This window comes from Peromyscus eremicus, chromosome 1, assembly GCF_949786415.1.
Source record: "Peromyscus eremicus chromosome 1, PerEre_H2_v1, whole genome shotgun sequence".
Classification (NCBI taxonomy): domain Eukaryota; kingdom Metazoa; phylum Chordata; class Mammalia; order Rodentia; family Cricetidae; genus Peromyscus; species Peromyscus eremicus.
In genome coordinates, this window is record NC_081416.1 from 185,217,593 (window position 1) to 185,481,256 (window position 263,664).

General features: G+C 37.2%; 3 protein-coding genes and 2 pseudogenes across 10 annotated transcripts; all 5 read right to left on the bottom strand.

Moving 5' to 3' along the window:
• Nucleotides 1–11,480: 11,480 nt before the first annotated feature.
• On the bottom strand, nt 11,481–40,395 carry LOC131902652 (vomeronasal type-2 receptor 116-like). 4 transcript variants are annotated; one of them, XM_059253662.1, is made up of 6 exons: nt 40,199–40,395; nt 23,933–24,224; nt 22,866–23,663; nt 21,306–21,533; nt 15,751–15,874; nt 11,481–12,385 (listed from the first exon to the last, which is right to left on the bottom strand). In XM_059253662.1, the coding sequence occupies exons 1-6, from the start codon at nt 40,393–40,395 to the stop codon at nt 11,481–11,483; spliced, it is 2,544 nt and encodes an 847-aa protein (XP_059109645.1). The 4 variants fall into 4 exon arrangements, with proteins under 4 accessions (XP_059109645.1, XP_059109646.1, XP_059109644.1 ...); XM_059253663.1 differs by lacking the exon at nt 40,199–40,395 and adding an exon at nt 26,619–26,818 and having other exon boundaries at nt 23,975–24,224; XM_059253661.1 differs by lacking the exon at nt 40,199–40,395 and adding an exon at nt 26,619–26,818.
• A 7,395-nt stretch (nt 40,396–47,790) lies between these two features.
• On the bottom strand, nt 47,791–93,893 carry LOC131902653 (vomeronasal type-2 receptor 116-like). 3 transcript variants are annotated; one of them, XM_059253665.1, is made up of 6 exons: nt 93,688–93,893; nt 80,851–81,142; nt 79,774–80,571; nt 77,965–78,192; nt 53,449–53,572; nt 47,791–48,695 (listed from the first exon to the last, which is right to left on the bottom strand). In XM_059253665.1, exons 1-6 carry the CDS (start codon nt 93,891–93,893, stop codon nt 47,791–47,793), a joined length of 2,553 nt encoding a protein of 850 aa, XP_059109648.1. The 3 variants fall into 3 exon arrangements, with proteins under 3 accessions (XP_059109648.1, XP_059109649.1, XP_059109650.1); XM_059253666.1 differs by having other exon boundaries at nt 80,899–81,142; nt 93,688–93,884; XM_059253667.1 differs by having other exon boundaries at nt 47,791–48,545; nt 93,688–93,884.
• An 8,374-nt stretch (nt 93,894–102,267) lies between these two features.
• Nucleotides 102,268–132,202, bottom strand: LOC131902654 (vomeronasal type-2 receptor 116-like; annotated as a pseudogene).
• Nucleotides 132,203–137,969: 5,767 nt separating this feature from the next.
• LOC131902655 (vomeronasal type-2 receptor 116-like) lies at nt 137,970–170,355 on the bottom strand. 3 transcript variants are annotated; one of them, XM_059253669.1, is made up of 6 exons: nt 170,159–170,355; nt 157,402–157,645; nt 156,276–157,073; nt 154,698–154,925; nt 143,896–144,019; nt 137,970–139,136 (listed from the first exon to the last, which is right to left on the bottom strand). In XM_059253669.1, the coding sequence occupies exons 1-6, from the start codon at nt 170,353–170,355 to the stop codon at nt 138,232–138,234; spliced, it is 2,496 nt and encodes an 831-aa protein (XP_059109652.1). In that variant the 3' UTR covers nt 137,970–138,231. The 3 variants fall into 3 exon arrangements, with proteins under 3 accessions (XP_059109652.1, XP_059109653.1, XP_059109651.1); XM_059253670.1 differs by having other exon boundaries at nt 137,970–138,986; nt 157,354–157,645; XM_059253668.1 differs by having other exon boundaries at nt 157,354–157,645.
• Nucleotides 170,356–229,891: 59,536 nt separating this feature from the next.
• LOC131902656 (vomeronasal type-2 receptor 116-like) lies at nt 229,892–260,037 on the bottom strand (annotated as a pseudogene).
• Between the last annotated feature and the right edge of the window lie 3,627 nt (nt 260,038–263,664).

Sequence of the window (263,664 nt, forward strand, 5' to 3'; positions counted from 1 at the left end):
GCCCATATATTTTATACAGATGCATACAAACAAGAAAGGCAGGTTACAAATTAGGAAATTTAAGTAAAGTGGTTCAAAGTTTTTATAATTTGGTTGAAAAATCAGAATTGTATGTTATTCTGATGGCATTAATAGATATTTTGGAAACTCTCAAAATAGTTACTGACTCTCAGTATGCTGAAAGAGTGGTCTTACATATTGAGACTGCAGATTTTATCCCTGATGAGTCAGAATTAACATTGTTATTTATTCAATTACAAGTTAATCATAAATAGGAAGCATCCCTTATATATAACTCACATCTATTCCCATATGTCTCTGCCAGGCCCTCTGTTATAAGGTAAGATTGATAAACTATTGATAAAAACTGTGCTGGAGGCTTCAGAATTTCATAAAAACATCATATCAATAGTAAGGGTTTAAAAAAAGATTTTCATAACCTGGCAACAAGCCAAGGAAATTATAAGGTAATGTCCTACTTGTTCTTTTTATAATCAGACTCTACTACTAGCAGGATGTAACCCAAAGGGTACTCAGAGGAATGAAATCGGGCAGATGGATGGGTTTCACTTTGCAGAATTTGGAAAATTGAAATATGTATGCCAAACTATTGATACTTATTCAGGATTTCAATGGGCAACTGCTCTGAGTTCAGAAAAAGCTGATTTTATAATTACACATTTGCTAGAATTTATGGATGTCATGGGTAAACCTGCACAAATTAAAACTGACAATGCTCCAGCATATGTCTCTGGTAAAATAAAGCTGTTTTTTGCTCCTTACAATATAAGGAATATTACAGGTATACACCATAATCCTACAGGTCAAGCAGTCATTGAAAGGTCAAATTGAACTCTAAAGGATATGCTAAATAAACAGAAAGGGATAACAAAAACCCCCAGAGATGGGTTACATAATGTTCTATTAACTTTGAATTTTCCAAATGCTAATGGAAAAGGAAAAACAGTTGTGGAGAGACATTGGATAATAGAAAAACCTATAGAATTAAATCAGCCTATATACTTTAAAGATGTGCTGACCTCAGAACAGAAACCAGGATATGACTTAGGTTGGATATAAGGTTTTCCTTTTGTTTCTACAGGAGAAGAAAAACTATGGACACCATCAATATTGATAAAGGTTTGATTTGAACAAGAGAGACCTCTTGATTAGAAGAGGTGATAGTTCATCAACCAGCATGACAATCAATTTTAAATTAACTTATACAACTAACAAATGATTTTCATTTAATCAGATATAACTTGCCAAAAGGGAACTTCCCCAAAGTTAGGGTTGGGGAAGCATTTTTTGCTTTGTCTTTCAGAAGTATGAAGGCTAAGGAATTTGAAGAACACTGGACAAATGAGACATTTAATAAAAAAGGACAAATCATCCAGAATAAATGTCCCAAAAATGAGTAAATTGACCTACTGGTATATCACATATCGAACCAAACAATATTTTATAAGTCTTCCTAAATGTTTGTTTCTGTTCTTCTCTACAGTCACATAACACAAATGGTCTTCATATAGTCCCAGTTCAATTAAAAATTAAAGCTGGCTTTGGAGTTGGAGAATAGCTCTCTCCTCTAAACCCAAGTATGTTTGTGAAAATGAAAATACAAAATCTCTGTGTTACGAGAGAAGAGCCATCTGATATGGGATAGAAGAAAACCAAAATTAAGGGACTATTCTATTGCCACTAATGTCATAACACTTTGGTTCTATTTTGCTTCTTTAAAACTTTTCTTAAGGTATAAATTATATATCAAAATTTATTATATATATATATTAACTTTCATCATGATGATTAACTTAATGGTCCTATAGAGTACTAACTCATTTTAGAAAAAAGTCTTTATTTAGCTGCCTATACAAGTTTTGTTTTGGAGTCTCTATCAGTTTTCTGTAGAGAATCATGATCACACCTAACAGCAAATTTGAAGTCTCCAGAAAGATGATGGGGCCCCAAAATGATGATTCCACATGGACAATAATAATAATACCACTAAGCTGACAAACATCACCCAAAGATCAGCTTTAGACTACAAACTGCTCAGGACAATTTCAAGATGGCTAGCTGTGATGATCAAGCCTCACAGATTACTCGAGCAAGGACTTGAGAAAAGCCCTATACTTTTGTATTATGTAGAGACTGGACAACAAATGATATAGCTACCTCTCCCAGGACTTGACAATTAACCCAAATTTTTTTTCTTTTCAGGATCCCCTAAAGATGCCTAAACCCCCAACCAGCAGGAAGTAATTTAAGAACATGATACCCACATTTCCAAGAGTTGGAGTGGGTGGTTTTTGTGCTTTCATTGGGTTTTGGATAATTGTCATTGTTTAGGATGTTTGGTTACAAGTTGTTATTATTAATGGTCAGGAAAAAGTCTAAACAAAGGAGATCAGATTTAAAGTTCTTGTTTGAAAAAAAGAAAAAGGAGGATATAGATAAGAGGTACATTATTGATTCTACTCTGAAAAAATATAGAAATGATAGAATAAAGGATAGATTATTGAATCTACTCTAAACGAAAGAGGTGCATATAGATATGATATAGATAAAAAGGTAGATTATTGAATCTACTTTTAAAAGGCAATAACTAGTTTTAAATATTTTCCATTGGATTGGATTTTTGTATATTATATATAAATTATGTATATTGCTACATATTTGAGATTGATTTATATACACATGATAAGATAAAAAGGAAGATTATTGAATCTACTTTCATAAAACAACTACTAGTTTAAAATATTTTGCATTGCATTGAACTTTTGTATATTGTATATAAATTATGTATATTGATACAAATTTGAGATTGAGTTTGTTAGAAAATACTGTATGCATATTTTTAATTTTGTTCAAGGTATTGTAACATGGAAGCAAATGTAGAACAATTCTTGATAAAAAAAAAAACAGAAATAGTTCTACTTAAAATATCCCAAGTCTCTAAAAATCCAAATTTTTGTTTTGATTGCAGATTCACATAAAGGTATCCCTTTGTTTAAAATGCTTTTTGTTTATGTGCTTGTCTCTGTTAAAATATGGAATAGTTGGTCCCAGTGAGAGTCAATGCAATGGTTTTGCTTATGTACAGTGTCTCCTCCTCTTGACTTCAGAGTAGCAGACCTGGCCATTGCTTCACAGAAAACTCACAAAGCTGTAGCTGTTTATATATTACCTTTATCTATATGTAAGACTTTCTTATTCTTCTCTCATATATTACATCTGACTATAATTTTTGATCCCTCCACTCCCTCTGTCTCTCCACTCCAGTGCCCCTCTTCCCCAGATCTGCTCCCCCTCTGTCTTTCCTCAGAAAAGAGCAGGTTTCCCAGGGACATCAACCAAACATGGTTATACATGTTACAATAAGATCAGACATGTACCATCACATTAAGTCCAGATGAGGCAATCCAGTAGGAGAAAAATGGTCCCACGAGTAGGCAAAAGAATCACTGACAGTCTCTGCAACTACTGTTAGGAATCCCATAAGAACACCATGCTACTCAGCCATAACAAATATGTGGAGATCTAGGTTAGACTTGTACAGGTTCCCTGATCCCTGTGAGCCTATGTGAGTTCAGGTCAATTGATTCTGTGGGCCACGTTTCCTTGGTGTCCCAGATTCCTTGATTTCTCCCATTCTTCCTCAGCCTTTTTCAGAGGACTCCTCAAGTTCTGCCTAATGTTCTGCTTTGGGATTCTGCATATGCTCCCATAACTTGCAGAATGAAGTCTCTCTTATCTCTTGATGATGATTCTGTTAGGCTCTGGTCCCAGAAAATTCTGGATGCAGGTCCAACTGTAGGTTGAATGTTTTGCAGGTGTGTTCATGTCCCAATCCCTCCACTTGAGGCCTTTATCTAGATGCAAAACCAGAAAGATACACAGTGAAAAGAAAATTGTGGATTTATTTTTCTGGTGAACATAGGCAAATAATACAGTAAAACACCTTTTAACATATTTCAATAACACATCAAAAATGTAACTCATCCTTGTCAAGTCAATTTTAATTGAACATGCGGGAATGCTTCAACATGGATCAATCAATAAATATAATTCACCACACAATGATCTCATGATTAAAAATTTCATGATTGTGTCAATAGGTATGGAAATCCAGCATCCATTTGTATTTAAAGCCCAAGAGGGATTACAGATTAAGATTGGAACATATCTCAATATATTGAAGGCTATGTATGGCAGACCTATAGTCAAACGTCATGCTAATGAAGAAAAATATTCCTAAAGGCATCATAACCAAGACAATGGTAATCAAAAAACCTTTCACCATGCCAAGTAACCAAGGGTTGGAATTTCTGGTAGATAAACAAGGCAAGTGAAGGACAAATACAAGTAAATAAGAGAAAGTCAGAATATTCATCTTTGCAGGTAATCTGAATAAATACTTAAGATATTCAGATTTCGTGGAACACTTCCTAGAGCTGATAAACAATTTCATGTAGGCAGAGTTTTCCTGTCCCAACTGCCTGGTTGCAAATAACCACTCAGAGGCTTGTGACTAGCTCTTACATTTAAATTAACCCATTTCTATTAATCTATGTTTTACCACATGGCTTGTGCTTGTGGCTTTACCTGTCCTCTAGTATCTCTTGTTCCCTTGGTGGCTGGCTGGTTTCTCCCCAGACATCACTGTTCTTCCAGGTCCTTAGTTTGGTTTTTCCACCTAACCTTACTCTGCCCAGATATTTGCCAATCAGGTGGTGAGAGCAGGGAAGAGGTGAGATCTGTGGGTGATATGTGAAGTGAGTAGAAAATTTCTTAATAAAGAAAAATGAAAATAATGAAGTTTACTTTAAAAAAACACAATAATTTATAAATAGGTTCCCATGACACTGAAAATCTCCTCTAAGAAAAGCACACCATCATTCAGAGAATGTAGAAGCTTACATAATGGGAAAAGATAATTATTAACTCCTAGTTTGATAGAGGATTGTCTTATTTAGAGTTTCTATTGGTATGAAGAGACACCATTACCATGGCAATTCTTATAAAGGAAAACATTTAAATGGAGCTGACTTACAAGTTCATAAGTTTAGTCCAGTATCATCATGGGGGTGTGCAGATAGAAATGGTACTGGAGAAGGAACTGAGAATTCTATATCTTGATCTGAGGGAAGCAGAAAAAGCTGTGTCACTGTGCATGACTTGAGTGTATATGAGACTTCAAAGCCTTCCTCCATAGTGACACATGCCTCCCGCTTCTCCAAAAAGACCATACCTGCTCATAGTGCCACTCCTTATGGCCAAGTATTCAAACACATGAGTCCACTGAGGGGGAATCATTCCTATTCAAATGACCACATTCCTCTCCATGGCCCCACAAACGCTTGTAACCATAATACAATGCAATATGCACTTAGTCCAACTTCAAAAGTCCCCATCATAGTTTCAACAATGTTTTAAAGTCCAAAGTTCAAAGTCTTTTGAGAGACTAATGCATTCTCTTAACTGTAATTCTATATAAAATAAAATAAAAAAGGCAGGTCATATTCTTCCATCTTATAATGACTCAGGATATATGTTAGCATTGCAAAAATGGAGGAAATGGGGGATACTGAAGAAATACTGGACCAAAGCAAGACCAAAACCCAGCTAGGCAAACTTGAAACTCTTCATCTCTCAGGTCCTTCTCCAGCACCATTTCTACTGCATACTACCATGTCCTGTCATGATAATAATGGACTAATCCTCTGAAATTGTAAGCTAGTCCCAATTAAATGCTTTCATTTTTAAGAGTTGCTATGTTAATGGTGTCTGTTCCTATCAATAGAAACCCCAACTAACACACTTTGGCAGCAAAAAAAAAGGTGTACCATACATAAATCAGTGAGTATAATAAATTGCTTTAATAGATAAGGGCAGAAATTATTCTTCATCACACTAGATGAAGAAAATACTTCTGGAAATCTTCAGTATCCCTAAAACACTCAGTATAAAAGGAAAATAATGTAACAGGATGGAGGAAAATATCAAAAAAATGGCAAGAATTAAATCAAAGGAGAAAAACTGAGAACCTTTCCTTTGAAACAACAAAGGATGGAAGATAATCATTTCCCTGGAATAAGAGCAGGACACTTTGGATACTTCTAGAGTTTCAAGTCAGTAGAAAGGAATGGGAGTCAAATTATGTCTATGTGCTAATGATGTTGTACTTGTAAATGAGATCCTAAATATTCATTGTGAAAATTCTTCAATATAATGAATACTATCTAGAAAGTAGCAGCATGTAAAATCAGCACACAACATGAATTGCTCCTCTATGTACCAGGAAGAGCAAGACTTGCTGCAAGTCACAATTACATGAAGTAGTATTTCAGCTGATTATGACAAGCTAATACCTGGATGAAGCCAACGGCATTCCAGAGGTCAAGCCAAGGCTCAAGGAGTCTTGGTGATACTAGTCTTTGATTATTAGCTGTTTCCTGCCATGAATTTCTCATGTGCTATTGTAGATATTCTGACATTCATTGGTCACAACTTACCTTCTACTAATTGAATATTTAGAAAAACTTCTGTGCAGTAACACAGCCAGGATCGCTAATCTCAGGCCTTTCTGTAATTATTGTCATTAGAAGCATCCAGCCAGGAACATTCCTGAATGGACAAAAATGCCTTATCTGAGATACTTCACAGATTCTCTAAAAACAGACTTAAACATCCAGACTATCTGTTTGAGAAGGCCTGGTGTGTTGAGAGCCCGTTCTCGGGTTCCTCGTGGATTTACCCAGCAGGTCCGAATAGAGGATGATTAAACCACGGGCCTGAGTGAGTGCAGGTGTCTGGGATGGTCTGCACTTGGCTGTGCTGGGAGAGGAGGTCTTTTGCTCCACCCCTTGGCGCCTCTACAAAAACCCTGGGGCAGAGACAGTCGGAGCCCATTGGAATAGGTTCCAGGCCCTCTCGAGGCTATCCTTTATTTTCTATCTGTTTATCTCCACAAGATTCTCCACAATAAATCCTTCTATCTAATATTTCCTGCTGCTTGCACTCAAGAAAACTCTGGGGAACTGTGGGGGTGGTGGGTAAACGCCCCACACTGGTGGATATGCTAATTAAGCTTAATGTTCTCCTTTCCAAAGTTGTATTTCTAGGTTTAACTCCACCCTTAGCAATTAACTCAGAACTGAAGGGTTCCTACTTACAGGTACATCTAGCTGTGATGGAAGTTACCTAGCCAAGTTGCCTAGTGACTAAGCACACTTGCCCCACCCTGCCAGAAATGGCAGTAGCAGAGATAGCTTGGAGGGATAAGGGCCAAAGGGATAAAAGGCAGCTTTATTTTCAGAGCAAAAACAGAGAAGAAAATAGAGAATGGAAGAACTAGATGGGCAAGAACTGGAGGGGAACAAACAGATTGGGAAGAACTAAATTGGAAGAGAATTAGATTGGAGGAGAAGTACATTAGAAAACTAGACGGACTAGATGGAAGATGAGGATGAGCCAGATGGAAAAGAACCAGATGGATAAGAACAAGATAAAAAAGACCAAGATGGGGAAGAACTAAGATGAGGGAATTAAGGTAGTCTTAGAGGTAACAGCAGAAAGAGATATGTAGCTAGAGTTTTCCTGTGCCCTAGCCTTCTGGTGGTAAGGACAAATCTCTCTCATCTGCCAGTCCTGGAGCCACTAGGGAGGGCCCAAGTAAACACACAGAGGCTTATATTATTTGAGAACTGTATGGCCATTTGCTCAAGCTTATTACTGACTAATTCTTACAGTTAAATTAACCCATAATTCTTATTTATGTTTAGCCCCATGGTTTGGTACCTTTTCCCAGTTCTGCCTTCACATCTTGCTTCTCATGGTGGCTGCTGGCAGTGTCTCCTGACTCAGCCCTCCTTTTCCCAGAATTCTCCTCTCTCTTTGTCCAGATTATACTTCCTACCTGGCTACTAGCCAATCAGCACTTTATTTAGTAACCAATCAGAGCAACACGTTCACAGCATGCAGATATCCACAACAGAGTTAGAGAGTATTAGTCAAGAAAGGAGCTAAGTAAGAGAGCAAATAGAAGGCATGTAGAGAGAGAATTGAATCAGAAGAATAAAGTGTATAGACTAAAGAGTTTCAAGTACATAGATTTATTAGAGAATCCCTCAAATTAATCCACCACCAGTAGCTTCTCTTCTGAAACTCTGGGTGAAGGCTATTGAGGGGCTGGACCCCAGTAGCTTTCATTACAGGCTAAGAAAAATATCAAATAATGAACTCAATTGAAGTAACCTTTAAAACATGACATATCTGGGATTAAATAACACCAAGGATGTTAGACATCTTCACAGTGAATATTTTATAACACTGAGGAAAGAAATTTATAGACAATGCAAGAGGGAAACTATCCTGCATGCTTCTGGATTGATAAAATTAATATTGTTTTAAAAATACATGTCTATACTGTGAACACCATTCTAATATGCTCAGTATTCATCAAAATCCCATCATAGTATAAAGAAAAGTCAGAACTATAAAAAAACATTATAAAATTCAAATAGAAAAACAGACTCTGGATGGATCAAGCAATGGAGAAGAAAAATAACAAAGCTGGAGTTATCATAATAATTATGTTCCACTACACTCTAGTACTATAGTTACAGAAGACCATAATATACTGATACTACACTATTTCAATGGATAAGAAAACCCATAATTAGATTGCACAGCTATAGTCAACTTATCTTTGACATAAGTTTAAAAAACACCAATGGAAAAGACACTGCAACTAAACAAGTACTTTTGGGACCCTGGGAATAAAGGATTAGTATATCTAGAATGCAGAATCTGAACAAAAAAATTAGCTCAATTTTGAAAAGGTACAAAACTAAGAGTTCTCAGAGGATGAAACATACACGGCTGAGCAACACTTAAGAATGTTCAACATTATGGCCACACTAGTGGAAGCCCATGAACTGTGGACTGGTGGCTGTGGAGCCCCCATGGGACTGGACTAGGCCCTCTGGATACAGAAGACAGTTGTTTGGCTCAAACTCTTTGGGGGGCACCCAGGCAGGGCGATCAGAATCTGTCCCTGGTCTATGGGCAGGCTTTTGGGAATCTGGTGCCTGTGGTGTGACACCTTGCACAGCCTTAGTGCAGTGGGAAGGGGCTTTGACCTGCCTAGGCTCAGTGTGCTGGGCTCTGCTGACTCCCCATGGGAGACCTTAATTGAGATTTCACTCAGTATTCTAGTGTCCTTGGTACTGAAATGTTCTCTGGCAATTGCCAACTGAACTGAAAATGTGAACACATCCAAAAACCCTTTGATCTACAATAATATCCTGCCTGCAAAATAGCTAGGAAAATAGTGGCATAAAATCTGTGAGAATAAGCAACAAATATCTGATTTGATTGAATCCAACCAGACACTGCTTGAGTAACAAGAATCAGAAACTAGATAGCCCAGCTACCTACTGTAAAATCAAATGCTATTGTTCTTTAAAAAAGCAATAAAATGTTTTGTAATTGCATTGTGTTATATTCAAGATCAATGCCTTGCTCAGTTATTTTCAGGGAATCATCATTCTGCAGCAGACAGGAACAAATAGCAAACAGAAATCAACAGCCAGACATTATGGTGAGAGGAAGAAAACTAAGTTTAAAAGGCTTGCCTCCTTCACATATCTCCCTACAAGCCACAGAAAATAGCATGGAAGCGTACGTAGAGAGAGGATAAGAGGCAGAGGTAATGGAGAACTGTTAAGGTCAATACATATGAGTCTATTTAAAGTATAATATGGATTTATTAAGATTTAAATTTAAAAATATACTCACTAATTCAGAAACGAGTAAACAGCTGAAGTCATCTTCTGTTCTGTAAGTGAGAAAAAAAATGTACCTGACCAATGGGAAAAACCAGTAAGAAGAAGAATGTGACCCCTCTCCCTTTCCTTTTAAGAGGTTACATATGATGGCAAGAAGCACAGCCTATATTGAGCTTTATAGCCCAAGTTCATGGGTGGAACAAATACCATTACAGAGGACACCAAAATAAATGCCTTCTAATTAAACAGGATTGATAAATAAAGGAAAACACAGAACCTGAGGAAACAGGAACAGTGCATACATGTGTTTTTCCCCGTTGGGGTCCCAGACCTGAAAGTAGAAGTGATCACAAGCCTCATCTGTAACACCAGAAGCAATCTCCAATTGATAAGCACCAGCTAATGAGAATTTACTTTCCTTCAAAGGAGTCTCAATAGGAAATCAAACTACTTTTAAGTGTAGACTGCATGCCCACGTATAGATGGGAGCACAAAATTTAATCAACCACATTTGTGGGGCCTATGTCCATAGTATTGTGTCAGAGTTCCCCATTTTCCTCACTTTTGTAGGTTTTTCATGATATATATTTCTACTCACTTTTTAACCTACACATTGATTGCATATATGTTATGGGTTCAAGGTAAGAATTTTTTTTGGATTCCTGAATGTACAAACACATGTGTTAAATTCTCATGCCTTCTCTTGGGCTCTTCTCCTTATGTTTGCCTACTTTGACCAATTCCAATGTGTTAGATTTTCTTTATCATAGTATGTATTTTATTATTATTCCATAGAAACCTGAATTTTTCCAATGAGAGATAGAAAAATGAGGTGGATTCAGATAGGAAGCGATGTGGGGAGGATCTTGGAGGAACTTGAAGAGGCTTGCAGGAGAAACCATAATCAGGGGATAGTATATGAAAGAAAATCTATTTCAATGAATGGGAAAAAAAGAAAACCAGTGTTTCATTGTAGTGCTATGTAAATTTCACTTTAAAATTTTTATTTAATTTCAATTACGTGTATGTGTGCTTTTTGAGTGTGCTCATATGTGCACATCTGTGAGTGGGTGTTCTTGGAAGACAGAAAAGGCATCCATTGCCACTATTAGAAGAGGTGGCTATAAATTGTAAGATGCATGGATTTGATAGTAAACTCATCTCCCATGAAAAAGCTATATATGATTTTAAATGCTGAGACAACTTACCATCTTTCACAATATTCGTTCAATCTATTTAACAAAACATCTTTCTTTCTACTAAGTTTTACTCCTCTAACTCCCAGGATACAACAGGATTGTCTTGTCACTTCCACAAGGATTAAATTAGTTTCATAATCTGAAAACATTCATTCCCTCTACTACAACTTTCTCTGTTTTCTCTTACATTAAAAAACACAGAGTAATTCAGTTGTTAAAAGAATTGCTTGGAGTTTATTTTAAATATTACTTTGCATTACAGAAATATAAGAACACATATCCAAGAACCAGGTCTTGTAAAATATGTGTCTGAGTGGAAGATTATAGACCACAATGTACAGAAAAGTAGTATACATTATATTTCTGGGCATTATCATTAGAAGAAACAATGAGAATCACTAGCTGATGCATACGTCTTGTATTATATCATAACAGGTGTCTCTGTACCATCACCACAGTTTTCAGTAACCATTTATTAAATGAGTGTTCAGTAAGAGGTTTTCTCCCTTAACTTTTGAAGACAATTTCTCTCTGGTCGGAACAAAATTATGTAGCACTTGGGGATAAAAATGCATCCCAGCAGACCTGCACTTGAGGACAAAATGGAGAAGACCTCCACTACCACCATGACCTTGCCCTTGGTGCTATGGTAGACAGGGAGGAAGGTGACCCACACACTGCAGAACAACAGCACACTGAAGGTCAGCAACTTGGCTTCATTGAAATTGTCAGGGAGATTCCTGGCCAAGAAAGCCACAATGAAGCTCCCTAAGGCAAGGGAGCCATGGTATCCCAAGACACAGTAGAATGCAGTAACTGAGCCCTTGTTGCACACAATGATGATTTGGCCATGCTCAGAGTGTGCATCAGTGTCAATAAAGGGAGGAGAAACTAGCAGCCAGATTGCACAGAGAATAATTTGGATGAGAGTACATATGGCAATGATGTAGTTGGGTGCCCTTGAAATCATGAAGAACCTCATCCTTCTTCCAGGGGCTGTGACTATGAAAGCCAAAAGGACAGTCACTGTTTTGGCCAACACAGTGGAAACAGCCACAGTGAATACAACTCCAAATGTGATTTGTTGCAGGACACAGGTAGTTGCGTTGGGTTGGCCAATGAAGAGCAAGGAGCACAAGAAACAAAACATGAGTGAGATGAGCAATATATAACTAAGATTCCGGTTATTGGCCTTCACAATGGGTGTGTCATGGTGCTTAACAAAGACCCCAAGAACAAGAATTGTGAATGCAGTGAAGCACAAGGCCATTGAGGCAAGAGTCATCCCCAAGGGATCTTTGTATTTCAGAAAGATCACAGATTTGTGAACGCACTGGTTCTGCTCTCTGTTGGCATACTGGTCCTCTGGACACCTCACACATTTTTCCACATCTGGTAGAGTAAGAAAAGTATGATAAATGCAGCTTTAGCCATTTACTGACTGAATATTTTAATTTAGTGTGTTGAAGAAGCATTGCACTACCTGCATTTGTTTCTGAGGATGGAGTTGAAAGACATTCATAATAGTCATTCATTGTCTTTATGGGAACTGAAACTAAACAATCAGTATGTTATCTAATTTACTGTGTGTTGATGATGCTATTTGTGATGTTATCAGAAAGTACAGATATTTTCAGTACATGACTTAAACTGGTGAATTGACAGAGGGTAAAATCATTAACCATTATTTTGCACAGGGTGTATTTTAAAGTCTCCAATCCCATGGTTGTAGTGCCTCCTGATGTCTTTCTGTCTTTTTTATGAATGCTGTCCTTGCAATATTTGAAGACTGTTTCTTCTAATGGGACACTTCCTGTGGTATGTTTTCTAGTTTGAATTTATTACCCCAAATCCAATGATATAGAAGAAATACCAAACATAATCTCTAGTGACACTTAGAATTCACACATGACATGCCAAGACCAAGTTCTCAATAAAAAAGTAGATTGATTTGACCCAGAGAACAATAGGCAGGGAATAGGAGACAAAAATAGGAAATAGAGAATGAAGGAGAAGATGAAAGCAACAAGAGAGGGGGAAGAGGTTTTTGGCCATGAAGGAAAAAGAACTGCTCTGGATAGAGAGGATACAGATGTGGCCTCTTAGAAAATGGTAGCTTATAAAGATGAAAGGGAAAACCCAGGTTAGGACAAAGTGTTTAATTTTGATTGGACAGTTTAATTAGGGCAGACAGAACAGAGTTTTTGGTAGCCGGACCTCAATACTTTGATAGCTGGAACTTGATAGTCAGCCTCAGGAGGAGGAAGTGGCCAAATAAGGGAACAGATATTGATGGCTAGCTTTAGGAATGTAATAGCCTTGGTTAGCATTTCTTAGAACCGTGACCACAGTAGCACTTATAAAGGAAAACATTTGATAGAGTGGCTTATAGTTCAAAGGCTCAGTCCATTATCATCATGGTGGGACATGGTGCTATGCATGCAGACATAGTGCTGGAAAAGCATCTGGATATTTTTTGTCTTTGATCCATAGGCAACAGGAAGAAAACTGTCTCACTTGGTATGGCTTAAGCATGTAAGAAGCCTCCAAGTCTGCATTCACAATGACACAAATCCTCCAATAAGATCACACCTTCTCCAACTCGACCATGCCTTCTAATAAGGCCAATTTTGTTCAAACTATTACTGCAATGTCATAGTTTTAGTAAGGCAAAGGAATGGTGAAGAAGGGCACTACTTGCTACAGCCATATTTCCATGCTCATTCTTGCTAGAGTTCCTTCATAATGAGTAAGCTGTATGTATGAGTGTGTATATATAAGTGTATATATGTACATGCAAAAGTAACAACAGAGCTCTAATATGAGAGTGATTGGGTTTGTATGGGGGAAGTAGGAGGGTGAGAGTAAAAGAAGAATATTACATAAATATAATTTTTATGTTTATAAATGCAAAAAAGTAATTAATTAAAAAATATCCCCAGTTATGTCCTTATCTGGCAGTAGGATGGTTTGTCCCTGAGTCTTGTTCAAAAGAAGCAGTAACTCACAACTGGAGGTAGAGACCTCTGTACATGCTTAGCATTAACAAGCCCTTCTTCTTGATTCTATCACCTTTGGGAACAGACAACCACCTTTCTTCCTCTTTCACTAATTTCCATCTGTAGGAGTCTCAGACTATGTTAGTGTACTCAAGTGTGAAGTAGATATTGATATAACACCATGATCACAATTAAAGAAGAACACTCAAGCAAGAGTGATAGCACAGAACGTTTGCTTGGAGAATAATATCCCATCCATAAGTTGCAGTCTCCACCATGGAAAATTTAAGAAACTTGAGTGCAATTGCTCTGAATCATTGGATAATTGCATAGAGACATGATGTGCTTCTAGGTTTCAAGTCTTTTTATCTAGAACAATGCATTTATGGTCACATGTAACTCAATACTTTGTTTAGGGGAATGGAAAGTTGTCTCACTTGTGAAGAGAATATACTGCACTTGCAGAAGAACTGAGTTCAGTTTAAGGAACAATGTCGGGGTTCTCACAACTTTCTGTAACTCTAAATACAGAAGCGTTGGATGACTCTCACATGCACATTCAATTGTGTACACACAACCACCAATTTCATATATATGCACATAATTAAGGAAATGATAAAATTATTTTTCTTTAACTTTTGCTGTATTTCTTGTTGTAAATACCCTTTATTCTTATTTTCATATTTAAAACAATTTCATTAGAGTTTGTTTAAGTAAATTGCAGTAGGTTGTATGTGTAAGTGCTTAGAGATCAGAACACAACCTCTAAGAGCTGGCAATACCTATCTATTACATGGGTCCTAGGGATTAACTCATCATCAGCTGTAGTAGAAAGGGATTTAACTTTTGAACTGTTTTACTGGCCATAAATGTCCTTTAAGTCTTTCATTATATAGGATGAAAGCCACCATGAGAGAAAAATCTATGTATCTGCCATTTTTGTGAAACAAACTCTAAATAAATAATCATTTGACTAACATGGACTGAGGGGGGCCAACACCATTGGTATAACTGTAGCTACTTGTTATCATACAAAACCATTGTATCTACTATTTTTGAATTTATTAACTGTGTATATATAAAAATATTGATTATAGTACTCCATATTTTCTACTTTTTTTGGCAACACTTCTCCACACTTCTTTAGATATCAAATCACAATGATACTTTGAAGGGGGGTCTCTTGATATTGCTTGAACTTCTTTGTATCATACTGAACAACTTCTTATAATTTCACAAGAATTTATTTCTACTCTTCATTAATCTTAAAGAGACAGAGGACTTATATTTGGTTTCTAGAATGTACATAACAGACTTCAATGGATCAGAATCTCTAGTCTATACTCCATTGATTCCCTGCATATACATGGTGCTTATAAATTTATGTAGTGACAAAACAGACATGTAAATATAAAATATAAATATTATTCAAGATTCATGATTAGAATCTAATCTACATATTGTTTCCAAGGACATCAGTCACTAGTAAAGACTGTACAAAATTCCCTTACATTGTAGTTTCATTATCAAAACTTTCTTTGAGAAAAGGCCACCTGCCATGTATTTTCAATGAGTCATAGATAGATGTCATGGCATAACATGTTACTTAAAGTGACATTGATAATGATCATAGTTCTACAAAAACTAACTTGGGAAAGTGATATGGTTTATTTGTGCCTTTTAGAACCTTTTATCATCCCAATGTGTTTGGGAGAAGATGATCTATGTGAAGGATTTATCTCAGCAGCAAACACTCACTTGTCTCATTAGAAACTTCATTTTCTGGGCAGGGGATGCAATCAAAACAGCAGGCTGCCATTCCCTCCTGCAATAATTTTCTGAATCCAGGACCACAATCAGCACTGCACACAGAGGGTGGCATCTGAGGAAAATTAGACATACTCTGATATCAGGAGTTTTACCTTCTTCTTCCATAACAAAATTATGTTAGCATGTTGAAATATCAATAAGTTTATTTTATATACAACAAATGAGTGACCACATTAAACTTAGTATGTTTTGAAATGCCAAATATGTAAATGTATGAAAACAATCTGAAATAATTTGAGTAGCTTCCCAATCTTAGAAATTTAGGATTAAGAATGGGTTGTTTGCTGTGGGCAAACACCATAGAGATTGCAAAAAGATTTTTCTAGTTAATTTTCACCACCTTGACAGAAAGTACATTAAGAAGTTAGAGGGAAGCTTAACTAAAATATTTCTCTCCTTCTCTCCATTGAACTAGCCGGCTGTCATATTATTTATGCATTTTATTACTGCATAATTGATGTATGAGTCCCCAGTCTACTGTGGGCAGTGCTGTCCCTAAGCAGGGCTGTAGAAGAAATCAAGCAGAGCAAAGCAGTAGACAATGTTCCTTCAGGGTCTATACTTTAGTTGAAGGATACAGATTCCTGCCTTGTCTTCCCTTTACTGTAACCCATGAGCCTAATCAACCCTTCCTCCTCACTTTACTTATGGTCAGTGTTTAATCACAGCAACAGTGCAGCAAACTAGGATAAATGGATATCGGAAACATGGGAAATATCTCTTCAAACCTCTGACAGCAAACATGAACTCCAATAAATAGCACTCCAAAGCATGACAAACAGAGAGTAAAGAGAATAACAGCTAAGTAGGCAGAGCCTGGTGTATTTCTGGAGACAAAGTGATGAACTGATAAGTATTGAACTGGAATGTTTCCTGAGGTAAAAGTGCCTTACAATGGCTGCAAGTATATGGAGAACTGGAATAAAAGTGAGATTATTTAAAGTTGATTATAGGATTTCTTAAAGCTAAAAACATAAAAATTTTGCATAATCAAAATCCTGGTGATAGGGGTCTATATACTGGTTAACACAGCTGCTGATGGCCAGGTGCTCACTTTAGGTTCTTTCTTAACTATGGAGTTCTGAGTCAGAACCACAGTGTCTCCTATTCATGGGCTATTTCATATTCTCTACAATGTGATTAACTACAAGTATTGCTTTTTGTTGTGGTTTTCTTTAAACATGGTTTCACAATGTATTGTTGGTATATCTCAACTAACTATATATAGTAGGTTAACTAAGATCATATAGAGATCCTCTTCTCCTGCCTCCCGAATGCTGGAATTAAAGGTGTAAGCTACCAGTGGGCACATTTCTTCCCTTATTTCTGTATTTCATGTTTACCATTTCTTTTTGTACTTGCTATGATATTAAGGACTATTTTGAAGATGAGTGGAGAAAATGTATCTGCTCATCCAATTTCTTTTGTGTTTTTCATTAAATTATTTAACTTACCAATGACAGTTTCCCCTCTCTCCTCTTACCCAGTTCCCTCTGCATCATTCCTCTCTACTACCACATCCACTCCTCAGAAACGGTAAGGCCTTCCATGGGAGTCAAAATAGCATGGCAAACCAAGTTTAGGAAGGACCAAGCTCCTCCCTCCTGCATCAAGGTTGGGTGATTAATTCCACCATAGGGAATAGGTTCCAAAAAGACAGCTCATGTGCCAGTGACAGATCTTAGTCCCACTGTTAGGGGTTACAAACAGACCAAGCTACACGTTTATCACCCACATGCAGGGGTCTTAAGTAGGTCCCATGCAGGCTTTCTACCTGTTGGTCTATACTGACTGAGTTCCCAAAGGTCAGCTGTCTCTGTGGGTTGCCTTGTCACGATCTAGACCCCACCTGCTCATATAATCCCTCCTCCCTCCCTCTGTTCAACTGGACTCCCAGAGCTTGTCCCAGTGTTTGGCTGTGCATCTATTCATCTGCTTCCAGAGTTATTGGATGAAGTTCCTGTGAAACAATTAGGGAACTCACCTTTATGATTACTGGAAAAGGCTAGTTCAGGCACCCCCTCTAGGAATCTTAGTGGGGTCATTCCTTTGGAATCCTAGGATTTTTGCTGGTACCAGGTTTCTCCCTACGTCCATAATGCCATAATTACCCCCTCAATCAAGGTACTTCTTTAATTGCTCTTCCTCTCCATCCCTCTCCCAACTGGGCCACCTCAATTCCTCATGTCTCCATCACTCACTCTATCCAGGAGGTTCCAGCAATTTTCCCTTCCTAGGGTGATCTATATGTCCCTCTTAGTGTCCTCCTTATTAACTAGCATCTTTGGGGCTCTGGAATGTAGCCTGGTTATCATTTGCTTTCTATCTTATGTCCAGTTTATGAGTGAGCACATACCATGATTCTATATCTAGGTCTTGGTTAACTCAATCAGGATAATGGCATTCATCCAAAGAATGGATAAAAGAAATGTGATACATTTACACAATTGAGTATTACTCAGCTGCAAAAAAAAACCAATGACATCATGAAATTTGAAGGCAAGTGGATGGAACTAGAAAAAATCATCACTGTCCAATTTTTGCTCATTTCTTTTGAGGCAGGGTCTCTATATGCAGCCCTAGCTCACTTGGACTCATTATGTACACCACACTGGCCATTAACTGAGAAGGTTTTGCCTGCCTCTGATCTAAGAGTTTAATTACAGATATGTACCACCACATACACGTGGGCTGACTGGTACTTTAATGGAAATTCTTTGAGTTTCTCTTCCTGCAGTACAATGTTGTCAATAAGATTGCCATAGAAAAAACTTTTAATGGGATCAGGCTGGGAAAAATTATTAATTAATAAAAAAGAAAACTTTAATAAGTCAAGATGTGTTCCTTCTGTTGTGTTAGGAACAAGTCCTATGCTTGAATCTATTTATATGCCCCATTTACTTAACTGACCTGCATATGCTGAACCATCCCTGTATCCCTGGAATGAAGCTATGTTTGTCACAGGGACAGAACTTTCTGTTGTGTTGTTGATTTATATTAATCAGTGTTTATTTGAGAATTTTTCCACCATGTCCATCAAAGTGTTTAGTCTCTCATTTACTTTATTATGTTCCACTTCCTCAAAATTCTTTCCCTCCATATTTATTGAAGTGGTCTCTCTACATTTGTAAGTGAGGTTTGTTTTTAGAAGAACAAATGAATGTTGGTTTACAAAACAATCTTGTTTGTGTATTATGATTAGAGAATGTGAAGATTGACATGGAATTGTTATTGATAATTATTTGCTAATTATTGTCCATTTTTGTTATTGCAATATTTGATAGAGTATATAACACTTGTTTTTCTAACTGGTGTTTAATGCTTGCTGTCTTTCTCTTCTTTGACCACACATATTTATCTTACTTTTCAGTGTGTAGGAGCTCTTCAGGTGTCTTCCATAGAAATGTTAGAGTGGTTATGAATTCCTATAACTCATATGCATCACTGAACATTGGTCTGTCTGGGTATTTGTTAGGGTCCTTAAAGAACATACAGAATGAATCTCTCTGTCTCTCTGTCTCCCGCACTCTGTTTCTCTGACTTTCTCTCTCATATATATGTATATATGGATTCACACAATTTATTAGAATGTCTTCTAGGACGCGGTGTAGCTAATCTAGCAATCACTAGGTATAAATGGCAATCCAAAAATGTAGAATCTTCTCATTCTATGATGTGTTATGTGTCTGTTGATCTTCAGTAAACACTTATGTACCATAGACATAGGTTCTAATGCCAGTTAAGAAATGGACTTTCTAGCAAGGTGAGGGAAAGCAGACAAAGAACACGTTTCCTTTTTCAGTGTCCCTATATAGGCTTCCAGCACAGAGTGGGATTTTCAAAATCAAATGAGGTAATTCAAAGTTGTGTCTTCCCAGCTTAAGATCCAGATAAGGGATGTGTCTTTTCCCAGGTTAAAAGATGTCAATTAAAGGCATGACATCTTTTTCCTTCTTTTTTGGGGTTCTGTTTTAGAGACATGGTTTCTTGTTGTAGTCCTGGCTTTACTGGCACTTGCTCTGAGAAGAGGCTGGCCTAGAACACAAAGATCCCTCTGCCTCTGCCTCTCAAGTAAAGACATGTACCACCATCACCTGCTATAAAGCATATCTCCCTATCTCAAAGATCTGGGTAACAAATGGATCTTCCTACTTCATGTTAAGTGAAAATATCTCTCAAATATGCCCTCCATTTTGGGGTTTTGATAAATTCCAGATGTACTCAAGTTTATATCCATGAAGGGTCCTCACAGCTTTCTTTGACTATGAATAACTTTGTTGGGTACAGTAACTGGGTTTGACAGTTATATCTCTAACTGCTTGCATTGCATCACTGTTACTCTCCCATTTTAAGAGAGTTCATGAAGGAATTTGCTGTTATTAAGAAGGGGCCTTTCTATGAAATGGGTTTCTCTTTTTGAAGCCTTCAAATTGTTTTCTTTTTATGTATAAATCAAACGTTAAATAAGATATGTGACAGGAAGGTTCTTTTCTGACATTAAGTGTCCTGTCTCAAGACGCTCATATGTCTCCCATTTATAAATTTCCAAAGCCATTTCTTTTACTACCAACAATACTTCTTCCCCACACAGATAATGAAAACAGGCACACCCTTGTTTGTTTGATAGACCTATGAAAGAACTAATGGGAGCAATAAATGTTCCTCTACTGAGTAAATTTTTTTACAGAACATGCTTCAAGGCTGGAGAATTGGTTCAACTGTCTATAAAAACTACTGCTCATATACAGGGTTTAAGTTTGACTTTCAGCATCCACTGTGAGGCACTAAGCTGTCTCCACATCCCAGAGATCCAAGTCATTGTTTTGGCATCTATATGTACTACAAATACCAGGGTTGCACAGACATACTTGAAGATAAGAACCCATAGACATTTAAAAGAAAAAAGAAAGTAAGAAAAAACAAAATTATAATTCATAGGGTATCCAAATGGGCCATGGAAACACTATCTTCATATTTGGTTAGAGATGTTGGCAATTTAGGACCTGTTAGTAAAAAGGCTTAAGGTAAATTATTTAATAATAATTAATGGTTTGTGTGTGTTTACTTTATTCCTCCTTACATTTAGCCTCATGGTACAGCATATATGTCAAAGGTTCAGCAGTAAAAAGGACAATCACTGTGTAATAATCAGAATGGTATCAAGAAGACATTGCTCACTTTACTGGAAATAATAAATACAGTGGTAACTATTAATTTTCTTTTTGTAATAAAAACAAGAAACATGTTCTGGAATGATAAAAAAAAAATCACTGTATGCATGGTATGCATGTCAGAGACCCTTGAAGAATTAACAAAATGTCACATCAAAAACTGAAAAGAAGAAACATAAACTAGGAGGCTAGAAAATGCTTCTTAGTGGAGACAGTCTAGTTCATTTCACCAGTTAAAAGGCAGCACAAATGGACCCACTTGAAAGTGTTACTGCTGTGTGACAGAAATGATTATAGTTAGGTCAAACCCACCTGTCTACTTCCTGTGGACCACTCTATCACATCATCATATAAATGGAGCTGATGACCAATTGGAGAATATGGACTAAACTCTCCTATCTTCACCTTAAACCTAAATCTATTTGGAAAATTCCAAATCTGGAGAATGTCATACTCTGCCTGCAGGTTTTCTCTTTGGTTCATATTCACTTTTTCTCCAACAGGATTAGTAAAGTGAGTCTTCCTCAGAAAGGAGTGCAGCTGAAAGAGAGGCAGCATTCTATATTGTGTGTGTCCTTCCTTGATGTCAGAAAACATATACTAATTTCTTCTTAAAAGCAACGTTAATGAAGTTGTCCAGGGGAGAAACACAATAAAAATAACCGGATAAATAAAAGTATTATAACATTCCTAGTATTTAAGTTCTTTCAGAGGAAACTACCAAACAGAAACACAGACATATATGCAGACACAAAACATTGGTGAGAAAAATGCATACATACAGAGTGAGAGAGAGACACACACACACAGAGAGACTCACATCCATACAGACAAACATATATAATACAAATACATACAATATGCACACACATACATATATCAAACACACACATCAAAATGCAATCAGAAACAGACAGCCATACTAACCCAAACAGACACACAGAAACAGAAACCTGAAAAACACAGAGGCTCACACATAAATGCACATTTATAGACATACACCGGGAAACATACACATATTGAAACCCCTACACAGAAAAATATTGAGATATATACAAATTTATTCTCACAATCAAAGACAGATTGACACACACACACACACACACAGACACACAGAATCATAGATATTCATATGTGCAAGCACATACACAAAACAAACAGTACTGACATATATACACACATACTGAAAAACACACAGGAAGATATACACAGAAAGGAACACACATACACAAAGACATTGACAGAAAACAAATGTACGCTCAGTTCCACAGATAGATATGCAGATAGGCAGAAACACAATATACACAGCAACCCAGATATACACAGATACACAGAAAATAAGTACATGCTCCCATACACATTGAGAACCAATCATTCACACACATGGACTCATGTGTGTTGTGAAATAAATAACACCACCACTGTTTCCTGTGTAGTTACTCACAGAGTGCCAAAGGAGGTCCCTTGAGCCTACAGTAGGGTACAACCAGTTGAGAACACTTCTGAAAACCATCTCAATTCACTGATTACCATATATTTGACAATTGATGAACAAGGGTTCATATTCTCATCATGGAGAGGATTAATGAGGAAGGACCATTATGCTTCCAGTATTAGAAGAGGTGAAATGATATTCAGGTGTTCTGTAAGATGTTCACTGATATTCCTTGAAAAATTGTGTCCTCCACTACATTGCATTTGCATTAAGATTTATATCACACTCTGGCTTTAAGTCCATACAAGGAAAAATTTTCAGAAATATTTCTAGATGTTTAATATTTGCTAATCCAGTAAATTTTTGGGGCATCTGACAGACTCTTACGGGCTATGGTATTGATAACACATAATTTCATCTAATAGAAGAAACACTACCTTCAAGCAGTTACCATACTGTTCATTTCCATTATGCACATGTTGAAGAAGCATCTCATGGACAGCATGGGCTGTAGTATACACAGCATTATATATGTCATAACTGTCATCACTAAAAGCCATGTCAAAAGTCTGTCCCATTAGCCATTGTAATGAGGCATTGGATGAACAATTCTTCAGTGTCTTACACTTGGAAGCTGAGACTTCACAGTTAAAGTTCATCCATCCCAGCCTTGCGAGGTATTCATCTGTGTATTTCAGAGGGTTTAATGTCTGGACAAAATTTTTAAAACCAGAAATCTCAGAATGATGGTGTGCAAAAACTAGTGTCCCATGGGATGAGCCAACTGTGGAGACTCTCTTACTTGTAGTGACATCCCACTGTGAGGTGGTCACCCATATTCTCTGTATACCTAGGGATTCCCACATTCTAAAGCTCACAGCTAGAGTACTGTCTGTGTCACCATAAATGATAACTACATTTGCAGATGATGTTATGATTTGGTTATAATACATTTCAGCTCTTGACATGTATAAATGCATATTGACTGGGATTAAGCTCACAAAGGCAAAACAGACTGCATTTCTTTCCATCTCTGTCCTCAAATAGGAGAGAAACTGGGTACCCTGATCACTGTCAGAGACGCCCAGTCCAATCCAGTTCCAGTTGAAGTGAAGCATCAAAGAGACCATTGCCAGCGGTAGAGCTGTGTCCTTGGTGGCCATCTGATATAGATAGGGAAATTTTTCACGATCACTGAGGATGGTGTGGAAAGGTCCATAGGTAAGTTGAAGGATCTAGAACACAAGGAGCAGCATGAGGTAATATGCACTTCTAAGAACTTGGAAACACACATTTCAGCAAAGAATTCTATAAAGAAAAATCCTCCTACCTATTATTTTTTTCCCTCACCTCAACTTCAAAAAAGGAAATGAACCTGAATCAAGTCTCTGAATAGTATCTTGAACCACACTGTTTCACATAATTCCACACACTCTTCTTAGCATCTTGGTATTGTACCAACAGAGACACAATTTCTTGCAAACCTACACCACAAAAGTCTCACCTGTTGAGATCTGTAGGGATCCAGCAATGTCCCAATCATCGCAGATGTTTCCCAGTTTGGTCCTGTCAGTACCATTATACACATAATCTCTTCATTACAATCATAATTGGGGGGAGTGTATTGATTTTCTTCAGATAAAGGCATGAGACTGTATAATTTTGACACAGTCTTACAACCACCTTTGGGCCAAAGAAATACTAATGACACATTTGGCAAAAGATCAGGGTTCCTATTGACTTCATCCATGGAAAAAGTTAAAGCCAAAGGAAACTGGTTGTTTTCAGTTGATGTTCTGTAAGAAGGTATAATATTTATTATGGACAAAGATCTAAAGATAATCCTTTGTGGTAAATAGAAGAGGCATCCTGAACTGGATGGTATTCTCAACCAGCCCCAAATACTGAAACAACTGCCCTGTGCTGTGAAGGTGGAATGGCATAATAAGCTGGATGTGGTGATATTTTATTGTGCTAAAATGTGGTAGTATTTTATTTGTATGTTAACAAAGTTTGCCTGCAGATCAGAGAAAATATCAAGCCATTTTAAGTAAACACAAAAGTCAGTCAGTGGTAGCACATGCTTAAACTGATCACTTGGCAGGAAGGTTCTCTCCGTGTTCAAAGGCCATACTAGGGAACTGAATCGAGCATGGTGACACATGTCTTTAATCCCAGTACCAACCATACAGACATGGATGTCTGAACAGACAGGCAGTGACAATGAAGCAACATAACTGGGCTAAGAGCCAATGAGAGGGCAGAACAGCAAGGCAATAAAGGCACAGCTAGACAGGAAGTAGCACACAATTTGGAAGTTGTGACATAGTGAGGTAAGGTTAGCTTGCGGCCCTTCCTATTTCCCTGATCTGTAAGGCTTTCACCACTATATTTGGCTCAATATTTTGTATTTAATAAGCCTGCTTAAGAATTCAGCTACATTTGATGACCAACTGTGGGGCAGGAATTCAAAAAAACAGCAACTTGGCTGTGGCCTTGCAGGTCCCACCTTGGCCAGATCAGGTTGACAGAGCTGCAAGGGGACAGAGCTGCAAGTGGCTTGACTGCTTGTGGGGAGAGTCTATTAATTATTTAGGATATAAAATAGGTCTACAAAAATGAAGACCACAAATTAGGAGAGATCGATTATGGACTCTTAATGACTTTCAAAGATTATTTGTAAATATTTCTCATCTATGAACTCTTGCTGGGGTAAAAAATGATGAACTGAGTAATTTGTTCAAAACATTAGAAGGTGACAAGGACTTAAGTAGTCCAAGGGAATTATCAGCTGAAGCTGAGAGAGTTGGCCTTGGTGGAAAAGAAAGTACAGGAAGGACATGTGGATCTTGTAGATCCAAAGCTTGATTGCATTTTAGTTATTTTACTCTCTAAGCATTCTCCTACAGGAATTTTCATGCTGAGGAAAGATATATTGGAATGGATATTTCTACTGAATATACCGAGTAAAAATTTAAAACCTTATGTGGAAAGATCTCTGACTTGAGTTTAAAAGGAAAATTGAGACTTCATCAATTAAAACGAATAGTCTTGGCAAAAATAGACTTACCTTTAACTAAGGAGAACATTGACAAATCATGGGCAGAAAGTGAACCTTGATAAAGAGCTTGCAATATTTTTTGGGAGAGATTAAGATTAAATATCCCATGGGGTGGTGGTGGCCTTTAATCCCAGCACTCAGGAGGCAGAGTCAGACAGATCTTTGTGAGTTCGAGGCCAGCCTGGTCTACAAAGCGAGTTCCAGGAAAGGCACAAAGCTACGCAGAGAAACCCTGTCTCGAAAAAACAAAACAAAATAAAACAAACAAAAAAAAAGATTAAATATCCCAAAAGTGATAGAATTCAACTTATAGAGAGAGCTGATTGGATTTTGTCTCATATAGTATGGGAAATACCCATATATGGAGCTAGTACATTTTATACAAATACAAAGAAACAAGGAAGCCTCACATTTCAAAGAATGCAAACCTATCATATACAGTCCACACATTCTTCCCTTACTGAAGAGAGAATAAAGAACTGGACTTTGATATTAAAGGACAGTGATTATAAATATATGTAAATGATGTGTGGAGAAACAGGAAGACTTAAGATGTTCACAAGGGTCAAGTCTCCTACTTCCACTTTTGAAGCGTCTTTGGAAGGCACAGTATGAGTACATGGAGAGCATCTAAAATAGTAACTACATATCTACGTGAAAACTTTCTGAGACTAGGTATGCCACAAATATTAGTTGCCCTAGCATATGCATTAAGACCTATACACTAATGAAAGGACCATCAGCTGACTCTACTCTATGGCTATTACTTATACCCACTTAGAATGATACTAATTGATATAGAATGTGGTTTCATTTGACTAGTCATCACCTGCTCCTGTGCTATAGAAACTGTGAAGAGGAGAGCTATATGTGATGGAACAAGGTAGAGTCCTTTCTTAACTCAGGTTCCAGCCTTGTAAGTTAAAGTTGTAACTGGGAGAAAAACACAACACTCTCTGGAAAAATTAAAATTAGAAAAATAGCATTGAGTCTGTAAAATAATTTTGGGTGTTTGTTGATGTGGTGGGTTGGGAAAATGGGGGAGAAGATTCAAAGCTTTGTGCTGATCCTCTTCCTCTAGCCCTCATGAAATATTCATGATGATATTTCATAGAACATATAAAGGAACTTATGTATATTCAAAACGTTGTTAAAATACTCTTTTTTCACTGGCCACTGCATTGCTGCAAGGGAGAAGACATAACCTGTCACCAAGTCTACATCCTTGTCTTCATTCTGCTTTCTTCTCCAGGAGCATCCGCGATAAATGAAACTGGACACAAGAAGTGGAATGCTCACAATCAAGAAGAGGAAAGTCAAAGTGAACATATTTGTCCAGCTGTATGGCTGAGCAGTATCCATTGTGACCAGCCATGCAGATAAGCACATATATCAACAGCCATGCATCCCCATCTGCTTTTATTTCTGTAGACAAAGAAGAGATACTTGTGCATTCATGATTCTTTTTGTCTTTGATGGTGTTTCTTCACCCCTTGTGAAATCTCTGACACTTTCTACTCTGTGGCTCTGCATCTGATATCTGCAGTTCATGTGATGAAATTTGCTTGATACATATATAGGAGGAGAGTTCAGGTAGATTTATTTCCACTCATCTACAACATTTCTATTCATGCTACAACAATGACAGGTACAGAATATTTACCAAATCCTGTGCTTCCATTGTCTTGAGATCCAGTAATCAGTGCACATACAGAAATGTCCTGAATTCTGCTTTTCCAAAACTATCCAGCTCCTAATAGAACCGCAGTTCATTTACATGCTAAATGTTGATTTTTAAATATTTCACAAGATCCAGAGAGAATACCAGACCACTGTTCCTCTTTTCATATACTATGTATGATATATCACTTCTCCTCCTCCCAACCAATCATTATTAATGAAAAGACAAGCTGAATATTTGATTTCTAAATCATGATATTCCTCCATGATCCTCAGTTCACATAGATCAATACATTGTGATGATGCATTTCTTCTGGTTTATCTACATTTCCTGCATTTTCTTGCTCATTTTACAATCCAATAGTGGCTGGAAAGAAGACTATTTTAAATATCACAGAAGCAAATAGAAACTGTGATATGGCCTTCTTATACCATTTTCCTAGTCATCTATTAGTTTGTATTCTAGAACATTTACTGCCAGTGTGAGAGTGTTCCGATGAGTATGGAATGATGAGCCTCTTTTAGTGAATTTGTAATGCAGAGAAAGTAGGAATATATTTGGCAACTCTTTGCTTTGGGTCATGATAGGCCAGTGTGAGAATGTTCTGATGAGCCTCTTTCAGTGGATATGGACTTCTGAGAAAGTAGGTATATATGGACAAAGTTTTTCTGTGGGTGTGATATGTCTTGTTTAGTATTTGAGATGGGGCACACAGGACTACTGTTCTCCCTTAGATTTTACTGTACATTTAAAAAGAAACATTTAAAAGGTACATGACCTCTGGTCCTGTGATGAGATAATGCTGGGGACTTAAGATGTGGATATAGAGGAATGTGAAAGGAAGATTCTTTCGTATGAAGATAGAAAAAATTCACGTTTCTCACACAGTGAAAATGAAAATTCCAGTGGTCCAGACTCAAGATGGTATCCAGATGTTTTTTTGTATAATAATTATTTTTAATTAACACACAGTATAAGTGGTTTTATTATGGCAATTAACACGTATTTGTTGTTGGTATTTTACCCTCTGTCACCTACTCATTATACTCATATAACTACTGATTTAATTTCTTAGTTCAAACACCTTCATTATCACTTTATGATGTTCGTGTGCTTGTTCAATTTATGAGACCTGTGTGATGTTTTCTTCTGCTGCCTTCACATAGTATACCAGTCCCAAATCCTTCAGACCTATTGCTCTCAAATAAAGCCTCTCCTACTTTCTTCATGTAAAAAGGTACCTATATATACATATACATATACATCATATACATATATACATGCATGCACTCTCAGATACACACACACACACACACACACGCACACACGCACACATGCACACACACACAGAGTGACATGCTAAGAAATCTAGAGTCTGTGAAAAAATCTGAATTTCCAAAGTCTGTCTCTTTTCTGTCTCTTTACCTAACATGACATTCTACTCCATTCCCAATTCCTGCTAATGACATCATTTACTTCATACTGGTTGGGTTTGACTTGATAATTTGTATATAAATCCTGTGTGGCTTTCATCTGAATTTGAATATGCCTAAGAGCATTCTGTACCAGTTATCATATTTGTTTAATTTCATCACTGGTTTCAATCCTTTATAAATTGCATACAAGCTATGTATTTAAACTTTTCTAAAACCAATGTATATGGTATAGTTAAAAATCACTTGGCCGGATGGTACTGGCACATGTTTTTAATCCCAGCACTCTGGAGGCAGAAGCAAGTGGATCTCTGTGAGCTCTGGGCCAGCCTGTTCTACAGAGGGAATTGGAGGACACCCAGGAGTGTTACACAAAGAAACCCTCTCTTGAAAAGGAAAAGAGAAATCACTGTGTGTATATTTAACTGTGGTAATTAGTGAAATGAAACTTTCAAAGTTTGAAGAATGCATTGTAAATAGCAATAATGAGTCTTTGTTTATACAAAATAACAACAAAAATTTTATAGGAAGTCGTTTCTTTATTTCGTCCTCTGTTGAGGGGCATCAAGGTTGATTCCATATATTGGATATTCTGAATAATGCTGAAATAATCATGAGCAGAAAATGTCTATGTGCTATTCTGAATTGTCTATTTTCAGAAAATCCCATAGGGATTCTGGATGGACCTTAAGGTACTGCTGCATTTACTGACTGAATTAGACGTATGTGTTTATCACAATGAGGACCTTAGTTTCTACTCATACTAAAAACAATGATGGGAATTCCCATAACTCTTACATGCTCATTAATTTATTTGGTCATGTTTTAGCTATTCATTCTCACTGTGAAGTTGTACTCTTGAGTGAGATATAGTTATCATTTTTGCAGCTTAAACCTTTGACTGTACTTTCACACTCATGTTGTTTTACGTGATTAAAAAATGGAAGTAAACAGTTATGAAGAAGTCAGCATGACAATTTTTAATTTTGGTCATTTACTTACCATAAACTGCATTCATCATGTTGAATTAAGTCCCTTACATGCCTATTCTGTTCAGAACTTTTATGAATTAGTCTTTGATTTTTTCATCTAATGAGATGACCATCTTTTTTTATTTGTTTATATGTTTGATAGCTTAATTGATTTCCATATATTGAACCATTCTTGCATCTCTGGGATGATCATTTTGAAGAGATATTAGACTAGGCTTAGAAGTATTTTATTGAATATTTCTGCATTGATATACACCTGGGAAATTGTTCTGCTATTCTTTCTTTATTTGGCTCACCTGTGGTTTGGATATCAGGGTAAGTCTATTTCATAATATTAACTAGACAATTTCGTTTCGTTTCTGTATTATAAAATTATTTGAGAAGATTTGGTGTTAACTCATCTTTGAAAGTCTATTTAAATTCTGCACTAAAACCATATGAGTGTGGGCTTCTCCCAACTTTTGGGGGACTTATAATGACAGCTTCTATTTCCAAAGGATTTAGAGGTCTATTTAAATTGCATATCTGATACTGAGTTAAGTTTGGTAGGTAGACCTATCAAGAAAATTACCCATTTATTCTAGATTTTCCAGTTTGGTGGAGTATATGTTGTAAAAGTATGTTCTTATGATTCTCTGGCTATCCTTGGTGTCTTTGTTTGTACTCCTCTCATTTTTCATTTAGTTTTTAATCTGGATATTCCCTCTGTTTCTTTTAGTTAGTACAGATAAAGATTTGTTTATTGTGCTGTTTCCCAATAATCAACCATTTAGCTTAGTTCACTTGTTTCTATTTTATTGATTTCAACCATAAATTTGACTATATCTTTCTACTCCTCAGGGGTGACATTATTCCTTTTTTTGCAAGAAACTTCAGGCATGCTGTAGAGTTGTTAATGTGAGATCTCGCCAGTAATTTTATGTAGGCACTTAGAACTGTGAACTTTCCTCTTAGCACCACTTTTTTCTTTAGTCCCATAATTTCGGGTATACAGTGTATTTAATTGTCACTGAAGTCTAGGTTGTCATTATTTTTTTCTTTGTTTCTGTCCCAACCTGCTTTTCATTCATTAAAATGTGTTCAGTTTCCATAAATTTGTAAGATTTCTGTTTTTGTTGTTGTTTATATCTTGCTTTAATTCATGATGGTCCTGATATGATGCAGGTAATTGTTTTAATTTTCCTGTACCTGCTGAGACGTTCTTTTTTTTCTGAGAATATAGTTCATTTTGGAGAAAGTACCATTTTGCACAGAGAAGAAGGTATATTCTTTTTTGTTTCAATGAAATGTTCTGTAAATGTCAGTTAGGACTATTTTATTTACAACCTTTGTTAGTTCCAGTATTTCTCCATTAAATTTTTGTCTGGATGATGTGTCTATTGGTGAGAACTGGTAATTAATACTCCCACTATCAATGTGTGTGTTCTATATATAATTTAAGCAGTATTGGTTTTTCTTTTACAAACATGGGTGACCTTGTCTTGGGGGCTTAAATGTTAAGAATTGAAACATTATTTCTGTGGATTTTTCCTTTGATGAATATGCAGTGGCCTTCCTTACACTTTGTACTCATTTTCAATTGAATACTTTTTCGTCAAATATTAAAATGTCTACACACCCTTGATTCTTAGGTGCATGTACTTGAAATATCTTAATCCAAACTTTTATCCTGATGTAATGCCTATACTTGATGTTGATGTGAATTTCTTGTATGCAAAAAAGGATGAATCCTGTTTTCCCATCCATTCTGTTAGTCTGTTTCTTTTTATTAGTGAATGAGACTATTGATAGTGAGAGATATCAATGGCCAATTGTTTTTGATTCCTGATATTTTGTTGGTGTGTTTGTGTGTCACATATTTTATTTGCTCTGCTGAGATTATTTATACCTTGTGTTTTCATGGATGTAGTTAAACTCCTTTGTTGGTAGTTTCCTTCTAGTAACTTGTATAGGCCTGGTATTGTAGTTAAATATTATGTATATTTGGCAGTATCAGAATACATTATTTTCTCCGTTTATGGTGACTGAATCCTTTGGTGGATATAGTAGCCTACCTGCCATCTCTGTTCTCTTAGAGTCAGTCTAGGCCTTTCTGACTTTTAGAGTCTCACTTTACAAGTCAGCACTGCATTTGTATTTCACTTGATCTTTTTCTTCTTGCATTTAATATGCTTCCTTTGTTTAGTATGTTTGGTTTTCTGATTATCATGTTCTTAGGGAAGATTCTCTTCTGGTTCAATCTATTGGTTTTCTGTATGCTTCTTTACTTCATAGTCATATCCTATTGTAAGTTAAAATGTCTTCTATGATTTTGGTGAAAATACTTTTCTTGGCCTCTTGCCTTGTGTTTTGCTTTTAGACATTTTTTGTAGTGTCCCAGATTTACTCATTATTTAAGTCTGTAGTCTTTTTCAGATAAAAAATTAAAAAAAAACACTGAAGACACCTTATGCTGGAGACGATGTGGAGCTAGGGGAACTCTCCTCCACTGCTGGTGGAAATGCAAGCTTGTACAACCACTTTGGAAATCAATACGGTGCTTTCTTAGAAAATTGGGAATCAATCTCCCCAAGACCCAGCTTTACCACTCTTGGGCATATACCCAAGGAATGCTTAATCATACCACAAGGGCACTTACTCAGCTATGTTCATATCAGCATTGTTTGTAATAACCAGAACATGGAAACAACCTAGATGCCCTTCAACTGAAGAATGGATAAATAAAATGTGGTAATATATACAATGGAATACTACACAGCAGAGAAAAACAATGACATCATGAGGTTTGCAGGCAAATGGATGGATCTAGAAAAAATCATTCTGAGTGAAGTAACCAAGAATCAGAAAGACAAACATGGTATGTACTCACCCATAGGAGGATACTAGATGTAAAACAAAGATGACTAGACTACTACTCACAACTCCAGAGAAGCTACCTAGAAAACAGGACCCCAGGAAAGACACAGGGGTTGCCCAATGATGGAGAATGGATGAGATTTATTTGAACAACCTGGACGTGAGTGGGGATTTGAAGGGCAAGGTTTGAGGGAAAGAGAGCTTAGGGGAGTAGGAGATCTCAGCTGGATCAATTACAGAGAGGGAGAACAAGGAATAAAAGACCATAATAAATGAAGATCACATGGGAATAGGAAGAAACAAAGTGCTAGAGAGGTCCACAGAAATCGACAAAGATACCTCCACAATACTCTACTGGCAATGGTCAAGAGACAGCCCGAACTGACCTACTCTGGTGATAGGATGGCCAAACACCCTAATTGTCATGCTAGAAACCTCATCCAATGACTAGGGGAACTGGATGCAGAGATTTACGGCCAAGCCCCAGGTGGAGCTATGGGAGGCCAGCTGGTGAGAAAGAGGGGCTTTTGTATGAGTGAGAATTGTTGAGACCAAGGTTGGAAAAAGCACAGGGACAAATAGCCAAATGAATGGAAACACATCAATTATGAACCAATAGCTGAGGAGCCCCCAACTGGATCAGGCCCTCTGGATAAGTGAGACAGATGATTAGCTTGAACTGTGTGGGAGGCATCCAGGCATTGGGACCAGGACCTGTCCTCAGTGCATGTGCTGGCTGTTTGGAACCTGGGCCTTATATAGGGACACTTACTCAGCCTGGGAGGATGGGACTGGACCTGCCTGGACTGAATCTACCAAGTTGAACTCAATCCTCAGGGGAGTCTTTACCATGGAGCAGATTGGAATGGGAGGTATGCTGGGGGGAAAGGCGCGGGGGGCGGGAGCGGGGAGAACAAGGGAATCTGTGGCTGATATGTAAAATTAAATTAAATTATAAAATAAAATTTAAAATAAATAAATCAATCAAAGGACCTAACAGATATCTACAGAACATTGCACTCAAACATAAAAAGTATTTCTTCTTTTCTGGACCTCATGGATCTTTCTCCAAAACTGACCACATAGTTGGTCACAAAACAAGTCTTAGTTGATGCGTGAAATCTGACATAAGACACTGGATCCTATCGGACTACTGCAGATTAAAACTGAACATCAACAATAAGCAAAAAACCAGAAAGCTTTTCAAGTCATTGTAACTGAACTCTTTAATGAATTACTAAGGGATCTAAGGCAAGAACAAAGAACTTAAAGACTTCTGAGAATGAAATGAATATGAATACAGCATACACCCAAACTTATGGGACATAGTGGCAGTGTTGGTAAAAGAAAAGTTAATTTTTCTAGCATTTTACAAAAAAAATGGAGAGAACTGATTCTAGCAATATACAACACATTTGAATGTTCTAGAACAAAAAAAAAATTAAACCCCATCCAAGAGGAATAGACACTATTGCAATCAAACTGAATTCTGAAATCAATAAGATAGAAAAGAGAACAATTAAAAAGAGTAAATGTAACAAAAATTGGATTTCTGAGAAAATAAAAAAAAATCTTGTCTAAACTAACAAAAAGATAGACAACATATCCAAATTGACAAAATCAGAATTTAAAAGGGAGACATAATAATAGACATCAAGGAAATCTAAATAATCATTAGGTCATACTTGAAAACTTGTAATTAAAAAATTGGAAAATATAAAATAATTGCATAATTATCTCAATAAATACATCTTACCAAGTTAAATCAAGATCAAACAATTGAAATGCACCTACAAACCCTAAGGAAATAGCAACAGTCTTGCACAGTCTCCAAAACAAATAAATCCCAGAGCCAGATGGCTTTAGGATAGACTTCTACCAGACATTCCAGGAAGAGCTAACATCAATTCTCTTCAAATTATCCCACAAAATACAAACAGAAGAATGATTGCCAATATCACTTTATGAAGCCACAATCATCTGATACACAAACCACAAATAATTCCACAATGAGAAAAAATTACAAATTCCCCTTATGAACATAGATGTAAAACACTCAATCAAATAAGTGCAAACTGAATCCAAAAACACATCAATATGATCATCCGTCATGATCAAATAGACTTTATCCCAGATTTTGAGGGATAGTTCAACATATAAAAATCAATCAATGTAATCCACCATATAAACAATCTGAAAGAAAAACACCACACGGTAATCTCATTAGATGCTGAAATAGCCTTTGACAAAATCCAACAGCCCTTCAGGATAAAAGTCTTGAGGAAAGAGGGAATACAGGAAACATACCTCAACATAATACAGGCAATTTACAACAATCCTAAAGTCAACATCTAATTAAATGGAGAGAAACTCAAACCAATCCCACTAAAATAAGGAAGAAGAAAAGGCTGTCTATTCTTTCTATATCTACTCAATATAAAGTTTGAAGATTAAGTAAGACCAGTAACACTGTTGAAATAGATCAAGAGATTACAACTACACACATACACACACATTGCTACACACAGAGATACTCATATTCATACAAAAGTATATACATAATACAGCAATATACTCATTTACACACACTCCCATACATACTAAGACACACAGAAAAACGGACTGGCACATATAGACAGAGAGACATATACACCCATTTAGACACACAAAAAGAGAAACAATCAAAATATACCCAGGCCCATACAAACATGCATGTTCTCATAAATATACAAACAGGGAGAGATACACAGATGCAAGCAACCACACTGAGAGTCATTGACACAGACAGATTTATGCCCACATCCAAAGACATACCAATAGACACACACATACACACCCATGTACACCAACACAGACATATGTATGTACAACCACTACACAGAAACATGCAAAATACCCACATAGGCACATGCAGACACATACACTGACAAATACAGATACACAGGTAGACACAAACCTACATATATGTAAAACAATAGAGATACATACACAGATACACAGGAACACACAAACATACATCCATACACAGTGAGATGCATCCATTCACATATGTGAATATGCATGTGTGCACTGTACTAAATCACAGCACAATTTCTAGAATAATTATTCTGAGTTCTAAGTGAGGTCCCCAAAGCCTAGAGTGGGGGTAGAATCTGCTAAGGACACTTATGAAAACCATCTCCTACATGATTACAACATATTTGAGAATTAATAAATGAGGGCTCATTGTGGTGGTATTTTACTTGTATTGAAATGTGATTTTAATTGTTTGTTGATAAATAAAGTTGTCTGGGGGTCAGAGCTATTAGAGCCATAGCAAGTGTGTGGCGGTGGTGGCGCACGCCTATAATCTCAATACCATAGAGGACCTGGAGGGCTGTACATGTAGGCAGTGATGAGGCAGTCATGTGTTTGGGTTTACAACCAATGAGAAGAAAGAACAGCTAGATTATATAAAGACATACACACAGGAAGTAGGCTCCCTGTTTGGAGAGCTCTCTTGGCTGAAGCAGGAAGGGTAAGGCTCTTAGTTCTGACCTCTTGGCTTTCTTCTCGGAATCAACTCTGTGTTTCTTATTTAATAAGACGGTTGGTTACATCTACAGTTCATCTTTTCAACATAGAGAGCATTAATAACTAAGAACTGATATATTTTCAGTATTAGGATGGGCTGATATTATTTGGGACTTTGTAACATAATCACTAATTTCCATTGATAAATTGTTTTTTCCACTTAATTGGCTTTGAAGTAGAGACTTACAGCACACTTTTGATTTATTTCTTCAGAAAGAAAAATGTTCAGAAGTCTTTCTATTTGGTGAATATTTCTTAATACACTAGATTTGAGCATCAGAGAAACTCTTAAGCACAATGACATTGATGAGACCAAATATCACCCAATAGAGGAAACACTACCTTAACATAGTTAATAACAGGTGTTTTGCTATTGTCCATTGGCTGATTATCTTCTTGTTAAAGAAGCATCTCATGCAGGGCAAGGGACACAGCATATACAGCATTGTATACAGTGTCATTGCCACAACTAAAGGCCATGTCAATAGTCCTGACCATTAGCCATTCCAACTAGGCATTGGATGAGCAGCTTTTCAGTTAGATTTTCAATCAGATTCCAAGACCTCACAGTTAAAATTAATCCACCCAGCCTTTCCAGGTAATCATCTGAGTATTTGAGATGGATCAATGTCTTGTCTAAATTTTAAAACCAGAAATCTCAGCATAGTGGTGTGCAAAAGCTAGAGTCCCAAGAGATGAGTAGCCCATATTCTCTGTATACCTAGAGATTCAACACTCTAAGGCTCACAGCTTGAATACCGATTGTGTCACTATAAATGACATGTTGGATATGTATGGATATGTTATGATTTGTTTATAACACGCATCAGCTCTTGACATGTAAAAATACTTCTTGCCTGGAATCATGATCACAAAGGTGAAACAGAATTTTTTTTATTTCTGTTCTCAAATGTGAAAGAAATAAAGTAGTCTGATCATTTTCTAAGATGTACAGTCCAATCCAGAGCCAGTTGAAGTGAAGCATCAAAGAGAACATGGCCTCTCTTAGAGATGTGTCTTTGGGAGGCATCTGATACAGACAGGGAAAGTGATCATGATCGTTCAGGATAGGATGGAAGGGTCCATAGGTAAGCTAAACGACCTAGGACACAGGAAGCAGCATGAGTATCATGCACTCTTAAAATCTTGTAAGCACACTTCTGGTGAGTATTCTAGAAAATCCTCTTACTTGTTACTTTTTCCATCATCTGTTTCAACAAGGAATTGTGGAAGCACCATCAAGTCTCTGAATTGTACCCTTGAACTACACAATTGGACATGACTGTGAAGCCAGTCTCCTCCTCACAAACTTCTTGGCATCTGGGAAAGCTACCAGTGAATACAGGGTTTCTTGCAAAATCACCCCAAATAAAACTCACCTGCTGAGATTTGTAGATGTCTAGGAATGTCCCAATGATGACAGATGCTGCACAGTAACGTTCTGTACGCACCACTGTACACCTGATGTCTTTGTTAGAGACATAATTAGAAGGAGTTTCACGATTTTGTTCAAAAAATAAAAAAGGATTGTGTAAGTGTGACACAGTATTATACCCCCTGTTGGTATGGAAATAGTAGAGTCATATTTTATAAAAGATCAGGGTTCCTGTTGACTTCAACAACAGAAATAGCCAAGGCCGGAACAAACTGATAGTCTACAGTTGGTGCTCTGTAAATGGAACACTGTTTATGTTGGACAGAAATCTAGAGATGATCATTTGTAGTCAGGATGAGGCTTATCCTGTACGGGATGATATTCCCAACTATCTACTATGATTGAAACAAATATACTGTGTTGTGAGATTGCAATGACAGAGAAGCTGGAAACTTGAAAAATCTTTAAAAGTTGATGAGAGTGCATCTAACATACATAAGATGAGACTTTGCATTTTCCACAGAGAGGGCTGTCCATCTCTGGTTTTGCATACTTGTTCAGAAGGTAAATACAAGGGCACAGTCTTTGACAAAAAGGAAAACCTGATCAGGAATTAATTTTGAAATTATTGAACAATGTGAAAAATACATATGGTGCATGAGCAAACTTTCTGGTAATTTTTATGAAATAAACTCAATTGGATACGGCATTCAGAGCGTGACAGTTTAATGCACAGTAGTCTTTCTGGGACAATATTTGGCTCAAGTACTTATAATTCATTATAATTATTTGGTAATATAGTTAACATATTCCCTCATGTCTATCCCTATCTTGTTCTTTTTTTTCTTGTTTATCTATTGCAGGCACAAAGTTATTAAAAGGTTTATTTATTTATTTAAAATAATAATTTTAAATATCAGAGTATGTCTGTTAAATATATGCATCTGTGTGTGTGGATATGACAACTACTCATTTAGGCCATAAAGAGGCAACGGATTCCATGGTTTTGAGTGACAATTGGCTTTAGACTGGCCTGGCATCAAATGCACAGGGATAAACCTATTCCATTTCCCAAATGGTGATATTAAGAGCATGTACTCCAGTATTGTTCACCTATTTTATGTTTATACAAGTATGTTCAATGTAATCATATTTGATATATCTGACCAACATAAATTTTCTCATAGAGAGCACATTTTGCATACATTTTCACTTACAAATGCACAACACTGGCATTGTATTGAAAACTGGGGACTTCTGGAAAGTGAAGTGAGGATTATTTGTGTCAGCGTTACATTTTTGTATACTAAAAGTTTATGAAGTGTGCAATGTATGGGAAATATAAATGAATTTTGAAAATAAATATAGTTAGAATGTTAGTAAGCACAGAACAATATAATTTTGTGCTTATGGGTATGGAAGAAGAATAACACTCTTGTCTTCTAACTCATTTCGTATTATCTGACCAATAAGCTTCAAACTCTTTTATTCAGAATGATTCACTCAGAGATAAATACAATTTGTATCCCACTTAGAAATTGTACCACTGTGGTATCTTTAGGTAGAAATACAGATATACATCTATGCATTTTTAAATAAAAACCATCTTATTATATTCTTTATTACCGTATGGATAAAATGTCATTGAAATTGTCAGTAACTCTCAACAGGAATTCGATATTGTAACTTATGAATCTCAAACACTAACTCCTGCACACTAAAGAATAAGAAGCATCAATTACTTGAACTGTTAGAGTAAACGACTGGACTAAAGTGCTACATTTGAAAACAACTATTAACAGTACACAAAATCAAAATGTGTATATTGCCCAAATTGGTAAAATATGCAGCCAGCTATAATTAGTAAAATTACAGAAAGAGAAACATATAAGTTAAATGTGTTGTAAGTGTCAGAGAATAAACAGCTTAGACATAAGGAGAAGAGACATGTGCTTCTTAAATAATAGCAAAGATGGGCTAGTAGGTAACTGTTCTCAAGTGTGGCCAAGTATCACATGCCACTGCTGTCACTCAGGAAAAGGACGAGGAAAGTAAGTAATCACCACTATTACTGACCCTACATTTCAAAGAATGCAAGCATGTCGTTTTCAGTCTACACATTCCTTCTTTACTCTAAAGAGAGAGTGAAGAACTAGACTTTGAAATTAAAGGCCTGTAGTTATACATGGATATGGGTAAAGAATGGGGAAACAGGAACCCATGTGAAGTTCACAGTGGGCAGGTCTCCTCACTTTCATTCTTGATGCAGCTTTAGAAGGCACAATGTGACCACATGCAGAGCATCTGAGACAGTAAATGAAGAGCTATGTGAAAATTCTCTGGAGCTTGAGGTACCACAAATATTAGTTGTCCTAGCACATGCATTAGGAGTGACATGGTGATCAAAGGGTCATCACAGGCTCTACTTGACAGTCATTTACTTATACACATTTAGAATGATAGTCATTTAATAGATTGGGGTTTTCTTCAGTAAGACCAGCTACTGTGCTGTGGAAACTGTCAAGAGGATGGCTATATGTGATGGAACAAATTAGAGAGCCCTTTCTTCACTCAGCTTTCAGCCTGTTAAGTAGGAGGATAACTGGGAGAATAACAAAACTCTCTGGACAAATTAAAAGTAGAAAAAGAGCATTGAGTCTCTAAAAGAATCTGGGGTTGTTTCTTGGTTTGCAGATTGAGTAACAGAACAGAGACTCAAAACATTCTCTGATTCTCATCTTACAACCCACCATGAAATATTCATGATTACATTTACATAGAAAATAGAAAGAAACTTACTGTGTATTCAGAATGTAGTTGAAATAATCTTTCTCCACAGGCCACTGCACTCTTAAAAGGAAGAAGATACAACCTGTCAACAAATCTCCATCCTTGTCATTATTCTGCTTCATTCTCCAAAAGCACTTGGGATGGGTGATACTGGATACAAGAAGTGGAATGTTCAGGAGCAAGAAGAGAAAAATCAAAGTGAACATCTTTGTCCAACTTGAAGCCTGATCAGTGTGTATTGTGAAGTGCTGTTAAGATCAGCACATTATATGGGCACCTGTGTATTCCAATCTGCTTTTATTTCTGTAGGAGAACCTGTGTGTTCATGATTCCTTTCTTCCAGATGATTCAGACCCTCTGTAGGAATCTATGACAGTCTCTTCCCTGGGGCTCTGCAGCTGATGTCCATGTGATTAAATTTGGTTTATAAATAGATATGAGGAGACCTCAGGTAATTTTATGACATCACTCATATTTGTGAAAATTAAAGGTCTTTGGAGGATGTCATTTTGAGAAAATTTGGTCCCAGGATTGCCTAAACAATCTGTTTATATTAATTCCTTCAGAAATGATGTCAGTAGATTTTGGCAGATGTTCCACATTGAGATATGTAACATTGGCTCAGGAAGAACTAATAAAGTTAGAGTTCATGGGTATATACTGGGAATTGTATCACAAAATCCCTGGAGGGAAAAGTAGCTCCATGATTACAGCAAGTGAGTTCCACACAGCTTGCATAGTAGAGCCTATGCTACACATGTGACAGTCACAGGATAGCTAACCAAATCCTGTGCTTCCAATGTTTTGTGAACCAATAATCAGGCCAAATTCCAAAATGTCCTGAATGCTGCTGTTCTACAACTAATCAGCTCTACATAGAGCCTTTGTTACATTTGCAGCATTGCAAAAATATTTTTAAAATATTCAATAAGTTCCATAAATTCTGTAATATATTTCAAATACAAAATAAGATCTCTCACTGATCCTCCAACCCAAATGTTAAACAGAATATAAGGCAAATATTTTATTTCTAAAACATCATCTACATCCCCAAGCCTCAGTTCTAATAGTTTAACTCCATGTGTTGACCCATTTCTTCTGCTTCATCTTTAATTTCCGACATTCTTTTTGTTCATTTTACAATTTACTAGTGGCTGCATAGAAGTCTTTTTGAGTATTGTGGAAGCAAATAGAAACTCTGAAGTGATCCTCAGTTTAATGTGTAAATTGCTCTTATACAATTTTCCTAGCTTTCTATTTTTGTTTGCATTCTAGAACCTGCAATGCCAGTGTTACAGTGTTCTGGTGAGTGTGGGCTGATGAAGCTTTCAGTGGTTTGGGACTGCACAGAAAGCAGAGCAATGTAGGGCCATTGTTTACTGAGGTTAGTGATGTGTTTTATATAGTATTGGAGACAAGGTACACAGGTTTAGTGTTCTCATGTGGATCTTATTGTACATTTAATAATAAACATTTAAAAACTGTATGACCTATGGTTCTATGATGAGCCACCCTGGGGGCCTTGGATGTGAAAATACAGAAATGTGACAGGAAGAGTCTTTCATAGGAAGACAGAGATCATTCACCTTTCATGGAGAGTGCAAATAAAAATTCCCATGCTACAGTTTCAGCATGGTATCCAGTTTTGTTTTGTATTGTATAATTATTATTTTTTAAAAAGTAATATACTTTATATTCTGGCAAAAGACACATGTATCATGTCCTTTTTGTGGTATTTTCCCCTCTCTCACTCACATCTGTTGCTCAACTTACTACTCATTCTATTCCTCAGTCTACGTAGTTTCCTTCTGAATTTATGACGCGTGTTTGTGTTTGTGTGTGTGCATGTTGAATTAATGACACAAATGTGAAATTTTCCTTATATTGGATTCACATGGTACCCTATCCCAAGTTCCTTAAGGCCTTCAATTCTCAAAAACTACCTCTCCTACATTTTTTAGTAAAATACTTGCATATATGTGAACATACACAAAAATATGCACATGTACACATTCAGTTGAGCATTATTAAGTTTCCATGAGATTGTAGGCTTTCTGTAATTTTTGTTGTTGTTGAAATCTGACTTTAAACCAGGGTGGCCTGATAGAACACAGGAGGTTATTCCAATTTTTTTGTATCTGTTGAGATTTGCTTTGTGGCCAAGTATGTGGTCAATTTTAGAGAAGGTTCCATGGGGTGCTGAGAAGAATGTTTATTCTTTTTTGTTAGGATGGAATGTTCTGTAGATATCAATTAAGTCCATTTGAGTCATAACAACAGCTAAGTCCCTTATTTCTCTGTTAAGTTTCAATTTGGCAGATCTGTCCAGGAGTGAGAGTCAGGTGTTGAAGTCTCCCACTATTAATGTGTGGAGTTTTATGTGTTATTTCTGCTTCAGTAATGTTTCTTTTACATATGTGGGTGCCCTTGTGTTTGGGGCATAAATATTCAGAATTGAAACTTCATCTTGGTGGATGTTTCCTGTGATGAGTATGTAATGTTCTTCTTGATCTCTTTTGATTGTTTTTAGTGTGAAGTCTATTTTGCTGGATATTAGGATGGCTACACCAGCTTGCCTCTTAAGACCATTTGATTGGAAAGACTTTTCCCAGCCTTTTATTGTTACGTAGTGTCTATCTTTGAAATTGAGGTGTGTTTCTTGTGTGCAGCAGAAAGATGGGTCCTGCTTTCGTATCCATTCTGTAAGCCTGTTTCTTTTTATAGATGAATTAAGTCCATTGATATTAAGGGATATTAATGACCAGTGATTGTTAGCTCCTGTTATCTTTTGGTGGTAGTGTGTGTGTGCTTCTCTCCTTTGGGATTTACTGCTGTGGTGTTATCTATTGCCTGTGTTTATGTGGGTGTATCTGACTTCCTCAGGTTGGAATTTTCCTTCTAGTGCTTGCTTTCTGTAGTGCTGGATTTGTGGATGGGTTTAAACAATACCTATCCACAAATCCAGCACATGTACACACAAACTCACAATCATATACACACAAACACACAGATTGTCATAAATTTATATAGAGTCTGTGAAAAGACTGAATTTCTAGAGTCTGTCTGTTTAGATAACATGGTGACTTCCCAATTCTGCCCCATTTCTTGCTAATGACATCATTTAATATTTCCAGACTGAGGACAAGTCCATTGTGTATAAATAAATCCTGTGAGATTTTCCTCTGAATTCCAATGTGTCTAAAAGTCTGGACCCAGTAATCTTATTTGTTTAATTTATCTTTGATTCTAAGCATTTATAAATTATATAGAATCTATTTACTTAAACTTCTCTAAAATCTGTGTATATGGCTTAGTTAAAAATCACTGTTTATATATTTAAGTATAATAATTGATGAAATAAAACTATCAAAATTCTAAGAAATCATTGCAAATAAAAATAATGAATTTCTGTCCAGATGAAAATAAAAATAACAAAATTTTAGCTGAAATCTTTTATTTCCTCATCTTTTGAGTAGCATAAAGATTGATTCCATATCCAGTATATTCTGAATGTTAATGAAATAAACATGATGAGACAAGTATGTATTTGCTATCCTGTTGATACAAATGTAAACTATTTTTATATTCCTGTTTAAGATAATTTGTATGATACAAATACAGAACTATATTTGTTATTATATACATATATTTCTACTCTTATTTGAAATATTTATATATTGATATAAATGTAAATTTATATCTGTCATACTGTATGTATGTTCTACTTCTGTTTAGGATTGATATATATTTAAGATTATTGTCATATTGCATATCACACTATATGTTCCAACCTTTGTTATGAATATCTTGTTTATTGTCACAATTTTGAAGTCATCGTCCTTTACTGTACATTTGCTTATAGACTGTTTACCTTGTTTACATGAAGTCTTAGTCTTTTGGTTATTTTGGTAGGTAAGACTTACAGATTTATACTCACCTATGCTTGTCATCTCTATAGTTAAAATAGTTAGGTTATTCAGATTCACAGATACATAGGTCAGATGGGCAGGTAATCTTCAAACACTTCATAGACCTAGAGAAAATGGCATTTAAATAACTTAGAATTCTGTTTACGTGAGACACGACTGCTCCTGACAGCACGAATTTGATCCTGAGAGAACATTGGGCTTCTAAGACATTTCCATTTGGAAGTTTGTCTTCTTGGCATAAAATGGCCAAGAACTGCCCTTACCTCAACTGCTGATATATGAGTGCTGTCCTTCTGGACAAGCTGGACACAAGAAAGTGACTTCTGAACTCTGATAAGACAGGGTAAGATGGTCTTTCAGAATTCCTGCTTCTGAAAATGGTCTGTCAGATACGGTAGGCCTGTAGTCAATTTGAATGCACCAACAATGCTGAGAAACATCAGGTGACTGTCCAGGCTGCCAGCTGTCTATAGTTACAACTTAGTATATATATATATATATATATATATATAATCTTAGATAGGACATATTAAGTATTAGATTCAGGTTCTTTAGGATAGGGACACCTTTTGGAATGATCTTTGTAATATGCCATTTACCTACACTCTAGACTTCTCTGGATTTTAGTATGTGTTTCTTGCCTGATGTTGTTCACATTTTTTGTAGTTCCATCTTATCTAGGTCATAATCCCTCATTATTCCTGGACAATATTTGATAACCATTCCTTTGTATATAGTCTTGTATTAGGTTAGAGCCTTCTTATTTAGACAAAAGGGGGAGATGTAGTGGGTAGCCATTCCACCTTTGATCTGGAAGTTCCAACCCCCATTAAGGCTTTGGTAACTGTCATGCCTACCAGGCAGGGCCAAGAGAGGACCCTGAACACCCGAGATCCAGATGCGCCGCCTCGTTTGGTTCCTGGACCCTGGACACTGGAGGTAGACTGAGCAGAGTTCTCAAGAGAACACCACCGGACTGTGCTACATCTTTCCAGACACTGCAACCTACCTATCCCTTCATTTGTAAGTTACACCACTAAACAAACCTCCCTTTTAACTATGTGGAGTGGCCTTAATAATTACACCGATACTTCATGGTGGACATTTTATAACACTGAGGAAAGAAACTGACAGACAATGCAAGATGGAAACTATCCTTCATGGTTTCTGGATTGATATAATTAATAATGTTTGAAAAATACATGCATATACCATGAACAGGATGCTAATATTCTGTACAATATCCATCAAAATTACATCATAATATAAAGAAAAATCAGAACTATGACAAAACATCATAAAATTCAAATAGAAAAACAGACTCTGGATGGATCAATCAATGGAGAATAAAAACAACAAAGCTGGAGTTATTGTAATAATTATGCTCCACTACACTCTAGTGTTATAGTTACAGAGGACCATAATATACTGATACTACACTATTTCAATGGATAAGAAAAACCATAATTAGGGTGCACAGCTATAGCCAACTTATCTTTGACATAAGTTTAAAACACACCAATGGAAAAGACACAGCAGCAAAACAAATACTTTTGGCACCCTGCGAATGAAGGATTAACATATCTATAATGTAAAAGAATGGAAAATCTCAACAAGAAAAAAGTTAGCTCAATTTTGAAAAGGTGCAAACTAAGAATTTCAAAAAGATGAAACACACATGGTTGAGCTAACATCTTTAGCCACCAAGGAAGGGCAAATTAAAACAAGATCAAGTAGGGAGGGGACTGGGAGGAAGGAGGAGCGAGAAATATATGGAAAGATGGCTAAAATTAAGGGCCACTTGATGAGCACTGTGTAAATCTAATACAATAGGAGCTTCATAAATTATATACATGCCTAAAGAACATCTGAATGAATTCACTAAGTAATAAGGGAGACAGAGCCCCAACTGGCCACTTCATCACCAAATGAGGTTTGGTTCACATCTAATCAAATTGTTGCCTAAAAATATCCCATGGGAGTCACCAGGCAACCCAGGCTGTGGCCAGGATTGTAGATTGTCCTCCACAGACTGATGACAAGGACCCGTTAATAAGACCTTCACAACTTCACTTCACAACAGATTGAACATGCAGATGTTGAAATGGTGTCTTAATTGAGATTTTACCCAGTATTCTAGTGTATTTGGTACTGAAATATAATCTGGACATTACCAAATGAGAACTGAAAATGCCAACACATCCAAAAACCCTTTGATCTAAAACAATATCCTGCCTGAAAGATACCTGGGAAAATTGTTGCACCAAATCCCAGACCTGAAAGTAGAAGTGATCACAAGCCTTATCCCTAAACAGAAGCAGTCTACAATTGATAACCACCAGCTAATGAGAATTTATTTTCTGTCACAAGAGTCTCAGTAGGGAATTAAACTACTTTTAAGGGTGGACTGCATGCCCAGAAATAGATGGGAACAGAAAATTCAGTTAACTTCATTATTGGAGGTCTTTGTCTCATAGTAGTGTGTCAGAGTTCCCCCTTTGTCTCCACTTTTACAGGTTTGTCATGACATGTATAGATAGAGATAGACATATTTCTACTCACTTTTAACCTACACAATGCTTGTATAAATGGTATGGGTTCAAGGTAAGTTTTAGGGGGGATTCCTGAATGTACAAACACATGTGTTTAATTCTCATGCCTTCTCTTGGGCTCTTTTTCTTATGTTTGCCTACTTTGACCAATTCCAATGTGTTAGATTTTCTTTATCATAGCATATTTTTTTATTTTTATCCCCTAGAAACCTGACTGTTTTCCAATAAGAGATAGAAATAAGGTGGATTCAGATAGGAAGTGATGTGAGGAGGATGTTGGAGGAACTTGGAGAGGCTTGGAGGAGAAACCATAATCAGGGGATATTATGTGAAAGAAAATCTATTTCAGTGAATGGGGGTGAAAAGGAGAAAGAAAACCAGTGTTCCATTGTAGTGCTATGTAAACTTCAATTTAAAATTTTCATTTAATTCTATTATGTGTATGTGTGCTTTTTGAGTGTGCTCTTATGTGCATACCTGTGTGTAAGTATTCTTGGAAGACAGAAAAGGCATCTGATCCATTGGCACTATTGTTAGAGGTGCCTATGAATTGTAAGATATGTGGATTTGATAGTGAACTCATCTCCTCTGAAAAAGCCATATATGATTTTAAATGCTGATACATGTCTCCATCTTTCACAATATTTTTTCTATCTATTTAACAAAATATCTTTCTTTCTCCTAAATTTTACTCCTCTAACTCCCAGGATGCAACAGGCTTCTCTTGTCACTTCCACAAGGGGTAATTAGTCTCATCATCTGAAAACATTCATTCCCTCTAAAACAAACTTTCTCTGTTTTCTCTTACATTAAAAAGCACTAAGAAATTCAGTTATTAAAAGAATTTCTTGGAGTTTATTTTAAATACTACTTTGCATTGGAAAAATATAAGAACACACCGGTTATGCACTAATATCCAAGAACCAGGTCTTGTAAAATATGTGTCTGAGTGGAAAATTATAGAACACAATATACAGTAAAGTAGTATAAATGACATTACAGGGCAGGGCATTATCATTAGAAGAAACAATGATAATCACTGGCTAATGCATACATCTTGCTTTATATCACAACAAGTACCATCACTACAGTTTTCAGTAACAATTTATGAAATGAGTGTTCAGTAAGATGATTTCTCCCTTAACTTTTGAAGAGAATTTCTCTCTGGTCGGAACAAAATTATGTAGCTCTTGGAGATAAAGATGCATCCCAGCAGACCTGCACTTGAGGACAAAATGGAGAAGACCTCCACTACCACCATGACCTTGCCCTTGGTGCTATGGTAGACAGGGAGGAAGGTGACCCACACACTGCAGAACAACAACATGCTGAAGGTCAGCAACTTGGCTTCATTGAATTTGTCAGGGAGATTCCTGGCCAAGAAAGCCACAATGAAGCTCCCTAAGGCAAGGGAGCCATGGTATCCCAAGACACAGTAGAATGCAGTAACTGAGCCCTTGTTGCACACAATGATGATTTGGCCATGCTCAGAATGTGCATCAGTGTCAATAAAGGGAGGAGAAACTAGCAGCCAGATTGCACAAAGAATAATTTGGATGAGAGTACATATGGCAATGATGTAGTTGGGTGCCCTTGAAATCATGAAGAACCTCATCCTTTTTCCAGGGGCTGTGACTGTGAAAGCCAAAAGCACAGTCACTGTTTTGGCCAAGACAGTGGAAACAGCCACAGTGAATACAACTCCAAATGTGATTTGTTGCAGGACACAGGTAGCTGTGTTGGGTTGGCCAATAAAGAGAAAGGAGCACAAGAAACAAAACATGAGTGAGATGAGCAATATATAACTAAGATTCTGGTTATTGGCCTTCACAATGGGAGTGTCATGGTGCTTAACAAAGACCCCAAGAACAAGAACTGTGAATGTAGTGAAGCACAAGGCCATTGAGGCAAGAGTCATCCCCAAGGGATCTTTGTAGTTCAGAAAAATCACAGATTTGTGAATGCACTGCTCCTGCTCTCTGTTGGCATACTGGTCCTCTGGACACCTCACACATTTATCCACATCTGATGGAGAAAGAAAAATATGATTAATGCAGCTTCAGTCATTTCTTGACATATTACAATTAAGTGTGTTGAAGAAGCATTGCAATATCTTCATTTGTTTCTGATGATGTAATTGAAGTACATTGCTGCATACCAATGCTTCCATTTCAAAATACTTATTCATTATTTTATGAGGATTTAAATTAAACTATCATTATGTTGTCTATTTAACTGTGTTGATGATGCCATTTGCTATATTATCAGAAAGCACATGTCATTTCAGTACATTCTGAATGCTATGATGAAAAAACTTCAACTGGTAAACTGACAGAGAGTAAAATCATTAACCATTATTTTGCACAGTGTGTATTGTAAAGTCTTAGATTCGATGGTTGTAGTGCCTCCTGATGTCTTTCTGTCTGTTTTATGAATGCTGTTCTTGTAATTGATGGAGACTGTGTTTTCTATTGGACATGTCCTCTAGTACACTTTCTAGTATCAATTTAGCAGCCCAAACCCATCCACATAGAGGGAATACTAGACAGAATCAGTAGGGACCCTTGGCATCTGCACATGACATGTCAAGACCAAGTTCTCAACACAAAGTATATTTGTTTGCACCAGATGTCAATGGTCAGGAAATAGGAAGCAAAATCATGAGATAGAGAATGAAAGAGAAGGATAAAGCAACAAGAGAGTTGGGGAAGGGGTTTTTGGACAGGGAGGACAAAGAACTACCTCTGAATAGAGAGGACAGAGATGTAGACTTTAGGAAAAAGGCAGTGTATAAAGGAAAAATAGGAACACCATGTTATGATGAAGTGTTTAATTCTGATTGGTATATTAATTAGGAGACCCACAAGGGAGTTTTTGCTAATTGTACTTCAATACTTTAGTAGCTAGACCTTGATAGTCAGTCTCAGGAGGAGAAAGCACCAAATAAGGGAATAGACCCTGGTGGCTATCTTTAGGAATGTAGCCTCATTTCTCTTGCTATAAAGTGAACCATGACCACAGTTGCTATGGGCCAGAGAAATATATTATAAGAACTCAGCTGGTTATGGCAAAGCCACCACCTGAAGGGATCAATGAATTTCTTCAGAGGAAGCCAAATTCCAAGGAGCATTTGGTATTATTTGGATTGTTATAAATCAGCTGTCTTCTGTTATGAGAATCATATGTGCTTTCATAGTTTTCCCAATTGATTTTTCCCTAAGAATTGCTAACAGTGTGAACTGATCACTCTTTGGACATATACATTCAAGGTATCTGGAGATCATCCCCAGAAAAGACTTCCTTCCCCCCAGCCAATCCATTTCTTCCCTTTCTGCACTAGAATCAGATATTCCCCCTTAACCACATTAAAGGACTAACAGGAACAACAGTCCAAACCACCACAAAATAAGTCTCCTAAATTAAGGTCATTTCTACACAGAGACACTGCCTAGGTCTGGTGGATCTTAAGTAATACCTTCACACAATTTAGCTCAGACCTTCCTTTTCTTACAGCCTTCCTAACTTTATAGACCTCTAACTCCTTACCTAATCACTTCTAGGAATATTTAGATAACATTATGTGCTGACAGCAATGCACAGTCAGAACCCCAGTTGAAGCCTCCCTGTAATTGTCATCATTGGCAGCATCCAGCCAGGTCCATCCACAGATCAAGGAAAGTACCTTATCAGAGATACCTCTGTACTCTCTAAGAACAGACTTAAGCATCCAGAGTAGCCATTTGAGAAGGCCTGGCAGATGTGCCAAATAAGCTTCACTACCTGCTTTCCCAAATCTTACCTCTAGTTCCAGATCTCCCTTTAACTATCATCAGAGGCATCTAGCTGTACATAGGTTGCCTAGCAACTGATCACACTTTCCCGGACCCTGCAGAAAAACAGCAGATAGCTTGGACAGACAGGAGCCACAGGAAAAAAGGAAGTAGTTTTATTTTCTCCCATTGACCTAGTAACTTATAAATTCTTAACATTTTCTACCAATCAAGTTTAAGATTATAGTTGAGCATATAAGATCCCTCTTCTTAGATATTACCTAAACTTAGCCTTTAGTTAATTCATTTCCCCATTAGTCACTCCCCTTTTGGGTTGCAAATGATAATTAACAATTTCTGCCCCCCTACATGATTCTTATCACCACTCCATTTGACCCTGGAAGCCTGGAAGGCAAGAGAATACTGCTTGTAAGTATACTGGGATTCCCAGGACATGGAAGATGGAGAAGAAGATTGGGAAGAATAAAACTGGACTAAAAGCTCAGTGTACTGAGATTCTGTTTCCCAAAAATAGTTCTCGCTGTTCCTAGTTCTCTCTCCTGAGTCCCTGGGATGTATAATAGTAAGGCTAGTTCTTCTAATATTATACAAGACACAATAGTTCTTATGAAGGAAAACATTTAAATGAGTGGCTTACAGTTCAGAGGCTCAGTCTGTTACCATAATGGTAGGGCATTTTGCTATGCAGACATGGTGCTGGAGAAGAAGCTGAGCATTTTACATATTTTGATCCATAGGCAATATAAAGTAAGCTGTCTCATTGTGTATGGCTTAAGATTTTAAGGAGCCTTGAAGTCTGCATCCATAGTGACACACTTCCTCCAATAAGACTACACCTTCTCTAACAAGACCACACCCTCTGATGGGGCCAATTTCATTCAAACTATCACTGGAATCTAATGGATATTAGCAAGGAAAAAGGAATGGAGGAGAAGTGCAGATCTTGCTAGAACCATATTTGCCATAATCAGTCTCACTAGAGTTCCTTCAAAATCAGTATGTGTGTGTGTGTGTGTGTGTGTGTGTTTGTATATGTATATGTGTATCTACATGTAAAAGTAACAACAGAGCTCAAATATGAGTGTGATTGGATTTATATGAGGAAAACAGGAGGATGAGAATGAGAGACAAATGTTACATAAATATAATTTTTATGTTTTAAAGTGAAAAAAAATTAAATAAATAAATATGTCCTCAGTTGGTGTTCTCACCTGGCATTAGGAATGCTTTATCCCTGAGTCTTGTTCATAAGAAGGAGTAACCCTGTCTTGAAGGTAGAAACCTCTGTATATACTTATTTAAAAGCCTTACCTCTTGATTCCATCACCTTTGGGAATAGACAACAACTTTCATCCTTCACTAATTTCTGTCTATATGAGACCCAGACTATGTGAGTGTACTCAAGTGTGAAGTAGATATTGATATAACACCATGATATGATAGCACAGAAGGTTTGTTTTGAGGAATAGTTCCCCATCCATAAGTTGTAATTTCTACCATGGAAATTTTTTGAAATGAGACTATATTTGCTCTGAATCATCAAATAATTGAATAGATTGATGACATGCTTCTAGGTTTTAAGTCTTTTTTTCTTGAACAATGCATTTATGGACCCATGTAATTAGTTAATTTGTTTAGTGGAATGAAAAGTTGTCTCAGTTGTGAGGAGAATGTACTGCTCTTGCAGGAGAACTGTATTCAGTTCCAAGAACATATTTTGGGTGTCTCACAACTGGCTGTAACTCTAACTAAGGGGGCCTTGGATGCCACTCACATGCACCTGCAATTGTGTACACATAACCACCCATCTCACATACATTTACATAATTAAAGAAATAATTAAATTTTTGGTTAATTGTTGTATTTATTGTTGTAAATACCCTTTACTCTTATATGGTTTTATATTTAAAACAGTTTCATTATAGTGTGTAATTAAATTGGGGTATGTTGTACGTATGAGTCCATAAAGATCAGAACACAGCCTCTAGGGGTTGGAAACCTCTTCCTGCTATATGTGTCCTAGGAATGAACTCATTATCAGATTTAGGAGCAAGGGATATTATTTCTGAAGCACCTTAATGGCCATAAATGTCCTTTAAGGTCGTTCACTATATAGGATAACAGGCAAAATGAGAGAAAAATCTATGTATCTGCCATTTTTATGTAACCAACTCTAAACAAATAATCATTTGACAAGTATGGGCTGTGTAGGTGACAACACCATTTGACATAACTGTGGCTTGTTGCTTTCATACAAAACCATTTTAATCTTCTACTTTTTGGCATTATTAACTGTGTGCTGTATATAAACAAATTGACTATAGGACTCAATACTTCGACATTATGTGCCAACACTTATCCACAATTCCCTAGATTACAAATGACATTGAACCTTTGAAAAGGGGACTCTCTGGATATTGCTTGAAATCTTCTTTATCATACTGAATAGTTTCTTATAATATAACAAGTAATTATTTCCACTCTTCATTAATTTTACGGAGGGACTTAGATTTTGTCTCTAGTACCCACATGAAAGAGCTCAATGTATCTGATACACTAGTCTGTTCTCCATTGATTTCCTGCATGTACATGGGACCTATAATCTTATGTAAGGACACATACAGACATAGAAATAGAAAAAGTATTATTGAAGATTTATGACTGGAAACTAATCTACATGTAGTTCCAGAAAAGATTAGTCACTAGTTAAGACATTGTGCAGAATTCCCTCACATTATAGTTTTATTATCAAAACTGTTTCTTTGAGAAAGATCATCTACAATGGATTTTCAATGAGTCAAAGATATATGTCATGGCATAACATGTTATTTAAAGTGACATTGTTAATGATCATAGTCCCATAAAAACTAACTTGAGAAAGTGATATGGTTTATTTTTACAGATGTCTTTTAGAACCTTTGATCATCCCAGTGTGTTTGGGAGAAGATGATCTATGTGAAGGATTTATCTCAGCAGCAAACACTCACTTGTCTCATTAGAAACTTCATTTTCTGGGCAGGGGATGCAATCAAAACAGCAGGCTGCATTTCCCTCCTGCAAGAATTTCCTCAGTCCAGGACCACAATCAGCACTGCACACAGAGGGTGGCATCTGAGGAAAATTAGACACATGGTGGTATCAGGAGTTTTACCTACTCCTTCCGTAACTATATTATATTAGCATTTTTAAATATTGATAAGCTTATTTTACATACACCAAATGAGTGACCACATTAAACTTAGTATGTTTTATAATGCCCAACAAGTAAATGTATGAAAATAATCTGATGTGAAGTTGAGTAGCTTCTGAATCTTAGAAATTTAGGGAAAAAATGGGTTGTTGCTGTGAGCAAACATCATGGAGTGTAAACTTATTTTTTTAGTTAATTTTCATCACCTTGACAGAACAACCATAGAAATGTTAGAGGGAAACCTAACTAAAATATTTCTCTCCAAGGAACTAGCTGCTGTCATATTATTTATGCATTTTTACTAATGGGTAATTGATGTGGGAGTGCCCAGTCCACTGTGGGGAGTGCTGTCCCTAGGCAGGGCTGTAGGAGATATCTAGCAGAGCAAGCCAGTAAACACTGTTCCTAAAGAGGTTAGTTGCAGTCTCCAGATTTCTACTTTGTCTTCCCTTTACTGTAACCCACGAGCCTAACTAATCCTTCCTCCTCAGTTTGCTTATGGTCAGCGAAGCAAGCTGGGATAAATGAAGATCTGCAACATGGGAAATATCTCTTCAAATCTCTGATAGGAAACATAAACTCCAGTAAATACCACTGCAAAGCATGATAAACAAAATATAAAAGAGAAAAACAGCTAAATAGGCAGAGCCTGGGGCATTTGGGATGAGGAAGTGCTGGATTGATATGTATGGAGCTTTAGGTGGAATGTTTCCTGTGGGGCGTTTACCCACCACCCCCACAGTTCCCCAGAGTTTTCTTAAGTGCAAGCAGCAGGTAACATTAGATAGAAGGATTTATTGCAGAGAATCTTGTGGAGATAAACAGATAGAAAATAAAGAATAGCCTCGAGAGGGCCTGGAACCTATTCCAATGGGCCCTGACTGTCTCTGCCCCAGGGATTTTATAGAGGCGCCAAGGGGTGGAGCAAAAAACCTCCTCCCCCAGCACAGCCAAGTGCAGACCATCTCAGAGATCTGCACTCAGGCCCGTGGTCCTAATCATCCTCTATGCGGACCTGCTGGGTAAATCCATGAGGAACCCGAGAACGGGCTCCCACAGGTCCCCCTTTCTTAATATATAAAAAATAACTATTAATGGCTTACAGCAATCTCCAAGCTGTTACACCTCCCAGTATGGGAGTAGAGGATGATAAACATGGCATTTCTCTTTTGAATTAGGTCCAAGGTGACTACACCAGTCTTAGCTGCCTCAAGCCCTTTCTAAACCAAAAACTCTTAAGGTGACTACAAACTTAAAGAATCCCTTAGCTTCATCATTACCCTTAACAGGTTAACATAAATATTGCTATACATAGTCACAATTCTCTCAGTCTTACAACTCAAAGCAAACTCAACAGAACCATTTGAATTAGCATATATGGTGCTATATATAGTTAACAATTTTCTCTGTCTTACAACTTTAACTCAATCATTTGAATTTTCTTGCTAACACAACACAGGAAAAACTTCGATGTATTCACATCAAGCTTAAATATTTCCTTAAATCCACAAAATCAGGGTGCATTAATATCAATAGGTTAAACATAATTTCTGCAAACATAATTCAACCTTAATTCCACTCATAACTACTCCTTTTCTTTATAATTTAAAACAAAATCTCAAACCTAGTTAGAGGAACCCAAATTCATACAATTCCTACAAACCCATCTTGAAAAGTAATCTTCTCAATCTAACCATTAACACTTTGAAAACTTAGCAAAACATCCAAAAGCAGTTTCTTAAAAAAACTCTTTACACTTTAAAAGTAGTCTCTTATTATACCCCATTTGCATTTCTTACTAAAAAAACATGACATTAATCCACTCAATTTTTGAAATTAGACTAAGGAATATTAACTCTCCCCTTTATAATTTAAGCAAAATCTCAAGCCTAGTTATAAAACCCAAACTTTTATTTAAACACTTCCATTTGTAACACAAAACCAGTTCCATAAGTAATTCCATTTTTACATAAACAGTTCCACAAAACAATTCATGAATCACCAGTTAATAAAGCATATATGCATACACAAAACTGCATCTTGATTCTAGGTAGAAATAAATTTCTTCATTTAAACAGTTCCATTTTTAACCCAATTCCAGCAAACAGTTCCTAGGTCATTACTATGAATAAACTCAAAATTGTCCCATTGCAATGAAATCTCTATTTATTTCATTAGTCCCAAAATTCAAATGATAAATTCTGGTACTAGCCTTCCAAATATGAAGAAATCCATAACAAAAACCTTTTTGTAGTTTTATCTCATTATTTTAAGTTCAAAAATTTCAAAAAAGTAAATTCTGGTATCAGGCTTTCACTTCCAAATATGAAGAGATGTTTTACAACCAAAACTTTTTGCTGTTAACAATTTTAGTTCAAACAAGCATCTCTGCAACTTTTATCCTCACAGAGACCTTTTTAGGCACAGTAATATTCTAAACCGCACCATTTTTTAAGCTAGCTCAGGTTTTTCTGTTGTGTCAATTTTCCACAGATCTCAGCTGCGGATGGTTTGTGCTGGTTCCGGCGTCTGCCATTCTTTGCTTCTTAGCGGCTTCTGGAACGATTTTTTTTCTTTTCTTTTTTTTTTTTTTGTTTTTTGAGACAGAGTTTCTCTGTGTAGCTTTGTGCCTTTTCCTGGATCTCGCTCTGTAGACCAGGCTGGCTTCGAACTCACAAAGATCCACCTGCCTCTGCCTCCTGAGTGCTGGTATTAAAGGCGTACACCACCACCACACGGTGGCTTCTGGAACTTTTTTAAAACCACTCCGACTGCCTGCTTTGCAGTCTGCTAGGACACTACCTTCTGTGTCTCAGGTTCTTTCACCATATACATTAATAGACTCACACTTAACATTTACACTTTTTCACAAACTCACATATAACATTTTTTGCCTTGCAAAGCATTTAGACTCACATTCAACATTTACACTTTTTTTACACACTCACATATAACGTATTAATATCTGCTTATTTATACTCCTTAAGGAAACTATAGAACTACTTTAGCAAATATATTTCTTATTACTTCTTATGTATTTCTTATGTTCATTCCATCTTATTTCTTATTTACAACTAGCATCTTTACTTCTTACAAGCTTATTACTACATGTCTTAGGACTACCTTAGATTCTTCTTGCAAGCTTATATTATTAAAGGAACTCTATAGATCTATTTTACAAACTTATATAGGGCTACCATTAGCATATATTTAACTTAGCAAACACCTAAAGATTTCTTAACAGAGATCTAACAAGAGAATTTTTACAAACTCACATATCTTATTTTCATCTTTTTCTACTTCTTACTCTTAATTATTATCACTATCTCTATTAGAAAGATTCTCTTAACTAGACAGGAAGTACATACATCATTTCTAAAGTTTAGAGTTTATAGTCAGCTTTGTTATAAAGCACTGGAATTTAGTGAGTGCTGTTGTTAGAATTGTGATAGTTGTTTCTAGGGGACTGTAACTTTCCCAGAATGAAGCCACACTCCAAAGTTGCCGAGTTCTCTCAGCCTTTCCGAACTGGCAGAGATGCACTGTCAGTGGTAAATGGTTTTTAACTAGAGGCTGTCCCTTCACCCAAATTCATAATAGCTCCCCTAAGTACTTCAATTCAGACAAACGTTTCTATTATAGCAATGCTTTTGGTTTGTTCTACAGAAAAACTTCACTTCACGCTGAGGGTGAACTTACCGTATTTAGCTGCTGGAAAGCACTTCACCAAATACTGCACAGCTATTAGGTGATATAAAGTATTTTTCTAAAGGAGCTAGTAAAGCCACAAGTGGCACAGCTCCAAACTGTATTTAGTATTTTCACTTCATTAGCTTTAACTCCTGATATTAGCAGCTGTGATATTTAACACTGATTTCTAATAAGGAACTTTCAGGTGAAGCAACACTTTTTAAGACAGCTAGATTTTCTGAAGTTTGTTTCCCACCTATAAAGCAGTCATTTCTTTTTGAATGCTTGTGTCCTTGTCTCCTTATTAGAGTTGCAAAGGAATTACTCATTGCAGGCAGTTTGTTCAAAAGGCAAAGAACTTTTTTTAATTTCAACATAAGTTTCTTCATATCTAAGACAACATTCAGTGTATAAACTGCTTTCTCAAGGATATTAAAGGGGCTTGTTAACTCTTAAAGGTAGGTTTTTGTCTGATCTGCATTCTCAAGAGGTAAGATTAAGCTTTCTAGCATTGCTTTGAGAAGAAACTTCATTCTGAGATGAAAAGTTTTTGAACAGTATCACCATCTTTAGCTGAAATACTACATTTCCCAGAATGCATTTCCCTTATATCAGTCCCTTATTGCAAGCTAGCTTTTGGACTTCATTTCCCATAGTTCTTTTTGGGTCTGAGAGACAACTTCTAAGTTCTTTTCTACCAGACTTGCTTAAAAATTCTTGCCCAGAAGGTTTGAACCAAGGTTTTTGCTTTTGCAACAGGAGATTTGAACAAGCATTTTACATTTTCAGCTATGGCACATTGGGAGATTTCTAATCTCTCCTCACCTGGCTTCAACAGGTGTCTCTCCTTCATTTTGAAAGGACCAAGCAGATGCCATAACAGGCTGCTCAGTCTTCTCTCAGAGATCAGGCCTCAATTTCAGTTTCCTGAGACTTGAGCAAGCAGTTTCTGGGAGGGCCATGAACAGTGAAGTAGCTCCCTTTATGCACATACTCTGACTGCTCAAAGTTCAGCCAGATGTTTACTCTCTAGGGCCCCTCACCAACTTAGAGTTTTGTGCAGTATGTGCTTGGCCAGCCAGCCCCCATGGTGGCTCAAGGACAAAGCCTGGGACTTGTGCTGGACTGCCCCCAAAGTAATAAATTGTAACCACCAACCAGTAAATTCAAAGGTTACATACCCTCACCCAATTAAAAGAGAACAGAGATAAAAATAAACAAATCTGAGTTGCACCCATGCAAAACTCCCCCAACCTCCCTGAAGGGCTTGTGCATTTTGTCTTTAAAAAGCTATCTGCACAAAGGAAAAGCAAGTTCCTCCTGGCCTCAGGGTTACTATGATTGAGTGCTTTGGATCCAGCTTCCCTGCCTGTGGCTTGTAAACAGAAATAAACCATGCTATTGCATTCTGTACCTAAGGTCTGTGATGGAATCTTTGGGGTCCCAATCTGGGCATAACAATTTGATACTGGCCCCCAAATCAGAACTGAACCTGCCTCGTTAGTGTGCACTGAGGCTGGCATTTCTGATAGCAACTTTCCTCTGGGCTTGTGTTTGTCTTAGCCAGTCAGTGAAAAATAAAAGCATTTACAACAGCTTTTCCATAGCTCCTTCAGAGATATTTTCTCCCACTGATTTTATTCTAATTTTGCTTGTTCCTTGCTCCCCAGATGCAGAGCTTCAGATATCTGTCTGCAGCTCTGTACCTCTGCTAGCTGCTTTTGGAGGTAGGAACTTTTTTTTTCTCCCAGCAAATCTGCCTCAAATTCTAGCAGATTTTTCAGGTCATGCATTTTCTGGGGAGGATTATGTCCCTTCTGTTTCTTCAGAGTCTTTCTCCCAGAAGTTCCCAGTTTGGTCTCAGTTTGTCTCCTCTACCCCAGAAATAGTTTCCAACACTACAGTGGTGGCTTTCCCTGCTACTGAAGGTAGGGGCTTTTTGTCTGTTTCTGTTTTCGGGGTCTGGTTTTCATACAGACTGAAAATCTAACAAGGGAGGTTTTTGTCATCTCTAAGCTCACATTAAGACAGTTGTTTTGTTTCATCAGGCCTTCACCTGGCCCAGTCCCCCAGTGGGTTGCATTTGCTTGTCTGGGTGCTCAAGGACAGAGCTTATGCCAGAGGCAATCACCCCTTAGGGCTACACTCCCTCATCTCAGGGAGTCAATTGAAACAAAGCTTTTCTCAAAGGGATGCTTTCTCTGACAGAAAAGAAAGCTTTACTCCTGGATAGTTCTGTTCTGCCCTGGCTGGGATCTTTCCCCAGACAGTGTTCTGACTCAGCAGCACAACTGCTTTAGATACAGTTCAGCTTTACTGTTTTCCCAGAAAGGTCCTTACTCTGATAGGAAAGGTTTTTCTCAGATTTCCTTTTTGCAGCTGTGGACCTATCAACCCGGGACTTCTAGGAAAATGGACAACTGTGCCGTTTCCACCAGCTTTAGCTTTGGTTGTTCATTAGCAATCTTTCCCTGAGTGCTGCACCTTCCTGCCTCAGTACTGTGCTCCAGGAAGTTTACCACTTCAGGAACCCTAGTATCCCCGAAATGCACTCCAACTCAGAGACGCTGGCCAGTCGCCTCTGGGTTTTTGCTCAGAAGCAAGGATACAATGTTAACAGTTTGCATTGCTTCAGGGGATCTTTGCATTAGGAGGATTAGGAGCACCTTGTCATTCTGAATTGCTCACTAAGAAACAAAACACTTGATGCCTCAACTGGGCTGTAACTGAAAACCTTGGCTTTTTTGCTTTTCTCAGGTAAAGTTTCCTGCCCTTTGGGGCTCTCTGTAGCTTTTTACCCACACTCTCCCAAGCGTTTCCCTCAGAGGACTCTGACCCACTGTTTTTTACTAGTTTGAAGAGACAGAGCTTAGAAGAGGTTTTTAGGAACTTGTCCCTGCCTCCTGCATTGCAGGGAGAATTTTTAAAGCTTGAAAGAATTTAGGTTTTGCTGTCTTAGGAGGTTTGTTGTTTTCCCTAGAGCTAACCACAGGTGGTTCCCATACTAATATCTTCAGGTGATTCTAATTTTTGTCCTTCTGAGACAGAAAGTTAAAGGCTTTAGTTTTTAAGTTTGAGAGCTTTTAGTTTGAGAAAGATTAATGCTTTTTAGAGAGATTTTTCCCCCAAGTTTTCCAAGAAAAGCTTTATAGTTTAGGAGAAAGATTTTTTTTTCTCCTGGAGAAAGAAAGCCCAACTTTCCCCAAACCTTCCCAACTTTGAACTTTGACTTCTTGCACCCCCATTTTTGCTTCAGGGAGAAATTACTTTCTCCTGCCACTTGGACTTTGCATTTCAGCTGTCCCCAGGACAAAAGCTTCCTTAGGAAACTTATTCTTCCCCATAAGCTCAAAGAAGAGCTTTTTTACTACCCAAAAAGCTCAAAGAAAGATTTTTTTCCCAGTTTGAGTTTATAGCTCCCAAAGTTAGAAAATTGTAGAGTGTTTCTATCTAGTTGCCTTATTTTTTCTACACGATCTTATACGTCTAAGTTTTTCCTACACTATATTACTATGCTATACCTTATACTTATTTTTCACAGATAGAAATTGAGAAAAGGATAGAAGATAGAAAATTTTGACAGAAGAGAATTTCACTGCAGCATTGAACATCCTTCCAGTCTGCGTTCTTTTTCTCTCGAGGATAAAACACCTGCCTCTCAATAATATATATATATTTTCCATAACACTGGCATGCCTTTCCCCTGGCAGGGCTGATCCACACTTTCGCCAAAAACTCTGTAATAAAACTATTATTTTCCTTTATCTTTAGTCCCTATTACTTTGTCTTTAGTCCCTGTTCATTTGTCTTTGGTCCCCCCTTTTTTTAGTCCCACCTTTTTTTTCTTTAGTCCCTTTTTTTCTTTTTCTTTAGTCCCTGTTCATGGCGCCATTCTGTGGGGTAGTTACCCACCCCCCCCCACAGTTTCCCAGAGTTTTCTTGAGTGCAAGCAGCAGGAAATATTAGATAGAAGAATTCATTGCAGAGAATCTTGCAGAGATAAACAGATAGAAAATAAAGGATAGCCTCGAGAGAGCCTGGAACCTATTCCAACGGGCCCTTACTGTCTCTGCCCCAGGGTTTTTATAGAGATGCCAAGGGGTGGAGCAAAAGACCTCCTCCCCCAGCACAGCCAATTGCAGACCATCTTAGACACCTGCACTCAGGCCTGTGGTCCTAATCATCCTCTATGAGGACCTGCTGGGTAAAGCCGCGAGGAACCCAAGATCGGGCTCCCACAGTTTCCTGAGATCAAAATGTCTTAGAAAGGCTGCAAGTATTTGGTAAACTCGAATAAAAGCTAAATAGTTTAAGTTAATTAAAGGATTTCTTAAAGTTTATAATAAAAAAAACTTTGTATAATCAAAACCTGGTGATAGCGATCTATATACTTCCTTAGACAGCTGCTGATTGTTGCATTCTCACTTTGCATCCTTTGTTCAGTATTGAGTTCTGTGTCAAAAAGCAGTGTCTCCTATGCATGGCCTCTTTTACTTTCTACACAATATGATTACCTATAAATATTCCTCTTTTGTTGTGGTTTTCTTGAAACATGGTCTCACAATATATTGATGGCATACCTCAACTACATGTATAGAGTAGGTTAACTTAGATCACACAGATATCTTCCTCTCCTGCCTCCTGAATGCTGGTATTAAATGTGTATGCTACCAGTGGGCATATTTCTTCCCTTATTTCTGTATTTCATATTTAACATTTCTTCTTGTTCTTGCTAAGATTAAGGACAATTTTCAAGAAGAGTGGAGAAAATATATATACTTGTCCAATTTCTTTTTTATGAAATGATTTATTTTACTTACCAACCACAATTGCCTCTCCCTCCATTCCTCCTGTTTCCTTTCCACACATCATTTCTAAAACCCCAGCCACTCCTCAGAAAGAGTAATTCCTCCTATAGGAGTCACCAAAGCATGGCATACCAAGTTGAGGAAGGACCAAATTCTTCCCCCCTGTATCAGGGCTGGGTGATTAATCCCACCGTAGGAAATAGGTTCCAAATGGCATCTCATGTACCAGGGACAGATCTTGGTCCCACTGCTAGGGGCTACGAAAAGATTCAGCTACATAATTATCACCCACATGCAAGTGGCTTAGTTAGGTACCATGGAGGTCCCCTAACTGTAGGTTTAGAGACCCTAAGCTCCTACTACTCGGGTCCGCTTTCTCTGTGTGTTGCCCTGTCATTGTCTTGACCCCACTTGCTGAAATAATCCCTCTACCTATATTCAACTGGACTGCGAGAGCTTGGCCCAGTGCTTGGCTATGAATCTCGGCATCTGCTTCCATAGTTATTGGATGAAGGTTCTATGAAAGAATTAGGGTAGTCACCAATCTGATTACAGGAGAAGGCTAGTTCAGGCACCCTCTCTAGGTGTCACAGCTGGGGTCATTCTTGGGAAATCATGGGAGTTTCTCTGGCAGCAGCTTTCTCCCTAACCATGTAATGCCATAATAACCCACTCTATCAAGATGTCTCTTTTATTGCTCTCTCTCTCCATCCCTCCCCAAACTGGACCATCTAAACCCCTCATGTCTCCATCCCCCGTCCCTTCTTTTCTACAACCTACCACTAGTTTACCCAGGAGATCTCATCAATTTCCACTTCCTAGGGTGATCCAAGTGTCCCTATTAAGGTCTTCCTTGTTACTTTGCTTCTCTGAGGCTGTGGAGTGTAGCCTGGTTATTATTTGCTTTTCATCTAATATCCACTAATGAATGAGGACATACCATGTTTGTGTATCAGGGTCTAAGTTACATTACTCAGGATGACACCCCTCATCCATAGAATAGATAAAGAAAATGTGGTACATTTATACAAATGAGTATTACTCATCAGCAGAAATTTAAAAAAAAAATGACATCATGAAATTTGCAGGTAAGTGGATGGAAATAAAAAAAAATCATCTTTGTCCAATTTCTGCTCATTTCTTTAGAGGACCTGGAGGTCTGTACAGACAGGCAGTGATGAAGCGGTCATGTGGTTGGGTTTACAACCAATGAGAAGGCAGAACTGAAAGTCTATATAAAGACAAACACACAGAAAGTAGGTCTCTCTTGGTTGAAGAGGATTACTGAAGCAATAAGTGTAAGGCTCTTAGCTCTGATCTCTTGGGCTTTTATCTTTACATTGGCTCGGTGTTTCTTATTCAATAAGACGGTTGGTTACTTCTACATTTGGCACCCAACGTGACAAAAATCCATTAAAAAACCTCTTGGCTTGGCTTAGCAGCAGGTCCAGTTTCCCATCTGGGTGGCCCGGCACCCTAGCTCGGGCCCAGGTCGGCTTGGTTTCAGGCTAGATTGACCATAGCCTCAAGTGGTTACATGCAGCTGGAGCTACTTGCTCAAAGCCGATGCTACAAACAACTCAGGCCTGCCCTGCCAAACAGGGCCCCTGCCTGTAAAGCCAGCCACGTGGTTGGAGCTTAAGGAAACCAGAGCCCAGGCTTGACTCAGCTCAAGCGGGAACACGTGGCTGGATTTAAGATTTTAGCCAGAACTTTTGGCTACACTTTCTCTCTCTCTCTCTCTCTCTCTCTCTCTCTCTCTCTCTCTCTCTCTCTCTCTGTCTCTCTCTCTCTCTCTCTTTCTCTCTCTCTCTCTCTCACTGGAGTCACACCTCGGACACTAGGTGACTGTTTTGAAATTTCCTCAGATTTCTACTCTTCTACGCAGACTTGGTAAGTAAATTAACATATCAGATATTTTAAAGGAAACTATTTAAAAGAGAAATTTTTTTCCACATTAAAAAAATGGATTTCATGTGTACATTGGAAGAAAATTGGGGTTTGTTTGAAATTTTAGACAGTCTGACAATAGAACAACTATATGAGAAGATTAATTTTGATTGAATTATGCAGCTTATTACTTTTCTTATCCTCATTTTACTATTTAAAAAGATAGTTAATTTAAGTGCCAGGACAAAAGTTTTTAAAAAACCTGTTAAACCTGTAAAATGAATCATAGAGAAATTCAAATTCAGACAGAAGAAATTAACAGTGAAGTTGTTTCAAAATTGGATCATAAGGTTACAGAAAGAAAGCCTGTTTTCACACAGTCACCTTTAATTTGTCCAGTAACCGTACAGCAGTTGCCTAATCAAATGACTACACAAATTATTTGGGCTCCAATTGAAATGTTAGATTTATGAAGGTTTAAGGAGGCAATAGTATCTTATGGTATGCATTCCCCATAAGTAATGCAAATGTTACACTCTTGGTCAACATATAATAGGATTGTACCACAGGACTGGAGGGAGCTGGCACAGGCTGTTCTGGAACCCAGTCAAAGGCTCCAGTGACAAATGTGGTTCAAGGATGAGGCTAGCAACATAGAAAAACAATGGAGAGATAAAGGAATACAAGTCTTCCAGGATCAACTTATTGGAGAAGGCCAATATGCTTCAGTACAAAGGCAATGTTTATATGATGTCCAAACCCTAATTCTATGTCAAACAGCAGCCTTGAATGCATGGGACAGAGTTGAGGAACCAGGAAAAAAACTGAGTCATTTACAAAGGTTATTCAAGGCCCAAAAGAATCTTTCACAGATTTTTTTACAAAGACTGGCTTCAGCAGTAAAGAGAATGGTCCCGGATTCAGAAACTAGTCAGATAATAATTGAATCTTTGGCCTTTGAGAACACGAATGCAGCATGCAAAAGAATAATCAGGCCATTAAAGGCAAGATCTGCACCTTTGGAAGATTGGATTAGAGACACAGTTAATGTTGAGGCTCATGATCATGATGCTATGTGGGTAGATAAGTAATTTCAAAAGGTTTGAGGAATGTTACATGTTTTGGATGTGGAAAGCAAGGCCATTTGAAAAGGGACTGTAAACAGGTCATTCTAGAAACAATGTTTCTTCAAGGAACAATAGCAACAGAATGCCCCTTCCTTCTGGAGTATGCAGAAGGTGTGGTAAGGGAAAACACTGGACCAACGAAGGTAGATCAACAAGGGACAGACAAGGTAATCATTTGCCTCAGCTTCAGGAAACTCCCAGAGGGCCTCAGGCAGGCCCCCACGGTAAATCCAGTTCAAACCTTTCCTACAGTCATAGAGGAAATCCCTACTCAGAGCAATTAAATAACCAAATGCCTATTGGAATAAATCATGCTGGTCACGATGATAAAACAGAGAGAACAGAAAATTCAGGAGAAAACATAAAGAAAAATTTTGGGCAAACTTCTATAAATGAACAACGACCAAAATTAACAATAAAAATAAATGGTGTTTTGTTGTCTGGTCTGGTAGACACAGGTGCGGACGTTATCATAATTGCACCAGAATTTTGGCATTCAACTTGGCCTCTTCAACAGGTAAGCTTTCAACTGTTAGGAATTGGGACAGTATCTCAAGTGAAACAGAATGCAAGATGCCTCGAATATATAGGTCCAGAAGGACAGATAGGAAAATTAAAACCATATATGGCTAACATAGCTGTGAACCTGTTGCAACAATAGAATACTCAGATTAACATCCCTCCAATCTCAGAAACAAATCATAAACTAGCACATGTTTCTGAGAGAAATATCAGAAGATATTATTCTAATGAGTGGTCACCAGCCAACCATATTATACAAGAACAGGGCACAACTGATGAGCTTCCAAAGACACCAACAGCTCTACCTTTAAAATGGTTAACAGACAAGCCTGTATGGGTTCAGCAATGGCTTTTAACAACAGAGAAACTCCAGGCTTTAGAAGAGCTGGTAGAAGAACAGTTAAATGCTCAGCATATTGAAGAATCAACCAGCCCTTGGAATTCTCCTGTATTTGTTATTAAAAAGAAATCTGGTAAATGGAGAGTGGTAACAGACCTTAGAGCAATTAACAAAGTAATTCAGCCAATGGGCTCTCTACAATCAGGAATTCCTTTGCCTACTCTGTTACCAAAAGGATGGCCTCTCATAGTTACTGATTTAAAGACTGCTCCTTTTCAATACCCTTACAAGAAAAAGACAGAGAAAGTTTTGCTTTCACAGTGCCTACTTATAATAATTCTTAACCGGTTAAAAGATTTCAATGGAGGGTTCTCCCACAGGGAATGTTGAATAGCCCAACTCTATGCCAATATTTTGTACAACAGCCATTGGAAATGATACGTAAAAAATTTCCTAAATCTATAATTTACCATTATATGGATGATATTTTACTAGCTGAGTCAAGTGCAGATACTTTAGAAAGAATGTTTGAAGAAGTAAAGAAAATTTTGCCTTGCTGGGGATTACAAATTGCTCCTTAAAAGATACAAAGAAGATATTCTATTAATTATTTAGGATATAAAATAGAGCTACAAAAAATTAGACCCCAAAAGGTGCAAATTTGGAGAGATAGACTACAGACACTTAATGACTTTCAAAGATTATTTGGAGATATTTCTCATCTACGAACTATTGTTGGGGTAAAAAATGTTGAACTGCATAATTTGTTCAAAACCTTTGATGGTGACAAGGACTTAAATAGTCCAAGAGAATTATCACCTGAAGCTGAGAAAGAATTGGCCTTGGTAGAAAAGAAAGTACATGAAGGGCACGTGGATCATATTGATCCAAAGCTGGATTGCACTTTGGTTATTTTATACCTTCTAGGCATTCTCCTACAGGAATATTAATGCAGAGGGAAGATATCAAATAATCCAAATAAAAATTTAAAAACCTATGTGGAAAAAAATCTCTGAATTGATTTGGAAAGGAAAATTGAGACTTTGACAATGAGCAGAAATAGACACAGCAGAAATTGTTGTACCTTTAACTAAGGAGGACATTGAAAAATTATGGACAGAAAGTGAACCTTGGCAAGGAGCTTGCAGTAACTATTTGGGAGAAATTAACAGCAAATATCCCAAAAGCGATAGATTGGATCTTGCCTCACTGTACGGGAAAAAAACCATATCTGGAGTTTGCACATTTTATACAGATGCCAATAAACAAGGAAAGGCAGGTTGCATATCAGAAAATTTAAGTAAAGTGTGGTTCAAAGTCCTTATAATTCAGTTCAAAAATCAGAATTGTATGCTATTCTGTTGGTATTAATGGATTTTTCAGAACCTCTCAACATAGGAACTGACTCTCAGTATGCTGAAAGAGTAGTATTACATATGGAGACTGCAGAATTTATCCCCAATGCTTCAGAATTAACTTCACTATTTATTCAATTACAAGATACAATCAGGAAGAGAAGTCATTTTTTATATATAACTCACATTAGATCCCATGCTGGTCTGCCAGGCCCTCTAGCACAAAGCAATGATGAGATTGATAAATTATTGATAGGAAATTGCTGGAGGCCTCAGAATTTCATAAAAAACATCATGTCAATAGTAAAGGTTTAAAAAAGGATTTTTCCATAACCTGGGAACAAGCCAAAGAAATAGGAAAGAAATGTCCTACTTGTTCCTTCTACAATCAAACACCATTACCAGCAGGATGTAATCCAAAGGGTACTTAAAGGAATGAAATCTGGCAGATGGACGTCTTTCACTATGCAGAATTTGGAAAATTGAAATATGTACACCATACCATTGATACTTATTCAGGATTTCAATGGGCAACTGCTTTGAGTTCTGAAAAAGCTGATTCTGTAATCATTCGTTTGCTAGAAGTTATGGCAATCATGGGTATACCTACACAAATCAAAACTGATAATTCTCCATCATATATCTCTGTTAAAATTAAACAGTTTTTTGCTTATTACAATATGAAGCATATTATAGGCATACCACATAATCCTACAGGTCAAGGAGTTATAGAAAGGTCAAACAGAACTCTAAAGGATATGCTAAATAAACAGAAAGGGTTAAAAAAAACAGAAATAGACTGCATAATGCTCTGTTAACTTTGAATTTTCTTAATGCCAATGAGAAAGGAACAACAGCTGCAGAGAGACATTGGATAACAGAAAAAACTACAGAATTAAATCAGCCTATATAATTTAAGGATGTGCTGACCTCAGAATGGAAACCAGGGTATGTGTTACGTTGGGGACGAGGTTTTGCTTTTCTTTCTACAGGAGAAGATAAACTGTGGGTACCATCAAAATTGATAAAGATTCGATTTGAACAAGAGAGACCTCATAATTAGAGGAGGTGATAGTTCATCAACCAGCATGAACATCCAATTTGAACTTATACCAGTAACACATGCCTATTCATTTAATCAGATAATAACTTGCCAAAAAGGAACATCCCCAAAATTAGTCTTGGGGAAAGGTTCTTGTTTTTGTCTTTTAGGAGAATGAAGGTTGAGGAATATGAAGAACACTGGACAAATGAGACAACTGAAGAAAAGCTACATATCATCTATCCCAGGAAACAGAGTGAAATGGCGTATGGGTATATCATTTAAAAAATTTTATAAGTCTTCCTAAATGTTTGTTTCTGCTCTTCTCTAAAGAAATTTAACACTACTGGTCTTCCAATAGTCCCAATTCAATTAAAATTTAAAGCTGACTTTGGAGTTGGGGAATGACTCTCTCCTTCCTTAAAATCAAGCATGTTGTTAAAAGGAAAATGCAAACTCCCTGTATCATGCCAGAAGAAAAGAGCCATCTTCTGCTATGGGACAGAAAAAAAACAAATTAATTAAGGGACAATTCTATTACTAATCTCAACTCTTTGATTCTATTCTGATTTTGTAAACTTTTCTTAAAGTATGAATTTTATATCAAAATTTACAAGATATATATATATATTATATATATATATATATATTATATATATACATTTTAAACTTTGTTAAGATATGAGTGGTCATATAGAGTACTAATTAATTCTATAAAAAAGGTTTCAATTAGCTGCATATATATGTCATTGTGTTCGAGTCTCTTATCAGTTTTCTGCAGGAAATCACGGCCAGGCATAACATCAACTGAAGTCTCCAGGAAGAAGATGGGGCCCCACAACAACAACAATTCCACATGGACAATAATAATATCACTAAGCTGACAAACATCATCTACAGATCAGCTTTGAACTACATGGTGCTCAGAGCAATTTTGAGATGACCAGCTGTGATGATCCAGTCTCAAAGACTACTTGAATAAGGACTTGAGATAAACCCTAAACTTTGGCATTATACACAGCCTGGATAATGAAGGATATAGTTACCTTTCCTAGAATTTGACAATTAACCTAATTTTTTTTCTTTTCAGGATAAAGATACCTTCGCCCATACCCATCAGGAAGCAATTTTAAGAATATGACTCCCACATTCCCAAAGAGGTGGTGTGGGGCGGGTGGTTTTTTTGGTCTTTTTAATGAGTTTTGGGTCGGGGATAATTTTCATTGTTTAGGGTGGTTGGTGACAAGTTGTTGTCAAGTGTTAGGAAAAAGGCTAAGCAAAGGTTCTTGTTTAAAAAAAAGAGAGAAAGAAAGAAAAGAAGAAAAAGACAATTACTAGTTTTAAATACTTTACAATGGATTGTATTGTTTTATATTGTATACAAATTATATATATTGATATTGATATTGTTAGAAAATGCTATATATATATATATTTCTAATTGTACTTATACTATTCATTTAACAATGCAATTTTCTGATCCTTGAATGTTATTATTACCAACTATTAGGATATAAAGAAATTAAAGTTAGTAGTTAGACATTATAATAGAACTTGTAGTTATATTAGATATGTTTTCAAAATTGAGCAGATATATTTTAGACAGGTCATCTTCAAATCCTTCAGAGATCTACAGAATATGGCATTTAAAATGTTTTAATAACTTAGAAAATTTTTCTTTTTTGAGACATGTCAGCTCCTGGCACTACCAATCTACTTCAGAGAAAATATGGGCATTGAAGAAACTGCATATGGAGTTAACTTTCATTGTGGCAAAAGTTAGCCACTGGACAACAAAGTATCCTCGAGTCAACAGGACCAAATGGACAGACAGGACATGAAACAAAGGACTACTGATTCTTGCCAAAACAAGTGAGGTTATGGCTTTATCAAAAGGCATCTTCTGAGGCCAGGACAATATGGCACCATCCCTGAAGTGGCCTTCACAATTCGGAAAAGGTACAGTGCCCTTTTCTTCAAAAGCAGCTGAACAGGCAGTGGGCCGATGACTTCTGATGTGCTATGGAACAGCAGCTGAAACAGTTATTCTTGAAGAGTAACTAAGCTCATGCCTCTCAATAGTAGACTGGCATTAGATAGAGGAATGTGGAGAAGAACGGGATGCTGAGATGAAGCCATATATACACAGCCAAGAAGAATGGACAGCTGAATTAAAAAACCATCAACAATTTCCAGAATTTAAAATCCTGAATCATGACATGACACTAGTGGAATTCAGGTGTTTCTGGTACATGGACTGCTCTCATCCAATGTGAGGTTGAACTGTTGACCTTGTGTACATCCTACTTCACAAATGAGTCTGTCAGATATGCTAAGCCTGTAGGCTGAAGATGATGCCCCAGCACTGCGGAGAACCTGAGGTGACTGTCCAGGCAGCTGGCTGTTTCTGTCAACTCACAAATTTTTTGGAAGTTGCTTGCATGCACTTCCTGTTTTTATTTTTGTTAGCTAATATTATTTCCTTCTTGGGTCTCTGAGGGAGTTGAAGATTAGTTAGTTATAGTTGAAGGTTAGTTAGTTATAGTTGAAGATTAATTAGGATAGAAAGTGAATTAGACACATTTTGGACTTACCAAAATAGGATAGATAATGAAATTATTTTCTCTGAATTTGTCCAATACAAATGGACTAGACATTGTTTAGGTACTTATTAATTGTATATATTGTATATAGTTATTGTACTTTTGTATGTAGTTTTTCTTATATTAGTTATAACCTTTTTCCTTTTCCTTTTTATTAAAATAGAAAAGGGGAAATATGGTGATATTTTATTTGTACTGTGATTTTATTTGTATGTTAATAAATAAAGTTGCCTGGGGGTCAGAGCTAATAGCACGCCTTTAATCCTTGGTAGGCAGAGCTAGGTAGATCTCTGTGTGGTCAAGGATACAGCCAGCATTGGAGACATTCGACTTTAATCTCAATACCAACCATAGAAGACCTGGAGGTCTGAACAGACAGGCACTGATGATGCGGTCATGTGGTTGGGTTTACAATCAATGAGAAGGCAGAACAGAAGGCCTATAAAAAGACAAACACACAGGAAGTAGGTCTCTCTTGGCTTAAGAGGATCACTGAAGCAGGAAGGGTAAGTTTCTTAGCTCTGACCTCTTGGGCTTTTATCTTTACATTGGCTCTGTATTTCTTATTCAATAAGATGGTTGGTTACTTCTACAGGAGGGTCTCCATATGTAACCCTACCTCATTTGGTCTTGCTATCCATGCCAGAATGGCCAAAAACTGGGAAGGTTGTACCTGCCTCTCCTTCTGAGAGTTTTGATTAAAGATATGTACCACCAAGAATAACTGGCCTCCCTGAAGATTTTAATGGAAATTCTTTTAGTTTCTCTCCCTGTAGTACAATGTTGTCAATAGGATTGCCATAGAAAATAATTTCAATGTGATCACACTGGAATAATAAAAAGAAAACCTTATTAATGAAGATATCTTCCTTCTATTTTGTCAGGTTTTTGTTTCACTTAAATATTAAATCTGAATTGATGCTGGACCTTGGTAAGAGCCCTATCTGCACATATTTGGATAATCATATAGTCCTATGCTTTAGTCTATTTTTGTGCAGCATTTACTTAGCAGATAGATCTGCATATGTTGAACCACTGTGTATTCCTGGAATGAAGTCATGTTTGTCACAGGGACAGATCTTTCTGGTGTGTTGTTTAGTTACATTAGTCAGTGTTTAGTTGAGAATTTTTTCCATCCATGTCCACCAAAGAGTTTAGTCGCTCATTTTCTTTACTATGTTCCATTTCCTCAAAATTATTTCCCTCCATATTTACAGAAGGGTTCTCTCCATGTTTGTAAGTGAGCTTTGTTTTTGGAAGCAAAAATAAATGTTGGTTTTTACAAAACAATGTTGTCATTTGTGCATTATGGATAGAGAATGTGAAGATTAACATTGAATTGTTATTGAGAATTATCTGCTAATTATTGACCATTTTGTTGTTGCAATATTTGATATAGTTTGATAACAGTTGTTTTTCTGTCTGGTGTTCTAATGTTGTCTTTGTCTTCCATGACCACTTGTATTTATCTTACTTTTCCATGTTTATGAGTTTTTCATGTGGCTTCCTTAGAAATGTTGTCATTGTTACGAATTCTTATAACTTACATATATCACTAAACATTGTTCTGTCTCTGTATTAGTTAGGGTTCTCTACAGTAATAGAAATTATAAAATGAATCTTTCTATGTCTTTTTGTCTCTCTTACTATGTTCTTCTGATTCTCTCTTTTCATGTGTGTATATATATATATATATATATATATATATATATATATATATATATAGAAAATGAATTAGGAAGTCTTTTAGGAAGTGGTCTAGTTAATCTAACAATTGATGAGTATAAATAGCAAAAACAGGGAAGGAGAAACTTCTTATTCCTTGATACTGAAAGTCTCAGTTGATCTTTATTAAACACTTAAGTCCCATAGATTTAGCTTCTAATGCCAGTGAAGAAATGAACTCACTAGCAAGGTGAGAGCAAACAGTCAAATAGCACACGTTTCCTTTTCAGTGTCCTTATGTAGGCTTCCAGAAGAGGGTGTAGCCCAGACTAGAGGTGAATTTTCAAGATTAAATGATGTAATTTAAAGTTGTGTCTTCTCAACTTAAGATCCAGTTAAAAATATGTCTTTCCTCACCTTAATAGATATCAATTATTTTTGGTTGTGAGCCTAGCCTTTAACGGTTGAGCCATCTCTCCAGCCCTGACATTAATCCGCTCACCTATGAACATATAATTTTTGACAAAGAAGCCAAAAATGTACAATGGAAAACAGAAAGCATCTTCACCAAATGATTGCTGGCATAACTGGATATCAACATGTAGAAAGACTGCAAATAGATCCATATCTAATCACCGTGCACCAAAACTAATCCAAGTGTTAGACCCTCTAACATAAGGACTTACTCTAACCTGCTAGGTACTCTGAACTGCATTGGCAGAGAAGTAGACTTCCTGAAATGCATAGACACCAGCAGCACAGACACTGAGACACAGACTCTGAGAGGAACAATCAATCAATAGGGCCTCTTGAAACTGAGATGCTTTTGTAGAGCAAAGGATACGGTCAACAAGGCAAAGCAACAGCCTACAGAATGGGACAAGGACTTCACCAACCCCACAACTGACAGAGGACTGATATTCAAAATATATAAGGAACTCAAGAAATTAGACATCAAAATGCCCAACAGTCCAATTAAGAAATGGGCTGTAGAAATAAACAGAGAATTCTCAACAGAGGAAACTCAAATGGCTGAAAGACATTTAAGGAATTGCTCAACATCCCTAATCATCAGGGAAATGCAAACCAAAATGACTCTGAGATACCACCTTATGCCTGTCAGAATGGCTAAGATCAAAAACACTGAAGACACCTTATGCTGGAGAGGATGTGGAGCTAGGGGAACTCTCCTCCACTGCTGGTGGGAATGCAAGCTTGTACAACCACTTTGGAAATCAATATGGTGCTTTCTTAGAAAATTGGGAATCAACCTCCCCCAATATCCAGCTATACCACACTTGGGTATATACCCAAGGAATGCCCAATCATACCACAAGAGCACTTGTTCAGCTATGTTCATATCAGCATTGTTTGTAATAGCCAAAACCTGGAAACAACCTAGATGCCCTTCAGCTGAAGAATGGATTAAAAAAATGTGGTATATATGCACAATGGAATACTACTCAGCAGAGAAAAACAATGACATCATGAGGTTTGCACGCAAATGGATAGATCTAGAAAAAAATCATCCTGAGTGAGGTAACCCAGACTCAGAAAGATAAACATGGTATGTGCTCACTCATAGGAGGATACTAGATGTGAAACAAGGATGACTGGACTGCTACTCACATCACCAGGGAGGCTACCTGGGAAAAAGGACCCCAAAAAAGACACAAGGATCACCCAATTATGTAGAAATGGATGAGATCTACATGAACAGCTTGGACATGAGTGGGGGTAATGAAGAGCGAGGGTGGAGGAAAAGAGAGCTTGGGGGAGTGGGAGATCCCAGCTGGATCAACAACAGAGAGGGAGAACAGGAAATAGGAGGCCATAGTAAACGAAGACCACATGAGAATAGGAAGAAGCAAAGTACTAGAGAGGCCCACAGAGATCCACAAAGATACCCCCACAATAGACTGCTGGCAATGGTCGAGAGACAGGCCGAACTGACCTACTCTGGTGATGGGATGGCCAAACATCCTAATTGTCATGCTAGAAACCCCATCCAATGACTGAGGGAACTGGATGCAGAGATCCATGGCTAGGCCCCAGGTGGAGCTCTGGGAGTCCAATTAATGAGAAAGAGGAGGGTTTAATGAGCAAGAATTGTTGAGATCAAGGTTGGATAAAGCACAGGGACAAATAGCCAAACAAATGGAAACACATGAACTATGAACCAATGGCTGAGGGGCCCCCAACTGGATCAAGCCCTCTGAATGGCTGAGATAGTTGATTGGCTTGATCTGTTTGGGAGGCATCCAGGCAGTGGGACCAGGTTCTATGCTCATTGCATGAGTTGGCTTTCTGAAACCTGGGGCTTATACAGGGTTGCTTGGCTCGGCCTGGGAGGAGAGGACTGGACCTGCCTGGACTGAGTCTACAAGATTGATCTCAGTCCTCCGGAGAGGCTTTGCCCTGGAGGAGGTGGGTATGGGGGGTGGGCTGGGGGGGAAGTAGAGGGTTGCAGGAGGGGGAAGAACAAAGGAATCCATGGCTGATATATAGAACTGAATTGTATTGTAAAATAAAATTTAAAAAAAATACATAAATTATAGGTATGACTTCCTTTTCTTTCTTTCCTTTTCTTGGTTTTGTTTCACAGACATGACAACTCTTTGTAGCCTTGGCTGTCCTGGAACTCGATTTGTAGAAGGGCCTGGCCTAGAACTCAAAGATGCACCTTCTTCTGCCTTCTGAGCACTGAGATTAAAGGCATGTACCACCATCACTCGATATAAGGCATGTCTTCCTATCTTAAAGATCTGGATATTTTTCAAAAGTGTAATTTCCTACTTGAAATTAAGTAATAAAAAAACCTCTCAAGTATGCCTTCCATTTTTGAGGTTTAATAAATTCAAGATGAGCCAGTTGGCAGTGGCACACACCTTTCATGCCAGCACTAGGGCGGCAGAGCCAGGCAGAAATCTGTGAGTTAGAGGCTAGCCTGGACTACAGAGCAAGATGCAGGACAAAAATCATAACTACACAGAGAAACCCTGTCTCAAAAAATCCCAATAATAGTAAATTCCAGATGTAGTCAAGTTTATACCCATGAGGAGCCTCCTTTGATTGTAAAGGATAACTTTGTTGAATATATTAAGAGGGTTTGGCAGCTATATCTCTACCTACTTGAGTTGCATCCTTCATACTCTCCCTTTTTAACAGAGTTCATGAAGGAATCTGCTGTTATCTAGAAGGGACCTTTCTAAGAAATGGGTTTCTCTCTCTGCAGCCTTCAGTTTTCTTTCCCTATCTTTATAATTCAAACTTTAAGTAAAATATGTCACGGGGAGGTTTCTATCTGACATGTGTTTAGAATTTAAATGCCTCCTGTCTCTAGATGTCCACATGTCTCCCTATATTGTGGAAAATTCCCATTGTATTTTACTGGATATGCTGTAGATGTCTTGGTAATTCCTTCTTCTCTTCTGCTCATTGTTTGTAAATTTGATCCTTTAATCCTATCCCCCTGGTCGCATATATCTTTCACTTGTCCTTATTTTTACCTTTGTCACATTATCAGTGTTCTAATTCTTTTGCCTTTTTTTCAAGTATGCCATATTATCTTGAACTTGAAATATTTTGTTAGTGAGAATTTTTACTAGAATTTTTTTGATTTATTTTCAAACATATTTTAGTTTGAATTTTTTCATCATTTTATACCTTTTCAAATGTGTTAGTCACATGCTCACTCATTTCCTTATTTTATGCAAGTTTTTGTGATCTCATTGCATTCTGCTGGAGGTGATTTGTGTCCTGCTTGATATTCTGGAATACTGTTATAATCATTCTTTGGATTCTTTTTTTAGTATGTCTTTGAACATATTCACATTTAAGCCTATGAGTCTGACATTTGGATTTGTATTGATTTGATTTCTTTATATTTTTGTTCCTTTTTTCTGCATTGAAAATTTAATATCTGGAAGTAGAGCACTGCTTGCGTTGTTCCTAATCTTCTATATGCCTCCAGTGGATGTTTTTTTGTAATGCTCAAGTGAGCTTGGTTAGAGCACACTTGACATTTCATTGCTGCTCTCTGAATGGATAGAAAGTGCAGTTTCTATACCTTCAGCTCATATGTCCTCTTCCCTGATAGTATCTTTCTTTGTTAATCTGAAAAAAAGAATATTTTGTAGATTTTATACTATCTGGTCTCTATGAGATACAACTTTATTTCAAACTTGAGGACTTTTCTGAAGTTTATTCCTTTAAATTTCATGCTACTTTATAGTCAGGAATTTGGAACTGAATACCATGAAACTACCCACATCAGAATTCATACCTATAACATACCTTAGACTTATAGTAGAATAAATCATTTATAAATTTTAAGAAGTCATTTATTTTTCTTCTACTACCTCCTCCCCACACACATAAGAAAATTAGATACACTCTTGTTTAGATGAACTGCGAAAGAATTAGTGGGATCAAGAAATATTCTTCTAATGAGTAATTTCTTTTACACAGGACATGCTTCATGGCTGGAGAATTAGCTCAGTTATCTATAACAATTCCTGATCAGATAAAAGGCCCAAGTTTGATTTTTAGTACCCACTGTGTGGCCCTGAACTATTTCCAATTCCCAGGGATCCAAATCATTGTTTTGACATTTATATGCACCAGGCATACCAGTGTTGCAGAGGGATACATGCAGACAAGACATCCATAGATATTTAATAGGAAAAAGAAGGAAAAAAAGAAAGAACAAAGTTATCATTTATAGGGTATTTAAATGGGTTATGAAAATATTATCTTAATGTGTGGTTAGAGATGTTGACCATTTAGGAACCTGTTGGTAAAAAGTCTCAAGGCAAATTATATAATAATAATTAATGGTTTGCAAATGTTTACTTTAATCCTCCTCACATTTAGCCTCAGTATTTCAGCATCTATGTCAAATTTTCAGCAGAAAAAAAGGAGAAGCATTGTGTAATAATCAGAATGGCATCAAGAGGATATTGCTCACTTTACTGGAAATAATATAATACAGTGGTAACAATCAATTTTCTTTTTATATTAAATACCAGAAACATTTTCTGCAAGGAGAAAAATTCACTGTATGGGTAGCATGCATGTCTGAGACCTTCAAAGAATTAATAAAATGTCACATCAAAAACTGAAAAGAAAAAAACATGAAGAGGGAGGCTAGAAAGAGCTTCCTATTGTGGCAGTCTGTTTCATTTCACTAGTTACAAGGCAGGAGATATGGACCCACATGACTGTGTTACCACTGTGTATCAGAAATGATTACAGTTAGGTCAGACCCACCTGTCTACTTCCTGTGGCCCACTCTAATACGTCTTCATATAAATGGAGCTGTTGACCATGTGGAAAATGTGGACTAAATTCTCCTATTTTCACCTTAAGTCCCAATCCTTTTGGGAAATTCCAAACCAGGAAAATGTCATACTCTGCCTGTAGATTTTCTCTCTGGTTCATATTCACTTTTTCTCCAACAGGGTTAGTGAAGTGAGTCTTCCTCAGAAAGGAGTGCAGCTGAAAGAGAGGCAGCATTCTACAGTGAATGTGCCTGTTCTTGAAGTTAGAAAATATACTGATTTCTTTTTAAAAGCAATGTTATTGAAGGTGCCCAGAGGATAAATGTAATAAAAGTAAGTGGATAAATAAAAGTATCATAACCTTCCTAGAATTTAAATTCTTTCAGAGGAAACTACCAAAAAGAAACACAGACATACATATAGATATCAAACATTGATATGAAAAATGCACACACAAAGAGTGAGAGAGAGACACATGGACAAAGAGAGAGACTCACATCCATAGAGACATGCATACATCACACAGCTACATACAATATACACATACATATATATGCGTGCCAGACACACACATGAAAATACAGTCATAATCAGGCACATGAATCCAAATAGACACACAGAAACAGAAACCTGCCAATCACACAGGCTCACACACAAATGCACACTTTTATAGAAAAATACACACAAGGAGACATACACAGATTGAAACACCCATAGAGAGAGACATTCTCATAGACAAATTTATCCTCACATCCAAAGACAAATTGACAGACAAAGAGACAGACAGACACAAAGAAACACAGATACACATTTGTGCAAGCAATATGCAAAATAGACAAATAGTCGCATGCAAGAACATATAATGTAAAACACACACACACAGGAAGTTATACATAGATACAAACTCCCATACATAAAGACACTGACATGAGACAAAATTATGCTCAGTTCCATAGACAGATAGATATGCAGATAGACAGATAGATACGCAGATATATGTGTAAGAAACACATATATACACAGCAACACAGATATACATAGATATAGAAAGACAGTGACGTGAGACAAAATTATGCTCAGTTCCACAGACAGATAGATATGCAGATATATGTGCAAGAAACACATATATACACAGCAACACAGATATACACATAGATACAGAAAGACACCGACATGAGACAAAATTATGCTCAGTTCCGCAGACAGATAGATATGCAGATATATGTGCAAGAAACACATATATACATAGCAACACAGATATACACATAGATACAGAAACATACTCCCATCCACAATGAGAACAATCCATTCACACACATGTATACAAATGTATGTTCTGAAATGAATTATAGCACTGTTTCCTGTGAAATTACTCTCAAAGTGCCAAAGACATTCCCCAGAGCCTACAGTGGGGCAGAATCTATTGAGAACACTTGTAAAAACCATCTGATACACTGATTACCACATATTTCACAATTGATGAAGTAGGACTCTTCTTCTCATGGAGAGGATTAATGAGGAAGGACTGTTAGGTTTCCAGTGATAGAGCAGGGGCGATGGTATTTATATACTCTGTAAGATAATCACTGATATTCCTTGAAAAACTGTTTTGTACTCCATTGTTTTGCATTAAGATTTATACCAACTTATAGATTACATCCTTACCAAGAAAATATTTCAGAAGTATTTCTATTTTATTAAATATTTATAATATTTATAAAGTAAATCAGGGCATCTGACAGACTGTAAGGCGATGGTATTGATGACACAACATTTCATCCAATAGAAGACACACTACCTTCAAGCAGTTAGCATAGTGTCCTTTCCCATCATCCACTTGTTGAAGAAGCATCTCATGAACAGCGTGGGCCACAGTATATACAGCATTATATATGTCATAACTGTCATCACTAAGAGCCATGTCAAAAGTATGTTCCATTAGCCATTGCAATGAGGCATTGGATGAACAATTCTTCAGTGTCTCACACTTAGAAGCTGAGACCTCACAGTTAAAGTTCATCCATCCCAGCCTTGTGAGGTATTCATCTGAGCATTTCAGAGGGTTCAGTGTCTGGACAAAAGTTTTAAAACCAGAAATCTCAGAATGGTGGTGTGCAAAAGCTAGTGTCCCATGGGATGAGTCAAGGGTGAAGTCTTTCTTACTTGTAGTGACATCCCACTGTGAGGTGGTCATCCATATTCTCTGTATACCTAGAGATTCCCACATTCTAAAGGACACAGCTAGAGTACTGTCTGTGTCACCATAAATGATAACAACATTTGTGGATGATGTCATGACTTGGTTATAATATACTTCAGCTCTTGACATGTATAAATCCATCTTGACTGGGATCATGCTCACAAAGGCAAAGCAGACTATATTTTTTTCCATCTCTCTTCTCAAATGTGATAGAAATTGGGTACCCTGATCTTTGTCTAAGATGGCCAGTCCTATCCAGTTCCAATTGAAGTGAAGCATCAAAGAAACCATGGCCAGGGGTAGGGCTGTGTCCTTGGGGGCCATCTGATACAGATAGGGAAATTTTTCATGATCACTCAGGATGGTATGGAAAGGTCCATAGGTAAGCTGGAGGACCTGGGACACAGTGGGAAGCATGAGGTAGCATGTACTCCTAAGAACTTGTAAACAAACTTTCCACAAAGAGTTCCATAAAATCCTCTTACCTGTTACTTCTTTCCTCATCTCAATTTCAAAAAAGGAAATGAGGCCCCATCGAGTCTCTGAAAAGCACCCTTGAGCCACGTTGTCTGACATAAGTGTGAGGCTAGTATCCTCCTCACACTCTTCTTAGCATCTGGGAGTGGCACCAACAGAGTCACGATTTCTGACAAACCCACACCACAAATGTCTCACCTGTTGAGATCTGTAGGGGTCGAGGCATTTCCCAATAATCGCCGATGCTTCCCAGATTGGTCCTGTCAGCATCACTATACACGCAGTCCTTTCATTACAATTATAATTAGGGGGAAGTTCTTCCTTTTCTTCAGATAAAGGCATGAGACTGTATAATTCTGACACAGTCTTACAACCACTTTCAGAGAATTCAAATACGAATGACATATTTGGCAAAAGATCAGGGTTCCTATTGACTTCATCCAGGGAAAAGGCCAAGGCCAATGGAAAGTGTTTGTTTTCAGTTGGTGTTCTGTAAAAGGGTATGGTGTTTATTACAGACAGAGATTTACAGATAATCCTTTGTAGTCAATAGAAGGACCAACCTGAACTGGATGGTATTCCCAACCACCCCTTAATAATACTGAAACAACTGTCCTGTGCTTTGAGGATTGCTGTGGGATGTTCTGTATGGCAAATGTGTTGCTCTGATTGGTCAATAAATAAAACATTGATTGGCCAGTGGCTAGGGAGGAAGTATAGGTGGGACTAACAGAGAGGAGAAAAGAAAGAACAGGAAGGCAGAAGGAGACACTGCCAGCCGCCACGATGACAAAGAACATGTGAAGATGCCGGTAAGCCAAGAGCCACGTGGCAAGGTATAGATTTATAGAAATGGATTAATTTAAGCTGTAAGAACAGTTAGGAAGAAGCCTGCCACGGCCATACAGTTTGTAAGCAATATAAGTCTCTGTGTTTACTTGGTTGGGTCTGACAGCTGTGGGACTGGCGGGTGACAAAGATTTGTCCTGACTGTGGGCCAGGCAGGAAATCTCTAGCTACAGAGGATGGAATGACATAAGAAGCTGGAAGCTTACAAAAGCTTTCAAATTCATGAGTGTGCATCTCCCATAAATAGCATGAGCCATTGGCATCTTCCACAAGAGTAGTGTCCATTTCTGCTTTGGGAGTGCTTACTTAGCAGATAAAGAAAAAGACTCAGGCTTAATCAAACAGCAATCCTGATCATGTCTTCATTTTGGAATTATCAAGCAATATGAAAAACACATGTAATGTGTGAATCCATGAGACTATGATATTTTCTTATGAGAGTCACTAAATTGGCTAAGGCAGTCAAATAATGTCTTATGAACACATACAAACAGATGGGTCATATTTTCACATCCATTCTGTTATTTTGAGTATCTTTTTAAGGGATTTGAGGCCATACCTTTTGAGAGATATGAATAAGCAGTGAGTGTTGATTCCTGTTATTGTGATTTTGTCATTGTAGTTTTTGGAAGCTGTGTGTTGCCTGGTAGAAAAAATTTTGACATCCTGATAGAATTGTCCAGTGAGGTTCCCATGTAAAATATATTTTTAGATATTGGGAGCTGAAACTGATTAATGAAGATGGGACATTAGGGGGATCTGAAGAGATCCCTTGAAGCGAAGAAATCAGGTTTTACAATCAGTATTTCTTTGTCCCATAGGAATGCATTATAGAGTAAGGAAAGTGCAGCTTAGAATGTCTGTTATAAAACTGAGTTTGGTAATGGATAATTTGAATGGGAAGAATGGAAGGAGAAGTAAATATCTATGGATAGCCAGTAAGCTTCTCTGGCCACAGTGTCCTGAGGGTTTCCTAGGTTTAGTTGTTCAGGTTGCATGACCAGAATAAACCATAGAGTATAGAAAAGGAGGTTTGGTTGGGAAGATCTTTGTGAACCACTGGAGTTGTTGATGTGGCTAGCAGAAGAGGATATTCAGCTACAGAGCTGGGCACATGACATGGCGTTGCATTTTTTGAGGAGCTGAAGGAAAGGTGAACATTTACAGTTACCTTTTCTGTTTCCTTGGCTGGAGTGGGCTGTGAGTATCCAGGGAATGTCTCCTGGAATTTGGATCTGTGTTAATGCAATGAGTGATAGTAGGGAAGTTATAATTAGATGATTTCTGTTTTCCACTGGCAATAGGGCCAAAGGTAGGGAATTGAGTGCACAGCAAGTAGGGTGCTGGTGAGCTGGGTAAGGAATTGTGAGATTGGATTTGGTGGAAGAGAAGGAAGGTAAAGACCCACATTTTGTCAAATAGCATGCAAGGTTTGATGGAACACATGGTGTAAAATACACTTGATGTGTGTTTATAACAGAGGTTGCAACACAGGCCCATAAAGCAGCTTGGGAAGCACTATAAGGTGCATCTGAGTACCTTTACTTTTAAATAATTTGTACTTAATTTTTTTCTAATTGACTGTTTACAAAGCTTTGTTGTTGCCACATGTGTTTTGAACATTGTGTGTACATTTCCTGGGCAGATGAACATATGACTATTCACCACAGATAAAGCACCAGTGACAGAACAAGTCAATGATTCAACACAACCCTACACTTGTCAATCAAGTCTCTAACCTTTAACATGCCTGCCAACAAAAATCTATGTAGGCCATTTGCATGGTGAACCCCCCAAGTTCTTTCATTCTCTTGATGACAGCCTACCCTATACCAACTTTTCTATTTTTCCCCTTTCAACGATATCACAGGTCCACTGATGTCAGATTCTCCCAGCTCTACCAGAGACCACAGTGGCCCCCAGAATTTCAGATAGGCCATCCTTGAATCTCCCCCACTGTCCTTGTCCACAAAATGCTATTGCCCATCCCCAACACTGCAGACCACAGTGCTTCAGACCAATAACACTGTAGGTGATTACCTACTCAACCAGAGAACATGCATGATTGTAAAAAGTCCACGTTTTTGGCCATCCTCTTTACTATCTCCCATTTTGATGCCCCCACCCATATCATATCCACAATCTCAATCACCTCTGCTTCAAAGTGTTCATGCCCAACTTGGGGATATTTCCCCCTCTAGAACAGAAGCCAATCTGGTCACCAGAAGTTTTTCCCACAAGTTGTGTGGAGATGCCTTGAAGAACCTCAGGCCACACTGGCCAGAAGACAAAAGAGAAAACAGAAACAAAGGAACCAAACACATATACAAATAAGAAGAAATTATAAATAAGCATCTAGACCTATAATTACCACAAACTCAGATGCCTAGAAACAAAAGTGTAAGTATACTATCAACAACAGCAGAGGCAGTATGTTACTCCCAATGCCAGCTATCTTACTACAGCAAACCATGACTATTCCAACAGAGCTGAAGCATAATAAAAAGACCTTAAAGCCAAATTGTTAGAAATGGTTGAGGATCTTAAAGAGGAAATCAATAAATCACTGAAAGAAATTGAGGGAAAGATAAACAAAAATGAGTAGGAAATGAGTAAATCCCTTAACGAAAGGAAAGAAAAAACATTCAATTGAAAGGAATGAATAAGACTGTATGAGATTTGAAAAAGGAAACAATCTGTGAAGAAACACAAACTGAGGAACTTTTGGAAAAGAAAAATCAAGGTGGCAAACAGGAATACAAGAGATGGAATAGAGAATCTAAGTCATGGAGATATAAGAGACAAGATAGATACAATTATCAAAGGAAATGCTAAATCTAAAAAATCCTTGACACAAAACTTCCAGGAACACTCAAACACTATGACAAGGTCAAACATAAGAATAACGGGAATAGAGGAATGAGAAGAATCCCATCACAAATGCCCACATTATATTTTTCCCCAAATCATAGAAGAAAGTTTTCCTAATCTAGAAAAGGAAAAACCTACAAAGGTACAAAAAAGTTTACAAAACACCAAATAGATTGTAAAAGAAAAAGGATGCCCTCTCAATATAGTCAAAACATTAAATACACAGAACAAAGGAAGAATATTAAATGGTATGAGGAAAAGGTGAAGTAATATATAAATGTAGACCTAGCTGAATATCATCAGATTTTCAATGGAGGCTATAAAAGCCAGAATGATGTGGTCAGTTGTCCTGCAGATGCTAAAAGAGCTCAGATGTCAACCCATACCACTATATGCAGAAAAACTTTCAATCCTTATAGAAGGAGACAACAGGGTACTCCATTACAAATCAAATTTAAATGATTTCTATCCACAAATGCAGCACCACAGAAGGTAATAGAGGGAAAAATCAAACAAGAAAAGTTAACTTCATCCATAAAAACACAAGAAACAAAACAATCTCTTACCAAAAAAATCAAAACAAGGGAAACACTCACAAACATCACCATCACCAACAAAATACAACAAGAAAACAGAAATTTACAATAATTTTCATTGATATGTCAGTAGTATCAGATACAATATAAAAAGTAACAGACTGCCAGAATGGATGTGGAAAGAGTATCTATTCTGCAAATAATAAATATACCTCAAAAACAAAGATAGTCATACCTCAGAGTTAATGACTATAAAATTTTTTAGGTGTATAAATATTTTAATAAAAAAATTCTTGCTTTCAAAAAATGCCATTATTTTTTCCATCTCACCTTCTTTCCCTGTATGTTTTAAATATTCTAGAATGGACACAATTTACTTTGATAATGAAATTTTCTCCTCTGTCCCACATTTTTTTGTCTAGAGACAGTTTAGAAACTTATTATTTATTTGGTTTTCCAGGTGATTCCTTAATCACTTAGAGTTTTTTTATGATATTATGAATGAATTTCTTATTTCTTCAAATTAGCCTCCCAAGTGCTTAGTATTATTTGTTGAAATGTACAGGTTCATCAGCTGTGACAACATTGGCCTTAATCCCAAGGCTCAGAAGGCTGAAACACAAGGCCAAAACAATAGGAGCCTATTAAAAAACAAACACTCACCCAAAAAACAACAGAACCCAAGGCATATATAGACTTCCCCCAACTTCATGCTTCCATTGTAAGATAGTGATATGTTACGTGCTTGATTGTGCTTCTCAACTATAACTTCTATGCCCATCATCTCTCCTATTCTTGAATCAATCACACACGGGTATAACCTCTGTAGTGCTTTAGTGTATCTTTTAGTGTCTCACTCTTTAAGATAGACAGACAGAGTCAAGTCCTTTTTCTGTCCTGGGTTAAGTTTCTAGTATCATAGAATGTAACAGAGAGACTAATATGACTAGAAAATTTTTTAAGCAAAATGATTTAAAAAACAAGAGAGGGAAGCATTTCTAACATCTAACAAAGTACACTTCAAACCCAAATTAATCAAAGAGGATGAGAAAATATACTACATATTTATAGGAGAAATCCATAGAGATAACATTTCACTTCTCAACATCAATGCTCTAAATGAAAGGTCACTCACATTACTAAAAGAAACATAACTTAAAAAGAAAGATAAATAAATGTGACTAAAGCTTAAATCACACATTGACTCTTAGACATAGATAGTAGGAGATTTCAAAATCCCACTCTCTCCTGAGGACTAGTCATCAGGACAAAAGCAAAGCAGAGTAACACTCTTGCTAACAGACGTTATAAACAAAATACCTAACACATAGCTACAGAACATTGCACTCAAACATGAAAGAGTATTTCTTCTTTTCAGAACTTCATTGAACTTTTTCCAAAATTGACCAAATACTTGGTCACAAAACAAGTCTCAAACAATGTAAGAATATTGAAACAACCCCTTGAATCCTACCAGACTACCACAGATTAATCCTAAACATCAACAATAAGAGAAAAAACAGAGAAGTTTCAAACTCATGGAAAATGAACTGCTCGCTAATGAATGACTAGGAAATTAAGACAAGAATAAAGACATTAAAGACTTCATAGAATTAAATGAATATGAATAAAACATACACCCAAGCTTATAGGACAAAGTGAAAGTGGTGGAAAAATAAGGTTCATTTATGGTGATATTTTATTTGCACTAAAATGTGATTTGTATGTTAATAAATAAAGTTGCACGGGGGTCAGATCTATTAGATCTGTATCAAAGGCTGGGCAGTGGTGATGCATGATTTTAATCCCAGCACTTGGTAGGCAGAGCTAGGTAGATCTCTGTGTGTTCAAGGATACAGCCAGCATTGGAGACACATGCCTTTAATCTCAATACCAACCATAGAAGACCTGGAGATCTGTACTGACAGGCAGTGATGAGGCAGTCATGTGGCTGGGTTTACAACCAATGAGAAGGCAGAACAGAAAGTCTATATAAAGACAAACACACAGGAAGTAGGTCTCTGGGCTGAAGAGGATAGCTGCAGAAGTGATGGGTAAGGCTCTTAGTTCGGACCTCTTGAGCTTTCATCTCTGCATTGGCTCTGTGTTTCCTATTTAATAAGATGGTTACTTCTACCTTCATCTAGCTTTTTACAAAATGAATTGGAGATATCTGATATTAGCAATTTGCAACACACCTGAATGCTCTAGAACAAAATGAAGAAAGCATATCAAGAAGAATAGACTGTAGTATAATCAAACTGAAGTCTATAATCAATAAGACAGAAAAAAAAAGAGAACAATAAAGAGTCAATGAAACAAAGAATTGATTGATAAAATCAACAAGATAGACAAACCCTTATCCAAATTAAATAAAAATAGAGAGAACAGTCAAATTAACATAATCAGAAAAGAAAAAGGAGACATAATAATAGACATCGAGTGAATCTGAATAATCATTAGGTCATATTTTTAAAACTTGTAATTAACAAAATTGGAAAATCAAACAGAAATGGATCATTTTTTCAATAGATACCTCTTACCAAGTTAAATAAAGATCAGATAAATAATTGTAACACACCTATAACCCCTAAAGAAATAGAAACAATCTGTAATACTCTCCCAACCAAATAAAACTTAGAGTCAGATGGTTTTAGCACATAGTTTTACCAGAAATTCCACTCAGAACTAACACCAGTTTTCTTCAAATTATTCCACAAAATAAAAACAGAAGGAAGACTGCCAACTTCATTTTATGAGGCCACAGTCACCTGATTCAAAAACCACAAATAATCCAACCATAAAATAAGATTACAAACAAATTCCCCTTATGAACATAGATGTAAAATATTCAATAAAATATTTTCAAGTCGAATCCAAGAAAACATGAAAAAGATCATCCATTATGACTAAATAGGCTTTATCCCAGAGATTGAGATGTGGTTCAATATCAGAAAAATCTGTCAATGTAATCCATCATATAAAGAAACTGAAAGAAAAACACCATATATTAATCTCATTAGATGCTTCTCAAAGGCCATTGAGAAAATCCAACAGCCCATTGTGTTAAAAGTCTTGGGGAATGTTTTATTTTTTTTTAAATCTAAGTATTAAAATGAGTGTGAATAAATAAATAAGTAAATCAAACTTGGTGTCCAACAACAGAGAATTGAATGAGAAAAATATAGTATACAAGCATGAAGTTTTTCAGTAGTAAAGAAATGAAGCTAATTTTTGTGGGGTTTTTTTTGGTAGGAAATTAAATGCAATTGGAATATTTGTATTAATAATATTAAGCAAATAACAGAATTAAAAACACATTTTTTCTCAAAAAGACATCTTGGGGGAAGTAGGAATACAGGGAACATACTTCAACATAATAAAGGCAATTTACATCAGACCCATAGCCAACAGCAAATTAAATAGAAAGAAAGAAAATCAAAGTAATCCCAATAAAATCAGGAAGAAGACAAAGCTGTCTATTCTCTTTCTATTTATTCAAGATAGTATTTGAAGATTTAGCAAGAACAGTAAAATTACTGAAGGAGATCATGATGTTACAACCACACACACACACACACACACACACACACACACACACACACACTGCTACATACAGACATACCGGCATCCATACAGAGATACATAAATAATACAGGCATATACTCATTTCTACACACTCAGGTACATGCCCAGACAAACAGATAAACATACTGGCACACATAGACAGAGAGACATACACATTCAAACAGACACTCAGAAAATTAAACACACAAAATACATCCAGAGGCCGACACAAACATGCATAATCGCCGAAATACACAGAGTGAGAGATATGCAAATATAAACAACTACACAGAGAGACATTGACACAGACAAATTTATGCCAACTTCCAAAGACATACCCACAGACACACACATGCACAGCAACACAGACATATGTATATACAAGCACATACACAGAAACTTGCAAAACACACACATAGACCCATGCACTAATTCACACAGGAAGATACACACAAAAACAAACACTCAGACATAAAGACATTGCCATAAGGCAAATTTATGATCACTTCTACAAACAGGCAGATAGATTTGCAGCTAGGCAGGAGCACACACATATATAGGGCAACACAGATACACAGAAACACACAAATATACAGCCATGTGCAGTGACATTATCCATTCACGTACACAAATATGCATGTATGTACCAAAAAGAATCTTAGCAAATTTCTTGTATAATTACTCTCAGAGTTAAAAGTGAGGTCCCTAGAGCATAGAGGGGGAGCAGAAACAGCCAAGGACACATATGAAAACCATCTCCTACACTGATTAGAACGTAGTTGGGAATTAATAAATGAAGGCTAATTTTCTCAACATGGAGAGCATTAATGACTTAGGACTGATATGTTTTCAGTATTAGGATGGGGTGAGGATATCAGGTGCTTTGTAACATAATCACTGATTTTCATTGATAAATTGTTTCTTCCATTTAATTGCCATTGCATTAGAGACTTACAGTAATGGCTAGAATTATTTCCTCAGCAAGAAAAAAATGTTTAGAAATATATTTCATGAACATTTCTTCATACATTAGATTTGAGCATCTAAGAGACTCTTAATCACTCTGATACTGATGACACCAAATATCATCCAATACAAGAAATACTACCTTTAAGCACTTATATAGGTTTTTTTTTCCTATTGTCCATTAGCTGAATATCTTCTTGTTGAAAGAGCATCTTATATAAGGCTTAGGCCACAGCATACACAGCATTGTATACATCATAACCGCCATCAATAAAGGCCAAATCAAAGCCGGGCAGTGGTGGCACACGCCTTTAATCCCAGAACTCGGGAGGCAGGGCCAGGTGGATCTCTGTGAGTTCGAGGCCAGCCTGGACTACCAAGTGAGTTCCAGGATAGGCTCTAAAGCTACACAGAAAAACCCTGTCTCGAAAAACCAAAAAAAAAAAAAAAAAAAAAAAAAGACCAAATCAAAAGTCTGCACCATTAGCCATTGTAATGAGGCATTGGATGAGCAGGTCTTCAGTGCCTTAGACTTACATGCTGAGACTTCACAGTTAAATTTTATCCACCCAGCCTTGCCAGGTATTCAGGTATTCATCTGAGTATTTGAGATGAACCAGTATCTAGACAAAAAAAATTAAAATCAGAAATCTCAGCATGGTGGTGTTTCATGGAAATTTGCTAAGCCTCTGTGTGTTTATTTGTGACCAAGCAGCTGCAGGACACAGGAAAACTTCTGTCTACTGTGGTGTGTGAGAGCTAGAGACCCAATGGATGAATAAAGTATGAAGGCTATCTTATGTATAGTATCATCCCACTGTGAGTTGGGGACCCATATTCTCTGTATACCTGGAGATTGCCACATTCTAAAGTTCACCCCTTGAGTACTGTCCATGTCACCATAAATGATAAGTACATTTGTGGATAATGTCATGATTTGGTTATAATATACTTCAACTCTTGGCATATATAAATGCAGATTGCCTGGGATGATGCTCATGAAGGTGAAGCAGACTGTATTTTTCCATCTCTGTTCTCAAATATGAGAGAAATTGAGTAGCCTGATCATTGTCTGAGATGGCCAGCCCAACCCAATTACAGTTGAAGTAAAGCATAAATCATGGCCAGGGCTACAGATGTATTTTGGGGGCCATCTGATACAGATAGGGAAACTGATAATAATCATTTGAGATAAGATGGAAAGGTCCATAGGTAAGCTGAAGGGCCTAGGACATAGGAAGCAGCATGAGTTATCATGCACTGCTAAGAAATTATAAGCAGTGTTCTAGAAAATCCTGTCATTACTTCTTCCCTTATCGCTGCTTCACACAAGGAAATGTAGAATTCCCATCAAGTCTGAATAGTACTCTTGAACTACACAGTTTACCATAAGTGTGATGCCAGTCTCTTCCCCACACATCTTAGCACCAATGGAGACAAGATTTCCTGCAGAATCACAGCCCCAAAAGAAAAACTTATGTGCTGAGATTTGTAGATGTCCAGGAATGGTCCAATTATTGCAGATGCTGCCCAGTAAGGTCCTGTAAGCACCACTGTACACCTGATTTCTTTATTACAGACACAATTAGGGGGAGTTTCATGATTTTGTTCAGAAAAAAATGAGATTGTGTAATTGTGACACAGTATTATACTTTCTGCTAGTAATTCAAAAACTGGAGACATATTTGGTAAAAGATCATGGTTCTTGTTGATTTCATCAATGGAAATAGCCAAGGCCAGGCTAAACTGGTAGGTTACAGTTAATGTTCTGTAAATTGAACAGTGTTTATTGTGGTCAAAAATCTACAGATGATCATTTGTAGTCAGAATAAGGATTATTTAATATTCCCAACCATCTACTATGATTGAAACAAATCTCCTGTGTTGTGAGGTTGGGATGACATAAGAAGCTGAAAGCTTACAAAAGCTTTAAAAGTTCATGAGAATGCATCTCCCATGAACAAGATAAGCCTTTGCATTTTCTACAGAGAGGGCTGTCCGTCTTTGGTTTTTGAGTGCTTGCTCAGAAGGTAAATACCAGGGCACAGCCTTGACTGAACAGTAAACTTTATCATGAATTCATTTTGAAATTATTGAACAATATGAAAAATACATGTAAAGCATGAGCAAAGTTTCTGATAATTTTAAGGAAACAAACTGAATTGGATAAGGCATTCAAAGCATGACAGGTAAGTGCTCAGTAGTGTTTCTGAGGCAACATTTGGCTCCTGTACTTATAATTAATTGTGATTAGTGGACAATATAGTTAACATATTCCCTCATGTCCATCCTCATCTTGTTTCTTTCTTTCTGGTTTCTCTATGGCAGGCACAAGATGTTTTTTCAAAAGACTTATTTTAAATAAATTTAAGTACTAGAGTATATTTGGTAAATTCATGTATCTGTATGTATGGACAAGAGAAATACTCCTTGAAGTCATAAAATTGCCATGGATTCCATAGTTTTGAATGACACATGGCTCTAAAATAGACTGGCCTCAAATTCACAGAAATACATCTGCTCTTTTCCCGAATGCAGAGATTAAGTGCATATACCTAGCATTGTTCACATATTTTATGTTTACAGAAGTATGTTCAATGTAAATATACTTGGTATATTTGTCCAACATAAATTTTCTTATAGAGAGAACACTTTATATACATTTCCAGTTACAAATACACAAAACTAGCATTGTATTGAGAACAAGGGACATCTAGAAATTGCAGTGAAATATATTTGTAAAATGAAAGTTTATAAAGTGTATGATGTGTGGGAAATATTTATGAATTTTGAAAATAAAGATAGTCAACAATCTAGTAGGAATAGAACAATAGCATTTTGTGTTTATATTTATGGGAAAAATAATAACTACCATGTCTTCTTACTCACTTTGTATCATCTGGCCAATAAAAATCAAACAAACAAATATACTCTTTCATTCTGAATGATTCTCTCAGAGTTAAATACAATCTCTATCCCATATATAAACTGCACCACTATATTAACTTTGTGTATAAATATATTTATCTGTACATTTGTTGAACAAAAATATCTTATAATATTTTTTGTTAACATATGAAAAAATGTCATTGAAATTTTCAGCAACAGTTAACAGGAATTTGAGATTATATCTTATGAATCTGAAACACTAACTCCTGCACACTAGACATTAATAAACATCAATGACATGAGCTGTTAGAGTTGCCTACTGGACTAAAGAGCTATGTTTGAAAACAACTATCAGCAATACACAAAATAAAATGTGTATTGTGCCCAAATTGGTAAAATATGTAGCTATAATTAGTAAAATTACAGAAAGAAAAACATAAGAGGTTAGTGTGATATAAATGTCAGGGCATAAACGGCTTAGACATAAAGGGAAGAGACACATTCCTCTTAAATAATGGCAAAGATGAACTGGTAGGTAGCTGTTCCCAAATGTTGCCAAGTATCGCATGCTACAACTCTTATTCAGGGAAGAGACAAGGAAAGTAAGCAGTCGCCATGTTAGTGACAGCTTTATATTTCAAAGAACGCAAATATATCTTTTATAGTCCACATATTCCTTCTTTACCTATAGAGAATGTGAAGAACTAGACTATGAATTTAAAGGTCAGTAGTTACTCATGTATATAAGTGAACTATGGAGAAACAGGAACACATATGAAGTTCACAGTGGACAGGTCTCCTACTTCATTCTTGATGCAGCTTTAGAAGGCACAATGTGACCACATGCAGAGCATCTGAGAGAGTAACTGTATATACATGTAAAAATTCTCTGGAGCTAGGGTTGCTGCAAATATTAGTTGTCCTAGCACATGCATTAGGAGTGACATAGTGATCAAAGGGTCATCACAGACTCTACTTGACAGTCATTTAGCTACACTCATTTAAAGTGATAGTCATTGAATAGTGTGGAGTTTCCTTCAGTAAGACACCACCAGCTACTGTGCTGTTGAAACTGTCAAGAGGAGGGCTATATGTGATGGAACAAGATAGAGAGTCCTTTCTTTACTCAGATTCCAGCCTTTTCAGTAGTGGGATAACTGGGAGAAAAACAGAACACTCTCTGGACAAATTAAAAGTAGAAAAAGAGCATTGAGTCTCTAAAAGAACTTGAGGTCATTTCTTAGTTTTCAGGTTGGGTAACAGGCCAAATATTCAAAGCATTGCTCTGACTCTCATCTTCCTACCCACAATGAAATTTTCATGATGACATTTACATGGAAAATAAAAAGGAACTTACTGTATATTAAGAATGTGGTTGAAATAATCTTTCTCCACAGGCCACTGCACTCTTATAAGAATGAAGATACAACCTGTCAACAAGTCTCCATCCTTATCTTTATTCTGCTTCATTCTCCAAAGACATCTGGGATGAATGAAACTGGACACAGGAAGTGGAATGTTCAGGAGCAAGAAAAGAAAAATCAAAGTAAACATCTTTGTCATACTTGAAGCCTGGTCAGTGTGTATTGTGAAGTGCTATTAAGATTAGCACATTATATAGGCACACATATTCCCACCTGTTTTTTTCTTTGTAGCCAAAGGACTGGCTACTTGTGATTCACAATTTCTTTTCTTCCAGATGGTTCCTTCCCCTTGTAGGATTCTTGGACACTCCCTTCCCTGGGGCTCTACATCTGATGCTCATGTAATTAAATTTGGTTGATAAATATATATGAGGAGAGTTCAGCTAGCTTCATGACATCACTCATAGTTGTGAAAATTAAGGCTCTTTGGAAGATGCCATTTTGGGAAAACTTGATCCCTGGACTGTTTGAACAATCTGTGTATTTTTATGCCTTTAGAAATGATGTCTGTAGATTTTGGCAGATGTTTCACATTGAGACATTCCATATTGATTCAGGAAGGACTCACAAAGTCAGCATTCCTGGTTATACAATGGGAATTTTATTATGAAGTCCCTTTAAGGGAAAAGCAGCTCCATGTTTACAGCAATTGAGTTCCACACAGCATGCAGAGTGGGACCTATGCTACAGTAACAGTTACAGAATGTCTAACCAAATCCTGTGCTTCCACTGTGTTGAGAACAAATAATCAGGCAAAGTACCCAAATTTCCTTAATCCTACTGTTCTATACCTATCCAGCTCATTGCAGATGTACTGTTGCACTTACATTAAAAATATTTTTTTTTAATATTCAACAAGATCCATAGAGATTTTCTCTCCTACACATCAATTACTAAATAAGATCTCTCACTGTTCCTCCAAACCAATCATTATTAAAGAGAAGATAAAGTAAATATTTGATTTCTAAAATAACGAAGTGACCCTGTGTTAATGTGAAAGTTGTTCTTATAACATTTTCCTAGACCTCTGTTTTTGTTTGCATTCTAGAACCTGCAGTGTCAGAGTGTTCTGATGAGTGTGGGCTGATGAGCCTCCTTCAGTGGATATGGACTGCAGAGAAAGTAGAACAAAGTTGGGCATGTCATTGCTGTGGTTGAAAATGTGTCCTATTTAGTATCTGAGATGAGGCACATAGGGCTAATGTTCTTATGTGCATTTGATTGTCCATTAATAATAAATATTTAAATAGTGCATGACCTCTGGTTTTGTGATTAGCTAACCTGGGGGCATAAGATGTGTGAAAAGAGCAATGAGACAAGAAGAGTCTTTCATAGGAAGACAGAAAATTCACCTTTTATGGAGTGTGAAAATAAAAATTCCACTTGTCCATTTTCGGTATTGTATTCAGCTTTGTTTTGTGTGGTTTAATTATTATTTTTTTAATTAATATACAGCATAAATGAATTTATTCTGGCAATTCACATATGTGTCACGTGTCTTTAGTTGGTATTTTCCCCCTCTCACCCACATCAGTTGTTCATCTTCCTCAATGTAAGAAGTTTCCTTCTGACTTCATGATGTTTTTGAGCATATTGAATTAATGAAACAGGTGTGATATTTTTCTTTACACTGACTTCACTGGGTTCCCAATCCCTAGTTCCTTAAGGCCTTAAATTCTCAAGTAATTCCTCTCCTACCTTAAATGTTTTAATGTATGTACACACACACATGCACACATAAACTGACAATCATACACACACACACACACACACACACACACACACACACACACACACACACACACAATTATATCTACAGTCTGATAAGCATGAATTTCCAGAGACTGTTTATGTAACATGATGACTTCCTAATTCATCCCCAATTCCTGCTAATGACATCATTTAATTCTTGCATGTTGAGGACAACTCCATTATATGTAAATAAATTCTATGTGACTTTCCTCTGAATTCTAATATGTCTAAGAGAAGTCTGGACCCAATAATCTTATTTGTAAAATCTTATAATTGGTTTCAGTCATTTAGGAATTATATAGAATCTATTTATTTAAACGTCCCTAAAATTCATGTATATGGCATAGTTAAAAATCACTGTGTATATATTTTAGTATGGTAATTCATGGGAAAAACTTCAAAATTCTAATAATACATTGCAAATAACAATAGTGAATCTTTATTCATGTGAAAATAATATTACAAAATTTTAGCTGAATTTTTTTATTTCCTCATCTGTGGAGAGGCATCAAGGGGGATTCCATATCTAGCAAATGCTGAAAAAGAATGGAATAAACATTGTACATATAACCAACCAACCATCTTATTAAATAAGAAACACAGAGCCGATTCAGAGAAGAAAGCCAAGAAGTCAGAGCTAAGAGCCTTACCCTTCCTGCTTCAGTGATCCTCTTCAGCCAAGAGAGCTCACCGAAAAGAGAGCCTACTTCCTGTGTGTTTGTCTTTATATAGTCTTTCTGTTCTGCCTTCTCATTGGTTGTAAACCCAAACAAATGACTGCCTTGTCACTGCCTGTCTGTAGAGACTTCCAGGTCTTCTCTGGTTGGTATTGAGATTAAAGGTGTGTGTCTCCAATGCTGGCTGTATCCTTGAACACACAGAGATCTACCTAGCTCTGTCTACCAAGTGCTGGGATTAAAGGCATGTGCCACCACCGCCACGCTCTTGCTATGGCTCTAATAGCTCTGACCCCTGGGCAACTTTATTTATTAACATACAATTAAAATCACATTTCAGTACAAATAAAATACCACCATAAAACATTGGCAGAAAAGTATCTGTGTGTTATGCTTACTTGTGTATTTTCAGGAGGTTCCATGAGAGATGTGGTTGGACTATAAGATAGTCCTACATATACTGACTGAAATAGTGGTCCTACATGCTTATTAATTTATTTGGTCATATTTTCTAGACAACACCTTTTGTCTACATTTCCAGGTTCACTAACAGATCTACTTGCAATCTACTGAGAACAAGTAACATCTGGAAATTGTTTGAAATATTTTATTCCAGTATTTCATGTTTGTAAAATAGATGAATAGAAAGTATAAGATGCGTGGAAAATATTTTCCATACATGTTATACCAAATTATGAATCAATCATTCAGAATGAAATAGTATGTTTGAGCTTGACATTTAATGGTCAGTGATATGAAATGAGTTGGAAAACACGGGAGTTATTATTCTTCCCATATATATATATATATATATATATATATATATATATATATATATATACATATATATATATATAATGGTATTGTTGTGTTACAACTAACTTGTTGACCAAGTTTTGTCTGTTGGAGGCTTGCTTCTTTTCCTGAGTGTTGAAGTGGTAGACTCATTAAAATGAACTATAGTAAAAGAATGTTGCCTTTCCATCTTGTTAAACTTAATCCCTTCTTCAAATATTCTTTTCCCACATGTATTACATCATTAGAAAAGCAAACATCAGATATTGTGGTATCAAAGTTTGATAAATTCTATTTGGGTCCACACCTTTTGAAACTGTTATTTTGGAGACAGGGTGATGGCATAGCATTTAAGAACAGCAGCTAGTCCTGGATAGGGCAAAGATTTGATTTCCAGCACAAATATCATGGCTAACAACTGAGTGTAACTTAAGTTATAAGAGATTTGAATATAAAATACATTCGAGTAACTCTAGCTAAGCAAGTGAAAGACCTGTATGATAAGAAATTTAAATCTCTGAACAAAGAAATTGAAGAATATATCAAAAAATGGAAAGATCTCCCATGCTCATAGAAAGATAGAATCAACATAGTAAAAATGGCAATCTTACAAAAAACAATCTACAGATTCAATGGAATTCTCAACACAATTCTTTACAGACCTGGAAAGAACAATACTTAACTTTATATGGAAAAACAAAAAACCTAGGAAAGCTAAAACAATCCCATATAATAAAGCAACCTCTGAAGGCATCATGATCCCTGACTTCAAACTCTACTATAGAGCTATAGTAATAAAAACAGCTTGGTACTGGGTTAAAAACTGACATGTGGACCAATGGAATCAAATTGAAGACCCTGACATTAATCCACACACCTATGAACATATGATTTTTGACAAAGAAGCCAAAACTGTACCATGGAAAAAAGAAAGCATCTTCATCAAATGGTGCTGGCATAACTGAATGTCAACATATAAAAGATTACAAATACATCCATATCTGTCACCCTGCACAAAACTTAAGTCCAAGTGGATCAAAGACCTCAACATAAATCCAGTTACTCTGAACTTGATAGAAGAGAAAGTAGGAAGGAGTCTGGAATGCATTGGCTCAGGAGACCACTTCCTAAATACAACTCCAGTAGCACAGACACTGAGAGCAACAATTAATAAATGGGACCTCCTGAAACTAAGAAGTTTTTTAAAGCAAAGGGCACGGTCAATAAGACAAAGTGACAGCCTACAGAATGGGAAAAGTTCTTCACCAATTCCACATCTGACAGAGGGCTGATCTCCAAAATATATAAAGAACTCAAAAAGCTAGACTTCAAAATACTGAACAATCCAATTAAAAAAATGGGCTACAGAGCTTAACAGAGAATTCTCAACAGAAGGATCACAAATGGCTGAAAGACATTTAAGGAATTGCTCAACATCCTTAGTCATTAGGGAAATGCAAATCAAAACAACTCTAAGATACCATCTTACACCTGTGAGAATGGCTAAGATCAAAAACACTGAAGACAGCTTACGTTGGAGAAGATGTGGAGCAAGGGGAACATTCCTACACTGTTGGTGGGAATGCAAACTTGTACAGTCACTCTGGAAATCAGTATGGCAGTTTCTCAGAATTGGGAATAAGTCTTCCTCAAGATCCAGCTATACCATTCTTAGGCATATACCCAAGGAATGCTCAATCATACCACAAGGACCAATGCTCAAATATGTTCATATCAGCATTATTCATAATAGCAAAAACCTGGATACAACCTAGATGTCCCTCAACTGAAGAATGGATAAAGAACGTGTGGCACATATACACAATGGAGTACTACTCAGCAGTAAAAAACAATGATATAATGAAATTTGCAGGCAAATGGATGGATCTAGAAAATACCATCATGAGTGAGGTGACCCAGACTCAGAAGGAAAAACATAGTATGTACTCACTCATAAGTGGACACTAGATGTGAGGGAAGAGATGGCCATACTGCAACCCACAACTCCAGAGATGCTAGCTAACAGGGAAAGACCCTGGGAGGGACATATGGATGACCCTGTGAAGAAGTGGATGAGATACATGAATGGACTGGGTGTGGGGGTGGCAGAAGGTGAGGAGTGGGGGATGAGAACATAGGAAAGTGGGAGGGTCAAGCTAGAACAGGGACAGAGTGGGAGGGCAGGGAGGAACATACCATGTTAGATGAGGACATCATGGGAATAGGAAGAGGCAGGGTGCTGGGGAGGTGCTGAGGAATCCACAAGATTGACCCCACTTTGGTCTGCTGGCAGTGGTCCAGCGGGTCCTGTACTGATCTACTCTGGTGACCAGCTTAGCAAATAACCTAACTGTTATCATAGAGCTTTTGTCCAGTTACTGATGGAGGCAGAAACAGAGATCCATTGCCAGGCACCACGCTGAGCTCTGGGAATCCAAATGATGAGAGAGAGGAGAGATATTGAAGGCGAGGGAGGTCGAGATTATGACGGGAGGATGTGCAGAGATGACTGGCCACACTACTGGAAGCCCATGAACTGTGGACTGGTGGCTGTGGAGCCCCCATGGGACTGGACTAGGCCCTCTGGATACAGAAGACAGTTGTTTGGCTCAAACAGTTTGGGGGGCACCCAGGCAGGGCGATCGGGATCTGTCCCTGGTCTATGGGCAGGTTTTTGGGAATCTGGTGCCTGTATCCCTGGTCTATGGGCAGGCCTTTGGGAATCTGGTGCCTGTGGTGTGACACCTTGCTCAGCCTTAGTGCAGTGGGAAGGGGCTTTGACCTGCCTAGGCTCAGTGTGCTGGGCTCTGCTGACTCCCCATGGGAGACCTTAATTGAGATTTCACTCAGTATTCTAGTGTCCTTGGTACTGAAATGATCTTTGGCAATTGCCAACTGAACTAAAAGTGTGAACACATCCAAAAACCCTTTGATCTACAATAATATCCTGCCTGCAAAATAGCTAGGAAAATAGTGGCACAAAATCTGTGAGAATGAGCAACAAATATCTGATTTGACTGAATCCAACCAGACACTGCTTGAGTAACAAGAATCAAAAACTAGATAGCCCAGCTACCTACAGTAAAATCAAACGCTATTGTTCTTTTAAAAAGCAATAAAATGTTTTGTAATTGCATTGTGTTATATTCAAGATCAATGCCTTGCTCAGTTATTTTCAGGGAATCATCATTGTGCAGCAGACAGGAACAAATAGCAAACAGAAATCAACAGCCAGACATTATGGTGAGAGGAAGAAAACTAAGTTTAAAAGGCTTGCCTCCTTCATATATCTCCCTAGAAGCCACAGAAAATAGCATGGAAGCATATGTAGAAAGAGGATAAGAGGCAGAGGTAATTGAGAACTGTTAAGGTCAATACATATGAGTCTATTTAAAGTATAAAATGGATTTATTAAGATTTAAATTTAAAAATATACTCACTAATTCAGAAACGAGTAAACAGCTGAAGTCATCTTCTGTTCTGTAAGTGAGAAAATGTACCTGGCCAATGGGAAAAGCCAGTAAGAAGAAGAATGTGACCCCTCTCCCTTTCCTTTTAAGAGGTTACATATGATGGCAAGAAGCACAGCCCCCTTTGAGCTGTATAGCCCAAGTTCATGGGTGGAACAAATACCATTACAGAGGACACCAAAATAAATGCCTTCTAATTAAACAGGATTGATAAATAAAAGAAAACACAGAACCTGAGGAAACAGGAACAGTGCATACATGTGTTTTTCCCCGTTGGGGTCCCAGACCTGAAAGTAGAAGTGATCACAAGCCTCATCTGTAACACCAGAAGCAATCTCCAATTGATAACCACCAGCTAATGAGAATTTACTTTCCTTCAAAGGAGTCTCAATAGGGAATCAAACTACTTTTAAGTGTAGACTGCATGCCCACGTATAGATGGGAGCACAAAATTTAATCAACCTCATTTGTGGGGCCTATGTTCCATAGTATTGTGTCAGAGTTCCCCATTTTCCTCACTTTTGTAGGTTTTTCATGATATACATTTCTACTCACTTTTTAACCTACACATTGCTTGCATATATGTTATGGGTTCAAGGTAAGAATTTTTTGGGATTCCGGAATGTACAAACACATGTGTTTAATTCTCATGCCTTCTCTTGGGCTCTTTTCCTTATGTTTGCCTATTTTGACCAATTCCAATGTGTTAGATTTTCTTTATCATAGTACATATTTTATTATTCTTCCATAGAAACCTGAATTTTTCCAATGAGAGATAGAAATGAGGTATATTCAGATAGGAAGCGATGTGGGGAGGATCTTGGAGGAACTTGAAGAAGCTTGCAGGAGAAACCATAATCAGGGGATAGTATATGAAAGAAAATCTATTTCAATATGGGAAAAAAGAAAACCAGTGTTCCATTGTAGTGCTATGTAAATTTCACTTTACAAATTTCATTTAATTTCAATTACGTGTATGTGTGCTTTTCGAGTGTGCTCGTATGTGCACATCTGTGAGTAGGTGTTCTTGGAAGACAGAAAAGGCATCCATTGGCACTATTGGAAGAGGTGGATATAAATTGTAAGATGCATGGATTTGATAGTGAACTCATGCCCATGAAAAAGCTATATATGATTTTAAATGCTGAGACAACTTATAATCTTTCACAATATTCGTTCCATCTATTTAACAAAACATCTTTCTTTCTACTAAGTTTTACTCCTCTAACTCACAGGATGCAACAAGATTCTCTTGTCACTTCCACAAGGATTAAATTAGTTTCATAATCTGAAAACATTCATTCCCTCTACTACAACTTTCTCTGTTTTCTCTTACATTAAAAACACACAGTAGGCCGGGCGGTGGTGGCGCACGCCTTTAATCCCAGCACTTGGGAGGCAGAGGCAGGCGGATCTCTGTGAGTTCGAGGCCAGCCTGGTCTCCAAAGCGAGTTCCAGGAAAGGCGCAAAGCTACACAGAGAAACCCTGTCTCGAAAAAAACAAAAACAAAAACAAAACACAGTAATTCAGTTATTAAAAGAATTGCTTAGAGTTTATTTTAAATATTACTTTGCATTAGAGAAATATAAGAACACATCCCTTATGCACTAATATCCAAGAACCAGGTCTTGTAAAATGTGTCTGAGTGGAAGATTATAGACAACAATGTACAGAAAAGTAGTATACATGATATTTCTGGGAATTATCATTAGAAGAAACAATGAGAATCACTAGCTGATGCATACATCTTGTATTATATCATAACAGGTGTCTCTGTACCATCACCACAGTTTTCAGTACCATTTATTAAATGAGTGTTCAGTAAGAGGTTTTCTCCCTTAACTTTTGAAGAGAATTTCTCTCTGGTTGGAACAAAATTATGTAGCACTTGGGGATAAAAATGCATCCCAGCAGAGTGGCACTGGAGGACAAAATGGAGAAGACCTCCACTACAACCATGACCTTGCCCTTGGTGCTATGATAGACAGGGAGGAAGGTGACCCACACACTGCAAAACAATAGCATGCTGAAGGTCAGTAACTTGGCTTCATTGAACTTGTCAGGGAGATTCCTGGCCAAGAAAGCCACAAAGAAGCTCCCTAAGGCAAGGGAGCCATGGTATCCCAAGACACAGTAGAATGCAGTAACTGAGCCCTTGTTGCACACAATGATGATTTGGCCATGCTCAGAGTGTGTATCAGTGTCAATAAACGGAGGAGAAACTAGCAGCCAGATTGTGCAGAGAATAATTTGGGTGAGGGTACATATGGCACTGATGTAGCTGGGTGCCCTTGAAATCATGAAGAACCTCATCCTTCTTCCAGGGGCTGTGACTATGAAAGCCAAAAGGACAGTCACTGTTTTGGCCAACACAGTGGATATAGCCACAGTGAATACAACTCCAAATGTGATTTGTTGCAGGACACAGGTAGTTGCGTTGGGTTGGCCAATGAAGAGCAAGGAGCACAAGAAACAAAACATGAGTGAGATGAGCAATATATAACTAAGATTCCTGTTATTGGCCTTCACAATGGGAGTGTTATGGTGCTTAACAAAGATCCCAAGACCAAGAATTGTGAATGCAGTGAAGCACAAGGCCATTGAGGCAAGAGTCATCCCCAAGGGATCTTTGTAGTTCACAAAGATCACAGATTTGTGAATGCACTGGTTCTGCTCCCTGTTGGCATACTGGTCCTCTGGACACCTCACACATTTTTCCACATCTGGTGGAGAAAGAAAAGTATGATGAATGCAGCTTTAGCCATTTATTGACTGAATATTTCAATTTAGTGTGTTGAAGAAGCATTGCACTATCTGCATTTGTTTCTGAGGATGGAGTTGAAAGACACTCATTATACTCATTCATTGTCTTCATGGGAACTGAAACTAAACAATCAGTATGTTATCTAATTTACTGTGTGTTGATGATGCCATTTGTGATGTTATCAGAAAGTACAGATATATTCAGTACATGACTTAAACTGGTGAATTGACAGAGGGTAAAATCATTAACCATTATTTTGCAGAGGGTGCATTTTAAAGTCTCCAATCCCATGGTTGTAGTGCCTCCTGATGTCTTTCTGTCTGTTTTATGAATGCTGTCCTTGTAATATTTGAAGACTGTTTCTTCTAATGGGACACTTCCTGTGATATGTTTTCCAGTTTGAATTTACTACCCCAGATGCAATGATATAGAAGATATACCAAACATAATCTCTAGGGACACTTAGAATTCACACATGACATGCCAAGATCAAGTTCTCAATAAAAAAGTAGATTAATTTGACCCAGAGAACAATAGGCAGGAAATAGTAGACAAAAATAGGAGATAGAGAATGAAGGAGAAGATGAAAGCAACAAGAGAGGGGGAAGAGGTTTTTGGGCATGAAGGACAAAGAACTGCTCTGGATAGAGAGGATACAGATGTGGCCTCTTAGAAAATGGTAGCTTATAAAGATGAAAGGGAAAACCCAGGTTAGGACAAAGTGTTTAATTTTGATTGGACAGTTTAATTAGGACAAGCACAACAGAGTTTTTGGTAGCTGGACATCAATACTTTGATAGCTGGAACTTGAGAGTCAGTCTCAGGAGGAGGAAGTGGCCAAATAAGGGAACACATATTGGTGGCTAGCTTTAGGAATGTAATAGCCTTGGTTACCATTTCTTAGAATCATGACCACAGTAGCGCTTATAAAAGAAAACATTTGATAGAGTGGCATATAGTTCAAAGGCTCAGTCCATTATCATCATGGTGGGACATGGTGCTATGCATGCAGACATAGTGCTGGAAAAGCATCTGGATATTTTTTGTCTTTGATCCATAGGCAACAGGAAGAAAACTGTCTCACTTGGTATGGCTCAAGCATGTAAGAGGCCTACAAGTCTGCATCCACAATGACACAAATCCTCCAATAAGATCACACCTTCTCCAACTCGACCATGCCTTCTAATAAGGCCAATTTTTTTCAAACTATTACTGCAATGTCATAGTTTTTAGCAAGGCAAAGGGAAGGGTGAAGAAGGGCACGACTTGCTACAGCCATATTTCCATGCTCATTCTTGCTAGAGTTCCTTCATAATGAGTAAGCTGTATGTATGAGTGTGTATATATGTGTATATATGTACATGCAAAAGTAACAACAGAGCTCTAATATGAGAGTGATTGGGTTTATATGGGAAATAGGAGGGTGAGAGTAAAAGAAGAATATTATATAAATATAATTTTTATGTTTATAAATGCAAAAAAAGTAATTAATTAAAAAATATCCCCAGTTGTGTCCTTATCTGGCAGTAGGATGGTTTGTCCCTGAGTCTTGTTCATAAGAAGCAGTAATCCACACCTGGAGGTAGAGACCTCTGTACATGCTTAGCATTAACAAGCCCTTCTTCTTTATTCTATCACATTTGGGAACAGACAAACACCTTTCTTCCTCTTTCACTAATTTCCATCTATATGAGTCTCAGACTATGTGAGTGTACTCAAGTGTGAAGTAGATATTGATATAACACCATGATCACAATTAAAGAAGAACACTCAAGCAAGAGTGACAGCACAGAAGGTTTGCTTGGAGAATAATATCCCATCCATAAGTTGCAGTCTCCACCATGGAAAATTTAAGAAACTTGAGTGCAATTGCTCTGAATCATTGGATAATTGCATAGAGACATGATGTGATTCTAGGTTTCAAGTCTTTTTATCTAGAACAATACATTTATGGTCACATGTAACTCAATACTTTGCTTAGGGGAATGGAAAGTTGTCTCACTTGTGAAGAGAATACACTGCACTTGCAGAAGAACTGAGTTCAGTTTAAGGACCAATGTCGGGGTTCTCACAACTTTCTGTAACTCTAACTACAGAGGCCTTGGATGCCTCTCACATGCACATTCAATTGTGTACACACAACCACCAATTTCACATATATGCACATAATTAAGGAAATGATAAAAATATTTTTCTTTAACTTTTGTTGTATTTCTTGTTGTAAATACCCTTTATTCTTATGTTTCATATTTAAAACAATTTCATTACAGTTTGTTTAAGTAAATTGTAGTAGGTTGTATGTGCAAGTGCATAGAGATCATAACACAACCTCTAAGAACTGGCAATACCTATCTATTACATGGGTCCTAGGGATTAACTCATCATCAGCTGTAGTAGAAAGGAATTTAACTTTTGAACTGTTTTACTGGCCATAAATGTCCTTTAAGGACTTTCATTATATAGGATGAAAGCCACCATGAGAGAAAAATCTATGTATCTGCCATTTTTGTGAAACCAACTCTAAATAAATAATCATTTGACTAATATGGACTGAGGGAGGCCAACACCATTGGTATAACTGTAACTAGTTGCTATCACACAAAACCATTGTATCTTCTATTTTTGAATCTATTAACTGTGCTGTATATAAAAATATTGATTATAGTACTCCATATTTTCTACTTTTTTTTGGCAACACTTCTCCACACTTCTCTAGATTTCAAATCACAATGATACTTTGAAGGGGGGTCTCTTGATATTGCTTGAATTTCTTTGTATCATACTGAACAACTTCTTATAATTTCACAAGAATTTATTTCTACTCGTCATTAATCTTAAAGAGACACAGGACATATTTGGTTTCTAGAACCCATATAACAGAGTTCAATGGATCAGAATCTCTAGTCTATACTCCATTGATTTTCTGCATATACACGGTGCTTATAAATTTATGTAGTGACACATACAGACATGTAAATATAAAATATAAATATTATTCAAAATTCATGATTGGAATCTAATCTACATATAGTTTCCAAGGAGATTAGTCACTAGTAAAGACTGTACAGAATTCCCTTACATTGTAGTTTCTTTATCAAAACTTTCTTTGAGAAAAGGCCACATGCCATGTATTTTCAATGAGTCAAAGTTGTACGTCATGGCATAACATGTTACTTAAAGTGACATTGATAATGATTGTAGTTCTACAAAAACTAACTTGGGAAAGTGATATGGTTTATTTGTGCCTTTTAGAACCTTTGATCATCCCAGTGTGTTTGGGAGAAGATGATCTATGTGAAGGATTTATCTCAGAAGCAAACACTCATTTGTCTCATTAGAAACTTCATTTTCTGGGCAGGGGATGCAATCAAAACAGCAGGCTGCAATTCCCTCCTGCAAGAATTTTCTGAATCCAGGACCACAATCAGCACTGCACACAGAGGGTGGCATCTGAGGAAAATTAGACGAACGCTGATATCAGGAGATTTACCTACTTCTTCCATAACAAAATTATGTTAGCATGTTGAAATATCAATAAGCTTATTTTATATATACCAAATGAGTGACCACATTAAACTTAGTATATTTGGTAATGCCAAATATGTAAATGTATGAAAACAATCTGAAGTAATTTGAGTAGCTTCCCAATCTTAGAAATTTAGGAATAAGAATGGGTTGATTGCTGTGGGCAAACACCATAGAGCTTGCAAATGGATTTTTCTAGTTAATTTTCACCACCTTGACAGAAAGTACATTAAGAAGTTAGAGGGAAGCTTAACTAAAATATTTCTCTCCTTCTCTCCATTGAACTAGCCGTCTGTCATATTATTTATGCATTTTATTACTGCATAATTGATGTATGAGTCCCCAGTCTACTGTGGGCAGTGCTGTCCCTAAGCAGGGCTGTAGAAGAAATTAAGCAGAGCAAAGCAGTAGACAATGTTCCTTCAGGGTCTATACTTTAGTAGAAGGGTCCAGATTCCTGCCTTGTCTTCCCTTTACTGTAACCCATGAGCCTAATCAACCCTTCCTCTTCACTTTACTTATGGTCAGTGTTTAATCACAGCAACAGTGCAGTAAACTAGGATAAATGGATATTGGAAAGATGGGAAATATCTCTTCAAACCTCTGACAGCAAACATGAACTCCAATAAATAGCACTGAAAAGCATGACAAACAGAGAGTAAAGAGAATAACAGCTATGTAGGCAGAGCCTGGTGTATTCCTGGAGACAAAGTGATGAACTGATAAGTATTGATCTGGAAAGTTTCCTGAGGTAAAAGTGCCTTACAATGGCTGCAAATATATGGGGAACTGGAATAAAAGTGAGATTGTTTAAAGTTGATTATAGGATTTCTTAAAGCTAAAAACATAAAAATTTTATATAATCAAAATCCTGGTGATAGGGGTCTATATACTGGTTAACACAGCTGCTGATGGCCAGGTGCTCACTTTAGGTTCTTTGTTGACTATTGAGTTCTGAGTCAGAACCACAGTGTCTCCTATGCATGGGCTCTTTCATGTTCTCTACAATGTGATTAACTACAAGTATTCCTTTTTGTTGTGGTTTTTTTAAACAGGGTTTCACAATGTATTGTTGGTATATCTCAACTAACTATATATAGTAGGTTAACTAAGATCATACAGAGATCCTCCTCTCCTGCCTCCCGAATGCTGGAATTAAAGGTGTTTGCAACCAGTGGGCACATTTCTTCCCTTATTTCTGTATTTCATGTTTACCATTTCTTTTTGTACCTGCTTTGATATTAAGGACTATTTTGAAGATGAGTGGAGAAAATGTATCTGCTCATCCAATTTCTTTTGTATTTTTCATTAAATTATTTAACTTACCAACGACAGTTTCCCCTCTCTCCTCTTACTCAGTTCCCTCTGCATCATTCCTCTCTACTACCACATCCACTCCTCAGAAATGGTAAGGCCTTCCATGGGAGTCAAAATAGCATGGCATACCAAGTTTAAGAAGGACCAAGCTCCTCCCTCCTGCATCAAGGCTGGGTGATTAATCCCACCATAGGGAATAGGTTCCAAAAAGACAGCTCATGTGCCAGTGACAGATCTTAGTCCCACTGTTAGGGGCGACAAACAGACCAAGCTACACATTTATCACCCACATGCAGGGGTCTTAAGTAGGTCCCATGCAGGCTTTCTACCTGTTGGTCTATACTGACTGAGTTCCCAAAGGTCAGCTGTCTCTGTGGGTTGCCTTGTCACGATCTAGACCCCACTTGCTCATATAATCCCTCCTCTCTCCCTCTATTCAACTGGACTCCCAGAGCAGGTCCCAGTGTTTGGCTGTGCATCTATTCATCTGCTTCCAGAGTTACTGGATGAAGTTCCTATGAAACAATTAGGGAACTCACCTTTATGATTACTGGAGAAGGCTAGTTCAGGCACCCCCTCTAGGAATCTTAGTGGGGTCATTCCTGTGGAATCCTAGGATTTTTGCTGGTACCAGGTTTCTCCCTATCCCCATAATGCCATAATTACCCCCTCTATCAAGGTATTTCTTTAATTGCTCTTCCTCTCCATCCCTCTCCCAACTGGGCCACCTCAATTCCTCATGTCTCCATCACTCACTCTATCCAGGAGGTTCCAGCAATTTTCCCTTCCTAGGGTGATCCATATGTCCCTCTTAGTGTCCTCCTTATTAACTAGCATCTCTGGGGCTGTGGAGTGTAGCCTAGTTATCATTTGCTTTCTATCTTATGTCCAGTTTATGAGTGAGCACATACCATGATTCTATATCTAGGTCTTGGTTAACTCACTCAGGATGATGGCCTTCATCCAAAGAATGGATAAAAGAAATGTGATACATTTACACAATTGAGTATTACTCAGCTGTAAAAGAACAATGACTTCATGAAATTTGAAGGGAGGTGGATGGAACTAGAAAAAATCATCACTGTCCAATTTTTGCTCATTTCTTTTGAGGCAGTGTCTCTATATGCAACCCTAGCTCACTTGGACTCAATATGTACACCACAGTGGCCATAAACTAAGAAGGTTTTGCCTGCCTCTGATCTAAGAGTTTGATTACAGATATGTACCACCACATACACCTGGGCTCACTGGTACTTTAATGGAAATTCTTTGAGTTTCCCTTCCTGCAGTACAATGTTGTCAATAAGATTGCCATAGAAAAAACTTTTAATGGGATCAGGCTGGGAAAAATTATTAATTAATAAAAAAAACTTTAATAAGTCAAGATGTGTTCCTTCTGTTGTGTTAGGTTTTTGTTTTTGTTTTTGTTTTTACTTTAACATCTTAATGGATGCTGGACTTTGTTAGGAGCACTTTCTGTACATATTTGGATTATCATGTAGTCCTATGCTTGAATCTATTTATGTGCCCCATTTACTTAACTGACCTGCATATGCTGAACCATCCCTGTATCCCTGGAATGAAGCTATGTTTGTCACAGGGACAGAACTTTCTGTTGTGTTGTTGATTTATATTAGTCAGTGTTTATTTGAGAATTTTTCCACCATGTCCATCAAAGTGTTTAGTCTCTCATTTACTTTATTATGTTCCACTTCCTCAAATTCTTTCCCTCCATATTTACTGAAGTGGTCTCTCTACATTTGTAAGTGAGGTTTGTTTTTAGAAGAACAAATGGATGTTGGTTTACAAAACAATCTTGTTTGTGTATTATGCTTAGAGAATGTGAAGATTGACATGGAATTGTTATTGATAATTATTTGCTAATTATTGTCCATTTTTGTTATTGCAATATTTGATACAGTATATAACACTTGTTTTTCTAACTTGTGTTTAATGCTTGCTGTCTTTCTCTTCTTTGACCACATATATTTACCTTACTTTTCAGTGTGTAGGAGCTCTTCCGGTGTCTTCCATAGAAATGTTAGAGTGGTTATGAATTCCTATAACTCATATACATCACTAAACATTGGTCTGTCTAGGTATTTGTTAGGGTCCTTAAAGAACTTACAGAATGAATCTGTCTCTGTCTCTCTGTCTCCCGCACTCTGTTTCTCTGACTTTCTCTCTCATATATATGTACGGATGGATTCACACAATTTATTAGAATGTCTTCTAGGATGTGGTCTAGCTAATCTAGCAATCACTAGGTATAAACGGCAATCCAAAAATGTAGAATCTTCTCATTCTATGATGTGTTATGTGTCAGTTGATCTTCAGGAAACACTTATGTACCATAGACGTAGGTTCTAATGCCAGTGAACAAAAGGACTTGCTAGCAAGATGAGGGAAAGCAGACAAAGAACACGTTTCCTTTTTCAGTGTCCCTATATAGGCTTCCAGCACAGATTGTGATTTTCAAAATCAAATGATGTAATTCAAAGTTGTGTCTTCCCAGCTTAAGATCCAGATAAAAGTTGTGTCTTTTCCCCGGTTAAAAGATGTCAATTAAAGTCATGACTTCCTTCTCTTTCTTTCTTTCTCTTTTGGGGTGGTTTGTTTTAGCGACATGGTTTGCTTTGTAGCCCTGGCTGTCCTGGAACTCCCTCTGTAGAAGAGGCTGGCCTAGAACACAAAGATCCCTCTGCCTCTGACTCTCAAGTAAAGGCATGTACGACCATCACCTGCTATCAGGCATATCTCCCTATCTCAAAGATCTGGGTAACAAATGGATCTTCCTACTTCATGTTAAGTGAAAATATCTCTCAAATATGCCCTCCATTTTGGGGTTTTGATAAATTCCAGATGTACTCAAGTTTTATCCATGAAGAGTCCTCACAGCTTCCTTTGACTATAAATAACTTTGTTGGGTACAGTAACTGGGTTTGACAGTTATATCTCTAACTGCTTGCATTGCATCACTGGTTACTCTCCCATTTTAAGAGAGTTCATGAAGGAATTTGCTGTTGTTAAGAAGGGGCATTTCTATGAAATGGGTTTCTCTCTTTGAAGCCTTCAATTTGTTTTCTTTATATGTATAAATCAAATATTAAGTAAGATATGTGACAGGAAGGTTCTTTTCTGATATTAAGTGTCCTGTCTAAAGATGCTCATATATCTACCATTTATAAATTTCCAAAGCCATTTCTTTTACTACCAACAATACTTCCTCCCCACACAGATAACGAAAACAGGCACACTCTTGTTTGTTTGATAGAACTATGAAAGAACTAATGGGACCAATAAATGTTCCTCTACTGTGTAATTTTTTTTACAGAACATGCTTCAAGGCTGGAGAATTGGTTCAACTGTCTATAAAAATTACTGCTCATATACAGGGTTTAAGTTTGACTTTCACCATCCACTGTGAGGCACTAAGCTGTCTCCACATCCCAGAGATCCAAGTCATTGTTTTGGCATCTATATGCACTACAAATACCAGGGTTGCACAGACATACTTGCAGATAAGAACCCATAGACATTTAAAAGAAAAAAGAAAGAAAGAAAAAACAAAATTATAATTCATAGGGTATCCAAATGGGCCATGAAAACACTATCTTCATATTTGGTTAGAGATTTTGGCAATTTAGGACCTGTTAGTAAAAAGGCTTAAGGTAAATTATTTAATAATAATTAATGGTTTGTGTGTGTTTACTTTATTCCTCCTTATATTTATCCTCATGGTTCAGCATATATGTCAAAGGTTCAGCAGTAAAAATTACAAGCACTGTGTAGTAATCAGAATAGTATCAAGAGGACATTGCTCACTTTACTGGAAATAATATAATACAGTGGTAACTATTAATTTTCTTTTTGTAATAAAAACAAGAAACATGTTCTGGAATGATTAAAAAAAATCACTGTATGCATGGTGTGCATGTCGGAGACCCTTGAAGAATTAACAAAATGTCACATCAAAAACTGAAAAGAAGAAACATAAACTAGGAGGCTAGAAAATGCTTCTTAGTGGAGACAGTCTAGTTCATTTCACCAGTTAAAAGGCAGCACAAATGGACCCACTTGAAAGTGTTACTGCTGTGCGACAGAAATGATTATAGTTAGGTCAGACCCACCTGTCTACTTCCTGTGGACCACTCTATCACATCATCATATAAATGGAGCTGATGACCAATTGCAGAATATGGACTAAACTCTCCTATCTTCACCTTAAACCTAAATCTATTTGGGAAATTCCAAATCTGGAGAATGTCATACTCTGCTTGCAGGTTTTCTCTGGTTCATATTCACTTTTTCTCCAATAGGATTAGTGAAGTGAGTCTTCCTCAGATAGGAGTGCAGCTGAAAGAGAGGCAGCATTCTATATTGTGTGTGCCCTTCCTTGATGTCAGAAAACATATGCTGATTTCTTCTTAAAAGCAATGTTAATGAAGTTGTCCAGGGGAGAAATACAATAAAAGTAAGTGGATAAATAAAAGTATTATAACATTCCTAGTATTTAAGTTCTTTCAGAGGAAACTACCAAACAGAAACACAGACATATATGCAGACACAAAACATTGGTGAGAAAAATGCGCACATACAGTGGGAGAGAGAGATACACACACACAGAGACTCACATCCATACAGACAAACATATATAATACAAATACATACAATATGCACACACATACGTATGTCAGATACACACATCAAAATGCAATCAGAAACAGCCAGCCATACTAACCCAAACAGACACACAGAAACAGAAACCTGAAAAACACAGAGGCTCACACATAAATGCACATTTATAGACAAATACACACTGGGAAACATACACATATTGAAACCCCTACACAGAAAAACATTGACATACACAAATTTATTCTCACAATCAAAGACAGAATGACACACACACACACACACAGACACACAGAAACACAGATATTCATATGTGCAAGCACATACACAAAACACACAGTACTGTCATATATACACATATACTGAAAAACACACAGGAAGATATACACAGAAAGGAACACACATACACAAAGACATTGACAGAAAACAAATGTATGCTGAGTGTAGCTAGAATATTCCTGCCTGGCCCACATTCAGGACAAATCTCTCTCACCTGCCAGTCCCACAGCCACTCAGACCCGACCAAGTAAACACAGAGACTTCTATTGCTTACAAACTGTATGGCCATGGCAGGCTTCTTGCTAACTGTTCTTACAACTTAAATTAATCCATTTCCATTAATCTATACCTTTCCACATGGCTCGTGGCTTACCGGCATCTTCACATGCTGTTTGTCATCATGGCAGCTGGCAGTGTCTCTCTGACTCAGCCTTCCACTTCCCAGCTTTATTCTCCTCCTTGTCCCACCTACACTTCCTGCCTAGCCAATGGCCAATCAGTGTTTTATTTATTGACTAATCAGCAACACATTTGCCATACAGAACATCCCTCAGCACTTTCCCTTTTTTTTTCCAAAAAGGAAGATTTTAACCTTAAAGTAAAATTACATATAATTTGGAAATTTGGGCGTAGCTTCTCTTACTACTTCGTGCTGGAGGGGGGTGCTGTATATTATGGGGACACAAAGAAAATTTTAGGATCATGGAGTAGTCCGTGAGGGTGTATCATCTGAGCCAGGTGCCTTGAAATCGTTCTGGATGTTGGATCGTCTGGGCCATGGTGTCATCAGAGACCTTTCAGGGGGTCTTGGCTGATCAAACCTCATGTATCTTATTCTTGAACAAATCCATAGCCTCTGGCTTTCTGTGGAAACAAAAGAGACTCTTTTCCAAAGCAACATAACCTTATATCCAAATTTTGAAGTCAAGGTATCTTTAAAGTATACATATTGGTTTAACTCAGCTTCCTTTACAATCAAATATTTCTCTGCAGTTAAGAATCCTAAAGACAACACTATCCAGATTGTCTGTGTAATATTCATCTTTATGTGCCTTATTTTTTATATTAATTTTGCTGTCTCTTTAAATACTTTATTTTTTAAAACTATGTATTTGTTTATATAACTGTATATATCTCCTTTTTTGCTCTTTCAAGCCTACATATATTTTACACACCTTGTAAACTATTACATCAGAATCTGTCTTATTGTGAATCTATTGCTTTAAACTGCAGCAGCTCTGGCTGCTGACTCCACCTACCTCAGCTTCCCAACATGGTGGTGGTACTTTACCACCAGCTCTGGGAGCTATCGTGGGTCTATGCTTTTAGCCAAGCAGCGTATAGCCCAGAAACCTCTTTTTTTATTTTGTACTATCAAAGTCTAAATCCACCATGCAGCTTAATGTGCCACTTGCAGAGGCCTCATTCCTGCCATAGTGCAGGTCAAGCGCGCACACCAGGAACCCACCAGTAGCTCAAACCAGCAGCTGCCGCTCATTTGAGAGAGACAATTAGGAACTGTTTTTAGCTCCGTTTTAGAATCTTTTTTCTCAGTTTTTAGGTGGAAACTCTTGCCACCACATTGGACTCCATTTGTAGCTTAAGTTTTCCTGTCTGGCCCACAGTCAGGACAAATCTCTATCACCTTCCAGTCCCACAGCCCATATGCAGATAGGCAGAAACACAATATACACAGCAACCCAGATAAACACCGATACACAGAAAATAAGAACATGCTCCCATACACAGTGAGAACCAATCATTCACTCACATGGACACATGTATGTTCTGAAATAAATAACACCACCACTGTTTCCTGTGTAATTACTCACAGAGTGCCAAAGGAGGTCCCTTGAGCCTACAGTAGGGTACAATCAGTTGAGAACACTTCTGAAAACCATCTCAATACACTGATTACCATATATTTGACAACTGATGAACAAGGGTTCATCTTCTCCTCATGGAGAGGATTAATGAGGAAAGACCATTATGTTTCCAGTATTAGAAGAGGTGAAATGATATTCAGGTGTTCTGTAACATGTTCACTGATATTCCTTGATAAATTGTGTCCTCCACTCCATTGCATTTGCATTAAGATTTATATCAGACTCTGGCTTTAAGTCCATACAAGGAAAAATTTTCAGAAATATTTCTAGTTGATTAATATTTGCTAATCCAGTAAATTGGGGCATCTGACAGACTCTTACAGGCTATGGTATTGATAACACATAATTTCATCTAATAGAAGAAACACTACCTTCAAGCAGTTACCGTACTGTTCATTTCCATTATCCACATGTTGAAGAAGCATCTCATGGACAGTATGGGCTGCAGTATACACAGCATTATATACGTCATAACTTTCATCACTAAAAGCCATGTCAAAAGTCTGTCCCATTAGCCATTGTAATGAGGCATTGGATGAACAATTCTTCAGTGTCTTACACTTGGAAGCTGAGACTTCACAGTTAAAGTTCATCCATCCTAGCCTTGCGAGGTAATCATCTGTGTATTTCAGAGGGTTCAATGTCTGGACAAAAGTTTTAAAACCAGAAATCTCAGAATGATGGTGTGCAAAAGCTAGTGTCCCATGGGATGAGCCAACTGTGGAGACTCTCTTACTTGTAGTGACATCCCACTGTGAAGTGGTCACCCATATTCTCTGTATACCTAGGGATTCCCACATTCTAAAGCTCACAGCTAGAGTACTGTCTGTGTCACCATAAATGATAACTACATTTGCAGATGATGTTATGATTTGGTTAATACATTTCATCTCTTGACATGTATAAATACATATTGACTGGGATTATGTTCACAAAGGCAAAGCAGACTGCATTTCTTTCCATCTCTGTCCTCAAATATAAGAGAAATGTGGTACGCTGATCACTGTCATAGATGCTCATTGCAATCCAGTTCCAGTTGAAGTGAAGCATCAAAGAGACCATTGCCAGGGGTAGAGCTGTGTCCTTGGTGGCCATCTGATATAGATAAGGAAATTTTTCATGATCACTCAGGATGGTGTGGAAAGGTCCATAGGTAAGTTGAAGGATCTAGGACACAAAGAGCAGCATGAGGTAATATGCACTTCTAAGAACTTAGAAACACACATTTCAGCAAAGAATTCTATAAAAAAAAAAAACTCCTACCTATTATTTTTCCCCTCATCACAACTTCAAAAAAGGAAATGAAGCTGAATCAAATCTCTGAATAGTATCTTGAACCACGCTGTTTCACGTAATTCCACACACTCTTCTTAGCATCTTGGTATTGTACCAACAGAGACACAATTTCTTGCAAACCTACACCAGAAAAATCTCACCTGTTGAGATCTGTAGGGATCCAGCAATGTCCCAATCATCGCAGATGTTTCCCAGTTTGGTCCTGTCAGTACCATTATACACATAATCTCTTCATTACAATCATAATTGGGGGGAGTGTATTGATTTTCTTCAGATAAAGGTATGAAACTGCATAATTTTGACAGTCTTACAACCACCTTTGGGCCAATGAAATACTAATGACATATTTGGCAAAAGATCAGGGTTCCTATTGACTTCATCCATGGAAAAAGTTAAGGCCAAAGGAAACTGGTTGTTTTCAGTTGATGTTCTGTAAGAAGGTATAATATTTATTATGGACAAAGATCTAAAGATAATCCTTTGTGGTAAATAGAAGAGGCATCCTGAACTGGATGGTATTCCCAACCAGCCCCAAATACTGAAACAACTGCCCTGTGCTGTGAAGGTGGAATGGCATAATAAGCTGGATGTGGTGATATTTTATTGTGCTAAAATGTGGTAATATTTTATTTGTATGTTAACAAAGTTTGCCTGCAGATCAGAGAAAATATCAAGCCATTTTAAGTAAACACAAAAGTCAGGCAGTGGTAGCACATGCTTAATCTGATCACTTGGCAGACAGGTTCTCTCCGTGTTCAAAGGCCATACTAGGGAACAGAATCAAGCATGGTGACACAAGCCTTTAATACCAGTACCAACCATACAGACATGGAGGTCTGAACAGACAGGCAGTGACAAGGAAGCAACATAACTTGGCTAAGAGCCAATGAGAGGGCAGAAGAGCAAGGCAATAAAGGCACAGCTAGACAGGAAGTAGAACACAATTTGGAAGCTGTGACATAGTGAGGTAAGGTTAGCTTGCGGCCCTTCCTATTTCCCTGATCTCTAAGGCTTTCACCACTATATTTGGCTCCATATTTTGTACTTAATAAGCCTGCTTAAGAATTCAGCTACATTTGATGACCAACTGTGGGGCAGGAATTCAAAAAACAGCAACTTGGCTGTGACTTTGCAGGTCCCACCTTGGCCAGATCAGGTTGACAGAGCTGCAAGGGGACAGAGCTGCAAGTGTCTGGACTGCTTGTGGGGAGAGTCTATTAATTATTTAGGATATAAAATAGGTCTACAAAAATTAAGACCACAGAAGGTACAAATTAGGAGAGATCGATTGTGGACTCTTAATGTCTTTCAAAGATTATTTGGAAATATTTCTCATCTATGAACACTTGCTGGGGTAAAAAATGATGAACTGAGTAATTTGTTCAGAACATTAGAAGGTGACAAGGACTTAAGTAGTCCAAGAGAATTATCAGCTGAAGCTGAGAGAGTTGGCCTTGGTGGAAAAGAAAGTACAGAAAGGACATGTGGATCTTGTAGATCCAAAGCTTGATTGCATTTTAGTTATTTTACTCTCTAAGCATTCTCCTACGGGAATTTTAATGCTGAGGAAAGATATATTGGAATGGATATTTCTACCGAATATACCGAGTAAAAATTTAAAACCTTATGTGGAAAGATCTCTGACTTGAGTTTAAAAGGAAAATTGAGACTTCATCAATTAGCAGGAATAGTCTCGGCAAAAATAGACTTACCTTTAACTAAGGAGAACATTAACAAATCATGGGCAGAAAGTGAACCTTGATAAAGAGCCTCCAATATTCTTGGGAGAGATTAAGATTAAATATCCCAAAAGTGATAGAATTCAACTTATAAAGACAGCTGATTGGATTTTGTCTCACATAGTATGGGAAATACCCATATATGGAGCTAGTACATTTTGTACAAATGCAAATAAACAAGGAAACCTCACATTTCAAAGAATGCAAAACTATCATATACAGTCCACACATTCTTCCTTTACTAAATAGAGAATAAAGAACTGGACTTTGAAATTAAAGGCAAGTGATTATAAATATATGTAAGTGAAGTGTGGAGAAACAGGAAGACTTAAGATGTTCACAAGGGTCAAGTCTCCTACTTCCACTTTTGAAGCATCTTTGGAAGGCATAGTATGATCACATGAAGAGCATCTAAAATAGTAACTGCATATCTACGTGAAAACTTTCTGAGACTAGGTATGCCACAAATATTAGTTGCCCTAGCATATGCATTAAGACCTATACACGAATGAAAGGACCATCAGCTGACTCTACTCTATGGCTATTACTTATACCCACTTAGGATAACACTAATTGATATAGAATGTGGCGTCATTTGATTAGTCATCACCTGCTCCTGTGCTATAGAAACTGTGAAGAGGAGGGCTATATGTGATGGAACAAGGTAGAGTCCTTTCTTAACTCAGGTTCCAGCATTGTAAGTTAAAGTTGTAACTAGAGAAAAACACAACACTCTCTGAACAAATTAAAATTGGAAAAATTGCATTGAGTCCATAAAATAATTTTGGGTGTTTGTTGATGTGGTGGGTTGGGAAAATGGGGGAGAAGATTCAAAGCTTTGTGCTGATCCTCTTCTTCTAGCCCTCATGAAATATTCATGATGATATTTCATAGAATATATAAAGGAACTTATGTATATTCAAAACGTTGTTGAAATACTCTTTTTTTCACTGGCCACTGCATTGCTGCAAGGGAGAAGACACAATCTGTCACCAAGTCTACATCCTTGTCTTCATTCTGCTTTCTTCTCCAGGAGCATCCACAATGAATGAAACTGGACACAAGAAGTGGAATGCTCACAAACAAGAAGAGTAAAGTCAAAGTGAACATATTTGTCCAGCTGTATGGCTGAGCAGTATCCATTGTGACCAGCCATGCAGATAAGTACATATATCAACAGCCATGCATCCCCATCTGCTTTTATTTCTGTGGACAAAGAAGAGATACTTGTGCATTCATGATTCTTTTTGTCTTTGATGGTGTTTCTTCACCCCTTGTGAAATCTCTGACACTTTCTACTCTGTGGCTCTGCATCTGATATCTGCAGTCCATGTGATGAAATTTGCTTGATACATATATAGGAGGAGAGTTCAGGTAGATTTATTTCCACTCATCTACAACATTTCTATTCATGCTACAACAATGACAGGTACAGAATATTTACCAAATCCTGTGCTTCCATTGTCTTGAGATCCAGTAATCAGTGCACATACAGAAATGTCCTGAATTCTGCTTTTCCAAAACTATCCAGCTCCTAATAGAACCGCAGTTCATTTACATGCTAAATGTTGATTTTTAAATATTCAACAATATCCAGAGAGAATACTAGACCACTGTTCCTCATTTCATATACTATGTATGATATATCACTTCTCCTCCTCCCAACCAATCATTATTAATGAAAAGACAAGCTGAATATTTGATTTCTAAAACATGATATTCCTCCATGATCCTCACTTCACAAAGATCAATACATTGTGATGTTGCATTTCTTCTGGTTTACCTACATTTCCTGCATTTTCTTGCCCATTTTACAATCCAATAGTGGCTGGAAAGAAGACTTTTTTAAATATCTTAGAAGCAATTAGAAACTGTGATATGGCCTTCTTATACCATTTTCCTAGTCATCTATTTAGTTTGTATTCTAGAACATGTACTGCCAGTGTGAGAGTGTTCCGATGAGTATGGAATGATGAGCCTCTTTTAGTGAATTTGTAATGCAGAGAAAGTAGGAATATATTTGGCAACTCTTTGCTTTGGGTCATGATAGGCCAGTGTGAGAATGTTCTGATGAGCCTCTTTCAGTGGATATGGACTTCTGAGAAAGTAGGTATATATGGACAAAGTTTTTTCTGTGGGTGTGATATGTCTTGTTTAGTATTTGAGGCACACAGGACTACTGTTCTCTCTTAGATTTTACTGTACATTTAAAAAGAAACATTTAAAATGTACATGACCTCTGGTCCCGTGATGAGATAATGCTGGGGACTTAAGATGTGGATATAGAGGAATGTGAAAGGAAGATTCTGTCATATGAAGATCGAAAAAAATTCACGTTTCTCACACAGTGAAAATGAAAATTCCAGTGGACCAGACTCAAGATGGTATCCAGATGGTTTTTGTGTATAACAATTATTTTTAATTAACACACAGTATAAGTGGTTTTATTACGGCAATTAACACGTATTTGTTGTTGGTATTTTACCCTCTGTCACCTACTCATTATACTCGTATAACTACTGATTTAATTTCTTAGTTCAAACACCTTCATTATCACTTTACGATGTTTGTGTGCTTGTTTAATTTATGAGACCTGTGTGATGTTTTCTTCCTGCTGCCTTCACATAGTATGCCAGTCCCAATTCCTTCAGGCCTATTGTTCTCAAATAAAGCCTTTCCTACTTTCTTCATGTAAAAAGGTATATATATATCCATGCACTCTCAGACACACACACACACACACACACACACACACACACACACACACACACACACATACATACACACAGTGACATGCTATGAAATCTAGAGTCTGTGAAAAATCTGAATTTCCAAAGTCTGTCTCTTTACCTAACATGACATTCTACTCCATCCCCAATTCCTGCTAATGACATCATTTACTTCTTACTGGTTGGGTTTGACTTGATTATTTGTATATAAATCCTGTGAGGCTTTCATCTGAATTTGAATATGCCTAAGAGCATTCTGTACCCAGTTATCATATTTGTTTAATTTCATCACTGGTTTCAATCATTTATAAATTGCATACAAGCTATGTATTTAAACTTTTCTAAAACCAATGTATATGGCATAGTTAAAAATCACTTGGCCGGATGGTACTGGCACATGTTTTTAATCCCAGCACTCTGGAGACAGAAGCAAGTGGATCTCTGTGAGCTCTAGGCCAGCCTGCTCTACAGAAGGAATTGGAGGACACCCAGGAGTGTTACACAAAGAAACCCTCTATTGAAAAGGAAAAAAGAAATCACTGTGTGTATATTTAACTGTGGTAATTAGTGAAATGAAACTTTCAAAGTTTGAAAAATGCATTGTAAATAGCAATAAAGAGTCTTTGTTTATATGAAATAAAAACAAAAATTTTATAGGAAGTCATTCCTTTATTTCCTCTCTGTTGAGGGGCATCAAGGTTGATTCCATATATTGGAAATTCTGAATGATGCTGAAATAAACATAAGCAGAAAATGTCTATGTGCTATTCTGAATTATCTATTTTCACAAAATCCCATAGGGATTCTGGATGGACCTTAAGGCACTGCTGCATTTACTGACTGAATTAGACGTATGTGTTTATCACAATGGGGACCTTAGTTTCTACTCACACTAAAAACAATGATGGGAATTACCACAACTCCTACATGCTCATTAATTTATTTGATCATGTTTTAGCTATTCATTCTCACTGTGAAGTTGTACTCCTGAGTGAGATATAGTTATTCTTTTTGCAGCTTAAACCTTTGACTGTACTTTCACACTCATGTTGTTTTACGTAATTAAAAAATGGAAGTAAACAGTTATGAAGAAGTCAGCATGACAATTTTTAATTTTGGTCATTTACTTACCATAAACTGCATTCATCATGTTGAATTAAGTCCTTTACATGCCTACTCTGTTCAGAACTTTTATGAAGTAGTGTTTGATTTTTTCATCTAATGAGATGACCATCTTTTTTTTTCATTTGTTTATATGTTTCATAGCTTAATTGATTTCCACATATTGAACCATCCTTGCATCTCTGGGATGACCATTTTGATGAGATATTGGACTAGGCTTAGAAGTATTTTATTGAATATTTCTGCATTGATGTACACCTGGGAAATTGTTCTGCTATTCTTTCTTTATTGGGCTCACCTGTGGTTTGGTTATCAGGGTAAGTCTGTTTCATAATATTAATTAGACAATTTCATTTCATTTCTGTATTATAAAATTAGTTGAGAAGATTTGGTGTTAACTCATCTTTGAAAGTCTATTTAAATTCTGCACTAAAACCGTATGAGTGTGGGTTTCTCCCAACTTTTGGGGGCCTTATAATGACTGCTTCTATTTCCAAAGGATTTAGAGGTCTATTTAAGTTGCATATCTGATACTGAGTTAAGTTTGGTAGGAAGACCTATCAAGAAAATTACCCATTTGTTCTAGATTTTCCAGTTTGGTGGAGTATATGTTGTAAAAGTATGTTCTTATGATTCTCTGGCTATCCTTGGTGTCTGTGTTTGCACCCCTCTCATTTCTCATTTAGTTTTCAATCTGGGTATTCCCTCTGTTTCTTTTAGTTAGTACAGATAAAGATTTGTTTATTGTGCTGTTTCCCAATAATCAGCCCTTTAGCTTAGTTCACTTGTTTCTATTTTATTGATTTCAACCGTAAATTTGACTATATCTTTCTACTCCTCAGAGGTGACATTATTCCTTTTTTTGCGAGAAACTGCAGGCATGCTGTAGAGTTGTTAATGTGAGATCTCTCCAGGAATTATATGTAGGCACTTAGTACTGTGAACTTTCCTCTTAGCACCACTTTTTTTAGTCCCATAGTTTCAGGTATACAGTGAATTTAATTGTCACTGAAGTCTAGGTTGTCATTATTTTTTTCTTTATTTCTATCCCAACCTGCTATTCATTCATTAAAATGTGTTCAGTTTCCATAAATTTGTAAGATTTCTGTTTTTGTTGTTGTTTATATCTTGCTTTAATTCATGATGGTCCTGATATGATGCAGGTAATTGTTTTAATTTTCCTGTACCTGTTGAGACTTTCTTTTTTTCTGAGAATATAGTTCATTTTGGAGAAAGTACCATTTTGCACAGAGAAGAAGGTATATTCTTTTTTGTTTCAGTGAAATGTTCTGTAAATATCAATTAGGACTATTTTATTTACAACCTTTGTTAGTTCCAGTATTTCTCCATTAAATTTTTGTCTGGATGATGTGTCTATTGGTGAGAATTGGTAATTAATACTCCCAATATCAATGTGTGTGTTCTATATATAATTTATGCAGTATTGGTTTTTCTTTTACAAACATGGGTGACCTTGTCTTGGGGGCTTAAATGTTAAGAATTGAAACATTATTTCTGTGGATTTTTCCTTTGATGAATGTGCAGTGGCCTTCCTTACACTTTGTACTCATTTTCAATTGAATACTTTTTTGTCAAATATTAAAATGTCTACACACCCTTGATTCTTAGGTGCATGTACTTGAAATATTTAATCCAAACTTTTATCCTGATAAAAGCCTATACTTGATGTTGATGTGAATTTCTTGTATGCAAAAAAGGATGAATCCTGTTTTCCCATCCATTCTGTTAGTCTGTTTCTTTTTATTAGTGAATAAGACTATAGTGAGAGATATCAATGGCCAATTGTTTTTGATTCCTGATATTTTTTTGGTGTGTGTGTGTGTGTGTGTCACATATTTTATTTGCTGTGCTGAGATTATTTATACCTTGTGTTTTCATGGATGTAGTTAAACTCCTTTGGTTGGTAGTTTCCTTCTAGTAACTTGTATAGGCCTGGTATTGTAGATAAATATTATGTATATTTGGCAGTATCAGAATACATTATTCTCTCCATTTATAGTGACTGAATCCTTTGGTGGATATAGTAGCCTACCTGCCATCTCTGTTCTCTTAGAGTCAGTCTAGACCTTTCTGACTTTTAGAGTCTCACTTTACAAGTCAGCACTGCATTTGTATTTCACTTGATTTTTCCTTCTTGCATTTAATATGCTTCCTTTGTTTTGTATGTTTGGTTTTCTGATTATCATGTGCTTAGGGAAGATTCTCTTCTGGTTCAATCTATTGGTTTTCTGTATGCTTCTTTACTTCATAGTCATATCCTATTGTAAGTTAAAAATGTCTTTTATGATTTTGTTGAAAATACTTTTCTGGGCCTCTTGCCTTGTGTTTTGCTTTTAGACATTTTTTGTAGTGTCCCAGATTTACTCAATATTTAAGTCTGTAGTCTTTTTCAGACATAAAATTTAAAAAAAACACTGAAGAAACCTTATGCTGGAGACGATCTGGACCTAGAGGAAATCTCCTCCACTGCTGGTGGGAATGCAAGTTTGTACAACCACTTTGGAAATCAATATGGTGCTTTCTTAGAAAATTGGGAATCAATCTCCCCAAGACCCAGCTTTACCACTCTTGGGCATATACCCAAGGAATGCTTAATCATACCACAAGGGCACTTACTCAGCTATGTTCATATCTGCATTGTTTGTAATAACCAGAACATGGAAACAACCTAGATGCCCTTCAACTGAAGAATGGATAAATAAAATGTGGTAATATACACAATGGAATACTACACAGCAGAGAAAAACAATGACATCATGAGGTTTGCAGGCAAATGGATGGATCTAGAAAAAATCATTCTGAGTGAGGTGACCAAGAATCAGAAAGACAAACATGGTATGTACTCACTCATAGGAGGATACTAGATGTAAAACAAAGATGACTAGACTACTACTCACAACTCCAGAGAAGCTACCTAAAAAACAGGACCCCAGGAAAGACACAGGGATTGCCCAATGACAGAGAAATGGATGAGATCTACGTGAACAACCTGGACGTGAGTGGGGGTAATGAAGGGCAAGGGTTGAGGGAAAGAGAGCTTAGGGGAGTAGGAGATCCCAGCTGGATCAAGAACAGAAAGGGAGAACAAGGAATAAAAGATCATGATAAATGGAGATCACATGGGAATAGGAAGAAACAAAGTGCTAGAGAGGTCCACAGAAAGTGACAAAGATACCTAAACAATACTCTACTGGCAATGGTCAAGAGAGAGCCAGAACTGACCTACTCTGGTGATAGGATGGCCAAACACCCTAATTGTCATGCTAGAAACCTCATCCAATGACTAGGGGAACCAGATGCAGAGATTCACGGCCAAGCCCCAAGTGGAGCTACGGGAGTCCAACAGGTGAGAAAGAGGGGCTTTTATATGAGTGAGAATTGTTGAGACCAAGGTTGGAAAAAGCACAGGGACAAATAGCCAAACAAATGGAAACACATCAACTATGAACCAATAGCTGAGGAGCCCCTGACTGGATCAGGCCCTCTGGATAAGTGAGACAGTTGATTAGCTTGAACTGTTTGGGAGGCATCCAGGCAGTGGAACCGGGACCTGTCCTCAGTGCATGTGCTGGCTGTTTGGAACCTGAGCCTTATATAGGGACACTTTGCTCAGCCTGGGAGGATGGGACTGGACCTGCCTGGACTGAATCTACCAAGTTGAACTCAATCTTCAGGGGAGTCTTTGCCATGGAGGAGATTGGAATGGGAGGTATGCTGGGGGGAGGGGCCGGGGGAGGGGGGGGCGGGAGCAGGGAGAACAACAGAATCTGTGGCTGATATGTAAAATTAAATTAAATTATAAAATAAAATTTAAAATAAATAAATCAATCAAAGGACCTAACAGATATCTACAGAACATTGCACTCAAACACAAAAAGTATTTCTTCTTTTCTGGACCTCATTGAACTTTCTCCAAAACTGACGACATGGTTGATCACAAAACAAGTCTCAATTGATGCGTGAAATCTGAAATAAGACACTGGATCCTATCGGACTACTGCAGATTAAAACTGAACATCAACAATAAGCGAAAAACCAGAAAGCTTTTCAAGTCATTGTAACTGAACTCTTTAATGAATGACTAAGGGATCTAAGGCAAGAACAAAGAACTTAATGACTTCTGAGAATGAAATGAATATGAATACAGCATACACCCAAAGTTATGGGACACAGTGGCAGTGCTGGTAAAAGAAAAGTTCATTTTTCTAGCTTTTTTACAAAAAAAAAAATGGAGAAAACTAATTCTAGCAATTTACGACACACTTGAATGCTCTAGAACAAAAAGAATTAAGCCCCATCCAAGAGGAATAGACACTATTATAATCAAACTGAGGTCTGAAATCAATAAGATAAAAAGAGAACAATTAAAAAGAGTAAATGTAACAAAAATTGAATTTCTGAGAAAATAAAAAAAAATCTTATCCAAACTAAAAAAAGATAGACAGCATATCCAAATTAACAAAATCAGAATTTAAAAGGGAGACAATAATAATAAACATCAAGGAAATCTGAATAATCATTAGGTCATACTTGAAAACTTGTATTTAAAAATTGGAAAATAAAAAAGAATTGCATAATTCTCTCAATAGATATATCTTACCAAGTTAAATCAAGATCAAACAATTGAAATGCACCTACAAACCCTAAGGAAATAGCAACAGTCTTTCACAGTCTCCAAAACAAATAAATCACAGAGCCAGATGTCTTTAGGATAGACTTCTACCAGACATTCCAGTAAGAGCTAACATCAATTCTCTTCAAATTATTCCACAAAATACAAACAGAAGAATGATTACCTATTTCACTTTATGAAGCCACAATCATCTGATACACAAACCACAAATAATTCCACAATGAGAGAAAATTACAAACAAATTCCCCTTATGAACATGGATGTAAAACACAAAATCAAATAAGTGCAAACTGAATCCAAAAACACATCAATGTGATCATCCATCATGACCAAATAGACTTTATCCCAGATTTTGAGGGATAGTTCAACATATGAAAATCAATCAATGTAATCCACCATATAAACAATCTGAAAGAAAACCACCACATGGTAATCTCATGAGATGCTGAAATAGCCTTTGACAAAGTCCAACAGCCCTTCATGATAAAAGTCTTGAGGAAAGAAGGAATACAGGAAACATACCTCAACATAATACAGGCAATTTACAACAACCCTAAAGTCAACTTCTAATTAAATGGAGAGAATCTCAAGCCAATCCCACTAAAATTAGGAAGAAGACAAGGCTGTCTATTCTTTCTATATCTATTCAATATAAAGTTTGAAGATTAAGTAAGACCAGTAACACTGTTGAAATAGATCAAGAGATTACAACTACACATATACACACACATTGCTACACACAGAGATACTCATATCCTTAAAAAAAACATACATAATACAGCAATATACTCATTTACACACATTCCCATACATACTAAGACACACAGAAAAACGTACTGGCACATATAGACAGAGAGACATATACACCCCAATAGACACACAAAAAGAGAAACAATCAAAACATACCCAGGCCCACACAAACATGCATGTTCTCAGAAATATACACACATGGAGAGATACACAGATACAAACAACCACACTGAGAGTCATTGACACAGACAGATTTATGCCCACATCCAAAGACATACCAACAGACACACACATACACACCCATATACACCAACACAGACACATGTATGTGCAACCACTACACAGAAACATGCAAAATACCCACATAGGCACATGCAGACACATACACTGACAAATACAGATACACAGGTAGACACAAACCTACATTTATGTAAAACAATACAGATACATACACAGATACACAGGAACACACAAACATACATCCATACACAGTGAGACACATCCACTCACATATGTGAATATGCATGTATGCACTGTACTGAATCACAGCACAATTTCTAGCGTAATTATTCTCAGAGTTTTAGTGAGGTCCCCAAAGCCTAGAGTGGAGGTAGAATCAGCTAAGGGAACTTGTGAAAACCATCTCCTACACGATTGCAACATATTTGAGAATTAATAAATAAGGGCTCATGTTTTCAACATAGAGAGAATTAATAACTAAGGACTAATATAATTTCAGTATTAGGATGGGCTGATATTATTTGGGACTTTGTAACATAATCACTAATTTTCATTGCTAAATTGTTTCTTCCACTTAATTGGCTTTGAAGTAGAGACTTACAGCACACTTTTGATTTATTTTCTCAGAAAGACAAATGTTCAGAAGTCTTTCTATTTGGTGAATATTTCTTAATACACTAGATTTGAGCATCAGAGAAACTCTTAAGCACAATGACATTGATGAGACCAAATATCACCCAATAGGGGAAACACTACCTTAATGCAATTAATAACAGGTTTTTTTGCTGTTGTCCATTGGCTGATTATCTTCTTGTTAAAGAAGCATCTCATGCAGGGCAAGGGAAACAGCATGAACAGCATTGTAAACAGTGTCATTGCCACAACTAAAGGCCATGTCAATAGTCCTGACCATTAGCCATTCCAACAAGGCATTGGATGAGCAGCTTTTCAGTTAGATTTTCAATTAGATTCCAAGACCTCACAGTTAAAATTAATCCACCCAGCCTTTCCAGGTAATCATCTGAGTATTTGAGATGGATCAATGTCTTGACTAAATTTTAAAAGCAGAAATCTCAGCATAATGGTGTGCAAAAGCTAGAGTCCCAAGAGATGAGTCAAGTGTGAAACTTCTCTTACTTGTAGTGACATCCCACTGTGAAGTGGTAGCCCGTATTCTCTGTATACCTAGAAATCCAACATTCTAAGGCTCACAGCTTGAATACTGTTTGTGTCACTATAAATGACAACTACATTATGGATATGTTATGATTTGGTTATAACACACAGCAGCTCCTGACATGTAAAAATACTTCTTGCCTGGGATCATGATCACAAAGGTGAAACAGAATATTTTTTTCATGTCTGTTCTCAAATGTGAAAGAAATAAAGTAGTCTGATCATTTTCTAAGATGGACAGTCCAATTCAGAGCCAGTTGAAGTGAAGCATCAAAGAGACCATGGCCTCTCCTAGATATGTGTCTTTCGGAGGCATCTGATACAGACAGGAAAAGTGATCATGATCGTTCAGGATAGGATGGAAGGGTCCATAGGTAAGCTAAACAACCTAGGACACAGGAAGCAGCATGAGTATCATGCACTCCTAAAATCTTGTAAGCACACTTCTGCTGAGTATTCTAGAAAATCCCCTTCTTACTTTTTCCATGGTGGAAGCACCATCAAGTCTCTGAATTGTACCCTTGAACTACACAATTGGACATGACTGTGAGGCCAGGCTCCTCCTCACAAGCTTCTTAGCATCTGGGAAATCTACCAGTGAATACAGGGTTTCTTGCGAAATCACCCCAAATAAAACTCACCTGCTGAGATTTGTAGAGGTCTAGGAATGTCCCAATTATGGCAGATGCTGCCCAGTAAGGTTCTGTAAGCACCACTGTACACCTGATGTCTTTGTTAGAGACATAATTAGGAGGAGTTTCACGATTTTGTTAAAAAAAAAATAAAAAGGGTTGTGTAAGTTTGACACAGTATTATACCCCCTGTTGGTATGGAAATAGTATAGTCATATTTTATAAAAGCTTAGAGTTTCTGTTGACTTCAACAACAGAACTAGCCAAGGCCAGAACAAACTGATAGTCTACAGTTGGTTGTCTGTAAATGGAACAATGTTTATGTTGGACAGAATTCTAGAGATGATCATTTGTAGTCAGGATGAGGCTTATCCTGTACTGGATGGTATTCCCAACTATCTACTATGATTGAAACAAATATATTGTGTTGTGAGATTGCAATGACAGAGAAGCTGGAAACTTGAAAAATCTTTAAAAGTTGATGAGTGTGCATCTAACATACATAAGATGAGACTTTGCATTTTCCACAGAGAGGGCTGTACATCTCTGGTTTTGCATGCTTGCTCAGCAGGTAAATACAAGGGCACAGTCTTTGACAAAAAGGAAAACCTGATCAGGAATTAATTTTGAAATTATTGAACAATGTGAAAAATACATATGGTGCATGAGCAAACTTTCTGGTAATATTTATGAAATAAACTCAATTGAATACGGCATTCAGAGCATGACAGTTTAATGTGCAGTAGTCTTTCTGGGACAATATTTGGCTCAAGTACTTATAATTCATTATAATTATTTGGTAATATAGTTAACATATTCCCTCATGTCTATCCCTATCTTGTTCTTTTTTCTTTCTGGTTTATCTATTGCAGTCACAAAATTTTTTAAAAGATTTATTTATTTATGTAAAATAATATTTTAAATATTAGAGTATGTCTGTTAAATACATGCATCGGTGTGTGTGTGGATACGACAACTACTCATTTAGGCTATAAAGAGGCAACGGATTCCATGGTTTTGAGTGACAATTGGCTTTAGACTGGCCTGGCATCAAATGCACAGGGATACCCCTATTCCATTTCCCAAATGGTGATATTAAGAGCATGTACTCCAGTATTATTCACCTATTTTATGTTTATACAAGTATGTTCAATGTAATCATACTTGATATATCTGAACAACATAAATTTTCTCATAGAGAGCACATTTTGCAAACATTTTAACTTACAAATGCACAACACTGGCATTGTATTGAAAACTGGGGACTTCTGGAAAGTGAAGTGAGAATTATTTGTGTCAGCATTACATTTTTGTATACTAAAAGTTTATAAAGTGTGCAAAGTATGGGAAATATAAACGAATTTTGAAAATAAATATAGTTAGAATGTTAGTAAGCACAGAACAATATAATTTTGTGCTTATGGGTATGGAAGAAAATAACACTCTTGTCTTCCAACTCATTTCGTATTATCTGACCAATAAGCTTCAAACTCTTTTATTCAGAATGATTCACTCAGAGATAAATACAATCTGTATCCCACTTAGAAATTGTACCACTGTGTTATCTTTAGGTACAAGTACAGATATACATCTATGCATTTTTAAATAAAAACCATCTTATAGTTTTATTACCATATGGATAAATTATCATTGAAAATATTGTCAGTAACACTCAACAGGTATTCGATATTGTAACTTATGAATCTCAAACACTAACTCCTGCACACTAAAGAATAAGAAGCATCAATTACTTGAACTGTTAGAGTAAATGACTGGAATAAAGTGCTACATTTGAAAACAACTATTAACAGTACACAAAATCAAAATGTGTATATTGCCCAAATTGGTAAAATATGCAGCCAGCTATAACTAGTAAAATTACAGAAAGAGAAAAAACATGAGTTAAATGTGGTATAAGTGTCAGAGAATAAACAGCTTAGACATAAGGAGAAGAGACATGTGCTTCTTAAATAATAGCAAAGATGGGCTAGTAGGTAACTGTTCTCAAGTGTGGCCAAGTATCACATGCCACTGCTGTCACTCAGGAAAGGGATGAGGAAAGTAAATAATCACCACTATTATTGACCCTACATTTCAAAGAATGCAAGCATGTCATTTTCAGTCTACACATTCCTTCTTTACCCTAAAGAGAGAGTGAAGAACTAGACTTTGAAATTAAAGGCCTGTAGTTATACATGGATATGGGTGAAGAATGGGGAAACAGGAACACATGTGAAGTTCACAGTGGGCAGGTCTCCTACTTTCATTCTTGATGCAGCTTTAGAAGGCACAATGTGACCACATGCAGAGCATCTGAGAGAGTAACTGAATAGCTATGGAAAAATTATCTGGAGCTTGGGGTACCACAAATATTAGTTGTCCTAGCACATGCATTAGGAGTGACATGGTGATCAAAGGGTCATCACAGACTCTACTTGACAGTCATTTACTTACACACAGTTAGAATGATAGTCATTGAATAGATTGGGGTTTTGTTCAGTAAGACACCACCAGCTACTGTGCTGTGGAAACTGTCAAGAGGAGGGCTATATGTGATGGAACAAGATAGAGAGCCCTTTCTTCACTCAACTTTCAGCCTGTTAAGTAGGAGGATAACTAGGAGAATAACAAAACTCTCTGGACAAATTAAAAGTAGAAAAAGAGCATTGAGTCTCTAAAAGAATCTGGGGTGTTTCTTGGTTTGCAGATTGAGTAACAGAACAGAGACTCAAAACGTTCTCTGATTCTCATCTTACTACCCACCATGAAATATTCATGATTACATTTACATAGAAAATAGAAAGAAACTTACTGTGTATTCAGAATTTAGTTGAAATAATCTTTCTTCACAGGCCACTGCACTCTTAAAAGGAAGAAGATACAACCTGTCAACAAATCTCCATCCTTGTCATTATTCTGCTTCATTCTCCAAAAGCACTTGGGATGGGTGATACTGGACACAAGAAGTGGATTGTTCAGGAGCAAGAACAGAAAAATCAAAGTGAACATCTTTGTCCAACTTGAAGCCTGATCAGTGTGTATTGTGAAGTGCTGTTAAGATCAGCACATTATATGGGCACCTGCATATTCCATCCTGTTTTTATTTCTGTAGGAAAAGCTACTTGTGTGTTCATGATTCCTTTCTTCCAGATGATTCAGCCCCTCTGTAGGAATCTATGACATTCTCTTCCCTGGGGCTCTGCAGCTGATGCCCATGTGATTAAATTTGTTTATAAATATATATGAGGAGACCTCAGGTAGTGTTATGACATCACTCATATTTGTGAAAATTAAAGGTTTTTGGAGGATGTCATTTTGAGAAAATTTGGTCCCAGGATTGCCTGAACAATCTGTTTATATTAATTCCTTCAGAAATGATGTCAGTAGATTTTGGCAGATGTTCCACATTGAGATATGTAACATTGGCCGGGCAGTGGTGGCACACGCCTTTAATCCCAGCACTCGGGAGGCAGAGCCAGGCGGATCTCTGTGAGTTCGAGGCCAGCCTGGGCTACCAAGTGAGTCCTAGGAAAGGCACAAAGCTACACAGAGAAACCCTGTCTCGAAAAACTAAAAAAAAAAAAAAGAGATATGTAACATTGGTTCAGGGAGAACTAATAAAGTTAGAGTTCATGGGTACATACTGGGAATTGTATCACAAAATCCCTGGAGGGAAAAGCAGCTCCATGTTTACAGCAAGTGAGTTCCACACAGCTTGCATAGTGGAGCCTATGCTACACCTCTGACAGTCACAGGATAGCTAACCAAATCCTGTGCTTCCAATGTTTTGTGAACCAATAATCAGGCCAAATTCCAAACTGTCCTGAATGCTGCTGTTCTACAACTCTCCTGCTCTACATAGAGCCTTTGTTACATTTACAGCATTGCAAAAATGTTTTTAAAATATTCAATAAGTTCCATAACTTCTGTAATATATTTCAAATACAAAATAAGATCTCTCACTGATCCTCCAACCCAAATGTTGTTAAACAGAAGATAAGGCAAATATTTGATTTCTAAAACATCATCTTCATCCCCAAGCCTCAGTTCTAATAGTTTAACTCCACGTGTTGACCCATTTCTTCTGCTTCATCTTTAATTTCCGACATTCTTTTTGTTCATTTTACAACCTACTAGTGGCTGCATAGAAGTCTTTTTTGAGTATCGTAGAAGCAAATAGAAACTCTGAAGTGATCCTCAGTTTAATGTGTAAATTGCTCTTATACAATTTTCCTAGCTTTCTATTTTTGTTTGCATTCTAGAACCTGCAATGCCAGTGTTACAGTGTTCTGGTGAGTGTGGGCTGATGAACCTTTTTCAGTGGTTTGGGACTGCAGAGAAAGCAGAGCAATGTAGGGCCATTGTTTACTGGGGTTAGTGATGTGTCTTATTTAGTATTGGAGACAAGGCACACAGGTTTAGTGTTCTCATGTGGATCTTATTGTACATTTAATAATAAACATTTAAACACTGTATGACCTATGGTTCTATGATGAGCCATCCTGGGGTTCTTGGATGTGAAAATACAGAAATGTGACAGGAAGAGTCTTTCATAGGAAGACAGAGATCATTTACCATTCATGGAGAGTGAAAATAAAAATTCCCATGCTAATTTCTGTGGGCCTCTCTAGCACTTTGTTTCTTCCTATTCTCATGTGGTCTTCATTTACCATGGTCTCCTATTCCTTGTTCTCCCTCTCTGTTGTTGATCCAGCTGGAATCTCCCATTCACCCAAGCTCTCTTTCCCTCGACCCTCGCCCTTCACTACCCCCACTCCTGTCCAGGCTGTTCATGTAGATCTCATTCCATTTCTCTGTCATTGGGCGATCCCTGTGTCTTTCTTGGGGTCCTGATTTCCAGGTAGCCTCCCTGGTGATGTGAGTAGTAGTCCAGTCATCCTTGTTCCACATCTAGTATCCTGTTATGAGTGAGTACATACCATGTTTGTCTTTCTGAGTCTGGGATACCTCACTCAGGATGATTTTTTCTAGGTCCATCCATTTGTCTGCAAACCTCATGATGTCATTGTTTTTCTCTGCTGAGTAGTATTCCATTGTGTATATGTACCACATTTTGTTTATCCATTCTTCAGCTGAAGGGCATCTAGGTTGTTTCCATGTTCTGGCTATTACAAACAATGCTGATATGAACATAGCTAAACAAGTGCTCTTGTGGTGTGGTTGAGCATTCCTTGGGTATATGCCCAAGAGTGGTATAGCTGGATCTTGGGGGAGATGGATTCCCAATTTTCTAAGAAAGCGCCATATTGATTTCCAAAGTGGTTGTACAAGCTTGCATTCCCACCAGCAGTGGAGGAGAGTTCCCCTAGCTCCACATCCTCTCCAGCATAAGGTGTCTTCAGTGTTTTTGATCTTAGCCATTCTGACAGGCGTAAGGTGGTATCTCAGAGTTGTTTTGATTTGCATTTCCCTGATGATTAGGGATGTTGAGCAATTCCTTAAATGTCTTTCAGCCATTTGGGTTTCCTCTGTTGAGAATTCTCTGTTTAGTTCTATAGCCCATTTCTTAATTGGACTGTTGGGCATTTTGATGTCTAATTTCTTGAGTTCCTTATATATTCTGGATATCAGTCCAAAGATACCCCCACAACAGACTGCTGGCAATGGTCGAGAGACAGTCCGAATTGACCTACTCTGGTGATGGGATGACCAAACACCCTAATTGTCATGCTAGAAACCTCATCCAACTACTGAGGGATCTGGATGCAGAGATCATGACTAGGCCCCAGGTGGATCTCTGGGAGTGCAATTAGCGAGAATGAGGAGAGTTTATATGAGAGAGAATTGTTGAGACCAAGGTCGGATAAAGCACAGAGACAAATAGCCAAACAAACGGAAACACATGAAATATGAACCAATGGCTGAGGGGTCACCAACTGGATCAGGCCCTCTGAGTGGGTGAGACAGTTGATTGGCCTGATCTGTTTGGGAGGCATCCAGGCACTGGTACTGGGTCCTGTGCTCATTGCATGAGTTGGCTATTTGAAACCTGGGGCCTATGCAGGGTCGCTTGGCTCGGCCTGGGAGGAGGGGACTGGACCTGCCTGGACTGAGTCCACCAGGTTGATCTCAGTCTGTGGGGAAGGCTTTGCCCTGGAGGAGATTGGAATGGGAGGCGGGCTGGGGGGAAGGTGAGGGGGGCGTGAGGGGGGAGAACAAGGGAATCTGTGCCTGTATGTAGAACTTAATTGTATTGCAAAATAAAAATTAAAAAAAAAAATTCCCATGCTACAGTTTCAGCATGGTATCCAGTTTTGTTTTGTATGGTATAATTTATAATTTTTTAAAAAGTAATATACTTTATATTCTGGCAAGTGACACATGTAGCATGTCCTTTTTGTGGTATTTTCCCCTCTCTCACGCACATCTGTTGCTCATCTTACTACTCATTCCATTCCTCAGTCTATGTAGTCTCCTTCTGAATTTATGATGTGTGTTTGTGTTTGTGTGTGTGCATGTTGAGTTAATGACACAAGTGTGAAAGTTTCCTTATATTGGATTTACATGGTACCCTATCCCAAGTTCCTTAAGGCCTTCAATTCTCAAAAACTTCCTCTCCTACATTTTTTATTAATATATTTGCATATATGTGAACATACACAAAAATATGCACATGTACACATTCAGTTGAGCATTATTAAGTTTCCAAGAGATTGTAGGCTTTCTGTAATTTTTGTTCTTGTTGAAATCTGACTTTAAACCAGGGTGGCCTGATAGAACACAGGAGGTTATTTCAATTGTTTTATATCTGTTGAGATTTGCTTTGTGGCCAAGTATGTAGTCCATTTTAGAGAAGGTTCCATGGGCTGCTGAGAAGGTATATTCTTTTTTGTTAGGATGGAATGTTCTGTAGATATCGATTAAGTCCATTTGAGTCATAACAACAGCTAAGTCCCTTATTTCTCTGTTAAGTTTCAATTTGGCAGATCTGTCCAGTAGTGAGAGTCGGGTGTTGAAGTCACCCACTATTAATGTGTGGGGTTTTACGTGTTATTTCTGCTTTAGTAATGTTTCTTTTACATATGTGGGTGCCCTTGTGTTTGGGGCATAAATATTCAGAATTGAAAAAACTTCTTGGTGCATCTTTCCTGTGATGCATATGTAATGTTCTTCTTAATCTCTTTTGATTGCTTTAGTGAGAAGTCTATTTTGCTGGATATTAGGATGGCTACACAGCATGCTTCTTAAGACCATTTGATTGGAAAGACTTTTCCCAGCTTTTTATTGTTAGGTAGTGTCTATCTTTGAATTTGAGGTGTGTTTCTTATGTGCAGCAGAAAGATGGGTCCTGCTTTCGTATCCATTCTGTAAGCCTGTTTCTTTTTATAGGTGAATTAAGTCCATTGATATTAAGGGATATTAATGACCAGTGATTGTTAGCTCCTCTTATCTTTTGGCGGTAGTGTGTGTGTGCTTCTCTTATTTGAGGTTTACTGCTGTGGTTTTATCTATTGCCTGTGTTTACATGGGTGTATCTGACTTCCTTGGGTTGGAATTTTCCTTCTAGTGCTTTCTGAAGGAAATGAAAACTGAAAATGCCAATATATCCAAAAACCCTTTGATCTACAATAATAACCTGCCTGAAAGATAGCTGGGGAAATGGTTGCACAAAATCCCAGACCTGAAAGTAGAAGTGATCACAAGCCTTATCCCTAAACAGAAGCAATCTCCAATTGATAACCACCAGCTAATGAGAATTTACTTTCTGTTAAAGGAGTCTCAGTAGGAAATCAAAATACTTTTAAGGGTGGACTGCATGCCCAGAAATAGATGGGAACAGAAAACTCAGTTAACTTCATTATTAGAGGACTTTGTCTCATAGTATTGTGTCAGAGTTCCCCCTTTGTCCCCACTTTTACAGGTTTGTCATGAGATGTATACATAGAGATAGAGATAGAGATATTTCTACTCACTTTTAACATACACATTGCTTGCATAAATGGTATGGGTTCAAAGTAAGATTTTAGAGGGGATTCCTGAATGTACAAACACATGTGTTTAATTCTCATGCCTTCTCTTGGGCTCTTTTCCTTATGTTTGCCTACTTTGACCAATTCCAATGTGTTAGATTTTCTTTATCATAGCATATTTTTTATTTTTATCCCCTAGAAACTGGACTGTTTTCCAATGAGAGATAGAAATGAGGTGGATTCAGATAGAAGTGATGTGGGGAGGATCTTGGAGGAACTTGGAGAGGCTTGGAGGGGAAACCATAATCAGGGGATATTATGTGAAAGAAAATCTATTTCAGTTAATGGGGATGAAAAGGAGAAAGAAAACCAGTGTTCTATTGTAGTGCTATGTAAACTTCAATTTAAAATTTTCATTTAATTCTATTATGTGTATGTGTGCTTTTTGAGTGTGCTCTTATGTGCACACCTGTGTGTAAGTGTTCTTGGAAGACAGAAAAGGCATCTGATCCATTGGCACTATTGTTAGAGGTGCCTATGAACTGTAAGATATATGGATTTGATAGTGAACTCATCTCCTCTGAAAAAGCCATATATGATTTTAAATGCTGATACATGTCTCCATCTTTCACAATATTTTTTCTATCTATTTAACAAAATAACTTTCTTTCTCCTAAATTTTACTCCTCTAACTCCCAGGATGCAACAGGCTTCTCTTGTCACTTCCACAAGGGGTAATTAATATCATCATCTGAAAACATTCATTTCCTCTAAAACAAACTTTCTCTGTTTTCTCTTACATTAAAAGGCACTAAGAAGTTCAGTTATTAAAAGAATTCCTTGGAGTTTATTTTAAATACTACTTTGCATTGGAAAAATATAAGAACACACCGGTTATGCACTAATATCCAAGAACAAGGTCTTGTAAAATATGTGTCTGAGTGGAAGATTATAGAACACAATATACAGTAAAGTAGTATACATGACATTTTGGGGCATTATCATTAGAAGAAACAATGATAATCACTGGCTAATGCATACATCTTGCTTTATATCACAACAGGTACCATCACTACAGTTTTCAGTAACAATTTATGAAATGAGTATTCAGTAAGATGATTTCTCCCTTAACTTTTGAAGAGAATTTCTCTCTGGTCTTAACAAAATTATGTAGCACTTGGGGATAAAGATGCATCCCAGCAGACCTGCACTTGAGGACAAAATGGAGAAGACCTCCACTACCACCATGACCTTGCCCTTGGTGCTATGGTAGACAGGAAGAAAGGTGACCCACACACTGCAGAACAACAACATGCTGAAGGTCAACAACTTGGCTTCATTGAACTTGTCAGGGAGATTCCTGGCCAAGAAAGCCACAATGAAACTCCCTAAGGCAAGGGAGCCATGGTATCCCAAGACACAGTAGAATGCACTAACTGAGCCCTTGTTGCACACAATGATGATTTGGCCATGCTCAGAGTGTGTATCAGTGTCAATAAAGGGAGGAGAAACTAGCAGCCAGATTGCAGAAAGAATAATTTGGATGAGGGTACATATGGCAATGATGTAGTTGGGTGCCCTTGAAATTATGAAGAAGCTCATTCTTCTTCCAGGGGCTGTGACTGTGAAAGCCAAAAGCACAGTCACTGTTTTAGCCAACACAGTGGAAACAGCCACAGTGAATACAACTCCAAATGTGATTTGTTGCAGGACACAGGTATCTGTATTGGGTTGGCCAATAAAGAGAAAGGAGCACAAGAAACAAAACATGAGTGAGATGAGCAATATATAACTAAGATTCCGGTTATTGGCCTTCACAATGGGTGTGTCATGGTGCTTAACAAAGACCCCAAGAACAAGAACTGTGAATGCAGTGAAGCACAAGGCCATTGAGGCAAGAGTCATCCCCAAGGGATCTTTGTAGTTCAGAAAGATCACAGATTTGTGAATGCACCGCTCCTGCTCTCTGTTGGCATACTGGTCCTCTGGACACCTCAGACATTTATCCACATCTGATGGAGAAAGAAAAATATGATTAATGCAGCTTCAGTCGTTTCTTGACATATTACAATTAAGTGTGTTGAAGAAGCATTGCAATATCTTCATTTGTTTCTGATGATGTAATTGAAGTACATTGCTGCATACCAATGCTTCCATTTCAAAATACTCATTCATTATTTTATGAGGATTTAAATTAAACAATCATTTGTTGTCTATTTAACTGTGTTGATGATGCCATTTGCTATATTATCAGAAAGCACATGTCATTTCAGTACATTCTGAATGCTATGATGAAAATCTTCAACTGGTAAATTGACAGAGAGTAAAATAATTAACCGTTATTTTGCACAGTGTGTATTGTAAAGTCTTAGATTCGATGGTTGTAGTACCTCCTGATGTCTTTCTGTCTGTTTTATGAATGCTGTTCTTGTAATTGATGGAGACTGTGATTTCTATTTGGACATGTCCTATAGTACACTTTCTAGTATCAATTTACCAGCCCAAACCCATCGACATAGAGGAGATACTAGACAGAATCAGTAGAGACCCTTGGCATCTGCACATGACATGTCAAGCCAAGTTCTCAACACAAAGTATATTTGTTTGCACCAGATGTCAATGGTCAGGAAATAGGAAGCAAAATCATGAGATAGAGAATGAAAGAGAAGGATAAAGCAACAAGAGAGTTGGGGAAGGGGTTTTTGGACAGAGAGGACAAAGAATTGCCTCTGAATAGAGAGGACAGAGATGTGGCCTTTAGGAAAAAGGCAATGTATAAAGGAAAAATGGGAACCCCATGTTATGATGAAGTGTTTAATTCTGATTGGATATATTAATTAGGAGAGCCACAAGGCAGTTTTTGCTAATTGTACTTCAATACTTTAGTAGCTAGACCTTGATAGTCAGTCTCAGGAGGAGAAAGCACCAAATAAGGGAATAGACCCTGGTGGCTATCTTTAGGAATGTAGCCTCATTTCTCTTGCTATAAAGTGAACCATGACCACAGTTGCTATGGGCCAGAGGAATATATTATAAGAACTCAGCTGGTTATGGCAAAGCCACCACCTGAACGAATCAATGAATTCCTTCAGAGGAAGCCAAATTCCAAGGAGCATTTGGTATTATTTGGCTTGTTATATATCAGCTGTCTTCTGTTATGAGAATCATGTGTGCTTTCATAGTTTTCCCAATTGATTTTTCCCTAAGAATTGCTAACAGTGTGAACTGATCACTCTTTGGACTTATACATTCAAGGTATCTGGAGAACATCCCCAGAAAAGGCTTCCTTCCCCCCAGCCCATCCATTTCTTCCCTTTCTGCACTAGAACCAGATATTCCCCCTTAACCACATTAAAGGACTAACAGGAACAACAGTCCAAACCACCACACAGTAAGTCTCCTAAATTAAGGTCATTTCTACACAGAGACACCACCTAGGTCTGGTGGATCTTAAATAATAGCTTCACACAATTTAGCTCAGACCTTCCTTTTCTTACAGCCTTCCTAACTTTATAGACCTCTATCTCCTTATCTAATCACTTCTAGGAATATTTAGATAACCTTATGTGCTGACAGCTATGCACAGTCAGAACCCCAGTTGAAGCTTCCCTGTAATTATCATCATTGGCAGCATCCGGCCATGTCCATCCACAGATCAAGGAAAGTACCTTATCAGAGATACCTCTGTACTCTCTAAGAACAGACTAAAGCGTCCAGAGTAGCTGTTTGAGAAGGCCTGGCAGATGTGCCAAATAAACTTCACTACCTGCTTTCCCAAATCTTACCTCTAGTTCCAAATCTCCCTTTAACTATCATCAGAGGCATCTAGCTGTACACAGGTTGCCTAGCAACTGATCACACTTTCCCGGACCCTGCAGAAAAACGGCAGATAGCTTGGACAGACAGGAGCCACAGGAAAAAAGGAAGTAGTTTTATTTTCTCCCATTGACCTAGTAACTTATAAATTCTTAACATTTTCTACCAATCAAGTTTAAGATTATAGTTGAGCACATAAGATCCCTCTTCTTAGATATTACCTAAACTTAGCCTTTAGTTAATTCATTTCCCCATTAGTCACTTCCCTTTTGGGTTGCAAATGATAATTAACAATTTCTGCCCCCCTATATGATTCTTATCACCCCTCCATTTGACCCTGGAAGCCTGGAAGCCAAGGGACTACTGCTTGTAAGTGTACTGGGACTCCCAGGACATGGAAGATGGAGAAGAAGATTGGGAAGAATAAACCTGGACTAAGAGCTCAGTGTACTGAGATTCTATTTCCCGAAAATAGTTCTCGCTGTTCCTAGTTCTCTCTCCTGAGTCCCTGGGATGTATAATATTAAGGCTAGTCCTCCTAATATTATACAAGACACAATAGTTCTTATGAAGGAAAACATTTAAATGAGTGGCTTATAGTTCAGAGGCTCAGTCTGTTACCATAATGGTGGGGCATGTTGCTATGCAGACATGGTGCTGGAGAAGAAGCTGAGCATTTTACATATTTTGATCCATAGGTAATATAAAGTAAGCTGTCTCATTGTGTATGGTTTAAGATTTTAAGAAGCCTTGAAGTCTGCATCCATAGTGACACACTTCCTCCAATAAGACTACACCTTCTCTAACAAGACCACACCCTCTGATGGGGCCAATTTCATTCAAACTATCACTGGAATCTAATGGATCTTAGCAAGAAAAAAGGAATGGAGGAGAAGGGTAGAACTTGCTAGAACCATATTTTCCATAATCAGCCTCAATAGAGTTCCTTCAAAATCAGTAAGATGTGTGTGTGTGTGTGTTTGTATATGTATATGTGTATCTACATGTATAAGTAACAACAGAGCTCAAATATGAGAGTGATTGGGCTTATATGAGGAAAACAGGAGGATGAGAATGAGAGACAAATGTCACATAAATATAATTTTATGTTTTAAAATGAAAAAATTTAAACAAATAAATATGTCCTCAGTTGGTGTCCTCACCTGCATTAGGAATGCTTTATCCCTGAGTCTTGTTCATAAGAAGGAGTAACCCTATCTTGAAGGTAGAAACCTCTGTATATACTTATTTAAAAGCCTTACCTCTTGATTCCATCACCTTTGGGAATAGACAACCACTTTCATCCTTCACTAATTTCTGTCTATATGAGACCCAGACTATGTGAGTGTACTCAAGTGTGAAGTAGATATTGATATAACACCATGATCATAATAAAAGAAGAACACTCAAGCAAGAGTGATAGCACAGAAGGTTTGTTTTGAGGAATAGTACCCGATCCATAAGTTGTAATTTCTACCATGGAAATTTTTTGAAATGAGACTATATATCAAATAATTGAATAGATTGATGACATGCTTCTAGGTTTTAAGTCTTTTTTTCTTGAACAATGCATTTATGGACCCATGTAATTGGTTAATTTGTTTAGTGGAATGGAAAGTTGTCTCAGTTGTGAGGATAATGTACTGCTCTTGCAGAAGAACTGTATTCAGTTCCAAGAACATATCTTGGGTGTCTCACAACTGGCTGTAACTCTAAATAAGGGGCCCTTGGATGCCTCTCACATGCACTTGCAATTGTGTACACATAACCACCCATCTCACATACATATAAATAATTAAAGAAATAATTAAATTTTTGGTTAATTGTTGTTGTATTTATTGTTGTAAATACCCTTTACTCTTATATGGTTTTATATTTAAAACAGTTTCATTATAATGTGTAACAAAATTGGAGTATGTTGTATGTGTGAGTCCATAAAGATCAGAACACAGCCTCTAGGGGTTGGAAACCTCTTTCTGCTACATGTGTCCTAGGAATGAACTCATTATCAGATTTAGGAGCAAGGGATATTATTTCTGAAGCACATTAATGGCCATAAATGTCCTTTAAGGTCGTTCACTATATAGGATAACAGGCAAAATGAGAGAAAATCTATGTATCTGCCATTTTTATGTAACCAACTCTAAACAAATAATCATTTGACAAGTACGGGCTGTGTAGGTGACAACACCATTTGAAATAACTGTGGCTTGTTGCTTTCATACAAAACCATTTTAATCTTCTACTTTTGGCATTATTAACTGTGTGCTCTATATAAACAAATTGACTATAGGACTCAATACTTCTACATTATGTGCCAACACTTATCCACAATTCCCTAGATTACAAATGACATTGAACCTTTGAAAAGGGGGCTCTCTGGATATTGCTTGAAATCTTCTTTATCATAGAGAACAGTTTCTTATAATATTACAAGTAATTATTTCCACTCTTCATTAATCTTACAGAGGACTTAGATTTTGTTTCTAGTACCCACATGAAAGAGCTCAATGTACCTGATACACTAGTCTGTTCTCCATTGATTTCCTGCATGTACATGGAACATATAATCTTATGTAAGAACACATACAGACATAGAAATAGAAAAAGTATTATTGAAGGTTTATGACTGGAAACTAATCTACATGTAGTTCCAGAAAAGATTAGTCACTAGTTAAGACATTGTGCAGAATTCCCTCACGTTATAGTTTTATTATCAAAACTGTTTCTTTGAGAAAAGATCATCTACAATGATTTTCAATGAGTCAAAGATATATGTCATGGCATAACATGTTATTTAAAGTGACATTGTTAATGATCATAGTCCAATAAAAACTAACTTGAGAAAGTGATATGGTTTATTTTTACAGATGTCTTTTAGAACCTTTGATCATCCCAGTGTGTTTGGGAGAAGATGATCTACGTGAAAGATTTATCTTAGCAGCAAACACTCACTTGTCTCATTAGAAACTTCATTTTCTGGGCAGGGGATGCAATCAAAACAGCAGGCTGCAATTCCCTCCTGCAAGAATTTTCTGAATCCAGGACCACAATCAGCACTGCACACAGAGGGTGGCATCTGAGGAAAATTAGACACATGGTGATATCAGGAGTTTTACCTACTCCTTCCATAATTATATAATATTAGCATTTTTAAATATTGATAAGCTTATTTTACATACACCAAATGAGTGACCACATTAAACATAGTATGTTTTATAATGCCCAACAAGTAAATGTATGAAAACAATCTGATGTGAAGTTGGGTAGCTTCTGAATCTTAGAAATTTAGGGGAAAAAATGGGTTGTTGCTGTGAGCAAACATCATGGAGTGTAAACTTATTTTTCTAGTTAATTTTCATCACCTTGACAGAACAACCATTGAAATATTAGAGGGAAACCTAACTAAAATATATCTCTCCAAGGAACTAGCTGCTGTCATATTATTTATGCATTTTTACTAATGGGTAATTGATGTAGGAGTGCCCAGTCCACTCTGGGCAGTGCTGTCCCTAGGCAGGGCTGTAGGAGATATCTAGCAGAGCAAGCCAGTAAACACTGTTCCTAAAGAGGTTAGTTGCAGTCTCCAGGTTTCTACTTTGTCTTCCCTTTATTGTAACCCATGAGCCTAACTAACCCTTCCTCCTCAGTTTGCTTATGGTCAGTGAAGCAAGCTGGGATAAATGAAGATCTGAAACATGGGAAATATCTCTTCAAATCTCTGATAGGAAACATGAACTCCAGTAAATACCACTGCAAAGCATGACAAACAAAATGAAGAAGAGTAAAACAGCTAAATAGGCAGAGCCTGGTGCATTTGTGGTGAGGAAGTGCTGGATTGATATGTATGGAGCTTTAGGTGGAATGTTTCCTGTGGGGCATTTACCCACCACCCCCACAGTTCCCCAGAGTTTTCTTGAGTGCAAGCAGCAGGAAATATTAGAATGAAGGAATTATTGCAGAGAATCTTGTGGAGATAAACAGATAGAAAATAAAGGATAGCCTCGAGAGGACCTGGAACCTATTCCAATGGGCCCTGACTGTCTCTGCCCCAGGGTTTTTATAGAGAAGCCAAGGGGAGGAGCAAAAGACCTCCTCCCCCAGCACAGCCAAGTGCAGACCATCTCAGACACCTGCACTCAGGCCCCTGGTCCTAATCATCCTCTATGCGGACCTGCTGGGTAAATCCATGAGGAACCCAAGAATGGGCTCTCACAGGTCCCCCTTTCTTAATATATAAAAAACAACTATTAATGGCTTACAGCAATCTCCAAGCTGTTACACCTCCCAGTATGGGAGTAGAGGATGATAAACATGGCATTTCTCTTTTGAATTAGGTCCAAGGTGACTACACCAGTCTTAGCTGCCTCAAGCCCTTTCTAAACCAAAAACTCTTAAGGTGACTACAAACTTAAAGAATCCCTTAGCTTCATCATTACCATTAGCAGGTTAACATAAATATTGCTATACATAGTCACAATTCTCTCAATCTTACAACTCAAAGCAAACTCTTAAGAGAACCATTTGAATTAGCATATATGGTGCTATATATAGTTAACAATTTTCTCCGTCTTACAACTTTAACTCAATCATTTGAATTTTCTTGCTAACAGAACACAGGAAAAACTTCGATGTATTCACATCAAGCTTAAATATTTCCTTAACTCCACAAAACCAGAGTGCATTAATATCAATAGGTTAAACATAATTTCTGCAAACATAATTCAACCTTAATTCCACTCAGAACTCCTCCTTTTCTTTATAATTTAAAACAAAATCTCAAACCTAGTTAGAGGAACCCAAACTCATACAATTCCTACAAACCCATCTTGAAAAGCAATCTTCTCAATCTAACCATTAACACTTTGAAAACTTAGCAAAACATCCAAAAGCAGTTTCTTAAAAAAAACTCTTTACACTTTAAAAGTAGTCTCTTAATATACCCCATTTGCATTTCTTACTAACAAAACATGACATTAATCCACTCAATTTTTGAAATTAGACTAAGGAATATTAACTCTCCCCTTTATAATTTAAGCAAAATCTCAAACCTAGTTATAAAACCCAAACTTTTGTTTAAATACTTCCATTTGTAACACAAAACCAGTTCCATAAGTAATTCCATTTTTACATAAACAGTTCCACAAAACAATTCATGAATCACCAGTTAATAAAGCATATATGCATACACAAAACTGCATCTTGATTCTAGGTAGAAATAAATTTCTTCATTTAAACAGTTCCATTTTTAACCCAATTCCAGCAAACAGTTCCTAGGTCATTACTATGAATAAACTCAAAATTGTCCCATTGCAATGAAATCTCTATTTATTTCATTAAGTCCCAAAATTCAAATGATAAATTCTGATACTAGCCTTCCAAATATGAAGAAATTCATAACAAAAATCTTTTTGTAGTTTTATCTCATTATTTTAAGTTCAAAATGTTTAAAAAAGTAAATTCTGGTATCAGGCTTTCACTTCCAAATATGAAGAGATGTTTTACAACCAAAAATTTTTGCTGTTAACAATTTTAGTTCAAACAAGCATCTCTGCAACTTTTATCCTCACAGAGACCTTTTTAGGCACAGTAATATTCTAAACCGCACCATTTTTGATGTTAGCTCAGGTTTTTCTGTGTTGCCTCGGTTTTCCACGGATCTCAGCTGCGGATGCCTTGTGCTGGTTCTGGCGTCTGCCATTCTTAGCTTCTTAGCGGCTTCTGGAACTTTTTTAAAACCGCTCCGACTGCCTGCTTTGCAGTCTGCTAGGACACTACCTTCTGTGTCTCAGGTTCTTTCACCATATACATTAATAGACTCATACTTAACATTTACACTTTTTCACAAACTCACATATAACATTTTTTTGCCTTCCAAAGCATTTAGACTCACATTCAACATTTACACTTTTTTTTACAAACTCACATGTAACGTATTAATATCTACTTATTTATACTCCTTAAGGAAACTATAGAACAACTTTAGCAAATATATTTCTTATTACTTCTTATGTATTTCTTATGTTCATTCCATCTTATTTCCTATTTAAACTTACATTTACAACTAGCATCTTTACTTCTTACAAGCTTATTACTACATGTCTTAGGACTACCTTAGATTCTTCTTGCAAGCTTATATTATTAAAGGAACTCTATAGATCTATTTTGAAAAACTTATATAGGGCTACCATTGGCATATATTTAACTTCGCAAACACCTAAAGATTTCTTAACAGAGATCTAACAAGAGAATTTTTACAAACTCACATATCTTATTTTCATCTTTTTCTACTTCTTACTCTTAATTATTATCACTATCTGTATTAGAAAGATTCTCTTAACTAGACAGGAAGTACATACATCATTTCTAAAGTTTAGAGTTTATATTCAGCTTTGTTATAAAGCACTGGAATTTAGTGAGTGCTGTTGTTAGAATTGTGATAGTTGTTGCTAGGGGACTGTAACTTTCCCAGAATGAAGCCACACTCCAAAGTTGCCGAGTTCTCTCAGCCTTTCTGAATTGGCAGAGATGCACTGTCAGCAGTAAACGGTTTTTAACTAGAGGCTGTCCCTTCACCCAAATTCATAATAGCTCCCCTAAGTACTTCAATTCAGACAAATGTTTCTATTACAGCAGTACTTTTGGTTTGTTCTACAGAAAAACGTCACTTCACGCTGAGGGTAAAATTACTGTATTTAACTGCTGGAAAGCTCTTCACCAAATACTGCACAGCTATTAGGTGATATAAAGTATTTTTCTAAAGGAGCTAGTAAAGCCACAAGTGGCACAGCTCCAAACTGTATTTAGTATTTTCACTTCATTAGCTTTAACTCCTGATATTAGCAGCTGTGATATTTAGCACTGATTTCTAATAAGGAACTTTCAGATGAAGCAACTCTTTTTAAGACAGCTACATTTTCTGAAGTTTGTTTCCCACCTATAAAGCAGTCATTTCTTTTTGAATGCTTGTGTACTTGTCTCCTTATTAGATTTGCAAAGGAATTACTCATTGCAGGCAGTTTTTTCAAAAGGCAAAGAACTTTTTTTAATTTCAACATAAGTTTCTTCATATCTAAGACAACTTTCAGTGTATAAACTGCTTTCTCAAGAATTTTAAAGGGGCTTGTTTGCTCATAAAGGTAGCTTTTTGTCTGATCTGAGTTCTCAAGAGGTAAAATTAAGCTTTCTAGCATTGCTTTGAGAAGAAACTTCATTCTGAGATGAAAAGTTTTTGAACAGTATCACCATCTTTAGCTGAAATACTACATTTCCCAGAATGCATTTCCCTTATATCAGTGCCTTATTGCAAGTTAGCTTTTGGACTTCATTTCCCATAGTTCTTTTTGGGTCTGAGAGTCAACTTCTAAGTTCTTTTTTACCAGACTTGCTTACAAATTCTTGCCTGGGAAGTTTGAACAAAGTTTTTTCCTTTTGAAACAGGAGATTGGAACAAGCATTTTACATTTTCAGCTATGGCACATTGGGAGATTTCTAATCTCTCCTCAGCTGGCTTCAACAGGTGTCTCTCCTTCATTTGACACTGGCCCCCAAATCAGAACTGCACCTGCCTAGTTAGCACACTTTGAGGCTGGCATTTCTGATAGCAACTTTCCTCAGGGCTTGTGCTTGTCTTAGCCAGTCAGTGAAAAACCAAAGCATTTACAACAGCTTTTCCATAGCTCCTTCAGAGAGATTTTCTCCCACTGATTTTATTCTAATTTTGCTTGTTCCTTGCCCTACAGATGCAGAGCTTCAGATATCTGTCTGCAGTTCTGTACCTCTGCTAGCTGCTTTTGGAGGTAGGGGCTTTTTTTTTTCTCCCAGCAAATCTGCCTCAAATTCTAGCAGCTTTTTCAGGTCATGAATTTTCTGGGGAGGATTATGTCCCTTCTGTTTCTTCAGAGTCTTTCTCCCAGACACATCCCAGTTTGGTCTCAGTTTATCCCCTCTACCCCAGAAACAGTTTCCGACACTACAGTGGCGGCTTTCCCTGCTACTGAAGGTAGGGACTTTTTGTCTGTTTCTGTTTTTGGGGTCTGGTTTGCATACAGACTGAAAATCTAACAAGGGAGGTTTTTGCCACCTCTAAACTCACATTAAGACAGGTGTTTTGTTTCATTAGGCCTTCACCTGGCCCAGTCCCCCAGTGGGTTGTGTTTGTCTGGGTGCTCAAGGACAGAGCTTATGCCAGAGGCAATCACCCCTTAGGGCTACACTCCCTCATCTCAGGGAGTCAGTTGAAACAAAGCTTTTCTCAAAGAGATGCTTTCTCTGACAGAAAAGAAAGCTTTACTCCTGGATACTTCTGTTCTGCCCTGGCTGGGCTCTTTCCCCAGTAAGCATTCTGACTCAGCAGCACAACTGCTTCAGATACAGTACAGCTTTACTGTTTTCCCAGGAAGGTCCTTACTCTGATAGGAAAGGTTTTTCTCAGATTTCCTTTTTGCAGCTGTGGACCTATCAACCCAGGACTTGTAGGAAAGTGCACAACTGTGCCATTCCCACCGGGTTTAGCTTTGGTTGTTCATTAGCAATCTTTCCCTGGGTCCTCCACCTTCCTGCCTCAGCTCTGTGCTCCGGGAAGTTTACCACTGCAGGAATCCTAGTATCCCCGAAATGCACTCCAACTCAGAGAAGCTGGCCAGCCGCCTGTGGGTTTTTGCTCAGAAGCAAGGATACAATGTTAACAGTTTGCATTGCTTCAGGGGATCTTTGCATTAGGACCATTAGGAGCACCTTGTTTGTCATTCTGAAATGCTCACTCAGAAACAAAACCCTTGATGCCTCAGCTCAGCTGTAACTGAAAAGCTTGGCTTTTTTGCTTTTCTCAGGTAAAGTTTCCTGCCCTTTTGGGCTCTCTGTAGCTTTTTACCCACACTCTCCCAAGCGTTTCCCTCAGGGTACTCTGACCCACTGTCTTTTACTAGTTTGAAGAGACAGGGCTTAGAAGAGGTTTTTAGGAACTTGTCCCTGCCTCCTGCATTGCAGGGAGAATTTTTAAAGCTTGAAAGAATTTAGGTTTTGCTGTCTTAAGAGGTTTGTTGTTTTCCTTTAGAGCTAATCACAGGTGGTCCCCATACTAATATCTTCAGGTGATTCTGATTTTTGTCCTTCTGAGAGAGAAAGTTAAAGGCTTTAGTTTTTAAGTTTGAGAGCTTTTAGTTTGAGAAAGATTAAGGCTTTTAGAGAGATTTTTCCCCCAAGTTTTCCAAGAAGAGCTTTATAGTTTAGGAGAAAGATTTTTTTTCCCCTGTAGAAAGAAGGACCAACTTTTCCCAAAACTTCCCAACTTTAAACTTTGACTTCTTGCACCCCCATTTTTGCCTCAGGAAGAAATTACTTTCTCTTGCTGCTTGGACTTTGCATTTCAGCTGTCCCCAGGTCAAAAGCTTCCATAGGAAACTTATTCTTCCCCATAAGCTCAAAGAAGATCTTTTTTACTACCCAAAAATCCCAAAGAAAGATTTTTTCTCAGTTTGCGTTTATAGCCCCCAAAGTTAGTAAATTGTAGAGTTTTTCTGTCTAGTTGCCTTATTTTTTTTTTCTACATGATCTTATACTTCTAAGTTTTTCCTACACTATATTACTATGCTATGCCTTATACTTATTTTTCACAGATAGAAATTGAGAAAGGGATAGAATATAGAAAATTTTGACAAAAGAGAATTTTACTGCAGCATTTGACATCCTTCCAGTCTGCTTTCCTTTTCTCACAAGGATAAAACCCCTGCCTCTCAATAATATATATATAGAGAGATAGATAGATGTATATAATATATATTTTCCATAACACCGGCATGCCTTTCCACTGGCAGGGCTGACCCACACTTTCGCCAAAAACACTGTAATAAAACTATTATTTTCCTTTATCTTTAGTCCCTATTACTTTGTCTTTAGTCCCTGTTCATTTGTCTTTGTTCCCCCCTTTTTTTAGTCCCCTCTTTCTTTTCTTTAGTCTCTTTTTTTCTTTTTCTTTAGTCCCTGTTCATGGCGCCATTCTGTGGGGTGTTTACCCACCACCCCCACAGTTCCCCAGAGTTTTCTTGAGTGCAAGCAGCAGGAAATATTAGATAGAAGGATTTATTGCAGAGAATCTTGTGGAGATAAACAGATAGAAAATAAAGGATATCCTCGAGAGGGCCTGGAACTTATTCCAATGGGCCCTGACTGTCTCTGCCCCAGGGTTTTTATAGAGAAGCCAAGGGGTGGAGCAAAAGACCTCCTCCCCCAGCACAGCCAAGTGCAGACCATCTCAGAGACCTGTACTCAGACCCGTGGCCCTAATCATCCTCTATGCGGACCTGCTGCATAAAGCCACGAGGAACCCGAGATCGGGCTCCCACAGTTTCCTGAGATCAAAATGTCTTATAAAGGCTGCAAGTATTTGGGGAACTCGAATAAAGGTTAGATAGTTTAAGTTAATTAAAGGATTTCTTAAAGTTTATAATAAAAAAAGACTTTGTATAATCAAAACCTGGTGATAGGGATCTATATACTTCTGAAGACAGTTGCTAATTGTTGCATTCTCTGCATCCTTTGTTCAGTATTGAGTTCTGTGTCAAAAATCACAGTGTCTCCTATGCATGGCCTCTTTCACTTTCTACACAATATGATTACCTATAAATATTCCTTTTATGTTGTGGTTTTCTTTTCTTTTTTTTTCTCTTTATAAATTACTGTTAATTTTTATTTATTTATTTATTTTTATTTTTATTTTGCAATACAATTCAGTTCTACATATCAGCCACAGATTCCCTTGTTCTCCCCCTTCCCACCCCCCTCACCTTCCCCCCAGCCCACCCCCCATTCCCACCTCCTCCAGGGCAAAGCCTTCCCCACAGACTGAGATCAACCTGGTAGACTCAGTCCAGGTAGGTCCAGTCCCCTCCTCCCAGGCTGAGCCAAGCGATCCTGCATAGGCCCCAGGTTTCAAACGGCCAACTCATGCAATGAGCACAAGACCCGGTCCCACTGCCTGGATGCCTCCCAAACAGATCAAGCCAATCAACTGTCTCACCCATTCAGAGGGCCTGATCCAGCTGGTGACCCCTCAGCCATTGTTTCATAGTTCATGAGTTTCCATTCGTTTGGCTATTTGTCCCTGTGCTTTATCCAACCTTGGTCTCAACAATTCCAGGGGCTGCCCTGGAACTCAAAGATGCACCTTCCTCTGCCTTCTGAGCGCTGGGATTAAAGGTATGTACCACCATCACTCGATATAAGGCATGTCTTCCTATCTTAAAGATCTGAATATTTTTCAAAAGTGTATATTCCTACTTGAAATTAAGTAATAAAAAAACACCTCTCAAGTATGCCTTCCATTTTTGAGGTTTAATAAATTTGAGATGAGCCGATTGGCAGTGGCACATGCCTTTCATACCAGCACTAGGGAGGCAGAGCCAGGCAGAAATCTGTGAGTTTGAGGCTAGCCTGGACTAGAGAACAAGATGCAGGACAGGCATCATAACTACACAGAGAAACCCTATCTCAAAAAAACCCGATAATAGTAAATTCCAGATGTAGTCAAGTTTATACCCATGAGGAGCCTCCTTTGATTATAAAGGATAACTTTGTTGAGTATAGTAAGAGGGTTTGGCAGCTATATCTCTACCTACTTGAATTGCATCCTTCATACTCTCCCTTTTTAACAGAGTTCATGAAGGAATCTGCTGTTATCTAGAAGGGACCTTTCTAAGAAATGGGTTTCTCTCTCTGCAGCCTTCAGTTTTCTTTCTTTATCTTTATAATTCAAATTTTAAGTAAAATATGTCATGGGGAGGTTTCTATCTGATATGTGTTTAGAATTTAAATGCCTCCTGTCTCTAGATGTCTACGTGTCTTCCTATATTGTGGAAAATTCCCATTGTATTTTACTGGATATACTGTAGATGTCTTGGTAATTCCTTCTTCTCTTCTGTTCATTGATTATAAATTTGATCCTTTAATCCTATCCCCCTGGTCCCATATATCTTTCCCTTGTCCTTATTTTTACCTTTGTCACATTATCAGTTTTCTAATTCTTTTGCCTGTTTTTCAAGTATGCCATATTATCTTCAACTTGAAATATTTTGTTAGTGAGAATTTTTACTAGAATTTTTTTGATTTATTTTCTTTCCTTTACATATTTTAGTTTGAATTTTTCATCATTTTATACCTTTTCAAATGTGTTAGTCACATGCTCACTCATTTCCTTATTTTATGCAAGGTTTTGTGATCTCATTGCATTCTGCTGGAGGTGATTTGTGTCCTGCTTGATATTCTGGAATACTGTTATAATCATTCTTTGGATTCTTTTTTTAGTATGTCTTTGAACATATTCACATTTAAGCCTATGAGTCTGACATTTGGATTTGTATTGATTTGATTTCTTTATATTTTTGTTCCTTTTTCTGCATTGAAAATTTAATATCTGGGAGTAGAGCACTGTTTGCATTGTTCCTAATCTTCTGTATGCCTCCAGTGGATGTTTTTTGTAATGCTCAAGTGAGCTTGGTTAGAGCACACTTGAAATTTCATTGCTGCTCTCTGAACGGATAGAAAGTTCAGTTTCTGTACCTTCAGCTCATATGTCCTCTTCCCTGATAGTAACTTTCCTTGTTAATCTGAAAAAAAGAATATTTTGTAGAATTTAAACTATCTGGTCTCTATGAGATACAACTTTATTTCAAACTTGAGAACTTTTCTGAAGTTTACTCCTTTAAGTTTCATGCTACTTTATAGTCAGAAATTTGGAATTGAATACCATGAAACTACCCACATCAGAATTCATACCTATAACATACCTTAGACTTTTAGTAGAATAAATCATTTATAAATTTTAAGAAGTCATTTATTTTTCTTCTACTACCTCCTCCCCACACACATAAGGAAATTAGATACACTCTTGTTTAGATGAACTGTGAAAGAATAAGTGGGATCAAGAAATATTCCTCTAATGAGTAATTTCTTTTACACAGGACATGCTTCATGGCTGGAGAATTGGCTCAGTTATCTATAACAATTCCTGATCAGATAAAAGGCCCAAGTTTGATTTTTAGCACCCACTGTGTGGCCCTGAACTATTTCCAATTCCCAGGGATCCAAATCATTGTTTTGACATTTATATGCACCAGGCATACCAGTGTTGCAGAGGGATACATGCAGACAAGACATCCATAGATATTTAATAGGAAAAAGAAGGAAAAAAAGAAAGAACAAAGTTATCATTTATAGGGTATTTAAATGGGTTATGAAAATATTATCTTAATGTGTGGTTAGAGATGTTGACCATTTAGGAACCTGTTGGTAAAAAGTCTCAAGGCAAATTATATAATAATAATTAATGGTTTGCAAATGTTTACTTTAATCCTCCTCACATTTAGCCTCAGTATTTCAGCATCTATGTCAAATTTTCAGCAGAAAAAAAAGGAGAAGCATTGTGTAATAATCAGAATGGCATCAAGAGGATATTGCTCACTTTACTGGAAATAATATAGTACAGTGGTAACAATCAATTTTCTTTTTATATTAAATACCAGAAACATTTTCTGCAAGGAGAAAAATTCACTGTATGGGTAGCATGCATGTCTGAGACCTTCAAAGAATTAATAAAATGTCACATCAAAAACTGAAAAGAAAAAACATAAAGAGGGAGGCTAGAAAGACCATCCTATTGTGGCAGTCTGTTTCCTTTCACTAGTTACAAGGCAGGAGATATGGGCCCACATGACTGTGTTACCGCTGTGTATCAGAAATGATTACAGTTAGGTCAGACCCACCTGTCTACTTCCTGTGGTCCACTCTATCACGTCTTCATATAAATGGAGCTGTTGACCATGTGGAAAATATGGACTAAATTCTCCTATTTTCACCTTAAGTCCCAATCCATTTGGGAAATTCCAAACCTGGAAAATGTCATACTCTGCCTGTAGATTTTCTCTCTGGTTCATATTCACTTTTTCTCCAACAGGATTAGTGAAGTGAGTCTTCCTCAGAAAGGAGTGCAACTGAAAGAGAGACAGCATTCTACAGTGAATGTGCCTGTTCTTGAAGTTAGAAAATATACTGATTTCTTCTTAAAAGCAATGTTATTGAAGGTGCCCAGAGGATAAATGTAATAAAAGTAAGTGGATAAATAAAAGTATCATAACCTTCCTAGAATTTAAATTCTTTCAGAGGAAACTACCAAAAAGAAACACAGACATACATAAAGATACCAAACATTGATATGAAAAATGCACACACACAGAGTGAGAGAGAGACACATGGACAGAGAGAAAGACTCACATCCATAGAGACATACGTATATCACATGGCTATATACAATATACACATACTTATATATGCGTGTCAGACACACACATGAAAATAAAGTCATAAACAGGCACATAAATCCAAATAGACACACAGAAACAGAAACCTGCCAAACACACAGGCTCACACACAAATGCACACTTTTATAGAAAAATACACACAAGGAGACATACACAGACTGAAACACCCATAGAGAGAGACATTCTCATAGACAAATTTATCCTCACATCCAAACACAAATTGACAAAGAGACAGACAGACACAAAGAAACACAGATACACATATGTGCAAGCAATATGCAAAATAGACAAATAGTCGCATGCAGACACATATAATGTAAAACACACACACACACACACACACACACACACACACACACAGGAAGTTATACATAGAAGCAAACTCCCATACAGAAAGACACTGACATGAGACAAAATTATGCTCAGTTCCACAGACAGATAGATATGCAGATAGATATATGTGCAAGAAACACATATATACACAGCAACACAGATATACACATACAGAAACATACTCCCATCCACAATGAGAACAATCCATTCACACACATGTATACAAATGTATGTTCTGAAATGAATTATAGCACTGTTTCCTGTGAAATTACTCTCAAAGTGCCAAAGACATTCCCCAGAGCCTACAGTGGGGCAGAATCTATTGAGAACAATTGTAAAAACCATCTGATACACTGATTACCACATATTTCACAATTGATGAAGTAGGGCTCTTCTTCTCATGGAGAGGATTAATGAGGAAGGACTGTTATGTTTCCAGTGATAGAGCAGGGGCGATGATATTCAGATGCTCTGTAAGATAATCACTGATATTCCTTGATAAACTGTGTTTTCCACTCCATTGTTTTGCATTAAGATTTATATCAACTTATGGATTACATCCTTACCAGGAAAATATTTCAGAAGTATTTCTATTTTATTAAATATTTATAAAGTAAATCAGGGCATCTGACAGACTGTAAGGCGATGGTATTGATGACACAGCATTTAATCCAATAGAAGACACACTACCTTCAAGCAGTTACCATAGTGTCCTTTCCCATCATCCACTTGTTGAAGAAGCATCTCATGAACAGCATGGGCCACAGTATATACAGCATTATATATGTCATAACTGTCATCACTAAAAGCCATGTCAAAAGTCTGTCCCATTAGCCATTGCAATGAGGCATTGGATGAACAATTCTTCAGTGTCTCACACTTAGAAGCTGAGACCTCACAGTTAAAGTTCATCCATCCCAGCCTTGTGAGGTATTCATCTGAGCATTTCAGAGGGTTCAGTGTCTGGACAAAAGTTTTAAAACCAGAAATCTCAGAATGGTGGTGTGCAAAAGCTAGTGTCCCATGGGATGAGTCAAAGGTGAAGTCTTTCTTACTTGTAGTGACATCCCACTGTGAGGTGGTCACCCATATTCTCTGTATACCTAGAGATTCCCACATTCTAAAGGACACAGCTAGAGTACTGTCTGTGTCACCATAAATGATAACAACATTTGTGGATGATGTCATGACTTGGTTATAATATACTTCAGCTCTTGACATGTATAAATCCATCTTGACTGGGATCATGCTCACAAAGGCAAAGCAGACTAAATTTTTTTCCATCTCTCTTCTCAAATGTGATAGAAATTCGGTACCCTGATCATTGTCTAAGATGGCCAGTCCTATCCAGTTCCAATTGAAGTGAAGCATGAAAGAAACCATGGCCAGGGGTAGGGCTGTGTCCTTGGGGGCCATCTGATACAGATAGGGAAATTTTTCATGATCACTCAGGAAGGTATGGAAAGGTCCATAGGTAAGATGGAGGACCTAGGACACAGGGGGGCAGCATGAGATTGCATGCACTCCTAAGAACTTGTAAACACACTTTTTGCAAAGAGTTCCATAAAATCCTCTTGCCTGTTACTTCTTTCCTCATCTCAATTTCAAAAAAGGAAATGAGGCCCCATCAAGTCTCTGAAAAGCACCCTTGAGCCACATTGTCTGACATAAGTGTGAGGCTAGTATCCTCCTCACACTCTTCTTAGCATCTGGGAGTGGCACCAACAGAGTCACGATTTCTGACAAACCCACACCAAAAATGTCTCACCTTTTGAGATCTGTAGGGGTCCAGGCTTGTCCCAACCATCGCAGATGCTTCCCAGATTGGTCCTGTCAGCATCACTATACACGTAGTCTCTTCATTACAATTATAATTAGGGGGAAAATCTTGCTTTTCTTCAAATAAAGGCATGAGACTGTATAATTCTGACACAGTCTTACAACCACTTTCAGAGAATTCAAATACGAATGACATATTTGGCAAAAGATCAGGGTTCCTATTGACTTCATCCAGGGAAAAGGCCAAGGCCAATGGAAAGTGTTTGTTTTTAGTTGGTGTTCTGTAAAAGGGTATGGTGTTTATTACAGACAGAGATTTACAGATAATCCTTTGTAGTCAATAGAAGGACCAACCTGAACTGGATGGTATTCCCAACCACCCCTTAATAATACTGAAACAACTGTCCTGTGCTTTGAGGATTGCTGTGGGATGTTCTGTATGGCAAATGTGTTGCTCTGATTGGTCAATAAATAAAACATTGATTGGCCAGTGGCTAGGGAGGAAGTATAGGTGGGACTAACAGAGAGGAGAAAAGAAAGAACAGGAAGGCAGAAGGAGACACTGCCAGCCGCCACGATGACAAAGAACATGTGAAGATGCCGGTAAGCCAAGAGCCACGTGGCAAGGTATAGATTTATAGAAATGGATTAATTTAAGCTGTAAGAACAGTTAGGAAGAAGCCTGCCACGTCCATACAGTTTGTAAGCAATATAAGTCTCTGTGTTTACTTGGTTGGGTCTGACAGCTGTGGGACTGGCAGGTGACAAAGATTTGTCCTGACTGTGGGCCAGGCAGGAAATCTCTAGCTACAGAGGATGGAATGACATAAGAAGCTGGAAGCTTACAAAAGCTTTCAAATTCATGAGGGTGCATCTCCCATAAATAGCATGAACCATTGGCATCTTCCACAAGAGTAGTGTCCATTTCTGCTTTGGGAGTGCTTACTTAGCAGATAAAGAAAAAGACTCAGGCTTAATCAAACAGCAATCCTGATCGTGTCTTCATTTTGGAATTATCAAGCAATATGAAAAACACATGTAATGTGTGAATCCATGAGACTATGATATTTTCTTATGAGAGTCACTAAATTGGCTAAGGCAGTCAAATAATGTCTTATGAACACATACAAACAGATGGGTCATATTTTCACATCCATTCTGTTATTTTGAGTATCTTTTTAAGGGATTTGAGACCATACCTTTTGAGAGATATGAATAAGCAGTGAGTGTTGATTTCTGTTATTGTGATTTTGTCATTGTAGTTTTTGGAAGCTGTGTGTTGCCTGGTAGAAAAAATTTTGACATCCTGATAGAATTGTCCAGTGAGGTTCCCATGTAAAATATATTTTTAGATATTGGGAGCTGAAACTGATTAATGAAGATGGGACATTAGGGGGGATCTGAAGAGATCCCTTGAAGCGAAGAAATCAGGTTTTACAATCAGTATTTCTTTGTCCCATAGGAATGCATTATAGAGTAAGGAAAGTGCAGCTTAGAATGTCTGTTATAAAACTGAGTTTGGTAATGGATAATTTGAATGGGAAGAATGGAAGGAGAAGTAAATATCTATGGATAGCCAGTAAGCTTCTCTGGCCACAGTGTCCTGAGTGTTTCCTAGGTTTAGTTGTTCAGGTTGCATGACCAGAATAAACCATAGAGTATAGAAAAGGAGGTTTGGTTGGGAAGATCTTTGTGAACCACTGGAGTTGTTGATGTGGCTAGCAGAAGACGATATTCAGCTACAGAGCTGGGCACATGACATGGCATTGCGTTTTTTGAGGAGCTGAAGGAAAGGTGAACATTTACAGTTACCTTTTCTGTTTCCTTGGCTGGAGTGGGCTGTGAGTATCCAGGAAATGTCTCCTGGAATTTGGATCTGTGTTAATGCAATGAGTGATAGTAGGGAAGTTATAATTAGATGATTTCTGTGTTCCACTGGCAATAGGGCCAAAGGTAGGGAATTGAGTGCACAGCAAGTAGGGTGCTGGTGAGCTGGGTAAGGAATTGTGAGATTGGATTTGGTGGAAGAGAAGGAAGGTAAAGACCCACATTTTGTCAAATAGCATGCAAGGTTTGATGGAACACATGGTGTAAAATACACTTGATGTGTGTTTATAACAGAGGTTGCAACACAGGCCCATAAAGCAGCTTGGGAAACACTATAAGGCTCATCTGAGTACCTTTACTTTTAAATAATTTGTACTTAATTTTTTTCTAATTGACTGTTTACAAAGCTTTGTTGTTGCCACATGTGTTTTGAACATTGTGTGTACATTTCCTGGGCAGATGAACATATGACTATTCACCACAGATAAAGCACCAGTGACAGAACAAGTCAATGATTCAACACAACCCTACACTTGTCAATCAAGTCTCTAACCTTTAACATGCCTGCCAACAAAAATCTATGTAGGCCATTTGCATGGTGAACCCCCCAAGTTCTTTCATTCTCTTGATGACAGCCTACCCTATTCTCAGTTTTCCATTTTTCCCCTTTCAACGATATCACAGGTCCACTGATGTCAGATTCTCCCAGCTCTACCAGAGACCACAGTGGCCCCCAGAATTCCAGATAGGCCATCCTTGAATCTCCCCCACTGTCCTTGTCCACAAAATGCTATTGCCCATCCCCAACACTGCAGACCACAGTGCTTCAGACCAATAACACTGTAGGTGATTACCTACTCAACCAGAGAACATGCATGATTGTAAAAAGTCCACGTTTTTGGCCATCCTCTTTACTATCTCCCATTTTGATTCCCCCACCCATATCATATCCACAATCTCAATCACCTCTGCTTCAAAGTGTTCATGCCCAACTTGGGGATATTTCCCCCTCTAGAACAGAAGCCAATCTGGCCACCAGAAGTTTTTCCCACAAGTTGTGTGGAGATGCCTTGAAGAACCTCAGGCCACACTGGCCAGAAGACAAAAGAGAAAACAGAAACAAAGGAACCAAACACATATACAAATAAGAAGAAATTATAAATAAGCATCTAGACCTATAATTACCACAAACTCAGATGCCTAGAAACAAAAGTGTAAGTATACTATCAACAACAGCAGAGGCAGTATGTCACTCCCAATGCCAGCTATCTTACTACAGCAAACCATGACTATTCCAACAGAGCTGAAGCATAATAAAAAGACCTTAAAGCCAAATTGTTAGAAATGGTTGAGGATCTTAAAGAGGAAATCAATAAATCACTGAAAGAAATTGAGGGAAAGATAAACAAAAATGAGTAGGAAATGAGTAAATCCCTTAACGAAAGGAAAGGAAAAACATTCAATTGAAAGGAATGAATAAGACTGTATGAGATTTGAAAAAGGAAACAATCTGTGAAGAAACACAAACTGAGGAACTTTTGGAAAAGAAAAATCAAGGTGGCAAACAGGAATACAAGAGATGGAGTAGAGAATCTAAGTCATGGAGATACAAGAGACAAGATAGATACAATTATCAAAGGAAATGCTAAATCTAAAAAATCCTTGACACAAAACTTCCAGGAACACTCAAACACTATGACAAGGTCAAACATAAGAATAACGGGAATAGAGGAATGAGAAGAATCCCATCACAAATGCCCACATTATATTTTTCCCCAAATCATAGAAGAAAGTTTTCCTAATCTAGAAAAGGAAAAACCTACAAAGGTACAAAAAAGTTTACAAAACACCAAATAGATTGTAACAGAAAAAGGATGCCCTCTCAATATAGTCAAAACATTAAATACACAGAACAAAGGAAGAATATTAAATGGTATGAGGAAAAGGTGAAGTAATATATAAATGTAGACCTAGCTGAATATCATCAGATTTTCAATGGAGGCTATAAAAGCCAGAATGATGTGGTCAGTTGTCCTGCAGATGCTAAAAGAGCTCAGATGTCAACCCATACCACTATATGCAGAAAAACTTTCAATCCTTATAGAAGGAGACAACAGGGTACTCCATTACAAATCAAATTTAAATGATTTCTATCCACAAATGCTGCACCACAGAAGGTAATAGAGGGAAAAATCGAACAAGAAAAGTTAACTTCATCCATAAAAACACAAGAAACAAAACAATCTCTTACCAAAAAAATCAAAACAAGGGAAACACTCACAAACATCACCATCACCAACAAAATACAACAAGAAAACAGAAATTTACAACAATTTTCATTGATATGTCAGTAGTATCAGATACAATATAAAAAGTAACAGACTGCCAGAATGGATGTGGAAAGAGTATCTATTCTGCAAATAATAAATATACCTCAAAAACAAAGATAGTCATACCTCAGAGTTAATGACTATAAAATTTTTTAGGTGTATAAATATTTTAATAAAAAAATTCTTGCTTTCAAAAAATGCCATTATTTTTTCCATCTCACCTTCTTTCCCTGTATGTTTTAAATATTCTAGAATGGACACAATTTACTTTGATAATGAAATTTTCTCCTCTGTCCCACATTTTTTTTGTCTAGAGACAGTTTAGAAACTTATTATTTATTTGGTTTTCCAGGTGATTCCTTAATCACTTAGAGTTTTTTTATGATATTATGAATGAATTTCTTATTTCTTCAAATTAGCCTCCCAAGTGCTTAGTATTATTTGTTGAAATGTACAGGTTCATCAGCTGTGACAACATTGGCCTTAATCCCAAGGCTCAGAAGGCTGAAACACAAGGCCAAAACAATAGGAGCCTATTAAAAAACAAACACTCACCCAAAAAACAACAGAACCCAAGGATATATATAGACTTCCCCCAACTTCATGCTTCCATTGTAAGATAGTGATATGTTACGTGCTTGATTGTGCTTCTCAACTATAACTTCTATGCCCATCATCTCTCCTATTCTTGAATCAATCACACACGGGTATAACCTCTGTAGTGCTTTAGTGTATCTTTTAGTGTCTCACTCTTTAAGATAGACAGACAGAGTCAAGTCCTTTTTCTGTCCTGGGTTAAGTTTCTAGTATCATAGAATGTAACAGAGAGACTAATATGACTAGAAAATTTTTTAAGCAAAATGATTTAAAAAACAAGAGAGGGAAGCATTTCTAACATCTAACAAAGTACACTTCAAACCCAAATTAATCAAAGAGGATGAGAAAATATACTACATATTTATAGGAGAAATCCATAGAGATAACATTTCACTTCTCAACATCAATGCTCTAAATGCAAGGTCACTCACATTACTAAAAGAAACATAACTTAAAAAGAAAGATAAATAAATGTGACTAAAGCTTAAATCACACATTGACTCTTAGACATAGATAGTAGGAGATTTCAAAATCCCACTCTCTCCTGAGGACTAGTCATCAGGACAAAAGCAAAGCAGAGTAACACTCTTGCTAACAGACGTTATAAACAAAATACCTAACACATAGCTACAGAACATTGCACTCAAACACAAAAGAGTATTTCTTCTTTTCAGAACTTCATTGAACTTTTTCCAAAATTGACCAAATACTTGGTCACAAAACAAGTCTCAAACAATGTAAGAATATTGAAACAACCCCTTGAATCCTACCAGACTACCACAGATTAATCCTAAACATCAACAATAAGAGAAAAAACAGAGAAGTTTCAAACTCATGGAAAATGAACTGCTCGCTAATGAATGACTAGGAAATTAAGACAAGAATAAAGACATTAAAGACTTCATAGAATTAAATGAATATGAATAAAACATACACCCAAACTTATAGGACAAAGTGAAAGTGGTGGAAAAATAAGGTTCATTTATGGTGATATTTTATTTGCACTAAGATGTGATTTGTATGTTAATAAATAAAGTTGCACGGGGGTCAGATCTATTAGATCTATATCAAAGGCTGGGCGGTGGTGATGCATGCTTTTAATCCCAGCACTTGGTAGGCAGAGCTAGGTAGATCTCTGTGTGTTCAAGGATACAGCCAGCATTGGAGACACATGCCTTTAATCTCAATACCAACCATAGAAGACCTGGAGATCTGTACTGACAGGCAGTGATGAGGCAGTCATGTGGCTGGGTTTACAACCAATGAGAAGGCAGAACAGAAAGTCTATATAAAGACAAACACACAGGAAGTAGGTCACTGGGCTGAAGAGGATAGCTGCAGAAGTGATGGGTAAGGCTCTTAGTTCTGACCTCTTGAGCTTTCATCTCTGCATTGGCTCTGTGTTTCTTATTTAATAAGATGGTTACTTCTACATTCATCTAGCTTTTTACAAAATGAATTGGAGAGATCTGATATTAGCAATTTGCAACACACCTGAATGCTCTAGAACAAAATGAAGAAAGCATATCCAAAAAGAATAGACTGTAGTATAATCAAACTGAAGTCTATAATCAATAAGACAGAAAAAAAAGAGAACAATAAAGAGTCAATGAAACAAAGAATTGATTGATAAAATCAACAAGATAGACAAACCCTTATCCAAATTAAATAAAAATAGAGAGAACAGTCAAATTAACATAATCAGAAAAGAAAAAGGAGACATAATAATAGACATCGAGTGAATCTGAATAATCATTAGGTCATATTTTTAAAACTTGTAATTAACAAAATTGGAAAATCAAACAGAAATGGATCATTTTTTCAATAGATACCTCTTACCAAGTTAAATAAAGATCAGATAAATAATTGCAACACACCTATAACCCCTAAAGAAATAGAAACAATCTGTAATACTCTCCCAACCAAATAAAACTTAGAGCCAGATGGTTTTAGCACAAAGTTTTACCAGAAATTCCAGTCAGAACTAACACCAGTTTTCTTCAAATTATTCCACAAAATAAAAACAGAAGGAAGACTGCCAACTTCATTTTATGAGGCCACAGTCACCTGATTCAAAAACCACAAATAATCCAACCATAAAATAAGATTACAAACAAATTCCCCTTATGAACATAGATGTAAAATATTCAATAAAATATTTTCAAGTCGAATCCAAGAAAACATGAAAAAGATCATCCATTATGACTAAATAGGCTTTATCCCAGAGATTGAGATGTGGTTCAATATCAGAAAAATCTGTCAATGTAATCCATCATATAAAGAAACTGAAAGAAAAACACCATATAATAATCTCATTAGATGCTTCTCAAAGGCCATTGAGAAAATCCAACAGCCCATTGTGTTAAAAGTCTTGGGGAATGTTTTATTTTTTTTAAATCTAAGTATTAAAATGAGTGTGAATAAATAAATAAGTAAATCAAACTTGGTGTCCAACAACAGAGAATTGAATGAGAAAAATATAGTATACAAGCATGAAGTTTTTCAGTAGTAAAGAAATGAAGGTAATTTTTGTGGGTTTTTTTTGGGTAGGAAATTACATGCAATTGGAATATTTGTATTAATAATATTAAGCAAATAACAGAATTAAAAACACATTTTTTCTCAAAAAGACATCTTGGGGGAAGTAGGAATACAGGGAACATACTTCAACATAATAAAGGCAATTTACATCAGACCCATAGCCAACAGCAAATTAAATAGAAAGAAAGAAAATCAAAGTAATCCCAATAAAATCAGGAAGAAGACAAAGCTGTCTATTCTCTTTCTATTTATTCAAGATAGTATTTGAAGATTTAGCAAGAACAGTAAAATTACTGAAGGAGATCATGATGTTACAACCACACACACACACACACTGCTACATACAGACATACCGGCATCCATACAGAGATACATAAATAATACAGGCATATACTCATTTCTACACACTCAGGTACATGCCCAGACAAACAGATAAACATACTGGCACACATAGACAGAGAGACATACACATTCAAACAGACACTCAGAAAATTAAACACACAAAATACATCCAGAGGCCAACACAAACATGCATAATCGCCAAAATACACAGAGTGAGAGATATGCAAATATAAACAACTACACAGAGAGACATTGACACAGAGAAATTTATGCCAACTTCCAAAGACATACCCACAGACACACACATGCACAGCAACACAGACATATGTATATGCAAGCACATACACAGAAACTTGCAAAACACACACATAGACCCATGCACTAATTCACACAGGAAGATACACACAAAAACAAACACTCAGACATAAAGACATTGCCATAAGGCAAATTTATGATCACTTCTACAAACAGGCAGATAGATTTGCAGCTAGGCAGGAGCACACACATATATAGGGCAACACAGATACACAGAAACACACAAATATACAGCCATGTGCAGTGACATTATCCATTCACGTACACAAATATGCATGTATGTACCAAAAAGAATCTTAGCAAATTTCTTGTATAATTACTCTCAGAGTTAAAAGTGAGGTCCCTAGAGCATAGAGCGGGAGCAGAAACAGCCAAGGACACATATGAAAACCATCTCCTACACTGATTAGAACGTAGTTGGGAATTAATAAATGAAGGCTAATTTTCTCAACATGGAGAGCATTAATGACTTAGGACTGATATGTTTTCAGTATTAGGATGGGGTGAGGATATCAGGTGCTTTGTAACATAATCACTGATTTTCATTGATAAATTGTTTCTTCCATTTAATTGCCATTGCATTAGAGACTTACAGTAATGGCTAGAATTATTTCCTCAGCAAGAAAAAAATGTTTAGAAATATATTTCATGAACATTTCTTCATACATTAGATTTGAGCATCTAAGAGACTCTTAATCACTCTGATACTGATGACACCAAATATCATCCAATACAAGAAATACTACCTTTAAGCACTTATATAGGTTTTTTTTTCCTATTGTCCATTAGCTGAATATCTTCTTGTTGAAAGAGCATCTTATATAAGGCTTAGGCCACAGCATACACAGCATTGTATACATCATAACCGCCATCAATAAAGGCCAAATCAAAGCCGGGCAGTGGTGGCACACGCCTTTAATCCCAGAACTCGGGAGGCAGGGCCAGGTGGATCTCTGTGAGTTCGAGGCCAGCCTGGACTACCAAGTGAGTTCCAGGATAGGTTCTAAAGCTACACAGAAAAACCCTGTCTCGAAAAACCAAAAAAAAAAAAAAAAAGACCAAATCAAAAGTCTGCACCATTAGCCATTGTAATGAGGCATTGGATGAGCAGGTCTTCAGTGCCTTAGACTTATATGCTGAGACTTCACAGTTAAATTTTATCCACCCAGCCTTGCCAGGTATTCAGGTATTCATCTGAGTATTTGAGATGAACCAGTATCTAGACAAAAAAAATTAAAATCAGAAATCTCAGCATGGTGGTGTTTCATGGAAATTTGCTAAGCCTCTGTGTGTTTATTTGTGACCAAGCAGCTGCAGGACACAGGAAAACTTCTGTCTACTGTGGTGTGTGAGAGCTAGAGACCCAATGGATGAATAAAGTATGAAGGCTATCTTATGTATAGTATCATCCCACTGTGAGTTGGGGACCCATATTCTCTGTATACCTGGAGATTGCCACATTCTAAAGTTCACCCCTTGAGTACTGTCCATGTCACCATAAATGATAAGTACATTTGTGGATAATGTCATGATTTGGTTATAATATACTTCAACTCTTGGCGTATATAAATGCAGATTGCCTGGGATGATGCTCATGAAGGTGAAGCAGACTGTATTTTTCCATCTCTGTTCTCAAATATGAGAGAAATTGAGTAGCCTGATCATTGTCTGAGATGGCCAGCCCAACCCAATTACAGTTGAAGTAAAGCATAAATCATGGCCAGGGCTACAGATGTATTTTGGGGGCCATCTGATACAGATAGGGAAACTGATAATAATCATTTGAGATAAGATGGAAAGGTCCATAGGTAAGCTGAAGGGCCTAGGACATAGGAAGCAGCATGAGTTATCATGCACTGCTAAGAAATTATAAGCAGTGTTCTAGAAAATCCTGTCATTACTTCTTCCCTTATCGCTGCTTCACACAAGGAAATGTAGAATTCCCATCAAGTCTGAATAGTACTCTTGAACTACACAGTTTACCATAAGTGTGATGCCAGTCTCTTCCCCACACATCTTAGCACCAATGGAGACAAGATTTCCTGCAGAATCACAGCCCCAAAAGAAAAACTTATGTGCTGAGATTTGTAGATGTCCAAGAATGGTCCAATTATTGCAGATGCTGCCCAGTAAGGTCCTGTAAGCACCACTGTACACCTGATTTCTTTATTACAGACACAATTAGGGGGAGTTTCATGATTTTGTTCAGAAAAAAATGAGATTGTGTAATTGTGACACAGTATTATACTTTCTGCTAGTAATTCAAAAACTGGAGACATATTTGGTAAAAGATCATGGTTCTTGTTGATTTCATCAATGGAAATAGCCAAGGCCAGGCTAAACTGGTAGGTTACAGTTAATGTTCTGTAAATTGAACAGTGTTTATTGTGGTCAAAAATCTACAGATGATCATTTGTAGTCAGAATAAGGATTATTTAATATTCCCAACCATCTACTATGATTGAAACAAATCTCCTGTGTTGTGAGGTTGGGATGACATAAGAAGCTGAAAGCTTACAAAAGCTTTAAAAGTTCATGAGAATGCATCTCCCATGAACAAGATAAGCCTTTGCATTTTCTACAGAGAGGGCTGTCCGTCTTTGGTTTTTGAGTGCTTGCTCAGAAGGTAAATACCAGGGCACAGCCTTGACTGAACAGTAAACTTTATCATGAATTCATTTTGAAATTATTGAACAATATGAAAAATACATGTAAAGCATGAGCAAAGTTTCTGATAATTTTAAGGAAACAAACTGAATTGGATAAGGCATTCAAAGCATGACAGGTAAGTGCTCAGTAGTGTTTCTGAGGCAACATTTGGCTCCTGTACTTATAATTAATTGTGATTAGTGGACAATATAGTTAACATATTCCCTCATGTCCATCCTCATCTTGTTTCTTTCTTTCTGGTTTCTCTATGGCAGGCACAAGATGTTTTTTCAAAAGACTTATTTTAAATAAATTTAAGTACTAGAGTATATTTGGTAAATTCATGTATCTATATGTATGGACAAGAGAAATACTCCTTGAAGTCATAAAATTGCCATGGATTCCATAGTTTTGAATGACACATGGCTCTAAAATAGACTGGCCTCAAATTCACAGAAATACATCTGCTCTTTTCCCGAATGCAGAGATTAAGTGCATATACCTAGCATTGTTCACATATTTTATGTTTACAGAAGTATGTTCAATGTAAATATACTTGGTATATTTGTCCAACATAAATTTTCTTATAGAGAGAACACTTTATATACATTTCCAGTTACAAATACACAAAACTAGCATTGTATTGAGAACAAGGGACATCTAGAAATTGCAGTGAAATATATTTGTAAAATGAAAGTTTATAAAGTGTATGATGTGTGGGAAATATTTATGAATTTTGAAAATAAAGATAGTCAACAATCTAGTAGGAATAGAACAATAGCATTTTGTGTTTATATTTATGGGAAAAATAATAACTACCATGTCTTCTTACTCACTTTGTATCATCTGGCCAATAAAAATCAAACAAACAAATATACTCTTTCATTCTGAATGATTCTCTCAGAGTTAAATACAATCTCTATCCCATATATAAACTGCACCACTATATTAACTTTGTGTATAAATATATTTATCTGTACATTTGTTGAACAAAAATATCTTATAATATTTTTTGTTAACATATGAAAAAATGTCATTGAAATTTTCAGCAACAGTTAACAGGAATTTGAGATTATATCTTATGAATCTGAAACACTAACTCCTGCACACTAGACATTAATAAACATCAATGACATGAGCTGTTAGAGTTGCCTACTGGACTAAAGAGCTATGTTTGAAAACAACTATCAGCAATACACAAAATAAAATGTGTATTGTGCCCAAATTGGTAAAATATGTAGCTATAATTAGTAAAATTACAGAAAGAAAAACATAAGAGGTTAGTGTGATATAAATGTCAGGGCATAAACGGCTTAGACATAAAGGGAAGAGACACATTCCTCTTAAATAATGGCAAAGATGAACTGGTAGGTAGCTGTTCCCAAATGTTGCCAAGTATCACATGCTACAACTCTTATTCAGGGAAGTGACAAGGAAAGTAAGCAGTCGCCATGTTAGTGACAGCTTTATATTTCAAAGAACGCAAATATATCTTTTATAGTCCACATATTCCTTCTTTACCTATAGAGAATGTGAAGAACTAGACTATGAATTTAAAGGTCAGTAGTTACTCATGTATATAAGTGAACTATGGAGAAACAGGAACACATATGAAGTTCACAGTGGACAGGTCTCCTACTTCATTCTTGATGCAGCTTTAGAAGGCACAATGTGACCACATGCAGAGCATCTGAGAGAGTAACTGTATATACATGTAAAAATTCTCTGGAGCTAGGGTTGCTGCAAATATTAGTTGTCCTAGCACATGCATTAGGAGTGACATAGTGATCAAAGGGTCATCACAGACTCTACTTGACAGTCATTTAGCTACACTCATTTAAAGTGATAGTCATTGAATAGTGTGGAGTTTCCTTCAGTAAGACACCACCAGCTACTGTGCTGTTGAAACTGTCAAGAGGAGGGCTATATGTGATGGAACAAGATAGAGAGTCCTTTCTTTACTCAGATTCCAGCCTTTTCAGTAGTGGGATAACTGGGAGAAAAACAGAACACTCTCTGGACAAATTAAAAGTAGAAAAAGAGCATTGAGTCTCTAAAAGAACTTGAGGTCATTTCTTAGTTTTCAGGTTGGGTAACAGGCCAAATATTCAAAGCATTGCTCTGACTCTCATCTTCCTACCCACAATGAAATTTTCATGATGACATTTACATGGAAAATAAAAAGGAACTTACTGTATATTAAGAATGTGGTTGAAATAATCTTTCTCCACAGGCCACTGCACTCTTATAAGAATGAAGATACAACCTGTCAACAAGTCTCCATCCTTATCTTTATTCTGCTTCATTCTCCAAAGACATCTGGGATGAATGAAACTGGACACAGGAAGTGGAATGTTCAGGAGCAAGAAAAGAAAAATCAAAGTAAACATCTTTGTCCTACTTGAAGCCTGGTCAGTGTGTATTGTGAAGTGCTATTAAGATTAGCACATTATATAGGCACACATATTCCCACCTGTTTTTTTCTTTGTAGCCAAAGGACTGGCTACTTGTGATTCACAATTTCTTTTCTTCCAGATGGTTCCTTCCCCTTGTAGGATTCTTGGACACTCCCTTCCCTGGGGCTCTACATCTGATGCTCATGTAATTAAATTTGGTTGATAAATATATATGAGGAGAGTTCAGCTAGCTTCATGACATCACTCATAGTTGTGAAAATTAAGGCTCTTTGGAAGATGCCATTTTGGGAAAACTTGATCCCTGGACTGTTTGAACAATCTGTGTATTTTTATGCCTTTAGAAATGATGTCTGTAGATTTTGGCAGATGTTTCACATTGAGACATTCCATATTGATTCAGGAAGGACTCACAAAGTCAGCATTCCTGGTTATACAATGGGAATTTTATTATGAAGTCCCTTTAAGGGAAAAGCAGCTCCATGTTTACAGCAATTGAGTTCCACACAGCATGCAATGTGGGACCTATGCTACAGTAACAGTTACAGAATGTCTAACCAAATCCTGTGCTTCCACTGTGTTGAGAACAAATAATCAGGCAAAGTACCCAAATTTCCTTAATCCTACTGTTCTATACCTATCCAGCTCATTGCAGATGTACTGTTGCACTTACATTAAAAATATGTTTTTTTTAATATTCAACAAGATCCATAGAGATTTTCTCTCCTACACATCAATTACTAAATAAGATCTCTCACTGTTCCTCCAAACCAATCATTATTAAAGAGAAGATAAAGTAAATATTTGATTTCTAAAATAACGAAGTGACCCTGTGTTAATGTGAAAGTTGTTCTTATAACATTTTCCTAGACCTCTGTTTTTGTTTGCATTCTAGAACCTGCAGTGTCAGAGTGTTCTGATGAGTGTGGGCTGATGAGCCTCCTTCAGTGGATATGGACTGCAGAGAAAGTAGAACAAAGTTGGGCATGTCATTGCTGTGGTTGAAAATGTGTCCTATTTAGTATCTGAGATGAGGCACATAGGGCTAATGTTCTTATGTGCATTTGATTGTCCATTAATAATAAATATTTAAATAGTGCATGACCTCTGGTTTTGTGATTAGCTAACCTGGGGGCATAAGATGTGTGAAAAGAGCAATGAGACAAGAAGAGTCTTTCATAGGAAGACAGAAAATTCACCTTTTATGGAGTGTGAAAATAAAAATTCCACTTGTCCATTTTCGGTATTGTATTCAGCTTTGTTTTGTGTGGTTTAATTATTATTTTTTTAATTAATATACAGCATAAATGAATTTATTCTGGCAATTCACATATGTGTCACGTGTCTTTAGTTGGTATTTTCCCCCTCTCACCCACATCAGTTGTTCATCTTCCTCAATGTAAGAAGTTTCCTTCTGACTTCATGATGTTTTTGAGCATATTGAATTAATGAAACAGGTGTGATATTTTTCTTTACACTGACTTCACTGGGTTCCCAATCCCTAGTTCCTTAAGGCCTTAAATTCTCAAGTAATTCCTCTCCTACCTTAAATGTTTTAATGTATGTACACACACACATGCACACATAAACTGACAATCATACACACACACACACACACACACACACACACAATTATATCTACAGTCTGATAAGCATGAATTTCCAGAGACTGTTTATGTAACATGATGACTTCCTAATTCATCCCCAATTCCTGCTAATGACATCATTTAATTCTTGCATGTTGAGGACAACTCCATTATATGTAAATAAATTCTATGTGACTTTCCTCTGAATTCTAATATGTCTAAGAGAAGTCTGGACCCAATAATCTTATTTGTAAAATCTTATAATTGGTTTCAGTCATTTAGGAATTATATAGAATCTATTTATTTAAACGTCCCTAAAATTCATGTATATGGCATAGTTAAAAATCACTGTGTATATATTTTAGTATGGTAATTCATGGGAAAAACTTCAAAATTCTAATAATACATTGCAAATAACAATAGTGAATCTTTATTCATGTGAAAATAATATTACAAAATTTTAGCTGAATTTTTTTATTTCCTCATCTGTGGAGAGGCATCAAGGGGGATTCCATATCTAGCAAATGCTGAAAAAGAATGGAATAAACATTGTACATATAACCAACCAACCATCTTATTAAATAAGAAACACAGAGCCGATTCAGAGAAGAAAGCCAAGAAGTCAGAGCTAAGAGCCTTACCCTTCCTGCTTCAGTGATCCTCTTCAGCCAAGAGAGCTCACCGAAAAGAGAGCCTACTTCCTGTGTGTTTGTCTTTATATAGTCTTTCTGTTCTGCCTTCTCATTGGTTGTAAACCCAAACAAATGACTGCCTTGTCACTGCCTGTCTGTAGAGACTTCCAGGTCTTCTCTGGTTGGTATTGAGATTAAAGGTGTGTGTCTCCAATGCTGGCTGTATCCTTGAACACACAGAGATCTACCTAGCTCTGTCTACCAAGTGCTGGGATTAAAGGCATGTGCCACCACCGCCACGCTCTTGCTATGGCTCTAATAGCTCTGACCCCTGGGCAACTTTATTTATTAACATACAATTAAAATCACATTTCAGTACAAATAAAATACCACCATAAAACATTGGCAGAAAAGTATCTGTGTGTTATGCTTACTTGTGTATTTTCAGGAGGTTCCATGAGAGATGTGGTTGGACTATAAGATAGTCCTACATATACTGACTGAAATAGTGGTCCTACATGCTTATTAATTTATTTGGTCATATTTTCTAGACAACACCTTTTGTCTACATTTCCAGGTTCACTAACAGATCTACTTGCAATCTACTGAGAACAAGTAACATCTGGAAATTGTTTGAAATATTTTATTCCAGTATTTCATGTTTGTAAAATAGATGAATAGAAAGTATAAGATGCATGGAAAATATTTTCCATACATGTTATACCAAATTATGAATCAATCATTCAGAATGAAATAGTATGTTTGAGCTTGACATTTAATGGTCAGTGATATGAAATGAGTTGGAAAACACGGGAGTTATTATTCTTCCCATATATATACATACATATATATATATATATATATATATGTATGTATGTATATATATATATAAAATGGTATTGTTGTGTTACAACTAACTTGTTGACCAAGTTTTGTCTGTTGGAGGCTTGCTTCTTTTCCTGAGTGTTGAAGTGGTAGACTCATTAAAATGAACTATAGTAAAAGAATGTTGCCTTTCCATCTTGTTAAACTTAATCCCTTTTTCAAATATTCTTTTCCCACATGTATTACATCATTAGAAAAGCAAACATCAGATATTGTGGTATCAAAGTTTGATAAATTCTATTTGGGTCCACACCTTTTGAAACTGTTATTTTGGAGACAGGGTGATGGCATAGCATTTAAGAACAGCAGCTAGTCCTGGATAGGGCAAAGATTTGATTTCCAGCACAAATATCATGGCTAACAACTGAGTGTAACTTAAGTTATAAGAGATTTGAATATAAAATACATTCGAGTAACTCTAGCTAAGCAAGTGAAAGACCTGTATGATAAGAAATTTAAATCTCTGAACAAAGAAATTGAAGAATATATCAAAAAATGGAAAGATCTCCCATGCTCATAGAAAGATAGAATCAACATAGTAAAAATGGCAATCTTACAAAAAACAATCTACAGATTCAATGGAATTCTCAACACAATTCTTTACAGACCTGGAAAGAACAATACTTAACTTTATATGGAAAAACAAAAAACCTAGGAAAGCTAAAACAATCCCATATAATAAAGCAACCTCTGAAGGCATCATGATCCCTGACTTCAAACTCTACTATAGAGCTATAGTAATAAAAACAGCTTGGTACTGGGTTAAAAACTGACATGTGGACCAATGGAATCAAATTGAAGACCCTGACATTAATCCACACACCTATGAACATATGATTTTTGACAAAGAAGCCAAAACTGTACCATGGAAAAAAGAAAGCATCTTCATCAAATGGTGCTGGCATAACTGAATGTCAACATATAAAAGATTACAAATACATCCATATCTGTCACCCTGCACAAAACTTAAGTCCAAGTGGATCAAAGACCTCAACATAAATCCAGTTACACTGAACTTGATAGAAGAGAAAGTAGGAAGGAGTCTGGAATGCATTGGCTCAGGAGACCACTTCCTAAATACAACTCCAGTAGCACAGACACTGAGAGCAACAATTAATAAATGGGACCTCCAGAAACTAAGAAGTTTTTTAAAGCAAAGGGCACGGTCAATAAGACAAAGTGACAGCCTACAGAATGGGAAAAGATCTTCACCAATTCCACATCTGACAGAGGGCTGATCTCCAAAATATATAAAGAACTCAGAAAGCTAGACTTCAAAATACTGAACAATCCAATTAAAAAAATGGGCTACAGAGCTTAACAGAGAATTCTCAACAGAAGGATCTCAAATGGCTGAAAGACATTTAAGGAATTGCTCAACGTCCTCAGTCATTGGGGAAATGCAAATCAAAACAACTCTAAGATACCATCTTACACCTGTGAGAATGGCTAAGATCAAAAACACTGAAGACAGCTTACGTTGGAGAAGATGTGGAGCAAGGGGAACATTCCTACACTGTTGGTGGGAATGCAAACTTGTACAGTCACTCTGGAAATCAGTATGGCAGTTTCTCAGAATTGGGAATAAGTCTTCCTCAAGATCCAGCTATACCATTCTTAGGCATATACCCAAGGAATGCTCAATCATACCACAAGGACCAATGCTCAAATATGTTCATATCAGCATTATTCATAATAGCAAAAACCTGGATACAACCTAGATGTCCCTCAACTGAAGAATGGATAAAGAACGTGTGGCACATATACACAATGGAGTACTACTCAGCAATAAAAAACAATGATATAATGAAATTTGCAGGCAAATGGATGGATCTAGAAAATACCATCATGAGTGAGGTGACCCAGACTCAGAAGGAAAAACATAGTATGTACTCACTCATAAGTGGACACTAGATTTGAGGGAAGAGATGGCCATACTGCAACCCACAACTCCAGAGATGCTAGCTAACAGGGAAAGACCCTGAGAGGGACATATGGATGACCCTGTGAAGAAGTGGATGAGATACATGAATGGACTGGGTGTGGGGGTGGCAGAAGGTGAGGAGTGGAGGATGAGAACATAGGAAAGTGGGAGGGTCAAGCTAGAACAGGGACAGAGTGGGAGGGCAGAGAGGAACATACCATGTTAGATGAGGACATCATGGGAATAGGAAGAGGCAGGGTGCTGGGGAGGTGCTGAGGAATCCACAAGATTGACCCCACTTTGGTCTGCTGGCAGTGGTCCAGCGGGTCCTGTACTGATCTACTCTGGTGACCAGCTTAGCAAATAACCTAACTGTCATCATAGAGCTTTTGTCCAGATACTGATGGAGGCAGAAAGAGAGATCCATTGCCAGGCACCAGCCTGAGCTCTGGGAATCCAAATGATGAGAGAGAGGAGAGATATTGAAGGCGAGGGAGGTCGAGATTATGACGGGAGGATGTGCAGAGATGACTGGCCACACTACTGGAAGCCCATGAACTGTGGACTGGTGGCTGTAGAGCCCCCATGGGACTGGACTAGGCCCTCTGGCATGGAAGACGGTTGTTTGGCTTGAATTGTTTCGGGGCACCCAGGCAGGGGTATTGGGATCTGTCCCCGGTGCATGGGCAGGCTTCTGGGAATCCAGTGCCTGTGGTGTGACACCTTGCATAACCTTAGTGCAGTGGGAAGGGGCTTGGACCTACCTAGGCTCAGTTAGCTTGACTCTACTGACTCCTCATGGGAGACCTCAATTTGGGGGATGTGGGGATACGGGGTGGCTTGGGAAAGAGGACTGGGGGTGTGAGGAGTGAGGACAGGGGATCTGTGGATAGCATGAGGAGTGAGTAGAAAATTTCTTAATAAAGAAAAAAAAAAAGAATCAGTGACAGTCCCTGAAATCACTGTTAGGAATCCCACAAGAACACCAAGCTACTTGGCCATAACATATATGTGGTGATCTTGATTAGACTTGTACAGGTTCCCTGATCTCTGTGAGCCTATGTGAGTTCAAGTCAATTGATTCTGTGAGCCATGTTTCCTTGGTGTCCCAGATTCCTTGATTTCTCCAATCCTTCCTCCCCCTCTTCCATAGGACTCCTCAAGTTCTGCCTAATGATCTGCTTTGGGATTCTGCATATGCTCCCATCACTTGCTGAATGAAGTCTCTCTTGTCTCTTGATGATGATTCTGCTAGACTCTTGTCCCAGAAAATTCTGGATGCAGGTCCAACTGTAGGTTAAATGTTTTGCAGGTGTGTTCATGTCCCAATCCCTCCACTTGAGGCCTTTATCTAGATGCAAAACCAGAAAGATACACAGTGAAAAGAAAATTGTGGATTTATTTTTCTGGTGAACATAGGCAAATAATACAGTAAAACACCTTTTAACATATTTCAATAACACATCAAAAATGTAACTCATCCTTGTCAAGTCAATTTTAATCTGAACATGCAGGAATGCTTCAACATGCATCAATCAATAAATATATTTCACCACACAATGATCTCATGATTAAAAATTTCATGATTGTGTCAATAGGTATGGAAATCCAGCATCCATTTATATTTAAAGCCTTGGAGGGATTACAGATTAAGATTGGAACATATCTCAATATAATAAAGGCTATGTATGGCAGACCTATAGTCAAACATCATGTTAATGGAGAAAAATATTCCTAAAGGAATCATAACCAAGACAATGGTAATCAGAAAACCTTTCACCATGCCAAGTAACCAAGGGTTGGAATTTCTGGTAGATAAACAAGGCAAATGAAGGACAAATACAAGTAAATAAGAGAAAGTCAGAATATTCATCTTTGCAGGTAATCTGATTAAATACTTAAGGTATTCGGATTTCATGGTACAACTCCTAGAGCTGATAAACAGTTTCATGTAGGCAGAGTTTTCCTGCCCCAACTGCCTGGTCCCAAATAACAACTCAGAGGCTTGTGACTAGCTCTTACATTTAAATTAACCCATTTCTATTAATGTATGTTTTATCATATGGCTTGTGGCTTTACCTGTCCTCTAGCATCTCTTCTTCCCTTGGTGGTTGGCTGGTTTCTCCCCAGACATCACTGTCCTTCCCAGTCCTTAGTTTGGTTTTTCAACCTAACCTTATTCTGTCCAGATAGTGGCCTATCAGTTTCTTTATTAGACCAGCTACAATGACATATATTCACACAGCATAAAAGAATATTCCACAGCAGTTTCAGGTAGTGGCGGGTTACAATGATTATATAAAAAATCAAAAAACCCTCCTCTATAACAGTGAATAACACATTGAGTCAGAAACAAGGGGAGAAATCTCATATCCCATAGGTTCCAAAATTATTTTTGAATAAAGTTCATCAAAGGCATTAAGATTATCTACAATGAAGCTCTATAACGCTGATGTAATAAATTGAAGAAATTAGAAGATGGAAGTAACTCCAATCCTCATTGGTGCAAAACATTAATATTGTGAAAATGGACATACATTCTAAAGGAAACCATGGATCCTGTAGCTCATCAAAACTGCAGTGCCACTCTTTAAAAAAACTGTCTTGTAATTCTTTTGGAAGATCAAAATACTCCCAATAGCCTAAGTCATCTTGTTCAAAAAGAATCAGTACGGATGAATGAATACCCACACTTACAAGTTACACTGCAGAACCCTAATAAACAAATGGTCATAGCAGACAAAGTAGATATAATAAATAGAGAAGGGGACATAGATGAAAGTTAGACTCCTGATTTTTGACAAAGATGAAAAATACACTCATCTGAGAAAAGACAGTCTGAGACAGACATCTGTAAAAGAAACAACCTAGACCCCCATCTCCCACTGTGCACAAAAATCAAATCCAGCTGGGTAAAATACTTCAAATGAAGACACCTGAAACTTGTATTTCAAAGAATACGTACACATAAGGACTTTCTGACTAGGATTCTAGCCATAGAGGGAATAAGTTAAAAAAAAAGAAAGAAAGACATGAAACAATGCAAAATTAAAACACCTCTGTGTAGAAAGGACAGTTGTGAATGGAGTCCAGTCGTTGCTGCTGATGATCTTCAATGGCATCCTGAAGATATTGAGAAAAGTTTTGCTAGCTGGACAACTGTCAGAATGTTAATATCAGGACTGTACAAAGGACACAAGAAGCCTAGTGACAAGAACATAAGCCATTGGGTATAGAACTGAACAACAAATTCTCAAAGGACAAGTACAGAGGTTAATAAATATTTTAAAATGTGTGCAACACTCTTTTTGTGATTCTTTTATTTATTTATTTAGGTTTTTTTGTTTTTTAATTTAATTTTATTTATTTATTTGTTTGTTTGTTTGTTTGTTTATTGCCGAATGACATTTATTGAAGGAGGGAGGAGGTCCTAAATACAGGCTTTCAGCACAATGGGAGAACCCCGGAGGGCAGAAGTTTGCTACCTATGTTTTACAATCTTGCATCTAAGAGAAAGCCCACTATGCAGGATATACAGACAAGGAACTTCTCTTCAGGATCCAGGAGGGTGGAATCTGACAAAGAATTAGCATAGGGAGGATATCAAGATCAAGGTCAGTTCAACACTCTTACACACCAAAGAAATGAAAAATAAATCTATGAAACTCCATCTCACTCCTTTCTAAGTGTCTATCCATGAGGAAACAATGACAACAAAGGATATTAAGAGTATGGGGGAAGGGAAAATTTGTTCACCATTGGTGTGCATGCTAACAGCAGTGGGACTCAGTGTGGAGTTGGTCCAAAATATAAATATAAAACTTCCACATCATTGAGTTAAATGACACCTTCACATGTACCTCATGGACGCTGTATAATTCTACAGAGAGACTTTCACATCCACATCATTCTTCTCTATTCCCAATAGCTCAGAATTAAAATCAGTCTAGATCTTCATCAGCATAAGAATGGACAATGAAAACATGCCACACATGCACAGTGGAAAGTCATTCAATTATAAAGAAAAATGAAATTTTGATGTCTACAGGAAAACAGATGGATTTGGAAAAATATTGTACTGAATAAATTAAACTATAAACAGAAAAACAAATGCCTTATGTTCTCTTATTTGTGGGTCCAAGCTGTGAATGTTTACAAGGAGTAAACATTTATCCAGGAGTACACACAGAGACTAGGAAGATAGAGGGTAATGAAGTCACATTAGTTTTTAAAGGGGCTTTGGAACACATCTGAATCCTATCTGGATCACTTCAACCTGGTGAGTGGTGGCTGCAACATTTTCAATTCTCCATGTATCCAAATTGTGGGGGTCTTACATAGGTGAATATAAAGATCTATGTACTGATACCACTCTACTCACCTTCCCCAGGGCCATGATCCCTCAAGGCAATAGCAGATGTGATTGCTCTGATAAGTTGCACATTCTAAGTGGAAGATCTGAAGTTCAGAACATCTGCTGACCAGCCAGTGCCAGCTGAGGACTGCCAGCCCTGGTCTTTCTGCAGAGTACTCACTGTCTAGATTCATGTGTGTGACAACTTCTATGAGAAGGAAGCTTAACTAGAGGCCATGACCCTCATGCAGACATTTTAGAACATCTATATGCTACTATTTGAAGGGACCAGGTAGCTGAGATTTGAAGATTAAAAGTCATATTCCCTATGAATGATGGGAGTGCATCATGGGAAGAGTCCTGAGGCTTTAGAGACTGGTAAGGCAATAATAACATACACTTATGGGGACCCTGTATGAGCTATTCCTTGCCTTTATGGCTTCTAATTTAAACTTATTGAACTAGTCTTCCTGACTTGTCTGACTTTCTCAGACATGATGCAAACACCCTGGTTCACATACACACAATACACAGACAGGCACTGGGGCACAGGATCTTGTGGTGATTTCATCTGAAGTCCTAGGTACAGAGAAACCTCCACTTTTGTGGCTGATAATGCCCTTCTGGATTGAAAGCCTTTCCAAGTCCATGGTGTGAGTTGAAGGAATATGCACCAATTTTATAAAAGGTGATGATCAGTGGAGAAGGGAGGAGATAAAGGCTGCTTCGATATTTAGAGTCAAAACAAGAAATGAAAACAAAGTGGAAGTAGTTATAGCTGCACATTTTATATACATCACCATAATTCAAAGAGTGCCTCCATGCATTAACTGCAAATTGGTTGTTCTGGTTGATGTTTGTAGTTGAATTATAAAAAGAGGCCCTAAGTTAGTATGTAGTAATCTGGTATAATATAAACATGAAAGGTTACATAGCATGTAAAGAATTTGGATTTCTTTGGAATATAATCATATACCATAAGAAAGCATGATAAATTGGTGAAGTGTCTTAAGGGCTTCAGAAACAAAACATTATATTGACACAAATGTGCTGTATTGAATGTCAAATACAAAATGTTGAAGAATATTTACATACATGACTTGAATATATTTGTGATCACCCACAGTTGATAGAGTAAATATTTTTGGAATTCTGTTGTCAAATTAATAAAATATGTGAATGATCCAAATGGAAGAATTCACAAGTTTAGATTTCATTAGCAAACAAAACCAAAACAGAAAAGCAATAGTGAATTCAAGAGGAGGACTCAACATGCAGCTTTATTTCAATGTGACAAAAAGATGGATACAGAATTAATGTAGTCTAATATGATCACCTAAAGAAGTAACAGCCTATGGGATCAAATATCAAATTATAACTTCATATGTGAGTGTTCAGATAGTGAAGAACAATCATGCTTCAAAACTCTTTTTTTTTCTTTTTTTTTTTTAATTTTTAATTTGCAATACAATTCAGTTCTACATATCAGCCACAGATTCCCTTGTTCTCCCCCCTCCTGCCCCCCTCACCTTCCCCCCAGCCCGCCCCCCATTCCAATCTCCTCCAGGGCAAAGCCTTCCCCACAGACTGAGATCAACCTGGTGGACTCAGTCCAGGTAGGTCCAGTCCCCTCCTCCCAGGCCGAGCCAAGGGACCCTGCATAGGCCCCAGGTTTCAAACAGCCGACTCATGCAATGAGCACAAGACCCGGTGCCACTGCCTGGATGCCTCCCAAACACATCAGGCCAATCAACTGTCTCACCCACTCAGAGGGCCTGATCCAGTTGGTGACCCCTCAGCCATTGGTTCATATTTCATGTGTTTCCGTTTGTTTGGCTATTTGTCTCTGTGCTTTATCCGAACATGGTCTCAACAATTCTCGCTCATATAAACCCTCCTCATTCTCGCTAATTGGACTCCCAGAGATCCACCTGGGGCCTAGTCATGGATCTCTGCATCCAGATCCCTCAGTAGTTGGATGAGGTTTCTAGCACGACAATTAGGGTGTTTGGCCATCCCATCACCAGAGTAGGTCAGTTCGGACTGTCTCTCGACCATTGTCAGCAGTCTGTTGTGGGGTTATCTTTGTGGATTTCTGTGGGCCTCTCTAGCACTTTGTTTCTTCCTATTCTCATGTGGTCTTCATTTACCATGGTCTCCTATTCCTTGTTCTCCCTCTCTGTTGTTGATCCAGCTGGGATCTCCCACTCACCCAAGCTCTCTTTCCCTCGACCCTCGCCCTTCACTACCCCCACTCATGTCCAGGCTGTTCATGTAGATCTCATTCCATTTCTCTGTCATTGGGAGATCCCTGTGTCTTTCTTGGGGTCCTGTTTTCCAGGTAGCCTGCCTGGTGATGTGAGTAGCAGTCCAGTCATCCTTGTTCCACATCTAGTATCCTGTTATGAGTGAGTACATACCATGTTTGTCTTTCTGAGTCTGGGATACCTCACTCAGGATGATTTTTTCTAGATCCATCTATTTGTCTGCAAACCTCATGATGTCATTGTTTTTCTCTGCTGAGTAGTATTCCATTGTGTATATGTACCACATTTTGTTTATCCATTCTTCAGTTGAAGGGCATCTAGGTTGTTTCCATGTTCTGGCTATTACAAACAATGCTGATATGAACATAGCTGAACAAGTGCTCTTGTGGTGTGGTTGAGCATTCCTTGGGATGTGGAACAAGGATGACTGGACTGCTACTCACATTACCAGGCTGCTCCTGTCCTTCCCTCCACAATAGACCTACTTCCTGTGTGTTTGTCCTTTGTATTGACTTTCTATTCTGCCTTCTCATTGGTTGTAAACCCAACCACATGACCTCCTCATCACTGCCCATCTATACAGACCTCCAGGTCTTCTATGGTTGGTATTGAGATTAAAGGCATGTGTTTCCATGCTGGTGGTATCCTTGAACACACAGAGATCTGCCTGTCATGTGATCAGGATTAAAGCATAAGGCATGTGCTACCACTGCCAGACTTCTGCTATGGCTTGCTATTAGCTCTGACCCCCCAGGCAACTTTATTAACATACAAATAAAATCACATTTTAGTACAAATAAAATATCACCATACTAAAGTCCACGGTGTTCTATTTCCTCATTCTTTGAAGCATCCTGAGTGAATTAGTATTTTTAAATTATTAGAACATTGAAACACTTCACTAGCGACATTGTTCTCATAATTCTGCACAACACTCTTATGAAATAAATAAATAAGAATTGCTCATATGTTATAAACTATCTATGGAAAAATATTTGAATACTTTGTTCCTGATATCTTATCAATTTTTTTAGATTATCATGCATGCTATGGATTTTTCTCTCATATTTTCATTAAATATTTCTATATATCTTTTTGTTTTCAGTATATATTTAACTGTCTTTATATCATCACAATCCATTCATACTCCCTAAATAATACATTCTGATCTTGATTTTCCCCTCCTCTATTTCTCCCAGATCCTCCTGACCTCCATGAACACACAAGTCCACAGTTTCTTCCTCTTTAAAATGGAAACAAAACTCAAAAAAACAAGCCAAACAGTTAAGATCTCTCTCTCTCTCTTTCTCTCTCTCTCTCTCTCTCTCTCTCTCTCTCTCTCTCTCTCTCTCTCTCTCTCACACACACACACACACACACACACACACACACACACACACATACTCAAATTATAAAACATGAAGCAAAATAAACTATAAAGGAAAAGACCAATAAAAAGAAAACAAACAAAACTGAGGCCAAAGAAAGCAAATGAGACAAAGATACATCTGAGGTCATTTTGTGTTGGCCATCTGCCCCTGGGCAACAGTCCTATACTTAAGGGTTATTACTATAACCAGTGATAGTTCATTGGGAAAACTTAGTATTCCTTTATAAGTGGACATCAATTGCAGAAATGTTCTTGGTAAGGAGTGGCAGTTCACGTCCACCTGTTCAACTGCATGCTTTGATCCCATCCTGATTTAGCCTGGGCAGGCCCTGTGCATGCTGCCACAGTACATGTGGGTTCTTATGTGCCTCAGTCCTGTTGTGTATACTTTATTTTTACTTTTGTTGATATTGTTAATGAATTAAAGAATTAATTCAATTTTAGTAACATTAAATCTCTTTGTCAATGTATTTGTTTTTCTTCCATTTCTTCAGCTTAAATACCTATGCTCATTTCACTTATTTGAAAATAAATAAATCTATTTTTAATTCATGAGTGTGTGTTTTCTACAGGTCTAGAAACCATGAGCATCCTGGCCCTGAAGTGACCAGTATAGAGGATAACTGGAGTTACAGAAGACTGTGAACCTCAATGTGTGTCCTAGAACCTGAACCTGGATTCCTGGAAGAGCAGCCAGTGCTCTGAACTTTGGAGTCATCTGTCAAGCCCACATCATTAGCTTCTGAAGTTATACTTTTACACTGTACTTTCATGTCTCTCTTTTCCACTGTTACTCCTTCTCTTCTGTATTCGGAATATTGATATTGCTCTTAATGTCCTAGGTCATAATAAAAGCTTCATATGCAGAACTCCATCTCTTTTTAAAGAAAGTTATCTAATATGCAAGCAATACAAATTACTTTATACAGTACTAAACATGTTCCTTTGTGGAATAGATTTAGATTACCCTACAGTATTTGAGAGAGTAGCTATTGAATTTTCAACTGTCTAATATTTGTGCATTATTCTTATCCTTGGCCTTCATTTTCCTTTAATGTCTAGTTATTAACATGTAGCCCTATGGAATTTGCCTGTGGTGGGTGAAGTACTCCTCCTTTGTGCAAATGGAACAAGCACATGAATCTCGTACATGTCCAGTGTGTATAAGTCATACGCATTCAAGGTCCTTCTTTTATAAGTTGCTTGGCCATGGTGCCTTTTCATATCAATAGAAAAGACACCAAGACAAGCTGATGGTGAAATGAAACATAATACTGTGGTGCTGGAAGAGTAGTTTTCTGTAGGCAGTCATGTCCACAATGGTTCAAAAACACAAAACAGTATAAATTTCAATGTCAAGGGTGTGTTATTTCAGTGTGAAAAATCAGTTGTAAACCATGGTTTACTAAGAGCTGGAAGAAAGAGGACTGCCTTACTGAAGTGAATTGATTACAGTTCACTTACAGATGTTTTCCATTTGCTTAGATATTGCAGATGTGGACAGCTGTGAATGTTTTCTGCATGATTGGTATTTACCTGTCTCATTGGAAATTTTATTCTCTGGGCAAGGGGTACAGTGAAAGCAACAAGCAACTCTGCCCTCCTGATGAGTTTTTCTGAATCCAGGATCACAGCTTTCACTGCATACAGACTGAGGAATCTGAGAATAATAAAATAAGTGGTAGCAAATATTCAGGTTTTTATGGAATGTGTAATAGGTAGAGTGTTTTCCAATATGGAATTGCTAATTTGTTTTCATTGTATCTAAATGCAGATGGTTGAATTGTTTCTACTAGTAGAATGAGTCATTCAAAGGTCCATGTGGTCAGCACTTGACCTTAATAACACAACTTTGTTGGAAAATTGTTGAAAGATAATGAGGCAAAATGTAGAGGTAAAAATTTAGGTTGTTGGTAGCATGTCTTGGTGAGAACCAAAAATCTACTGTCTCTTGACTCCTGGATACAAAGGCATATACATTTTTCTTCCATAGTAATGGTTCATCTTGTCAACTTCATAGGTCTTAGAACCACTATGGAAACCAATAAATGAGGATTATTGCAAAATTTTTCTAGATTATGTTACTTGTGGTAGAAAATCCTCTCTAAAGGAGGTGGCCCCAAGTTATTGGCCCTGGTCCCAGAATGAATGAAAAGGAGGAAAGGACAATAAGAGTAGCATTGAACTATCTCTGCATCCTGTCTGTTGATGCAAAGTGAATAGCTACTTCTACCTGCTAAAAACATGGCTTCAAGAAGTGATTGAATATACCCTCAAACTGTGAGCCAAGAAAAATGATCCTATATTTTTCATTAGGTAGGTTTTTTTTTTTTTGCAACAGCCAAATCAACAACTAATACATCTACACATTCTACTCATGTTCATCTAATTAACAGGGGTCAAAAAGCAAAAGACCAACTGATCACTGACTGAAACCTTTCAAGATGGGATCAAAATAAATGTCAAGTGGCTTATGACAAAGATAGAAATAATCATAAAACAGATACTATATTTATGTCATTAAATAAATGAGCAGATTGGAAAATAAATAGTTCATCCAGCAAAATTAGGTATGAAGACAATTCATTTTATTGGTGGCCATTATGTGTCTATAAATGGGTTTTGTGTGAGCAGTTAAGTGTCATGACACACAGAAATATAGTTTTTGAAATTTACATACAGGACAAAATACTGAAGGAAGATGAAACCCACCTCTGTTAATCCTGTGGCCCACTGTATCATGTGAGAAGATAAGGACAATTTCTGGCCCTCTGGAGCATTTGGAGAAAATGTTCCTACTTTTGCTTTTATCCCAAGACCTTTTGGGAAATTCCAAAAATTGAGAATGTCATATTCTACATGTGATTGCCTTTTCTGATGCAGAACCACATGATCTCCAGCATGACTGATGAACTGTGTTTTCCTTAAGAAAGGGTGAAGCTAAAAGAGATGCATGCTGTTATCTTACATAATCTCCAGGGAAGCACAACAGAGGCAGAATCAGGAAACATCTTTTATTGATTTTAATACCTATTGTGAAAAGCACCTTTAATATAGGTACCAATCACATCAAACAAATGTGTAGTATGAATGTTAAAGAGTCTTTATTAATAAAAACAAACATGGAGCCAGGTATTGGGGTGAATGCAGGAAGATCAGAGAGACAGAACAAGCCACAGCTAACCTCACCTGGCCATCTTCTCAGCTGATCCTCTTTCCTCAGACTTGAAGCCTTTTAGCCCTTATCCAGAATGAATCTCAGCTGAACTGCTGCTCCAAAAACTAAAAGCTTAACCAGCCAAATGCTTCTAGTTTCTGGTCTTCATGCCTTACATGTCTTTCCTTTCTACCATCACACCCTGGGATTAAAGGCTCACTTTCTGGGATTAAAGGCATGTGTCACATGTCTCTCTGTTTCCAATGTGGCCTTGAACTTATAGAGATCCAGAGAGGTATTTCTGCCTCTGGAATGCTAGGATTAAAGGTGTGAGTGCCACCATTTTCTAGCCTTTGTATCTAATGGATGTTCTGTCTCTGACCCCAGGTAAGTTTATTAGGGTGCACAATGTTTTGGGGAACACAATACCACCACATTTCTCCTTATTTTGTATAAAATTTAAAAAAGCTTGTAACTAATACCAGAAAAACTATCCAATAAGTATATACCATATATACAGTCAAAAATTACATTACCATTGTCTAGTCCATTGACATTTGACAGATTCAGAAAAAAATTTTCATTACTTATCTTATTTAAAACAAGTGGTTCCATTTTAGAAGTAGATTCAAAAATTGACCTTTTTATCTTATCATATTCACAAATGATACCCTAGGATAATGGAAGCATCATTATGCTTCTAAAACATTCAAATCAGTTTCATTAGAAAACTTAGAAACAAGCACTCAGAGTGTGCATAGAGAAAACTTTCCCCTTTGTTGAAAATCGTTATACCCAACTAAGTTTTGAAAATATTTAGAGTTTCACTATGTAAAATGAATGATTTTATGAGTGATAATTTACATAACATAAGGATTTTAGAAGTTTTCACATCCATTGAGACCATCTCTGTATCTGACTTTTCTGTTGTGTGAAATCTCTGGGATAAATGGACTTTTTATGTTGAAAATTTTACTCTGGAAATATTGTATGACCCTTTGCAATACAACTACATAAGGACTTAAAACAGTCTCCTCATTGAACAGTCTCTCTTGTAGATTTTTCACAAAATAATCTAAAATACATATTGTCTAGTTTGATTACATTTATAACTCTAGTGTGTGGTGTTACTGATGTTATAATACACAACAGCACCATTACCTGCCCGGGGAAGAATTCCATCTCTTTTCCTTTTCCATGAGATTGAAATTGTACTTGATTGAGCATCATTTCATGCAGACTGTGGGCCACAGCATACACTGCATTGTATACATTGTAACTCTCTTCACTGATGGTCATGTCAAATATGTCCCCTGGCAAGAATCCCAAGGAGGCATTGGGAAGACAGTTATCCACAATTTTACAATCTTTCCTCAAAAATGAGCAATTGAAGAATGAGTGCCACAATACATGAAGATAAGTGTCTTGTGGGTATTTGTAAGGATTGGCTGTCTGAATAAAATCTGTAAAATTAATGATCTCCTCCTTATGGTGTGAAAAAATAAGGGCCCCATGCAATGAATCTAACAGTAAATAGTTATCAAATTTGGAGTGATCCCAGTGTGAGTTCAGGACCCAAACTTTCCATGTGAGTAACTTCTGCTTAATATTTACTATTAAGCTTAATAAGGAATCAGTGTCCCCATAAATAATAATCACATTTGCTGATGATTCCAGGATCTGCACCTGATTTTTCAAGGATGTGGTCATAAATGAACCCCTGATGGCTAGGATCATTTCCACAAATGCTATGCAGACTCCATTTTTCTCCATCTCACTTCGCAAATCTGACAGAATCTGGGCACCTTTGTCATCATCTATGATGAACAACCCAACCCAGTTCCAGTGGAAATGAAGCATCAATAACACAATGCCAAGTTTCAGAGATGTGTCCTTGGGAGCCACCTGGTACAGGGAAGAAAACTTTCTTTGTTCATTGGGGGTAGTATCAAAAGTCCCAAAAGTAAGCTGTAGACAGAAACAATCATAAAGAAGAACATTATCATAAAATTCAACTCAATTCTACAGCAATGGTTTGAAATCTGTAGGGCAATGCTGCATTGAAGGGCAATCCTGCCTTCCTATGGGTTTTCCAAAATATACAGAAAATATTCAGAGGTTCAATAGTATGCTGTCACTACTCCACCCTTTCCCTTCTCTCCATTCTAAGCTAGAGAAATATAGATGCATCACCAACTGTCTGCATCATTTCCCTACCCATTCAGAGTGATTTAAGTTTCCTTGTTTTTCCCCACAGCCACCTAAAGTATCACCAAGTCAAGCTGACATCATGTCCTATCTCATCACCCTCTCTCACCTGTGGATATTTGTACAGATCCAGCAGTGTCCCTATGTATTCTGATATTGCCCATGATGGTCCCGTAAGTATAGCAGCTGACATGCCCTCTCTTGCACATCTGTAGTTAGTGATGGCACTATCAGATCCTGAAAATATGCCAAAAAGATTGAGCAGAGTGTATCTTTGACCTCAGGGACATTCTGGACAATGAATCCCAGGGATGTGTTTGGTAAAAAATAGGGATTGCTGTTGATCTCCTCAATGGCATACATCATGGCCAAAATACATTGGTAGTTCCTCAACTTAAACCTGCACAGAAGGTACAACAATGTTTAGGATGAAGACTCATACCACACAACATGTGACATATGTGTAAGTTTAGTTCAATGGGTTTTACAGTTTGAAATATTAGGTTTCCAAAAATCCATGTTTAAGTATCTTCCCAGCATTTGCTAGAATTAGGAGTGTTGTTTCTTTTTCTAGTACTGAAAATAGATTTTTTCATACAGTATATTGTAGTGGGTAGCCATTCCAGCTTTGATCTGGAAGTTCCAACCCCATTGAGACTTCGGCAACTGTCACGCCTACAAGGCGGGGCCAAGGGAAGTGCCCGTTCCAGGACCCTGGATAGTGGAGGTGGGTCAAGCAGAGCTCCAGAGAACACTGCTGGACTGTGATACACCTTCCCCAGACCCTGCGACCTACCTATCCCTTAATTTGTAAGTAACGCCATTAAATAAATCTCCTTTTAACTATGTGGAGTGGCCTTAATAATTACACCAATATCTGGCACTCACGTGGGGCAAATTCCAAAGGTCTGGGTGGCTCCTGCCCTCAGCCTCCTCCCTGCCTGCAAAGTTCCATATAACCAGGGAATGCCTACATTCCTGAAAAAGGGACCAGCTAGTCCAGTCTCAGTTCCCTAGCTTAGCCCCAGACCAGCGAAAGAGGCACTCCCCTGCTTATTGAGTGCTGGCGCCAGCTCCGGCTCCCGCCATCTTGACTCCAGTGAGCTGCAGTCAGCCAAGATCACCAGCAGGCCCTGCTTTGGAGCTGTACCAATGCCACCTGCTGGCTGAAAAGTGCTACTACACCCCCCAAAACCACGAAAGGTAAGTAAAAGTACCTGATAATTTTACACCTTAAAGTTGACTAACAAATTTTGAGTAATTCTTGTAATATGGCTGACAACATTACCTCACAAGAATTTGAAAACCTTTTTGCCTGTATGATGAATGACATCTTCCTGGAAATATACGACCCTCCTAAGGCATATCTGGCCTGTACCATTTTGGCATTCATTGTAATAATCCACACAGTGTTCAAACACTGGTTTAATAACAAGAACAAAGATGAGTCATTATTGGGATTGATACAGGCTTTAAGCGAGAGCAATGAAGGCTTAGAGAAAAAGATTCTCTCTCTGGAATCTGCTAACCAGGATTTACAGGCTTTCAAAAATAACAATGAAGGCTTACAGAAAAAGATTCTATCTCTGGAATCTGCTTTAAAGAATAGCAATGAGACCTTAGAGAAAAAGATTCTTTCTCTGGAATCTGCTGATCTGGATTTACAAAACAGGCTTGTACCAAAAATTGATCTTATTGATAATAAATGTGAATATTTAATGGACAGAACACTAACTCTCCAGACACTATATAACGAAGAAAGATTATCATTAATTGATAAGATAAGGTCCATGGAATCATGTGTTTCTGAGGAACAAAAAAACTTCTATGATTCCATGAGAAATCTGGAGTCCCTTGCCAGAGAGGAGGTTCACTCCATAGAACAGACCCTAGGCGCTCATTTGCAGTCCTTAGAAGAAACTCTCAGTAAACATGACAAGGGACCTAATAAGCAGAAGGGCAAGACCTAGAGGTTGTAACATCTCCAAATGGCTCTCACACAATGGCTTATCCTGTTATCATCCATGAGAAGCCAGTGGAAGACACACAGCCCGAGCCATATAATACATGTACATTACAACCAATTTCAACAAGGGACTTTAAAAATATAAAGGAAGCAGTAGTTATGTATGGGATACACTCCACATACATAAAACAATTGTTAAATTTGTGGTCTACCTCACATAGAATCATCCGAGATGACTGGCATCAGTTAATTTCAGCTGTTCTAGAATATAGTCAGCAGCTACAGTGGAAAAGCTGGTTGAGAGAAGAGGCAAAAAAATTAGAACAACAAGGTAAACTCAGAGGTTTTGTGATCTCCCAAGATCAAATACTTAGTGAGGGATGTTTCGCTGACAGGAATGTACAAGCCATTTATGATGAGCATACAATATCCCTATGCCGTACAGCAGCTCTAAATGCTTGGGAAAGAATTTCAGAACCTGGAAAACCAACTGAGGTATACACAAAGATATTTCAGGGACCGCACGAACCCTTCACTGATTTTTTACAAAGACTGAACACAGCTATAACAAGAGGTGTATCAGATAAAAAATTAAGAAAAGTATTAACTGAGTCCTTGGCATTCGACAATGCTAATGCAGAATGCAGAAGAATACTTACACCATTAAAGATCAGATCAGCTCCTTTGGAAGAATGGATTCAGTATACTAACGGTGTTGAGTCTCGTAACTACAGTAATGAGGCTTGGATAGGAGAGAAAAATCCCAGAGGTGAAAGAAGGCCCCGTGTTACAAAATGTTTTAAATGTGGTACACCAGGTCATATAAGTAAAAACTGTACGTGGGGTACTCCTAGACGTAATACTCCTTTTAGGAATTGCCTAAACAGGAGACCCCAACCACCTCCCGGATCATGTAGAAGGTGTGACAAAGGCCGACATTGGACCAGTGAGTGCAGATCAAAATAGATATACGAGGTAACCCTTCACTGGTGGGAAATGCCTCAGGGGGCCTCTTGCAGGCCCCCAAATCAAATGTAGTATGAACATTCCCAGCCACTGTGGAAGAAATTCTCCTCCAAGACAACTGAATAAACCAATGCCTAATGTAAAAACCGATACTGCAATGGATGATGAAACAGCTCTGATGGGTGGATCCCAGTTTACAAAGAACACTATAAAACAAATATTTTGGCAGACTTCCATAAATGATCAAAGACCAAAGCTTAGACTTCGAATTAATGGCCTGGTTATGGAGGGCCTGGTAGACACAGGTGCAGATGTGACTATAATTACACCAAAATCATGGCATCCAAATTGGCCTCTTAAAGAGGTTGATGTCCATCTTTTAGGGATTGATACCCTATCTCAGATAAAACAGAGTTTGAGATGGGGTGAATGCATAGGGCCAGAAGGACAGAGAGGAAGGCTGAAGCCATATGTAGCAAATGTAGCAGTAAATCTTTGGGGCCGAGATCTGTTACAACAGTGGAATACCCAGATTAAAATTCCTACACTTTCAGAAAAAGAATACAGACCAATGCATGTTTCTAGGAATAATATCATCACATGCTATAAAAATCAGGCACCAACCATTCAGGCTGTTCACAAACAGAGCATAACTGCTGTTGAACTCTCAGAAGTACCAACTGCCTTACCTTTAAAATGGCTAACTAATAAACCTGTCTGGGTTGGACAATGGCCTTTGACAAAAGACAAGCTACAAGCTTTAGAACAGCTGGTTCAAGAGCAGTTAAATGTTCAACACATTGAAGAATCTACCAGCCCTTGGAATTCTCCTGTATTTGTTATTTAAAAAAAGTCTGGTAATTGGAGAATGCTGACAGATCTGAGAGCTATTAATAAAGTAATTCAGCAAATGGGCTCCCTACAGACTGGGATGCCCTTGCCCTCTTTGCTACCTAAAGAATGGCCTATAATAGTTATTGACTTAAAAGACTGTTTCTTTACCATACCCTTACAAGAAAATGGTAGAGAAAAATTTGCCTTCACAATACCTAATTATAACAATTCTCAGCCAGTCAAGAGATTTCAATGGAAGGTCCTCCCACAGGGAATGTTAAACAGCCCTACTTTGTGCCAATACTTTGTGCAGAAACCATTGGAGATAATTCGTGTAAAGTTTCCACAATCCATAATTTATCACTATATGGATGACATCCTATTAGTTGATCCAAAGTTAGATACATTAGAAAGCATGTTTGAAGAAGTAAAAAAAAGTTTTGCCTCACTGGGGACTGCAAATTGCTCCTGAAAAAATACAAAGAGGAGATTCTATTAACTACTTAGGATATAAGATAGAGCTACAAAAAATTAGACCCCAAAAGGTACAGCTGAGGAGAGATCGATTGAAGACTCTTAATGATTTTCAAAAGTTATTGGGAAGCATTTCCAACTTACTGGGTATCATGGGAATACCCAAAGAAGGACTACAAAATTTGGCTAATACTCTAGAAGGGGACAAAGAATTAAATAGTCCAAGAGAATTATCAGCTGAAGCTGAGAAGGAATTGGCTCTAGTAGAAAAGACAATTCGAGAAGCACATGTGGATTGTGTGGATCCAGAACTTAAATGCATTCTTGTCATATTCCCCTCCAGACATTCCCCAACAGGTATTTTGATACAGAGAGAAGATATTATATTGGAATAGATATTCCTACCACATAAACCAAATAAGAAATTAAAAGACTTATATAGAAAATATCTCTGATTTGATTCAAAAAGGTAAACTAAGACTTCACCAATTGACAGGAATGGACCCAGCAGAAATTGTAGTACCTTTAACTAATGAGGAAATTTCATCACTATGGAAAGATAATGAATACTGGCAGAGAGCCTGCAGTAACTTTTTGGGAGAGATTAACAACCACTACCCCAAAAGCAAGAGAATAGAATTCATAAAGAAGACTGAATGGGTCCTTCCTCACGTTGTACGACAAAAGCCAATTTCTGGAGTCCTCACATTCTATACTGATGCAAATAAATCAGGGAAAGCAGGATATAAACCAGGAGACTTAAGTAAAGTGGTACAAAGTCCATACAGCTCTGTACAAAAGGCAGAACTGTATGTCATTCTTATGGTACTGATGGACTTCACAGAACCCCTCAATATAGTCACTGACTCTCAATATGCAGAGAGAGTTGTTTTACATATTGAAACTGCTGAATTTATTCCTGATAATCCAGAATTAACTTCATTATTCATACAATTGCAGGAAATCATCAGAAAAAGGGAACATCCTATATATATATAACACATATCAGATCCCATACAGGTTTGCCAGGACCTCTAGCACAAGGTAATTATGAGATTGATCAGTTACTAATAGGTAATGTGCTAGAAGCCTCAGAATTTCATAAGAAATACTATGTAAATAGCAAAGGTTTGAAGAAGGATTTCTCCATCACTTGGCAACAGGTTAAGGATATTGTGAAAAAATGTCCTACTTGTTCCATCTATAACCAACTTCCATTACCTGCAGGGAGCAATCCAAAAGGTATACAAAGAAATGAAATTTGGCAGATGGATGTGTTTCATTTTGCAGAATTCGGAAGATTAAAGTATGTACATCATACCTTTGACACCTATTCAGGATTTCAATGGGCAACTCCTATGAGTTCTGAAAAGGCTGATTCTGTGGTTATACACCTATTAGAAGTTATGACCATCATGGGAATACCTATACAAATTAAGACAGACAATGCCCCAGCATATGTCTCCAATAAAATGAGACAATTCTTTGCTTATTACAATATAAAGCATGTTACAGGTATACCACACAATCCCACAGGCCAAGCAGTCATAGAAAGATCCAATTGAACTTTAAAGGATATGATAAATAAACAGCAACAGGTAACAATGACTCCTAGAAATAGATTGCATTGTGCTTTATTAACCTTGAATTTTCTCAATGCTGATGAGAAAGGAACAACAGCTGCAGAGAGACATTGGATGACAGACAAAACTCCTGAGCTAAACCAACTGGTTCATTTCAAGGATGGGCTGACCTCAGAATAGAAACCTTCTACGTTGGGGAAGGGGTTTTGCCTTTGTTTCTGCAGGAGGAGAAAAGCTATGGATACCAACAAAATTAATAAAAATTTGATTCGAACAGGAAAAACCCCTTGATGAGGAGAAGTAAAAGATCATCCACCAATGTGACATCTCTACAAGTTGTAAGAAAAATTTAACAATCAAAGGTTGGGGTAGGGTTCTGTTTTTGTCTTTCCAGGATAATGGAAATACCCATCTTCCAAAAATCATAAGGCCTTGGATATCTGGATGTTCACAACAGAAAAAAAGAATCTATTGGTACCAATCTACACATGGTAAAATCTCACTGTCTAACATCTATCTCTCTATCAATCTAGAAAAGTTGTGGTTCCAATTCAATTATAAGCTAAGCTGGCTTTGGAGATGGAATTGGCTCACTCCTTCTCTAAACCCAAGCACATTGCTAAAAGAAAAGTTTGAGAGATTCTTCAGTCCCATATCAGAAGAGCCCTCTGGTGTGGGACAGAAGGAAACCAATAAAAAGGGACCATTCTCTTCTAGATTGTAATTCTCTCCATGCTTACTCTTGATTTCTCAGAATCCTTTCTTACATGCTATGTCCTCTTTAAATCCAAATCTTCCATTTTGATAACAAATAAGTTTTTCTAATAGCAATCTCAGAAGTCTCCAGAAGGAAGATGGGTCCCCAACAACAACTTGATTACTTTGTAATCAAATGGACTTAAGAAGCTAGCTGGTGTACTTATCCTAATATCTAACAAAATAGACTTTAAACTAAAATCAATGAGAAGAAATCAGTAAGGACATTACATATTTATCACAAGAAAAATCCACCAAGATGAAGTTTCATTTATGCCCCAAATTTATTTATTTATTATGAAAGTTCATCTGAACATTTATGCCCCAAACACAAGAGCACCCACATTTGTAAAAAAAAAATCAATAAAGTTTAAATCACACATCAAATCCCACACACTAGTAGTGAGAGACTTCAACATCCTACTCTCACCAATGGACAGGTCTGTCAGACAGAAACTTGACAGTGAAATGAGTCAACTAAGAGATGTTATGACTCAAATGGACTTAATAGATATCTACAGAACATTCCACCCTAAAAAAAAAGAATATATCTTCTTCTCAGCACCTCATGGAAACTTCTCTACAATTGACCACATGCTTAGACAAAAAGAAAATCTCAACAGATAAACAAAAATTGGAATAACCTCCTGTATTTTATCTGACCACCATGCCTTAAAGTTAGATTTCAACAACAAAATTACAGAAAGTCTACAATAACATGGAAACTGAATTATGCCCAAGTGAATCACCACTGGGACAAGGAAGAAATAAAGAAAAAAATTAACGATTCTCTAGAATTTAACTTAAATGAATGTACAACATAGCCCAACTTATGGAACACTACAAAAGAAGTGCTAAGAGCTTGGCTGAAATTCTTGGCCCCTATGGCATGAAGTTCCTGAGTGAAAACCTAATGTGGCATGTAATCTCTCAGATTGTGGAGCTGAAGAAGCTGGTAGTGGAAAACATGGATATACTGGTTCATATCAGATCCAACTTCAGCATGCCAGACTTAGTGGCATCTCTGCTGCCCCAGCTGATAGGGGCTGAAAATGTGCTGAAACGAATAACCGTCATTGGAGTGATTCTCAATTTTAGGGCCATGGCCCAAGAGGGACTTCAGGAGGTTTTTTCTTCCCACTGCCCCTTTCTCATGGGCCCTATTGAGTGCCTGAAGGAGTGTGTCACTCCAGATACAGACATCGAGGTCACCCTGAGTGTCTTTGAGCTGGCATCTGCTGCAGGGGTGAGCTGTGACATTGATCCAGCCCTGGTAGCTGCCACTGCCAATCTGAAAGCTAATAACTCATCTCCTGAAGAAGAGTACAAGGTGGCATGCCTATTCTTGATCTTTCTTGCTGTTTCCCTCCCACTCCTTGCCACTGACCCTTCTTCCTTCTATAGAATTGAGAAGGATGGCTACAACAACAACATCCACTGTTTGACCAAAGCCATCATACAGGTGTCTGCTGCCCTCTTCACTCTGTACAACAAGAACATTGAAACCCACCTCAAGGAGTTTCTGGTGGTGGCTTCTGTCAGCCTCTTGCAGCTGGGACAGGAGACTGACAAGCTCAAAACCAGAAACCGTGAATCAATTTCTCTGCTCATGCGATTGGTGGTGGAGGAGTCACCCTTCTTGACTCTGGACATGCTGGAGTCCTGTTTCCCTTATGTCCTGCTACACAATGCCTATCAGGAGGTTTCTCGGGCCTTCTACCTGAACCATCTGCCAGCCAGTACCCACTGAAAGGCCTTTTGGAGGTGCCAAGAGCCACACTTCAGTGAAAGCGGTAGCCATTTCTTCAAAAAAGGAGACAAGTGGGAGGGTACCCAGGGAGAGACAGGGTCAGGCCCTACAGCTTATGACAGGGATATGGAAGAGTGTCTAGGACTGAGGAATCATGGAGAAGTGGAATAGGCTGGGGCCATGGCAGAAAGTTTATGGACAAGGGTGTGGAACCACATGTATGATTTTTTAACAATAAAAAAAGCCAGTGACCTATAAAAAAAGAAGTGCTAAGAGAAAATTTCATAGCACTAAATGCCCACATAAATAAGATGGAGAAATCTCACACTAGCAACTTAACAGCACAAGTGAAAGCTCCAGAACAAAAAGAAGCAAATTCACCCAGGAGGAATAAATGCCAAGAAATAATAAAATTGAGGGTCAAATCAATAAAATAGAAACCAAAAGAACAATACAAAGAATCAATGAAGCAAAGAGTTGGTTCTATGAGAAAATCAAGATAGACTAGCCCTTATTGAAACCTTTTGAGGCAGAGAGAGAAAGAACATCCAAATTAATAAAATCAGAAATGAAAAGGGAAACATAACAACAGACAACAAAGAAATCCAGAGAATCATCAGGCCACTTCAAAAACATATACTCCCCAAAATTGGAAAATCTAAAAGAAATGGACAATTCTCTGGATAGTACCACATACCAAAGTTAAATCAAGACGAGATAAACAATTTAAATAAACCAATAACCCCTAAGGAAATAGAAACAGTCATTAAAAGTCTCCAAATCAAAAAGAGACCAGTACCAGATAATTTCAGTGCAGAATTCTACCAGAATTTCAAAGAAGAGCTAGTGCCAAAATTCTTCAAATTTTTCCACACAATAGAAATAGAAGGAATGTTACCAGACTCTTTTTGTGAGGCTACAGTTACCCTGGTACCCAAAACACATAAATATGCAAAAAGCAAGAGAATTACACACCAATCTCCCTCATGAACATTGATGCAAAAATACTCATTGAAATATTGGCAAACTGAATTCAAGAACACATCAAAAAAATAATCTACCATGACCATGTAGGTTTCATTCCAGGGAAGCAAGGATGGTTCAACACACAGAAATCTGTCAATGTAATACACCATATAAACAAACTGAAAGAAAAAATACACATGATCATCTCATTAATACTGAAAAACCCTTTGACAAAAACCAACACCCCTTCATGATAAAGGTACTGGGGAGATTAAGAATACAAAAAAACATACCTAAACATAGTGAAGGCAATTCACAGCAACCTGACAGCCAACATCAAATTAAATGGAGAGACATGCAAAGCAATTCCACTAAAATCAGGAACAAGACAAGGCTGTCCACTCTCCTCATATTTATTTAATATAGTACTTGAAGTTCTAGCTAGAAAAATAAGACAACAAAAGGAGATCAAGGGGATATAAATTGGAAAGGAAGAAGTCAAAATTTCACTTTTTGCAGATGATATGATAGTTTACATTAGTGACAAAAAAAATCTTACCAGGGAACTCCTACAGCTGATAAACACCTTCAGTAATGTGGCGGGATACAGGATTAACTCAAAGAAATCAGTAGCCCTCCTATACACAAATGATAAATGGGCTGAGAAAGAAATCAGAGAAACATCACCCTTTAAAATAGCCAAAAGTATTATAAAGTACCTTGGGTAACTCTTACTAAGCAAGTGAAGGATCTGTATGACAAGAACTATAAGTCTTTGAAGAAGATATAAAAAATGGAAAGATCTCCCATGCTCATGGATAGGTAGGAAAAACATGGTAAAAATGGCAATCTTACCAAAATCAATCTGCAGATTCAATGCAGTCCCCATCAAAATCCCAACACAATTCTTCACAAACCTGGAAAGAACAATACTCAATTTCATATGGAAAAAAAAAAACAAGATAGTTAAAAGAATCCTGTAGAATAAAGCAACCTCTGGATGTTCACCATCCCTGACCTCAAGCTCTACTATAGAGCTATAGTAATAAAAACATCTTGGTATTGGCATAAAAACTCACATGTGGACCAATGGAATGGAATTGAAAACCCTTACATTAATCTGCACACCTATGAACACCTGATTTTTGACAAAAAAGCCAAAAATATACAATGGAAATAAGAAAGCATCTTCAACAAACAATGCCAGCATAACTGGATGTCAACATGTAGAAGATTGCAAATAGATCCATAATTACTGCCATGCACAAAACTCAAGTCCAAGTGGATCAAATATTTCAACATAAATCCAGCTATACTGAACTTGATGATAGAAGAGAAAGTAGGAAGTAATATTGAATGCATTTGGCACACTAGACCACTTCATAAATGTAACATCAGTAGCACAGACACTGACAGCAACAATTAATAAATGGGACCTCTTGAAACTGAGAAGCTTTTGTAGGGCAAAGGACATGGTCAATAAGACAAAAATGACATCCTACAGAATGGGAAAAGATCTTCACCAATCCCACATGTGACAGAGGTCTGATACCCAGAATGTATAAATAATTCAAGAAACTAAACATCAAAATATTGAACAATCCAATTAAAAAATGGGCTACAGAGCTAAACAGAGAATTCTCAACAGAAGAATCACAAATGACTGAAAGATATTTAAGGATTTGCTCAGCATCCTTAGTCATCAGGGAAATTCAAATCAAAACAGCTCTGAGATGCCATCGTACACCTTTCAGAATTGCTATGATCAAAAACACTGATGACAACTTATGTTGGAGAGGATGTGGAGCAAGGGGCACACTCCTTCACGGTTAGTGGAAGTACAAATCTGTACAGCTACTTTGAAAACCAATATGGTAATTTCTCAAAAATAGGGAATCAATCTTCCTCAAGACCCTGCTATACCATTCTTGAGCTTATTCCCAAGGAATACTCAAACATACCATAAGGACACATGCTCAACGATGTTCATATCAGCATTATTTGTAAGAGCCAGAATCTGGAAGCTATAGCTTCTGAATTAAAAATAGGGGCTTGTGTCCACTTCCCTGCTCAGCACAGGCACTGCATCTGTCTTATACTGGTACAAGTCCTGGGCAAGTTTCTGTTTATCTGAGTTCACATGTGCAGCAGTCCTGCTATGTTGAGATGGTTTTGTTTCCTCAGTGTTGTCCATCTTCTCTGGCTCTTACAATCTTTCCACCTCCTCTTCTGCAGCATTCTCTGAGACACAAGGGAATGGGTTTTATGAATACATCCCATTAGGACTGACTGTGCTACTCTCGCAGGTAACTTCTCTGATGATGGCTGAGTAAAACATGTATCTATGTATATAGCAAAATGCCCTATGGAATCATTTTGTTTCTAAATTCCTATAACAGAACAATAGTTTTTGGCTTCTCCCTAGGTCTGTGGCCTATGTAGTCTCATGTTCTTGGCCACCTGAACAGTGTTGGATTCCATCTCATTGAGTGAACTTTAAATCTAATCAGATGTTGGTTGGTTGTTCCCACAAGCTTTGTGTTGCTATTGTACCAGTGTATCTTGCAGTCAGGGAACCATTTACAATCAGAGCAATCATAGCTATGTTGGTATTTACTTTTCTCCTTTGGTAGCATGTAGAGAGTCCTTTCCAGTACCTCGAACGCTAGTCCATAGGAGTAAATAGTCTAGGTTGGCACCAGATCAACTTCTCTGTGTTCAGCATGTCATGTTGATGTTGTCTTCAGCATTAGGGTCTTACCTACATTTTGTGTAGAGCAACCAATAGCCTTGGCAGTACCTGGGGTGTTTGAGCATTTCCATAGGGCACATTTGGCCAACAATTCAATTAACCTGTTCCCAGATCTATAAGTTTCATTTTGTGTTACAAAATGTCTAGTTGTGACTGTGTCTCCCCTTTTATTTGTATGTATGCATGTTTTAAGAAGCTTCCACTGTGTTGTTTCCATATGACTAAAATGGTCCTTTGTTTCATTTCTTTAAGATGTTGTAGAACCCTAGGCTCTTAATAACTTGAGCTCCAAGAGGGAGTAATGTTGCTTCCTTTCTGTGATAAATTCTGACCAAAAATTGAGATGAGATCTTCAAATACCCTGATATTCAACTTGCAATCTGCTCAACTACAAGAAATAAATGTTTCTTTGTCAAGCCACCAGTTACTAAGGCACTGCCCAATTCAAGAACATTGGTTTATTCAACATGTCTGAACAACAGTTGACATTTCTGTAACAGTTCATTTTTATATGAGTGTTTGTGTAATATGTATACTTATTACTCTGTGTGGTGTGTGTACACAAATGGATGCTAGATCACAAACAACTTGATATGAGTATCATCATCATGCACCTTATTTAATACTATGTCTTTTTGTAGCTCATGGGATGGCAGGAATTCTCCTGCCTCTGTCACTCATTTCACCAAAAGAGCAACAGGTTTACACAAGTTCACTGCAATGCCCTCCTCCCCATTTGCAATCTGCAGAAGTAAACTCAGTTTTCTCATTTGGAATGCCAGAGTTTTACCTTCTGATTTATTTACTCATTCTCTTATTATAGTCACTAGGAAAGAAAACAACTTGTACTCTGTAATGACCAAATTTCTACACACATGGGGGAATATTATGGCAATTCACATGAAAAATATAATAGTCATAAAGTTTTGTTTCATTGGGGTTGTATTTTGTAAATCATTCTTTGATTTGTGTGCCAAAGTACATTCACATACTTTTTATATACTTTTAGTGATTCATAAATATGCAATGCTATTTTCTTCATGTTGGTAGACTCTGTAGAAAAAGAGATGAATAACTTCTTAAACTCATGAGACAACAAAGCAGGCTTGGCGTCTGTGTGTACAGAATGATTCAGGAGAAGGAGGAGGAGGAGGAGGAGAAGGTGGAGGAGGAATAAATGTCAGCTATGTCAGCTGGACCACGTACTTTCCTCCATGTGATTGTGGGGCAACTAGACCATAACAGACAAAGTTGAAATTTATCCCTAGTTTCTCATCCAACGGTGAAAATCGACTCAAAACATGTCAAAAACATGAACATAAAAGTGGGAAACATGCCTAGACATCTTTTGTTCACTTTTGTGGAATTAAAAGTCACAGGAAGAAGTGCTCTTGTGGTGTGGTTGAACATTTCTTGGGTATATGCCCAAGAGTGGTATAGCTGGATCTTGGGGGAGATGGATTCCCAATTTTCTAAGAAAGCACCATATTGATTTCCAAAGTAGTTGTACAAGCTTTCATTCCTACCAGCAGTGGAGGAGAGTTCCCCTAGCTCCACATCCTCTCCAGAATAAGGTGTCTTCACTGTTTTCGATCTTAGCCATTCTGACAGGCGTAAGGTGGTATCTCAGAGTTGTTTTGATTTGCATTTCCCTGATGATTAGGGATGTTGAACAATTCATTAAATGTCTTTCAGCCATTTGAGTTTCCTCTGTTGAGTATTCTCTGTTTAGTTCTATAGCCCATTTCTTAAATGGACTGTTGGTTATTTTGATGTCTAATTTCTTGAGTTCCTTATATATTCAGGATATCAGTCCTCTGTCAGATGTGGGGTTGGTGAAGATCTTTTCCCATTCTGTAGGCTGTCGCTTTGCCTTGTTGACCGTATCCTTTGCTCTACAAAAGCTTCTCAGTTTCAAGAGGTCCCATTGATTAATTGTTTCTCTCAGTATCTGTGCTACTGGTATTCTATTTAGGAAGTGGTTCAGCTATGTTCACATCAGCATTGTTTGTAATAGCCAGAACATGGAAACAACCTAGATGCCCTTCAACTGAAGAATGGATAAATAAAATATGGTACATATACACAATGGAATACTACTCAGCAGAGAAAAACAATGACATCAAGAGGTTTGCAGACAAATGGATGGATCTAGAAAAAATCATCCTGAGTGAGGTATCCCAGACTCAGAAAGATAAACATGGTATGTACTCATTCATAGCAGGATACTGGATGTGGAACAAGGATGACTGGACTGCTACTCACATCACCAGGGAGGCTACCTGGAAAACAGGACCCCAAGAAAGACACGGGGATCGCCCAATGACAGAGAAATGGAATGAGATCTACATAAACAGCCTGGACATGAGTGGGGGTAGTGAAGGGCGAGGGTCGAGGGAAAGAGAGCTTGGGGGAGTGGGAGATCCCATCTGGATCAACAACAGAGAGGGAGAACAAGGAATAGGAGACCATAGTAAATGAAGACCACATGAGAATAGGAAGAAGCAAAGTGCTAGAGAGGCCCACAGAAATCCACAAAGATACCCCCACAACAGACTGCTGGCAATGGTCGAGAGACAGTCCAAACTGACCTACTCTGGTGATGGGATGGCCAAACACCCTAATTGTCGTGCTAGAAACCTCATCCAACTACTGAGGGATCTGGATGCAGAGATCCATGACTAGGCCCCGGGTGGATCTCTGGGAGCCCAATTAGCGAGAATGAGGAGAGTTTATATGAGCGAGAATTGTTGAGACCAAGGTTGGATAAAGCACAGGGACAAATAGCCAAACAAATGGAAACACATGAACTATGAACCAATGGCTGAGGGGTCACCAACTGGATCAGGCCCTCTGAGTGGATGAGACAGTTGATTGGCCTGATGTGTTTGGGAGGCATCCAGGCAGTGGGACCGGGTCCTGTGCTCATTGCATGAGTCGGCTGTTTGAAACCTGGGGCCGATGCAGGGTCCCTTGGCTCAGCTAGGGAGGAGGGGACTGGACCTACCTGGACTGAGTCTACCAGGTTGATCTCAGTCTGTGGGGAAGGCTTTGCCCTGGAGGAGATGGGAATGGGGGGTGGGCTGGGGGGAAGGAGAGGGGGGAGGGAGGGGGAAAAACAAGGGAATCCGTGGCTGATATGTAGAACTGAATTGTATTGCAATATAAAAATTTAAAAAAAAAAAAAAGAAAAGAAAAGAAAAAAAAGTCACAGGAAACAAAACAGGACTTGACAATGGTTTTCCAGTAATCTCAAAAAGTCTTTGGAGTTGAGTTAGAAGGTACTTAGACAAGTGAACACTTGCAGAAAAGGAAGTGCTTTGCAAACTCTTCCTCAATTAAAGAATCATATCAGAGTCCCTAACACAGTTAAAACACCCAGTAACAAGAATCCCCAAATAGTTTTATTGAGAAGATGTTATGTGAAAGAAAAGTTACCAAAGTAGAAACTCAATTGTTGCACCAGTTTTCGATCCCACCAGCAGTGAATAAGTTTCTCCTTTCCCCAAATCTGTGGTCCTGTGTCCTCATTTGTTTTTAGGAGTGTGCATAGCAACTTTTAGCATTATGAAAGCTAGCCACCAACGTTGCAGCTTCCTGTTTCTCTAAGTTTGATTTTTCTATATTCATTCACTCAAGTATGTTTTCTTCAGAATTGGAGCTTTACCATTAAGTTCTTGACGGTATACAAGAGCAATAGTAATACCCTGGAATAGTTGGGTCTTATGTTGAGGTCCCCAATACATGAAATTTTAGTTTGCATAGGTGGAAATACAGGAATAATTTTTCCTTATTCTACACAGTAGTGATTCAGTATGGCTGGCACTTCTTAAAAAAATTTCCATATATTGACCAGTAGTATTATTCTCTCTTTGACAAAAATCAGGTGACTGTATGAGTGTGGGTTTATATGTCTTTATGTATTCTCAATTCTATTCCATTGGTCAATGAGTCAGTTTTTATGCCATTCCCACTCTGTTTTTATTGGTATAGCTCTAAAATATTACATGAAATCTGGGATTAAGACTCCTTCTGCAGTGTTGTTGGTGGTCAGGATTGCTTTTGTCTATATTTAGTCTTTTGAGCTTCCACAGGAAAATTAAAATTATTTTTCAATTTTGTGATAACTGACACTGGAAATTTTGATGAGGGTTTCCTTGAATCTGGAGATTGGTTTTGGTAGGATGGGCATGTCACAATAATTAATGTTACCAATCTATGAGTTTAGTAAGTCTTTCATCATCTGGTATTGTAACAGGTCCCCAGAATTTAGTAGGCCTCCAGACCTTAAAACAACTGACTCCATGATGGAAGTGCCATTCAGATCGTAAAACTCACCATGTAGACAACACCACCCACCAAAACTAAAGCAAAGGCCTCATCCATCAATCAAATCCATAAAGTCCTGAGAAAGTCTCAAAATGTACTAACCTTGTTTTTTTGCCCCTGTGGTTCTGCTTTTGATGAATTGTTCTTGTTAACTGAAGTGCATCAATTGAAAACACGGTTTTGTGCTTAAAAGTTCAACAGGAGAAGGCTTGGGGCTGCACTGTGATCCCAAATACCTGGTGCAGTCCTGTCCAGCTAATAAAGACTTCATTTGGCTTAAATCAGTGTCCGAGAAGACTTCTTTAGTGAATACCACACAACAGTATCTTTTTAAAAAGTCTTTCATTGTATTGAAGATTTTATTGTATGTCTTTCACTGCCTTGGTTACACTTATCCACTGATACTTTATTTGGGGAGTTATTTTTAGAGGGATTGGTTTCTTGATTTCTTTCTCAGTATGTTTAGCATTTGTCCATCACGTTTTCTGTGAGGCTTTTGTATCCTGCTGTGCTACTGAATGTCTGTATGAAGTGTGTAGATTTCTGAGACAGTCTTCAGGATCTTTTCTTGTATTTCACTACATCATCTGCAAGTAAAGATGCTTTGATTCTTTTCCTATCTGTAACCTCTCTGTTTCTATCATTTCGCTTCTTTCTCTTGGTAGGAATACAAGTCCTATGTTAAACAGAAGTGGTGGGGATGGACATCCTTGTCTTTTTCAGAAGTCTATTGAAACATAATCAGTTGTTTTTTATTTCTGTTTATGCTGGCTATGGGTTTATTATATGTTACTTTTATAGTGCTAAGGTACATTCTCTGTATCCTTCTTTTCTCCTGGACTTTTATCATGAAATGGTGTTGGATTTTATCAGAGGCCTTTAACCCATTTAATCAGCTGATCAATTTTTCCTGTACTTTAGTCTGTTCATATGGTGCATTACGTTAATTAATTTAGGGATGTTCAACAAGTCTAACATGTCTGGGATGAGACAAGATTATGGCATATAACCATTATGGTGTGTTCTCGAATTTAGTTTTCAAGCATTTTATTTGTGTCTATGTTCTTCAGATATTAATCTATTAATTTTCCTTTTTGGTAGGGTCTTTGTATGTTTTTGAAATCAGAGTAATACTGCCTTCATAAAGTGTAAGTTCCTTCTCCTTTTTTGATATATTAGTGTAAGATCTTCTTTGAAAGCTTTGTACAATTTTGCACTGACTCCATCTGATCTTGGGGTTTTTTCTTAGAAGATTTTTAATTAATGTTTTGATCACACTGGATGTTATGGGTCTATTTAACTTAATAATGTCATCATGATTTAATGTTGGTAGAAAATATGTATATCTGGAAATTTATCCATTTCTTTAAACTTATCCAATTCAGAGGAACATATATGCTTTTAAATGTCTCTTTACAATTCTCCAAATATCCTCAGTGTCTGTTATAATGTCTCCCTTTTCATCTCCAATTTTATTAATTGTGGTTCTTATTATGATATTATTATAATTATTATAATATGTAAAATAATATAGTTATTATTATAAAATTTATTAATTTTGATTGTTTATGTTTTTGTTAATTGGCTCAAGTTTTGTCAGTGTTTTATCTCTAGTTTCATTCATTCTTAGTATTGATTTTTTCATTTGTAGGTCATTCATTTCTGCCCTGATTTTGATGATCTCTTCCCACTTGCCTTTATAAGTTGTTATTTGTTCTTATATTTTCAAGGCTTTCAGGTGTCTCATCAAGTTATTAATTTGTGATTTCTCAAACTTTCTGATGTGGGTTCACAGTGCCATAAAACTTTCCTCTTATGACTGCTGTGGGATGGTCTGTATGTCAAATGTGTTGTTGATTGGTCAATAAATAAATCACTGATTGGTCAGTGGCCAGGCAGGAAGTATAGGCGGGACTAACAGAGAGGAGAATTGAGAGAACAGGAAGCTGGGTGAGGGAGACACTGCCAGCCGCCACCATGACAAGCCGTATGTGAAGATCCTGGTAAGCTACGAGCCACGTGGAAAGGTATAGATTTATAGAAATGGATTAATTTAAGATATAAGAACAGTTAGCAAGAAGCCTGCCACGGCCATACAGTTTGTAAGCAATATAAGTCTCTGTGTTTATTTGGTTGGGTCTGAGTGGCTGTGGGACTGGCGGGTGAGAGAGATTTGTCCTGACTGTGGGCCAGGCTGGAAAACTCTAGCTACATATGACCATTTCCAGTTTTCCCACAGGTTTTGGTATGTTGTGATTTAATTTTCACTCAACTCTTAGAATTTTACAAGTTCTTTTTTTATTTCTTCCTTCAATTGAGTTTGATTCAGTTTTTATAACTTAACTTCCATAAATTTGTTTTCAATCACCTTTTCTTTTGTTGTTTCTATCCTGATCTAGTCCATGGAGGACTGATAGAATGCAGGATGTGATTTTAATTTTTTTTGTATTTCAGAGACTTCCTTTTATCTTAATATGTGCTCTATTTTGCAGAAAGTCTCATGAACTGCAAGGAAGAATGTGTATTCTTTAGCTTTTGGTTGTAATATTCTATAGGCATATGTTGCATCTATTTGATTTTGCAGAACTCTAAATATAGAGCACCACAAAAAAACTTTACAATGTAATAAAATAGTAGTGACAGTATACAGGGCCACAAAAGGATACAGAAAACTGCAAATGAGAAAGATGAAGTCACATTTAAAGGGAGACCCATCAGAATAGCAGCAGATTCTTTCAGTAGAGACTAGAAAGCCAGAAGAGATGAATGTACTACAAGTCATGAAACAGTACCAGTGCTCCACCAGACTAATATAAACAGCAAAACTGTCACTCATATTAAAAGGGAAAGGTAAATTTTTCATGATAAAAGAGGTTGAAGGAAATTATCACCATTAAACCAGTTCTGCAAAGGAAACAGGAAGGAATAGTTAGGTCTGAAGAAAAGGCTAAATATATGCAAGATGGCAGGGAACAATGAACAACTCTAGAACACTGAATAATACACATCTAATAGAACAATTAAAAACAACAACAAAAAATGACAGGAAGTAATACATACCATCCAATAGTAACGCTTAATATTTATGATAGCATGGACAACACAAATAGATTGAATGAGAAAACAATACTCAGGATTTTTCTGTCTCCAAGAAACACAATTCACAACCATGATAGACCTCAAATTAGAGTTAAGGATGGAAAAAGGATCCCAAGCAAATGCAAGTAAAAACTTAGCATGCATAACTCTCTTAAGGTGTGACAACTAAGACATCAAGCAAAACCTACTCAGAAAAAACAGTGAAGCATACTTTCTTCTCATTAAAGGAAAAAATCCAACAATAGGGCATTACATTCTAATCATGTACACATTAAACATAGGAGTCCTCAACTTCCTCAATGAAGTATTACATTCAAAAGCACAGATCAACCCCAAATCAGAGATGGTGAGTGACTTCAATTCCCCATTTTCAGAAATAGACAAGTAATATGGAACAAAAGACCTAAATATAGAAATTCTGAAATCGAACATCATAATTCAACTTCACCTTTATATTGAACATTCCTAGTGCATTTCTAATCCTCTAGATATCTGATGAGTTTATGGAAATTACTGTTTGTCCACTATGCATATAGCAGCCTTCAATAGCACACCTACATGAAACAATACTTTCAGAATGCCCTCAAAATATCAGCATTTTGGCCCAGAAACTTTATTTTATACAAACCAATGGCCTTTGATTCTCAAAATCTTGAGAAGATAGTTTCAACACAAAACATATTAGTTTAAAAGCTTTAAAAAAAAACTATAGAGCTCAGATGATGTAAATAAGAACTCCTTTATGTTTCTATGCATTATGTACACATCACTGCAAAATATGGGAGAATGTTTCTCTGTTCCACTGTGAGCACATAGATGTGGAACTTGGCATTTTGTTCTCCTTGAAACCAAGATACAAATACATTGTGAGCAACTACATAGGAATTTATATCTTCCCCCAAATTATTAAATATAAAATTTTTATTAAAAGGTATTCACAAACTGTGTTGTTTTATTAGGTCTACTTACAAAGTATTTCTTGTACTTAAGAGTATCAAGAAAGATTTTTCTAAAAGAATGCTATTGTTAAATATATAAATATTTCTTTGGGTTTTCTTAAACTTTCTATATAGACCAAGCATGCCTTGAAAATTTGTCTGTGCCAAACAAATGATCAGATTATAGGTGTGTACTACCACAATATCCAGCAACATACTTGGTTTGGATAGTACATGGTTCATGGCTTGCCAGAAAATATATAATTATTATGATTAAATTTGAAAGGAGGACATATTAAACTCCATAATTTAATCATTGTACATTTTTACATATGATGAATTATCATCCTCTACCCCATAAATAGATATTGATGTCATGATTATAAATATATTCAAAAGTTGCTTAAATTTTTATGAGCTTGTATAAGATTCCTGAGAACTATGGCAATTCAAAGCTTAAAGAAACCACTGCAAATAACTGAGGATTAAACAGAAAAGATGTGTCATTACTGAAAAATATAGTTTTGAAAATTGATAAATATTAATATTTTAAGAAGTGTGACAATGGTGTCAGAATTCATAGACTGGTAAGTAGGAAAAGTGGGAAAGGATCAACATCCTGTGTTGGTTGCTAAGTGTTTCCAGCCTCACATCACTTGCACTCTATAGCAAAAGAGATTCAATGAATATTCATTCTTCTGGATGAAGGTAACTCAGTGTACAACTTGATATTCACCTAATCTTTTTATTTTTAGAGAAAACCCAATCGTTAAGAGTATGAATTATTATGGAAGGAAAATGTTGTAATATAGTTAACATGCTTTTCCCCCTGTTATTTTAGATTAGGGATTCATGACCAAAGATGAACAAGAATAAAAGATAAGCAAATTGGTGAATACCCTAACTGTCATCAAAGAGCCTTCATCCAGTAACTGATGGAAGCAGATGCAGAGATACAGAGCCAAGCACCAGGCTGAGCTCCAGAAGTCCATTTGAAGAGAGAAGAGGGATTCTATGAACAAGGGGCATGAAGATCATGATAGGAAAACCTACAGAGACAAACAAGCAGAACTAGTGGGGACTCATGAACTTTAGACCAAAAGCTGTGAAGCCTCCATGGGACTGGACTAGGCTCTCTGCATAAGCTAAACAGTTGTGTAGCTTGATCTGCTTAAGGGGCCCCTTGGCAGTAGGATCAGGATCCATCCATGGTGCATGAGCTGGCTTTTGGGAGCATACTACATATGATGGGACACCTTGTACAGCCTTGATGCAGGGGGAGGGTCTTAGACTTCACTCTATTGAATGTACCAGGCTCTGCTGAATTCCTATGGGAGGCCTTACCTTGTTGGAGGAGGCAATGGGGCGTAGGTAGGGAGGTGGAAGGCTGAAGGAAAAGAGGGGAATCTGTGGTTGGTATGTAAAATGAATTAAAAATTCCTTAATAAAAAAGATAAATAGACTTTGTACAATTAAAAGTTTTTGATTTTTTATACCTTCGGAATGAAATATTGTAAATATTTAAAATAAAATTTAAATTCTAAAATATTTTCAAATAATCTGTAACCAGATATTTATGTTCTTCGATTTGAAAAATGGTGAATATCCACAGTAAACTAGAAAAAAATCTTAAAAACTGACTTTTCATATTCATCTAGGACATTAATTGTTTCAAGTTATTAATACATAAATGCACACATAACTGATGCAATGCACCTTGGACATACTAAGTCAGCCTTATTTCTAAGTTAGTGTTAAAGAAAAGCACACTCATACACAGGGAGAGAAACTGTCTGTAATTATTAATTTGCAGGGAAATTAACCACCATGCATTAAAAATTCTATAATGTGAATCAACATGTGCTTCTGTAGATTAATCTGCTTTAATCAGATGGTAGACATGTTTTGTACCTATTAGACATTATTCTGTACCTATCAAATATTTAGTTATGATATTTCAACAAGAAAGTAAAATCCAGTTAGATAATTAGTCCACACAAAGACTAGTGAAATAGAAAATAATGCTAGCTCCACAACTCATGATCTTTTTTAGTTATGGCAATGTAGATAAATATAGTGCTACCATCAGAACATGAGGAAATTAAACTGGAGAAGGACAGAACAATTCACTTTTCTAATTACATACATACTTTCCCATACTTGTGTAAAAAGTTTATCAAAAGCATGAAAGCAGTTGTGATCCTTGCAGTGTATATAGTTGCCTGTGACTCACTCTCCATGAAAAGTATAATTTGAAAATGTGTTGTCTAAATCAAACATATTGGTTTTTGTATCTTTTATAATTGCAAGTTTATTTTAGTTTTTTTTTAACATCATAAGATATTAAATGAAACATGCACAACACTCTCTTAATTTACATATTAGACAACCCAGCCACAAAGAACACACATTATTACAGTCCCTTTGCAGGCATGGGGTTGCTGCTGTGTAAGCTGAAGAGGGACTTAGGCTGATGCACAGTGGTGCCTGAGATGCTGAGATTGGAGAGCAGAGGAGAAGGGTGGAACAGGGAAGAATAAAGACATCATCTGCTGTAAAGCAGATGCATCTCCTTCCAGCATACAAGGTCAAATGTCTGGTAGACCATAGAGCTTCTTAACCTTATTTGAAATAAGCAATGATCCCTGGAGCCAGTAGACTCTTCCACATAATATTTTATCTAGATGCCAATTTTTAAATTTCCCCTGCTGCCTTTCTGGTATCAATTTCAGAATTAACCTTTTACAATATCCTTCATGTAAAGTGACATTCCATGCTTGAACATTTTTCCTTTTCCACACTGATTTGATTACTTTCTCCACAGCCACAGCTCAGCAGAAACAGTATTGCCACACTGATAATTATCCATTCTCAGTCTGATGTTTATTTTAGGTGACTTTCCACCCATTACCTCCAACCTAACTCTTGAATATGTATTTTCATGTTGCCTTTGTTGAGTTCAGACTTGAGAGCAAGCTACCCTTTTCATTTTCAGACACTTATTGTGTGGTTACCTATAGCTATGAACATGTCAGTCTGGGATAAAACACACCTGACTTCATTTAAACCCTAACACACATGATTGTTTCTCTCTAGCAGGACCTAAGATACTCAATTAGATATGTCTGACACTATGTCTTAATCTTGTATCTTTGAGAATAACTGAAAGCAGTAATCAGAGGTCTCATCACAATTAAGGGACACACAGAAACACATTCATAACAATGAAGAAGTATACACTGTATTTTCATGGAGCAAACAAATAAGTATCAAAGTTATCAGATAATACAAATATGAGAGGTCAGATAAAAGAATCTGAGACAGATGAAGGCATTTCTAAAGCAGAAAGTTGGCCTGCATGTCTATTTCTGACATCCCTACTCCCAAATCTTGAGCAGCAAAACCAGATAATGCTTGTCACTCACACACAGCAAAATCGCTAATCATTAACCTCATTGGCATTCGTTTCTTCTCACAGGAGCACAGCCAGACTTCTAGAATCCCACCAAATACTCTATCATACTTTTATTATCTAATCCATCTATAATAGAGCTAATATTGAAAACATACAAATCCTGAGGAGTTAGAGGCTTAGCTGAGAATATGGGGGAATATTCCCAGTGTCTACTATGGAAAAGAAAATGAATAAAACCCAAATTCCCATTTCCCCCTTGAAAGCACAAGATGAGTCACTAAGAAGACAGCACCACAGAAGAGATCTAGGAATGGAAAAGAGGCATAATGATGTTGTAATCCATACCTCCCCCAAAGCATATGAATGCCAAATTTAGATAATGAATAAATGGAAAAAAGATGTACTCAACCATAAAATCTCTGTTAAATTTAGTCATCCGCCAATCAATTGTTTTGTTGAGTGGATAGATAGCATATGCAGGAAAAAAACCCAGTAATCACCACATTTCCTTCACCAGTTAAACAGTAATTCTTTCTAACTAAGCACTCACTGCTGTAGTAGGAGCACACAAGAATAGGAATCTGCAGAAAGCAAGAGATAAAAATCCAACAGAACAGCATATTAACAAAGTATCTGGCCACACATGAGCATTATAGCATGAGCTCCAAGCATCCAGTGTGGATGTGCACAGCTCATATGTGAGTGCATGTTTGTTTAGAATTTTCTTGGTGACTGCAGCTATCCTTTGAATCATCCCAAGTTCTTCCTGACAAGACTCTTCACTTCCCTGTGGAATTATCCAGTAATTTCCTCCCTCAGGCTTTCAATCTCAGGCCCCACATTAACAATCACAAGACAGATGAAAAATATTTTTTTTATGATCTTCTCCAGCCACAGGCAGTATGACTTCATTCAAGATCATAGAGAACTGTCCCAAGGCATGAAATTCTCTTGTAGGATTTGGTCCCCAATGTGAACCAAGAAACTTCTTTTGAGAAAGCCATTTATGATGATACAAACATGTGAAACCAGATGAAGCAATAGTAGATGAAAAGGAAAAGGATCAAAAAAGGCCCATGACAGGCCTGACCAACTCACAACACCAGGTGTGATGCTCTGCAGACTAGAGACTGTAGCACGAATCTTAAAAGTTCTTATTAATAAAAACAAACCTGGGGCCAGGTATTGGGGTGAACACTGGAACATCAGAGAAGCAGAATAAGCTACAGCCACCTCACCTCACCAATACCTCAGCTGATGCTGTTTCCTCATGAGGACTGGAAGCCTCTGTGTCTCATCCAAATGAATCTCTGCTGAACTGCTGTTCAAAAGCCTAAAAGCTTAACCAGGCTCTAGTTCCTGGTTTTCACACCTTATATACCTTTCTATTTTCTGCTATCACTTCCTGGGATTAAAGTCTCTTGTTACCACACCTTGCTGTTTCCAGTGTGGCTTTGAACTCACAGAGATCCAGATGGATCTCTGCCTCTGTAATGCTAGGATTAAAGGCATGCATGTCACCATTTTCTAGCCTCTATATCTAGTGGCTGTTCTGTTCTTTGACCCCAGATAAGTTTATTAGGGTTCAAAATATTTTGGGGAACACAAGAGACTATCAATTGTTTTGCCTTCCAGGGTTCCATGAATCACCCCATATTCTTTCTTCCACAAATTTATGTCTGAATGAATATATTATGTCCATGGATGACTCTAAATACTTTCTGTCTTTTTCTGATAAAAATAATGGTTCTGTTGAATTGATTTCTAAATGATTAACTTTTTGTCAATGAAGAAATCAAGTTTCCTGATGGAATCTGAACTTTGACTTTCTGCAATATTCTTTTCTCCACTATGAATCACTGAATCAACATATTGTCATGACACACTTTATTCTTTAACATTGGTTCCACTGTGGTGATGTATTATGTCCCCCAATATACAGTGTCCCCCAATAAAACATGTGGAGATCACAGGAAAAAGCCAGTCACTATATAGAAGTTAGGTAATGAAAGCACAGGCCTTCAATCCTATCACTTGGGAGGCAGGGCTATGTCTGGTTCTCTGTGAATACAAGGACACACTGGGAACAGAGCCCAGCATGGTGATACATGCCTTTAATCCCAGCACTAACCAAAGAGGTCTGGAGGTCTGTATAGACAGACAGGAAGTGATGTATCTGGGCTGAGAGAGCAAATGAGAGAACAGAACAGAAAAGCATATAGGTATGGGTAGACAGAAAGTAGCTTGTTTGGAAGTTGTAGAGTTGGTGAGATGAGGTTAGCTGTGGCTTTTCCTATTACTCTGACTTCTCTCAGGCTTTAACCCCAATTTCTGGCTTAACAGAGGAAGTTAAAGGTGAACCTATCACATGATTGCATTATACGGTTACAGAGAAATAGCCTGTTTTCAAAAGACCAAACTTAATCTATCCACTAACCTGACAGGAACTCCCAAATGTACAAGAGTGTATATGAGTTAACTGGACACTAGTGGAAACGTTAGATTTAAGGAGATTTAAAGAAGCTACAGTAACATAGCATGCATTCTCCATTTGTAAAGCAGATGTTAAATTCGTCGTCAACTTGTAATAGAATTATGCCTCAAAACTTGAAAGAATTAGTTATAGCCATCCTAGAGGCCAGACCACAATTACAGTGGAGAACATGGTAGAAAGAGGAGGCTAAACCTATAGAACAATGATGTAGGACTGGAGGTGTGGAAATTTTCCAGGATCAACCTCTTGAAGATGGTGATTATGCTGATATACAAAGAGAATGTTTACATAATAACCAAACCCCCATTCTATGCTGCATGGCAGTCATGAATGTGTGGGTTAGAATTAAGGAAGCAGGGAAGAAAATTAAATTATTTACAAAAGTTATACAGGACCCCAAAGACTCCTTCATGGTTTCCTTACAGAGGCTCTCTTCAGCAGTAAATAGAATAGTACCAAATTCAGAAGCTAGACAGGTAATAATTGAATCTTTGGCTTTTGAGAACAAGAATGCAGTATTCAAGATGATAATCAGGCCATTAAAGGCATGATCAGCCTCCTTGTAGAATTGGGTCAGGGACACAATTAATATTGAGTCTCATGACCATGACTATATGTGCATAGGAGAAGTGATTTCAAAAGCTTTGAAGAAAAGTAATGTCAGATGCTTTAATTGTGATAAACAAGGTAACCTGAAAAGGAATTGTAAACAGGGCATTCATAGAGACAATGTTTATTCAAGGAACAATGGCAAGAGAATAACCCACCCTTCTGGATTATTCAGAAGGTGTGGTAAAAGTAAACTTTGGAGTAATGAATGTAGATCAACAAGGAACAGACAAGGTAATCCTTTGCCTCTGGCATCTGGAAACTCCCTGAGGGGCCTCATCCATTAACCACTACAGATTCAGTTCAGTCCTTTCCTGCCATCATAGAAGAAACCCCTTCTTGGAACAATTAATTAACCAAATGCCTATTGTAAAAACCCATACTTCTCAGGGTGATAGAACAACTATATCAGAAAGAACAGGAAATTCAGGAGAAACCATAAAGCGAATTTTTGTCAAAATTCTACTAATGAACAAAGATCAAAATTAAAAATACCAATAAATGACATTCTCTTGGAAGGTCTTGTAGACACAGGTGCAGACATCACAATAATTGCAACAAATTTTGTCATTACCTCTTCAGGAGGTAAATGTTCAGCTGTGAGTGGTTGGAACATTATCTCAAGTGAAGCAGAGCACAAGATGGGTCGAATGTATGGAGCCAGAAGCACAGAGAGGAAAATTAAAGCCATATGTGACTAATATAGCTATGAATTTATGGGGCTGTGAACTATTAAACAATGGAATACACAGATTACCATTCCTCTGACCTCACATACAAACCACAAACTGACACATGTTTCTGAGAGATATATTAGGAGGTATTATTATAAAAAACAGTCATTGACCATCCAGATTGTACAAGACTGGGCACAACAACTGCTGATCTTTGAAAGATACCAACACCAGAAACCTCTTTGTTTTGTCTGTATTAGTAAAGGCTAAATCCATCATGCGCTATACTGTGCAGTATGGAGATGCCTCTGTGTTCTGTGGCAGGAATCCACAGCCAGCAGCCATGCTGCTTAGCTCATGGTGAATGGCAGCCAGCTCCATCTTGTAGGCAGCTGCTGGGAGATGAGTCTGCACTGCTGCTAGCATGAGACTATGAGACTAGAAAACCAAGTATGACTCCATTTCTGAGCATTCAGAATCTTTAAGCTTTCTTAGGTCTATGTGAATCAATGGCCAAAAGTAAGGCACTAATTGTAGCTGGAAGTTTTCCTGTGTCTCAGCTGGCTGGTTGTCAGGACAAATCTCTCCCACTTGCATCCCCCAAGTAAACACACAGAGGCTTATATTAATTATAACTACCTGGGCATTAGCTCAGAATTTTTACTGACTAGCTCTTATGTTTAATTTAATTTAGCCGTAATTCTTATCTATTTCAGCCATGTCACTTGATACATTTTCTCAGTTCTGCCAGATTTCTTGTTGCCTCTGTGTCTGGCTGGCTGCTGTGGATATCTTTTGCTCTGTATGCTGTGAATGTGTTGCTCTGATTGGTTAATAAATAATACACTGATTGGCTAAGAGCCAGGCAGGAAGTATAGTATATGTGAGATAAACGGAGAGGAGAATTCTGAAAGTGGAAGGCTGAGTCAGGAGATGCTGACAGCCACTGCTGCCATGAGAAGTAATATATAAAGATACTGGTTAGCCATGAGCCATGTGGCGAGGTATAGATTTATAGAAATGGGTTAATTTAAGATATAAGAACTAGATAACAAAAAGCCTGCTACAACCATACAGTTTATAAGTAACATAAGTCTCTGTGTGTTTACTTGGGTCTGAGAAGCTGCAGGAGCTGGGTGGACACAGGAAAACTCCAGCTACAGCTGGCAATTCCTGACTCAGCCTTCCTCTCCCTAGAATTCTTCTTGTCTGCTGATCTTGCCTATACTTCCTGCCTGGCTACAGGCCATTCCACATTTTATTTATCAACCAATCAGAGCAACACACATTCATAGCATACAGAATGACATTTCATACCATCAGCTAAAGCTAAGAGACAACTGGCCTTGGTGGAAAAGAAATTATAGGAAGGACATGTGGATCATGTGGATCCAAAGCTTGATAGCATTTTGGTTAATCCACTTTATAAGCATTCTCCTACAGGAATTTTAATACAGAGGGGAGATATTATGTTGGAATGGATATTTCTAAATAAACAGAGTAAAAAATTAAAAACTTATGTGGACTAGATCTCTGACTTGATTTTAAAAGGAAAATTGAGACTTAATAAATTAGCAGGAATAGACCCAGCAGAAATTGTAGTACCTTTAACTAAGGATGGCATTGACAAATTATGGACAGAGAGTGAACCTTGGCAAAGAGTTTGCAGTAAATTTTTTTGAGAGATTAACAGCAAATATCTCAAAAGTAATAGAATTCAACTTATAAAGAGAGATGTTTGGATTCTGCCTTGTATTGTTCAGGAAACACCCATATCTCGAGCCCATATATTTTATATAGATGCATACAAACAAGGAAGGCAGGATACAATTTAGGAAATTTAAGTAAAGTGGTTCAAAGTTTTTATAATTTGGTTGAAAAATCAGAATTGTATGCTATTCTGATGGCATTAATAGATATTTTGGAAACTCTCAAAATAGTTACTGACTCTCAGTATGCAGAAAGAGTGGTCTTACATATTGAGACTGCAGATTTTATCCCCGATGAGTCAGAATTAACATTGTTATTTATTCAATTACAAGTTAATCAAAAATAGGAAGCAGCCTTTATATATAACTCACATCTATTCCCATATGGCTCTGCCAGGCCCTCTGTTATAAGGTAATGACAAGATTGATAAACTATTGATGAAAAATGTGCTGGAGGCTTCAGAATTTCACAAAAACATCATATCAATAGTAAGGGTTTAAAAAAGATTTTTTTCAAAACCTGGCAACAAGCCAAGGAAATTATAAGGTAATGTCCTACTTGTTCTTTTTATAATCAGACTCCACTACTAGCAGGATGTAACCCAAAGGGTACTCAGAGGAATGAAATCGGGCAGATGGATGGGTTTCACTTTGCAGAATTTGGGAAATTGAAATATGTATGCCAAACTATTGATACTTATTCAGGATTTCAATGGGCAACTGCTCTGAGTTCAGAAAAAGCTGATTTTATAATTACACATTTGCTAGAATTTATGGGTGTCATGGGTAAACCTGCACAAATTAAAACTGACAATGCTCCAGCATATGTCTCTGGTAAAATAAAGCTGTTTTTTGCTCCTTACAATATAAGGAACTTTACAGGTATACACCATAATCCTACAGGTCAAGCAGTCATTGAAAGGTCAAATTGAACTCTAAATGATATGTTAAATAAACAGAAAGGGATAACAAAAACCCCAGAGATGGATTACATAATGTTCTATTAACTTTGAATTTTCTAAATGCTAATGAAAAAGGAAAAACAGTTGTGGAGAGACATTGGATAATAGAAAAAACTATAGAATTAAATCAGCCTATATACTTTAAAGATGTGCTGACCTCAGAACAGAAACCAGGATACGACTTAGGTTGGATATAAGGTTTTCCTTTTATTTCTACAGGAGAAGAAAAACTATGGACACCATCAATATTGATAAAGGTTTGATTTGAACAAGAGAGACCTCTTGATTAGAAGAGGTGATAGTTCATCAACCAGCATGACAATCAATTTTAAATTAACTTATGCAACTAACAAATGATTTTTATTTAATCAGATATAACTTGCCAAAAGGGAACTTCCCCAAAGTTAGGGTTGGGGAAGTGTTTTTGCTTTGTCTTTCGGAAGTATGAAGGCTAAGGAATTTAAAGAACACTGGACAAATGAGATATCTGAAAAAAAAGGACAAATCATCCAGAATAAATGTCCCAAAATGAGTAAATTGACCTATTGGTATATCACATATCGAACCGAATAAAATTTTATAAGTCTTCCTAAATGTTTGTTTCTGCTCTTCTCTACAGTCACATAACACAAATGGTCTTTATATAGTCCGAGTTCAATTAAAAATTAAAGTTGGCTTTGGAGTTGGAGAATAGCTCTCTCCTCTAAACCCGAGCATGTTTTTGAAAATGAAAATACAAAATCTCTGTGTTATGAGAGAAGAGCCATCTGATATGGGATAGAAAAAAACCAAAATTAAGGGACAATTCTATTGCCACTAATGTCATAACTCTTTGGTTCTATTTTGCTTCTTTAAAACTATCTTAAGGTATAAATTATATATCAAAATTTATAACATATATATATATATATTTTAACTTTCATCATGATGATTAACTTAATGGTCCTATAGAGTACTAACTAATTTTAGAAAAAAAGGATTTATTTAGCTGCCTATACAAGTTTTGTGTTGGAGTCTCTATCAGTTTTCGGTAGAGAATCATTACCACACCTAACAGCAAATTTGAAGTCTCCAGAAAGATGATGGGGCCCCACAATGATGATTCCACATGGACAATAATAATAATACCACTAAGCTGACAAACATCATCCAAAGATAAGCTTTAGAATACAAACTGCTCAGGACAATTTCAAGATGGCTAGCTGTGATGATCAAGCCTCACAGATTACTCGAGCAAGGACTTGAGAAAAGGCCTACACTTTTGTATTATGTAGAGACTGGACAACAAATGATATAGCTACCTCTCCCAGGACTTGATAATTAACCCAATTTTTTTTCTTTTCAGGATCCCCTAAAGATGCCTAAACCCCCAACCAGCAGGAAGTAATTTAAGAACATGATGCCCACATTTCCAAGAGTTAGAGTGGGTGGTTTTTATTCTTTCAATGGGTTTTGGATAATTGTCATTGTTTAGGATGTTTGGTTACAAGTTGTTATTATTAATGGTCAGGAAAAAGGCTAAACAAAGGAGATCAGATTTAAAGTTCTTTGAAAAAAAAAAGGAGGATATAGATAAGAGGTACATTATTGAATCTACTCTGAAAAAAATACAGAAATGATAGAATAAAGGATAGATTATTGAATCTACTCTAAAAGAAAAAGAAGCATATATATATGATATAGATAGAAAGGTAGATTATTGAATCTACTTTTAAAAGGCAACAACTAGTTTTAAATATTTTCCATTGGATTGGATTTTTGTATATTATATAAAAATTATGTATATTGTTACATATTTGAGATTGATTTATATAGATATGATAAGATAAAAAGGATGACTATTGAATCTACTTTCATAAAGCAACTACTAGTTTAAAATATTTTGCATTGCACTGGACTTTTGTATATTGTATATAAATTATGTATATTGATACAAATTTGAGATTGAGTTTGTTAGAAAACACTGTATGTGTATTTTTATTTTGTTCAAGGTATTGTACCATGGAAGCAGATGTAGAAAAATTCTTGATTAAAAATAAACAGAAATAGTTCTACTTAAAATATCCCAAGTCTCTAAAAATCCAAATTTTTGTTTTGATTGCAGATGTACATGAAGGTAAACCTTTGTTTAAAATGCTTTTTGTTTATGTGCTTGTCTCTGTTAAAATATGGAATAGTTGGTCCTAGTGAGAGTCAATGCAATGGTTTTGCTTATCTACAGTGTCTCCTCCTCTTGACTTCAGAGTAGCAGACCTGGCCATTGCTTAACAGAAAACTCACAAAGCTGTAGCTCTTTATATGTTACCTTTATCTATATGTAAGACTTTCTTATTCTTCTCTCATATATTACATCTGACTATAATTTTTGATCCCTCCACTCCCTCTGTCTCTCCACTCCAGTGCCTCTCTTCCACAGATCTGTTCCCCCTCTGTCTTTCCTCAGAAAAGAGCAGGTTTCCCAGGGACATCAACCAAACATGGTTATACATGTTACAATAAGATCAGGCATGTACCATCACATCAAGTCCAGATGAGGCAATCCAGTAGGAGAAAAATGGTCCCACAAGTAGGCAAAAGAATCAGTGACAGTCCCTGCAACTACTGTTAGGAATCCCATAAGAACACCAAGCTACTCAGCCATAACAAATGTGTGGAGATCTAGGTTAGACTTGTACAGGTTCCCTGATCCCTGTGAGCCTATGTGAGTTCAGGTCAATTGATTCTGTGGGCCATGTTTCCTTGGTGTCCCTGATTCCTTGATTTCTCCCATCCTTCCTCCCCCTTTTCCACAGGACTCCTCAAGTTCTGCCTAATGATCTGCTTTGAGATTCTGCATATGCTCCCATCACTTGCTGAATGAAGTCTCTCTTATCTCGTGATGATGATTCTGTTAGGCTCTGGTCCCAGAAAATTTTGGATGCAGGTCCAACTAGGTTGAATGTTTTGCAGGTGTGTTTATGTCCCAATTCCTCCACTTGAGGCCTTTGTCTAGATGCAAAACCAGAAAGATGCACAGTGTAAAGAAAATTGTGGATTTATTTTTCTAGTGAACATAGGCAAATAATACTGTAAAACACCTTTTAACATATTTCAATAACACATCAAAAATGTAACTCATCCTTGTCAAGTCAATTTTAATTAAACATGCAGGAATGCTTCAACATGCATCAATCAATAAATATAATTCATCAATCAATAAATATAATCTCATGATTAGAAATTTTATGATTGTGTCAATAGGTATGGAAATCCAGCATCCATTTGTATTTAAAGCCCTGGAGGGATTACAGATTAAGATTGGAACATACCCAATATAATGAAGGCTATGTATGGCAGACCTATAGTCAAACGTCATGCTAATGGAGAAAAATATTCCTAAAGGCATCATAACCAAGACAATGGTAATCAGAAAACCTTTCACCAAACCAAGTAACCAAGGGTTGGAATTTCTGGTAGATAAACAAGGCAAGTGAAGGACAAATACATGTAAATAAGAAAAAGTCAGAATATTCATCTTCGCAGGTAATCTGATTAAATACTTAAGGTATTCAGATTTCACGGAACAATTCCTAGAGCTGATAAACAGTTTCATGTAGGCAGAGTTTTCCTGTCCCAACTGCCTGGTTGCAAATAACCACTCAGAGGCTTGTTACTAGCTCTTACATTTAAATTAACCCATTTCTATTAATCTATGTTTTACCACATGGCTTGTGCTTGCGGCTTTACCTGTCCTCTAGTATCTCTTGTTCCCTTGGTGGCTGTCTGGTTTCTCCCCAGACATCACTGTTCTTCTAGGTACTTAGTTTGGTTTTTCCACCTAACCTTACTCTGTCCAGATATTTGCCAATCAGGGGGTAAGAGGAGGGAAGAGGTGAGATCTGTCGGTGGTATGTGAAGTGAGTAGAAAATTTCTTAATAAATAAAAATGAAAAAAATGAAGTTTACTTTTAAAAAAGAAAAAAAACAATAATTAATAAATAGGTTCCCATGACACTGAAAATCTTCTCTAAGAAAAGCACATCATCATTCAGAGAATGTAGGAGCTTACATAATGGGAAAAGATAATTATTAACTCCTAGTTTGATAGAGGATTGTCTTATTTAGAGTTTCTATTGGTATGAAGAGACACCATTACCATGCAATTCTTAAAAAGGAAAACATTTAAATGGAGCTGGCTTACCAGGTCATAAGTTTAGTCCAGTATCATCATGGGGGTGTGCAAATAGAAATGATACTGGAGAAGGAACTGAGAATTCCACATCTTGATCTGAGGGCAGCAGAAAAAAACTATGTCACTGTGCATGACTTGAGTATATATGAGACTTCAAAGCCTTCCTCCATAGTGACAAATGCCTCCCTCTTCTCCAAAAAGACCATACCTGCTCATAGTGCCACTCCTTATGGCCAAGCATTCAAACACATGAGTCCACTGAGGGGGAATCATTTCTATTCAAATAACCACATTCCTCTCCACTGCCCCACAAACGCTTGTAACCATAATATATTGCAATATGCACTTAGTCCAACTTCAAAAGTCCCCATCATAGTTTCAACAATGTTTTAAAGTCCAAAGTTCAAAGTCTTTTGAGAAACTAATGCAATCTCTTCACTGTAATTATATATAAACTATAATAAAAAAAAGGCAGGTCATATTCTTCCATCTTATAATGACTCAGGATATATGTTAGCATTGCAAAAATGGAGGAAATGAGGGATACTGAAGAAATACTGGACCAAAGCAAGACCAAAACCCAGCTAGGCAAACTTGAAACTCTTCATCTCTCAGTTCCTTTTCCAGCACCATTTCTACTGCATACTACCATGTTCTGTCATGATAATAATGGACTAATCCTCTGAAATTGTAAGCTATTCCCAGTTAAATGTTTTCATTTTTAAGAGTTGCTATGTTAATGGTGTCTGTTCCTATCAATAGAAACTCCAACTAACACACTTTAGCAGCAAAAAAAGGTGTACCATGCATAAGTCAGTGAGTATAATAAATTGCTTTAATAGATAAGGGCAGAAATTACATAATCATCACATTAGATGAAGAAAATACTTATGGAAATCTTCAGTATCCCTAAAACACTCAGTATAAAAGGAAAATAATGCAACAGAATGGAGGAAAATATAAAAAAAAATGGCAAGAATTAAATCAAAGGAGACAAACTGAGAGCCTTTCCTTTGAAACAACAAAGAATGGAAGATAATCATTCCCCTGGAATAAGATCAGGACACTTCGGATACTTCTAGAGTTTCAAGTCAGTAGAAAGGAATAGGAGTCAAATTATGTCTATGTGCTAATGATGTTGTACTTGTAAATGAGATCCTAAATATTCATTGTAAAAATTCTTCAATATGATGAATACTATCTAGAAAGTAGCAGCATGCAAAATCAGCACACAACATGAATTGCTCCTCTATGTACCAGGAAGAGCAAGACTTGCTGCAAGTCACAATTATATGAAGTAGTATTTCAGCTGATTAGGACAAGCTAATACCTGGATGAAGCCAACGGCATTCCAGAGGTCAAGCCAAGGCTCAAGGAGTCTTGGTGATACTAGTCTTTGATTATTAGCTGTTTCCTGCCATGAATTTCTCATGTGCTATTGTAGCTATTCTGACATTCATTGGTCACAACTTACCTTCTACTAATGGAATATTTAGATAAACTTCTGTGCAGTAACATAGACAGGATCGCTAATCTCAGGCCTTTCTGTAATTATTGTCATTAGAAGCATCCAGCCAGGACCATTCCTGAATGGACGAAAATGCCTTATCTGAGATACTTCACAGATTCTCTAAAAACAGACTTAAGCATCCAGACTATCTGTTTGAGAAGGCCTGGTGTGTGGGAGCCTGTTCTTGGGTTCCTTGTGGATTTACCCAGCAGGTCCGCATAGAGGATGATTAGACCACGGGCCTGAGTGAGTGCAGGTGTCTGGGATGGTCTGCACTTGGCTGTGCTGGGAGAGGAGGTCTTTTGCTCCACCCCTTAGCGTCTCTATAAAAACCCTGGGGCAGAGAAAGTTGGGGCCCCATTGGAATAGGTTCCAGGCCCTCTCGAGGTTTTCCTTTATTTTCTATCTGTTTATCTCCACAAGATTCTCCACAATAAATCCTTTTATCTAATATTTCCTGCTGCTTGCACTCAAGAAAACTCTGGGGAACTGTGGGGGTGGTGGGTAAACGGCCCACACTGGTGGATATGCTAATTAAGCTTAACGTGCTCCTTTCCAAAGTTGTATTTCTAGGTTTAACTCCACCCTTAGCAATTAACTCATAACTGAAGGGTTCCTACTTACAGGTACATCTAGCTGTGAGGGAAGTTACCTAGCCAAGTTGCCTAGTGACTAAGCACACTTGCCCCGCCCTGCCAGAAATGGCAGTAGCAGAGATAGCTTGGAGGGATAAGGGCCAAAGGGATAAAAGGCAGCTTTATTTTCAGAGAAAAAAAAAGAGAAGAAAATAGAGAATGGAAGAACTAGATGGGCAAGATCTGGAGGGGAACAAACAGATAGGGAAGAACTAGATTGGAAGAGAATTAGATTGGAGGAGAACTACATTAGAAAACTAGAAGGACTAGATGGAAGATGAGGATGAGCCAGATGGAAAAGAACTAGATGGATAAGAACAAGATGAAAAAGACCAAGATGGGGCAGAACTAAGATGAGGGAATTAAGGTAGTCTTAGAGGTAACAGCAGAAAGAGATACGTAGCTAGAGTTTTCCTGTGCCCCTACCTTCTGGTGGTAAGGACAAATCTCTCTCATCTGCCAGTCCTGGAGCCACTAGGGCCCAAGTAAACACACAGAGGCTTATATTATTTCGGAACTGTATGGCCATTTGCTCAAGCTTATTACTGACTAACTCTTACAATTAAATTAACCCATAATTCTTATTTATGTTTAGCCACGTGGCTTGGTACCTTTTCCCAGTTCTGCCTTCACATCTTGCTTCTCATGGAGGCTGCTGGCAGTGTCTCCTGACTCAGCCCTCCTGTTCCCAGAATTCTCCTCTCTCTTTGTCCAGATTATACTTCCTGCCTGGCTACTAGCCAATCAGCACTTTATTTACTAACCAATCAGAGCAACACGTTCACAGCATGCAGATATCCACAGCAGAGTTAGAGAGTATTAGTCAAGAAAGAAGCTAAGTAAGAGAGCAAATAGAAGGCATGTAGAGAGAGAACTGACTCAGAAGAATAAAGTGTATAGACTAAATAGTTTCAAGTACATAGATTTATTAGAGAATCCCTCAGATTAATCAACCACCAGTAGATTATCTTCTGAAAGTCTGGGTGAAGGCTATTGAGGGTCTGGACCCCAGTAGCTTTCATTACAGGCTAAGAAAGATATCAAATAATGAACTCAATTGAAGTAACCTCTAAAACGTGAAGTATCTGGGAATAAATGACACCAAGGAAGTTAGACATCTTCACGGTGAATATTTTATAACACTGAGGAAAGAAATTTATAGACAATGCAAGAGGGAAACTATCCTGCATGCTTCTGGATTGATAAAATTAATATTGTTTTAAAAATACGTGTCTATACTGTGAACACCATTCTAATATGCTCAATATTCATCAAATTTCCATCATAGTATAAAGAAAAATCAGAATTATGAAAAAACATTATAAAATTCAAATAGAAAAACAGACTCTGGATGGATCAAGCAATGGAGAAAAAAATAACAAAGCTGGAGTTATCATAATAATTATGTTCCACTACACTCTAGTACTATAGTTACAGAAGACCATAATATACTGATACTACACTATTTCAATGGATAAGAAAACCCATAATTAGATTGCACAGCTATAGTCAACTTATCTTTGACATAAGTTTAAAACACACCAATGGAAAAGACACTGCAACTAAACAAGTACTTTTGGGACCCTGGGAATAAAGGATTAGTATATCTAGAATGCAGAATCTGAACAAAAAAAATTAGCTCAATTTTGAAAAGGTACAAAACTAAGAGTTCTCAGAAGATAAAACATACACAGCTGAGCAACACTTACTAAATGTTATTAAATGAGTGTTCAACATCATGGCCACACTAATAGAAGCCCATGAACTGTGGACTGGTGGCTGTGGAGCCCCCATGGGACTGGACTAGGCCCTCTGGATACAGAAGACAGTTGTTTGGCTCAAACAGTTTGGGGGGCACCCAGGCAGGGCGATCGGGATCTGTCCCTGGTCTATGGGCAGGTTTTTGGGAATCTGGTGCCTGTATCCCTGGTCTATGGGCAGGCCTTTGGGAATCTGGTGCCTGTGGTGTGACACCTTGCTCAGCCTTAGTGCAGTGGGAAGGGGCTTTGACCTGCCTAGGCTCAGTGTGCTGGGCTCTGCTGACTCCCCATGGGAGACCTTAATTGAGATTTCACTCAGTATTCTAGTGTCCTTGGTACTGAAATGATCTTTGGCAATTGCCAACTGAACTAAAAGTGTGAACACATCCAAAAACCCTTTGATCTACAATAATATCCTGCCTGCAAAATAGCTAGGAAAATAGTGGCACAAAATCTGTGAGAATAAGCAACAAATATCTGATTTGACTGAATCCAACCAGACACTGCTTGAGTAACAAGAATCAAAAACTAGATAGCCCAGCTACCTACAGTAAAATCAAACGCTATTGTTCTTTTAAAAAGCAATAAAATGTTTTGTAATTGCATTGTGTTATATTCAAGATCAATGCCTTGCTCAGTTATTTTCAGGGAATCATCATTGTGCAGCAGACAGGAACAAATAGCAAACAGAAATCAACAGCCAGACATTATGGTGAGAGGAAGAAAACTAAGTTTAAAAGGCTTGCCTCCTTCATATATCTCCCTACAAGCCACAGAAAATAGCATGGAAGCATATGTAGAAAGAGGATAAGAGGCAGAGGTAATGGAGAACTGTTAAGGTCAATACATATGAGTCTATTTAAAGTATAAAATGGATTTATTAAGATTTAAATTTAAAAATATACTCACTAATTCAGAAACGAGTAAACAGCTGAAGTCATCTTCTGTTCTGTGAGAAAATGTACCTGGCCAATGGGAAAAGCCAGTAAGAAGAAGAATGTGACCCCTCTCCCTTTCCTTTTAAGAGGTTACATATGATGGCAAGAAGCACAGCCTCCTTTGAGCTGTATAGCCCAAGTTCATGGGTGGAACAAATACCATTACAGAGGACACCAAAATAAATGCCTTCTAATTAAACAGGATTGATAAATAAAAGAAAACACAGAACCTGAGGAAACAGGAACAGTGCATACATGTGTTTTTCCCCGTTGGGGTCCCAGACCTGAAAGTAGAAGTGATCACAAGCCTCATCTGTAACACCAGAAGCAATCTCCAATTGATAACCACCAGCTAATGAGAATTTACTTTCCTTCAAAGGAGTCTCAATAGGGAATCAAACTCTTTTAAGTGTAGACTGCATGCCCACGTATAGATGGGAGCACAAAATATAATCAACCTCATTTGTGGGGCCTATGTTCCATAGTATTGTGTCAGAGTTCCCCATTTTCCTCACTTCTGTAGGTTTTTCATGATATACATTTCTACTCACTTTTTAACCTACACATTGCTTGCATATATGTTATGGGTTCAAGGTAAGAATTTTTTGGGATTCCGGAATGTACAAACACATGTGCTTAATTCTCATGCCTTCTCTTGGGCTCTTTTCCTTATGTTTGCCTATTTTGACCAATTCCAATGTGTTAGATTTTCTTTATCATAGTACATATTTTATTATTCTTCCATAGAAACCTGAATTTATCCAATGAGAGATAGAAATGAGGTATATTCAGATAGGAAGCAATGTGGGGAGGATCTTGGAGGAACTTGAAGAGGCTTGCAGGAGAAACCATAATCAGGGGATAGTATATGAAGGAAAATCTATTTCAATAAATGGGAAAAAAAGAAAACCAGTGTTCCATTGTAGTGCTATGTAAATTTCACTTTACAAATTTCATTTAATTTCAATTACGTGTATGTGTGCTTTTCGAGTGTGCTCGTATGTGCACATCTGTGAGTAGGTGTTCTTGGAAGACAGAAAAGGCATCCATTGGCACTATTGGAAGAGGTGGCTATAAATTGTAAGATGCATGGATTTGATAGTGAACTCATGCCCATGAAAAAGCTATATATGATTTTAAATGCTGAGACAACTTATAATCTTTCACAATATTTGTTCCATCTATTTAACAAAACATCTTTATTTCTACTAAGTTTTACTCCTCTAACTCACAGGATGCAACAGGATTCTCTTGTCACTTCCACAAGGATTAAATTAGTTTCATAATCTGAAAACATTCATTCCCTCTACTACAACTTTCTTTGTTTTCTCTTACATTAAAAACACACAGTTGGCCGGGCGGTGGTGGCGCACGCCTTTAATCTCAGCACTTGGGAGGCAGAGGCAGGTGGATCTCTGTGAGTTCGAGGCCAGCCTGGTCTCCAAAGCGAGTTCCAGGAAAGGCGCAAAGCTACACAGAGAAACCCTGTCTCGAAAAAAACAAAAAAAACAAAAAAAAAACAGTAATTCAGTTATTAAAAGAATTGCTTAGAGTTTATTTTAAATATTACTTTGCATTAGAGAAATATAAGAACACATCCCTTATGCACTAATATCCAAGAACCAGGTCTTGTAAAATGTGTCTGAGTGGAAGATTATAGACAACAATGTACAGAAAAGTAGTATACATGATATTTCTGGGAATTATCATTAGAAGAAACAATGAGAATCACTAGCTGATGCATACATCTTGTATTATATCATAACAGGTGTCTCTGTACCATCACCACAGTTTTCAGTACCATTTATTAAATGAGTGTTCAGTAAGAGGTTTTCTCCCTTAACTTTTGAAGAGAATTTCTCTCTGGTTGGAACAAAATTATGTAGCACTTGGGGATAAAAATGCATCCCAGCAGACTGGCACTGGAGGACAAAATGGAGAAGACCTCCACTACAACCATGACCTTGCCCTTGGTGCTATGATAGACAGGGAGGAAGGTGACCCACACACTGCAAAACAATAGCATGCTGAAGGTCAGTAACTTGGCTTCATTGAACTTGTCAGGGAGATTCCTGGCCAAGAAAGCCACAAAGAAGCTCCCTAAGGCAAGGGAGCCATGGTATCCCAAGACACAGTAGAATGCAGTAACTGAGCCCTTGTTGCACACAATGATGATTTGGCCATGCTCAGAGTGTGTATCAGTGTCAATAAACGGAGGAGAAACTAGCAGCCAGATTGTGCAGAGAATAATTTGGGTGAGGGTACATATGGCACTGATGTAGCTGGGTGCCCTTGAAATCATGAAGAACCTCATCCTTCTTCCGGGGGCTGTGACTATGAAAGCCAAAAGGACAGTCACTGTTTTGGCCAACACAGTGGATATAGCCACAGTGAATACAACTCCAAATGTGATTTGTTGCAGGACACAGGTAGTTGCGTTGGGTTGGCCAATGAAGAGCAAGGAGCACAAGAAACAAAACATGAGTGAGATGAGCAATATATAACTAAGATTCCGGTTATTGGCCTTCACAATGGGAGTGTTATGGTGCTTAACAAAGATCCCAAGACCAAGAATTGTGAATGCAGTGAAGCACAAGGCCATTGAGGCAAGAGTCATCCCCAAGGGATCTTTGTAGTTCACAAAGATCACAGATTTGTGAATGCACTGGTTCTGCTCCCTGTTGGCATACTGGTCCTCTGGACACCTCACACATTTTTCCACATCTGGTGGAGAAAGAAAAGTATGATGAATGCAGCTTTAGCCATTTATTGACTGAATATTTCAATTTAGTGTGTTGAAGAAGCATTGCACTATCTGCATTTGTTTCTGAGGATGGAGTTGAAAGACATTCATTATACTCATTCATTGTCTTCATGGGAACTGAAACTAAACAATCAGTATGTTATCTAATTTACTGTGTGTTGATGATGCTATTTGTGATGTTATCAGAAAGTACAGATATATTCAGTACATGACTTAAACTGGTGAATTGACAGAGGGTAAAATCATTAACCATTATTTTGCAGAGGGTGCATTTTAAAGTCTCCAATCCCATGGTTGTAGTGCCTCCTGATGTCTTTCTGTCTGTTTTATGAATGCTGTCCTTGTAATATTTGAAGACTGTTTCTTCTAATGGGACACTTCCTGTGATATGTTTTCCAGTTTGAATTTACTACCCCAGATGCAATGATATAGAAGATATACCAAACATAATCTCTAGGGACACTTAGAATTCACACATGACATGCCAAGATCAAGTTCTCAATAAAAAAGTAGATTAATTTGACCCAGAGAACAATAGGCAGGAAATAGACAAAAATAGGAGATAGAGAATGAAGGAGAAGATGAAAGCAACAAGAGAGGGGGAAGAGGTTTTTGGGCATGAAGGACAAAGAACTGCTCTGGATAGAGAGGATACAGATGTGGCCTCTTAGAAAATGGTAGCTTATAAAGATGAAAGGGAAAACCCAGGTTAGGACAAAGTGTTTAATTTTGATTGGACAGTTTAATTAGGACAAGCACAACAGAGTTTTTGGTAGCTGAACATCAATACTTTGATAGCTGGAACTTGAGAGTCAGTCTCAGGAGGAGGAAGTGGCCAAATAAGGGAACACATATTGGTGGCTAGCTTTAGGAATGTAATAGCCTTGGTTACCATTTCTTAGAATCATGACCACAGTAGCGCTTATAAAAGAAAACATTTGATAGAGTGGCATATAGTTCAAAGGCTCAGTCCATTATCATCATGGTGGGACATGGTGCTATGCATGCAGACATAGTGCTGGAAAAGCATCTGGATATTTTTTGTCTTTGATCCATAGGCAACAGGAAGAAAACTCTCACTTGGTATGGCTCAAGCATGTAAGAGGCCTAAAAGTCTGCATCCACAATGACACAAATCCTCCAATAAGATCACACCTTCTCCAACTCGACCATGCCTTCTAATAAGGCCAATTTTTTTCAAACTATTACTGCAATGTCATAGTTTTTAGCAAGGCAAAGGGAAGGGTGAAGAAGGGCACGACTTGCTACAGCCATATTTCCATGCTCATTCTTGCTAGAGTTCCTTCATAATGAGTAAGCTGTATGTATGAGTGTGTATATATGTGTATATATGTACATGCAAAAGTAACAACAGAGCTCTAATATGAGAGTGATTGGGTTTATATAAGAAGTAGGAGGGTGAGAGTAAAAGAAGAATATTATATAAATATAATTTTTATGTTTATAAATGCAAAAAAAGTAATTAATTAAAAAATATCCCCAGTTGTGTCCTTATCTGGCAGTAGGATGGTTTGTCCCTGAGTCTTGTTCATAAGAAGCAGTAATCCACACCTGGAGGTAGAGACCTCTGTACATGCTTAGCATTAACAAGCCCTTCTTCAGCCGGGCGGTGGTGGCGCACGCCTTTAATCCCAGCACTCGGGAGGCAGAGCCAGGCGGATCTCTGTGAGTTCGAGGCCAGCCTGGGCTACCAAGTGAGTCCCAGGAAAGGCACAAAGCTACACAGAGAAACCCTGTCTCGAAAAACCAAAAAAAAAAAAAATAAAATAAATAAAAATAAAAAAACAAGCCCTTCTTCTTGATTCTATCACATTTGGGAACAGACAAACACCTTTCTTCCTCTTTCACTAATTTCCATCTATATGAGTCTCAGACTATGTGAGTGTACTCAAGTTTGAAGTAGATATTGATATAACACCATGATCACAATTAAAGAAGAACACTCAAGCAAGAGTGACAGCACAGAAGGTTTGCTTGGAGAATAATATCCCATCCATAAGTTGCAGTCTCCACCATGGAAAATTTAAGAAACTTGAGTGCAATTGCTCTGAATCATTGGATAATTGCATAGAGACATGATGTGATTCTAGGTTTCAAGTCTTTTTATCTAGAACAATACATTTATGGTCACATGTAACTCAATACTTTGCTTAGGGGAATGGAAAGTTGTCTCACTTGTGAAGAGAATACACTGCACTTGCAGAAGAACTGAGTTCAGTTTAAGGACCAATGTCGGGGTTCTCACAACTTTCTGTAACTCTAACTACAGAGGCCTTGGATGCCTCTCACATGCACATTCAATTGTGTACACGCAACCACCAATTTCACATATATGCACATAATTAAGGAAATGATAAAAATATTTTTCTTTAACTTTTGTTGTATTTCTTGTTGTAAATACCCTTTATTCTTATGTTTCATATTTAAAACAATTTCATTACAGTTTGTTTAAGTAAATTGTAGTAGGTTGTATGTGCAAGTGCATAGAGATCATAACACAACCTCTAAGAACTGGCAATACCTATCTATTACATGGGTCCTAGGGATTAACTCATCATCAGCTGTAGTAGAAAGGGATTTAACTTTTGAACTGTTTTACTGGCCATAAATGTCCTTTAAGGACTTTCATTATATAGGATGAAAGCCACCATGAGAGAAAAATCTATGTATCTGCCATTTTTGTGAAACAAACTCTAAATAAATAATCATTTGACTAACATGGACTGAGGGAGGCCAACACCATTGGTATAACTGTAACTAGTTGCTATCATAAAAAACCATTGTATCTTCTATTTTTGAATCTATTAACTGTGCTGTATATAAAAATATTGATTATAGTACTCCATATTTTCTACTTTTTTTGGCAACACTTCTCCACACTTCTCTAGATTTCAAATCACAATGATACTTTGAAGGGGGGTCTCTTGATATTGCTTGAATTTCTTTGTATCATACTGAACAACTTCTTATAATTTCACAAGAATTTATTTCTACTCGTCATTAATCTTAAAGAGACACAGGACTTATATTTGGTTTCTAGAACCCATATAACAGAGTTCAATGGATCAGAATCTCTAGTCTATACTCCATTGATTTTCTGCATATACACGGTGCTTATAAATTTATGTAGTGACACATACAGACATGTAAATATAAAATATAAATATTATTCAAAATTCATGATTGGAATCTAATCTACATATAGTTTCCAAGGAGATTAGTCACTAGTAAAGACTGTACAGAATTCCCTTACATTGTAGTTTCTTTATCAAAACTTTCTTTGAGAAAAGGCCACATGCCATGTATTTTCAATGAGTCAAAGATGTACGTCATGGCATAACATGTTACTTAAAGTGACATTGATAATGATTGTAGTTCTACAAAAACTAACTTGGGAAAGTGATATGGTTTATTTGTGCCTTTTAGAACCTTTGATCATCCCAGTGTGTTTGGGAGAAGATGATCTATGTGAAGGATTTATCTCAGAAGCAAACACTCATTTGTCTCATTAGAAACTTCATTTTCTGGGCAGGGGATGCAATCAAAACAGCAGGCTGCAATTCCCTCCTGCAAGAATTTTCTGAATCCAGGACCACAATCAGCACTGCACACAGAGGGTGGCGTCTGAGGAAAATTAGACGAACGCTGATATCAGGAGATTTACCTACTTCTTCCATAACAAAATTATGTTAGCATGTTGAAATATCAATAAGCTTATTTTATATATACCAAATGAGTGACCACATTAAACTTAGTATATTTGGTAATGCCAAATATGTAAATGTATGAAAACAATCTGAAGTAATTTGAGTAGCTTCCCAATCTTAGAAATTTAGGAATAAGAATGGGTTGATTGCTGTGGGCAAACACCATGGAGCTTGCAAATGGATTTTTCTAGTTAATTTTCACCACCTTGACAGAAAGTACATTAAGAAGTTAGAGGGAAGCTTAACTAAAATATTTCTCTCCTTCTCTCCATTGAACTAGCTGGCTGTCATATTATTTATGCATTTTATTACTTCATAATTGATGTATGAGTCCCCAGTCTACTGTGGGCAGTGCTGTCCCTAAGCAGGGCTGTAGAAGAAATTAAGCAGAGCAAAGCAGTAGACAATGTTCCTTCAGGGTCTATACTTTAGTTTAAGGGTCAGATTCCTGCCTTGTCTTCCCTTTACTGTAACCCATGAGCCTAATCAACCCTTCCTCCTCACTTTACTTATGGTCAGTGTTTAATCACAGCAACAGTGCAGTAAACTAGGATAAATGGATATTGGAAAGATGGGAAATATCTCTTCAAACCTCTGACAGCAAACATGAACTCCAATAAATAGCACTGAAAAGCGTGACAAACAGAGAGTAAAGAGAATAACAGCTATGTAGGCAGAGCCTGGTGTATTCCTGGAGACAAAGTGATGAACTGATAAGTATTGATCTGGAAAGTTTCCTGAGGTAAAAGTGCCTTACAATGGCTGCAAATATATGGGGAACTGGAATAAAAGTGAGATTGTTTAAAGTTGATTATAGGATTTCTTAAAGCTAAAAAAATAAAAATTTTATATAATCAAAATCCTGGTGATAGGGGTCTATATACTGGTTAACACAGCTGCTGATGGCCAGGTGCTCACTTTAGGTTCTTTGTTGACTATTGAGTTCTGAGTCAGAACCACAGTGTCTCCTATGCATGGGCTCTTTCATGTTCTCTACAATGTGATTAACTACAAGTATTCCTTTTTGTTGTGGTTTTTTTTTAAACAGGGTTTCACAATGTATTGTTGGTATATCTCAACTAACTATATATAGTAGGTTAACTAAGATCATACAGAGATCCTCCTCTCCTGCCTCCCGAATGCTGGAATTAAAGGTGTTTGCAACCAGTGGGCACATTTCTTCCCTTATTTCTGTATTTCATGTTTACCATTTCTTTTTGTACTTGCTTTGATATTAAGGACTATTTTGAAGATGAGTGGAGAAAATGTATCTGCTCATCCAATTTCTTTTGTATTTTTCATTAAATTATTTAACTTACCAACGACAGTTTCCCCTCTCTCCTCTTACTCAGTTCCCTCTGCATCATTCCTCTCTACTACCACATCCACTCCTCAGAAATGGTAAGGCCTTCCATGGAAGTCAAAATAGCATGGCATACCAAGTTTAAGAAGGACCAAGCTCCTCCCTCCTGCATCAAGGCTGGGTGATTAATCCCACCATAGGGAATAGGTTCCAAAAAGACAGCTCATGTGCCAGTGACAGATCTTAGTCCCACTGTTAGGGGCGACAAACAGACCAAGCTACACATTTATCACCCACATGCAGGGGTCTTAAGTAGGTCCCATGCAGGCTTTCTACCTGTTGATCTATACTGACTGAGTTCCCAAAGGTCAGCTGTCTCTGTGGGTTGCCTTGTCACGATCTAGACCCCACTTGCTCATATAATCCCTCCTCTCTCCCTCTATTCAACTGGACTCCCAGAGCAGGTCCCAGTGTTTGGCTGTGCATCTATTCATCTGCTTCCAGAGTTACTGGATGAAGTTCCTATGAAACAATTAGGGAACTCACCTTTATGATTACTGGAGAAGGCTAGTTCAGGCACCCCCTCTAGGAATCTTAGTGGGGTCATTCCTGTGGAATCCTAGGATTTTTGCTGGTACCAGGTTTCTCCCTATCCCCATAATGCCATAATTACCCCCTCTATCAAGGTATTTCTTTAATTGCTCTTCCTCTCCATCCCTCTCCCAACTGGGCCGCCTCAATTCCTCAGTCTATCCAGGAGGTTCCAGCAATTTTCCCTTCCTAGGGTGATCCATATGTCCCTCTTAGTGTCCTCCTTATTAACTAGCATCTCTGGGGCTGTGGAGTGTAGCCTAGTTATCATTTGCTTTCTATCTTATGTCCAGTTTATGAGTGAGCACATACCATGATTCTATATCTAGGTCTTGGTTAACTCACTCAGGATGATGGCCTTCATCCAAAGAATGGATAAAAGAAATGTGATACATTTACACAATTGAGTATTACTCAGCTGCAAAAGAACAATTACTTCATGAAATTTGAAGGCAGGTGGATGGAACTAGAAAAAATCATCACTGTCCAATTTTTGCTCATTTCTTTTGAAGCAGTGTCTCTATATGCAACCCTAGCTCACTTGGACTCACTATGTACACCACAGTCGCCATAAACTGAGAAGGTTTTGCCTGCCTCTGATCTAAGAGTTTGATTACAGATATGTACCACCACATACACCTGAGCTCACTGGGACTTTAATGGAAATTCTTTGAGTTTCCCTTCCTGCAGTACAATGTTGTCAATAAGATTGCCATAGAAAAAACTTTTAATGGGATCAGGCTGGGAAAAATTATTAATTAATAAAAAAAAAAAAACTTTAATAAGTCAAGATGTGTTCCTTCTGTTGTGTTAGGTTTTTGTTTTTGTTTTTGTTTTTACTTTAACATCTTAATGGATGCTGGACTTTGTTAAGAGCACTTTCTGCACATATTTGGATTATCATGTAGTCCTATGCTTGAATCTATTTATGTGCCCCATTTACTTAACTGACCTGCATATGCTGAACCATCCCTGTATCCCTGGAATGAAGCTATGTTTGTCACAGGGACAGAACTTTCTGTTGTGTTGTTGATTTATATTAGTCAGTGTTTATTTGAGAATTTTTCCACCATGTCCATCAAAGTGTTTAGTCTCTCATTTACTTTATTATGTTCCACTTCCTCAAAATTCTTTCCCTCCATATTTACTGAAGTGGTCTCTCTACATTTGTAAGTGAGGTTTGTTTTTAGAAGAACAAATGGATGTTGGTTTACAAAACAATCTTGTTTGTGTATTATGCTTAGAGAATGTGAAGCTTGACATGGAATTGTTATTGATAATTATTTGCTAATTATTGTCCATTTTTGTTATTGCAATATTTGATACAGTATATAACACTTGTTTTTCTAACTTGTGTTTAATGCTTGCTGTCTTTCTCTTCTTTGACCACACATATTTACCTTACTTTTCAGTGTGTAGGAGCTCTTCCGGTGTCTTCCATAGAAATGTTAGAGTGGTTATGAATTCCTATAACTCATATACATCACTGAACATTGGTCTGTCTAGGTATTTGTTAGGGTCCTTAAAGAACTTACAGAATGAATCTGTCTCTGTCTCTCTGTCTCCCGCACTCTGTTTCTCTGACTTTCTCTCTCATATATATGTACGGATGGATTCACACAATTTATTAGAATGTCTTCTAGGATGTGGTCTAGCTAATCTAGCAATCACTAGGTATAAACGGCAATCCAAAAATGTAGAATCTTCTCATTCTATGATGTGTTATGTGTCAGTTGATCTTCAGGAAACACTGATGTACCGTAGACGTAGGTTCTAATGCCAGTGAAGAAACGGACTTGCTAGCAAGGTGAGGGAAAGCAGACAAAGAACACGTTTCCTTTTTCAGTGTCCCTATATAGGCTTCCAGCACAGATTGTGATTTTCAAAATCAAATGATGTAATTCAAAGTTGTGTCTTCCCAGCTTAAGATCCAGATAAAAGTTGTGTCTTTTCCCCGGTTAAAATATGTCAATTAAAGTCATGACTTCCTTCTCTTTCTTTCTTTCTCTTTTGGGGGGGTTTGTTTTAGCGACATGGTTTGCTTTGTAGCCCTGGCAGTCCTGGAACTCCCTCTGTAGAAGAGGCTGGCCTAGAACACAAAGATCCCTCTGCCTCTGACTCTCAAGTAAAGGCATGTACGACCAACACCTGCTATCAGGCATATCTCCCTATCTCAAAGATCTGGGTAACAAATGGATCTTCCTACTTCATGTTAAGTGAAAATATCTCTCAAATATGCCCTCCATTTTGGGGTTTTGATAAATTCCAGATGTACTCAAGTTTTATCCATGAAGAGTCCTCACAGCTTCCTTTGACTATAAATAACTTTGTTGGGTACAGTAACTGGGTTTGACAGTTATATCTCTAACTACTTGCATTGCATCACTGTTACTCTCCCATTTTAAGAGAGTTCATGAAGGAATTTGCTGTTATTAAGAAGGGGCCTTTCTATGAAATGGGTTTCTCTCTTTGAAGCCTTCAATTTGTTTTCTTTATATGTATAAATCATATATTAAGTAAGATATGTGACAGGAAGGTTCTTTTCTGATATTAAGTGTCCTGTCTCAAGATGCTCATATATCTACCATTTATAAATTTCCAAAGCCATTTCTTTTACTACCAACAACACTTCCTCCCCACACAGATAACGAAAACAGGCACACTCTTGTTTGTTTGATAGAACTATGAAAGAACTAATGGGACCAATAAATGTTCCTCTAATGTGTAATTTTTTTACAGAACATGCATCAAGGCTGGAGAATTGGTTCAACTGTCTATAAAAATTACTGCTCATATACAGGGTTTAAGTTTGACTTTCAGCATCCACTGTGAGGCACTAAGCTCTCTCCACATCCCAGAGATCCAAGTCATTGTTTTGGCATCTATATGCACTACAAATACCAGGGTTGCACAGACATACTTGCAGATAAGAACCCATAGACATTTAAAAGAAAAAAAGAAAGAAAGAAAAAACAAAATTATAATTCATAGGGTATCCAAATGGGCCATGAAAACACTATCTTCATATTTGGTTAGAGATTTTGGCAATTTAGGACCTGTTAGTAAAAAGGCTTAAGGTAAATTATTTAATAATAATTAATGGTTTGTGTGTGTTTACTTTATTCCTCCTTATATTTATCCTCATGGTTCAGCATATATGTCAAAGGTTCAGCAGTAAAAATTACAAGCACTGTGTAGTAATCAGAATAGTATCAAGAGGACATTGCTCACTTTACTGGAAATAATATAATACAGTGGTAACTATTAATTTTCTTTTTGTAATAAAAACAAGAAACATGTTCTGGAATGATAAAAAAAAAAAATCACTGTATGCATGGTGTGCATGTCGGAGACCCTTGAAGAATTAACAAAATGTCACATCAAAAACTGAAAAGAAGAAACATAAACTAGGAGGCTAGAAAATGCTTCTTAGTGGAGACAGTCTAGTTCATTTCACCAGTTAAAAGGCAGCACAAATGGACCCACTTGAAAGTGTTACTGCTGTGCGACAGAAATGATTATAGTTAGGTCAGACCCACCTGTCTACTTCCTGTGGACCACTCTATCACATCATCATATAAATGGAGCTGATGACCAATTGGAGAATATGGACTAAACTCTCCTATCTTCACCTTAAACCTAAATCTATTTGGGAAATTCCAAATCTGGAGAATGTCATACTCTGCTTGCAGGTTTTCTCTGGTTCATATTCACTTTTTCTCCAACAGGATTAGTGAAGTGAGTCTTCCTCAGATAGGAGTGCAGCTGAAAGAGAGGCAGCATTCTATATTGTGTGTGCCCTTCCTTGATGTCAGAAAACATATGCTGATTTCTTCTTAAAAGCAATGTTAATGAAGTTGTCCAGGGGAGAAATACAATAAAAGTAAGTGGATAAATAAAAGTATTATAACATTCCTAGTATTTAAGTTCTTTCAGAGGAAACTACCAAACAGAAACACAGACATATATGCAGACACAAAACATTGGTGAGAAAAATGCGCACATACAGAGTGAGAGAGAGACACACACACACACACAGAGACTCACATCCATTCAGAAAAACATATATAATACAAATACATACAATATGCACACACATACGTATGTCAGATACACACATCAAAATGCAATCAGAAACAGACAGCCATACTAACCCAAACAGACACACAGAAACAGAAACCTGAAAAACACAGAGGCTCACACATAAATGCACAATTATAGACAAATACACACTGGGAAACATACACATATTGAAACCCCTACACAGAAAAACATTGACATATACAAATTTATTCTCACAATCAAAGACAGAATGACACACACACACACACAGACACACAGAAACACAGATATTCATATGTGCAAGCACATACACAAAACACACAGTACTGTCATATATACACATATACTGAAAAACACACAGGAAGATATACACAGAAAGGAACACACATACACAAAGACATTGACAGAAAACAAATGTATGCTGAGTGTAGCTAGAGTTTTCCTGCCTGGCCCACATTCAGGACAAATCTCTCTCACCTGCCAGTCCCACAGCCGCTCAGACCCGACCAAGTAAACACAGAGACTTCTATTGTTTACAAACTGTATGGCCATGGCAGGCTTCTCGCTAACTGTTCTTACAACTTAAATTAATCCATTTCCATTAATCTATAACTTTCCACATGGCTCATGGCTTACCGGCATCTTCACATGATGTTTGTCACAATGGCAGCTGGCAGTGTCTCTCTGACTCAGCCTTCCACTTCCCAGCTTTATTCTCCTCCTTGTCCTGCCTACACTTCCTGCCTAGCCAATGGCCAATCAGTGTTTTATTTATTGACTAATCAGCAACACATTTGCCATACAGAACATCCCTCAGCACTTTCCCTTTTTTTTTCCAAAAAGGAAGATTTTAACCTTAAAGTAAAATTACATATAATTTGGGAATTTGGGCGTAGCTTCTCTTACTACTTCCTGCTGGAGGGGGGTGCTGTATCTTATGGGGACACAAAGAAAATTTTAGGATCATGGAGTAGTCCGTGAGGGTGTATCATCTGAGCCAGGTGCCTTGAAACCGTTCTGGATGTTGGATCGTCTGGGCCATGGTGTCATCAGAGACCTTTCAGGGGGTCTTGGCTGATCAAACCTCATGTATCTTATTCTTGAACAAATCCATAGCCTCTGGCTTTCTGTGGAAACAAAAGAGACTCTTTTCCAAAGCAACATAACCTTATATCCAAATTTTGAAGTCAAGGTATCTTTAAAGTATACATATTGGTTTAACTCAGCTTCCTTTACAATCAAATATTTCTCTGCAGTTAAGAATCCCAAAGACAACACTATCCAGATTGTCTGTGTAATATTCATCTTTACGTGCCTTATTTTTTATATTAATTTTGCTGTCTCTTTAAAGACTTTATTTTTTAAAACTATGTATTTGTTTATATAACTGTATATATCTCCTTTTTTGCTCTTTCAAGCCTACATATATTTTACACACCTTGTAAACTATTACATCAGAATCTGTCTTATTGTGAATCTATTGCTTTAAACTGCAGCAGCTCTGGCTGCTGACTCCACCTACCTCAGCTTCCCAACATGGTGGTGGTACTTTACCACCAGCTCTGGGAGCTATCGTGGGTCTATGCTTTTAGCCAAGCAGCGTATAGCCCAGAAACCTCTTTTTTTATTTTGTACTATCAAAGTCTAAATCCACCATGCAGCTTAATGTGCCACTTGCAGAGGCCTCATTCCTGCCATAGTGCAGGTCAAGCGCGCACACCAGGAACCCACCAGTAGCTCAAACCAGCAGCTGCCGCTCATTTGAGAGAGACAATTAGGAACTGTTTTTAGCTCCGTTTTAGAATCTTTTTTCTCAGTTTTTAGGTGGAAACTCTTGCCACCACGTTGGACTCCATTTGTAGCTTAAGTTTTCCTGTCTGGCCCACAGTCAGGACAAATCTCTATCACCTTCCAGTCCCACAGCCCATATGCAGATAGGCAGAAACACAATATACACAGCAACCCAGATAAACACAGATACACAGAAAATAAGAACATGCTCCCATACACAGTGAGAACCAATCATTCACTCACATGGACACATGTATGTTCTGAAATAAATAACACCACCACTGTTTCCTGTGTAATTACTCACAGAGTGCCAAAGGAGGTCCCTTGAGCCTACAGTAGGGTACAATCAGTTGAGAACACTTCTGAAAAACATCTCAATACACTGATTACCATATATTTGACAACTGATGAACAAGGGTTCATCTTCTCCTCATGGAGAGGATTAATGAGGAAAGACCATTATGTTTCCAGTATTAGAAGAGGTGAAATGATATTCAGGTGTTCTGTAACATGTTCACTGATATTCCTTGATAAATTGTGTCCTCCACTCCATTGCATTTGCATTAAGATTTATATCAGACTCTGGCTTTAAGTCCATACAAGGAAAAATTTTCAGAAATATTTCTAGTTGATTAATATTTGCTAATCCAGTAAATTAGGGCATCTGACAGACTCTTACAGGCTATGGTATTGATAACACATAATTTCATCTAATAGAAGAAACACTACCTTCAAGCAGTTACCGTACTGTTCATTTCCATTATGCACATGTTGAAGAAGCATCTCATGGACAGCATGGGCTGCAGTATACACAGCATTATATACGTCATAACTTTCATCACTAAAAGCCATGTCAAAAGTCTGTCCCATTAGCCATTGTAATGAGGCATTGGATGAACAATTCTTCAGTGTCTTACACTTGGAAGCTGAGACTTCACAGTTAAAGTTCATCCATCCTAGCCTTGCGAGGTAATCATCTGTGTATTTCAGAGGGTTCAATGTCTGGACAAAAGTTTTAAAACCAGAAATCTCAGAATGATGGTGTGCAAAAGCTAGTGTCCCATGGGATGAGCCAACTGTGGAGACTCTCTTACTTGTAGTGACATCCCACTGTGAAGTGGTCACCCATATTCTCTGTATACCTAGGGATTCCCACATTCTAAAGCTCACAGCTAGAGTACTGTCTGTGTCACCATAAATGATAACTACATTTGCAGATGATGTTATGATTTGGTTAATACATTTCATCTCTTGACATGTATAAATACATATTGACTGGGATTATGTTCACAAAGACAAAGCAGACTGCATTTCTTTCCATCTCTGTCCTCAAATATAAGAGAAATGTGGTACGCTGATCACTGTCAGAAATGCTCATTGCAATCCAGTTCCAGTTGAAGTGAAGCATCAAAGAGACCATTGCCAGGGGTAGAGCTGTGTCGTTGGTGGCCATCTGATATAGATAGGGAAATTTTTCATGATCACTCAGGATGGTGTGGAAAGATCCATAGGTAAGTTGAAGGATCTAGGACACAAGGAGCAGCATGAGGTAATATGCACTTCTAAGAACTTAGAAACACACATTTCAGCAAAGAATTCTATAAAAAAAAAAAACAACCTCCTACCTATTATTTTTCCCCTCATCACAACTTCAAAAAAGGAAATGAAGCTGAATCAAATCTCTGGATAGTATCTTGAACCACACTGTTTCACGTAATTCCACACACTCTTCTTAGCATCTTGGTATTGTACCAACAGAGACACAATTTCTTGCAAACCTACACCAGAAAAATCTCACCTGTTGAGATCTGTAGGGATCTAGCAATGTCCCAATCATCGCAGATGTTTCCCAGTTTGGTCCTGTCAGTACCATTATACACATAATCTCTTCATTACAATCATAATTGGGGGGAGTGTATTGATTTTCTTCAGATAAAGGTATGAAACTGCATAATTTTGACAGTCTTACAACCACCTTTGGGCCAATGAAATACTAATGACATATTTGGCAAAAGATCAGGGTTCCTATTGACTTCATCCATGGAAAAAGTTAAGGCCAAAGGAAACTGGTTGTTTTCAGTTGATGTTCTGTAAGAAGGTATAATATTTATTATGGACAAAGATCTAAAGATAATCCTTTGTGGTAAATAGAAGAGGCATCCTGAACTGGATGGTATTCCCAACCAGCCCCAAATACTGAAACAACTGCCCTGTGCTGTGAAGGTAGAATGGCATAATAAGCTGGATGTGGTGATATTTTATTGTGCTAAAATGTGGTAATATTTTATTTGTATGTTAACAAAGTTTGCCTGCAGATCAGAGAAAATATCAAGCCATTATAAGTAAACACAAAAGTCAGGCAGTGGTAGCACATGCTTAATCTGATCACTTGGCAGACAGGTTCTCTCCATGTTCAAAGGCCATACTAGGGAACAGAATCAAGCATGGTGACACATGCCTTTAATACCAGTACCAACCATACAGACATGGAGGTCTGAACAGACAGGCAGTGACAAGGAAGCAACATAACTGGGCTAAGAGCCAATAAGAGGGCAGAACAGCAAGGCAATAAAGGCACAGCTAGACAGGAAGTAGAACACAATTTGGAAGCTGTGACATAGTGAGGTAAGGTTAGCTTGCGGCCCTTCCTATTTCCCTGATCTCTAAGGCTTTCACCACTATATTTGGCTCCATATTTTGTACTTAATAAGCCTGCTTAAGAATTCAGCTACATTTGATGACCAACTGTGGGGCAGGAATTCAAAAAACAGCAACTTGGCTGTGACTTTGCAGGTCCCACCTTGGCCAGATCAGGTTGACAGAGCTGCAAGGGGACAGAGCTGCAAGTGTCTGGACTGCTTGTGGGGAGAGTCTATTAATTATTTAGGATATAAAATAGGTCTACAAAAATTAAGACCACAGAAGGTACAAATTAGGAGAGATCGATTGTGGACTCTTAATATCTTTCAAAGATTATTTGGAAATATTTCTCATCTATGAACTCTTGCTGGGGTAAAAAATGATGAACTGAGTAATTTGTTCAGAACATTAGAAGGTGACAAGGACTTAAGTAGTCCAAGAGAATTATCAGCTGAACCTGAGAGAGTTGGCCTTGGTGGAAAAGAAAGTACAGGAAGGACATGTGGATCTTGTAGATCCAAAGCTTGATTGCATTTTAGTTATTTTACTCTCTAAGCATTCTCCTACAGGAATTTTAATGCTGAGGAAAGATATATTGGAATGGATATTTCTACCGAATATACTGAATAAAAATTTAAAACCTTATGTGGAAAGATCTCTGACTTGAGTTTAAAAGGAAAATTGAGACTTCATCAATTAGCAGGAATAGTCACGGCAAAAATAGACTTACCTTTAACTAAGGAGAACATTGGCAAATCATGGGCAGAAAGTGAACCTTGATAAAGAGCCTCCAATATTTTTGGGAGAGATTAAGATTAAATATCCCAAAAGTGATAGAATTCAACTTATAAAGACAGCTGATTGGATTTTGTCTCACATAGTATGGGAAATACCCATATATGGAGCTAGTACATTTTGTACAAATGCAAATAAACAAGGAAACCTCACATTTCAAAGAATGCAAACCTATCATATACAGTCCACACATTCTTCCTTTACTAAATAGAGAATAAAGAACTGGACTTTGAAATTAAAGGCCAGTGATTATAAATATATGTAAGTGAAGTGTGGAGAAACAGGAAGACTTAAGATGTTCACAAGGGTCAAGTCTCCTACTTCCACTTTTGAAGCATCTTTGGAAGGCATAGTATGATCACATGAAGAGCATCTAAAATAGTAACTGCATATCTACGTGAAAACTTTCTGAGACTAGGTATGCCACAAATATTAGTTGCCCTAGCATATGCATTAAGACCTATACACTAATGAAAGGACCATCAGCTGACTCTACTCTATGGCTATTACTTATACCCACTTAGAATGATTCTAATTGATATAGAATGTGGTTTCATTTGACTAGTCATCACCTGCTCCTGTGCTATAGAAACTGTGAAGAGGAGAGCTATATGTGATGGAACAAGGTAGAGTCCTTTCTTAACTCAGCTCCAGCCTTGTAAGTTAAAGTTGTAACTAGAGAAAAACACAACACTCTCTGGACAAATTAAAATTAGAAAAGTAGCATTGAGTCCGTAAAATAATTTTGGGTGTTTGTTGATGTGGTGGGTTGGGAAAATGGGAGAGAAGATTCAAAGCTTTGTGCTGATCCTCTTCCTCTAGCCCTCATGAAATAATCATGATGATATTTCATAGAATATATAAAGGAACTTATGTATATTCAAAACGTTTTTGAAATAATCTTTTTTCAATGGCCACTGCATTGCTGCAAGGGAGAAGACACAACCTGTCACCAAGTCTACATCCTTGTCTTCCTTCTGCTTTCTTCTCCAGGAGCATCCACGATGAATGAAACTGGACACAAGAAGTGGAATGCTCACAAACAAGAAGAGGAAAGCCAAAGTGAACATATTTGTCCAGCTGTATGGCTGAGCAGTATCCATTGTGACCAGCCATGCAGATAAGCACATATATCAACAGCCATGCATCCCCATCTGCTTTTATTTCTGTGGACAAAGAAGAGATACTTGTGCATTCATGATTCTTTTTGTCTTTGATGGTGTTTCTTCACTCCTTGTGAAATCTCTGACACTTTCTACTCTGTGGCTCTGCATCTGATATCTGCAGTCCATGTGATGAAATTTGCTTGATACATATATAGGAGGAGAGTTCAGGTAGATTTATTTCCACTCATCTACAACATTTCTATTCATGCTACAACAATGACAGGTACAGAATATTTACCAAATCCTGTGCTTCCATTGTCTTGAGATCCAGTAATCAGTGCACATACAGAAATGTCCTGAATTCTGCTTTTCCAAAACTATCCAGCTCCTAATAGAACCGCAGATTATTTACATGCTAAATGTTGATTTTTAAATATTCAACAAGATCCAGAGAGAATACTAGACCACTGTTCTTCATTTCATATACTATGTATGATATATCACTTCTCCTCCCAACCAATCATTATTAATTAAAAGACAAGCTGAATATTTGATTTCTAAAACATGATATTCCTCCATGATCCTCATTTCACATAGATCAATACATTGTGATGATGCATTTCTTTTGGTTTATCTACATTTCCTGCATTTTCTTGCCCATTTTACAATCCAATAGTGGCTGGAAAGAAGACTTTTTTAAATATCTTAGAAGCAATTAGAAACTGTGATATGGCCTTCTTATACCATTTTCCTAGTCATCTATTTAGTTTGTATTCTAGAACATGTAATGCCAGTGTGAGAGTGTTCCAATGAGTATGGAATGACGAGCCTCTTTTAGTGAATTTGTAATGCAGAGAAAGTAGGAATATATTTGGCAACTCTTTGCCTTGCGTCATGATAGGCCAGTGTGAGAATGTTCTGATGAGCCTCTTTCAGTGCATATGGACTTCTGAGAAAGTAGGTATATATGGACAAAGCTTTTCTGTGGATGTGATATGTCTTGTTTAGTATTTGAGGTGGGGCACACAGGACTACTGTTCTCCCTTAGATTTTACTGTACATTTAAAAAGAAACATTTAAAATGTACATGACCTCTGGTCCTGTGATGAGATAATGCTTAAGATGTGGATATAGAGGAATGTGAAAGGAAGATTCTGTCATATGAAGATAGAAAAAAATTCACGTTTCTCACACAGTGAAAATGAAAATTCCAGTGGACCAGACTCAAGATGGTATCCAGATGATTTTTTTGTATAATAATTATTTTTAATTAACACACAGTATAAGTGGTATTATTATGGGAATTAACACGTGTTTGTTGTTGGTATTTTACCCTCTGTCACCTACTCATTATACTCATATAACTACTGATTTAATTTCTTAGTTCAAACACCTTCATTATCACTTTACGATGTTTGTGTGCTTGTTTAATTTATGAGACCTGTGTGATGTTTTCTTCCTGCTGCCTTCACATAGTATGCCAGTCCCAATTCCTTCAGGCCTATTGTTCTCAAATAAAGCCTCTCCTACTTTCTTCATGTAAAAAGGTATATATATATATATATATATATATATATATACATATATATATATATATATATCCATGCACTCTCAGACACACACAAACACACACACACACACACACACACACACACACACACACACATACATACACACAGTGACATGCTATGAAATCTAGAGTCTGTGAAAAATCTGAATTTCCAAAGTCTGTCTCTTTACTTAACATGACATTCTACTCCATCCCCAATTCCTGCTAATGACATCATTTACTCTTACTGTTTGTGTTTGACTTGATTATTTGTATATAAATCATGTGAAACTTTCATCTGAATTTGAATATGCCTAAGAGCATTCTGTACCCAGTTATCATATTTGTTTAATTTCATCACTGGTTTCAATCATTTCTAAATTGCATACAAGCTATGTATTTAAACTTTTCTAAAACCAATGTATATGGTACAGTTAAAAATCACTTGGCCAGATGGTACTGGCACATGTTTTTAATCCCAGCACTCTGGAGGCAGAAGCAAGTGGATCTCTGTGAGCTCTAGGCCAGCCTGCTCTACAGAGGGAATTGGAGGACACCCAGGAGTGTTACACAAAGAAACCCTCTATTGAAAAGGAAAAAAGAAATCACTGTGTGTATATTTAACTGTGGTAATTAGTGAAATGAAACTTTCAAAGTTTGAAAAATGCATTGTAAATAGCAATAATGAGTCTTTGTTTATACGAAATAAAAACAAAAATTTTATAGGAAGTCATTCCTTTATTTCCTCTTCTGTTGAGGGGCATCAAGGTTGATTCCATATATTGGAAATTCTGAATGATGTTGAAATAAACATAAGCAGAAAATGTCTATGTGCTATTCTGAATTATCTATTTTCACAAAATCCCATAGGGATTCTGGATGGACCTTAAGGCACTGCTGCATTTACTGACTGAATTAGATGTATGTGTTTATCACAATGGGGACCTTAGTTTCTACTCATACTAAAAACAATGATGGGAATTCCCACAACTCCTACATGCTCATTAATTTATTTGATCATGTTTTAGCTATTCATTCTCACTGTGAAGTTGTACTCCTGAGTGAGATATAGTTATCCTTTTTGCAGTTTAAACCTTTGACTGTACTTTCACACTCATGTTGTTTTACGTAATTAAAAAATGGAAGTAAACAGTTATGAAGAAGTCAGCATGACAATTTTTAATTTTGGTCATTTACTTACCATAAACTGCATTCATCATGTTGAATTAAGTCCTTTACATGCCTACCCTGTTCAGAACTTTTATGAAGTAGTGTTTGATTTTTTCATCTAATGAGATGACCATTTTTTTTCATTTGTTTATATGTTTGATAGCTTAATTGATTTCCATATATTGAACCATTCTTGCATCTCTGGGATGATCATTTTGATGAGATATTGGACTAGGCTTAAAAGTATTTTATTGAATATTTCTGCGTTGATGTACACCTGGGAAATTGTTCTGCTATTCTTTCTTTATTGGGCTCACCTGTAGTTTGGTTATCAGGGTAAGTCTATTTCATAATATTAATTAGACAATTTCATTTCGTTTCTGTATTATAAAATTAGTTGAGAAGATTTGGTGTTAACTCACCTTTGAAAGTCTATTTAAATTCTGCACTAAAACCATATGAGTGTGGGTTTCTCCCAACTTTTGGGGGCCCTATAATGACTGCTTCTATTTCCAAAGGATTTAGAGGTCTATTTAAGTTGCATATCTGATACTGAGTTAAGTTTGGTAGGTAGACCTATCAAGAAAATTACCCATTTATTCTAGATTTTCCAATTTGGTAGAGTATATGTTGTAAAAGTATGTTCTTATGATTCTCTGGCTATCCTTGGTGTCTGTGTTTGCACCCCTCTCATTTCTCATTTAGTTTTTAATCTGGGTATTCCCTCTGTTTCTTTTAGTTAGTACAGATAAAGATTTGTTTATTATGCTGTTTCCCAATAATCAGCCCTTTAGCTTAGTTCACTTGTTTCTATTTTATTGATTTCAACCATAAATTTGACTATATTTTTCTAATCCTAAGGGGTGACATTATTCCTTTTTTTGCAAGAAACTTCAGGCATGCTGTAGAGTTGTTAATGTGAGATCTCTCCAGGAATTATATGTAGGCACTTAGTACTGTGAACTTTCCTCTTAGCACCACTTTTTTTAGTCCCATTATTTCAGGTATACAGTGTATTTAATTGTCACTGAAGTCTAGGTTGTCATTATTTTTTTCTTTATTTTTGTCCCAACCTGCTTTTCATTCATTAAAATGTGTTCAGTTTCCATAAATTTGTAAGATTTCTGTTTTTGTTGTTGTTTATATCTTGCTTTAATTCATGATGGTCCTGATATGATGCAGGTAATTGTTTTAATTTTCCTGTACCTGCTGAGACTTTTTTTCTGAGAATATAGTTCATTTTGGAGAAAGTACCATTTTGCACAGAGAAGAAATTATATTCTTTTTTGTTTCAGTGAACTGTTCTGTAAATATCAGTTAGGACTATTTTATTTACAACCTTTGTTAGTTCCAGTATTTCTCCATTAAATTTTTGTCTGGATGATGTGTCTATTGGTGAGAATTGGTAATTAATAATCCCACTATCAATGTGTGTGTTCTATATATAATTTAAGCAGTATTGGTTTTTCTTTTACAAACATGGGTGACCTTGTCTTGGGGGATTAAATGTTAAGAATTGAAACATTATTTCTGTGGATTTTTTTGATGAATGTGCAGTGGCCTTCCTTACACTTTGTACTCATTTTCAATTGAATACTTTTTCGTCAAATATTAAAATGTCTACACACCCTTGATTCTTAGGTGCATGTACTTGAAATATCTTAATCCAAACTTTTATCCTGATGTAATGCCTATACTTGATGTTGATGTGAATTTCTTGTATGCAAAAAAGGATGAATCCTGTTTTCCCATCCATTCTGTTAGTCTGTTTCTTTTTATTAGTGAATGAGACTATTGATAGTGAGAGATATCAATGGCCAATTGTTTTTGATTCCTGATATTTTGTTGGTGTGTTTGTGTGTCACATATTTTATTTGCTCTGCTGAGATTATTTATACCTTGTGTTTTCATGGATGTAGTTAAACTCCTTTGGTTGGTAGTTTCCTTCTAGTAACTTGTATAGGCCTGGTATTGTAGATAAATATTATGTATATTTGGTAGTATCAGAATACATTATTTTCTCCATTTATATTGACTGAATCCTTTGGTGGATATAGTAGCCTACCTGCCATCTCTGTTCTCTTAGAGTCAGTCTAGGCCTTTCTGACTTTTAGAGTCTCACTTTACAAGTGAGCACTGCATTTGTAGTTCACTTGATCTTTTCCTTCTTGCATTTAATATGCTTCCTTTGCTTTGTATGTTTGGTTTTCTGATTATCATGTGCTTAGGGAAGATTCTAATCTGGTTCAATCTATTGGTTTTCTGTATACTTCTTTACTTCATAGTCATATCCTATTGTAAGTTAAAAATGTCTTATATGATTTTGTTGAAAATACTTTTCTTGGCCTCTTGCCTTGTGTTTTGCTTTTAGACATTTTTTGTAGTGTCCCAGAGTTACTCAATATTTAAGTCTGTAGTCTTTTTCAGATATAAAATTTAAAAAAAAACACTGAAGAAACCTTATGCTGGAGACGATCTGGACCTAGGGGAAATCTCCTCCACTGCTGGTGGGAATGCAAGTTTGTACAACCACTTTGGAAATCAATATGGTGCTTTCTTAGAAAATTGGGAATCAATCTCCCCAAGACCCAGCTTTACCACTCTTGGGCATATACCCAAGGAATGCTTAATCATACCACAAGGGCACTTACTCAGCTATGTTCATATCAGCACTGTTTGTAATAACCAGAACATGGAAACAACCTAGATGCCCTTCAACTGAAGAATGGATAAATAAAATGTGGTAATATACACAATGGAATACTAAACAGCAGAGAAAAACAATGACATCATGAGGTTTGCAGGCAAATGGATGGATCTAAAAAAAATCATTCTGAGTGAGGTAACCAAGAATCAGAAAGACAAACATGGTATGTACTCACCCATAGGAGGATACTAGATGTAAAACAAAGATGACTAGACTACTACTCACAACTCCAGAGAAGCTACCTAGAAAACAGGACCCCAGGAAAGACACAGGGATTGCCCAATGACAGAGAAATGGATGAGATCTACATGAACAACCTGGATGTGAGTGGGGGTAATGAAGGGCAAGGATCGAGGGAAAGAGAGCTTAGGGGAGTAGGAGATCCCAGCTGGATCAAGAACAGAGACAGAGAACAAGGAATAAAAGACCATGATAAATGAAGATCACATGGGAATAGGAAGAAACAAAGTGCTAGAGAGGTCCACAGAAAGTGACAAAGATACCTCCACAATACTCTACTGGCAATGGTCAAGAGACAGCCCGAACTGACCTACTCTGGTGATAGGATGGCCAAACACACTAATTGTCATGCTAGAAAGCTCATCCAATGACTAGGGGAACCAGATGCAGAGATTCACGGCCAAGCCCCAAGTGGAGCTACGGGAGTCCAACTGGTGAGAAAGAGGGTCTTTTGTATGAGTGAGTATTGTTGAGACCAAGGTTGGAAAAAGCACAGGGACAAATAGCTAAACGAATGGAAACACATCAACTATGAACCAATAGCTGAGGAGCCCCCAAATGGATCAGGCCCTCTGGATAAGTGAGACAGTTGATTAGCTTGAACTGTTTGGGAGGCATCCAGGCAGTGGAACCGGGACCTGTCCTCAGTGCATGTGCTGGCTGTTTGGAACCTGGGCCTTATATAGGGACACTTTGCTCAGCCTGGGAGGATGGGACTGGACCTGCCTGGACTGAATCTACCAAGTTGAACTCAATCCTGAGGGGAGTCTTTGCCATGGAGGAGATTGGAATCGGAGGTATGCTGGGGGGAAGGCGCCGGGGGGTGGGGGCAGGAGCAGGGAGAACAACAGAATCTGTGGCTGATATGTAAAATTAAATTAAATTATAAAATAAAATTTAAAATAAATAAATAAATCAAAGGACCTAACAGTTATCTACAGAACATTGCACTCAAACACAAAAAGTATTTCTTCTTTTCTAGACCTCATTGAACTTTCTCCAAAACTGACGAAATGGTTGATCAAAAAACAAGTCTCAACGGTTGCGTGAAATCTGAAATAAGACACTGAATCCTATCGGACTACTGCAGATTAAAACTGAACATCAACAATAAGTGAAAAACCAGAAAGCTTTTCAAGTCATTGTAACTGAACTCTTTAATGAATGACTAAGGGATCTAAGGCAAGAGCAAAGAACTTAATTACTTCTGAGAATGAAATGAATATGAATACAGCATACACCCAAAGTTATGGGACACAGTGGCAGTGCTGGTAAAAGAAGGTTCATTTTTCTAGCTTTTTACAAAAAAAAAAATTAGAGAGAACTGATTCTAGAAATTTATGACACACTTGAATGCTCTAGAACAAAAAGAATTAAGCCCCATCCAAGAGAAATAGACACTATTATAATCAAACTGAGGTCTGAAATCAATAAGATAAAAAGAGAACAATTAAAAAGAGTAAATGTAACAAAAATTGGATTTCTGAGAAAATAAAAAAAATCTTATCAAACTAACAAAAAGATAGACAGCATATCCAAATTAACAAAATCAGAATTTAAAAGGGAGACATAATAATAGACATCAAGGAAATCTGAATAATCATTAGGTCATACTTGAAAACCTGTATTTAAAAAATTGGAAAATATAAAAGAATTGCATAATTCTCTAAATAGATAAATCTTACCAAGTTAAATCAAGATCAAACAATTGAAATGCACCTACAAACCCTAAGGAAATAGCAACAGTCTTTCACAGTCTCCAAAACAAATAAATCCCAGAGCCAGATGTCTTTAGGATAGACTTCTACCAGACATTCCAGTAAGAGCTAACGTCAATTCTCTTCAAATTATTCCACAAAATACAAACAGAAGAATGATTACCTATTTCAGTTTATGAAGCCACAATCATCTGATACACAAACCACAAATAATTCCACAATGAGAGAAAATTACAAACAAATTCCCCTTATGAACATGGATGTAAAACACTCAATCAAATAAGTGCAAACTGAATAAAAAAACACATCAATATATACATCCATCATGACCAAATAGATTTTATCCCAGATTTTGAGGGATAGTTCAACATATGAAAATCAATCAATGTAATCCACCATATAAACAATCTGAAAGAAAAACACCACATGATAATCTCATTAGATGCTGAAATAGCCTTTGACAAAATCCAACAGCCCTTCAGGATAAAAGTCTTGAAGAAAGAAGGAATACAAGAAACATACCTCAACATAATACAGGCAATTTACAACAATCCTAAAGTCAACTTCTAATTAAATGGAGAGAAACTCAAGCCAATCCCACTAAAATTAGGAAGAAGACAAGGCTGTCTATTCTTTCTATATCTACTCAATATAAAGTTTGAAGATTAAGTAAGACCAGTAGCACTGTTGAAATAGATCAAGAGATTACAACTACACATATACACACACATTGCTACACACAGAGATACTCATATCCTTAAAAAAATACATACATAATACAGCAATATACTCATTTACACACATTCCCATACATACTAAGACACACAGAAAAACGCACTGGCACATATAGACAGAGACATATACACCCAAATAGACACAGAAAAGAGAAACAATCAAAACGTACCCAGGCCCACACAAACACCCATGTTCTCAGAAATATACACACAGGGAGAGATACACAGATACAAACAACCACACTGAGAGTCATTAACACAGACAGATTTATGCCCACATCCAAAGACATAGCAACAGACACGCACATACACACCCATATACACCAACACAGACATATGTATGTGCAACAACTACACAGAAACATGCAAAATACCCACATAGGCACATGCAGACAAATACACTGACAAATACAGATACACAGGTAGACACAAACCTACATATATGTAAAGCAATACAGATACATACACAGATACACAGGAACACACAAACATACATCCATACACAGTGAGACACATCCATTCACATATGTGAATATGCATGTATGCACTGTACTGAATCACAGCACAATTTCTAGCATAATTATTCTCAGAGGTTTAGTGAGGTCCCCAAAGCCTAGAGTGGGGGTAAAATCAGCGAAGGGTACTTGTGAAAACTATCTCCTACACGATTACAACATATTTGAGAATTAATAAATAAGGGCTCATGTTTTCATCATAGAGAGAATTAATAACTAAGGACTGATATAATTTCAGTATTAGGATGGGCTGATATTATTTGGGACTTTGTAACATAATCACTAATTTTCATTGCTAAATTGTTTCTTCCATTTAATTGGCTTTGAAGTAGAGACTTACAGCACACTTTTGATTTATTTCCTCAGAAAGACAAATGTTCAGAAGTCTTTCTATTTGGTGAATATTTCTTAATACACTCGATTTGAGCATCAGAGAAACTCTTAAGCACAATGACATTGATGAGACCAAATATCACCCAATAGAGGAAACACTACCTTAATGCAATTAATAACAGGTTTTTTGCTGTTGTCCATTGGCTGATAATCTTCTTGTTAAAGAAGCATCTCATGCAGGGCAAGGGACACAGCATACACAGCATTGTATACAGTGTCATTGCCACAACTAAAGGCCAAGTCAATAGTCCTGACCATTAGTCATTCCAACAAGGCATTGGATGAGAAGCTTTTCGGTTAGATTTTCAATTATATTCCAAGACCTCACAGTTAAAATTAATCCACCTAGCCTTTCCAGGTAATCATCTGAGTATTTGAGATGGATCAATGTCTTGACTAAATTTTAAAACCAGAAATCTCAGCATAGTGGTGGGCAAAAGCAAGAGTCAAAAGAGATGAGTCAAGTGTGAAACTTCTCTTACTTTTAGTGACATCCCACTGTGAAGTGGTAGCCCATATTCTCTGTATACCTAGAGATCCAACATTCTAAGGCTCACAGTTTGAATACTGTTTGTGTCACTATAAATGACAACTACATTTATGGATATGTTATGATTTGTTTATAACACACATCAGCTCTTGACATGTAAAAATATTTCTTGCCTGGGATCACGATCACAAAGGTGAAACAGAATATTTTTTTCATGTCTGTTCTCAAATGTGAAAGAAATAAAGTAGTCTGATCATTTTCTAATATAGACAATCCAATTCAGGGCCAGTTGAAGTGAAGCATCAAAGAGATCATGGCCTCTCCTAGAGCTGTGTCTTTGGGAGGCATCAGATACAGACAGGGAAAGTGATCATGATCGTTCAGGATAGGATGGAAGGGTCCATAGGTAAGCTAAACAACCTAGGACACAGGAAGCAGCACGAGTATCATGCACTCCTAAAATCTTGTAAGCACACTTCTGCTGAGTATTCTAGAAAATCCCCTTACTTCTTACTTTTTCCATGGTGGAAGCACCATCAAGTCTCTGAATTGTACCCTTGAACAACACAATTGGACATGACTGTGAGGCCAGTCTCCTCCTCACAAGCTTCTTAGCATCTGGGAAATCTACCAGTGAATACAGGGTTTCTTGCAAAATCACTCCAAATAAAACTCACCTGCTGAGATTTGTAGATTTCTAGGAATGTCCCAATGATGACAGATGCTGCCCAGTAAGGTTCTGTAAGCACCACTCTACACCTGATGTCTTTGTTAGAGACATAATTAGGAGGAGTTTCACGATTTTGTTCAAAAAAAATAGAAAGGATTGTGTAAGTGTGACACAGTATTATACCCCTTGTTGGTATGGAAATAGTAGAGTCATATTTTATAAAAGGTCAGGGTTCCTGTTGACTTCAACAACGGAACTAGCCAAGGCCAGAACGAACTGATAGTATACAGTTGGTGTTCTGTAAATGGAACACTGTTTATGTTGGACAGAAATCTAGGATGATCATTTGTAGTCAGGATGAGGCTTATCCTGTACTGGATGGTATTCCCAACTATCTACTATGATTGAAACAAATATATTGTGTTGTGAGATTGCAATGACAGAGAAGCTGGAAACTTGAAAAATCTTTAAAAGTTGATGAGAGTGCATCTAACATACATAAGATGAGACTTTGCATTTTCCACAGAGAGGGCTGTCCATCTCTGGTTTTGCATGCTTGCTCATCAGGTAAATATAAGTGCACAGTCTTTGACAAAAAGGAAAACCTGATCAGGAATTAATTTTGAAATTATTGAACAATGTGAAAAATACATATGGTGCATGAGCAAACTTTCTGGTAATATTTATGAAATAAACTCAATTGGATACGGCATTCAGAGCATGACAGTTTAATGCGCAGTAGTCTTCTGGGACAATATTTGGCTCAAGTACATATAATTCATTATAATTATTTGGTAATATAGTTAACATACTCCCTCATGTCTATCCCTATCTTGTTCTTTTTTTTTCTTGTTTATCTATTGCAGGCACAAAATTTTTTTAAAGATTTATTTATTTATGTAAAATAATAATTTTAAATATCAGAATATGTCTGTTAAATATATGCATCTATGTGTGTGTGGATACAACAACTACTCATTTAGGCTATAAAGAGGCAACGGATTCCATGGTTTTGAGTGACAATTGGCTTTAGACTGGCCTGGCATCAAATGCACAGGGTTACCCTTATTCCATTTCCCAAATGGTGATATTAAGAGCATGTACTCCAGTATTGTTCACCTATTTTATGTTTATACAAGTATGTTCAACGTAATCATACTTGATACATCTGACCAACATAAATTTTCTCATAGAGAGCACATTTTACATACATTTTCACTTACAAATGCACAACACTGGCATTGTATTGAAAACTGGGGATTTCTGGAAAGTGAACTGAGAATTATTTGTGTCAGTGTTTTTTTTTTTGTATACTAAAAGTATATAAAGTGTGCAATGTACAGGAAATATAAACAAATTTTGAAAATAAATATAGTTAGAATGTTAGTAAGCACAGAACAATATAATTTTGTGCTTATGGGTATGGAAGAAAAATAACACTCTTGTCTTCTAACTCATTTCGTATTATCTGACCAATAAGCTTCAAACTCTTTTATTCAGAATGATTCACTCAGAGATAAATACAATCTGTATCCCACTTAGAAATTGTACCACTGTGGTATCTTTAGGTAAAAGTACAGATATACATCTATGCATTTTTAAATAAAAACCATCTTATATTCTTTATTATCATATGGATAAAATATCATTGAAAATATTGTCAGTAACACTCAACAGGTATTCGATATTGTAACTTATGAATCTCAAACTCTAAGTCCTGCACACTAAAGAATAAGAAGCATTAATTACTTGAACTGTTAGAGTAAATGACTGGACTAAAGTGCTACATTTGAAAACAACTATTAACAGTACACAAAATCAAAATGTGTATATTGCTCAAATTGGTAAAATATGCAGCCAGCTATAACTAGTAAAATTACAGAAAGAGAAACATATGAGTTTAATGTGGTATAAGTGTCAGAGAATAAACAGCTTAGACATAAGGAGAAGAGACATGTGCTTCTTAAATAATAGCAAAGATGGGCTAGTAGGTAACTGTTCTCAAGTGTGGCTTGATGATCACATGCCACTGCTGTCACTCAGGAAAGGGACGAGGAAAGTAAGTAATCACCACTATTACTGACCCTACATTTCAAAGAATGCAAGCATGTCGTTTTCAGTCTACACATTCCTTCTTTACCCTAAAGAGAGAGTGAAGAACTAGACTTTGAAATTAAAGGCCTGTAGTTATACATGGATATGGGTGAAGAATGGGGAAACAGGAACCCATGTGAAGTTCACAGTGGGCAGGTCTCCTACTTTCATTCTTGATGCAGCTTTAGAAGGCACAATGTGACCACATGCAGAGCATCTGAGACAGTAACTGAATTAGCTATTAAAAAAATTCTCTGGAGCTTGGGGTACCACAAATATTAGTTGTCCTAGCACATGCATTATGAGTGACACGGTGATCAAAGGGTCATCACAGGCTCTACTTGACAGTCATTTACTTACACACATTTAGAATGATAGTCATTGAATAGATTGGGGTTTCCTTCAGTAAGACCAGCTACTGTGCTGAGGAAACGGTCAAGAGGAGGTCTATATGTGATGGAACAAATTAAAGAGCCCTTTCTTCACTCAGCTTTCAGCCTGTTAAGTAGGAGGATAATTGGGAGAATAACAAAACTCTCTGGACAAATTAAAAGTAGAAAAAGAGCTTTGAGTCTCTAAAAGAATCTGCGGTTGTTTCTTGGTTTGCAGATTGAGTAAAAGAATAGAGACTCAAAACATTCTCTGATTCTCATCTTCCTCCCCACCATGAAATATTCATGTTTACATTTACATAGAAAATAGAAAGAAACCTACTCTGTATTCAGAATGTAGTTGAAATAATCTTTCTCCACAGGCCACTGCACTCTTAAAAGGAAGAAGATACAACCTCTCAACAAATCTCCATCCTTGTCATTATTCTGCTTCATTCTCCAAAAGCACTTGGGATGGGTGATACTGGACACAAGAAGTGGAATGTTCAGGAGCAAGAAGAGAAAAATCAAAGTGAATATCTTTGTCCAACTTGAAGCCTGATCAGTGTGTATTGTGAAGTGCTGTTAAGATCAGCACATTATATGGGCACCTGTATATTCCAACCTGCTTTTATTTCTGTAGGAGTGTCTACTTATGTGTTCATAATTCCTTTCTTCCAGATGATTCAGCCCCTCTGTAGGAATCTATGACAGTCTCTTCCCTGGGGCTCTGCAGCTGATGTCCATGTGATTAAATTTGGTTTATAAATATATATGAGGAGACCTCAGGTAGTTTTATGACATCCCTCATATTTGTGAAAACTAAAGGTCTTTGGAGGATGTCATTTTGAGAAAATTTGTTCGCAGGATTGCCTGAACAATCTGTTTATATTAATTCCTTCAGAAATGATGTCAGTCGATTTTGGCAGATGTTCCACATTGAGATATGTGACATTGGTTCAGGGAGAACTAATAAAGTTAGAGTTCATGGGTACATACTGGGAATTGTATCACAAAATCCTTGGAGGGAAAAGTAGCTCCATGTTTACAGCAAGTGAGTTCCACACAGCTTGCATAGTGGAGCCTATGCTACACCTGTGACAGTCACAGGATAGCTAACCAAATCCTGTGCTTCCAATATTTTGTGAACCAATAATCAGGCCAAATTTCAAAATGTCCTGAATGTTGCTGTTCTACAACTATCCAGCTCTACATAGAGCCTTTGTTACATTTGCAGCATTGCAAAAATGTTTTTAAAATATTCAATAAGTTTCATAACTTCTGTAATATTATTCAATTACAAAATAAGATCTCTCACAGATCCTCCAACCCAAATGTTGTTAAACAGAAGATAAGGCAAATATTTGATTTCTAAAACATCATCTTCATCCCCAAGCCTCAGTTCTAATAGTTCAATTCCATGTGTTGACCCATTTCTTCTGCCTTATCTTTGATTTCCTACATTCTTTTTGTTCATTTTACAATCTACTAGTGGCTGCATAGAAGTCTTTTTTGAGTATCTTAGAAGCAAATAGAAACTCTGAAGTGATCCTCAGTTTAATGTGTAAATTGCTCTTATACAATTTTCCTAGCTTTCTATTTTTGTTTGCATTCTAGAACCTGCAATGCCAGTGTTACAGTGTTCTGGTGAGGTTGGGCTGATGAAGCTTTTTCAGTGGTTTGGGACTGCACAGAAAGCAGAACAAAGTAGGGCCATTGATTACTGTGGTTAGTGATGTGTCTTATTTAGTATTGGAGACAAGGCACACAGGTTTAGTGTTCTCATGTGGATCCTATTGTACATTTAATAATAAACGTTTGAACACTGTATGACCTATGGTTCTATGATGAGCCATCCTGGGGGCCTTGGATGTGAACATACAGAAATGTGAAAGGAAAAGTCTTTCATAGGAAGACAGAGATCATTTACCTTTCATGGAGAGTGAAAATAAAAATTCCCATGCTACAGTTTCAGCAGGGTATCCAGTTTTGTTTTGTATGGTATAACTATTATTTTTTAAAAAGTAATATACTTTATATTCTGGCAAGCAACACATGTAGCATGTCCTTTTTGTGGTATTTTTTCCTCTCTCACTCACATCTGCTGCTCATCTTACTACTCATTCCATTCCTCAGTCTACATAGTCTCCTTCTGAATTTATGACGTGTGTTTGTGTTTGTGTGTGTGCATGTTGAATTAATGACACAAGTGTGAAATTTTCCTTATATTGGATTCACATGGTACCCTATCCCAAGTTCCTTAAGGCCTTCAATTCTCAAAAACTACCTCTCTTACATTTTTGAGTAAAATATTCGCATATATGTGAACATACATAAAAATATGCACATGCACACATTCAGTTGAGCATTATTAAGTTTCCAATAGATTGTAGGCTTTCTGTAATTTTTGTTGTTGTTGAAATCTGACTTTAAACCCGGGTGGCCTGATAGAACACAGGAGGTTATTCCAATTGTTTTATATCTGTTGAGATTTGCTTTGTGGCCAAGTATGTGGTCCATTTTAGAGAAGGTTCCAAGGGGTGCTGAGAAGAAGGTATATTCTTTTTTGTTAGGAGGGAAAGTTCTGTAGATATCGATTAAGTCCATTTGAGTCATAACAACAGCTAAGTCCCTTATTTCTCTGTTAAGTTTCAATTTGGCAGATCTGTCCAGTAGTGAGAGTCGGGTGTTGAAGTCTCCCACTATTAATGTGTGGGGTTTTATGTGTTATTTCTGCTTTAGTAATGTTTCTTTTACATATGTGGGTGCCCTTGTATTTGGGGCATAAATATTCAAAATTGAAAAAACTTCTTGGTGGATCTTTCCTGTGATGAGTATGTAATGTTCTTCTTGATCTCTTTTGATTGTTTTTAGTGTGAAGTCTATTTTGCTGGATATTAGGATGACTACACCAGCTTGCTTCATAAGACCATTTGATAGGAAAGACTTTTCCCAGCCTTTTATTGTTAAGTAGTGTCTATCTTTGAAATTGAGGTGTGTTTCTTGTGTGCAGCAGAAAGATGGGTCCTGCTTTGTATCCATTGTGTAAGCCTGTTTCTTTTTATAGGTGAATTAAGTCCATTGATATTAAGGGATATTAATGACCAGTGATTGTTAGCTCCTCTTATCTTTTGGTGGTAGTGTGTGTGTGCTTCTCTCCTTTAGGGTTTACTGCTGTGGTGTTATCTATTGCCTGTGTTTACGTGGATGTATCAGACTTCCTTAGGTTGGAATTTTCCTTCTAGTGCTTTCTGAAGGAAATGAGAACTGAAAATGCCAACACATCCAAAAACCCTTTGATCTACAATAATATCCTGCCTGAAAGATAGCTGGGGAAATGGTTGCACAAAATCCCAGACCTGAAAGTAGAAGTGATCACAAGCCTTATCCCTAAACAGAAGCAGTCTACAATTGATAACCACCAGCTAATGAGAATTTACTTTCTGTTAAAGGAGTCTCAGTAGGAAATCAAAATACTTTTAAGGGTGGACTGCATGCCCAGAAATAGATGGGAACAGAAAATTCAGTTAACTTCATTATTGGAGGTCTTTGTCTCATAGTATTGTGTCAGAGTTCCCCCTTTGTCCCCACTTTTACAGGTTTGTCATGAGATATATAGATAGAGATAGAGATAGAGATATTTCTACTCACTTTTAACTTACACATTGCTTGCATAAATGGTATGGGTACAAGGTAAGATTTTAGGGGGGATTCCTGAATGTACAAACACATGTGTTTAATTCTCATGCCTTCTCTTGGGCTCTTTTCCTTATGTTTGCCTACTTTGACCAATTCCAATGTGTTAGATTTTCTTTATCATAGCATATTTTTTATTTTTATCCCCTAGAAACTGGACTGTTTTCCAATGAGAGATAGAAATGAGCTGGATTCAGATAGGAAGTGATGTGGAGAGGATCTTGGAGGAACTTGGAGAGGCTTGGAGGAGAAACCATAATCAGGGGATATTATGTGAAAGAAAATCTATTTCAGTGAATGGGGTTTAAAAGGAGAAAGAAAACCAGTGTTCCACTGTAGTGCTATGTAAACTTCAATTTAAAATTTTCATTTAATTCTATTATGTGTATGTGTGCATTTTGAGTGTGCTCTTATGTGCACACCTGTGTGTAAGTGTTCTTGGAAGACAGAAAAGGCATCTGATCC

Excerpts from the sequence above, each read along its gene's own strand:
- LOC131902652 (XM_059253661.1), bottom strand. The coding sequence starts at position 26,818 with ATGTTCACTTTGACTTTCCTCTTCTTGATTGTGAGCATTCCACTTCTT. Across the intron at positions 23,664-23,932 it reads ATCCCTACAGATCTCAACAG|ATCCTTCAACTTACCTATGG; the intron begins GTGAGACTTTTG and ends CTTGTGTTCTAG. Across the intron at positions 15,875-21,305 it reads GGTCCACAGGAAGTAGACAG|ATGCCACCCTCTGTGTGCAG; the intron begins GTGGGTTTGACC and ends AATTTTCCTCAG.
- LOC131902653 (XM_059253665.1), bottom strand. The coding sequence starts at position 93,893 with ATGACAAAGATGTTTACTTTGATTTTTCTTTTCTTGCTCCTGAACATT. Across the intron at positions 81,143-93,687 it reads AACCACATTCTTAATATACA|AACACCAACTGAAAACAAAC; the intron begins GTAAGTTCCTTT and ends ACCCTTTTACAG. Across the intron at positions 78,193-79,773 it reads ACTATGCTAACTGCTTGAAG|CTGCACTCCTTTCTGAGGAA; the intron begins GTAGTGTGTCTT and ends CCTCTCTTTCAG.
- LOC131902655 (XM_059253668.1), bottom strand. The coding sequence starts at position 170,355 with ATGTTTACTTTGATTTTTCTTTTCTTGCTCCTGAACATTCCACTTCCT. Across the intron at positions 157,074-157,353 it reads ACCCCTACAGATCTCAAAAG|GTCCTCCATCTTACCTATGG; the intron begins GTGAGACATTTT and ends CCTGTGTCCTAG. Across the intron at positions 154,926-156,275 it reads ACTATGGTAACTGCTTGAAG|TTGCACTCCTTTCTGAGGAA; the intron begins GTAGTGTGTCTT and ends TCTCTCTTTCAG.